We start from the raw sequence: 265,937 nt of genomic DNA on the forward strand, positions 1-265,937 counted from the left end.
GTGTAACAGTCAGGCAGTTGTCTAGTCTCTGGTGACCTTGGAAATGATAGTTTCAGTACAGACACTTGTGTACAGATCGTTAATTGTTTACCCTGATATATATTCTTCTCTTCTTCCCTAATAATAGAACATCTGATTTTTTACCTGGACACATAGCTTCCTGGAATAAAGGCCATGAAGACAAGGGTCACCCCCTAAGGATAGTGGAGCAGTAAACTAAAATGAATCTGGATCTCTAAAAATTTCATAAGGCCACTGTACCGGCTTTGGACTGCCTAACTCTGGATTTCTTTTAGGTGAGATAAATACATGTATGGCCTATTTAAGCCACTGTTGTTTGGGAGTCTGTGCCATGCAGCAGTTTTATGATTGCAGTGACTTGAGATGTGAATTGCACGTGAGGTTTTGATGACAATGAATATAGACTACTCTTTCAAGAAATACCTGAACCTGATTCCAAAGCTCTCCCAAAATCTAGCTCTGACTAGTTTTCCAGACTTTTTCTGGCTATTTTTCTGAGTAATGCCTATATTCCAACCGAACAAAACACGTCTCTATTACCAGATGTGCCCTGCCTTCTCTCATTAGGAGCCTTTTCTCATGCAATTTCTTCCCCACAGAACATCCGCTGTTACATCTCCCCTCTGTCACAACTTCCAACACTTAAAAATTCCACAATATTTTAAGTCCTGGTTGTGGCCTTTGGGATCCTGGGGTAACTTTAAAATAATAAAGAGTCAGAATCTTAGGAGATATTGGACTCAAGGGACTCAGGTAAAATATCAATCCACAACCCTTTCAGGAGAGAAAAGACAAACTCATTTATAATCTTTACCATTTGACTAGAGAGATTTCCTCCCACCTTCTCCTTGTGAATTCTTTTTTTTTTTAACTGAAGTATAGTCAGGTTACAATGTTGTATCAATTTCTGGTGTACAGCATAATACTTCAGTCATACATATACATACATATATTCATTTTCATATTCTTTTTATTATAGGTTACTACAAGATATTGAATATAGTTCCCTGTGCTACAAAGAAGAAACTTGTTAATTATCTGTTTTATATATAATAGTATCTGCAAGTCTCAAACTCCCAATTTATCCCTTCCCACCCCTTTTCCGCACTGGTAACCATAAGTTTGTTTTCTATGTCTGTGAGTCTGTTTCTGTTTTGTAAATAAGTTCATTTGTCTTTTTTTTAAGATTCCAGATAGAAGTGATATCATACTGATATTTTTCATTCTGGCTTACTTCACTTAGAATGATAATCTCCAGGTCCATCCATGTTGATGCAAATGGCATTATTTTATTCTTTTTTGTGACTGAGTAGTATTCCATTGTATAAATATACCACAACTTCTTTATCCAGTCATCTGTCAGTGAACATTTAGGTTGTTTCCATGTCTTCCTTGTGAACTCTTGAAATCTTTTGATCTTTAGCATCTACCCATAAACTCTGACGAACCTACATTACTGAGACCCAGACCAGTTTCCAGCATCCATAGATCAGCAGGCAAATACATGAAATCATATAGATCATATCTAACAAATAAGAACAAAGATGAAAGCTCAGTTATCATCAGGCAGCTCTTTTCAGGAGATAAGGAAAAGCAGGCTAAAAACTGCTTGTGCAGAATGTCAGGGGATGAAACTGCCTAATATTAGAGCATCCCAGAGCATCGTAGATTTCAGACCCCTGATACCTAAATGGGAATCTCAGAATATCCTCATGGCCAGTCCTCTCCTAACACATTTCCCTTCCCCCAAACTAGACAAAATCAGTACCTCAGAATTTTGGAAAATTCTGAAGGCCAGGAGCAAGTGGTCTTCCAAGGCTACTCATCACTTCGTTAGTCATCTAAGTTGTACAGCACAGCATAGCAGTCAGCTTAATATTGGACATCACACTTTCCTGTTCCTTACATTTCCTAAACTATTCCCACGACGGGGCACCTTCCCCTGGGCCCCACTCCCTATTGCTGTTGGGCTCTTTCTGTTCCCAACATCCAGAAGGGGCAGCTCCCCTCCTTTCCATGTTCAGGCTCCTGTGCCCTCTCCCTTGAACTGCTGGCAAACTCTCATTGTCCTCCTTTTAGGTACAGGGCAATTTAATTCATTTTTTTATCACTCTAAGCCCTGACGTCTATTCTTTCCACAACCAAAATGACTACACTCTGTTAAACCGAAGGCAAATTTCCCCTGGATGAGGGAACCCACTGCCCACTTTGGGACTAACACTCCTCCCCTGCTCTTTGCACCTTGAGTCCTTCCTCAGCATATGCCACTGAGGTGGGTTCAGGCCTCGCATACAGACATTGAGCACCAACTATACATTAGGTACCTCTTCGGAGGTGGTCCTTACTCTTGAGGGGCTGACATTTTTACCGTCTGAGCACTAGCTTCATTTTACAGAAGACAGGTTGGGAGTGAGGGAGATAACTTGTCCATGACAAAGCAAATAGCAGATGGCAGAGATGCCAAATACCAGAACCTTCACCACTATGCTCAACTACCTTCAGTGTATTAAGTCCCAGAATATCTTTTCCAACTCTCTTCATAAACATCTGCGAGGCACATTACAGTAGGATTTTCTTGTGTGGAGGCAAGTCAAACTGGACATCCATACACCCATTTTGATATTGTCACAAAGTGTCATATAATTATTTTGGTGTTGTAAGATGAACATGAAGTTTTTAGGCTTTTCTTTTTATTAAAATAATGCATGTGCATGGCAACAAATCAAACAGTAAGGAAGAGCAAGAACACATGATAAAAATCAATAGTCCCCTGTCTTGACCCTGCCCATCTCCATCCCACCCCCTTGAAGCAACCTTTTAACAATTCTGGCTCTCAGTTCTGCTGGTGGTTCCCTTTACAACTCTAGATAACATGTATATACTTTGTTCTTGGTTTATAAAATTTAGACACTATCCTGTTGGCTCCCCAGTATAACAACGAGGTTTTTTTTTTCCCGTACACTGCCTCATATTTCCCTCCACTCCCCTGCAATGTTTAACATTGATAGTCCTTTTATGTTCTTAGTTGACTTAGTAACTTGGAAAAAAATGCTCAAACTTCTATTCCTGATTCCATTCATTTTTGACAGATCATTTCAACTACCCACTTTTTAGGACAAGGATATTGGGGCCATTTATCCTCCCTCTGCCCATTCAATAGCTCACATTGCCAGTTTCATCTTTCCTTTACATTATCAAGGTTATTAACATTTACATTCTGTTCTGCAGCCACAACCAGGTCTTTCCTGCTTGGTCCCCAGGTTTACTTTAAAACCTGAAAACGAATAAACAGCATTTACATGATCATAACTATGTAAATATTTTTCAAAACCCAGCAAAGTAGTGAGCCAAGAATACAGTTTCTTCTCTATAAGTCCAACATCACAATCTTGAGCCGCTCAAAAGAGAATGTTTCTACTACCAGGGTCAAAAGTAAAAGTCTCTCTTATATTCCATCAGCTGCTTATAACCATGTTATATTTTATTTTACTTTATAATTAGACCATGATTTTCTTGAACAGTCACATGCACAGACACACTAGAGAGTTTCTAATAGCCTTTCTTTTTTCTTGAATTATTTGCCTTTATTGTATTCATTCAACATATATTTATTGAGTGTCTACAGCAGTAAAACAGACAGACATCCTTGCCCCCAGGGAGCTGATATTCTAGTGAGGGAGAAAGAGGAAATGATCAGACAATTATGTAAAATACATGACAAGTTTAAGTGTGATCAGTGCTATAGAAAAAAAATTAATCAGAGAAAAAAGGATAGAGAATGCCAGTGAGTGTGGAAGGTTATTAGAGTTTTAAATAGGTTGTTTCAGAGAAAGACTCACTGAAAAGGTAGCATGTGAACCAAGACTTGCATGAGGTGAGAGAGCTAGCCAAGTGGATACGTGGGGAAAGGACATTCCAAAAGAAAGAACAGTCAGTGCAAAGGCCCTTGAACAGGACTGTGCCTGGCATTTTTTTTCATACTTGCCACTTTTGAAGAACATAAAGGTCAATGTTGCTAGACTGGTGGAGGAAAATGAGGAAAGAAGTAATAGGAAGTAAAGTCAGATAGATAATGAGGACTTAATTTTATAGGGCCCTGTAAGCCACAGTGAGATCCACAGGAGGGTTTTGAGTAGAGGTGGGAAAATATCTGACTTGGGTTTTAAAAGGATCCCTCTGGCTATTGTGAAAATACACTGGTTGGGGGCGGGTGATGGGGTGGAGATAACGAAGTAGGAAACTGGAGGCCCAGTGACGATACTGTTGCACTAATTGCTTGGGTTGGATCCACTGTTTCCTGGTTCACTGTTCCAGGCACCTATTGTGTAAATCCTTCTTCAACTTTGGAATATTCACTTCTAATACGTTATTGACAAACAGTGATTTACTTTTTCTGTTCTCTTGTCTAGGACTCCTATTATCTGGATGTTGAACCTGCTGGATTAATCTTCATCTCTTAAATTTTCTCTCATACTTTGTGTTTCTTTGGTTTTTTTTTTTTGCCCTATATTCTGGGGAATTTCCTCATTTTCATTTCCCAGTCCTTCTCTTGATTTTCTTTTAATTTCAGCAACTTATTTTCCATTCCTGAGGAGACTTTCTTTTCTCCAATTGTTCCTGGTTTGTGGTATCTAGTTCTTGTTTTATTCATGTTGTATTTTGTTCTTTAATTTTGCTGAGAATATTATTTTTTCTGAAATTCTCTTTTCTTTCCAAAATTCCCAAATTTCTCTGGGGTCAGTTGTTCTATTTGCTTATTTTAGCCTCTTGTTTTCATGCTGCAGGTTCCATTTATTTGTCCAAGGATCCTTGGTTATCCATCCCAGTAAAGGGAAAAGGACTGGTAACTGATGTGGGTTTCTCTGCTGTTGTATAAGCAGGGCTATTTTCTAGCTAGGCCTCTCCCTCATGAGGAAATTCTGACATGAAATCTCCTGTGGACTTGGGGGAGGTGGCAACTGACAGGCCACGGGTCACCCAAATACTAGAATGAGGAGGCTTTGTTCTGTGGTTCCAAATGCCATAGGACAAGTCTGAATGTTCCCTGCACAGTTTGTAAAATGTTGTTAGAGATTTGGCCTGAAAGTAAGTGCTGAATCTGCATGTACTCTATGTGCATGGAAAGGACAGAGAGAGAGGGGTTCTCACTGACACTGATGTCCCATGTGTATACCTTCAAGTAATTTTCCTCCTTAGCTCCATGCCTCACACTTGCCCACGACAGTTCCTGCAGACACGGTCCAGAGTGTCTCTGGGTTCCCACAGACAGACAGATGCCCATCAATTCAGCATCTTCCCACCCCATCCTACAACTACGTCTCTGGAGGGACAGGGAGCTTCCCATACCTTTTTTTTTTAATTGATATAGTCAGTTACAGTGTGTCAGTTACAATGTGTCAGTTATTTCTGGTGTACAGCATAATGTTTCAGTCATATATATACATATATTTGTTTTCATATTCTTTTTCATTATAGGTTACTACTAGATATTGAATATAGTTCTCTGAGCTATACAGAAGATATTAGTTTTTATCTATTTTAATATATAATGGTTAATAGCTTCCCACACTTTTGATCTCAGTCAGGCCTCATCTCGCTCTAGTCCTAGCAGCTAATGTTTACTGAACATGTACCATATGCCAAGCTTTCCAAAAGTACACCCTCACTTAATCTTCGTAACAAATTTATGAATTATATGCTATTATTATTTTCATTTTATAGATAAGGAAACTCAGGCTACAAAGCAGTTAATTCAATTGTTCAATATTACACTGGCAGTAAGTGTCAGAATTGAGACTCAAACCCAGTAGTTCTATTTTGAACCACTATCTTATATTCTCAGTCCTGCCCTAGCCTGCCTTCTGGACTCTTCTAGAAATTGTAAGTCTCATGCCTGTGGGATCCTTAATTTTTATGAGACCCCTAAGTAAGTCCCTCCTGTCTCAAGGCTAAAATCAGGGCCAGGAAAGACCAAGTTTGGGGCCTTGCCCCACCAACCCCTCCTTCATATCTGCTACCTTTTTAAGATGATCGGTGCTAAGTGATCTTTCTCTGGCCTCAGTTACTGGACTCCTATGGATGTTTATAGGAAAGAAAAACCCCACCCTGAGCCAACACAGCAAACAGACAGACCCAGTACTCTAGAATGTTTAGTTTCCATTCATCTTACAGCGGATGATGGGAAAAAGGGAAGCATGGAACTGGCCCCTCTCCAGGCAAGATGCCAGCCCCAGCTCTTGGACAATCCTGGCTTGTGTGGATTCAATGTCATATTCAGAGCCTTCCCCACCCTTCAGGATAGTCCCTCCCTCTCAAGAGAAGGGATACCTGGAGGCTTAAAAGAGCAAGAGTTTGCAGTTTGAGCTCAGGCCTTCTGGATGTGAACAACAGAGCCGGGCCACAGGTGGCATCATGTGTGAGTGGAGATGTGTCATCTGTGTCAGCTTTTTGCTGACCTTGCTCCTGGAACTGACATACCAGGGACCTCCTGGCCCATCATCATCAAGCACAAAGGTCAGTTCTGGGATGAGGGAACAAAGCTCTGGGATTTGTGAGAAAATAAGCTCCTTGGGGGCAATAGGAGAATTTGGTCTGTTTTCTTAGTCCTAGGAAGAAGCTAGGGCCAGAGGATAGTTATTATCTACTGAGTACATGTCAGGTGCTGCACCTGGGGATTTTAGAATTATTATTTCATTGAGTCCTGATAGCCTCCATGTGAGCTAAGCTCTACTATTATTCCCATCACATAGAGGAGGAAGTGGAGGCTCAGAGGTTAAGACACAGGTAGGAGGTGACAGAACAACAATTTGATTCTAGGTCTATCTGATCACAAATGCCCTCATTTTCCACTGCTGAACACTGAGAATGAACTAGATGTGTGGGTAGATGGAGGGACCATGGCTTCAGGAAAAGTGTGGAAGAAGATGGATATCTTACTTGCTGTATATAACTTGCCCAGTTAACTCATCCATAAAATATGAACAACAATAATAAGTAGCCCATAGAACCAATGTAAAGATTAAGTAAGATCATGGGTACCAAATGCTAATTATGCTTTCAGTGTATGATTGCACTTATCAGGTGCAATTCTTTATACCTGAGATCCTAAAAGGGGAATAAGTGTGTGTGTGTGTGTGTGTGTATGTGTATGTGTGTGTGTGTATCACAATGCCTTACACAGAGTACAGCTCAATGAATAACAGCTACTCTGTTATATTCTAAAGCCTTGCTACTCAGAGTAAATTTCATAGACAAGCAACATCAGCATCACCTGGGAGTTTGTTAGAAAGGCAGAATCAGTCTTCACCCTGGACTTGCTAAATCAAAATCTGCATTTTAGCAAGATCTCCAGGAAATTCATGTGCACAATCAAGTTGAAGAAGCACTTGTTCAGTGATCTCTTGATCTTCTGTGACTCTTTGGTTCTGAGACTTGGAAAAGCTTACTGAAATATTAGGCAGAGCCACAAAAGGAATGACAAAGTTCTTTTTCCCTCTCTGGGCCTCAGTTTCTCCACCAGTACCCTAAGGCCTGTCTGGGAGTCCTGGGTACTAGTGCATGTAGGCCAAGGACAGAGTCTACCTAACCCACCTCCTTGTCTTCTCTCAGCTGTTGATGAAAAGCTATTCCAACTGATCGACCGTGGTTTCTCACTACGCCCACACATCAGTCACCTCTGCCCTGTTCAATCCACGTGCGGAGGCCCATGAAACCATCTTTCACCTGGATCTGCCTCACCTTGCCTTTATCTCCAATTTCACCACGTAAGTTTGCTTCCAAAATCACTGTTTTGTTCATCCGTGCATAGGTTGCTTCATTCTGTTTTTTGTTTTATTTTTTTCAGCAGAGCAGAGTAATAAAGAGCATGCACTCTGAGATCAGACTTCTTGAGTTTGAATCCTGATTCTGCCAGCTATTGTACTCAGGACAGGTCATTTCACTTCACAGAATCTCATTTTACACATCTGTAAAATGAGGATAAGATTAGAACCCACCTATGAGGATTAAAGGAGCTAATATGGATGAAAATAGATGCTAAAATTAGTGGTAGGCACATAATATGTCCTTGATAACATTTGCTGGATTTTTTTTAACAAACATTTCCTGATGCTGACTGGGTGACTTACACTGGACTGGGTATCATGGAAAGATGAAGATGGATTGCACAATGGTCCTGCTCCCAAAGAGCTCACAGTCTAATAGAGGAAATTTTTAAAAAGCGGATAATTTTAATAGAGTATGCTGGGAGCAAAGAGAAGTGTGTATGTGGGATGCTGGTAACCGTGAGACTTAACCAGTAGATGGTGGTCAGTTCCCCAACCCCAGGCAGTCGGAGAAAGCCTCACAAAGATGACACCTGAACTGAGGCTTGAAATATAAGCTGTTCATCAGGCAAGCAGTGGGAGGGCAGACCTGGGGAGTCCAGGCAAAAGGAGTACAAGAGCAAATGTTTCCTCATTAGGGAAATGGCCAGGACTTCAGTGTTGCTGGAGTGCAGAACACAAGCAAGGGTAGAAAGTGGTCAGAAATGAGACTGGAGAGGTAAAGAAAGACTAGGTGGTAGGGGGCTGCTAATGCCAGACTGAGTACCTGGTCCTTACCTGATGGTCTCCAAACCATCTTAGGTGTTTCTACACCCATCAGGAAAAACTTGATCATCTACTTCCCAAATATGTATTACTTATTAATTTACAAATTATAGAAAAATGCTGCTAAGCAAATATATTAGGTTCATGATGAAGCACATGCAAAAATATAAATAAAGGATGAGGGGGAAAAAACCCTCTTAGTAGAGTGTTAACATCCTTTTCCCACTCCCTCACAATCTGTCTCCAGCACCCACCCCAAGTGTGTGCACCCCACTTTAGAAATAGCTGTGGCCCAGAATGAGGAGGCATGGCCTGGTTTTAAGCAAGGATTGACAATAGTGAGGTGGGGTGGGCTGGAGGGGCCAGCTGGGAATCAAGGAGCTCAGTAAGGAACCTGGGGCAGCTTCCATATGAGGGCTGCTGAGGCTGGAGCCTTGCACTGGCGGTGGGATTTGAGAGACCATAAGCAGGAAGATACAACCTGACACATACATGTGGGGAGTAAGGAAAGAGAGAGTGTGCCCACCTGATTTCCGCTTGTCTGACCCGTGGATGACAGTGCCTTCTTGGAGATGGTAAATGTGAGAGGGGGAGCAGACATGGAGATGCTTAGTGGGGCTGCCTTAGCCTGTATAACACCTTCATGTGAATTAGAAAAAGGCCCCTGGCTTCAGGGCTGGTGACTCAGATTTAGCAAATGAGTGAGGCCAACACAGTCAGAGTTTCAGCCTTTGCTCAGACCCTTTTAGCAGAAGTGGGCCTTTTGCTGTAAACAACCTGTAAGCCTCTGTTAACAGCAGCCCTGGAGCCTGGGCTTTGTCCTCAGGAAACTCCTGGTCTTGACGGACAGATGGCATTTCCCTGGAGAAGGGAGAGGTTGGAGGAGGTAGGTGGGGTGCCCCTGGCCGGGGAGTTCATGGGCTTCCTGAAAGCAGGATTTCCATCTGGGTAAGATTTGAAGGGACCAGGATAATGGCATGTGGGTGACCCAGGAGGATCAAAGGCAAAAAAGCTGGCATGGGTTTGGAGGATGAGGGCTAACCAGAGATGTTGTTGGTCAAATGATGCAAAAGCTAAGTAGTCAGGCAGCATGTGGATTTTTGCTTGAATAGAAAAAAACACCAAAATAATTTTTTTTAATTAAGCAAAGCAAGCTGGAGGAAATGTTCTTGGGCAGACTGTGTGGAAAGTATGCTGGAGGCAGCACACACACAGAGGCCCCAGTGTGCTGCTGCCAGACGAGCTCTACCCGACACCCCCACAGCCCCCAGGAGACCTTGGGGCAGTGCCAGCTCAGCCCACCCCGACACTAGTCCAGTCATAGCAATAGTCTGTTTCAGCTGCCTAGAGACACCTCCCGCCTGAGTGGTCTCTTCTACAGGTTGCATATCCTCCCCCAGGTGTTCCTAGAAGCTGCTGCTTTGGTCAAATGACTTCATTCCACCCCAACCACCCCTGGTATCTGTGCCTCAGTTTCTCCATTTGTAAAACGGAGACTATAGTTCCTGACACATACAGAGTAGCAGTAATATTCTCTAGGATACTGAGCTATCTATCACTCCTCAAAGATCAGCTCTAACCCATTGTTCCCCTTTAAGCTTTATCCAGGACTCCCCATTCTCTGTATTAAAAGTCTTCACAGCCATATGAGCTCATTGAGTCTAGTGTTCAATACCCTTTATTCTCTAGGCCTACCCAGCCACTCGAACTTCTCTCCATAACTCTTTTCCCTACCTCTTTGCTCTAGCCAACTATAACTGCTTGCTGTTCCCTGAAACATGTTCTGTGTTTTCCCGCTGTCTGTAGGGACTGCCCATTCTACAAATAACTATTGAGTGCCTGCTATGGGCCAGGCCACATTCCAGTTACTGGGAATACAAGAGAAAATAAGACAGACAGAATCCCTCCCCTCAAGGAGCTTACAATCCAGTGGAGAATACAGATAAGGAAAAAATAAGAGGACATGTCTGCCAGTTTCAGGATGAGAAGTGCTAAAAAGAAATAGAAAGTAGAGCAAGAGAGATAGAGAGTGAAACAGGAGTGTGCTGAAAAAAGCCCAAGAAACAAGAAGGAGGCCACTGTGGCTGGATCAGAATGAATGAGGGGAAGAATAGGAGGAGATGGGATGAAAATGGTGACAGTCAGACTGTGTAGGGCTGTGAGGGTCCTGGTGAGGACTCTGGCTTTGAGTTAAGATGAGAGCCACAGAGACTTTTGAGCAAAGAAGGGATGTGCCTTGACTTAGGATTTCATAGGATCTCTCTGCTGTGAGAACAGATTATTAGGAGGCAAAACTTTAAAGAGGGTGGCCAGTTCACAGCTACAGAAACAATAAAAAGATTGTGGTTTTCAGGGGTTTGGGGAGAGGGAGGGAGGGAGGGATGAATAGATAAAGCACAAGGGATTTTTAGGGCAATGAAATTATTATGTATGATACTATAGTGGTGGCTACATGTCATTATGCATTTGTCAAAACCCATAGAATGTACAACATCAAGAGTGAACCCTAATGTAAACTATGGACTTTGGTTGATAATAATGGGTCCATGTTGGTTCATCAATTGTACCAAATATGCCACATTGATGAGGGATGTTGAGGGTAGGGGAGTATATATGCGTGGGTGGGGGGGCTATGTGTGAACTTTCTGTATTTTCTGCTCAATTCTGTTGCGAACCTGAAACTGCTCTAAAAGAATAAAGTCTATTAAAAAAAAAGAGAGTGGCCAGTTAGTAGGTTATTGCATTTATCCAAGCAAGAGATGCTGGTAGCTTGAACTAGGGTAGTAATCATGGGAGTGGTAAGAAGTTGTCAGATTGTCTAAAGATAGAGCCAAAATTCCCTGATGGATTAGATTTGGAATGAGAGAGGAAGAGGGGAGTCAAGCATGACTCTAAGATTTTCAGCCAAACAACTATTTCCTGAGATAAGGAAGACCAGGGGAAGAACAGATTTGGGAGGTGGGAGAGATATCAGGAACTCAGTTCAGGATATATTAATCTTTAGCTGCCTATTGGACATTCTAGTGAAAATGTCAAGTAAGCAATATATAGGGCTTGGGTTCAGGGCACAGGTCCACACTGGAGATACAGATTTGGGAGGCATCTGGTTATAAATGATATTTAAAGCCATGGGACTCAAATTCAAAATTTGAGAGTTTGAGATTTGCAAATTCTAACCACTATATTTAAAAATAGATAAAAAGACAAATTTTTCTGTATAGCACAGGGAACTATATTCAATATCTTGGAATATGAAAACAAATTTAAATATGTATATGTATGTATGAGTATATATACATATATATATATATATAAAATTTCCTTGCAGAAGTCAAGGAGAACCACTGTGTACACACACACACACACACACACACACACACACACACACACACGGCTAGGACATTATGCTCTATACCAGAAATTGACACATTGTAATTGACTATACTTCAATTAAAAAAAAATTAAAGCCATGGGACTCCATGGCCTCATCTAGAGGGTAACTTTAGAAAGAACAGAGGAGGAGAAAGAAGGGGAGGTCTAGAACAGAACCTTGGAGTGTTCCAAAGATTTAGAATCAGGAAGAGAAGGAGCCAACAAAGGAAATTGAGAGGGCATGGCCAGTGACCATAATCAATCCAAATCCTCCCTGACTTTCAGGCCCAGTGTCAAGGCAACCTCCTCTAGGACCCTTTCTAGAAGACTTGGGCAAAAGTGCTCCCTCTTTTCTTTGAGCTCCTTTATAATTTATTGCCTTCCTTAGAGCAATAGGAAAAACAGGGTTAAGTGGGTCTGACTTAGTATATCATTGGTCTCTGAGCTCCCTAAGGTCAAGGCTCCCTTCCTAGTCAGGCTCAGATGCCTTTGCAGCAATTTGTGTTCTGCTTTCACAGTTTTTACTGCCTGTACCACCCACCAAATTATTTACTTAATATACTTTCTTTAAATAGATACCGTTTTTAAAATTACCTAAGTTAGGCTTATCCTAAGCAACAATTTCTATGAGCTCAGGGGTTCAACATGGTAGTTATATTTTTAATACACATTATAGTCAATATATAACAGTTATAATAAAAATGTTCATTTGTGCCCCACCTAAAATTATTTTATGTACCAAAACATGGAAATCTTCAGCACTTTGGGAAACATCAAGTCCTAATGCCAGGTTTACCATATACCAACAGTATGGTTTCTACTTCCCCATCTGACAAATGGAGGTAATGATAACTGCTTCACCTGGTTTTGCTTCCCTGGCTTCTCTTCTTTTCTCTTGTTTCTTTTCTCACTCTGGCTTCCTGGTATTATTTTGCTCTTTCTCTCTCCCCCTCCCCCATCTTCCTCGTGATCTTCTTTGTATGTCTATTTCTCTCTATGTCTCTAACCATCTCTTCTTTTCTTTCTCTGTCTCTGTCTGTCCTTTCTCTTTTCTGCTCCATTAAGACCATCAATGATAAAGTCTATGTTGCGGAAGTCAAGGAGAAGCACCAGGCAAAGAAAATCTATGAGGAAGCCCATCAGCAGGGAAAGATAGCTGCTCATGTAGGCATCAGGTAAGGCTCCATCCAATCTGAAACATGACAAGTTTATCTTAGCTTGTACATGTTCTCACTGGGCTTCAATCTCTACCTCTGTAAAGTGGGAACAATGATCTGTACTTCATAGGATTACATGAAGATGATGTGAACTAATGTATATCAGATCTATAAGAAAGTAGGTGTTCAATAAATGGGAGTTTACGTCCTCATTTCCACTTTCCTCCTGCCAGCAGGATATGGCTTATTTAAGAATTGGCACCTTCCAGTAAGGTTATATTCAAGTGGCACTTTCCTAAATTTAATTCTGTTTCCTAACTGAGTTCCATTCTGCTGGCAGAGATGTATTATCTTCTTTCAATATTTCCTCTCAGACTTGAAAACTGTTTCATCAAGTACGTAAACTTTAGGTTGGGATACCGCATGTGGAGGAATTAATGTCATATAAACAAGCTTAGTCTAAAGCATGAGGGAGGGGGAGGTGTGAGGGGCTCTTTGAAGGGAAAGAAGCATTGTGTGCAAGTTGAAACCTCATTTTGTAAAACAAATAATTAGCCCCTTATTGTTCTAGTGTAGATTCAGATTTTCACCAACATAATTTTCTTCTGGGTAACCTGACTGTGATAGAATTTCTCAGGCAGAATATTTAGGAAGCTGAGTGAGGAAGGGAGACAGTTGAACTAACTAGTGGATGAGTGGATAACTAACTATGGGTAAGGGAGTTAGTTAAGCTAGAAGCCTGGCCAAGTCTATTAGGGCCAGAGTTGGGGTAGACAGAACGGGTCATCTAATATCTCCTCTCCCTCATCTGAGATCCCATCTCCTTCACCCTCCTCCCTTTCATGACCAGGGACCGGGAGTCAGAGAAGTTCCGCATCTCCACCAGCCTGGCAGCAGCCACAGAAGGGACTTTCCTGGCCTACGAGGAGCTGCTGTAGCAACACCAGGGCCAGTACCAGCTCGTGGTGAGCCTGAGGCCTGGCCAATTGGTGAAAAGGCTGAGTGTAGAGGTGACAGTGTCAGAAAAGACAGGCATTGGCTATGTTCACGTACCACCTCTGAGGACCAGCCACCTGCACACCAACACCCACACAAGTAAGACCAGCCTTCCCTGAATGAGAGCCTGCCCCTTTACCCTGTACCTCCCTCTAACACCAATTCTGTCCTGGGCTCCTTCCCTATTCAAACAAAGGAAGAGGGTATGTTTGGAGTTGAAGATATTTGGGTTACAAACTTGTTCTGATTCTTAAAAGTGGTGTGAAACCAGCAAATCTAGTAACTTCCCATAGTCATAATTTCCATCATAAAAATGTAAAGAGTGGGAGAGGGGTAGCGGGCCGGGCTGCATGAAATTACCTGTTGACAAGGCTAAGGGATGCAGAAGCCACGTGGCTTTCCTCAGGAGTCACCGCTGAGAGTGGACAGGCAGTGGGAGGACACTGGGAGGTGCAGCCTGCCCTAGAGGATGTTGTCTCAGGCCCTGCAGGCCAGGCAGCTGTCCTGGCTGCCAGCCTTGCTTCAAACGCCATCTCCAGGTGTTTGAAGGCCACACTGACTACATCAGAATCACTATATGAGCTGCCAGAACACAGATTCCTGGACACCACCCTCCCAGAGTCTGCTTCAGTGGGGTGGGGAGGGGGCCCCGGAATCTTCATGTCCAGCCAGATTGGAAAACCACTGATGTGGCCTACCTGCCTCTTCTGAGAGATGAGCAGACGTCACCCATATCATGCGGCCAGTCTCACCAAACTGGCTTTTGAGGACCTATCCAATTTGACCCTGCTGACCCAGAGAGACAGAGTGGAGCAGCCAGAAGAGAGACACAGACACAGACCTGGGTTCAAATCCTAAGCTGGGGCAGCGGGCAAATCACTCACTGGCTCGGCTTCACTTTTCCCATCTGCGCAATGGGGCCATGCAACCTATGGCCCATTGTGAGACTTTGAGAAAATTCCTCCCTGCGGATGACTGGTACAGAGAAACGAGGACAAGATGATCATTGCAATCATTAGCATGACTGAGCACTTACAAGGAACCAAGTATGGTTCCGAATACTTTACATAAATGATCGCACTTAATGCCCACAAAGTTTGTCCATGAATTCGGTGCTGTTCTCATTCCTGTGCTACAGATGAGGAAACTGAGGCTTAGAGAGTGTGAGCAACTTGTCCAGAGGCCCACAGACAGCATCTGAGTCCTTGGAGCCTGCACTCCTAAACCCTAAGCTATAAATGGCAGCTCCCTCCCCCTTCTCCTTAAAGGTTAAAGCAGAGGGTAGAGCCAATCCTGTGGGGATAGAACAGAACAAAGACCTCTGAAAGGAAGGAAGCCAAGGGAATGTATGTAAGCAGGCGCCTCACAGAGTTTAGGGGCTCAGTTTGCCCCTAAGCTTCCTGACAGCTGTAGCAGGAAGTGGGGGTGGGAGCAGAATTCCCTAGTTTCCATTTTCTGGAAGAAAAAAGGAGGCACAGAGACATGTCAAATGGACATTTGTCTTGGACTGAAATTCCAGAGGAGTTGATCTTGTGGTCAGCTCAGCAAACATCCGGGACCAGAAATTCATCTGTGATTTCATGAGGCGCTAAAAGGCTTATTCACACACGTGATTCTGAGAGTCAGAAGGCAGAGGGGGAAGAAAACAGATGAAATTCTATCCCAGAGAAGAATCTTGCTAGACCGCAGTGTCCCACAGCAGTAAGGGGCACGGGAGGAGACCTAGGCCCTGCCTGGGTGTCTGTCTCTCTCCACCACACACATCACGCCGTGTCTCTGGCAGGAGACCCAGGCCCCTCCAGACTCCTCCAGAGACTGGGCTCCGGGATGGGTGGCCAGTGAGCCAGGGCGAAGTTATGAGTGAGGGCCAGACAGCTGAGGGGAGGGCTGGGTCAGTCAGGCTGGGCTTTCTGGAAGAGGCAGAGCAGAGCATGAGGAGCTGGTGGTAGGATTTGGAGACGAATGTGGCATTTGGGCAGGTGGAAGAGCGTGGCAGGCAAAAGGAGCAGCAGGTGGTGCCGGGTCACTTCTCACCCTTCCCAGATATTGTCCCTTTGCACGTCCCTCTACCTGGCTTTCTGCCTGGTGAGCCCTCCATACCACCCCCCGATTCCCCACCCATGCAGGGGAAGCTGACTTGCCCCCATCCACGCAGATGGAGACAGGAGAGACCTGTGTCCGAATTACTTTCTGCCCGGCATTGCAAGACCAGTCTGCCTTCTCCAGCTCAGGCATCACGGCCAACTTCGTGGTCCAGTACGACGTAGTCATGGAGGACATCACTGGAGACGTGCAGGTGAGAGGGCCGGGGAAGGGAAAGAACGAGCCCGGGCTCTGGAGTCAGACACGCCTGGGAAACACCAGGCCTCCACATGTTGCTGACTTGGTTCTCCCTGGGGATCAGTGAGGACAAGTGAACACGACAGGATGGTGAGTAGCGACACATGACTTCACAACTTGAGAGGCACAGGTGCTCCCTCAAAGGGTTGGAGACTGGGGACTGCCTAAACTGAATCAAGCTCCTAAGAATCCATTCCTGACTGAAGCAAGTCATAGCCCACTGTTCCCCAGTCCTTTTGGAAAGGGAACCAATGGCCGGGGATTAGTCTCGCACACTTTCTGCAGCTCTGATATTCTCATGTTCTCTTGGACTTTCCTGAGGTCTCTAAATTTCAAAAATGAGTTTTGCCTCACTTGAGCCACTGGCCTACACAGAGAGCCCTTAAATTCTGAGCTCACACACTCTCAAAGAACATGCAGGGGTCCCACGCTCTACCAAATGGTTCGAGCTCTGATCCAAGACCTTGGCTTGATGACGGCAATTGCACGGCAGCCTGAGATGTGTGGTCCCAACCTGCATCTCTCACCACATCTCTCACTGCCTCCAGCACACAGACCACCCTCCAGCTGCCCCACACTGTACCACACCACTCACCATTGTCCCCAAACACCCTCCTGCTGCCCCACAGGGCACCACAACACACACCATTGTGCCAACACACCCAAAGGGCCAGTCATCTGTGTCTGAGCATTTGCCCAGCCTCTCTGCTGCCCTGGGATTGTCTTCTATCCCCTTTCTCCACTGCTCAGTGTCCTTTTCACCCTTAAAGACCTTGCCCCAGTGTCACCTCTATGATGACCCCACCCCACTCACACTTCCTCTCTCTGCTCTGGGCAAACACAGTGCTTTGGTTACACCTCTCCTCGTGTAGTTACTTATTCATTCATTCGTATGTGGACTCATCTCCACCACGCAGAAAGCTACTCTAGCCCAGTCCTGTCCCCAGTGACTCTGCAAACTCAGAAAGGAGCTGGAAACAGTCCCTTCTCTCCTACTGGAATGTCCCATCCTGAGGCAGCCTGATCCATAGAGATGTAGCAGCCATAGCATACTCTAGGTGCTGCGATGAAATCTGTAAGGGGTTATACATGAATACCACTGAGGAGGGTTTCACAAAAGCCCTTCTGAAGCAGTTGCCTTTAAGTTAGGATAGGAAAAACGGGTAGACTTTACCTCCACCTGGGTGGATAGGGTGAAGGGAATGGCATGCAGAGAGAGGGGAATGGCATGTGCAGAGGCACAGAGGTATGGCAGAGGCCTGTTGTGGAGGGGGAATAAAAGGAATTCACCCTCTAGGAGCTGAGGGTATCATGCCAGTAGGTGGCAGCAGGGGCCTCAACGTGCTGTTCTGTTGTGTGTGTGTGTGTGTGTGTGTGTGTGTGTACTGAGGTATCTGGCTGCTTGTTCATTCTTTCCCTCTCTCACCACCGCCTGGAGTAGAAGTACAGATGGAACGGATGGAATTTAAGCATTAAATAGTACAACTGATACTCCCACCCACTGTGTGCTCTGACTCCTGCATCCCCCACACCAAGAACCCCTCAATTCACCTCCCATTCCTACTGGAGTATGCCCATCTTCCAAGGCCTAGCACATCCACTGCCCGGGCACCTAATCCTGTCTGTCAGACCCACTGCTGGCTGATGTCTGGAGCCCTGAAGTGAATCACACACACACATCCTATTCACTGTCTCCAGGCGAAACAGAGAGAGACAATCAATCGTGACCCAAGATGAAGTACTTTCTCAATGACAACACTAAGTATGATGGAAGCCATCGTGAGGGTCAAGGAGGTCAGGGATGGCTCCCTGGAGGAAGTAAAGACTGCCCTGGGCCTTAAAGAATTCAAAGAAGTATACCAAGTTGGGAAGGGGGCTACCAGAAGACAAAGGCATCCTAGTAAAGCAAGTGCTGCACGGTACAACGAACGGAGGCTCGAACTATCCAGAGGTGTGTAGGGAACCACAAGTGGGTGGGAGTTCCTGGAGCATTGACTGAAGGCCCAAGAAATGGTAAGAGGTGAGACTGAAGGCCGTGAGCCCTGCAGGTGCTTGAAGAGGAACATAGAATTGATCTTGAACACGACCAGGAAGCCATGAGAGGAAATGACGTCATGAGGTCTGTGTTTAGAAAGAGCAGACTGAGCAGCTGCTGCAAAGATGCATGGATGGGAGGGGCCCCAATAAAGCAGGGAAACCAGAGAGAAAGAGGCCCTGAATCTGGGCTTTGTTAGTCTGCAACGGAGTAAGGAGGGGGGTGGACCTGAGACATATCCAGCAGATAAAACCGGCAGGAATGTGTGGCTGGTTGGATGTGGGGAGTGAGGGACACAGGAGGATTCAGGGGTGACACTGGGGTTTGTATCTGGAGTGGCCATGTGGATGGTGGTGCCTCTAAATGACAAAGACACACAAGGGCGGGATGGGAGATGGCCATGAATTTATTGTTTGCGCAGGATACGTTGGAGGCATCTTAGTCATCCAAGGGAACAGGTCCAATGGTGAGTGGGTTTGAAGTCGCGGAGGAGCAAGGGTGAAGAGCATTGGACTGATGAAAGAGCTGCCGACCCACCAGTGGAGATTCAGTGGTTGAACCCAAAAGAGGGCTGGGGACACGACCCAGGGAGCATGCTCAGAGCCAGAGGAGCAGATCCAGGATGGCGGCTGATAAGGCAGAGCTTCCCGGTCCAGGAGCTATTGCGCTCCTCAGCCCCCGGGGTATCCGGCCCCAACAACAGCCTGTTCAGGGCTCTAAATCCCCACCACTTCCCTCCATTGTGCTGCACAGAGGTAGTCGTTTTCTTTGCATGTCGTGACTGCAAATTTTTAGGCAACGCTGCTCATGAGGCAGGGGGAGAAATGGAGCCCAAGAAAGACACGGAATCAGACGACCCAGAGAGCTGGGAGGAGAATAGGAGAGTTCACCGTCTCAGTATCCCAGGGGAAAAGATTCCTCTGAGGACCAAAAGCGATTGTCCACTGTGAAATACATCAGTGAGGTGCAGTGTGCTGAGAAGCGAAATGGTGTTTGGAAACCAACTGGTCATTGCAGCCTTTGCGGAGAGAAGGATCAGCGTTGGGGGTGGGATCCAATCTGCAGTGGGCAGAGGAGTGAAGTGGAAGTGAGGAGAACATTGCAGCTGCCCAGGTCATTACCTGGGCACGCTACCGGGAGGAAAGGAGCTGGTTTGAAGTTTGGGTGGGGTTGGGATCAATGGGACTTGTCTTAGTGGATGGAGGAGACACACAGGGTTTTCTATCGTAAAGAAGACCCAGTGTGGTGTGTGGGCTGGGTTGAGAGGAGTCTGGCTGGTGGCAGAGGCATGGGAGGCTGGGAGTGCATGGGGTCAGGGCAGGATTGTTTTGTCTTGTGGTAGAGGGAAGAGGCTTATGGGTATGTGGAGTCTGCGCAGGGGTGGGGTGGGCAGTCCAAGGGACATGACCTGCTGCCCTTAATTTTCGTCATGAGGAGGGAGGGGAGGCATTTCCTGAGACTGGAGTGGCATGACAGCTGAGGGGAGTGTGAGAGGTTGGTGACCTGGGTCATGCCTCTGGTTTACAGGATGTGAGGTGTGGGGCCACGTGGGACCGTGGAAAAGTAGGAATGTGATTCTTCCCAGAAGCGCTCACCTACCCAGGTATGGGAAGGACACAGAAGGGCAGCTGGGCTCTGCCTTTTTGGGGGCAGTTGCAGGATGGTTGACCCAGGCCTCGGGGAACTGCTGTAGAGCGCCGGGAGAAAGTGGAGACCGAGCCCACGCAGGCACCTATGAATTGATTCGATGGCTGAGGTGGAGAGGAAGAGCAAGGTGCCTCTGCCCTGGATAACCATCTCCTTCTCCTCTCCACAGCCTGCCCCGCCACTTGCCCTCCAAGAGAGGAGGAGATGGTGTGTCCAGCCTTGTGATCAGAGAATGTCTGAGTGGCAGAGAGGAGAAGAAGCTGGTGATCCAGGGCAGAGCCTCCTTCAGGCTGTGCGCCGCACAGACCCTCAGCAAGCCTATACTTGCTTGCCTAGCTGAGCTGACCCTGGTCCCGGGGGCCCTCCCAGCTCCCCTCTCCCCTTCCCTCAGCTGTCCCAGGCTCCAGGCTCTGCAGAGGCAGAGATGCAGTGGGGGGAGGGGGCCAGCAGCCAATCACATCCCCGACTGCCCAAGGCATCTGCACCTGGTCTATCCAATCCCCTCTGAATAAACAGCTCACTCAGCCTCTGCTCCCTCCTCCCCTCCCTGCTCTGCCCAGCAACAGCAGCAAGGAGGTTTAAGGAGGACAGGGAGGCCCTGCAAACTCCCAGGCCCTGGCAGCCATGAGGCTGGGCCTCAGGCTCACTCTATACAGGGAGGTTAAAACAATACTTAACGGTTCCTGGAGCCCAGGCAAAATGTCCCTCGGGGCCCTCAAGACTGTGCAAGCCCAGCTCTCCCAGACAGGAACTCACATATTGCAGAGATCCTGGTCCTTGGCGCCTCGGGCCACAAGCCAGTCTCATTCAGTCCACAGCTCAGGGGCAGGCTGTGGGCTGGCAGCCTGACCAGCAGAGAGACAGTTCTGGTGGAGGAGATGGACAATGGACAAACGGTTGCACAAATGCCTAGTCAGTAGCCACAGTGACAGGCCTAGGAAGGAAAAGAGCAGGGTGTTATGCAGGAGAGTAAGAGAGAACCTGATTTAGACTGACTTCACAGTTCTTGTCGTTTCCCTTCTTTTTGTGCAGATTTACGACGGTTATTTCATTCATTACTTGGCCCCCAGAGGCCTCCCCGCTGTTGAGAAAAACGGGGTGTTTGTTATTGACGTGAGCGGCTCCATGTTCGGTACCAAGCTGAAGCAGGTAACAGGGACCCTGGGGATCTCTCCTAGCTCTTGTTTGAGAAAGGTCAGAAAGCGCAGAGTGCTGGGGCAGTGGTTCCCTGGGACAGACACCCTGCCATCCCATCACCCTTGCACCTCATAGGTCTAGGCCTACCTTAGCGTCCTGGCGCCTTATGTATCAGGAGTCATGTAGACCTGGAGCCACAGAATCCTAGGAACGCTGAAGCATAGGACTGTGGGGTTGGAACCATCGAGAGCCTCAACCACAAACCCCTAGGTCTCATGAGGGCCCAGAGTCATAGAACTTTTGAGCTAGAGTAGTCTGCCATCAGAAAGCCTGCATCAGAAACAGTAAAACTTGAGTCACTCTAGTCTCTGAAGCATCAAGGGGCCACAGGTTTGTTTTGGTTTGGTTTCTGACTACAAAGGCAGAAAAATACAGTGCACTGGTATTATGGTGCTTACAAACCACAGAGTCCTGGTTCCATCTAGGCTTCAATCAATACCCCTTCTACCAGAGCACCCTTGAATCAGAATTTTAGAGCAGGCAGATAGCTAGATATGAGCAGATAAAGGGGGACACCGACCAAATGGCAGGAATTGGGAATAAAGGAGAGGCACAGGCCAAATGCAGGAAACCACACATCATGGAAGCAGCAGGTATCCTTGGGCAGAGAAGGAAAAGCAGGAATGTTGGGGTTGAGAAGGAATCATGCTTTTTGGGGTGACCAGTGGCCTGGAGAAGAACAAAGAATGTGAGAAAAGGCAGGAATTTCTAGTGTCTGAATGTAACCTTTTGTTCGTTATGCCCTCATGTCAATAAAATTAGACTTGCAGATCAGAAGTACCCATCATCCACTGGCCATGACACTTTCGATCCAGACTAAATAAGGACCAAAATCCCTCCTCCGTTTGGGAAGGTGGAGTTGGGATGATAATCAGGGAATAGGACCCCAAACCTTTCCTCCCCAATGAATATTCCGCCCATTCATTTTTACACCCTATGTAGCTAACTTGCGAAAGAAACTCAGGACAGCTGCTCACGTGAGCCTGCCCGCTCCCCCCCTGAGACTGTACTATTGATCCTTTAATAAATCTTCACTTTACCTTTTTTTAACCTCTAAGTCTTGTCTCTGAATTCTTTCTGGGACGGACAAGAACCTGAAACATTGGTTGCATCTATTGGCAACAAGAATACTGGAGTTGTAGACCAGAGAGATTTGGACTCTAGAACCTGAATCTATACAGTTCTGGCTGCAGCATTTTAAAGCCATAGTACGCTGGGCCTCTAGAGTTAGAAAGTTCAGATGTCCTGGGCCAGTATATCTTTGTTACTGAAAATACCACAGAGCTCCTATGAGGTAAGATATAGGATGCAGGATCCACTGCATTTTAGCATCATGGGTACCTGGATGCTTAAGACCCAGGAAGTCATTAAGTATTAAACTCTGGAAGCTTAGGAGTTTTTTTGAACCTCATAAAGCTCCAAATTTCTAAACCTACATATACTAGACCAGAGATTATCAACCCTTAAACCACAGCATCTTTCAAATAACCCCGTCTTCTGCATATCCAGTCTACTGTTAAATATATATAGTGAATACTTCAAGTGTTACATTTTTTAGTTCTAGAAAACAGCAATATTGAGTTCAAAGACAGATCACTAGAACATATGTTAACTGAGGCAAAGGCACCCAAAATAGTGGAAATAATATTATAAAGTGTTAGAAACACATAGCAGAAAGTCAAATGATGTAATGTATTAATTGATAGATTCTAATAGCTCAGAGAATAGCAATTAGGGAAAACACAAAGAAAAGTAGACCTAGGTACACCATGGGAAAACTGTTGAAAAACAATGGAAGTGGACAAATATCAGGAGCATCGAGAGAGAATTCTTATAATTAAGGGAAGCAAGAATATGTCTTATAAATGAACTTTGAGAAGAATCTATGGAAGCTAGTAGATAATGTGACGTCTTTTTAAAGCAGTTAGAAAAATATCCCAAGCTAGTGTTCCATACATAGCGAAAATGTTCTTCAAAAATGAAGATAAAATCATGACTTTTTTTGGACAACTACTGATACAATTTATTGACAGGAAACTCAAACAACAAAACTATTAAAGGATGTTTTTTAAAGGTAAAGTAAAAAGAACCTATGTGGACAAACAATATTGTAGAAAAGATCAAAGTTTTCTTGGAAAATATACACGAGTAAATATAAAAGAATACTGACTGTTGCAACAATATTAATTACATGCTATGGGATCTATAGTAGGTAGAAGTAAGAAGTATTTTTAAAATAGTGTATAATGTGTCAAGGAGATAAATGGAGTTAACTGGCTTTATGATTTTTTCATTCTTTGGGAAGTGTTTAATAATTTAAGGTAGAATATAAGTCAAGAATGCATATTGTAATATCAAGGGTAAATATGATAATAATAATACAACATTGTATAACTAAAAATATAATAAAGGGGAGAAAATGAAACAATACAATACTAATTAATCCAGAAGGCAGAGAAAGAGAACTAAAGATACAAAGAACAGATAAAACAGATAGAAATGTAGTATCAAGATATTAGACTTAAACTGAACCATGTCCTCATTACAGTAAATAAAAATAGACTTCACAATTCAGTGAAAAGACTAAAAAAGATAGACTTCAATTATGCATATTTTATTTTAAAATGCATATTTACATATATATTTTAAACTAAAGAGATGTATGGTGTCCTTATATTAATGCTAGACAAAACAGACTTTGAATCAAGAAGTATTATCAATGATAAAGAAGAACATTTTATAATGATAAAGGGATATATTCAATTGTAAGATATAGTATTTATAATTTATATGCACTCATTATCACAGGTTTGAAATATATAAAATAAAAATTGATAGAAATAAAAAGAGACATAAATTCAGAATCATAAGTAGAGATTTTAACTTATTTATCTCAGTAACTGGTAAGACAATTAGTTGAAAAATGCATAACGATGTGGGAGATTTGAACAACACTATTAAGCAGTTTGACCTAAACGACATCTATAAAGCCTGACACCAAATAATAGCAGGATACACATTCTTTTCAAGTGCACCTGAAGCAATTACCAAAAAAGACCACATTCTGGGTTATGCAATTTTTATTTCATTTTAGAAATGCACATTAAAATCACAATGAGATACACTATACATCTATTTAGGAAACAAAACCAAACTAAGGCAAGGAAAAAAAAACACCTCACAATACTAAGTGCTGGCAAGGATATAAAACAACAGAAACTCATATATTGCTGTGAACCTAAAACTGCTTTAAAAAAAAGTCTATTAATAAATACATAAAAAAAATAATAAAAACAGGACCCCACATACCCAGGATCAGGGTGATGTGAGTAAGTCCACATCACACAAGTACAAGGTCAGATCCTGTCTTTATTTAAAATGTTGGTATTTTGCTCATCATGGATTATTTTTGCATTACCTTTGACTTCTTACATTTAATATTACATTAAAATATTAATTATCTTGAAAAGAATTGTAGACCAAAAATAGTAACTTTTACCCAATTCAAATAAAAGAAGTAAATAAGAAGTACTTATGATGAACAAATTTATGCTTGTAAAACTGATAACTTCAATAAAATGATCAATTTTCTTAAAAAATACAGCTTATCAAAACAGACACAAAATCAAATTAAATGTGTGATTAATTTTCTATATGTTAAATAAATTGAATATGGTAACTGAATTTTCTACCAAGAAGACTCAGATGTAGATGAATGCACTAGCAGATTCTCTGAACCAATTTAGAAAGAAATATTTACCTGTTATATAATTCTTTTAGCAAATATAATAAAGATGAAGAAAAACTTTGCAAATTGTGTTATGAGGTCAGATTTACCCTCATATCAAACCTGACAAAGAAAGTACAAGTGAAAAAATATAAGTTATAAACTTTCATGAACATGCAAAAATCATAAGTAAACTATTTGCAAATTGAACCCCATGACATATGAGAAGGATAATACATCATGACCAAGAAAGGCTTATTCCAGGAATGCAAGTTAAAGAAACAGTCAACAGAGTGAAGGGGCAACCTACAGAACAGGAAACCGTATATCTAATAGGGGGTTAATATTCAAAATACACAAGCTACTCCAACAACTCAACAGCAAGCAAAACAAAAAGCAAACTAATAGTCAGATTTAAAAGTGGGCTAGGGACTTGAAGAGACATTTTTTCAAAGAAGATATCAAATAACCAAGAGACATATTAAAAAAATATGCCCAACATCACTAATCATCAGGGAAATGTAAATCAAAGCCACAATGTGATATCACCTCACTTCTGTTAGGATAGGATGGCTATTGGTCACAATATCACAATGAGGTTTTTTATATATATGTATATATATATTTATACACACATATATATTTAGAGAGAGAGAGAGAGACAGACACAGACAGACAGACAGCAAGTGTTGTTGAAGATGTTGAGAAACTGAAACCCTTGCATACTCTTTTGGGGAATGTAAAATGTTGCAACTGCTATGAAAAACAGTATGGAAAGTTCTCAGAAATTAAGAATAGAACCACCATTTGATCCAGCAATTCCACTTCTGGGTATATATCTGAAGAAAACAAAATCACTGTCTTAAAGAGGTATCTGCACTCCCAAGTTCATTGCAGCATTATTCACCATAACCAAGACATGGACACAACCTAAAAAGTTTATCAATACAAAACCAAAACATGATTTATAAAAGGTAAATTTATGAAGTGGATATGATCAACATTACAAATTTATGCTCTTTGAAAGATACTATGAAGAAAATTAAAAGTAAAACCACAGACTGAGAGTACATATTTGCAATATATATTAGACAAAAGAATCCAGAATATATAAAGAACTCTTAAAAATCAACAATAAGAACACACAAACCCAATTAACATCTGGGATAAGCAAAGCTAAGTAAAAGAAGCTAGGTTCCAAATCATACAATATGACATTTTGGAAAACAAAAATGTAGGATGGAGAACAGATAACAAGTTGCTAGAGATTAAGGGTTTGACTACAAAGGGTCAGTATGATGGAATTTTCTGATGGAACACAAAATGATGAGGTAATGTAACAGTTTTGTTTCTTGATTGTGAGTATGGTTATAAGAATCTATTTGTTAAAATCTGTAGAACTGTACAGCAAAAAATAAAATTTACATTAAATTAAAAATAAGTTAAAAATTGAGCTAAATATTTGAACGAACACGTCACAAAAGGAGATGTACAAATGTTCAACAAGCACATGAAAGATGTTTAACATTACTACCTATTAGGGAAATGAAAATTAAAACCACACTAATAGACCACCACACAACCACTGGATGAATAAAATTAAAAGATTGAAAATTATGAGTGCTGGTGATGTTGCAGAACAAGTGAAACTCTCATACATTGCTGGTGGGAGTGCAAAATGTTATAGCTACATTGGCAAACAATTGGGATATATCATAAGTTTAAATATATACTTAATATATAACTCAACAATCTCATTCTTAGCTATTCATTCATTTATTTCAAACACATATCCACAAATGACTTGTACGGAATCTTCGTAGAAGCTTTGTTCACAATAGCCTTCAATCTGGAAAAGAGTTTAACACTTTTTGACAGGTGAATGGATAAACATTATAGTATATTTATATAATGTAAAACTACTCAGCAATAAACAGCAATAAATATGTGTGGAAAATCATGGAGAAATCTCCAATACATTATGATGAGTTAAAAAGCCACTCTCAAAAGAATATATGGCTTATAATTCTATTTATATGAAATTCTAGAAATGACAAAAACAAGTTTTTTGAGAGAAAGAAGATAAATTGTTGCCTAGGGCTTGGAGCATGAGGGAATATTTTGGGTAATAGAAATTCTACATCTTGATTGAGGTGGCTGTTTTATGGGTGTACATGTTGTTAAACTCATTAAACTGTACATGTAAAATGGCTACATTATCCTGTATGTAAATGATACCTCAATAAATTTAATCTTAAAAACTAAATTATTGCTATTCTCTGCATTAACATAATAAAGCAAAAATGGCCATCTCAATATATGTGCCAAAAGAACTGATAAATTGATAAATAACTGTTTAGGATTAAAATTCTTGGCAAACTTGATTTCAGTCTGATAAAGGGTATTTGCAATCTACAGATGACATGTTACTTGATTTCTCACTATGATTTCTTTTATCAGAGCATTGTAGTTTCCTTTTTATAGATCTTGTACATATTTTGCTAGATTTATACCTAAGTATTTAATTTCTCTTGGTGCTAAAGTAAATGGTGTTGTGCTTTTAATTTCAAACTCCAATTGTTCATTTCTGGTGCTTAGAAAAGTAACTGACTTTTGTATATTAACCTTGTATTGTACAATCTTGCTATAATCATTTTTTTCCAGGATAAGTTTTTGCTGATTCTTTGGGATTTTTACATAGATAATTATGCTATTTGTAAAAACAAAATACAAAACCAATTTTAGATCTACCATTCCAATATGTATACCTAAATTTACTTTTCTTGTCTTACTGCATTAGCTAGGACTTACAGTATGATGTTGAATAAGAGAGGCGAGTGAGGACATCCTTGCCTTTTTCCTGATCTTAGAGGGAAAGCATCTAGTTTCTTGCCATTAATGATGGCAACTATGATGTTAACTATGGACATTTTTGTAGATGTTCTTTATCAAGTTGAGGAACTTCCTCTCTATCCCCAGTTTGCTTAGAGTTTTCATCCTAAATGGGTGTTGAATTTTATTAAATGCATTTTATGCATCTATTGATAAGGTTGTTTGATTTTTTTAGCCAGCTGATATGATGGGTTACATAAATTGATTTAATTAGTTGAAGCAGCCTTGTATGCCTAGAATAAATTCCACTTGGTTACAGTGTGTAATTCTTTTTATACATTGCCGGATTCTGTTTGCTAGTATTTTGTTGGGGATATTTGATTCTATGTTCATGAGATATATTGATTCATAGTTTTTCTTTCTTATAATGTCATTGTCTGGTTTGGTATTAGGATAATGCTCACTTCACAGAATAAGTTAGAATTTCCTATGCTTCTGTTTTTTGGAACAAATTATAGACAATTAGTACAAACTCTTCCTTAAATATTTGGTAAAATACACCAGGGGACCCATCTGGATCTGGTGCTTTCTGTTTTGGAAGGTTATTAATTATTCATATTATTTCCTTAATAGACATAAGCCTGAGTGACATCAACAAAATGATGGACTGGGAAGCTCCAGGCCCTGGTTTTTCCACAGAAACACTTAAAAAATCTAGAGACTGACAAAAATGTCTTTATAGGAGTTCTGGAAAACAATCAAAGTCCTACAATATTCAAGTGATTGCCCGATAAAGAAAAAGCCACATTCAAAATGGTAGGAATTTCCATGGTGTATTTGTTTGCTTTTTATGCCACACTCTCCTTGGAATGGAAATGTTCTGGTATGGAGGAAGAAGAAGTTCACTTCCCAGTTTCCTCCTTTAAACTGGAAGGAGTAGAGCAGACTTTATTTGCCACAATTTAGCTGGTTTGGGGCTATCTAAAGAACTATTCTCTGTTTTGCTCAAATTTGTTCTTGGATAGGAGAAGTAGTGAGGATACCTTGGGAAGGCTGCAGGAATACTGACAAGTGGAAACACACAACAGACTATCAAAGTCTTTGAGGAAAGATTCTTTCAGAAATTAATGATATTTAAAAGCAATTGAGTATATGGGAAAATAAAAAAATCCACACACAGGCTGAGGCAAGACACATGTTCAAAAAAAAGGCCTAAGAAGATAGTAAGCTTTCTCCTCATGTTTGTCAGAAGGCTCAGAATCAAGGCCCAGTTAATTAGTGAAGGACTTCCCCAGCATAGAGCCAGTCTGCAAAAACTGAGAGGGTTGGCAGATTTTTACAAATGTCCAGTTTTCAACAGCAGCAGCAACAAAATCACAAGGCATACATAGAGACAGGAAAACATGGCTCATTCAAAGGGATAAAATGAAGTGCTAGACACTATCCCTGAAGACACACAGGCAACAGACTTACGTGACAAAGACTTTAAAACAACTGACTTAAATATGCTCAAAAAGCTAAAAAAAAAAGGCAGGAGCTAAAGGAAATCAGGACAATGATGTATGATTGAAATAAGAATATCAACAAAGAGAAACCATAAGAAGAAAATAAAAATTCTGGAGCTGAAAATTAATAACTGAATAAAATAATTAACTAGAGAAGTTCAACAGCAGACTTGAGCAGGTAAAAGGAAAAATCAGTGAGCTTAAAAATAGGACTTTTGTAATTAGTGAGCCTGAGGAGCAGAAATAAAAAATGAATGAAAACAATAATGAGATTCTAAGGGACTTACGAGGCATAATAAAATAGGCCAATATACAATTTATGGGAGTCCCAGAAGGAGACAAGAGAAGGGGACATAGAGATTATTTGAAGAAATAATGGATAAAAATTTGTCAAATTTAAAGACATGACTACAAATTCAAGAAGGTCAACAAATGTTCATTAAGATAAACACAAAGAAATTCGTACCAAGAAATATAATTCAATTGTGGAAAGCTAAAGACAGAATTTTGAAAGTAGAAAGTAAAAAGCAACTCATCACATACAAGGAATCTTCAATAAGATCATTACCCAGTTTCTCAGCAGAAATTTTGGAGGCCAGAAGACAGTGAAATGACATACTTATGGGGCTGAAAGAAAAACAAATATCAACTGAGAATCTTTTCTTTTTTGTGTTAAAATGGACTTTATTCCCCCTCAGCTTTATTGAGGTATAATCAACAAATAAAATCATATGTATTTAAAGTGAACAACATGATGATTTGCTAAACATAAATGTTGTGAAATGATTAACACAGTCACATTAATTAACACATCCATCAGTTAACATTGGTTTTTTTGTAGGGGAGGTGAGAACGTTTAAGATCTATTCTCTTAGAAACCTAAAATATACATTATAATGTTATTAACTAGAATCACCATGTTGTACATTAGATACTCAGAATTTATTAATCTTATAACTGAAAGCTTGTAGCCATTGACCAGCATATCCCCATTTTCCCAGCCTCCCAACCCCATTAGTCACTGGTTTACTCCCTGTTTCTGTGAGTTTCTTTCTTTCTTTTTTTTTTTTTTAGATTTCAACTATAAGTGAGGATATACAGTATTTGTCTTTCTCTGTCTAGCTTCTTTCACTTAGTGTAATGTGCTCCAGTTTCACCCATGTTGTCACAAAAGGCAGAATTTCTTTATTTTGCATCATTGAATAATATACATATATATTTATCACATCTTATTTATCCATCCATTCATCATGAGCACTTGGGTTTTTCCATATCTTGGCCTTCATGAATAATGCAGCAATGAACATGAGAGTGTTGATACCTCTTTGAGATGATTTTGTCTCCTTTGAATATATACTTAAGAGTAGGATTGCTGGTCGTATGGTAGTTCTATTTTTAACTTTTTGAGAAACCTCCATACTATTTTCCATAATTGCTGTACAAATTTACATTCCCACCAACAGTGGACAGGGGCTCCCTTTTCTCCACATTCTTGCCAACATTTGTTATCTTTTTTTTTTAAAAAGACATCCTAACAGATGTGAAGTAACACCTCCTTGAGATTTTGATTTGAAATTTCCCTGGTGATGTTAAGCACCTTTTAATATAATTGTTGACCATCTGTATGTCTTTTGTTTTCCTATTGAGGTATAGTTGGTGTACAACATTATATAAGTTTCAGGTTTGCAACATACTGATTCACAAATTTAAAGATTATGTTCCATTTACAGTTATAAAATATTGACTATATTCCCTGTTATGTAATATATCTTTGTAGCTAATTTGTTTTATGTATAGTAGCATATACCTCTTAATTCCTTACCCCTATCTTACCCCTCTCCCTTCCTTTTCCCCACTGGTAACTGCTATTTTCTTCTCTATACCTGTGAGTTTGTTTCTTTGTTGTTATATTCACTAGTTTGTTTTACTTTTTAGATTCCACATATAAGTGATATCATGCAATATTTGTCTTTCTCTGTTGACTTATTTAATTTAGCATAATGACCTCCAAGTCCATCCGTGTTGTTGCCAATGGGAAAATTTCATTCTTTTTTATGACTGAGTAGTATTCCATTATATATATAATTATATATAATATTATATATATATAATATCTTCTTTATCTATTCTTCTATTGATGGACATTTAGATTGCTTTAATAACTTCGCAATTGTAAATAATGCTGCTATGAACAATAGGGTGCATGTATCTTTTTGAATTAGAGTTTTTGGGATTTTTTTCAGGGATATATACCCAGGAGTGGAATTGCTGGGTCACATGATCTTCTGTTTTTAGTATTTTGAGAAACTTCCGTACTGTTTTCCATAGTGGCTACACCAATTTACATTCCCACCATCAGTGTACAAGGGTTCCCGATTCTTCTCATCATGGCCAACGTTTGTTATTTGTGTTCTTTTTAATGAGAACCATTCTGACAGATGTGAGGTGATGTCTTATTGTAGTTTTGATTTGCATTTCCCTGATAATTAGTGATGTTGATCATCTTCTCATGTGCCTGTTGGCCATATGCATTTCTTCTCTGGAAAATGTTTATTCAGTTTTTCTGTCCATTTTTCATTTGGGTTGTTTGCTTTTTTGTTGTTGAGCTACATAAGCTATTTATATATGTTGGCATATTAACCTCTAATCAGTCATATCATTTGCAAGTATTTTCTACCATTCAGTAGATTGTCTTCATTTTGTCGATGGTTTCTTTCCCTGTGCAAAAGTTTTAAAGTTTAATTAAGTCTCATTTGTTATTTTTGCTTTTATTTCCTTTAGGAGACATATCCAAAAAATCATTGCTGTGATTTATGTCAGAGTGTTCTGCCTATGTGTTCCTCTGGGACTTTTATAGTATCTGATCTTACATTTAGGTCTTTAACCCATTTTGAGTTTATTTTTGTATGTGGTGTCAGAGAATGTTCTAATTTCATTCTTTTACATGTAACTGTCCAGTTTCCCAAGCACCACTTATTGAAGAGACTGTCTTTCCTCCATTGCATATTCTTGCCTCCTTTGTCATAGATTAATTGACCATAAGCTCTCTATCCCATTCCATTGACCTGTGTCTGTTTTTGTGCCAGGACCATACTGTTTTGATTACTGTAGCTTTGAAGTATATTCTGAAGTTAGGAAGTATGATTCCTCCAGCTCCGTTCTTCTTTCTCAAGATTGTTTTGGTTATTTAGGGTTTTATGTGTTTTCATGCAAAGTTTGAGATTATTTGTTCTAGTTCTATGAAAAATTTCATTGACAATTTGATAGGGATTGCATTGAATCTGTAGATTGTCTTGTGTAGTATGGTCATTGTAACAGTATTGATTCTTCCAATCCAAGAACATGGTATATCTTTCCATCTGTTTCTGTCATCTTCAATTTCTTTCATCAGTGTCTTATAGTTTTTGAAGTAAAGGTCTTTTTCCTCATTAGATAAGTTTATTCCTAGGTATTTTACTCTGTTTGATGTGATGGTAAATGGGATTGTTTCCTTAATTTCTCTTTCTGATACTTTGCTCTTCGTGCATAGAAATGCAACAGATTTCTGTATATTAATTTTGTATCCTGAAACTTTACCAAATTGATTGATGAGCTGTGGTAGTTTTCTGGTGGTGTCTTAGGATTTTCTATGTATAGTATCATGTCATTTGCAAACACTGACAGTTTTACTTATTCCTTTCCAATTTGGATTCTTCTTATTTATTTGTATTCTCTAATTGCTGTGGCAAGGACTTTTAAAACCATGTTGAATAGAAGTGGTGAAGTTGGGTGTAATTGTCTTGGTCCTGATCTCAGACAAAATGCTTTCAGCTTTTCACTGTCCAAAAAAATTTTTTTTATTGAAGTACAGTTACAATGTGTCAATTTCTGATATACATTTTCACTGTTGAGTATGATGTTAGCTATGGGTTTGTCATATATGGTTTATTAGATTGAGGTATGCTCCCCTTATGCTCACTTTCTGGAAAGTTTTTATCATAAATGGATGTTGAATTTTATTAAAAGGTTTTTCTGTAACTATTAAGATGATCATCTGGTTTTTATTCTTCAATTTGTTAATGTGGTATATCACATTGATTGATCTGTAAATATTAAAAAATCCTTGCATCTCTGGGATAAAACCTACTTGATCATGGTGTATGACCTTTTTAATATCTTGTTGAATTCGGTTTGGTAGTATATTGTTGAGGATTTTTGCATGTATGTTCATCAGTGATATGGGCCTGTCATTTTCTTTTTTTGTGATATCTTTGGTTTTGGTATCAGGATGATGCTGGCCTCATACAATGAATTTGGAAGTATTCTTTCCTCTGAAATGTTTTGAATAATTTGAGAAAAATAAGTGTTAACTCTTCTTTTAATGTTTGTTAGAACTCACTTGTGAAGCCATCTGACCCTGGGTTTTTGTTGGGAGTTTTAAAATTACTGATTTAGTTTCATTACCCGTGATTTGTCTGCTCATATTTTCTATTTCTTCCTGATTCAGTCTTGGGAGATTGTGCCTTTCTTAGAATTTGTCCAATTCTTCTAAATTGTCCATTTTATTGATATTTAGTTGTTCATAGTAGTCTCCTATGGTTTTTTGTGTTTCTGTAGTGTAGGTTGTAACTTCTTTTTCATTTCTGATTTTATTGATTTGGACCCTCTTTTCCTTTCTTGATGTGTCTGGCTAAAGGTTTATCAATTTTGTTCTTATTTTCAAGAAATCAACTCCTAGTTTCATTGATCTTTTCTATTTTTTTTTACTCTCTCTTTTCTTTCTTTCTGCTCTGATCTTTATGGTTTCTTTACTTTTACTAACTTTGGGTTTTGTTTGTTCTTCTTTTTCTAGTTCCTTTAGGTATATGCTTAGGTTTCTGTGATTATTCTTGAGTCCTAGAGTAGGCTTGTATAGCTTGTACAACTATAAACCTCCCTCTTAGAACTACTGTTGCTGCATTCCATAGATTTTGGATTATTGTGATTTTGTTTTCACTTGTCTTCAGGTATTTTCTGCCTTAATTTCTTCAGTATTATATTGTTTAACCTCCACATGTTTACATTTTTTGAAGTTCTTTTCTTATAGTTGATTTCTAGTCTCACAGCATTGTGGTTGGAGAATATGCTTGATATGGTTTCAATTTTCTTGAATTTACTGAGGCTTTCTTTCTGGTCCAGCATGTGATCTGTCCTAGACAATGTTCCATGTGCACTTGAAAAGAATGTATATTATGATACTTTTAGATGAAATATTCTTTATGTATCTACTAAATCAATCTCATCTAAATCAGTCTCATCTAATGTATCATTTAAGACCAGTGTTCCCTTATTGATTTTCTGTCTGGGTGCTCTATCCCTGATGTAAGTGTGGTGTTAAAGATCCCTACTATAATTGTATTATTGTGAATTTCTCTCTTTATGTCTGTTAATATTTGCTCTCTCTATATAAGTGATCCTATGTTGGGTGAATATATATTTACAATTGTTTTATATTCTTGTTGAATTGATCCCTTGCTCATTATATAATGTCCTTCTTTGTCTCTTAGAACAGCCTTTATTTTAAAGTATATTTCATCTGATATAAGTATTGCAACCCCAGCTTTCTTTTGATTTTCATTTGCATGTAATACCTTTTTCCATTTCTTCACTTTCAGTCTATGTGTGTGTTTAGTGTTGAAGTGAGTCACTTATAGGCAGCATATATACAGGTCTTGTTTTTCTATCCATTCTTTTTGTTGGAGAATTAGGTCTATTTTCATTGAAAGTAATTATTGATATGTATGTTCTTATTGCCACTTTGTTCATTATTTTTGTGTTGTTTTTGACAATCTTTTTCTTCTTTCTTCTTTGTTCTCTTTTTTTGTGAGTTGATGACTGTCTTTATTGTTATCTTTAGATTTCTTTTTTTATGTGTATGCAAATCTATTATCAATTTTTGGTTTGTGGTTACCAAGAGATTTATGTATAGCAACCTATATATACACATGATTGTTTCAAATTTTTTACTTCTTAATTTTAAATATGAATAAAAACCGTGTGTTTGTACTTTCTTCTCACAATTACTGCTTTTGATATCATATTTTACATCTAATTGCTTTGTATATCCCTTAACTGCTTATTGTGGATTCAGAAAATTTTACTACTTTTGTCTTGTAACTTTCCTACTAGCTTTGTGCATGGATGATTTCCTACCTCTGCTGTATGTTTGCCTTTACCAATGAGCTTTTCACTTTCATAATTTTCATGTTTCTTTTTGCGACCTTTTCTTTTTTGCTTACAGAAAGAAGGTCCTTTAACATTTCTTCTATAGCTGGTTTGGTGGTGCTGGATCCTTTTTAGCTTTTGCTTGTCTGTAAAGCTTTTAATATCTCCATCAATTCTGAACAAGAGCCTTGCTGGGCAGAATATTTTGATTGTAGGTACTGCCCTTTCATTATTTTAAATATATCATTCCACTCCATTCTGTCCTGCAGAGTTTCTGGTATAAAGTCAGCAGATGGACTTATGGGAGTTCCCTCGCTTGTTACTTGCTGCTTTTGCCTTGCTGCTGTTGACTAAAAAATAATGCACGACATAAAAGTTGAGAATTATGTTTTTTTAATGGGCATTTTGAGAAATTAAGCCTGCGAGACAGCCTCTCAGATAGCTCTGAAGGACTGTTCCGAAGAAGTAAGGGAGGGGCCAGGATATCTAGGAGTTTTTATAAAAAAAAACCCACCAAAAAACAGTCAAAATGTCAAAAGATTACTGTTAATTAACAAAAACCAGACATCTCACGTTAATGAATTAAGAACTTTTATATCTGTAGGACGATGCAAAAGTCTGGGCTAATTGAAATCATTCTTTTGATATGTACCTTAACTATCTAGGGCCAGTATCCTGTTTTCCTCCATCCTGAAACCCCTCAGGGTACAGAGTTGGGGGTGGCTGCAGTGGCTGATTGCTTGATGGCTGCAAAATCCTTTGTTTACTGATATGGCAGTCAACATTGTTCATCCACAGTGTCTCCTCTGTTATTTATTTGACTAATGTTTGGGAGGCATTTCATGGCCAGTTTTGTCCCAGGAGGCTAGGAAGGCTCATTCCTAGATCAGGCAAAGATTCCATTGATAGGCCACTCAATGTGCTAATTTTTTTTCATTGTATTAGGCCTTGTTGATAATCTGAAATTCTCTGGATTGCTTGTTTTACTAGTCTATTATGATCCAGGAAATGTTTTCCCTTGTTGCTTCTTCCCATATCTAAAATTGCAGTGTTACAATTATTCTATGTATATTTATATATATGATCAATTACCTCAAGACATTTAGCCATCATTAATTTTGTCAAAGGCCTGGTTATCCTTTGGGTAATGCAAGAGATGACAATCTTATAAAACATACAGGATACAAGTAATACAGCTAGTAATGTTTATGAAGTCATAGTGCAGCAGAGTGAGGCTCAAGGCATACATAATTTTAAAACAATGAGAGAGCAAATTAAAACAATAATTAGTATAGCAGGTTGTAGTCTGATCATAATAAGCCATCAAGTCCACTGGGGAGCCAGCTGGAGAAGCCAAATTCTGGAAGGATCAGGTAGAGAGAAAAAGATCAATGTTTCATTTTCATTTACAAATGTATACTATCTCAGCTTGTTGTAGTTATAGCATAAGAAGAAAGCTTTTCTGGAAAACAAAGATTAAAAGCCAGCATATTTCAGGAAAAAATTCACAAAATTATAAATCATACTTATTGTTTATTCAGTCCCATGTAATTTAATTTCTGTAGATCTGGATGAAGTTATCAGGCTTTCCATTAGAATTTTGAATTTCTTACCCAGTTCAAGAATATGATCTAAAATTTATCAGAAATATATTTATCAAAAAGTACTTTCTGTGAATCTTCTTGAAGATCTTCAATTTGTGAAAGCACCAGAGTAAGACAAAGATTTGACTTTAAGTGACAAGACTTTAAATGGTGTAAAGATTTGATTATAATGCAATTGACAAGAAACTTGGATTTTTCTGTGACATACAACATTTTAAGATAATAGCTAGAAGTATAACTGATAACATTATATACCAGAGCATATCAGATTTTTAAAAATTCCATATAAAATTTGGAATATCTGTATTAGAGACATTTACCCATGCAATATAACCTAACCTAAGTTTTATCTTCAATCACTTGACAATGCTTCATGAATAATTTAACATACCAAATACACTTAATTAGTTTAATATTTCTCTCTAAAATGCCTCAGGATTTCTTTGAAGCATCCCAGAGCTAGCTGGAGGTCAAAAGAAATCAAGGTGGAATTTGATGTTTGAGAAATTTGTCAAAAATATCAAAAAGGTTTCAAAACACTTGTCAAAATAAGACCAAAGGTTACTGTGAAGCAATACTTATTCACTTAGCCAAAGTGACAAAAGATTTAAAAAAAAACCCAATACAGATCACTTAAAGGCAAAGAAACCCACATAATCCATTATCAAAAGCAGTATTTCAAGAAAACTTTGTTCTCTTAGCAAAAAGAGGAAACAAATACAACCCTGCACCTGCCTACTTTTAATAGATAAACAAGATTACACTGTATAGCACAGGGAAATATACACAAAATGTTATGATAAATCACAGAGGAAAAAATGTGACAATGAGTGTGTATATGTCCATGAATGACTGAAAAATTGTGCTGAACACTGGAATTTGACACAACACTGTAAAATGATTCTGAATCAATAAAAAATGTTAAAAAAAATAATAAAATCCGTTTATCTAATTAAATTTAATCCTAGCCTGACCATGTATAAAACCCCTTTTCTGAGCTCCCTTTTTAAAAGTTCCATAACTTTCTGTATTCATGAGTTTTCCCCTTATTTTTCTATCCAGAAACAACAAGCTGTAGGACAAAATAATTCTTTCCCCTTAACACAATGTATTTCCATTCCTCACATTTTCTTTTGCTGAAAATACACATCTTACTTTCCTTGCATTTGGAAATGCTTCCCTTAATATTTTTGGTAGCTTTAATTACACATTACAATTTTAATCCTTAAAAATCTTAACCTCTAGTGAACTGACTAGAAAATAATCATGAACTGCTTGTCATCCCAGTAATTTCTTTTTTTTTTTAATTACAGTATATGTGATTTACAATGTTGTGTTAGTTTCTGGTGTACAGCCTAGCAATTCAGTTATATATGTTTATATTCACTTTCATATTGTTTTTCATTATAAGTTTTTTCAAGATATTGAATATAGTTCCCTGTGCTATACAGTAGGACCTTGCTATTTATCTATTTTATATATAGTAGTTTGTATCTCTAATCCCAAACTTCTAATTTATCCCCCCCCCTTTCCCCTTTGGTTACTATAAGTTTGTTTTCTATGTTTGTGAATTTCTTTCTGTTTTGTAAATAATTTCTTTTGTATCATGTTTTAAGATTCCACATATAAGTGACATCTTATGATATTTGTCTTTTTCTTTCTGATTTACATCACTTGGTATGTAATCTCTAGGTCCATCCCATACCAGCATTTTCTGATTAGAATATTCCATAACCTCTGGAGACCTACATTTTCTCGTAGCATAATTTCTTTCCTCAATGTTGTACAAGTCGTGTGTCTAATAAACCTAAACATTTTTAGTTTCCCTTTTATAAGGAGACAAAGGTAGGTGAATTTAGACATGTTTAGCAACTAATGTTCTAGTATTTTATCTTTTTTGAAATGACCTGGATGTTTAATGAATTCTTATCATTTAACTTAGCAAAATTTAAAGCTTCAAGGTACCAAAAATCTCAAGAAACCATTTTAGATAGACATACGCCAAAACATAGTTATTCCTAGGAGAGTTCACCTGAAAAGTCTTTCATTTATTTTTATTTTATAACTTATGAAAATTATACCAAGTTAATTTGTTTTCTTGTTGACCATCTCTGCAACAGAAATAACATAAACTTATTGACCTTCAGTAAACCTGGGTATAATAGAAGCAAGACATGTCTATTTGATGTAATCAACAATCTTTTAAGCTAGCTTTAATATCAGATATGAATTTAATATTGAATATTTCCTTGGTCATGTGAGCACGAAATTTATTCTGTCAAGTGTCTTTTATATTTAGATGGATTTGATTTGTAAGCACCTACTTTTAAATCAATTAGAGTTTTTTTATGTTAATTTTGATAATATTCCCCAGTGGTAGAGACATCTCATATGTATAATTTGTGCACAGACATATAAAACTCTAGATGAAACTAGATATCTTAATTCTACCTAGTTATGAATCAAAAACCTAGTTATGAATCAAGTATTACACTATAAACTTACTAGTTTATAAATAACAGTTGGAATAAGTTAAATTTATGTGCTCAGATAACTAAGGCTTTTCTATTGGTGGAAAAGACTTTTAAGATTTGTATTTGTCTCTGATAAACCCTTAAGGTGACTATGAATTAGATTTTGGGTGAGGGAGCCTTTCCAGCGGTTTGAGTTTAAAAAGGCCTCCCCCCACCCCCAACTTTTTCCATTGGTTTTAGGTTTTACCTGATTGAGCTAATTAAGCTCAGTCTCAGGTCACTGTGGGCTGTATTTACACTTCTGATTTGTGGAGATTGCAAGACAAAACAGTTGTTTTTAATTCTCCAAAGACTGTTCTGCTATCTAAATGATATTAAAAGATCATTTTGCCCATCTACACTTTCTTTAATTTGCTTTTTATATTGGTGAGAAGATTTCCAACTAAACTGAAAATTAAGAGTTCTATGTTCTAGATTTAATTTTTCATACCTTCAAAGTGTTGCATAAAACATTCAACAAAGACTCTCTTTCTGAGTGCACAGGTTAGACCCAGAGCAAATTCTCTATTATTATTTTTATTAGCCCCCAAATATTAGCTCTCCTTTTTACTTTATATTGTATGGGCTCAGGTAACCCTATTTGTTTCCCTTAGTATGTTTAATTAATATTTCTTGAGGGGCAAATTCATGTGCTCTATCTTACAGTATCAAGCAGGGGAAGCATTCATCAGTGAAACATGTCTATCCCACAATATACTTAGGCAAAAGAGTTGTAACCACCTTATATAAAGCCTATTTAAATATACCAATTTTTTAATAAAATTTTATCTCAATTCTATCAACCTTTATACCTTTAAATTTAGTTTACATTAGGACCCAATCAAAAAGTCTTGGTCTTATAAAGAGTTCTACAAACTTTCCTAACTTTTTATCCCTCAACTATTTTACCTGTTTTGTATAAAAGGTTCTGGAGTCCCCAGTGAGGGATTGAGCCAAGTGACTCAGACCCTTTTGTCAATCTTTTAACTTGACTAATTGCCGCAAGTAATTATTGGTGAGGTATCTCAGCATAATTTTCTTTCAGACTTTTAAATATAAATAAATATATATATTTTAACTAGGGTAAAACAAAGCAGACTTGTTGAGGCCCTTAAATGTTAGGGACCAGTAGGGTACCCCTTGGGTCCATCCAATCTTAGGTATTGTTGTATCAGAACCTTTTGTTTTAATCCCATTAGCATCCATTTTACTTATCCCATTTCTTAATAACTGTCTATAGATTTCTTTATCTCTTTGGGTTGAGTCCCTTTAAAATTTCCATCTTTTTGGAAAGAAGTCTCTAGACTTTCTCTTCAGTGTTTTTGTTTTTTTTTCTTCCCTGTCAATCAACCTAATTAACATTAATTGTCCTAATGTTTTTATTAGCATCTGTAAGGCCCATTGAGGGGAAGCAGAGACCACAAATAAGGCTTCCCATGCCACTTTTGCTTGTTTTAAATTAAGGGACTTTTTAGGTTAATTGTTTTATATATTGGTTTATATATATATATATATATATATATATATATATATATATATATATATATAAAATGTTTTATATACATATTTATATATATTTTATATATATATATATATGTTTTCCACCTTTTAATTTGTTTTTTATAGGTTCCAACAAAACAGCTGTTTAGAATGACAGCTCTCTAAAAATTTACCAATTTAGAAGTTTCCCCAATTTAAAGAAGCCATTAGCTGGCCATTAACAAGATACACCTTAATAAGAGGCATCCCTATAAGAGAATGCAAAGGATGTATACTTAACAAGATCTAGAAAACTAAACTCCCAAAAACAGTATAAGAAAGTAAAGGCCTTTGTTGTACAGGAAGACACAACAAAGGTTAAGATAGCAAAAGCTCCTAAGAGTTGGCACAAGGACTGCTTAGAATCGCAGTTTATTCAACTGGCCATCAAATATACACCATATGTGTACCTTCTGGATGGTATGGACTAAGTTCTCAACACACACACGTGCACACACACACATGCCTAAGAAGAGCAGGTAGTATATTTACATCTCAAAGACACACAGAGAGAAATGCAAATTCCCCCCTAGAAGGGCTTTTGATTTTTTAGGATCTGAATTAATAAAAAAATGTTTTATCAAGCCAGCTTTCTCTAATTTAACTGCATACACAATAAAAGAGCTCCACATTTCAGGGAAAGATTTTTCTTTCTCATTAAACTTTGTTTTAATGGGTCTTAAAATTCTATGACAGATTTTTGGTCAAGTTGTTTCCATGAAAAAGTACTGATTTTAAAAATTAATAACTTAAAACTGTCCCAAACAAAACAAATGATTCACAAAAATTCTCCTTTCCTTCTGAAGGTTTTACAATACACTGTTATCATTAACTAGTATTTTTACTATTAAACTTAAATGGCTAACTGAGACAAACAGTTCTGAGACTGTTCTCCCACCACTGATTAAGACTGGGTGGCAGGTATAGGGTATAATTTTCATTTAGCCTTCTGGGCACACTTGGTGACCTTGCCAGGTCTAGCTGCCTTCTTATCCACTGCCTTTCTGACACCCACAGCAAACATCTGTCCCATGTCATGAACAGCAAAATGGCCCAGAGGAGGATACAGTCTCAACACACATGGGCTTTCTAGGAACCATGTCAATGATGGCAGCATGACCAGATTTTAAGAACTTGGGCCACTTTCTAGCTTATTACCAGAATGACAATCTTCTCCTTTAGCTTAGCAAACTTGCAAGCAACATGGGCTGTGTGACAATCCAGCACAGGTGCAAATCCAGCACTGATTTGGCCTGGATGGTTCAAGATAATCACCTGAGCTGTGAAACCAACTGCTCCCATTGGTGGATCATTTTTGCTGTAACTAGCTACATTGCTATTAGGAACATCCTTGACAGACATGTTCTTGACATTGAAGCCCTGGTTGTCTCCAGGAAGGGCTTCACTCAAAGGTTTGTGGTGCATTTCAACAGACTTGACTTTAGTTGTAATATTGACTGGAGCAAAGGTGACTACCAGGCTTGAGAACACCAGTCTCCACTCGACCCACAGGGATGGTATCAATACCACCAATTTTGTAGACTTCATGGAGGGGCAGATGCAAGGGCTTGTCAGTTGGATAAGCTGATGGCAGGATGCCATCCAGAGCTTCAAGAAATGTGATTCCACTGGCATTGCCATCTTTATGGGTGGCTTTCTATTCTTTGAACCAAAGCACATTAGCACTTGGCTCCAATGTGTTGTCACCATTCCAGCCTGAAATTGACACAAATGCTACTGTGTCAGGGTAGTAGCCAATTTTCTTAATGTAGGTGCTGACTTTATTAACAATTTCCTCTTATCTCTTCTGGGTGTAGGGTGGCTCAGTGGAATCCATTTTTTGTGATTTTATTTTTTTTAACATTTTTTATTGATTTATAATCATTTTACAATGTTGTGTCAAATTCCAGTGTTCAGCACAATTTTTCAGTTATACATGAACATATATATATTCAGTGTCACATTTTTTTCTCTGTGAGCTACCATAAGATCTTGTGTATATTTCCCTGTGCTGTATAGTATAATCTTGTTTATCTATTCTACAATTTTGAAATCCCAGAGAATCCATTTTGTTAATGCCAACAGTCAGTTATTTCACACCCAGAGTGTAAGCCAGAAAGGCATGCTCACAAGTCTGCCCATTCTTGGAGATATCTGCTTCAAATTCACCAACACCAGCAGCAACAATCAGGACAGCACAGTCAGCCTGAGATGTGTCTGTAATCATGTTTTTGATAAAGTCTCTGTGTCTGGGGCATCCATTATGGTCACATAGTACTTACTGGTCTCAAATTTCCACAAGGAGTTAGCAATGGTGATACCATGCTCAAGTTCAGCTTTCAGTTTGTCCAAGATCCAGGCATACTTGAAGGAGCCCTTTCCCATCTCAACAGCCTCCTTCTTGAACTTTTCAATGGTTCTTCTGTTGATCCCACCACATTTGTAGATCAGATGGCCAGTAGTGTTAGATTTGACTGAATCTATGTGTCCAGTGACTATGATGTTGATGTGAGTCTTCTTTCCAGTGTTGGCTTAGGTTTAGCAGTGGTTTTCATGACATCTGTGTTCTGGTGGCAAACCCATTTGCCCAATTTTCAGGGCAAGATTTTCTTTAATTCCCAATTAAGTATGGACTTATAAGTTTTGTACTTACATAAACCTGGCTGGAGTGTTAGTTGGAAGCAAAGGTGTTAGGCCAGTCTCTCACATAACCAGCCAGTCCAGACTTCTCAGTGTCTCTCAGCTGAGCAACTCCCAGTGTCTTTCAATCAGGTTCTCCCAGTATCCTTCAACTGGGGGGTCATTTCCCAGTATCTTTCAACTGGGAAGCCAGGTACCAGTTAGACACCACCAAATAAAACTCAGGATTATCAACCAATAACTGTAAGATCTGAGAACCAGGAGAGACTCACTCGAATTTGTCTGGGCTCTCCAAGTAGGTGGACAGGCCTAAGATGCCTCTGCTGGTACTGAGGCTCTGGATCCTCTTAGAGTTCAGGCAAAGGAGAAAAGTTTGCTCTGGGTCCCTTCTTTGGTCACTGAAATTGTTTATTTAAAAAAAAAGGACAACCTAAAAGTTGATAATTATGTTTTATTCAGCAGTCATACTGAGAACTGAAGTCCAGGAGACAGCCTCTCAGGAAGCTCTGAGGGACTGTTCTGAAGAGATAAGGGAGCAACCAGGATATACAGGAGATTTTGTGAAAAAAAAAAGACCCCATGTAATTGGAACATTAGAAGTTGACTGTTACTTGAAGAAAACCAGACATCTCATGTTAATGAATTTAGCACTTTTCTATTTATGGGAAGATGCAAGAGCCTCAGCGTATTGAAGTCATTTCTTTGATATGCACCTTAACTATCTAGGGCCAGTATCATTTTTCTCTATCTTGAATCTCCTCAGGGTGCACAGTTGAGGGTGGCTGCAGTGAATGATGGCTTGACTTGGCACAACATCCTTTGTTTACTGATCTGGCAGGTGACATTCTTCATCTACACTGCTTTTAATATTCTCTCTTTAGCCTTAATTTTTGCCTTTTTAATTACAATGTGTCTTGATGTATTTTTCTTTGGGTTAATTCTGTTTGGGACTCTGCTCTTCTTGGACTCAGATGCCTGTTTCCTTTTCCAGGTTAAGGAAGTTTTCAGTTCTTATGTCTTCAATTATTTTCTCAGTCCCTTTCTCTCTTCTCCTTCTGGGACTTCTATAATGTGAATATTAGTGTGCTTGATGTTGTCCCAGAGATTTTTTAAACTGTCCTCTTTCCTTTCATTCTTTTTTCTTTGTTCTGTTCTGCATCAGTGATTTCCACTACTCTGTCTTCCAGTTCACTGATCAATTCCTCTACATCATTTAGTCTACTGTTGATTCTTTTTAATGTATTTTTTATTTCAGTTATTATATTCTCCATCTGTTTGATAGTTATTTATATATTCTAACTCTTTGTTAAAAAGTTTTAACTTCTCACTCTATGTATCCATTCTTCTCCCAAGTTCTTTGATGATCTTTACAATCACTACCGTGAACTCTTTCTCAGGTAGATTTCCTATTTTCACTTCTCTTAGTTTCCCTTCTGGGGTTTTATCTTGTTCCTTCATTTGGAACATATTCCTCTGTTGTCTCATTTTGCCTAAGTTACTGTTTTTATTTTTATGTATCTTGCATGTTAGTTACATTTCCTGACTTTGGAGAAGTGGTCTTTTGTACAAGATGTCCTGTGTATCTTTGCAGCACACTCCCCTCTTGTCACCAAAGCTACATACTCCAGGGGTTCCCCCTATGATGTCTGCATGAGTCTTTCACTTGTGGCAGGCTGTCTATGTGGGTGATCTGGTAGGCTTGGTTCACACCCAGTTCAGTTGGTTGCCAGGCCCTGCCTTGTGTGGAGGCTGCCAACCACTGGTTTGCAGGACCAGGCCACAAGGCAGCTGATTGTAGAACCTTGAGGTGGGGAACCCAGGGCTAGTGCTTATTTACTAGTAGGTGGTATCAGTGTCCAGGAGACCCTGGGGCTTATGACTACCCACTGGTGTGTAAAGCCAGGACCTGGGGTCTGGTTTCAAGGCCCAGGGATACCAAAGCTGGTGTCAGATCATTGAAAGGTGAGTCTGGCTCCTAACACAGTTGGATATGGTGTCTGGTCTGGAGTGTCCCAAAGCTTGTGTTGGCCTTCTAGTATGTGGAGCCAGGTCCCAACCAGTCCCAGGGCAGCATATGGCCTGTGGATGGGTGGGCGGAATCCATAGATTGCAAGGCTGCAGTTTTCTTGCTGCTGATGTCTGCTCCCTAATGGGTGAGGCTAGGCCAGAGACTAAAGCAGTCTCCCTGGAGGGTGGGGCTGAGGCCCAGAGGATTCTTTGGCTGGTGCCTGTACACTGGTGGGTGGAGCTGGGTCCTGGGTTCTCTGGCTGCAGGGCCTTGGGGGTCCTGGTCTAATGTCTGTTCACTGGATTGTAGGGGTGGTTCCTGGACCTTCTATTGGGCAGAGCCATATTTGAGGTGGCTGTGGGCTCAGGGAGCTTTAAGGCAGCCTGGCTACTGGTGAGTGGGGCTGTGTCTATTCCCAGTTAGTTGCTTGGCCTGAGGTATCCCAGTACTGGTGCGTGAAGACTGGTGGGCCACCTTGGGATGAATCCTGGGGCTAATAAACTAGAGGGAGGATTCCAAAATTGCACTTGCCAGCACCAGCTCCCCAGAATGGCTTCTTCCAGTGCCTATATCCACAGGGTGAGCTTCAATTGCCTCCTGCCTTTCTGGAAGACTCTCCAAGATCAACAGATAGGTCTGACCTAGGCTCCTATCAAATGATTGCTTCTGCTCTTGGTCCCAGAGTTTGTGAGATTTTGTGTGTACCCTTTAAGAGTGGCATCTCTATTTTCCACAGCCCTCTGGAACTTTCAAAAGTAAGCCCTACTGACCTTCAAAGCCAAATGCTCTTGGAGCTCATCTTCCAGTGCAGGATCCCCAATATGGGGCTCAGACCTCTCACTATTTTCAGGAAGCCTCTGCAATTGTAATTATTCTCCCATTTGTGGGTCACTCGCCCAGGGGGATGGCACCTTACTGTATCATGACTCTGACCCTCCTACCCACCTTGTTCTGTTTCCATCTTTATATCTTTAGTTGTAGAAGATATTTTCAGATCAGTTTTGGTCTTTTTATTTGATGGTCATTTTGCAAATAGTTATAATTTTGATGTGCTTGTGAGAGGAGGTGAGCTCAGGGTCTTTCTGCTCCATCATATTGACCAATCCCCCTTCCATCTGTATGTCTTCTTTAGAAAAATGTCTGTTCAGCTTCTTTAATCATTTTTATACTGAGATTTTTTCCTATTGATATGTGTGCTCCTTATATATTTTATATATTAACCCCTAATCAGGTAGATGGTTTAAAAATATTTCCCCATCCCACAGATTGTCTTTTAATTTTATGTTTCCTTTGCTATACAGAAGATTTTAAGTTTGATATTGTCCTACTTGTTTAATTTTACTTTTATTGCTTATGCTTTTAGTGTCCTATGTAAAGAATCATTGCCAAGACCAATGTCAAGAAACTTTCTCCTATGTTTTCTTCTAGGAGTTTTATGGCTTTAGGTCTTATATTTAAGTTTTTAATACAATTTGAGTTCATTTTTGTGAGTGGTGCAAAATAGGGGTTCCAATTTCTTTCTTTTGTGCATTGATAACCAGTTTTTCTAACAACATTTATTGAAGAGACTGTCCTTTCTTCATTGTGTTCTTGGTGTCTTTGTCAAAGAATATTGACTGCAGATGTTTAATTTTACTTCTAGGCTCCATATTCTGTTCTGTTGTTCTATCTGTTTGTTTTTATGCTAGCACCATACTGTTTTGATCATTATAGCTTTGTAATATAGTTTGAATTCAGAATGTGTGATGTTTCCAGCTTTTTTCCCCTTAAGATTGTTTTGGATATTCAGGGTCATTAGCTGTTCCATACAAATTTTAGCATGGTTTTCTCTATATCTGTGAAAATTGCCATTGCACTTTTGATACAGATTGCATTGAATCTGGGTAGTATGGACATTTCAAAAATATCAGTTCTTCCACTCCATAAACACATAATACCTTTCCATTTATTTGTGTCTTATTCAATTTCTTTCATCATTGACTTACAGTTTTTCATGTACAGGTATTGTATCTCCTTGACTAAATTTATACCTAATATTTTGTTGCCTTAGATGTTGTTGTAAATGGTATTGTTCTTCAAATTTCTCTTTCAGATAGTTTATTTTTAGTGTATAGAAATGCAACTAGTTTTTTTATGTTCAAATTGTAGAAAACAGCTCTTTCATCTTGCTGACATCACTATCTTTGAGTATTCTATAACTGGCAAAACTATCCTTGAAAAATAAGAAATTAAGACAATTTCAGATAAACAAAGTCTGAAAGAGTGCATTTCCACTAAACATTCTCTACAACAAATACTAAGTGGAGTCCTTTTGATTGAAATAAGACGATGCTAGATGGTAACTCAAAGTAATATGAGGAAATAATAATCTCATTTAAGAGCAAATACATGGGCAAATATAAAACTCATTATTATTGTAATTTTGGTTTGTAACTTCACTTTTTATTTTTTATGAATGCATACAAATCATCAAGAATCTTTGTTAATGGGTATACATTATTAAATAATTATTTGTAACATTGAGAAGATAAGGAGTACAGAATTATAAAGGAATAGAGTTTTTGTATATTATTGAAGTTAAGTTGGTGTCAATTTTAAATATATTGTCATAACGTTAGAGTGTTATACACAATCTCTGCAGTAACCACAAAGATAATGTTTACAGAATATACAAAAATATAAGAAAATATATAAATATAATGTAAGGAAATGAATAGGTAATCAAAGTATGTCACTACAAAAAAAAACTCTATACTAAGGAAACCAATAATGGAAAAAATGAGTGATAAAAAACTTGAGACATATGGGAAACAAATAACAATGTGGATAAAGCAAGTGCTTCCCTATCAGTAATGACCTTAAATGCAAATTCATTAAACTTTTCAATCAAAAGTCATTGATTAGCAGAATGGATTAAAATGCTCCAGTCAAAAGACATAGAGTGGCAGACTGGATAATAAAGCAAGAACCTTCAATATGCTGCATACAAGAGACCCACTTTAGGGAGAAGGACACATATAGATTGAGAGTGAAAGGATGGAAAAGGATATTTCATGCAAATGGAAAAGCCAAAAAAGCAGGTGTTGCAGTACTGATTTCAGACAAAATAGACTTTAAAACAAAGTCCATAAAGAAAGATAAAGAAGGACATTTTATAATGATTGAAGGAGTGATGCAAGATGAGGATATTACACTCGTTAATATATATGCACCCAATATGGGAGCACCTAAGTACATACAAGAATTACTAACAGATATAAAGGGGGATATTGATGGGAATACAATCATAGTTGGAAATTTTAACACTGCATTAACATCACTAGACAGATCTTCTAGACAGAAAATAAACAAGGCAACAGAGAAATTAAATAATACAATAGAAAAACTAGATTTGGTGGATATTTTCAGAGCATTACACCCCCCAAAAATAGAATATACATTCTTTTCAAGTGCACATGGAACATTTTCCAGGATCGATCATGTACTTGGGCACAAAAGAAACCTCAACAAATTTAAGAAGATAGAAATTATCTCAAGCATCTTTACTGACCACAATGCCATGAAACTGGAAATCAACAACAGAGATACCAAGGAGAAAAAAAGAAAAGCATGGAGATTAAACAATATGTTATTGAAAAAACAATGGGTCAATGAGGAAATCAAAGTTGAAATTAAAAAATACCTTGAGACAAATGATAATGAAAGCACAACCACTCAAAACCTATGGGACACAGTAAAGGCAGTGCTAAGAGGGAAGTTTACAGCTATACAGGCCTTCCTCAAAAAACAAGAACAATCTCAAATAAACAAGTTAACCCACCACCTGAATGAATTAGAAGAAGAAGAACAAAAAGCCCCAAAAAGCAGCAGAAGGAAGGAAATAATAAAGATCAGAGAGGAATTAAATACAATAGACATTAACAAGACCATAGAAAAAATCAACCAAACCAAAAGCTGGTTTTTTGAAAAAGTAAATAAAATCGACAAACCTCTGGCCAAACTCACAAAGAAGAAAAAAGAGAGAGCACAAATTAGCAAAATAAGAAAGGAAAATGGATAAATTACAACAAACAAAATAGAAATACAGAATATCATATGAGAATATTATGAAAAAGTATATGGAACCAAACTGGATAACCTAGAGGAGATGGACAAGTTTCTGGAAACATACTGTCCACCAAGACTGAATCAAGAAGAATCTGAACACTTGAACAATCCGATCACTAGAAAGGAAATAGAAATAGCAATTACAAACCTCCCTACAAATAAAAGTCCAGGACCAGATGGCTTCACCAGGGAATTCTACCAAACATACAAAGAAGAACTCATACCAGTCCTTCTCAAACTCTTCCAGAAGACTGAAAAGGAGGGAATACTCCCAAACACATTCTATGAAGCCACCATCACCCTGATACCAAAACCAGGCAAAGACACTACCGAAAAATAGAATTATAGGCCAATATCACTGATGAACATAGACGCCAAAATCCTCACCAAAATTTTAGCAAATAGAATCCAACAACACATAAAAAAGATTATACATCATGACCAAGTGGGGTTCATCCCAGGGACACAAGGCTGGTTCAACATACACAAATCAATCAATGTAATACATCACATCAACAAGAGAAAGGACAAAAACCACATGATCATCTCAATCGATGCAGAAAAAGCATTTGATAAATTTCAACACCCATTTATGATAAAAACTCTCGCCAAAGTGGGTATAGAGGGAACATATCTCAACATAATAAAAGCTATATATGACAAACCTACAGACAGCATAGTACTCAACGGTGAAAAACTCAAAAGCTTCCCACTAAAATCTGGGACAAGACAAGGATGCCCACTATCACCACTCCTATTCAACATAGTCCTGGAAGTCCTAGCCATACCAAACAGGCAAGAGAAAGAAATAAAAGGGATCCAAATTGGAAAAGAAGAGGTGAAAGTGTCACTGTATGCTGACAACATGTTACTATACATAGAAAACCCTAAAAGGTCCACACAAAAGCTACTAGAGCTGATTGAAGAAGTCAGCAAGGTAGCAGGTTACAAAATTAACATTCAAAAATCAGTGGCATTTCTTTACACTAATGATGAATCAACAGAAAAAGAAAGTAAAGAAACAATCCCCTTTAAAATAGCACCCAAAGTAATAAAATATCTGGGAATAAATCTAACCAAGGAGGTGAAAGAATTATACACAGAAAACTATAAACCATTGATGAAGGAAATCAAAGAAGACTTTAAAAAATGGAAAGATATTCCATGCTCTTGTTTTGGAAGAATTAATATGTTTAAAATGGTCACACTGACCAAGGCAATCTACAGATTTAATGCAATCCCTATCCAATTACCCAGGACATATTTCACAGAACTAGAACAAATCATAATAAAATTTATATGGAACCATCAAAGACCTAGAATTGCCAAAGCATTACTGAAGAGAAATAATGAGGCTGGAGGAATAACTCTCCCAGACATCAGACAATACTATAGAGCTACAGTCATCAAGACAGCATGGTATTGGTACCAAAACAGACATATAGACCAATGGAACAGAATAGAAAGCCCAGAAATGAACCCACAAGCTTTTGGTCAACAAATCTTCGACAAAGGAGGCAACAATATGCAATGGAATAGAGACAGTCTCTTCAGCAAATGGTGTTGGGAAAACTGGACAGCAGCATGTAAAACAGTGAAGCTAGAACACTCCCTTACACCATATACAAAAATCAACTCAAAATGGATTAAAGACTTAAACATAAGTCAAGATACAATAAACCTCCTAGAGGAAAACATAGGCAAAACATTATCTGACATGCATTTCAAAAGTTTTCTCCTAGAAGAAATAAAAGCAAGAATAAACAAATGGGACCTAATCAAACTTACAATCTTCTGCAGAGCAAAGGAAACCAGAAGTAAAACAAGAAGAAAACCTACGGAATGGGAAAAAATTTTTGCAAATGAAACCGACAAAGGCTTGATCTCCGGAATATATAAGCAGCTCATAGACTCAATAAGAAAAAAATAAACAGCCCAATCCAAAAATGGGCAGAATATCTAAACAAGCAATTCTCCAAGGAAGACATACATATGATCAAAAGGCACATGAAAAAATGCTCAATATCACTAATTATCAGAGAAATGCAAATCAAAACTACAATGAGGTATCACCTCACACCAGTCAGAATGGCCATCATTCAAAAATCCACAAATGACAAATGCTGAAGAGGCTGTGGAGAAAGGGGTATCCTCCTACACTGCTGGTGGGAATACAGTTTGGTGCAGCCACTATGGAAAACAGTGTGGAGATTCCTCAAAAGACTAGGAATAGACTTACCATATGAACCAGGAATCCCACCCCTGGGCTTGTATCCAGAAGGAACCCTACTTCAGGATGACACCTGCACCCCAATGTTCATAGCAGCACTATTTACAATAGCCAAAACATGGAAACAGCCTAAATGTCCATCAACAGGTGACTGGATAAAGAAGAAGTGGTATATTTATACAATGGAATACTACTCAGCCATAAAAACCGACAACATAATGCCATTTTCAGCAACATGGATGCTCCTAGAGAATGTCATCCTAAGTGAAGTAAGCCAGAAAGAGAAAAAAAATACCATATGAGATCGCTCATATGTGGAATCTAAAAAACAAAAACAAACAAACAAACAAAAACAAAGCTTAAATACAGGACAGAAATAGACTCATGGACAGAGAATACACACTTGTGGTTACCGGGGTGGGGGGCGGGGTAGAGGGTGGGAAGGGATAGACTGGGGTTTCAAAATTGTAGAATAGATAAACAAGATTACACTGTATAGCACAGGGAAATATACACAAAATGTTATGATAAATCACAGAGAAAAAAATGTGACAATGAGTGTGTATATGTCCATGAATGACTGAAAAATTGTGCTGAACACTGGAATTTGACACAACACTGTAAAATGATTATGAATCAATAAAAAATGTTAAAAAAAGAAGTGGTATATATATACAATGGAATAGCATTCAGCCATAAAAACCAACAACATAATGCCATTTGCAGAAACATGGATGCTCCTGGAGAATGTCATTCTAAGTGAAGTAAGCCAGAAAGAGAAAGAAAAATACCATATGAGATCACTCATATGTGGAATCTAAAAAACAAAAACAGAAACTAACAAACAAACAGACGAAGAAAAACAAAGCGTAAATACAGGACAGAAATACACTCATAGACAGAGAATACAGACTTGTGGTTGCCAGGGGGGTTGAGGGTGGGAAGGGATAGACTGGGATTTCAAAATTGTAGAATAGATAAACAAGATTACACTATATAACACAGGGAAATATACACAAAATGTTATGGTAACTCACAGAGAAAAAAAAGTGACAATGAGTGTGTATATGTCCATGAATGACTGAAAAATTGTGCTGAACACTGGAATTTGACACAACATTGTAAAATAATTATAAATCAATAAAAATGTTAAGAAAATAATCCCACTATGTGCTACATACAAGAGACCTATTATGGGTCTGTGGACACACATGATATGAAAGTGGAAAAATTGAAAAAGACATTCCATGAAAATTATAACTGAAAGATAGCTGGAGCAGCTTTAGTAATATCAGGCAAAATAGACTTTAATTCAAAAACTGTTACAACAGACAATAAATGATATTATATATTGGTAAGAGTTAATTAATCAAAAAGGAATAACAACTATAAACATATATGCACGAAACATCAGAGCTGTAAAATATATGAAGCAAACATTGACAGAACTGAAGGAAGACAAAAACATCTATAAAATTATTATAGGAGACATTAGTACTGCAGTTTGAATAATGGAAAGAACAAACATACAGATGATCACTAAGGAAATAGAGGACTTGAAAAACACTATAGACCAATTAGACCTAACAGACATATACAGAATACTCAACCTCAACAGTAGAATACACTTCTTTCTTGAGTGCACACGAAACATTCCCCAGGATAGTCCATATGTTAGGCCACAAAACAACTCAATAAATTTTAAAAGAGTGAAACTAAAGTATTTTTTTATGAATATGATGGTATGAAATAATATATTAAGATTAGAAGAAAAATGGAAAATCAGGAAGATATGAAAATTGAAAAACACACTTTTAAACAACCAGTGTATCAGAGAAGAAATTACAAGGGCAGTTAGAATATCTTGAAACAAATGAAATGGAAATATAGCATGCTAAATCTTACAGTATGCACTGAAAGCAGTGCTAAGATGAAATTTTATACTGGTAAATGCTTATGTTTAAAAAGAAAGAACTCAAATCAATAACTCAACTTGACACCTATAGAACCATAAGAAACTAAGTCTAAATCTAGCAGATGGAAGGAAATAATAAACATTATGGCTGAGTTACAACAGGGAAAGGAAAAACAGTAGAGAAAATTAATGAAACCAGAGGTTGGTTTCTTGAAAATATCAAAAAAATTGACAAACATTTAGCTAGACTAACAAAAAAAAAGAGAGAAGACTCAAATTACCAAAATCAGAAATGAAAGTGGAAACATTAACTGCCAATTATATGGAAATAAAAAAGATTATAATAGTTCTATGAACAATTCTATGCCAACAAACTGTATAACCTAGATGAAATGGACAAATTAACAGAAACCTACCAGGCCTAAATCAGCAAGAAACAGAAAATTCGAATAGACCTGTAATTAGTAAAGGGATTGAATCAGTAATTAAAAACCTCCCGACAAGAAAAAACCTTGGGTCAGCCTTGTACACTGAAAACTACAAAACATTGCTGAAAGGATTAAAGAAAACAAAAATAAGTGGAAAGACAGACTATGTTCATGTATTACATAATATAGTTTGTTAACATGTTAACATGTTAATATGTTATGTACAAAGCAATCTACAGATTCAATGCAATCCGAATAAAAATGTCAATGACATTTTTGGCAGAAAGAGAAAAATCTATCCTAAAGTTCATGTATAATCTCCAGGAATCCTGAATAGCCAAAACAATCTTGGAAAGGAAGAACAATTTTGGAAGACTCACTCATACTTATCTCAAATATCCCTACAAAGCTACAATAATGACAATAATGTGGTACTAGAAGAAAGACAGACATTTAGACCACTAGACTAGAATAGACAATTCAGAAATAAACACTTGCATTTGTAGTTAAATAATTTTCAACAAGAGTGTCAAAACTATTTAATGCAAAAATGGCAATCTTTTCAACAAACAGTGCTAGGAAAATGATATCCACATGCAAAAGGATGAAGTTGGACACTTGCCTCACAGTATATCTAAAAATTAACTCAAAATGGAATAAGAACTTAAATTTAAGGGCTAAACAATAAATCAAATGAGAAAATCTTGATGACATTGAATTTAGCCATGATTTTTTTTGATGTGACACCAAAAGCCCAGGCAACAAAAGAGAAAAATAGGTAAATTATGCTTCATCAAAATTAAAAATTAGACATAGTAGGACACTATCAAGAAAGAAAAAAGTGTCCTACAGAATGGGACAAAATATTTGCAAATCATATATCTGAGGAAAGATTAATAGACATAATGTGTAAAGAACCTCTAAAATTCAATAACAAAAAAGCAAAAATCCAATTTAAATATGTGCAATTGACTAGAATAAATATTTCTCCAAACAATTTATATAAATGTCCAATAAATACACAAAAAGATGCTCAATGTTATTAATCAGTAAGGAAGTGCAAATCAAAACCATAGTGAGATACGACTTCAGACCTACTAGGATGGCATTGTGAAAAACAAAACAAAAACCAGAAAACCATGAGTTTTGGTTAGAATATAGAGAAATTGGAACCATTGTGAATTTATTGGGGATGTAAAAAGGAGCTGTTGCTGTGGAAAAGTTATGTTAGTTTCTCAAAAAATATACATAAACAGTATACTTTATGATCTAGCAATTCCACTTCTGGGTTTATACCCAAAGGAATTGAACAGATATTTGTATACCAATGTTCATAGCAGCATATTCACAACAGGCAAGAAATGAAAACAACCCACACACCCATTGATAGATAAATGGATAAACTGAGTGGTATATATATATTATGGAATATTATTCAGCTTTAAAAAGGGATGACATTTTCATACATGCTACAATATGGATGAAACTTGAAGACATTAAGCTAAGTGAAATGAATCAGACACAAAAGGGTAAATATTTAATAATTCTGCTTATATGAGCTACCTAGAATATTAAAATTCAGAGATAGAAAGTAGAGTAGTAGTTGCCAGGGCTGGGAGAGGGGAATAACAGGGAATTATTCCTAATGGGTATGTAGTTTCAGTTTGTACTTATAAAATTATTCTTGGAATAGATAGTGGTGATGATTGCACAACACTGGAATGTTAAAATGGTAAATTCTAATTTATATATATTTTATCATAATAAAAAAAGATCAGGACATGTGAGTTCTGGTAGATTATGTTTTTCAAGAAATTGGTCCATTTCACTAAGATTTTCAAATATGTGGGCATGGAGTTGTTATTAATATCTTTTTTGTATATATATATTTATCTATTGAAGTATAGTCAGTTTACAATTTTGTGTCAATATCTGATGTACAGCATAATTCTTCAGTTATACATGAACATACATATATACATTTCCATACTCTTCTTCACCATAAGTTACTACAAGATATTGAATATAGTTTCCTGTGCTATAAAGTATAAACTTGTTGTTTATCTATTTTATATATATTAGTTAAGTATTTGCAAATCTCAAACTCCCAATTTATCCCTTCCCACCCCCTTCCCCAGCTGGTAACCATAATTTTGTTTTCTTTCTGTGAGTCTGTTTCTGTTTGAATAAGTTCATTTGTCTTATTTTTGATTCCACATATGAGTGATATCATGTGGTATTTTTCTTTCTCTATCTGGCTTACTTCACTTAGAATGGTATTCTCCAGGGACATCGATGTTGTTGCAAATGACATTATTTTATTATTTTTAATGACTGAGAAGTGTTCCACTGTATAAATATACCACAACCTCTTTATCTGGTCATCTGTTAATGGAAATTTAGGTTGTTTTCATTCTTGGCTATTATAAATAGTGCTGCTATGAACATTGGGGTGCATGTATCTTTTTGAATTAAGATTCCCTCTGGATATATGCCCAGGAGTGGGGTTGCTGGATCATATGGTAAGTCTATTTTTAGCTTTTTGATGGATTACCATACTCTTCCACAATGGCTGCACAAAACTACATTCCCACCAACAGTGTAGGAGGGTCCCCTTTTCTCCACACCCTCTCCAGCATTTATCAGTTGTGGACTTTTGAATGACAGCCATTCTGACTAGTGTGAGGTGATATCTTAATGTAGTTTTGATTTGCATTTCCCTGATAATTAGTGATATTAAGCATTTTATGTGCCTATTGGCCATTTGTATGTCTTCATTGGAGAATTGCTTGTTAAGGTCTTCTGCCCATTTTTGGATTGGGTGGTTTGTTTTTTCTTATTAAGTTGTATGAGCTGTTTATATATTCAGGAAATTAAGCCTTTGTCAGTTTCACCTTTTGCAAATATTTTCTCCCATTCCAGATGTTGTCTTTTTGTTTTGCTTATGGTTTCCTTTTCTGTGCAAAAGCTTGTAAGTTAAAATTAGGTCTCATTTGTTTATTTTTGCTTTTATTTCTATTGCCTCAGTAGACTTCCCTAGGAGAACATTGCTGAGATTTATGTGAGATAATGATTTGCCTATGTTTTCTTCTAGGAGGTTTATTGTATCTTGTCTTATTTTTAAGTCTTTAATTCATTTTGAGTTTATTTTTGTGTATGGTGTGAGGGAATAGTCTAACTTCATTGATTTACATGCAGCTGTTCAATTATCCCAACACCATTTGCTGAAGAGACTGTCTTTATTCCATTGTATATTCTTGCCTCCTTTGTCAAAGATTAATTGACCAAAAGTTTTTGGGTTCATTTCTGGGCTCTTGATTCTGTTCCATTGATCCATATGTCTATTTTTGTACCAGTACTATGCTGTTTTGATGACTGTAGCTCTATAGTATTGTCTGATGTCTGGGTGGGTTATTCCTCCAGCCTCATTCTTTCTCTTCAGTAATGCTTTGGCAATTCTAGGTCTTTGATGGTTCCATATAAATTTTATTATGATTTGTTCTAGTTCTGTGAAATATGTCCTGGGTAGTTGGATAGGGATTGCATTAAATCTGTAGATTGCCTTGGGCAGTGTGACCATTTTAACAATATTGATTCTTCCAATCCAGGAGTGTGGGATATCTTTCCATTTCTTTAAATCTTCTTTAATGAATGTTTTACAGTTCTCCATGTGTAAGTCTTTCACATCCTTGGTTAGATTTATTCCTATGTATTTTATTACCTTGTATGCAATTTTAAAAGGGATTGTTTCTTTACTTTTTTTTTCCTGTTGATTCATCATTAATGTAAAGAAATGTAACTGATTTTTGTACATTAATCATGTATCCTGCTACCTTTTTTAAAAACATTTTTTATTGATTTATAATCATTTTACAATGTTGTGTCAAATTTCAGTGTAGAGCACAATTTTTCAGTTATACATGAACATATATATATTCATTGTCACATTTTTTTCTCTGTGAGATTTCAAAATTGTAGACTAGATAAACAAGATTATACTGTACAGCACAGGGAAATATACACAAGATCTTATGGTAGCTCCTGCTACCTTTCTGAATTCTTTTATTAGTTCTAGTAGTTTTTGTGTGGAGCCTTTAGAGTTTTCTTTATATAGTATCATGTGTCTTGTCTTGTTTACAATAGCTATTTTACTAGGTTTGAGGTACTGTCTCATTGTGGTATTGATATGCATTTCTCTGATGATTAGTCATGCTGAGGATTTTTCATATACCCATTGGCCCATGTGTTTATCTTCTTTGTAAAAATATATATTCAGGTTCTCTGCCTATTTTTAATTAGATTTTTTTTGACATTGAATTGCATTTGTTCTTTTTTCAGGTGAGGCATTTGGATTTATACTTAAGGAATTACAAAATGACATTTGACAAAACATGTATTTATATTTAACTCTAAAAAGGCATAACATGTTAATCTGCTATAAATTTCATCCAAATAGCCTTAAATATTTTTGACTCTCTGACTAAGTGTTAATTACAGACATGGGTACCTTATCTAAATGCCACTTGACAGCCCTGTATTATTTTTGTTAAACCAAAGACTCATACAGAAAAAAAAGAAAGAAAGAAAGAGAAGAAAAGGGAATAAAGGCAACCATTTAAACTTGGTAAGAAAAACAAATATTTACTTCAAATTGCAGTATAAGCTTTTCAATCACAAAAAGAAAGAAGTGAACCATGATCTGACACTGGTCATATCCTGTGAAAAAAACTTGAGACACAAAAATGGTAACACAAGGTAGCTGAGATTCTTACATTGCAGGGAAAAGGAAATACAGTAGCTGAAATATGGCACTCTTGGGAATCAACCTCTAAACTAAATAGAATGCCTTTGAAATGATTAAATGTATTTGTGTATTAGTAAGAAAGCCTCACTGCTATAAATAGTACAATATTTAAAAACTAAAAAAGTCATATCTATCTAAGATAGTGCATTTGAACTGTTGGACCTCTTTAAGTGCAGAAGGTGATTAAGGCTTTGCCTTTTTAAAAATTGAATAACTGCCTGTATGTTTCATAAAGTTCCACTTAATTGCAAAAGCGAATTTAAATCATGGAATATATTATCAAAGTTGCATAATTTCATTTGGGACTACTTGCAGGTTAAAGTCTCAAATTAAGTCGTTAACGCTCATTTTTAATCAATTAAAAGTTCAAAAGTTCTCAAATCTTCATTATCCTCTTGAACTTGCCCTTCTAAATGATCCTCAGACTGCAATTCATAGTTTGCAAATAAAAGGAATGCAATATGTATCATACTTCAAGAAAAGATGAAGTTGTCAAAGTACCATGCTTCTGGATCTTCCTCCTACTCTTTCAATCTTCTTTATAATTTCTGCCACTATGTGGACTGATGAGTTAAGACCTAGAAGAAACAGCAAATCCAGTGTATTTAGGCTCTCAGTCTGAAAAATTTTTTGAAGCGGAAGAAAGTAAATAATAACTGTCTCATAATGGATCCAAGAACTGCATTGCAAAACATTTTATTACTGCAAAATCCAATCTCAAACACAGATTTGGTCTGTGACTTGGAACTTAGTGCATTGGACATGTCAAAAAACACAAGGCATGTGAAGTTCATTGCTCTGTTATCACATTATCTCATAACTCCCACCAGAAGACAAAGTCCCACAACGATTATTGAGGAAAAAGGTATTTAAAATATCAGGTTTTTTGTTAAAATTCTGTCCTTCCAGTTGCGTGGAGCTTTATGAATGACAACTTTATCCGCTGGCTCTCCTCCAAGGCTCTGAGCTGGAGGTCCATCCTTAATAATATTGATCCAGAAAATCTGTGTGGCATTGAGAGGATTAGAAAAGTTCACTAATGTAGCCAATGAGATTAAGGTTAATGCTGCTCTACACATGCTCAGTTGGAATATAACAAAATATTTTAATATTATTGTGAATCCCTCTACCCTCTTCAACTGCAGGCATGATGTTTTGGAAATCATAATCCACCAGGATCATGTATGCTGCCTCTTTGGAAAAGTCTGTCCAGTCTGATCCATCACAACTCCAATGTCTGTAGCCTTCAAAGCAAATGCATCATTTACTCCATCTCTTGGCATGGCCACAACATTCTCACTCCTCTGTAGAGACTTAATAATTTTCATCTTATGTCTCGGACTAGCTCTGTAAAATACCACAACTTTTTGTACTATTTGTGAAAACTGCTAGACATCCATTGCATCTGTTCTTCTCCTGAGACTGACTGGGATGTTTTGGAATATAATCCCAGGTAACTAATGATTGCAAATGCAGTCTCCTGTGAGTCCCCAGTAATAATTTTTATCAATACTCCTGAGGCAATGAGTGTTATAGCAGCTTCTTTCACAACAGTTCTGGGATGATCAATGATTCCCACCAAGCCAAGAAATGTCAGTTGTCCCAGGTCAGGACCAGAAGTCAAAGAAAGAACTCTGAGCCCTGCTGAGCCCATTTATGCCTTCTCTTGTTGGTGCAGATCTCTCTGCTGCTTGGTGGGTGCCAAGGTCTGCCCTATGCTGTGACATATGGTACAATACTTAAACACCTGTTTATAAGTACCCTTAAAACAAATCTCTGATCTGCCCTGCTGTATTCAGTGCACACACATAACAGTCATTCATTTCTGCTCAAAGTAAAAGGCTATTCAGCTTTTCTGATATAATTCTGCTGAAGACCATCAAAACCCAACTTCATTGCAAGAGCAATTAAGGCTCCTTCCATTGGCTTTCCCATTAGAGTGTTGTTTCCAATTACAGCATTACTGCACACACAGCCCGCTTCAACAATTCTGCTAAGAGATGGGTTATAGCACCCATGAATAACATCATCATCAATGATCACTTCCACAAATGGATTGTAGCCAACTCCAGTAACAGTGCAAAGGCCATCTGACATGAACATGTGGGTGATGGTCATTTCATTCTTCATCAGGGTCCAGGTTTTATTGGAACACATCACACTACAGCAGCCTAGTTTCAACAATAGGTAGTTTTTTCATTATGGCCCCCTTTTTTTCAAAATTCTCATAACACCAAGGGCTAGAGTCACTGTGACCACAATGGGAAGATCTTCAGGAATTCTGCTATGGGCTAACTTACAGTAATACTAAACATTTCCAGGGTATCTTTTTCTAGTAATGAGCTAACCAACATGATGATATCTATTATACCAAAGGAGTAAAAGGAAAGTTGTTTTCTTAAGAGGTCTATGCTCTTCTGCAGAGGGGTTTTTGGTACTTCTTCTGCTTGCATCATTTAAAAAATCTCTCCAAATTAAAAAATGTCTCCTGTTCTAATGACAATACCTTTTGCTTGCTACATCTGAACAGTGTTCCATAAAAGCAACATTACTTCTTTTTTTTTTTTTGTATTTTCCATAGAGAGAATTCAGAGACAGCACCTGCAGACCTCCCCAGTCCTTGGAGAGGATTGGAGTCAGCCCCTAGATATGTGTTATATTAGAGGCCAGACCCTCTGGCTGCAGCTTGTAAGATGCAAATAGGCCTCTTGCAGGGAATGACGGAGAGATGGGTGTTAATGACTGCTGTCTTTGGCTTGAGCCCTGGGAAAATAGTTGGCTAAGCACTCTTTCTTTGTTTGCTACAGCCCTGTAGCACCCACAAATGTATGCAAGCACCACTGGCCACGAGGGCAAGACAATCAGAAGATGCATTTTCTGGATAGCAGCTGTAGAATCTTGTGTCCCAGATGTGTTCACATTTCCTTTCAAGGAGATATAAGCAACAGGGAATGGGGCAGAGGGAAACTTCAAAAATGGGTCCCACTAGTCTTCCCTGTCTTTAGGGAAGATGGCAGTCAGCCCCTAGATGTGTGCTAAATTCAGAGGCTTATCTTCATTCTCCAGCTTTAAGGTATGCAAATAGACTTCTTTTAGGGAAAGACTGGGAGATGAGCATTTTTGCTTGCTGCCTTTGCCTTGAACCCTGGGAGGATACCCACAGCAAGTCCTCACAAACTTAAAAACTTTTTCCTTGTTTGCTAGGGTCTCGTGGATAGCATGGACACAAGCCCCAGTGACGTTCAGAGCTAGGTATTTTGGGACCCCAACCCCTAGATGGAAATGTTAGAAGTTGAGGTGATTAATGTTGTATCCAAACCTGTTCCTCTTCAGGGGGTATCTAGCACTAGTGAGTTCTGGCCTGACTTTAATGTGTTGGGGTTGGGTTTATGGCAAAAGTGTGTCTCAGGCCTTTCTCACCCATTTCAATGTGGTTTTTTTTTTATTTGCCTGATGAGTAGTAGTCACTAGCTATTCTCTGGATTTCTTTCAGAGAGAATTGTTCTGTGTGTAGTTGTAGATTTCATGTATCTAGAGGAGAAGGTGAATTTAGGAGCCTTGTACATCACCATCTTGGACTGTAACCCTGGTTCAATTCCAATTTGTCTGAGAGATTATTTTGTATGATTTATATTCTTTTAAGTTTGTTGAGGTATATTTTATGGCCCACAATGTAGTCTATCTTGGTGAATGTTCCATGTGAGCTTGAGAAGAATGTGTATTCTGCTGTAGTTAGATGAAGTATTCTAGAAATGTGAATGAGTTTATTGATGGTGCTGTTCAGTTAATCTATGTCATTACTGATTTTCTACCTGCTGGAACTCTCAATTCCTAATAGAGGGGTGTAGCAGTCTCATTATAGTAATGTATTTATCTATTTTTCTTTCCAGTTCTGTCATTTTTTTGCCTCATTTATTTTAATATTCTGTTAGGAACATACAAAATTAAGAGTTGTTATGTACTCTTGAAGAATTAATCTCTTTATCATTATGTAATGACCCCCTTTATCCCCCCAAATTTCCTTGTTCTGAAGCCTTCTTTGAAAGTAAATAGCAATTCTAACATTCTTTTTTAAAATTTATTGACATATAGTTGATTTACAATATTTTAAGTGTACAACAGTCATTCAGTTAAATCTATATCTATAGATATATATATATATATAAAACTTTCCCATTATAGGTTATTACAAGATAATGAATATAGCTCCCTCTGTTTTAAGTAGGCCCTAATTGTTTATCTATTTTATATAAAGTAGTGTGTATCTGTTAATCCCAAATTCCTGATTTATACCCCCCTTTCACCTTTGGTAAGCATAAGTTTGTTTTCTATGTTGGTGAACCTCTTTCTGTTTTGTAAATAAGTTCATTTGTGTCTTTTTTTAGATCCCATATATAACTGATATCATATATTTGTCTGACTTTACTTAGTATGATAATCTCTAGGTCCATCCATGTTGCTGCAAATGGCATTATTCCACTGTTTTTAATGGCTGAGTAATATTCCATCATATATATATATGACACATCTTTATCCATTCATCTGTTGATGGATATTTAGATTGCTTCTATGTTTTGGCTATTGTAGATAATGCTACTATAAACATTGGGGTTCATGTATCTTTTTGAATTAGAATTTTCATCTTTTCCAGATATATGCCTGGGAGTGGGATTGCTGGAACATATGGTAAGTCTATGTGTAGTTTTTTTTTAATTGAAGTATAGTCAGTTTATAATGTGTCAATTTCTGGTATACAGCACAATACTTCAGTCATATAAGAACATACATATATTTGTTTTCATATTCTTTTTCACCATAAGTTTCTATTAGATATTGAATATAGTTCCCTGTGTTATACAGTATAAACTTTTTAAACATTTATTTATTTATATATATTAGGAATGAATGAATAAACTCAATTACCACCGCCTCATAAAATAAACAAAACAAGCAAAATGTGTATTTTGATATGTTTAGTTTTTTAAGGAACTTCTGTACTGTTCTTAGTGGCTGCACCACATTCCCACCAACAGTGTAGGAGGGTTCCCTTTTCTATACACTATCTCCAGCATTAATTATTTGTAGGCTTTCCTAGTTCCATTAGGTGTAATGTTAGATTGTTTATTTGAGATTTTTCTTGTTTCCTGAGGTTAATCTTGTATCATTATAAATTTTCCTCTTAGTATTGCTTTTGTTGCCTACCATAGATTTTGAATCATTATATTTCCATTTTTACTTGTCTTTTATTTCTTTTTTGATCTCTTCATTGATCCTTTGGTTGTTTAGTAACATGTTGTTTAGGCTCCATGTGTTTGTGGGTTTTTTGCAGGGTTTTTCCTTGTAGGTGATTTTTATTTTCATAGTGTTGTGGTTGGAAAAGATGCTTGATAAGATTTAAGTCTTCTTAAATTTATTGAGACTTCTTTTATGGCCAAGTATGTGATCTATCTTGGAGAATGGTCCATGTTCATTTGAAAAGAATGTGTATTCTGCTGTTTTTGGATGAAATGTTTTGTATCTATCTGTGAATTCTATTTGATATTATGTGTCATTTAAAGCCAGTGTTTCTTTTGATTTTCTGCCTGGATTCTGTCCATTGATGTGATTATGGTGTTAAATTCTTTTACTGTATTATATTATTGTCAATCTCCTTTTATGTTTGTTAATATTTGCTTTATGTATTTGAATGTCCTACATTGGGTGCATATATATTTTCAATTATTATGTCCTTTTGTGAATTGATCTCTTTATCATTATGCAATACCCTTCTTTGTATTCTTTTACAGTTTTTGTTTTAAAGTCTATTTTATCTGATATAAATATTGCAACCCCAGCTTTCTTTTTATTCCCATTTGCATGGAATACCTTTTTCTATCTTCTCACTTTTAGTCTCTGTGTGTCTTTAGATCTGAAGTGAGTCTCTTGTAGGTCATATATATATAGCTCTTTTTTCTTTTGTCCATTCAGCCACTATATGTCTTTTGATTGGAGCACTTAGTCCATTTACATTTAAAGTAACTATTGATGGCTATGTGCTTATTGCCATTTTGTTAATTGTTTTATGGCTTTTGTTGTAGTACTTTTTAGTTCCTTTCATTATAATTGTCCCTTAGCATTTGGTCCCTTAGCATTATTATTGTATATAATATATATAAATATACATATATAATAATAAGTATTATTTTATGTTGATTGTCTCAAGTTCAGACATAGTCTAACCACCCTATCTTCCATGTTTAATGCTTTTATGTCATATTTTATATATATTTTTTGTTTCATTTATTCCTTATATCCTTACTTGGGATATGTTTGATTTTTACTACTTTTGTCTTTTAACTTTCCTACTAGCTTTATAAGTGGCTGGTCTACTAATTTAACTGTATGTTTTCCTTTACTAGTGAGATGTTTCCTTTTATAATTTTTATATTTCTAGTTGTGGCTTTTTTCTTTTTTTTGCTTAGAAAAGTCCCTTTAATATTTCTTGTAATGTTGGTTTTGTGCTGCTTAACTTTTTTAGCTTCTGCTTGTCTGTAAAAGTCTTTACCTCTCCTTTGAATCTGAATGGTAGCCTTGCTTATTATTCTTGATTGTAATTTTTTTTCCTTTCATCACTTTGAATATAGCATGCCACTCCCTTCTGGCCTGTAGAATTTCTGCTGGAGAGTCAGTTCAAAGTCTTATGGGAGTTCCCTTGCACCTAACTAGCTGCATCTCCCTTATTGCTTTTAATATTCTCTCTTTATCCTTAATTTCTGCCATTTTAATTACAATGTGTCTTTGTGTTATTCTTTTTGGGTTGATCTTGTTTGGGATCCTCTGTGCTTCCTGTACCTGAATGTCTGTTTCCTTTCCCAGGTTAGGGATGTTTTCAGCTGTTATGTCTTCAAATATATTTTCTTCCCCTTTCTCTCTTTTCTTTCCAAAACCCCTATAATATGAATGTTAGTACACTTGAAGTTTTCCCAGAGGTCTCTTAAACTGTCCTCACTTTTAAAATTCTTTTTTTCTGTTCAGCTTGAGTGATTTTCACTACTCTTTTTTCCACTTCACTAATCCATTCCCCTGTATCATTTACTCTACTGTTTATTCCTTCTAGTGTATTTTTAAATTTCAGTTAATATATTTTCCAGCTCTGTTTGAGCTTTCTTTATATTTTCTAACTCTTTGTTGGAAAAGTCTAACTTCTCACTGTGTTCATCCATTCTTCTCCCAAGTTGTTTGAGCATCTTTATGATAATTACCTTGAACTGTTTATAAGGTAGATTGCTTACGCCCACTTCACATAGTTTTTCTTCTGAAGTTTTATCTTGTTCTTTCTTTTGCAACATATTCTGTCTCCTCATTTTGTCTAATTCTGTTTTTACTTCTATGTATTTGGTAAGTTGGTTGAACTTCTCGATCTTGGAGAAGTGGCCTTATGTAGGAGATATCCTATGGAACCCAGCAGCACATTCCCCTATGGTTACGAGAGATATATGCTCTAAGGGTGCCACCTATCTGGTCTGTGTGGTCCACTCTGTTGTGGTAAGCTCACTGCTGTGGGTGCACTGGTAGGCATGGCTGGCCTCTGGTTTGGTTGGTTGCCAGACCCTGCCTAGTGTGGAGGCTGCTGGCTGCTGTTGGGTAGGGCCAGGTCCTGACACAGCTGGTTGCACAGCTTGATCCCGATGCTAGCACACTGGTGGGCAGATCTGGGTCATAAAGCTGCTGAATGTGAAGCCCTGGGGGTCTTGGGGATAGAGTTTGCTCACTGGTGAATGTGCCTGGTCTTGACACTGCTCCCTTGGGACCTTGGTGCTCCTGGGGCTGGTATCCACCTGCTGATGTGTGGTGTCATTGTCCAGAGGCTCCTGAGGCTGGTGGCAACCCACCAGTGGGTAAGTCCATGTTCTGCCACTAGTGATGATGCACTAGTGGATGAAGATAAGTCCTGGAGTATCTTGCTGCAGGTTTTGGGGGTCCTAGACTTGGTGTTACCCTACTGGTTTGCAAGGCCATGACCCAGGGGGTCTTGGGGCTGTTGCCTGTCCACTCGTGTGTGAGGCCAGTTCCAGGGCTAGTGCTAAAGCACTGATGGGTAGAGCAGGTCTTGGAGTCTGTGGCTGTGGGACCCTGGAGTCCTGAGGCTGATGTATGCCTGCTAATAATCAAGGCTAAGGCCCATGGCATCCTGTGTCTGGGGTCCACCCACTGGTGTCTGAAGCTAGGTCCCAGAGCTGATGTCAGTCCACCAATTGACAGGGCTGAGTTTCAATGGCTGGATGTGAGACCCAAGGCATCCTGGGGCTAGTGTCAGCCCACTGTTGAGCAGGGCAAAGTCCTGGGTCCTCTTGTGGGCAGGGCTATGTCTGGGGCAGCTGAAATCTCAGGGGTTCCTACAACAGCCAGTCTACTGGTGGGTAAAGCTGTGTTCCCACCTGGCTATCTGCTTGGCCTGGGACATCCACGGACTGGTGCTGACTGGCTGGTTTGCAGAGCTGGTTCCTGGCCTATGTTAGAGGAAGGTTTCCAAAATGGATTTTGCCAGAACCAGTGTCCTTGTGGTAAATTGAACCCCCAAAATGGCTGCTGCCAGTGTCTATGTCCGGCAAAATAGCTCCAGTTGCCTTCTGACTCTGGGAGAATCTCATCAATACTTTCTCTGTAAATAGCTGTAATTTAGGTGTTCCTGTGGGAGGAGTTGAGCTCAGGGCCTTCCTAGTCCATCATCTTCAAATGTGTGGAAATTAAACAACACACTCTCAATTAACTGTTGGGTGAAATAAGAAATTATAAGAGAAATTAGACAATACTTAGATACAAATGAAACAAAAACCAGAACATACCAAAATTTATGGGATGTAGAAAAACCAGTGATAAGAGGAAAATTTATATCTGTAAATGCCTACATTGAAAAGAAGGATCTCAAATCAACAACCTTACTTTACACCTAAATGAAGTAGGAATATAAGGGAAAATAAATCCAAAGCTAACAAAAGGAAGGAAATAGTAAACATACCAGCAAAGATAAACAAAATAGAGAATAGAAAAACAATAGAGAAAATCTATGAAATCAAATGTTGCTTCTTTGAAAGATTAACAAAATTGACAAATCTTTAGAGAAAAAGAGAAAAGACAATAAAAAAAGTAAAATCAAGCATGAAAGTGAGGACATTACTACTAATCTTACAGAGATAAAAAGGATAATGAGAACAACAGTGAAAAACAACTTGATTTAATAATGAGCAAAAGACTTAAATATAAATTTCTTGAAAGATATACAAATGACCAACAAAAAAGACACATGCACTCCAATGTTCATAGCAGCACTATATATAATAGCTAAGACATGGAAACAACCTTAATGTCCATCAACAGATGACTGGATAAAGAAGTTTTGGTATATTTATACAATAGAATACTATTCAGCCATAAAGAAGAATAAAATAATGCCATTTGCAGCAACATGGGTGGACCTGGAGAATGTCATTCTAAGTGAAATAAGCCAGAAAAAGAAAGAAAAATACCATATGATATCACTCATATGTGGAATCTAAAAAGAAAAGACACAAATGAACTTATTTACAAAACAGAAACAGACTCACAGACATAGAAAACAAACTTATGGTTACCAGAAGATAAAAGGGGTGGGATGGGATAACTGGAAATTCGAGGTTTGCAGATACTTAGCGCATACACACACACACACACACACACACACACACACACACATATGTATATATATATATAAAATAAACAACAAGTTTATACTGTATAGCACAGGGAACTATATTCAATATCTTATAGTAACCTATAATGAAAAAGAATATGAAAATGAATATATTTATATATTTGTATGTCTGAAACCTTATGCTTGTACACTAGAGATTGATACAACGTTGTAAACTGACTATACTACAATAAAAAAATTTTAAAAGCCACTTGAATCTAGACATCGTGGTGTTAGAGAAAGCACAAACACAAAAATCAATGAAACAGAATGCAGTGTCCAGAAATGGACCCACACCACTATGGTTAATTAATTTTCAACAATATTTCTTATATCTTATACAAAATGTAACTCAAAATGGATCATAAATCCAAAGGTAAACATAAAAATTCCAGAAGAAAACACAATAGAAATTCCTTGTGATCTTGGTTAGACAAAGATTGCTTAGATGTCACGTCAAAGTGTAAATTAAGAAATGAAAGAAATATAGCTCTAGAATCTGGAAATGGCAAGGAAACAGATTCTCCCCCAGAACCTCTGAAGGGACCACACCTGTTCATACCTTGATTTCAGTCCAGGGAAACTGATTTCAAACTTATCATCTCCAGAACTGCAAAAGAATTCATTTCTGTTCTTTTAAGGAAAACTGTTTGTGATAATTTGTTACAGTAGCAATAAGAAATGAATACATCCACCTTTCCCAAATCATCTAAGGTGTATTGTAAAAGATGTGCCTGGGTACTGACCTCAGAGGGTCAGCAGCAAGGTGGAGTATGGCGGCGGGGGGGGGGAAATCCAGGAGTACAATCACTGCTGGAACCACTCCCCCTATTATCACCATCAAAGCACTATCACTATCCCAGAAATAAACAATAAACCAGGATTTTAGGTGTCCTTGGCCTGGGAAGGGCCTGAATATCACCAAAAATCCAGAGGAAATGTATAAAGCCATACCCATTGTTGCCAGCCTGCCCAAAGCAGCTTCCCATTAGAGTCATTGCTCCTGAGCTCCCCCATTAAAATTCCATCTCTAGAAACAAGTCAAATGCATCTGGGAAGGGGATAAGTGAGTTGATGAAATCATCTTTTGAGAACACTCTGTGACAGAGAAGGAGTAAGAATAAAAAGGGCTAACTTGAGCTGATCCTTAGCAGCTAAATATTAGTTTAGTTCAGTACGTGGGGAGGGGTCATCGTGACTCACTTCCCCACTCAGTCTATCACGATCCCTCCAACTGCCTCTTAATGTGTCACGCTTTAACAACTATTTTCATTGTCTGGGGGTCCTGCTTATGGTGAAGCAATGATAGTAATACTAGGAAAACATCCCTGCATATTCTACAGTTCACTCTAAACACCTAGCTTTGGGATTTCCCTGGTGATGTTGCTCCTTAAAACTTTAGTCAGTTGCCTGTGAACTTATTTGAGGAAATTCAGTCCTACACTTTGAATCCATAAGTCTATGAAAGGGGACATCCAGGATGAGACCATCCATATAAAGCTTCTGTTTCTTTGCAATATTTATGATGGCTCTCCCTTAGATCTCAATTTAACATTATGTTCCTTAGGATATGAATCGGAAACAATTAGCTGGAATAGTATTTTTAAAAATTGGGATCTCATTTACATATGCATTCATTTTTAATTGAAGTGTAATTAATTTACAATGTTAGTTTCAGGTGTACTGCAAAGTGATTCAGTTATATATACATATACACACACATACAGTTATATATAAATATATACACACATACATACACACATATTATACATATATGTATATTCAGATTTTTTTCAACATATATTATCACAAGAAATTGAATATAGTTCCCTGTGCTATGCAGTAGGTCCTTGTTGTTTATCTATTTTATATATAGTAATGTGTATCTGTTAACCCCAAATTTCTAATTTGTCCCTTCCCCACCATTTCCCCTTTGGTAACCATAGTTTGTTTTCTATGTTGTGAGTTTATTTTTGGTTTGTAAATAAGATTTGTATCATTTTATTTTTAGATTCCATGTATAAGTGATATCATATGATATTTGTCTTTCTCTATCTGATTTACTTCACTTAATGTGATAATTTCTAGGTCCATCCATGTTGCTACAAATGACATTATTCCATTCTTTTTTAATGGCTGAGTAATATTCCATTGTGTGTGTGTGTGTGTGTGTGTGTGTGTGTGTGTGTGTATGTATATCTATATATATATATCACATCTTCTTTATTCAGTTATCTGTTGATGGACATTCATATATATATGCATTTCTACATATTGCTTTTCTCTCCAATACACCAGTGGGATTCTTCCAAGCCAACTGATATAGATTTAACTCATTTTAGAATGATGATATAATATCCTATAAACATATTATTCTAATTTTCTTCATTTTTTAATCAAGAATTGGAATTGACTTTGGTCAAAGCCTTTTCAGCATATATGAAGATAAATATATGATATTTTCTTTTGCTCTACTAATATGATTTTTTATATTAATAGATTTCCTAATATTGAATCAAACTTTCACTCCTGGAATAATTTCAGTTTGGTCACAATGATGTTGAATTCTGTTGTTAATATTCTATTTACTGTTTTTGCATCAATATTCATGAATGATATTTCTCTGTGGTTTTATTTCTTCTATACTTTTATCAGGTTTAGAAATAAATGTGATACTTGCTTTGTTAAAAGGATGAAAAAGATTCCCTCCTTTTTTATCCCTTCTATTTTACTAAGTTTTTCTATTCTTCCTTTTGTCTCAAGTTTTTTTTCACACTTTTTGCTTGGAGCATGGTTACAATAGCCGCTTTAGTCTTTGATAATTCCGACACCTGTGTCACCTCACAGGTGATGACTCCTTGTCTTTTCCTTTGTGAGATGTTGAGATTTTCCTTCACATGTCAAGTAATTTGGATTAAATTCTGGACACTTTAAATAGTATGTTATAAGATTCTAGGTCTTGCTTAAATTCTTTGGGAATGTCGATTTTTGTTTATATGTTTTAACACAAAATTAACTCAGTTAGTTCCAGGTGGCAAGTTTCTACATACATTCTGTCATGTTTCATTGAAACAGTCTGTTTTTGTGCCAGTAACATACTGCCTTGATGACTTTAGCTTTTTAGTATAATCTTATGTTAGGGTGCATGAATCCTACAGCTCTGTTCTTCTTTCTCAAATTTCCTTTGGCTATTCGGGGACTTTTATGTTTCCATACTAATTTTAGAATTATTTATTTTTCTATTCATTTTGATAGGTATTTCACTGAATCTGTAGACTGCCTTGGGTTGTATTGTTATTTTAATACTATTAATTCTTCCAATCCTTGAACACAGTATAGCCTTCCATCTGTTTGTTTCATCTTCAATATCTTTCATCAGGGTCTTATACTTTTCTGCATAGAGGTTTTTACCTTCTTGATCAGATTTATTCCTAGATATTCTTATTCTTTTTGTTGTGGTGGTAAAAGGGATTGCTTTATTAATTTCTCTTTCTGATAATTCATTGTTAGTCTATAGGAATGCAACAGATTTCTGTATATTAATTTTGTGTCCTGAAACATGACCAAATTTGTTGATGAGCTCTAGTAGTTTTTTTGGTGGCATCTTTCGGATTTTCTATGCACAGTATCATGTCATTTGCAAATAGTCACAGTTTAATTCTTCCTTTTTAATTTGAATCCATTTTATTTCTTTTTCTTGTCTGATTGTTGTGGCTAGGTCTTCCAATACTGTGTTGAATAAATGTAATAAGAGTGGAAATCCTTGTCTTGTTCCTGATCTTATAGGAAAAATGTGCAGATTTTCACCATTTAATATGACATTTGCTGTGGGCTTATGGAATTTATTATCTTGAGTTATGTACCTTCTATACGCACTTTATTGAGATTTTTATCATAAATGGATGTTGAATTTTGTCAAAAGCTTTTTTAGCACCTACTTTTAATTGAAGTATAATCAGTTTACAATATTGTGTTAATTTCTTGTGTACCACATAGTGATTCAGATACCTATGTATTTATATAACTGTATCTATTTTGATGATCATCTGGTTTTTTCAATTTTTCAATTTTTAATGTGTTGTATCACACTGATTGATTTGCAGATATTGAGTCATATTTGCATCTGTGAAATAAATCCCTCTTGATCATGGAGTACAATCCTTTAAGTGTATTGTAGAATTCAGTTTGCTAATATTTTGTTGAGGAATTTTACATTTATGTATATCAGTTATATTGACCTGTAATTTTCATTTTTTGAGTGTCTCTGTCTGTTTTGGGTATCAGGGTGATGATGACCTCCTAGAATAGCTTCAGAAGCATTTCTTCCTCTGCAATTTTTGGAAATAGTTTGAGAAGGATAAGTGTTAACTCTTCTATAAATGTTTGGTAGAATTCACTTTTGAGGCCTCTCGTCCTAGACTTTTTTTGTTGGGGTTTTCTCCTTAATTACTAATTCAATTTCATTACTGGTAGTTGGTCTGTTTATATATTTTATTTCTTCTTGGTTCAGTCTTGGGAGATTGTGCCTCCCTTAGAATTTGCTTATTTTAGGTTGTCCATTTTATTTGTGTATAATTGTTTGCAATAATCTCTTATGATCGTTTATATTTCTCTGACATCAGTTGTAACCTATCTTTTTCATTTCTGATTTTATTGATTGAGGCCCTGTCTCTTTTTACATGATGAGTTTGGCTAAAAGTTTATAAATTTTGTTTATCTTTCAAAGAACCAGCTCTTAGTTTCATTGATCCTGTCTATATTTTTAGTCTCTATTTCTTCTATTTCTGCTCTGATTTTTATGACTTCTTTCCTGTCACTAATTTGGGGTTTTATTTGTTCTTCTTCTAGTTCCTTTAGGTGTAATGTTAGGTTGTTATTTGAGATTTTTCTTGTTTCATTATGTATTGCTATGAACTTCCCTTTTAGAACTGCTTTTGCTGTATCCCATAGATTTTGGATCACTGGATTTTCATTTTCACTTATTTGCAGGTATTTTAAAAAATTTCTTCAGTGACCCATTGGTATTTAGTAGCATATTGTTTAACCCCCAAGTGTTTGTATTTTTGCAGTTTTTTCTTGTAGTTGATTTCTAGTCTCAAAGCATTATGGTCAAGAAAGATACTTGATATAGTTTCTATTTTCTTAAATAACTGGGACCTGTTTTGTGGTCTTTCCTAGAGAATGTTCCATATGTACCTGAAAAGAATGTGTATTCTGATGTTTTTGCATGAAATATTATATATATATGCAAATATCATATTAAATGGTGAAAATCTGCACATTTTTCCTATAAGATCAGGAACAAGACAAGGATTTCCACTCTTCTTACATTTATTCAACACAGGATTGGAAGACCTAGCCACTATATATATATATATAATGTCCATTTGGTGTCATGTGTCATTTAAGGCCTGTGCTTTCTTACTGTTTCTGTCTGTATTATCTGTCAAATGATGCTAAGTGTGGTATTAAAGTCTTATACTATTATTGTGTTGTAGTCAATTTCTCCCTTTATGTCTGTTAATATTTGTTTTGTGTATTTAAGTGCTAAGTTGTGTGCATATAAATGTTCTTGTTATATCTTCTTTTTGGACTGATTCTTTTATTGATTGTAATGTCTTTCTTTGTCTATTATTACAACCTTTGTTTTAAAGTCTGTTTAGTCTGATTTAAGTATTGTCTCCCTGCTTCCTTTTAATTTCTATTTGCATGGAATACCTTTTTTCACCTTCTGACTTTTAGTCTGTCTGTGTCTTTAGATTTGAAGTGAGTCTTTTGTAGGTAACATATATATGTGTCTTGTTTTTTTTTAAATGCATTCAGCCACTCTATTTCTTTCAATAGGAGCATTTAGACCATTTACATTTAATGTAATTGCTAATAGGTCTGACTTGTTGCCATTTTGTTAATTGTTTTGGGGCTGTTTTTGTAGTTTTTTTTTTTTTGTTCCTTTCTTCTTTTTTTCTTGTCCTTTGTGACACCTGTCCTAGTGTCATGTTTGATTCCTTTCTCTTTTTGTATATTTGTATAAATTATAGACTTTTGGTTTGTGGTTATCATGAGATTTATATAATAGCTAGCTAGCTAGCTATTTTAACTTCCTCATCTCCTAATTTAAACACATTTTAACAACCCTGCACTTTAACTCCCCCAATATGTGTTTTTGACATCATATTTTATAATTTTTAATGTATCCCTTAACTATTTACATGGATATAGATGATATTACTGGTTTTGTTTTTTAAGCTTCCAATTAGCTTTTTACATAGTTTATTTACTACCTTTACTTTATATATGTATTTGCCTCTGAGCTTTTTCCTTTCATGCTTTTTATGCTTCTACTTGTGATCTTTTATTTTTCCCTTAGAGAAGTCTCTTTAACATTTCTTTTTTAAGCTGGTGTGGTGGTGCTGAACTCTTTAAGATTTTACTTCTCTGTGAATTTTTTTATCTCTTCACCAAATCTGAATGAAAGTCTTGCTGGGTAGAGTATTCTTGGCTGTAGGCTTTTCTCTTTCATCATTTTAAATATACCATGCCACTCTCTGGCCTGCAGAATTTCTGCTGAAAAGTCAGCTTATTACCCTTAAGGGAGTTCTCTTATACTTAACTTGCTGGTTTTCCCTTGCTGCATTTAATATTCTCTGTTTATATTTAGTTTTTGCCATTTCGACTACAGTGTGTCTTCATGTGATCTTCATTGGGTTGATTTTGTTTGGGACTCTCTGTGATTCCTGTCCTTGGATGTCTATTTTCTTTCCCAGGTTAGGGAAATTTTTAGCTATTACATCTTGAAATATGTTCTCTGTCCCTTTCTCATTCCTCTCCTTCTGGAATTCCTGTAATTTGGATATTAGCATGCTTGATGTTGTCCCAGAGGTCTCTTAAATTGTCCTCATTTCTTTTTTTCCCTCTGTTCAGCTTCAGTGATTTCCATTACTCTCTCTTCCAGATCACTGATACATTTCTCTTTTTCATTTAATCAACTGTTGATTTCTTCTAGTGTACTTTGTAATTTCAGTTATTATATTCCTCAGTTCTTTTGGGGTTTTCTATATATATTCTAACTCTGTTAAACTTCTCACTGTGTTCATCCCTTCTTCTCTCAATTTCTTTGATCATCTTTATGATCATTACTTTGCACTCTTTATTTGATAGATTGTTTATCTCCACATCACTTAGTTCCTCTTCTTACATTTTATCTTTTCCTTTGTTTGGAACATGTTTCTCTCTCACCTCATTTTGCTTAATTTTCTATTTTTATTTCTATGAATCTTTTATATTGGTTATGTTTCCCAACTTTGGGTAAATGGTTTTATCCACTTTTAGTTGCCCTATGCTTTGAGTTGTCCTATGTGTCCCATCAGTGCACTCCCCTGTGATCACCAGAGCTATATGCTTTAGGGCTGCCCCCTATGTGAGCTGACTGGGTCTTTCTGTTGTGACAACCTGATTACTGTCAGTGGTCTGGTAGGCATGGCTGGCTCCCAGTCCTGTTGGTTCCTAGGCCGTGCCTTGTGTAGAGGCTCTTGGCTGCTGCTTATTTAGGCTGAGTCTTGAGGTGGCTGGCTACAGAACTCTGGTGAGTTCTGGGGCTAGTTCTGGACCCACTGATAGGTGGGTGGTTACTGGGCCAGAATTCCCAGATGTAGTGTCCACCTATTGGGTGGATGGGGCCAGTTCTTGACATGGTTAGCCATGGGTTCCAGGGTGTCCCCAAACTGATACTGGCCTGCTTGTGAATGGGGCCAGATCCTGGGGTGGTTGCCTTAGGGCTTTAGTTTCCCAGAGATAGTATGGGTCTGCTGGTCAGCAGGGCTGGGGCCCAGGAAGTACTGGGGCTAGTCCCAGCCTAATTGTGAGTTTGTTGGGTCCTGACAAAGCAGGCTACAGGTCTGTTAGTGTCCACCTGCTTTTAGATGTGATTGGTGTCCAGGGTATTCTGGGACTGGTGCTGGCCTGCCAGTGGGTGAAGCCAGGTCCTGGGGCTAGTGCTAATCCACTGGCAAGCAGAGCCAGGTCCTAGTGTCTCTGACTTTGGGGTTCAGAGTTCCCAAGGCTGGTCTTGGATTGTTGGTATATGGGGCTAAGGCCTAGGGTGTCTCATGGCTCTTACTGGCTCACTGGTGGCCAGAGCCTGGTTCAAGGATTTCTGGCTATAGAACCCTGGGAGTCCTGGCATTGGTCTGCTGGTGGGTGGAGCTAGTTCCTGTCATAGCTGGCTGTGGAGTCTGAAGTGTCTGAAGCTTGTGTCAGCCTGCTAGAGGGTGGGACCAGATTCTGGGGTGGCTGTCTGAAGGGTCCAAGGTATCTCAGAGATGGTGTTGGTCTATTGGTGGGTAAGGCTGGGACTCCTGGGGTCCTGTGGCTGTTGATGTTGCACTGGTATGTGGGGCCAGGTCATGTGCTCTCTGGTGGACAGGGCCATGCTGTGGGGCAGCTGTGGGCTCAGGGAATCATAAGGCAGAATTCCTGCTGGTTAGTGGGGCTATGTCTCCATCCAGCTATTTGCTTCACCTGAAGAGTTTCAGTACTGGTGCTGAAAGGCTGTAGGGCAGGGTCAAGCCCCAGTGCTAATAAGGTAAATGGAAGATTCCAAAATGGCACTTGCCAGTACTAGTGTCTATGTGGTAGAATGAGCTCCCCAAATGGCTGCTGCCAGTGTCTACATCCGATGGGTGAACTCCAGTCATCTCTTACTTTTCTGGAAGGCTCTCCAAGATCAGCAAGTGAGTCTGACCCAGGCTTCTTTCAGATTACCATGTCTGTTCTGGGTCTTAGAGCTTCTGAGATTTTTTTGAGCCTTTAAAAAATGGAGTCTTATTCAAATGGTCAATGGGTACATGAAAAAATGTTCAGTGTAGCTAATTATTGTAGTAATTTAAATCAAAAGTACAATGAGGTATCACCTCACACCAGTCAGAATGGCCATCATTAAAAGTCCACAAACAATGAACAATAAATGCTGGAAAGGGTGTGGAGAAAAGGACCCTCCTATATTGTTGGTGGGAATGTAGTTTGGTGTAGTCATTATGGAAAACAGTATGGAGATTCCTCAAAGACCTGAAAATAGACTTACTGTATGATACAGCAATCCCACTCATGGACATATAACTGTAGGGAACTCTAATTAAAAAAGATACATGCATCCCAATGTTCATAGCAGCACCATATACAATAGCTAAGAAATGGAAACAACCTAAATGTCCATCGAAAGATGACTGGATAAAGAAGAAGTGGTATATTTATACAATGGAATACTACTTAGCCATTAAAAAGAATAAAATAGTGCCATTTGCAGCATCCTGAATGGGCCTGAAAGTGAAGAAAGCCAGAAAGAGAAAGAAAAGTGCCATATGATATCACTCATATGTGGAATCTAAAAAAAAAGAAAAAAGAAAAAAAAAAGGGAAGACACTAATGAACTCACCTCCAAAACAGAAACAGACTTGCAGACATAGTAAACAATCTTATGATTACCAGGGGAAAAAGGGTGGGAAGATGATATGAGGTGGCAAAGGAATATCTCCCAGGTCAAGGCACAAGATAAAATCTCAGAAGAAGAAATAAGTGATGAAGAGATATCTGAGAAAGACTTTAAAATAATGATGGCAAAGATGTTCAGAGAACTTAAGAGGAATATAGATACACAGAGCAAAGTTTTTAGTGAAGAGTTGCTAAATGTAAAGAATATCCAAACAGTTGAAGAATAAAATCACTGAAATGAACAATACACTTGAAGGAACCAAGAATAGACTAAATGAGGCAGAAGAACAGATTAGTGAGCTAGAAGACAGATTAGTGGAAATCACTACTGCAGAACAGAACAAAGAAAAAAAGAATGAAAAGAAATGAGGGTAATTTAAGAGAACTCTGGGAAAACATGAAGTGCACTAATATTCATATTATAGGGGTCCCAGAAAGAGAAGAGAGAGAGAAAGGACCTGAGAAAGTTTTGGGAGAGATAATCACTGAAAACTTCCCCAACTTGGGAAAAAAACAGTCATCCAAGTCCTGGAAGCAAGAGAGTTCCCCACAGGATCAACCCAAAGAGGAACACACCAAGGCACATAGTCATCAAATTGACAAAAACTAAGGATAAGGAGAAGTATTAAAATTAGCAAGAGAAAAGAAATGAATAACATAAAAGGGAACTCCCATAAGGTGATCAGCTGATTTTTTCAGCAGAAACTCTACAGTCCAGAAGGGAGTGGTAAGATATATTTAAAGTGATGAAAAGGGAAAACTTAGAACCAAGAATACTCTATCCAGCAAAGCTCTCATTCAGACTTGATGGATAAATCAAAAGCTTCACAGATAAACAAAAGCTAAAAGATTTCAGCACCACGAAACCAGCTTTACAACAAATGTTAAAGGACCTTCTCTAGTCATCAAACCATAATAAAAGAGAACAAAAAGAGGAAAGAGGGAAAAAAAAGACCTACAAAAGATTGCTTTGGCTGTTCAGGGTCTTTTGTGGTTCCTTATAAATTTTGGAATTATTTGTTCTAGTTCTGTGAGGAATGTCATGAGTATTTCGATGGGGGTTATGTTGGACCTGTAGATTCCTTCCGATAGTGTGGCCATTTTGATAGTATTGATTCTTCCAATCCAAGAGTACAAGAAATCTTTCCATTTCTTTGTGTCATTTTGGTTTTCAGAATATAGGTAACCTCCTTGGAAAAGTTTATTTCTAGGCATTATGTTGTATTTAATGTAATGGAAGTATTTATGCCAGTTATAAAATTCTGGCTTTTGAAGTTAAAAAAAAGTGAATAAAGGGCCACAAATGGCAAAATATCCTTCTTTCTTATGGGTGAGTTGTATTCCATTACATATATATGCTGCATCTTCATTATCTATTCAACTATTGATGTGTACTTAGGATGCTTCCATATCTTGGCAATTAAAAATAATATTGCTGTTAATAGCAGGGTGTGTGTGTAATTTTGAATTAATTCTTATTCTGTGGTTGGCTTTTTTTCTTTGATAACTATGTAAGTTTAAATAGCTAAAGCTCTAAACATTGTTAGAAACAATGAGCATTACATATATGTAAATTTAAAAATATATGTGCAGTGAAAAAAATGATCTATCAAGCCATAAAAGACATAGAAGAAGCTGAAAAGATGTATTACTAAATGAAAGAAGCCAGTCTGAAAAAGCTACAAATTGTATGATTCCAACCAAACGACATTCTGGAAAAGGCACAGCTACAGAAACAATAAAAATATCATGGCTTCCAGGGGTTTGGGGTGAGGGAGGGAGGAATGAATAGATGGAGCACAAGGAATTTATAGGGCAATGAAATTATTCTGTATGATACTACAGTGGCTACATGTCATTATACATTTGTCAAAGCCCATAGAATGTACACCATCAAGAGTGAACCCTAATGTAAACTATGGACCTTGACTGATAATAATGTGCCCATGTTGGTTCATCTATTGCACCAAATATGCCACAATAATGAGGGATGTTGAGGATAGGGAAGTATATATTTGTGGGTGGGGAGGGCTATGTGCAAACTCTCTGTATTTTCTGCTCAACTCTGCTGTGAACCTGAAACTGCTCTAAAAAATAAAGCCTACTGGCTTGATCTCCAGAATATATAAGCAGCTCATATGACTTAATAAGAAAAAAACAAACAACCCAATCAAAAAATGGGCAGAAGAGTTAAACAAGCAATTCTCCAAGGAAGACATACATATGATAAATAGGCATATCAAAAAATGCTCAATATCACTAATTATCAGAGAAATGCAAATCAAAACTACAATGAGGTATCACCTCACACCAGTCAGAATGGCCATCATTCAAAAGTCCACAAATGACAAATGCTGGAGAGGCTGTGGAGAAAAGGGAACCCTCCTACACTGCTGTTGGGAATGCTGTTTGGTGCAGCCACTGTGGAAAACACTATGGAGATTCCTTAAAAGGCTAGGAATAGACTTACCATATAACCCAGGAATCCCACTCCTGGGCATATATCCAGAAGGAACCCTACTTCAAAAAGACACCTGCACCCCGATGTTCATAGCAGCACTATTTACAATAGCCAAGACATGGAAAGAGTCTAAATGTCCATCAACAGAATACTGGATAAAGAAGTGGTATATTTATACAATGGAAAAGCATTCAGCCATAAACCCCGACAACATAATGCCATTTGTCACAACATGGATGTTCCTAGAGAATGTCATTCTAAGTGAAGTAAGCCAGAAAGAGAAAGAAAAATACCATATGAGATAGCTCATATGTGGAATCTAAACAAACAAACAAACAAACAAGACATAAATACAAAACAGAAACAGACTCGTAGACATAGAATACAAATTTGTGTTTGCCAAGGGGGTGGGGGGTGGGAAGGGATAGACTGGGATTTCAAAATGTAGAATAGATAAACAAGATTATACTGTATAGCACAGGGAAATATATACATGATCTTATGGTAGCTCACAGAGAAATGTGACAATGAATTATATATATGTTCATGTATAACTGAAAAATTGTGCTCTACACTGAAATTTGACACAACATTGTAAAATGATTGTAAATCAATAAAAAATGTTTTAAAAACCTACTAATTAAAAAATTAAACATTTAAAAATTTAAAAATAAACATTTTTAATTAAATAAAAATAAAATAAAAAGTAAAAAATAAAATAAATAAAATTAAAAAGAGAGAGAATGCACTGATATGTAGATTGTGCACCCTTAATAATTTTGTTGCAAGTTCTGTTTTTAGTATGAATGGTTGCCATGTCTTTCTTCCATGTGTGTTTGCTGTTATTCCTTTGACTGGAGGTGTGACCAGTATTGTGGTGACCAGAGCCTGCCCTGGTTGTTGAGTGGGGCCTCCTTTTTGTTCTGTGGTTGTCACAGCCCTGACAGGGGCAGGGTCTGTTCCCCTTTTATTGGAATGGAGGCTTTCAGACTTGTTTCTGAGCTGGGGCACACAATAGGTGGGGTTGGAGTGCTTTATATACTCTTTGTTGACTTTGCCCTTGTCCCCGCATTAGCTGCAGAAATGTCAGTGCACTGGTCTAGTGTCCCCTAGGTTCTCTGCCGTCAGAGCTACCAGTGCAGTTACGTCATCTTCTGGGTCACACACCTGGATTGTGGCGCACTATTGGGTCAGCACCTTTCCCAGTGCCAAATGCTGCTCCTGTATTCACCCCACTGCGTGAACATCACTCGCTCATTCCAGAGGCCCATGAGTCATGCCACCAGGTCAGCGTGACTCCCAGTGCAGTGTTCGAGCATGGTAGGTGGGCTTACAGAAAATGGAGGCACAAGCCCTTGCCCTCACTGTGTGCCAAAATTCCACTCCTTGCTCTTTGTCTTAGAGGCACGGGTCCATGAAGGCACCCACAGAGCAAAATGGTCCCTTCTGCCTGGGGCTGTAAACAAATCTCAGTCCCACTTATGAGGTTGCAGAGCTCCTGGGTATGATTCAGGCTTTTTTTTTTTTAACTATAAGAGTAGAAAGGAGTTTATTAGGCTACACTGTCATAGACAACAGTGGGCCACACAGGTGAGGGGTGCCAGCATGAGCACAGAGGGCCAGTTGTTGGGGTCCTTTATGACATCAGATCACAAAGTGCTTGATCTGCTTGTGCACAAGTCTTTAATGGGTTGTAGGTGAGGTAAGAGGTTTAGGGTCCTTGACGGCGGTGGAGTTTGACTCTGATAAGATGGGCTGAAACAAGCCAGCCTGAGCATCCCTAGGGCTATTAGTTTGTTAGGGGAAACATGCCCAATAAAAAATGTACTTTATCTGAGAACCCAGAAATGGGGGTCATTGGACTTTGAAGGACATCATTTGGCCAAAATTCCCCTTTGACAGATAGGCAGTGACAAATCTTTGGAATGGGGTGAAGGTCTTTTTTTCCATATCTACTTCTTGCTGAACTGTGGGCGTCACACTGTCCCTTCCTATCGTGCCAATCTGTCCAGGGTTTTGGGGTTATGGGGGCCCAGACATCTCTGCAGCCTTAAAGGTGGAAATGGAAGGAGATCCTAGTGGCATCCAAGGGCTGCATCACCAGGATATTGGCTTGGTTCATGGTGGCAATCTTGGCAGGAGGGGTGTATTTGTTCCTAAGTTCACAAATCTTGGACCTTAAAGAGAGACAATCATTTTTGTAAGAGAGGAATACAACATAAAAGTAAGTGGGTATCACGATAAATAGCTGAACCCAGTAAAAATGGAGAGGAGAAATTTGAGAATGTCTGAAAAGAAAGACCTTATCCCTTTAGGTATCTAGGATAAGGCATTTGATAACAAGACAGACACCTGTTTAGTGATGAATTTCCTATAAGCATTGACATACCTGACATATTGGGATACAAGTACAACACTCAGGCCCCACTGTGAATGGACCCCTTTGGGTGAGATGTTAAGAGCCACGTGGCTTTGACTTGAACAGACCAATCACTAGAAATGAAACAGAATTAGCAATAAAAAACCTCCCTGCACACAAAAGTCCAGAACCAGATGGCTTTACTGGGAATTCTACCCAACATACAAAGAAGAACTCACCAGTCCCTCCCAAACTCCTTCAAAAGATTGAAAAAGAAGGAATACTCCCAAACCCTACAAAGCCACCATCACCCTGATACCAAAACCAGACAAAAACACTACCAAAAAAGAAAATTATAGGCCAATATCACTGATGAACATAAATGCAAATCCTTAACAAAATATTAGCAAACAGAATCCAACAGCACATAAAAAAGATCATATACCATGATCAATTTGGATTCATTCCAGGGACAAAAGACAGTTCAACACATGCAAATCAATCAATGTGATACAGCACATCCAAAAAAGAAAGGACAAAAACCACATGGTTATCTCAATAGATGCAGAAAAAGCATTTGACAAAGTTCAACACCCCCACGATAAAAACTCTTACCAGAGTGAGCATAGAGGGAATACATCTCAAAATAATAAAAGCTATTTATGACAAACCCACAGCCAGAATAATATTCAATGGTGAAAAGTTGAAAGCCTTCCCACTAAAATCTGCAACAAAGCAAGGATGTCCACCCTCACCACCTCCACTCAACAAGATTCAGGTTTCAACTCCACCTCTGCCTGGGAGCCATCCACCAGCGAACAAGGTGGCTATGGTTGAGCCCCATCTTCTTCTCCTGAGATGACACCAGCAATGGTGCCAAGGGTCTGCAGAGACAAAGGCTATGGCACCCCTTCCTCCAGTCTGCACCAGCAGTGTTGCTTTCTTTCCCTTCTTCCTTCCTTCCTTCCTTCCTTCCTTCCTTCCTTCCTTCCTTCCTTCCTTCCTTCCTTCCTTCCTTCCTCCCTTCCTCCCTTCCTCCCTTCCTCCCTTTCTTCCTCCCTTTCTTTCTTTCTTTCTTTCTTTCTTTCTTTTCTTTATCTTTCTTTCTTTCTTTCTTTCATCTTTCTTTCTTAAATGTTATGGGGGACCCAGGCTGTTTTCTTCTGTATACACTCACAGCCATGGCGTACAGCACACTCCAGTCCCTTGAGGTTGCCTCTGTGCAGTCAGCTCCAGTCCTCCACCTGGCTCAGGCAGCCTGTCCCGTCTTACCCCCTCTGGTTTGTGTCTAGGGCTGGGGATCGCAAGGATCCTTTGTGCTCATTTCACTTAGTTCTGTTGGTCAAGGGCTGTTCTGCATAAATCTGAGCCTTGGAGGTTCTGCTTCTGTCCCTGCTGACCTCTTCATTGGAGAGGGGAAGTCCCAGCGTAAGAGTGCTATTCCTCCTTTGCCACTCCCTCCCCATGGGACAGGTCCCACTAATTTTCTTTTTCTTCTTTTTTTCCCTACCAGCTTCATGATGTATTTTGTCTTTTGAAGAAGGTGATGTTCTGTCAAAGTTCAGCAGATGTTCTTAGTGAATGGGTGGGTCTGTGGATGTCTGTCTTGGTGTATTCATGGAAGAGGGTAAGCTAAGAGCATCCTTCTACTTTGCCATCTTGGCTGTCCTCTGCTCCCTCTGGGAGTTTTTAGCTCTCAGAGTTGTCCACACTGAGCCTTCAGCATTTGTCAATTATAGTTCAAGTTTTTCTACCCTAGCACTGATGAGTCTCTGTTCTGGTAAGCCATGACCCACTGTATTCATCTATCTCTCTAGTCTTGGGAGTAGGGATCTTCTCTGAATCCTCTCCTCTCTTACAGATTATAATTAAAAGATCTTAATTTCTTACAGATCCAAGAAGAGTTGTTGATTAGTTAGTCTGTTGAGTTTTTAAACTTGTTTTTAAGGTGGAGAGGCAGTTTTCATGTTCTTTACATATGGAGGTAGAACTGCTAAGTTCCTCCTTTTTGTAAATCTGTAATTCCATATCATCATTTTCTTTATGTCTGAAGGACGATTTTTAACATTTCTTGTAGTGAATGTCTGCTGGTGTTAAATTATTTTCACCATTATATATTTTAAAAATGTTTGGATTCATGTTCATTTAAAAAATATTTTCACTGAGTATGGAATTCTAGGTTGATAGTATTTTTTAGTACTATAAACATGCTGATCCAGTGTCTTACTGATTGAAGTGTTTCCTATGAGAAATATGCTGTCATCTTTATTTTTTTCTCTGTATACAAAATGTCTTTTTTCTCTGGCTATTTTTAAGATTTTCTATTATTGGTTTTGAACAATTTGATCATGGTTACTTCAGTGTAGTTTCTTCATGTTTCTTGTAGTTAGTGTTTGTGAGATTCTTGGATCTGTAGCTTTATAATTTTCATCAAATTTGAAAAATTATGGTTTATTATTCCTTCAAATGTTTTCCTTTTGACCTCTTCCTCCTATCCTCCAGGGACACAGATTAATTGTATATTAGGCCATTTAAAGTTGTCCCGAAACTAATGATTCTTTGTTTATTTCTTTAAAGTATTTTTTCTTTGTGTTTCATTTTGTCTTAATGTTACTGATCTTCTCACTGCAATGTTTAATCTGCCAGCAATCCAATTCAGTGTAGTTTCCATGTCATACATAGTAGTTATCATATTGAGAAGTTCATTTTGGATATTTCTGTATGTTTTCTATGTTTCTAAACAATTTCTGAAACTGTGGAATATAGTTACAAAAACTATCTTAATAACCTTGTCTATTAATTGTAATATTTTTTATTATTAAGTGTAATATTTGTGTCAATTTTTGTTCATTTTCCATTGACTGATTTTTCTCCTCATAATTGCTCATATGTTCCTTTTTTGAATGCCTGATAAATTTTTGTCTGAGACATTGTTAATTTTACTTTGCTGAGTGCTAATGATTTTGTAATTCTATAAATACCTTTCATCTTTGTCCTGGGAAACTGTTTAATCTTCTCAGGTCATGCTTTTATGTTTCGTTAGGCAGTACTAGAGCAGTTTTCAATCAATCTTAGGGTAATTATTTCCTAATACTGAGGTAGGTCCCTTCTGTGTAGTCTAATACCCCTTGGGTTAATGAGGTATTCCAGACTGGTTGATGGGGACAGATACTCTTTTCCATTTTGGGCTAGTCTCAGGTATTCTTCCTTATAATATTTTGATGTTGTTTTTCCCTGACCTTTGGTAGTTTCCTCACATGCACATACTAACTGGCACTCAACTGAATACTTGAGAAGAACCCTCAGCAGATCTCTGGAGTTCTTAACTCTGTGCAGCTCTTTCATCTCAGTGCTTTGTCCTGTGAACTCTATCTGCTTTAATTTTCTCAACTTTCAACTCTATCTTCTAACTCAGGGTATCCTGTGGGCTTCACCTGAGTTCTACTCCCTTGTGCCTCAAGATAATAAGCTGGGGGCAATAGTAGCTCTCACCTCATTTGTTTCCCATTTCTCAGGGATCATTGTCCTTTGTTACCTGATTTTTTTTAACTGGTTGTTTCATAAATTTTATCACTTTTTGCTTCTTTCACATGAGAGGATACATCAAGTTCTTGTTCCCCCATCTTTCCCAATAATTTTGAGCATGTACTCTTAAACCCTAAGTTATAAATGACAATTCCTTCTGGCCCCTTCTCAAAATCCAAAAACAAAGAAAAGACCCTGTTGGGATCAAACAGAACAAAGACTTCTGAAAGGAAGAAGTCTGAGGAAATGTTTGTAGCAGGCACCTCAGAGAGAATGGGGGCTTGGTTTTTTCCCTAAGCTTTCGGAAAGCTGTAGCAGGAATGAAGGTGGAACAGAATTCCCAAGTTTCAATTTTCTGGAAAAGGATGCACAGAGACATGTCTAAATGGATATTTGTCTTAGACTGAAATTCCAGAGGAGTTGATCTTGTGGTCAGCTCAACAAACATCCAGGACCAGAAATTCACCTGTGATTTCATGAGGTGTTAAAAGGCTTATTCACACACGTGATTCTGAGAGTCAGAAGGCAGAGGTGGAAAAAAATAGATGAAATTCTATCCCAGAGGAGAATCTTGCTAGACTGTAATTTTCTACAGCAGTGAGGCACATGGGAAGAGATTTAGCTCTGTCTATGTGTTTGTCTCTGTCCATAACACACACCACATGACCCCACTGTAAGAGACTCAGACCCCTTGTCTACACTGGGCCCTGAGATGGATGGCAAGTGAGTCAGGGCAAAGCTGTAGGTGAGGACCAGACTGCCAGAGCTTGGGAGCTGGGGGCTGGTTCTGTCAAGCTGGGCTTGCTGGAAGAGGCAGAGCAGAAGGAGCTTATTGTTAGGTTTGGAGAGAAGCATGGCATTTGGGCAGGTGGAAGAGTGTTGCAGGCAAGTAGAGCAGCAGGTGGTGCAGGGGTTACTTCTCACTATCCCCAGATATTGCCCCTTTGATATCCTTTTACATTGCTTTCTGTCTGATAAGCCTGCTGTCTTAGTCAATTTGGGTTGTTTTAACAAAATACTAGAGCCTGGGTAGCTTATGAACAACAGAAATATATTTCTCACAGTTATGAAGGTAGGAAGTAAACAATTAAGGCACTGGCATGGTTGCCTTTTGACAAGGGTTCTTTTTCTGGTTCATAGCTGTGCCTTGTCATTGTGTCTTCATATGGTGAAAGGGACTAGGGAATTCTGTGGGGTCTATTATAAGGCACTAATTTTATTTATGAAGGCACCACCCTCATGACTTAAGCACTTCCCCAAAGCTCCATCCCTTAGTATCATAATCTTTGGGGGTTAGGACATCAAGGTATGAATTTTAGAGGTACACATTCAGATCATAGCACCCTCCATGCTATCCCACCCTACCCACACAGGTGAAGCTGACTTGTCACCATCCACCAGGACTGAGGAGGGAGAATCCTGTCCCTGTATCATCTTCTATTCATACTGCAAGGATAGTCTTAGTAGACTAGCTCAGGAATAATGGCAGACTTCATGGTTCAAAATGATGTAGCTATGGAGGACCTCACTGGAGATGTATAGATGAGGGGGCCCAGGAAAGTAGAAAAAGCATGGGTTTTGGAGTTGATGCTTGTTCTACTTCCTAGCTGTATAATAGTAGCTAAGTTCCCTTATCTCCTTAATCCTCAGTTTAGTCTGATAATTGACTTGTTTGACTAAGCTGATGTGGTAAGCCCTTTCTCTCCCACCTCACATACTTCTATGAGAAATTCTGGGTATTTTCCTGCTCCCTAATCTCATAAGTTGGGTGGAATACATAACATAAAAATAAAGCAGAAATAGCTACATTAGTGTTAGACAATGTGAAATGTAAGCTTAAATTCACTAAATACGATAAAGAAGGTCATAAAAAATAACACACGTCATATTTTCTAAAGGAGTCATAACATCATAGGAGCTAAATACCTACAATTCAGACTATTAGATTGGAAAATGAAAACATACATTTATAAAAGAGATTTCACTTCTCTCATATCAAAATGGAGTAAATTCAGTAGAAAAAAGTTAAAAGACATAGAGTAATTAAATAAAACTTTAAAAATTGAATATATATATTTATACACCTTTCATATAGGGGATGTTTTTTTCCCTCCATATATCCATGAAACATCATCACACAGGCCCCTGAGATTTCATGCACTATGTCTGTCCATTCTTTGTAATTTGGGACCTCTAAGATTAGTCAGACCTAGCTTTATGCCTTGGATGAGTTAACAGTATTTTTTAGGATGCAAATATGTTAAAAATAACAATAATAAATTGGTCTAGATGACCTGTAGATATATGTACAAACTTATTGGAATATAAAGAAATTTTACCTGTCCTAAAGTGTGAAATCAGAGATAGGAGGGCAGAAAAGGCTTTGTAAAGAAAGGAACACTTGATTTGAAACATAAAATATAAACAAGAACTTACCTTCATCAGGTGAATAAGGTGCAGGGAAAGATAGTTCTAGTCAGAGGAAATGGTATATTATAATTTTAGTGGTATGAAACAAAATGGCTTTACAGTAATCAAAATAGTATGGTACTGGTGCAAAAAACAGACACATAGATCAGTGGACCAAAATAGAGAGCACTGAAATAAACCCACACACTTAAGGTCAATTAATCTAAGACAAAGGAGGTAAGAATATACAATGGAGGAAAGACTGTTATTTGGATAGGTGTTGCTGGGAAAACTGGACAACTGCATGTAAAAGAATGAAATTAGAACATTTCCTCTCACTGTATCCAAAAATAAACTTAAAATGGATTAAAGACTTAAATGTAAGACTGGAAACCATAAAACTCCCTGAAGAAAACATAGGCAGAACATTCTTTGACATAAATCACAGCAATTTTTTTGGATCTGTCTCCTCAGACAGAGGAAACAAAAGCAAAAATAAACAAATGGGACCACATTAAACCAAAACTTTGCACAGCAGAGGAAACCATCAATAAAATGAAAAGACAGCCTCTTGAATGGGAGAAAATCTTTAAAAATGATATAACTGATAAGAGTTTAATGTTCAAAATAAATAAACTGCTCATACAACTCAATACTGAAAAAAATAAACAAGCCGATTAAAATGTGCAGAAGACCTGAATATATATATATATATATTGAAATACTACTCAGCCAGAAAAAAGGAATGGACATTTGAAATTTGCAACAACATGGATGGACTTATAAAGTATTATGCTTAGCTAAATAAGTCAGAAAGAGAAAGACAAATACTGTATGTTATCACTTATATGTGGGATCTAAAAAATAAAACAAGCTGATGAATACAACAAAATAAAAACAGACTTACAGTTATAGAGGATAAACTAGTGGTTACCAGTGGGGTGAGGGAGGTTGGGAAGGGCAAGATAGGGGGAAGGGATTTAGTGGTATAAGCTACTATATATAAAATAAATACACTACAAGGATATATTTTACAGCACAGAGGATATATAGTCAATATTGTATAATAACTATAATTGGAGTGCAAGTTATAAAATTATTGAATAGCTATATTGTACATTTGAAACTAATATAAATTGTAAATCAACTCTAATTTTAAATAATTTTAGAAGAAAATGATAAAGAAAATGATAAAGAAGAAAATTAAAAAATCAGAAACTTGGATATATGAAATAGAGCATTGGAGAATAAATACATGAATATAAAATAAAAACTTTATATTCTCATTTTATGTAATATATAATTTGTTCAAAATAGTAATAACAAAACACACACACACACACACACACACACGTGTGTATAAGTGAAATGAATGATAGCAATGATACTAAGGACAAGAGTGAACAAATATTTTGTTGTTATAAGGTACTGCCACTACCTGGGAAGTGGTACAGTATTATTTAAAGTGGATTTAGATTAGTTGTAACTGTATATTGCAAACTCTAAGGCAATGACTAAAAATGTTTAAAAGTACTATAACTGACAAAGTAAAAAAGGATTAAAAATAGAATAATATAAAATACTCAAAATCACAAAAGATAATAAAAAATTGGAAGAAAAAATTAGAAACTAAAAACTAAGCAACAAACAGAAAACAGTAACAAATATGGTAGATATTAATACAACTATGTCAATGATCACATTGCCCCACCTACCAGTAGGCCAACACCAGCCACAGGATCCACAGGACCCTGCAGCTAACCACCCTGGGACACAACCCTACTAACCAGTGGGCCAGCACCAGCCCTGGGACTTCCAAGACCCACAGCCAGCCTCCCAGGACTCAGTCTTGCCCACTAGCAGGCTGGCATCAGCCCCACCCATCCTGGGTCACGCAACCAGGCCCTGCCACCAGTGGGACTTCACCAGTCATGGTGCCATCCTGGTCACACAGCCAGCTGCACAGTGAATCAGCACTGCCTACTAACAGCCATCGCAAAAGATAAGGCCTGGTAGCCAACAGGGCCAGTGGCCAGCTGAACCTACCAGCATGTCCACAGTAGTTGGCACTGCCATAGCAGAAGGATCCTCACAACTCACATGTATTTATGGTGACTAAAGTAAAGTATGCTGCTGGTACCTGCAGGATGTCTCCCACATTAGTCCACTTTCGAAGATCAGGAAATGTCACCAACCTAGCTAATTTATAAAAAATGAACACTAAGAATTAGACAAAATGAAGAGAGATAAATATGTTCCAAACAAAGGAACAACACAAGATCCCAGATAAATTAAACAAAGTGGAGATAAGCAACTAACCTAATAAAGAGTTCAAGGTAATGATGAAAAATTTGCTCAAAAGTTTGGAAGAAGAATGGATGAACACAGAGAGAAGATTAACAAACAGAAAATATGGAGAACCAAAAAGAGCTGAAGAATATAGTAACTGAAATACAAAATACACTAGAAGGAATCAAAAGTAGATTAGATGGTACAGAGGAATGATCAGCAAACTGGAAGACAGATAGTGGAAATCATCCCAGTTGAACAGGAAAAAGAATTTTTAAAAATAAGGATAATCTGAGATTTCTGAGATAACATCAAGTTTACTGACATTCACATTATAGAGGTCCCAGAAGAGAGCTAGAAAGGGGCAAGAAATTATTTCAAGAAATAATAGCTGATAACTTTCCTAACTAGAGAAGGGAGACAAACATCCAGGTTCAGGAATCACAGGAATCCAAACAAGATGCACCCAAAAATGTGCACATCAAGACAATCTATAATTAAAACAATAAAAGTTAAAGATAAAGAGAAAAATTTTAATACATCAAGAGAACAGCAACAAGTTACATAATGGGAACTCCCCTAAGATTAGAAGCTGATTTTTTCAGTAGAAACTTAGCAGACAAAAAAGGGAGTGGCATGATGTATTCAAAATAATGACAGGAAAAAACCTACAATACTCTATCCCACAAAGCTTATCATTCAGGGAAGGGAAGATCAAGAGTTTTACACAAAAGCAGAAGCTAAAACAACTTAACACCATTATACAAGAAATGTTAAAGAGATTCTCTAAGTGGAAAAGAAAAAACAACAACTAGAAATAAGAAAATTAATAAAGGGAAATTCTTGTCAAAGGCAAATATACAGAAAGGTAGTGGATTAACCACTTATAACTCTAGTAGGAAAGTTAAAAGACAAATGTAGTAAAATCATCTATAGCAACAAAAAATAGTTAAGGGACACAGAAAACAAAGGATGTAAAATATAATGTCAAAAATATTAAATGTGAAAAAATATATTAAATGTGTATGGGGGGGTAAAAAAGCAGGATTTGTTAGAATGCACTCAAATGTAAGAGATAAAAGAGATCATCAACTTAAAATAATCATATATATGACCATATATATTACATATATATTACTATATATGGCCCTAAATTTAACTACAAACCAAAAATCTATAATAGATACTCACACAAAAAAGAAATAGGAACCCAAACATAACACTAAAAACAGTCATCAAATCACAGGGAAGAGAGCAAAAGAAGAAAGGAACAAAAAAGAACTACAAAAACAACTAGAAAACAGTTAACAAAATGGCAATAAATACATACCCATCAGCAATTATTTTAAATGTAAATGGACTAAATGCTTCATTCAAAAGCCATAAAGTGGCTGAATGGATACAAAAATAAGACCCAAATGTATGCTGCCTACAAGGTACTCACTTCAGATTTAAAGACATACAGACTGAAAGTGAGAGGATGGAAAAGGTATTCCATACAAATGGAAATAAAAAGAAGCTGGAGTAGCAGTACTAGGTGAGACAAAATAGACTTTAAAACAAAGACTACCAAAAAATACAAAGAAGGAACTATCAATGACTAAATGGGTAAAGAAGATATATATCTCTATGTATGTAGATACACACACACACACACACACACACACAATGGAATGCTGCTCAGCCATGAATAAATGAAGACTTGCTAAACAAACAAACAGTATAAATTAACAAACTATAACAGACAAAACAAACATGTAAATACTGAGAATGCTGTATGTTATATTATGTTACCAGAGGGAAAGGGGTGAATGGGAGGGCAAAATGGGTAAAGCAGGTCAATTGTATGGTGATGTATAGAAACTAAATTTGAGGTGATGTGCATGCTATGGTGTTTACAGAAGTAGAAATATAATGTTGTAAACATGAAATTTATGTAATGTTATAAACCATTATTATCTCAACTTAAACAAACTAAACAGTAATTTGAAAAGATATACACTCCTATGTTCACTGCAGCTTTATTTACAACAACCAAGATATAGAAGCAACCTAAATGATCATCAATAGATGAATGGGTAAAGAAGATATGGTATGTGTATATGTGTGTATGTATGTGTGTATATATGTATATATATACATATATATATAAAATATTACTCAGCAATAAAGAAGAATGAAATATTGCCATTTGCAACAATGTTACTGAAACAAACTTGGGTACCCTTTCCTACGCACAGTAAAACCAATCTATTTACACTGGGTTGTGGTGAAGGAATGTGCAGGGCTTATTGAAAGGCCAAGCAAGGATTATGGATAGCTAATGCTCAAAAGGCTGACCCTCTTGTTACTAGATTATGCAGCCGGGGATTTGAAATTGAAGCCAATGTTCATTTACTATTCTGAAAATCCTAGGGCCCTTAATAATTATGCTAAATCTTCTCTGCTTGTGCTCTATAAATGGAACAACAAAACCTAGATGACAGCACATCTGTTTACAACACGGTTTACTGAATATTTTAAGCCTAATTTTGAGACTACTGCTCAGAAAGATTCCTTTCAAAATATAACTGTTCATTGACAGCGCACCTGATCATCCAAGAGCTCTCATGAAGATGTACAACAAGATTAATGTTGTTTTCATTTTTGCTCACACAACATGTATTGTGCAGCCCATGGATCAAGGATTACTTTTAATTTTCAAGTCTTGTTATTTAAGATATACATTTTATAAGGCTATAGGTGCCATAGATAGTGATCCCTCTGATGTATCTTTTTTGAAAGATACATTGAAATTGAAAATCTTTTGGAAAGGACTCACCATTCTAGATTCCATGAAGAACATTTGTGATTAATGGGGAGAGGTAAACATATCAACATAACAAGAATCTGGAAGAAGTTGATTCCAACCCTCATGGATGACTTTGAGGGGTTTAAGACTTCTGTGGAGGAAGTAACTGCAAATGTGGTGTAAATAGCAAGAGAACTAGAATTAGAAGTAGAATCTGAAGACATGACTTAATTGCTGCAATTTGATGATAATGGATGAAGAGCTGCCTTTTATGAATGAGCAAAGAAAGTGGTTTCTTAAGATGAAATCTACTTCTGGTATAGACGCTGTGCAAGTAACTGAAATAACAGCAAACAATTTAGAATATTACACAAATTTAGTTGATAAAGCAGCAGCAAGGATTGACTCCAATATTGAACGAATTTCTACTGTGAGTGAAATGCTATTAAACAGTATTGTATGTTACAGAGAAATCAGTCATGAAAGGAAGAGTCAATTGAAGCAGCAAAACTCATTGTTGCCTTATTTTAAGAAATTGTCACAGTCACCTCAGTCTTCAGCAACCACAATCCTAACCAATCAGCAGCCATCAAAATTGATGGAAGACTCTCTGCTAGCAAAAAGATTATGACTCACTGATGGCTCAGATAATTGTTAGCATTTTTTAGCAATAAAGTATTTTTAATTAAGATATGTACATTGTTTTCTTAGACATACTGCTATTGCATACTTAATAGACTACAGTATAGTGTAAACATAACTTTTTTGCTAAAGTTTATTTTTTTTCTTCACAGTTCTTGAGGTTAGAAGTCCAAGATCAAGGTGTTGGCAGGGTAGGTTTTATACTGAGGCTTCTCTCCTTGGCTTGTAGATGGTTGTCTTCTCTCTCTGTCATCACAGATGTTTGTGAATTGACATGTCTGTGTCTTATCTCTCTTCTTATAAGGATACAAGTCACATAAAATTAGGATCACCCATACAAACTCATTTTACCTTAATTTCCTTTAGAAAATTTTATTTTTATCAAGATAACATTGGTTTATATATTTCACATGTACATTATATTTTCTATTTCTATTTATACTATAACATGCTCACCACCAAAATTTAGTTTCCATCTGTCACTATACAGTTGATCCCCTTTACCCATTTTGCCCTCCTTCCCACCCTTCACCCTTCTCTCTCATAACCACCACTCTGTACTCAGTATTTATGTGTTTGTTTGGTTTGCTCATTTATTTATTTGTTTGTCTTCTATATTCCATGTGTGAGTAGATACATACGGTATTTGTCTTTCTCTTTTGGTTTTATTTAACTTAGCTTTATATCTTCTAGGTCCATCAATGTTACAGCAAATGGTAAGACCTCATCTTTTTTTTTATGGCTGAGTAGCATTCCACTGCATGTATATATATGTGTATGTATATATATATATATATATATATATGTATATACACTCACACACACACATACATAAATTATATATATATATGGGTGTGTGTATACACATACACACACACACTCACACACAACTTTAACCATTAATCAATTGATGGACACTGAGGCTGTTTCCATATTTTGGCTATTGTAAATAGTGCTGCAATAAAAACAAGGGTGCATATGTCTTTTCAAATTAGCATTTCTATATTATTTGGATAAATTCCCAGGAGTAGAATTGCTGAATCATATGGTAGTTCTATTCTTAATTTTTGAGGAATCTCCATACTGTTTTCCATAGTGGCTACACCAATTTACTTTCTCACCCCCATTTATGAGGCCTCCTTTTTCTCCACATCGACATACATATAGTGAGTTAACCTATGACAAAGGAGGCAAAAATATGTAAAGGCAAAAAGATAGTCTCTTCAGCAAGTGGTGTTGGGAAAACTGAACAGCTACACATAAAAGGATGAAATTAGAACATTTTTTCATGTTGTGTATAAAAATAAACCCAAAATGGACTAAAGACCTAAATGTAAGACCAGAAACCACAAAGTTCTTAGAAGAAAACAAAGGCATTATACTCTGAAATAAGTCTCAGCAATAATTTTTTTGGATCTGCCTTCTCAGGCAAGGGAAAAAAGCAAAAATAAACACATGGGACCTAATGAAACTTTGTACAGCAAAGGAAGCCATCAAGAAAACAAAACCACTGAATGGGAGAAGATATGTGCAAATGATATATCTGATAAGGGATTAATATCCAAAGTATATAAACAGCTTATAAAGCTCAACATCAAAAAGAAACACCTAATTTTTAAAAATGGTCTGAAGACCTGAATAGATATTTTTCCAAAGAAGACATACAAATGGCCAACAGGCATATGAAAAGATGCTCAACACCACTAATCATCAGGGAAATGCACATCAAAACCACAATGAGATACCTCACACCTGTCAGAATGACTATCATCAAAAGGAACACAAATAACAAATGTTGGTGAGAATGTGGAGAAAAGGGAATTCTAGTACACTGCTGGTGGGAATGTAAATTGGTGCAGCCACCATGCAAAACAGTATGGAGGTTCTTCAAAAAGCTACAAATAGAACTACCACATGATCCAGAAATTCAACTCCTAGGTATATATCAAAAGAAAATGAAAACAGTAATTTGAAAAGATATACACATCTTAATATTCATAGCAGCATTATTTACACTAGCCAAGATGCAAGCAACCTAAATGTTTTCCAAAAGATGAATGAATAAAAAAGACACACACACACACACACACACACTGGAATATTACTCAGCCATAAAAAGAATGAAATTTTGTCAATTACAACAACATGAATGGAATGAACCTGGAGGTTATTATGCTTAGAGAAGTAAGTCGAGTAAAGACAAATACTGTATGTTATCACTTATATGTAGAATCTAAAAAACAAAACAAACTAATGAATATTACAAAATAGAAACAAGTTCAAAGATATATAGAACAAACTAGTAGTTACCAGTGGGGAGAGGGTTTGGGGAGGTGGCAGAATTGTGGAAGGGGATTAAGAGGTACAAATTACTAGGTATGAAATAAATAAAATACAAGATACAATGTACAGCATAGAGAATATAATCATTTTATAATAACTTTAAATGGAGTCTAATCTTTAAAAATATTGGAGCACTATGTTATATACCTGAAATGAATATAACATGGTAAATCAACTATACTTCAATTAAAAATTTTTTTTGAAAATAAAATGATTCAAGGTCAAAAAGAAGAGAAAACATTTCATGAAGCTGACATTCTCCATTTAGAGAACTGCAAAACAGAGCAGAAGGCAGGATACTTTTATAGGATGAAGAATAAAGAACAAAGAAGAGAAAAATATATGATTGGCTGGGGCTACAGACTTAATCTTGTCTGGAATGAAAAGGGACAAGAAAATAAATACAGTGTGTTGGTGTTGCGATATCATGTACACATACACACTGTATGCGGAGAGAGCTGATGGCTACTCTAAAGCTTTATTAAGTTGCACAGTCTTATATAGCAAAGAAGAATGATAAGGGAAATGGTTAATATGCAGTGTCTGGCTCAAAATCAGAAGACTCTTTATGTTTTGGCAAATCATGTTCGTGTTGGCACCAGCGAGCCTTACAGCTTACCAGGGTGGAACGTACGAGAAAAAGCTGTGTAACAATATTCTTCTTTTTTTTTTTATTTCCTGAAAGTCTATTTTGACACAACATTGTAAAATGATTATAAATCAATAAAAAATGTTAAAAAAATCATACTCTTGGACTCAGGCAGCTGTGCCTGTCTTAGGTTGCCCCCCTCTGGGGATCTTACCCATCATTGGCTAACCAGCCTTCTCACCTCTGAGTCTGCAGCTTTTTATAACTTGTTTACCGTTCCAGCCCAAGGCTCATTCCTTTGTTCCCACAGTCGGGGGGCTACACAGTGTCCAGAGTTGGCTTGACATTTGGGGCTTGACTGACTGGTTATATGTACTGCATTTCTGGGCAAGCAGAACATTTACAGGGACACAAAAGCTATCTGAGTTTCAGTTGGCTGACATGGCACCCCATGGCACCGACAGGAGCAGCTCCATTTTGGATGTATAAAATTACGCCAACAATGTTAATAAAAATAAAACCACTTTCAGGAAAAACAAAACAAAACAGCATGGCCTGCAGGGAGAAAGCGTTTCATCCACTCAAAACTGAAGGAGCCTCTACTTTGGATTACACTTCCACCAGGTGGCAGTAGGAACCTTACTCTTATGTTCTGAGGCATAGAAGTGATTAGTTACCTTGGAAGTTTGTTAGCTTTTCCCACCTAGAAGTATTTCTAAATTTCCTTATATTAGTAGTTCAAAACCAAGTCCACTAATTTAAGGGTGTAAGAAATACTGCTTTCTTTTTTTCCAACACTAATCTTTTCTCTCTTTTTCTTTTTTACATTTTTTATTGATTTATAATCATTTTACAATGTTGTGTCAATTTCCAGTGTAGAGCATAATTTTTCAGTTATACATGAACATACTTATGTTCATTGTCACATTTTTTTTGCTGTGAGCTACCACAAGATCTTGTATATATTTTCCTGTGCTATACAGTATAATCTTGTTTATCTATTCTGCATATGCCTATCAGTATCTACAAATTTCGAACACTACTCTTTTCTTTTTTCATCTCCATCACACTAAAATGGTGGAAATTTAATTTCAACTATTTAAGGACTCTTTCCCTACTGACCGTCCGCTTTTCACCAGGGATGTATATATATTTTGGAGGGAGGATACCGAGTTAAGCATCTAATACTCTGTGCTCTTATATATCGATGCTGGCATCACTGAGATATATTCTTGTCAGGCCTTTGGTTGTGTACCTATGCCAGTCACTAATGTATCTTCCTTGTTCTGATCACAGAGTCACTTCAGTTTCCTTGCCTGGAAAATGTTTTCTTGTTCTTGCACTGCTCTTGATTACAGGAAATTATGGGCAGGTTTATTTGTTTAGATACTACACAGAAATTTCTTCTTTATTCTTTCAAACTGTGATGCACTGGGGGACCCTGGGATTTTGCCAGGTACCTGTCCTCTACACTAGAGAGGAAAAAAACCATTCAATTCTCTTTTCTGATATTCAGACTAATTTGGGAGTTCTGAAGTTTCAGATTGAGTTTTAGCAGGCTATAGGCTCCCTTCTCAGAGTCCACAGTGGTATCTAAGTTTTCTTTGTTTTGTCTTTAGACTTTCCCCTCTCTTCTTATATTGGGAAAATTTAGTCTAGTCTCAAAGGGAAAAATGAATCTGACTCTTCACTTAGGCTACTAGATGAGTTTGCCTTATGGCCAGATAAAGGATTTTCAAAGTCAGAAGCCAAGAATTGACTTTTCTATTTTCTAACTTCATGTTCCAAATACAGTGAAGGCAGAATGCCTTCTAAATAGGGTGTGTCTATACAGAGGTATATATTTTGGATGAGACAAAGAGAGCTGGAAGAGAGTTTAGAATGGCCTTTGAAGGAACTATGAGAGGTTCCTGAGCAGTGATTTGCCTGTAAGTTCTGGAAAATAATTGTGAGGCCCAAGGAAAGACTGGGAACATGGAGTTGGAGTCAATCCAGGCAGGTGAGTGATTTGACCAGAATGTCTCTTCACTTGTCTAGGCATAGAATCTGAGGGTGCTAGCTGGGGAAACAGTCTAAGCTTGGGCTATTGCTGAGAATTTCCCAGACCCATAGGATGTGTTGTTAAAATTATTGGACTGAGGACAGAGAACATTCTTCAGAAAAATGAACCATTTCTAGATTCAGACTGTTTAGTACTTATATAGATCACAAAACAAAGAGTAGCCAAAAGTGCTATTTTCCTGGGTCTCTGTTGCACAGCCTGAAAAGGATGACAGCAAAACAAAGAGGCAGATGACTGCAGTGTGAATTGTGAATATCACAGTGCTGAGGAGCTAACTCTAGCCTTCAGCTAAGTGGTTTTACATTCTTCAGCTTTATTCTGAAGGAGATGAGTCAGGAAGCTCGATACCTCATCAGAATCCAGGAGGCAATGAGAATTTGTCTTATGATAGCCTCTTAGGAGACTTAGGGAAGCAAGTGGAAGATGACCTTGTAGAAGCTCACCACAAGCCTCCCATCAGCTCATGCTCTGGGAATATCAAAAGCATTCAACCCAAATCCAGATTTTCTCTAGTTGAAGTTTTTGCCTGCATGGTAAATGTGGATACATGCAAGGTTGCCAGGGTGCCACGGCAGAAAACTTTCTCTACTATCCTCCCATCTCCTCTATCTCCTTGAGAGAGGAGGAGACAGTGTGTATCCCTTAGCAAATTATTATAGTTACAGTTATTTTTACTACTCTTATCTTTTTAAAAACACTTTTTATTGATTTATAATCATTTTACAATGTTGTGTCAAATTCCAGTGTTCAGCACAATTTTTCAGTTATGCATGAACATATATATATTCATTGTCACATTTTTTCCTCTGTGAGCTACCATAAGATCTTGTATATATTTCCCTGTGCTATACAGTATAATCTTGTTTATCTATTCTACAATTTTGAAATCCCAGTCTATCCATTCCCACCCCCACCCCCTTGGCAACAACAAGTTTGTATTCTATGTCTGTGAGTCTATTTCTGTTTTGTATTTATGTTTTTTTTGTTTGTTTGTTTTTAGATTCCACATATGAGCGATCTCATATGGTATTTTTCTTTCTCTTTCTGGCTTACTTCACTTAGAATAACATTCTCCAGGAGCATCCATGTTGCTGCAAATGGCGTTATGTTGTTGGTTTTTATGGCTGAACAGTATTCCATTGTATAAATATACCACCACTTCTTTATCCAGTCATCTCTTGATGGACATTTAGGCTCTTTCCATGTCTTGGCTATTGTAAATATTGCTGCTATGAGTATTGGGGTACAGGTGTCTTTTTGAAGTAGGGTTCCTTCTGGATATATGCCCAGGAGCGGGATTCCTGGGTCATATGGTAAGTCTATTCCTAGCCTTTTAAGGAATCTCCATAGTGTTTTCCATAGTGGCTGCACCAAACTGCATTCCCACCAGAGTGTAGGAGGGTTCCCTTTTCTCCACAGCCTCTCCAGCATTTGTCATTTGTGGATTTTTGAATGATGGCCATTCTGACTGGTGTGAGGTGATACCTCATTGTAGTTTTGATTTACATTTCTCTGATAATTAGTGATATGGAGCATTTTTTCATGTGCCTATTGATCATTTGTATGTCTTCCTTGGAGAATTGCTTGTTTAGGTCTCCTGACCATTTTTGGATTGGGTTGTTCATTTTTTTCTTATTAAGTCACATGAGCTGCTTATATATTCTGGAGGTCAATCCTTTGTTGGTTTCATTTGCAAAAATTTTCTCCCATTCCGTAAGTTGTCTTTTTGTTTTACTTATGGTTTCCTTTGCTGGGCAGAAGCTTGTAAGTATCATTAGGTCCCATTTGTTTTTTTTTTAACATTTTTTATTGATTTATAATCATTTTACAATGTTGTGTCAAATTCCAGTGTTCAGCACAATTTTTCAGTCATTCATGGACATATACACACTCATTGTCACATTTTTTTCTCTGTGAGTTATCATAACATTTTGTGTATATTTCCCTGTGCTATACAGTGTAATCTTGTTTATCTATTCTACAATTTTGAAATCCCAGTCTATCCCTTCCCACCCTCTACCCCCCTGGTAACCACAAGTCTGTATTCTCTGTCCATGAGTCTATTTCTGTCCTGTATTTATGCTTTGTTTTTGTTTGTTTGTTTTTGTTTTTGTTTTTGTTTTTTAGATTCCACATATGAGCGATCTCATATGGTATTTTTCTTTCTCTTTCTGGCTTACTTCACTTAGAATGACATTCTCTAGGAGCATCCACGTTGCTGCAAATGGCATTATGTTGTCGGTTTTTATGGCTGAGTAGTATTCCATTGTATAAATATACCACTTCTTCTTTATCCAGTCACCTGTTGATGGACATTTAGGCTGTTTCCATGTTTTGGCTATTGTAAATAGTGCTGCTATGAACATTGGGGTGCAGGTGTCATCCTGAAGTAGATTTCCTTCTGGATACAAGCCCAGGAGTGGGATTCCTGGGTCATATGGTAATTCTTGCTTTTATTTCTATTGCTTGAGTAGACTGTTCTAGGAGAACATTTTTGAGATGTATGTTAGATAATGTTTTGCCTATGTTTTCTTCTAGGAGGTTTCTTGTATCTTGTCTTATGTTTAAGTCTTTGATCCCTTTTGAGTTTATTTTTGTGTATGGTATAAGGGAGTGTTCTAGCTTCATTGCTTTACATGCTGCTGTCCAGTTTTCCCAACACCATTTGCTGAAGAGACTGTCTTTATTCCATTGCATATTGTTGCCTCCTTTGTCGAAGATTAGTTGACCCAAAGTTTGTGGGTTCATTTCTGGGCTCTTTATTCTGTTCCATTGGTTTATATGTCTGTTTTTGTACCAATACCATGCTGTCTTGATGACTGTAGCTCTATAGTATTGTGTGAAGTCTGGGTGGGTTATTCCCCCAGCCTCTTTCTTTTTCTTCAGGAATGCTTTGGCAATTCTAGGTCTTTGATGGTTCCATATAAATTTTATTATGATTTGTTCTAGTTCTGTGAAATATGTCCTGGGATTTTTGATAGGGATTGCATTAAATCTGTACTACTCTTATCTTTTAACCTTCATGCTAGCTTTACAAGTGATTAACCCACCACCTTTACATTATTGGATTATTCTGAATTTTACTATATATTTACCTTTACCAGTGAGATTTATACTTTTATATGTTTTCTTGTTACTAATTATCACCATGTCATTTTAACTTAAAGAAGTTCCTTTACTATTTCCTGTAAGACCATTCTAATGAACTCCTTTAGCTTTAGCTTGCCTGAAAAACTCTACATTTCTCCTCCAATTTTGAATGCCAACTTTTCCAGTTTGAATATTCTTGCTTGGCATTTTTTTTCTTTCTTTCTTTCAGCACTGTTGAATACATTGTGCTACTCACTCTTGGCCTGCAAAATTTCTGCTGGAAAATTTGCTGATAGTCTTACAGAGGTTCCCTTGTACCTATCAAGTTGTTTTTCCTTTGCCACTTTTAAGATTCTTTCATTGTATTTAACTTTCGACACTTTAATTATAATGTAGCTTGGTATGTGTCTCTTTGGGTTCATCTTATTAGAAACCTCTGAACTTCCTAGATTTGGATGTGTGTTTCCTTCCCCACATCAGGAAAGTTTTCAGCCATTATTTTTCCAATAATGTTTCTGCTTCATTCTCTCTTCTCCTTCTGGGATCCCTGTACTGTGAATATTGGTCCATTTGATTTGTTCCATAAGTTCCTTAAGCTATCTTCACTTTTTTTTAATTTGCTTTCTTTTGCTGCTCTGATTGGGTGAGTTCTACTTCCCTGTCTTTGAGCTCACTGATCTTTTCTTTCTGCTTCATCTAGGCTGCTTTAGATGTATTTTTCATTTTAGTTATTGTATTCTTCAGCTCTGTGATTTCTATTTGGTACCTTCTCATATTTTCTATTTTGTTGAAATTCTCACTTTCCTCATCCATTCATCTCCTGAGCTCATCTAGCATAGTTATTACTGCTATTTTTTTAAAGCCTCTTTATCAGGTAAATCACCTATCTCCATCTCATTAAGATCTTTTTCTGAAGCTATCTTATCTTTTGTTTGAAACATATTCCTGTGTTTCTTCATTTTCTTGGGCTCTTTATGTTGGTTTCTGTGGATTATATAAAACATCCACCCATCCCAGTCTTAAAGGATTGGCCTCCTGTAAGAGATGAACCTAGTTGTTCAATCCTTCCTTAATCTTTGTTGTCTCTCAAACCTTTGAGAAACAGGGGTACCAGACACAAAAACCAAGGTACCAGATGCCTGTACAAGCTTCCCTGTAGAGGATTACTGGCAATCTGAAGATAACCCCTGCCATCGGAGATCTTTGGAGAGAACTACATTTGGCCCTCAACTGTGTGTTTAATTAGTAGCCTGCACCTTAAGCCAGAGTTATGAGATACACTAATAGGTTTATTTCACAGAGAGATTGGGTGCCTCAGTCTGCTTATTTTCTCTGTTGTGTCCTGAGTATGGTAGCTGTTTAAGAATTCTTTCTCTGTTTGTTATAGTCCTGTGGGACCCACATACATAAGACCCACTTGGCCACCAGAGCTGGGGGATCTAGAGGTGTTCCCTGGATGCCACCTGAAAAATTGGGACACCAAACAATGGTACAAGATTTTTTTCCAAGAGATACCAATGAGCTGGAGCAAGGCATAGGGAGAGTGCAAAGATGGCTCCTGCCAGCCTCCATCTTTGGAAAGTATTTTAGTAGGCCCCTAGATGTGTGTTAAATTAGATGTCTTTTCTTCAAGCTAATGCTTTAAGGTAAGCAGATAAGCCTCTTTCACAGAAAGTGTGGGTTTCAGTTGGCTGCCTCTGTGCTGGCTCCTGGGGTAAGTGAATCTGTATGCACAAGCCCCATAAGAACTGTTTCCCAGTTTGCTATAGCTTTGTGTGTCTGGTGGACACAAGCCCTGTTGCCTTTCAAAGACAGATGTTCTGGCTGCTCATCTCCCAGGTGCAGGTCTTAAAAGGTGCCAGGTGTAGGGTTCAAATCCTTTGCTCCTCAGGGAGAATCTTGGGATTTTGAGTTCCCTCCTGATTGTGGGTCACCACATGGGAGGTCAGATTTATAGAAAGATTGTGTGTCAGTTTCTCCTACCTGCTTTGATGTGGGTTTTTTCTCATTTGTCCAATATGTAGGAGTTGCTTAGCTAGTTTTCATTCCCTGCCCCCTCATCCAGGGGAAATTGTTTCAAATATAGCTCTAGTTTTGGTGTGCCCATGGGAGGAGGAGAGTTCATAATCCTTCTACATTGCCATCTTGAACTGGAATCAATCCCTTAGAGGTTTTTGCAGACACTCTTTATCAAGTTGAGGAAATCCTTCTTTATTGGTAGTTTGCCAAAAATTTTTGTAATAAATGAATTTTCAGTTTTATCAAATGCTTTTTTGTTGTGAATGGATATTATCATGTTTTCTTCTTTAGACTGTTGAAATGATGGACCAGACAAATTGATTTTTGAATGATTAACCAGACTTGTATACTTGGAGTAAATTACCACTTGGTCATTGTGTATAATTCTTTTTTTACATTGATAGATTCAACTTACTAATATTTTGCTAGGAGTTTTAAGTCTATGTTTATGAAAGATATTGGTCTGTAAGTTATTTTTTATCTGGTTTTGCCATCAGGGTAATATTAGCTTTATAAAGTAAGGGGAACTGTCCCCTCCTTTTTATTTTCTAGAAGAGATGTGCAAAATTAGTGTGAATTCTCCTTTAAATATTTGGTAGAATTTTCCAGTTAAAGCATCTTGGCCTAGAGTTCTTTTTGAGGAGATTTTCAATTATAAATTTGATTTTTTAATGGTTATAGGACTATTTATATTGTCTATTTCATCTTAGTTGGCTTGTGATAACTTGGTTTTAACAGATTTCACCAATTTCTTCTAGACTGTTGAATATTTAAGTTGAATTATTCCTTTATTATCATCTTAATGGCTACTAGATCAGTAATTATATCCCATCTTTCATTCCTGGTATCATTAATTTACATCTTCTCTCATTTATCTCCACCAGTCTTGCTAGAGGTTGATCAATTTTATTGATTTTTTTGAGGAGGCAGATTTTTATTTATTAAATTTCTTTATTGTTTTCCTGGTTTCACTATCATTTACTTCTACTCTTATCTTTATTATTCCCTTTCTTCTGCTTGTTTTGAGGTTATCTGGCTCTTCTTTTTCTTCTTTTTCTACTTTCTTGAGGTAGGAACTGACTTGCACCTCCTCATTGCTTCTGCCTGAGGGTGTAAGCTCAGCTTCCCATTGAGCCCTGATGCTACTATAGGAGTGAAAAGCAGAGAACTGACTCACACTACTTTGTTGCTGCAAGGTAGTGGCAGAAGTTAAACTCTCTGCTGGGCCCCACTGACACTGGGGTGTGGACAGCAAGGTATTGCCTAAATCCTACCTTACACCACCTTGTTTTACCTCATTGATACAGGAGGGGATGGAAGCTCAGCACCTCGCTGGTTCTTTTAACAGCAGAGCTGTTTGTGTGCATGAGTGTGTGCTTTGAGGGGAGTGAAGTACTGGCTAGTCCCATCTTACACTGTCTTATTTTGTCTTGTTGATGCCAGATGAAAGGTGGAAGCTCAGCTCCTGAGCAGACCCCACTGACACCTGGATGGGAGAAAAGCAGACTGCCTACTAGCCTGGACCTGCACTGACTTGTTCAGTCTCACTGATGCTAGGTAAGAGTGAAAGCTGAGCTCCCCATTGTGCTCTGCTGACATCTCAAGTAGGGTAAAGTAGATTTCTGACTAGTCTTGACTGGTATTGCCTGTTCACTGATGCTGGCTGGGAGTAGAAACTCAGCTTATTGCTGAATCCTACTGACACTACCCTCTTGGGGGAATTCGAACACTACCCATTCAGTCCACCAACAGAACACAGAGGGAAAGTGTCAATTGTCTAACTATTATTGTTGATTTAGCTATTTTTTCTTTTCAATTATATAAATTTTTGTCTTATATTTTTGAAGCTCTGCTGTTATTTGCATACGTATTTTAAATTGTTGTATCTTTTTGAAGAATTAACTTCTTTACTATTATGTTACATTGTTCTTTATCCCTGAAAATATTCCCAGTTCTGAACTCTGCTTCGTACCATTGTTCCAGTACAATTGGTTGAATAGGCCTTGCTTTCTCTGTTAAATTGTCTTGACACCTTTGTCAAAAATTAATTGGTCACAAATGTGTGAATTAATTTCTGGACTCTATTCTGTTCTATTAATTTGTATTTTTTTCTCAATGATTTCCAACTGTAGTGATTGTATTTGCTTCTTAGTGAGTCTTAAAACCAAGTACACTTCTGGCCCAATATGTAAGGACCTTGAAAGTCATCACTATTGTACTCATAACAGCAACCAAAACAGCTGATCAAGCTGAAAATCAGCTCTTCTTAGATTTGTTAGGGAATTGTAGTCATAGGTAAACTGATGCTCCTAAAATCAGAGAGACAGTTACAGAGAATCACAGCTTACCAGAGCAAAAGTCTAGGAGCAGAGATCACCACTGGGGCCAGTACCAGGGTAGGACAAGTTAAATTGTAATTGACTAATTAATGGAGGCTTATTGTGGATAAGAATGAGGGTTTAAAATGCTGAGAGGACATTCTTAGGAGAGGGGGCACACTTTCATGAGTTTTGCCTCCAAGAAACCTATCAAGTTCTCACTAGTAAAGATTGGAGCAAAATACTTCCAGTTGGGTAGGGAGAAAACAACCATTTAAAAATACATCAAGGGCATTCTGTTCTTACTAAGGCCAGCCCTAATGGGAAATTATTTTACTACTGCCTGACTGACTAAGATTGTACCAGAACCAGACCTGGGAGAAGGAAAACACCCAACTCCAGCCCTCTCTAGCCTTCCTGTCTTGTGAAGGTCATGGTCCAGGGACCAGACTCAGTAAGAACACTTAGGCCTAATCACAGAAGTATAAAATCTCCCCTTACACACATACTTTATCATCACACCAATACAGTTCCTGTATAATAATAGAGAAAAACAACTGCAAGAACTGAATGCATCAGACCTTATTTACAAAGAAGTCTGTAGGGAAACCAAAATATAACAGGGGAGATAAATACAAGGACAGCAGAGGAAATTCTAGCCTTGACACTTACAGCTATAGAAAACGGCAAACAATCTAATTCCTAACCTGCTAAAAATAAAACCTCATGCTAAAAACCTATTCATCTCAGTTCCTTTTATCCAGAACATCATGTCCAGCTTTCAACAAAAAAAATTAAAAGGCAAATTAACAGACAAACAACACAGTTTGAGGAGACAGAACAAGCATCAGAACTACACTCAGATACAGCAGAAATGTTGGAATTATCAGACCACAAATTAAAAAAAATATGACTAATAAGCCAAGGACTGTAACAAAAAAAGTGGACAACATACTATTGAAAAGCATGTTCTGTAAAGAGGGAGGTTGAAACTTTAAAAAAAATCTAAAAAAATGCTAGAATAAAAACCACTGAAACAGAAATGGAGAATGCCTTTGATGGGTTCATCAGTAGACTGGCTGAGGAAAGAATCAGTGTACTTAAAGAAGTGTCAGCACAAACTTCTAAAACTGAAATGCAAAGAGAAAAAGGAATGAAAAAGGCAGAACAGAATATCCAAGAACTGTGGGACAATTTGAAACCGTGTAACATATGTGTAATGGAAATTCCAGAAAGACAAGAAAGAGGGAAAAAAAGAAGAAATATTTGAAGTAATAGTGACTGAGAATATTTCAAGTTTAATGAATAGACACCAAACCACTCATCTAGAAAGCTTATAGAACACCAAACAGGATAAATACCAAAAATATTACATCTATACATATTATTTTCAAATTGGAGAAAATCAAAGACAAAGAGAAAATCTCAAAATCAGGTAGGTAAATCCTATAACTTTGTGGATCTTTCTTAAAGTAGCTTTAGATATTTTAATTTTTTTGCATTTTGACATAAAGTTTAGATTCTGCTTGTCAAAATAAAACCAAAAAATCTCTCCCAGAATGTTGATTGGGTTTGTGTTGAATTTATAGATCATTTTGTAGAGAATTATCACTGAACAACTAAAAGCTGAATGGTCTATCATTTTATTATTCCTTTTCTACTTGGTTCTCTTTTGTTTGCTTCTTTTATTTGGCCTTTCTTTCTTTTGGATTATTTGAATATTTTTATTATTCCATTTTAATTTATCTATTGTATTTTTACAAAACATCTCTTTATGTTTTTTAATGTTTTCCCTAAATATTATAATGTACATATCTAAATCAGAGTTAATTTTGTGCCACTGCAAGTAAAATGTAGAAACAATCTAACCATATAGCTTCCTTAATTCTAAACCCATTGACTTTTATTTATTTTTTACTTTAACTTTTTAAATTGAAGTATAGTAGATTTACAATATTGTGTTAGTTTCAGGTGTACAGTAAAGAGATTCATATATATATATTTTTGATTCTTCATACTATGGCTTACTACAAGATATTCAATATAGATTCCTGTGCTATACAGTAAATTCTTGTTGTTTATTTTATATATAGCAGTGTGTATCTGTTAATCTATACACTCCTAAATTATCCTTCCCCTCTCTCCCATTTGGTAACCGTAAGTTTGTTTTCTATGTCTGTGAGTCTGTTTCTGTTTTGTAAATAATTTATTTATATTATTTTCTTAAATTTCATTCATATAATATTTGTTGTTCTCTATCTGGCTTACTTTACTCAGTGTGATAATCTCTAGGTCCATCCATGTTGCTGCAAATGGCAATATGTCATTTTTAATGACTGAGTAATAGTCCATTATATATATATTCTTTATTCATTCATTTGTTAATGAATACTTAGGTTGCTGCCATATTTTGGCTATTGTAAATGTAAATTGTATGAACATTGGGTGCATGTATCTTTTTTAATTAGAGTTTTCATTTTTTCTGAATATATGCCCAAGAGCAAGATTGCTGGGTCATATGGTAACTCTATATTAGTTTTTTGAGGGATCTCCATACTGTTTTTCATAGTGGTGGCACCAATTTACATTCTCACCAATAATGTAGGAGGGTTCCCTTTTCCCCCCACCTTCTCCAGCAATCTATTATTTGTAGACTTTTTGATAATGGCCATTCTGCTGGTGTGAAGTGATGCCTCAATGATGTTTTGATTTGAATTTCTCTAATAATTAGTGATGCTGAGCATCTTTTCATGTGCTTATTGGTCATCTGTACATCTTCTTTAGGGAAATGACTAGGTCTTCTGGCCATTTTTTTTAACTGGTTTATTTATTTATTTATTTATTTATTTATTTATTTATTTATTTGTATTGAGTTCTATGAACTGTTTCTATGTTTAGGGTTTTAATCTTTTGTTGGTCACATTATATGCAAATATTTTCTACTATTCTGTAGAAAATTTTGTTTTGTTTATGGTTTCCTTTGTTCTGCAAAAGCTTTTAAGTTTGATTAGGTCCCATTTGCTTATTTTTGTTTTTATTTCTTTTGCCTTAGAAGACCAATCTAAGAAAACATTGCTACAATTTATATCAGAAAATGTTTTGCCTCTGTTCTCTTCTAAGAGTTTTATGGTGTCATGTCTTATGTTTAGGTCTGTAAATTATTTTAAGTTTATTTTTGTATATGTTGTGAGGGAGAGTTCTAACTTCATTAATTTACATGAGGCTGTCCAGTTTTCCCAACACCATTGACTAAAGACACTGTCTTCTCCATTGTACATTTTTGCCTCTTTGTTGGAGAATAATTGATTGTAGGTGTGTGGGATTATCTCTGGGTTCTCAATTCTATCCCTTTGATATCTATATCTGTTTTGGTGCCATATCATGCTGTTTTGATTACTGTAGCTTTGTAGTACTGTCTGAAGTCTGGCAGAGTTGTGCTTCTAACTTTGTTCTTTTTCCTTAGAATTGTTGAGGCAATTCTGGGTCTTTTTGCGATTCCATATAAATTTTAGGATTATTTGTTCTAGTTCTGTGAAAAATGTATGGGTAATTTGATAGGGATTGCATTATATCTGCAGATCACTTTGGGTAGTACAACCACTTTAACAATTTTAATTCTTCCAGTCCAAGAGCATGGGATATCTTTCCATTTCTTTGAATCATGTTCAATTTCCTTTATCAATATTTTATAGTTCTCAGCATATAAGTCTTTCATTTCCTTGGTTAAGCATATTCCTAGCAACTTTTGGACACAATTTTAAATGAAAAAAAGTAAACTCACAGATATAGAGAACAAAAGAGTTGCATTACTAGTGGGGAGAGGGTAGGGGGTAATACAGACGTGGGGAAATAGGAGGTAAAAGCTGTTGGGTGTAAGATAGGCCAAGGATATATTGTACAACACAAAGAATATAGCTGATATTTTGTATTACTTGTAAATGGAAAGTATCTTTTAAAATCATATAAAAATTAAAGAAAATAAAAAGAACAAAAATAAATGTTGGGGAGGATGTGGAAAAAAGGGAACACCCCCACACTGTTAGTGGGAATTAAATTGGTGCAGCTATTGTGGAAAACAGTATGAGAATTTCTTTAAAAAACTAGAAATACAGCTATAATATGCCCCAGCAATTCCACTCCTGGGTGTATATCTGAAAAAAAAACCCCACTGATTCAAAAAGATACATGCAACCCAATAGTCATAGCAGCATTATTTACACTAGCCAAGGTATAGAAACAACCTAAATGTCTTTAACAAATGAATGGATAAAGAGGATGGTGTATATATATCCAATGGAGTACTATTTAGCCATAAAAAAGAAAAGTTGCCATTGACAGCAACATGGATGTACTTGGAGGGCATTATACTAAGTGAAATAAATCATACAGAGAAAGACAAATACTGCATGATATCACTTATATGTGGAACCTAAAAGATACAACAAACTAGTGAATATAACAAAAAAGAAGCAGACTCACAGATATAGAGAACAGACTAGTGGTTACCAGTGGAGAGAGGGAGGTTGGAGGGGCAAGATAGTGCTAGGGGATTAAAAAAGGTTATTATGGGATTATATGAAATCATGTGTGTGAAACTTTTGAACATTGCAAAGCACTATAGAATTTAAAGAATCTTTCATTCAATAAAAAATGCAACAGATTTCTGTATATTAATCTTGTATTGTGCTACTTTGCTGAATTTATTTATTAGTTCTAATATGTTTTGTGTGGAGACTTTGGGATTTTCTACATACAGTATCATGTCACCTGCATATAATGACAATTCTACCTCTTTCTTTCCAATTTGGAGGATTTTTATTTATTTTTCTTAGCTAGTTGCAGTGGCTAAGACTTCCATTACTATGTGGAATACAAGTAGTGAGAGTGGGCATCCTTGTCTTGTTTAAGGATTCCCTAGATATAGCCAACATACCCTCATACTTTTCTAAATTGTGTCCACTCCTGCAGTTTCTACTCATAAAAATTTAGTACTAATTTCTGTATAGGTATGCTTTTGGCTGCAAATAAGAGAAAATCCAACTCCAAACTGACTTAAAAAGAGGTATGTTGTACCATGTATAAGGAAAGTTCAGGAGTAGCACTGGATTTAGACATGGCTTAATAGGAAAAAAACAAAAAAAATGGCAATGGGAGAAATAATGAAATAAAGGAAGGAGAGAGGGAAAAAAACAAAAAGGGATTTGAAGATCTGGTAACATAATATTTCATTCTGATGGCTACTCTGTGAATCAGGACATGAGTTCTGGGTCTAAGAGATGAACCAGATCTGCATGATGGGGCCTCAAGGAACTCACAATCCAGCAGGTAGGACAGAGAGTAAACCAGTAAACACAGAATTCCTACCCAGTTTTTTAAGTGCTTTGACATGGGCATGCAAGAATAAGGGGGAAGGAAAGACAAATTAAACTTGGGGTGATCTCAGATGGTTTCTTGGAGAAAGCAGCATTTGTACCAGTCTTTTTAGGAAGGCAAGCCTTTTATAGGCAGGCATGGGGTATGGGAGTGGGGAACAAAGACATTCCATGTAGAGGAACAGCTTGAGCAAAGGTATGGCATTGGCAGAAGGCAGAAGATGTTTGGGGAATGGTGAGTCATCCACTGTGACCAAGGCCTGTAAGACCGGCAGAGGCCAATCGTGGAGGGCCCTGAATGACAGGCTAAGGAGCTTGGATTTAAACCTGCAGGCCAAGGGAACCCTTGGTGACTACAGATATGGTGGGCTTTGTGTTTCAAACATGACTGTGAGAGCCTCTGTGAGAACAGACTGGAGAGGAACAGATGGGAAGCCGGTGCGTTAGAGCAGAGATTCATCTGCCACTGTCCCATGTGCCCCCATACTCAGTAGAGGTTCCTCAGAGCCTGCAGTCTTCCCACAAAATTATTCCTTCTCCCCTTCTCTTCTGCCAATGTCCTACTCCTCTCACAGGACCCAGCCAGCTCAAACACTCCCTATCTGGAAGATTTCACTGCCTTCCGGTTGGTGATTTCCTCGGTGAGCCCCCTCCATACCCTGTTCTGGCATTCTGAGGTGACATGTCATATTTCTATGCATCCCAGGCAGATGGAGAACTCTACAAGGACAGGGTGTGAATCTCACCCATTTTGTATCTCCTATGCCTAGTATGGGTTTTGGCACATGAAAAACCATTGGGAAACTCTTCACCAGTGAATTAGAGAAAGAGTACATGAGGTGAAAGAAGAAAGAGGAGAAGGAGAGGAGAAAACTTGAACAGAGAGGGAGGGAAGGGGGCAGAAAGATAGAGAGTTGGGATGGTCAAGAGAAATGAGGGGAAGAGAATGGAGGAAAGGAGCCAAGTATCAGACCTGGCACAGTGAGTGTCACACTTTGGAATCAAGCAGATGTGGGTTCATATCCTGGTTCTGTCATGTAGTGACCATGTGCCTCTAGACAAGATCACTTCACCTCTTGGGCATCAGTTTTGTCAACTGTGGAATGATGATAATACTAGTTCCTCCTACATGGGTGTTTCAGAAGTTAAGAACAGAAGTGAGTTCTTTGAGGACAGGCATCCTATCTTCCTTGTCTTTGTTTGCCCAACATCGAACAAGGGCTTTGGCACAACTTGTGCTCAACCAATAATGACCGAGTGAGAAAATGAATGCTTGAGAAGAACTGTGTTCTGTACTGGGGAGCAGTGCTCCATTCCACAAGGGAGAGTCTAAGCACTTGCTTAGTGTACCAGTAAAGGAGGAACATGGCCCCCATAAAAATTTTCAGCTAAGGTGGTATACTTTAAAAGCATCAACATAGTCATCAGGGGATAAGTAAAACCTTTTGGTAGACTTCCTTACATTTGCTGTTTTTATTCTGAATTACGTATGATGTGGGGCCACCCTAAACTTTCAGTGTTTCGAGCCTCTAAACGTCTTAATCTTGTCGTACTCCCGCAATAGAAATGAATATGATCTAGTTCCCTACCCCAGATCAGCTGCTGGGGAGAGACCCAGACACACACATCTACCACACTCTATGTAATTAGTGTTGTTGTCGAGGGGGCTGTAGGAAGCATTGGTGTGGGAGTTCAGAGAAGCACAGTCCTCCTAGGGGAACAGAGGAATCACATAGGAAGGGGATACAGGGCAGGGGAGATAGAGAAATCAAATGGAGAAAAGAAGAGAGTAATTGCTGACTAAGAGGTAGTACAGAAAAGAGACCACACTGAGGGGAAAGGAAAATTGGAAGTAGGGAGTGAGGGAGGAGGCTGACATGACAGGCAGGGAAGGAGACCCCTCTGGAGGCGGAAAGAGGCAGGATCACTTCCGGCTGGGGAGGGGGAGCAGACAAGCTCAGATCTAAGGAGAAGCTTGGAGAGAGCGGACGCCTTTTGGACTGGAGAGGTGAGCTAAGGTGCTCTGCTTTACTGAAGAGCCTGTAGGGAGGGTGGCTTTGGGCTTGGGCTTCGATGTGTTTGACTCCACATGCCCTTAAGTTTTGCAGAATATCTGCTAGGGATTCAGGAGCTAAAGGCATCAGAGTGGTCGGATTTAAAGATGCCTGGATCTGGTTCGAACCAGAGAAAGGAGGGTGCAGAATCCCCCTTCGGCAACGGAAAGGCGAGATCTGGACTCGCCTTTGGGGCTGTTGGGGCTGCAGGAAGGAGGGATGCAGACCCGGTCGGGACTGCAGAAAGGAGAGATCAAGGAATTGTTCCGACCATAGAAAGAAAGGAACAGGATCCAGTTTGTCAGGGAGATAGGCGATGGCAGGACTCCGTGAAGCGGGAGTAAGAGGGCGGGAACGGGTTTGGGCCACTGAAAGTAGAAACTGGGACCTGGAAGAAGGAAGGGGCAGAATTCCTACTGAACAGTGAAATGATCAGGCTCAGAGGCGAGAAAAGAGGGGCTAGGTCCTGGTTGATTCCCAGTTTGAAAAGGAAAGGGACAGGACCGGGTAGGGTTCAGGAACGAGGATTACACAAAAGCGTAAAAGCATAATACTGTCGGATTTGTGGTGGGGTATCCATGTTGCAGAAAGGGCGGGATGGTCATTTGCAGACGTGGAAGTAGGGGAGCGGTGTTGGGGAAGGGGCGGTGCAAGGACATACTGCAGAGCTGAGCGAGGGAGCGGGTACATAAAGGGAAGAGGAGGTGCGGAGAAGTACTGCAGAGCGGAGGGAGGGGGCATTTCGGGAAGGGGAGGTGCAGTGCGTGGCTGTACTGCAGAGGAGAGGGACTGTGTATTGCAGAGGTTGGGGAAGGGGCGGTGCAAGGAGGTGCTGCAGAGCGGAGGGAGGGAGGGAGGGGGGCCATGTTAGGGGAAGGGTTGGAGTGAGATGAGGTGCACTTAGAAAGGGAGGGTAAGGGGTGGGGCCGAGATGTTCTGCTAATCTGAGGGCAGAGGGTTTATGTGGAATTGAAGTGGACAGACTGTCCACCAAAGCACTTGCGCGCAGAGCGCCTGAGCTTGCCCGCACTCATTCCGTTGGCGCGCGTGCGCACTATCAAATTGCGGTATGGGGGTGGTGTGTAAGGTTAAGGGGCGGGGTCGTGAAACTGACTTGCGGTTTCTTGGAGGCAAAGAGAGGAACAAGGATTTGGAAGCCAGATGGTCTGGGTTTCTAGGTATGAGAACCCAGTAGTTGAAGGGTTTGGGGCCCAAAGTTTGATGAGATCCCGCTGCTTCAAGGATTGTCAGGAGGCCTGATGAATCTTCACCTCCCTCTCATTCTCTCTTAACTCAGGCCCCATCCTATCAAGCTCAGCTGTTTCTCGACTTTCCAGAAAAATGGATAGGAGAAATGACTATGATTATAAGATGTCCCCGTTACAGGTGAGGCCTCCCTGCATTCTCACTAGGCCATCTGCCCTATCCTGAGTTCACTTACTGCTGTTGAACCCCCTACCACTCTGTAGTTTCATAATTCTCTGTCTAACCTGTTTCAGTCCTCCCCTGCATGGTGGAGGAGGACAAAATGAGGAAAACCTACCTATTTCCTGCTCCCTTCCTCTTTCTTCACCCTCTCCTTCAATCAGTCATCACTCAGAGGAAGGGGAGGCCTTGTGGAAAGGGCGGGCTGTAGGGAGGCCAGATGGCTCAGCCTATCATAATCCTAAGTGTGTAGGGCCCTCTGCTTCCCCCTGGGAGCCTGGGGCTTCACTTCCCTCCAGATGTACAGGCTGAGACCACAGAAGAAGACAGTATCTTGCTGATGCATACCCTCTTGGCGGCAACCAAGGACCCCCTGGCCATGGACCCACCAGTTGCCAACCAGCCTAAGAAAAGCAAGACCAAGAAGGCCCCTATTAAGGCTATCACTAAGACCATACCTGCTGCCCTTCCAGTCCCATCTGCCGATGTGATTGCCACCAACAAGCCTAAAATAACTTTTCAGGCTTTAAACCTGCCAATCATCCCCGGGGTCACCCAGGCTTCAGCTACCACTGAGGCAGCCAATACTCAGGCTTCTTCATTCACCTCTCAGCCTAAGAAAGCCAACAAGACAAAGAGAGTTACTGCTAAGACAGCCCAGGGCTCCCAATCTCCAACTGGCAGTGAGAGTGTCACCACAGAGATCAAGTCACCCTTGCAGGCCCTAAACTTACCTGTCATCCCACAGACTATCCAGACTCCATTTGCCAGTGAGTCAGCCAATTCCCAGGCCTTGTTAGCCTCCACCAAGCCTAAGAAAGCTTTCAAGGCTAAGAAGGCTCACAATAAGGCCATAGCTAGTGCCACTGTGATCTCACTGGGTCCATCTACCATTTACACAGCTACCACCGAAGGCCAAATTACCAATGTGACAGCCAATACCCAGGCCACAGCAGCCTCCATCCAAACTAGGAAATTTTTCAAAGCCAAGAAGGCAACTGTTAAGGGCACAAATACTGATACTGAGCTCCCAGAGGCCCCAGATGCAACTGAGACAGCTACCAGGCAGACTGAGGCCTCATCAGCAGCTATCTGGCCCAAAAAACCCAAGGGCAAGAAGGCTGCCAATAAGGGCCCAAATTCTGCCTGTGAGATCTCTGAGGCCCCACCTGCCACTCAAATGGTCACAGACCAAGCCTTAGCAGTTACCCTCCGGGTCAAGAGAGGGTCCAGGGCTCGGAAGGTTGCCACTAAGGTCCGGACAACTGAAAGCCAGACTCAAATTGACCAAGGGGTCCAGGCCAAGATGGCTACCTCTCAGACCAACATAAGTGCCCTTGAGACTCAGGTTGCTGCTGCTGTCCAGGCCCTGGCAGATGACTACCTGGCTCAGTTGAGTCTGGAGCCCACATCCAGGACCCGGGGCAAGAGGAACCGAAAGGTGAGATCTTTGACATCACCATCTTTAACTTTGTACTTCTTTTCCATTCTTATCCTCCTGGTTTGTTCATCTGTTCTACGACAGTTTACTGAGACTTTTTATTCTGAGCCAGTCCCTGTGTTCACATTGGCTGTGAGAGATGCTGAGAAGAATGTGATGTGGTTCCTGCTCATTGGCAGTTCACAGATTGGTTGGGAAAGAAGACATCCACACCCTTAGCTGCAACCTGGATATAATTCAACTTGTATTTATATAGTAACTACCACATGCCAGGTTTTGTGTTGAGTATAGTCACACAAGTTGTGTCTTTATGTTTTGGAAGTAACTTTTACCAGCTAGGGATCATAGGTCCCAGTTTTAAAGATAAGAAAACTGAGTCCCAGAGAGGTGAAGAGACTTGTTGAAGGGATACAGCTAGTAGAACCAGTGGTGGCCAAAAGAAGAAGAGAAGGAACCAGGCCTGGCTCTTGGGGCATTCCTGTCCCGGCAGGGAAATGAAACTCCTGCCTAGAAGATAGTGAAAAACAAATCTAGGATTCTGTGTGGCCAATGGTAAGGTCAGGACCCACTACAGAGAGGGTTTAGGAGACTTTCAGGAACAGGCTGGGTAGGGAGACAGAGCCAACTCTTTCACCTGGTAACTCTGGACCTTCCTTCTTTCTGACAATGCAGTCCAAGCATCTGAATGGGGATGAGAGAAGTGGTGTTAATTATAGGTGGATCCCATGGGGCCGGAGGCCTCCACTACCCCGAGATGTGGCCATTTTGCAAGAAAGGGTAAGAATCCAATGCTGCCCAGTCTCTTCTCTTATTCACCTGCCCTCTTCTTTGTCATCCTTCCAAGTTTTCTGAAAAGATATTGAGGTCTCCCCATGTATTCCTCTTCCCCTAGGCAAATAAGTTGGTGAAATACCTGTTGGTTAAGGACCAGACAAAGATACCCATCAAGCGCTCAGGTAGAGTCATACCAACCCTCCTCCCTGAACTCTCCTCTCTTCTCCATGCCATGGGGGTAACCATTCACTGTTATGGCCTTTCCATTCTCTCATATGTACGCACCCCCCACTCTCTTCACACTCTGTCATGGCTGGCATCTCCTGTTAACACAATTCAAGACTCAGACTGCACAAACCCCACAGAGCTGGCAAAAGGGCTGCATGTCAGTGGCCCCTGCTCAGCCCAGCTACTTCCACCTCTCCCTTCCTGCAGATATGCTGAAGGATGTCATCCAAGAATATGATGAATATTTCCCAGAGATCATTGAACGAGCAAGCTATGCTCTGGAGAAGGTAAAGGGACAGCCCTGAGGGATGGGTGCAACGGGGAAGTCTTGAATGGAACAAAGGTGTACATGTCTCTTTGCAGGGGACCACAGAGACTCACTAATCCAGCCCCATCACCGTGTAGCTGGGTAGACAGTGGCCTAGGGAGCAGCATAGACTATCCCAGGGTCACACAGCAAGTCAGTGGTAAAGCACAGGTTGGACCCAAGCCACCTAGTTTAGTCCTGGCTGCTGGCTGCTGATTGACACGTCCTGTAATGTATTTCAGGTGGTCACCTCTCCCTTCCATTGCCCAGTCTCTGTCTCCCTAGATTCCCACTAATCACAAATATGATTTTGATAACAATAGTACATTTGTTACCTGTTTGCTGTGTGCTGGCCATGCAACTAAGTGCTTTATGTGCCTTATTTCTCACACACATTCACAAAACCCTAGGTAAACAGGGAACTGCGGGATGCTCAACAAGCTCATTGATGCCTAGGCTGAATTTTGTCATCTCACAGACTATTCTTTCACTTGGCAGATGTTTCGAGTCAATCTGAAGGAAATTGATAAGCAAAGTAGCTTGTATATTCTCATCAGCATTCAGGAATCCTCTGCAGGCATACTGGGAACGTAAGCTGGGATAGGGCTGGGATGGGAGGGAGGCTTCTGCTTTTGTCCATCCCTGTCTTCTTCTCTCCTCACATTCCCTTGGGGAGTCAGGAAATACAGAACCTAAAAAATCCCCTGTTCCAGCTCCTGAACATAGTTGGAGCCCTACTCAGACTAGTGGTGCCTGATTATGATTGACTCAAGGGTGTAGAAGCCTGGGGCAGGGCATTCCTACTGTCAGATTTTCTGTCTCTCCAGAAGTTTCCCAGGAAAGCAGACCTGTCATTGCTTGTCTCTTCCTGTTGGCCTTGGTAGAATGGTTCTCAAGGGAGGGCTTCCTGGTATGGGTGGATCATGGTGCTTGAAGGACAGGAGCATCATTGAGGCTGTGCCTCGAGTTCTCTCAGGGCTGAGGAGTCTGGGAGAGAAAGAAGGGACTCATATTGACTGGGTGCCCAGGTCGTACCAAGTTGACAGGCATCCTTCTATCTTCTCAGCAGCCTGGGGAGAGGAGGATGTGATCTTCCCATTTTATGCATAGGAGACTAGGCTCAAGAGTCTAAGTGCCTCACTCAGGGTCACATAGAGCTTGAAGCATAGACTGGGAGGAATTCTCCCATATCTGAAGAATCTGGGGGAGGCTAGCCCAGTGAGCTGGCCAGTGTGATTTTTTGCAAATGGCTGCTGGACGTAAACCTTCTCTCTGTCCCATTATTCTCCTAGGACCAAGGACACACCCAAACTAGGTCTTCTCATGGTGATTCTGAGTGTCATTTTTATGAATGGCAACAAGGCCAATGAGGGTGAGTGGCTGGGCTGGCAGCTGAATTGGGGGTTGTGGTTGGAATTCCACATGCTCATTTTTTGTCCCTGTTCTTTTGCCTCCCCTTGCAGCTGTCATCTGGGAGGTGCTGCGCAAGCTGGGGCTGCGCCCCGGGTATGATTGGGCTCTCTCAGCGCTTGCTGTCCGTGTTGTCCTTTGGCAAGAGAGGATGGTCCCAGGATTGTGTCAGCCTGGTGGTCTGGTGGAATGGGTGGGGGTGCTGGATGGGGCAGAGGGTCCTGGGTTTTGACCTGGGTGGATGGGGAAAGGGTCCTGACTCTCTGCTCCCTCTTTCTGTTCTAAGCTGATGTATAAGATAGACTTTCAGGGCATCCCTGAGAAAGAACCATCTGGCCTCAACTGCCTGCTTCTAGTGACCATGTGTTCACTGCTTTCCTGACTTCATGGAGATGGTCTCATGTGCTAGAGTGGTCTCTTCCATGTTGGGAAAGGCCTCTGCCCTCAGCTGGGGAGTTCTGATCTTGGTTCATGGGTTTTTTTTCCCATTGTCAGGGTGAGGCACTCGCTCTTTGGGGAAGTAAGGAAGCTCATCACAGACGAGTTTGTGAAGCAGAAGTAAGTGGTGTTTGGGGGCTTTGTAAGGCCCTGCAGTGTTCTGAGTGTGCCAGTCTCGTCCAGAAAGTGCTTGATCAGCGCCCACTCCCTTTTTTTTAACACCAGCTTTAGAGGTATGGGCATTCTGTTCCCTAGAACTGAGTCCTGTCCACAATTTCCATGGGTGGACCATTCCAGTGCTGGGCCAGACCAAACACAAGGTCCTTGCTATGGGGTGTGCTCAGAGCAGAATGCCCAGAGAATGGCTCCTCTGTTTACAACACACCCAACAGAAACTTGGGTTTACTCCTCACAGGTGGCAGGATACTTTGGCCTTCCTGTGACACTATGCCCTATACATGCCTACCCTGCAACACCAAGTGACTGCTTTGCACAGGGCCAATGGGAAATGGCTCAGTATTGGAGGCCAAGATCATGAACTGTGTTTGGGAGTAAGTCTGGGGAAGGAGAGCCTTGGAAATCCTTCTCTAGAAGCTGAGTTTAGTATTTGTTTGGAGGAGGTTGCCACCTGGTGCTAAGTCGTTAAGACAACAGGTTTCCTTGATTAGAAGCAAGCTTTATTTCCTTTCTCCAAGGTACCTGGAGTACAAGAGGGTCCCCAATAGCAGACCACCTGAATATGAGTTCTTCTGGGGCTTGCGTTCCTACCATGAGACTAGCAAGATGAAAGTCCTCAAGTTTGCCTGCAAGGTAATAGGAGAGCTCCCCTGTCTTGACATATTAAGGGTACAGGATGCCCTTGGCTGGGGCAGGCCATGTGCAGGGATGGGCAGGTACAGGGAAGACTGAAGTTCATATATAAACATATGTAACTTCATTCATGTCCTAGAATGCTTCTTGACATAAAATTTACATTATTTCATTCATTATTCATACTTCATATTGGTCTCCTTGACTGCTATAACAAAATACCATATACTTGGTGGCTTAAACAACAGAAATTTATTTTATCATGGTCCTAGAGACTGGAAGTTCTAGATCAAGGTCAAGCAGGGTCAGTTCTGGAGAAGCCTCTCTTCTGGCTTGCAGACGAACACCTTCTTGCTGTGTTCATGGTGGAGAGAGAGCCTCTTCTTATAAGGACACTAATCTTATTGGATCATGGCCCCACCATTATGACCTCATTTAACTTTACTTCCATAAAGGCCCTACCTCCAAATGTAGTCACATTGGAGGCTGGTGCTTTAACCTATGAATTTTGGGGGGACACAAACATTCAATTCATAACATACTTACTCTCTTATCTTTTCCCATATTACAGATGAAAACAGGCTCAGTGAGGTTAAGGTTAACTTGTCCAAGGTCACACAGCACCTAAGTTATCAGAGCTAAAATTGGATCTCAGGACTGACCCATTAGAGTGCCCCCAACAACTTAGAATTTTTTAAAATGCTACCATTAGTTTTATACAAAGCCCATGGTAGGTACTTAATACATAATTACAAATGTTATTTTCCTTATAATGATTGTCATTCTTATTTCAGGTGCAGAAGAAAGACCCCAAGGACTGGGCCGCTCAGTACCGGGAGGCAGTGGAGATGGAAGTCCAAGCTGCAGCTGTGGCTGTGGCTGAGGCTGAGGCCAGGGCTGAGGCAAGAGCCCAAATGGGGATTGGAGAGGAAGCTGTGGCTGGGCCCTGGAATTGGGATGACATGGATATCGACTGCCTAACAAGGGAAGAGTTAGGCGATGATGCTCAGGCCTGGAGCAGATTTTCATTTGAAATTGAGGCCAGAGCCCAAGAAAGTGCAAATGCCGGCACCAACATTGACTTCAGCAGAGGAGCTAGCACCAGGGCTAGCTTCAGCGATGGTGCTAGTATTAGCTTCAGTGGTACATCCAGCCCCAGTGGTGGCTTTGGTGGCAGAGCTGGCCTTAGCTTTGGTGGCACATGCAGCACCAGTGCCAGCTTCAGCAGTGCAGCCAGCATTTGCTTTGGCGGCACAGCCAGTGCTTGCTCCAGCTTCAGTGGCGGAGCCAGCATTAGCCTCAGTGGTGCAGTCAGCACCAGCTCTAGTTTCAGCAGTGAAACCAGTATTAACTTTAGTGGCACATCTTGTACCAGTGTCAACTTCGGTGGTGGGATCAGCTCTAGTTTCATTAGCCCACTCAACACCAGTACCAGTTTCAGTGGTGGAGCCAGCTCTGGTTTTGGAGGCACACCCAGCACCACTGCTGGCTTCAGTGATGCACTCATTATGAGCACCGGCTTTGGCAGTACACTCGGCACCAGTGCAGTCTTTAGTGGTGCACTGAGCACCAGCACTGGCTTTGGTGGCACACTCAGCACTAGTGTCTACTTTGGTGGCTCTCCTAGTACTGGTGCCAGTTTTGGTGGCACACTCAGTACCAGTATCTGTTTTGGTGGCTCTCCTAGCACCAGCACTGGTTTTGATGGTGTATTCAGTAGTAGTGTCTCCTTCGGTGGCTCTTCTAGCACCAGCACTGACTTTGGTGGCACACTAAGCACCAGTGTCTGCTTTGGTGGCTCTCCTAGCACCAGTGCCAGCTTTGGTGGTGCACTCAGCACCAGTGTTGGCTTTGGTGGTGCACTCAACACCAGTGCTGGTTTTGGTGGTGCACTCAACACCAGTGCTGGTTTTAGCAGTGCTGTCAGCATTAGCACCGGCTTTAGTAGTGCACCCAGCACCAACTCTGGCTTTGGCAGTGTGTTCAGCACCAGTGCTGACTTCGGTGGGGCACTTAACACCACTACTGACTTTGGCAGTGCTCCCAGCACCACCATTGGCTTTGATGGAGTCCCCAGCGCCAGCTTCTGCTTTGGCAGTGTGTCTAACACCAACCTGTGCTTTGGGGGCCCTCCCAGCACCAGTACCTGCTTTAGTGGTCCTACTGGTGTCAGTTTTGGTGATGGACCCAGCCCCAGTGCCGGTTTCAGCTTTGGCGATGGGTTAAGCACCAGTGCTGGATTTGGTGGTGGACTGAACACCAGCTCTGGCTTCAGTGGTGGACTGAGCACCAGTGCTGGCTTTGGTGGTGGACTGATCTCCAGTGATGGCTTTGGTGGTGGACTGGGCACCAATGCTGGTTTTGGCAGCACACTTGGCACCAGTGCTGACTTTAGTGGTGGCCTCAGCATCAGTGATGGCTTTGGCGGTGGGCCTAATACCAGCTTCGACGGAGGACTGAGTACCATCATTGGCTTTGGCAGTGGTTCCAACACCAGCACTGGCTTTACCGGCGAACCCAGCACCAACACCGGCTTCATTGGTGGACCCAGTTCTATTATTGGCTTTGGCAGTGGACTGAGCACCAGTGCTGGCTTCAACAGTGGACCAAGCAGTAGTGCTGGCTTTGGCGGTGGACCGAGCAATGGTGCTGGCTTTGGTGGTGGAGCCACCAGCCTTGGTGCCTATAGCTTCTCCTATGGCTAGTAAGGTTTCAGGTAATTACAACATTTCCATAGCCAAGACCCATGGGGATGGGTATAAGAACTGGGAGATGCTATAAGAAACCCCAAGGCGGGAGGGCAAGGTGGGGAGATGAGCACAATGAAGGAAGTGTGAGAAAACAGTATATTTAGTGCTAAAATATGTTTCTGTTTGGTATTTTGTTTTCAGGTTTATTTCCCATGTTTACAGATCCCACCAATGAATTGCAGCAGCCCTTCCCATGGAGCCAAGGTACATCCTTGGAATCTTTGTCCACACAACAGTCTAAGCAGATACTACCAATCAGCTGAGGGTAACACATTATGAAAAATCTATTTGCCAATCCTGCTTTATTGTTTGCTTTTTGTGTCTTGTCATATTTTGGTATCAGAGTTACATTAAATTTGCAAAATGAATTAGAGTTTGTTCTGTCTTTTAATATGCTTAGGTTCTTGTGAGTGATATTTCAGGTTCATCGAAGAGCTAGAGATCAGCATAGCTCTATGGGGAAGGTGGGCTCCAAATTTAGGCTAAAAAACAAGTATGACTTCAGTGGGATAGAAGCCTGGGGAAAGCATGGCAGGCAAGGGGATAATAGCTTAAGCAAACACATAGAGGAGGAAAGCCTGGAACAGATGGCAAAGGGAGAAGGTTCAGGATAGTAAGTGTAGATTTATTATGAGATGTCTATATAAGAATGGAGAGATAGAAAGGGAAGTAACTAAAGGTGGACATGGGAACAAAGGAGCATTTTCTTGGAATAGGGGAGAGAGACCTGAACATGTTGCATAGACTGTGGGGGCAAAAGCTGATAGAGAAGGGCAGGATATAGGTATGGAATAGTAAGGAATTGACTAAATTAGCCCATCCTTAAGAAAGTGGGATGGACTAGAATACCAGAGAATAGAGGGTGACCCTGACTTTGAACAGGATCTAAGGGTGGCTGTGGAAGCAGATAAATGCAGATTTGTTTCAAGCAGCTGTCAGCAACATTGTAGTAGATTCCAGTAAAAGAGGTGATGCGGATTATACAAAATTTGGGTCTTGCTGGTGGTTGCAATTGAAGGACAAAGGAATAAAGGCAGGAGGTATATGAGTCTGTCTCTTCACCACTGGATTGCCAGTACCTGCCCATTGTAGCTGCATGGAGAGTAGCTGAAGAGATGAAATGTAGGATCCAAGCTGGGCAGGGATGGAAGAACAATGAGAAGAAGAGGGCTGGGAGATGATAGAGGAGTCAGGGGACTCCACACTCGATGCAGTAGAAGAACCAATATTGTTTATTTAAGAAATACTACATACATGCCTGCTGTGTGAGAGGCATGCTGCTAGGGATCCTGTGGTTGACACAGAAAGTTGGAAGGACTAAGGGTCAGTGGTCAGGTAGTGGGATGCTTGTCTTTAAGAAGTCAGACTAGAGCGAAGTCTGGATTATGCCAACCAAGGTCCATGGAGTGGATGAAGGGAAGATGGTCACTGAAGTTGATGGGGCAGGGGAATGGGAGGCTAGGGTATTGTTTGGATCATTTATTTGGACAAGTGAAATCACTCAGGATGGCAGCAAGTGTTGGGGAAGAGAGGAGCAATGTGGTCCAAAGGCAGATTCTTCTCTGAGTGTAGGGGTGAAGATGTTGTCCTCAGTCATGCTGCTCACCAAGGAACAAGGCCATAGGCACTCACCTGGACCTATCTCCTCCCTCACGTTTGGAGGTACTGCCCCAAAGCCTTTCTCTCCAGGAAGCTCTCACCCATTCCACAGCCCCACAGCACCAGAGCCATTTCACAGGGTCAGCATCTTAACAAGATCTTGTCAGAGAAGCCTTACAATGACCTCTTCTCCCCTTTTGCAGGCAGTAAGAGAAGTCTTTATTGATCAGGGAATAGGAATTCAGAAAGAAAAAGTTTCATTCTGAGCTGGACAACTCCTTGGTTGTAGCTAGAAACCAAGACCTGTTTTGCAGCTGATGAGGGCTTCTTCACTGGAAGCGGGTCTCTTCCAGTGAGGCCAAGTCCAGATAGTTCTCAGGATAAGAGAGTAGCAATGATAGCAGCTCCCAAAGGTGGAAGACAGTGAGGAGAGAGGCAGTTTGACCTCTTAGAAAGGGCTCAGTAGTGGGCAGGGACAGTGTCCAGGGCTTCCTGAGGTTCTCGGGTGATGTCCACATTCTGAGAGGAGAGAACCCAGTGTTAATAGGAAGGAGACAGGAGTGCCAGCCCCTCCTTGCCTCTTGTTCTCACGGCCAGGCTCCCCTTTTTCAGCCAGGCCTGGATCCTGACCCTCTTCTCCCACAAGCCTGGCGGAATCCCGGCTGGAGGCCTTTTTGACAGGGGTTGCTCCAGCCCTGCGTCTCTGGTGCCTCAGGTTTGGGCTGCGGTTCCCACATTTCTGGGTTATCCTACCTTTTGGAGTGAAACACCCAAGCTCTGTGGGACCGGGGCTGCCTTTCTGTGGGAGAGGGTGCTTTCACTGGGTGCCAGCTTAAGCCACAGAGTCCATCACCTACCTCAGGTTTCTCCCGGTGTGTGTTTACGGCCTCCACATTCAGGTAGATGGACTCCACATTGCAGCCTCAAAAAGAACAACTCATCCAGCCACAAGCCACCAAGGTGAGCACACATCTTCCCTGAGGTGTCACTCGGCCCCCCACCCATCACCACCCACACCCCCAGCTCCATGCTGTGTGCAGATTGTGACTCTGCCCTGTAGAAAGGGGAATTTAGGCCAGCTGCATGATGTGTGGGGAAGACAGCAGGCCTGAGAGGCAGGAGTGGGGCATCCACCCAGCTCTGCCCCTGTTAGTCTCAGAGTTCTCTGAGCCTCCGTTCCTCAGTTGTCAGTGGGAAAGAGAGATGAGAAGAGATGGTCTCTGCCCACCCCCAGCTCTTGTCTATGAGACAGAAACCTAATCTATGTAGCAACCATGGAGCTTTGTGGATCCTCAGAGCTGTGTTAGGTGCTGAAGTGGTGGGAGAGTCCTGGGGCCACTGCCTCGGGGTGGTCAGTCCCAGGTAAAGTTTATTTAGAGAACTACGTGGTTTATGGCAACACCAGAGGTATGGAAGGTCACAAAGGAGTTCTGGGGATACTGAGGAAAGAGGAGGGTGGTATCCTTGGGGCCTGGAGCTGGCAGAGGAGGCTCAATGCCTGCAGAAGCCCCCTTGGCTCTATCCCTGTGGACTGCACTCTAATCCAGACTTCAGTACACTGTCTGCCCTGTTCACACCCCAGAAGAGATTTGAGTCTGTCTCTTCCCTGCTCATGAACATTCCACAGCTGATTAATGCCCCCAGGAGAGACCAGCCCAGTCTGGTCTTTAAATCCTTTCTTCAATCTGGCCCCAACATACATTTATTCCTTGGGTCCTCTTTGGGACCCTCTCCTCTCCAGCTTTATGCTATAAGCTTGGTGCTCTGGTAGAGACAGAGAAAGCTGGGGCCAGTCCTCAGATTTAGAGGCCTCAGTCCTTTCCCATTCTCACCTTGCTACCACCAGTCCTGCCTCTGCCAAGACATCCAACTACCCACCCAGGGAACCTCACTCAGGACTCTGCTGTGCAAATAGTAGGCACTGGAGGCATGCTCATGGCCTCTATGTGAGTTCACCAGATGAAGCTGGGGGCACTCACCATAAGCCACAGGTGTCAGTTTGAGCACTGTGTGCAGCGGGCACTTGAGATACGGCAGCTCATCTGGAAAGGAGGAGAAACTGACCCTCAGAGACAGGGTTCTGGGGACGCGCCACCTCCCCAGGCTTCCAGGCTTCAGCACTGTTCCCTGCTCCCCTCTTCCCTGTGGTTGTCCTCTTCTTGCCTGGGCCCTGCTCCCCCTTACTCTGCAGGGGGCAGTGCTGAGAGCAGGGTCTCAGGGAGGAAGAGAACAGATGGGAAGCCTGGGGGAAAGGAAGGAAGGGGGGGTTGGGGAAAGTGGACAGACTATGGGTCCCCCAGAAGCAGAGCCTGGTCACCTCAGAGGTGGCCTACCCCCTCCTCCCTCACAGGGCAAACAGGAGACCAAGACAGGCCTCCCTCCTGCCCCCAGCCCCAGGCCTCCCACAGGCTTCCCCCTGCAAAGGCTCTCAACCTATCTCAGCAAATGCTTTCTGAGGCCCTACTGTGCACCAGAGCCTTGGCTGAGAGGTGCGTGTACCTGGGCGGCTCCCATAGCTTCTTCCCCATCCCAGGCCTGTGCCCTCTGACTCCTCACACACTTGTTGATAGAGAAGCGTTCACCAAATCACTTGTATCCAGTCATTGACTATTAGGCACAAAGTTATCCTGAATATTGACATGAAATTACTAGCGTGGCCTTGATTTCATTTACCAGACAGCCCCGATAGGAGAGGTGATCAGGCCCATTCCTTGGATGAGGACACTGAGGCTCTGAGAGGGAACACACTTGCCCTATGTCCCACTGCCAGCAGGTGGCAAAGCTGGGACTCAAACCCAGAAGGCCTTGAGGCCTAATGTGTGCTGTGCCCCCTGTAGTGTGCGGCCACTGCCTTTGAGGGGCTCACCGTGCCATGGGGGCGACACCTCCACTGCACCACTCTGCAGACACCCACCCTCCCGCCCACCCAGGAAACCCAAACAGCTCCCCAGCCCCTTCATTGGGCCAGAACCCCACCACTCGTGGCTTCCCTGCCCCTGAGGTTTACCCTAGACTTTGAAGGCCTGCCACTGCCTACCCAGCCTTCTGATACATCTGGTTTGGCAATCTCCTGGGCATCTACCCTGCTTCTTCTCCTTGCCTTTGTCTTTATCATCTCCAGGCCCTGGGTCCAGTGCTTTTGGTGCACTATCTCATTCCATCCTCATGGATACTCTGTAGGGGTTAATGATCCTCACTGTACATGTGACAAAACAGATTCTAAGAAGGGAAGTGATTTGCCTTAGGTTGCTGACCCAATGCAGTCACCACCTGAACAAGTGACCTTGGCTCTGCCTTTCTCTCTGTGGCCCTCAGAGTTCCCATCTCTCACAGCACAGGATTGGATCCAGCTCTGAGATTCTGGGTCTGAGTTTTTAGTCACATCATCAGTCTGGGACTCAATTTCCTCACCTGAGTAATAAAGGTGAGAGCATGTGCCCAGCCCTGCCTGATCCATCCCCCAGGACAGCTGTGAGAAGCTGGCTTGGCCTGTGTATGAAAGCAAGTAGTAACTGGGTAAAGCACTGTGCAAATGGGAGGTGCATGTGTTCCCCATGCACCCCACATATGTCTGAGGTGGGGGGGCCTCTTGAATGCACCTAAGATTGGTGCCTTTCCCCGTCCTTTTGAGCCCCATGACCTTGGGCAAGTCACTTCACCTCTTAGAGTTTCCATTTCCTCTTCAGCACAGTTGGGGTTACAGGGCCCACCTCACAGTCTCAAAGACAGCACTGAGCAGTAGAGATGTGGATGGTATTAGAAATCTAGCAGCACAAGGATCCCACCCCAACCGTTGTCACCTTATTCCATTGAATACTGAGGACCAGGCAGAGGAAATGACTTGTCCAATGTCAAGTTCTGAAGTTCCCTGGGTTCCAGTTCTACATGACTCCATATTACAAGTGCCCTTTGTTTGAAAGCATCATAGAAAAGATCCAAGTCTGCAGGACGTTGTATGCTTCAAATATGACTTTGCATTGTTCTCACACTCTCTCACTCCAGTATCCTGGAGATGCCAACACTTAAGCATCCATGTCACAAATGGACTCTCATGCCTGAAGGTGACATAGTAGTCCCTGGCCAGGCCAGCTGCCCTAGTCTGCAATTCAGCATTTGTAGTCAGTGTGTAGATACTCTGTAAATTACAATGTCTAGGTATTTTTTAAACAAATTATCATTTAAAAAAATAAATGAAAGCATAGCTATCTTGGAGAAACCTTCTTTTACTCAAAGACAGAAACCTATAATCAAAATCATGAGGCCACAAAAGGTCCCATTACCACTTGACGACAGTATGCCTCAGAGAAATATTGGCTCAGCTTTTTTAGGTTGAGGCAGACTGTTAAGGTTGGCTTTGAAAATGTTAACTCAAATTAATAGCAGTATTAATAATAGCAGCTAACACTTATATAGCCCATACTATATGTCATGAAGCTCTTTACATATGTTGATTTATTTAAACTTCATCATTTTTCTCCCCATTTTACAGATGAGGAAACTGAGGACAGAGAGGTTAAAGTAGTTTGCCTATGCTACTATGTGACAGAGCAAGAACTTGAACTCAGGCACCCTTGTTTTTGATACTGTGCTCTTAACTATTAAGATATAAACAATAGTTGCTTGTGTCAGGGTCTCAAACCACATGCAGCTCCCATACTAGGAACAGAGGACAGTGGTACCTGAGCTCTTGTCCAGGAAGTAGGCCAGAAGACATCTCATGACAGCTTGGTGGCAGATCACCAGTACATTTTCCTGTCGTTCTAGCTCCATTATAACTGGCTCCAGACGCTGGACCAAATCCTCATAGGACTGAAAGGGAAAGAAATATTTGGGTAAGAAGGGGAGATGGGGCACATTTGCCCAGAGAAGAACTCTAGACTAGGAATCAGGAAAACTTGGTTATGGTGCCAGTTCAATTGTTGATTCAGCAGTATGACCTTAGTCAACTCACTTCCTTCTTAAAAATCTTAATTTCTCATCTATTAAATGGGGAAAATCAATATAGTGGAGTAGATAGCAATAGCAATAATAATACTTTCCACTATAGAATCCCTAGAAAAGCTAGATAAAATAAATGTTCACACTGCTGACCTTTTAAGAAAATAAAGGCAATATTATGAATATAGGGTTCCAAACTGAAGAAAAGCTTGGGAAAAAAGATAGGTGGATATAGAAGCTACATCTCCCCTGGAGGCATTTGCCAATCACAGTACCTAAGAGACCTAAGTTTTTAAAACCTTGTTGAAACAGGAGGCAAGGCCTTACATATGCACAAGGTAGGGAGTTGGGGCTGAGACTTTCACATATATCTGAGACCTTCAAAGGACTACATCCTCAGTAAAAGTATAAACTAAAAAGTATATGTATCCATAGGCAAAGGGAAACAATAAGAAAATATATCTGTCTCTGTTTGACTCTTGGTAGAAAAAATTAGGAAAAACCTCTTGTAAGAATGTATAACCATAGGCTTATTCTCAGATGGATTTGTGGTTCAGAATTATACAACCCATGTGTTTTAGAAAATGCCAAGCTGAGAGTTTAATAAAAAGTGATTGCAAGTCATTGGCTCCCATGATTGTCTGGAAGAAGCAAATGGAAATTCTCCTCAAATCAGGCTGCATGAGATTCTCACAGATAAATTTTTGTCAAACTGAAGCTCACATAACATGCAAGGAAAATAAGCTATCCTGAGTGAAAATAGGCATAAACATTAAGGGGATAACCCTAAAAACTTAAGAACTTAAGATAAAGGATCTACAGTTTAAATAAATATGTCTGAGATTTTTAAATAAATAGAAGATTGAATTAAAAATGTAAGGAAGGAATAAGATGCTACTAAATATATGATGTAGATTTGAAAAAGAATTAAATAGAATTTCTAGAAGTAGAAGATATATTCATTAAAATGGAAAACTCGATGGAGTAAATAGCAGATTAGATACAATTTAAGAAACACTGATTTGGAAGATAAAGCTTAAGAAATTACTCAGAATTCAGATATTAAAAAGAGATAAAAAATAAGAAGATGGGAGACAAAAAGGATAGAGACAGGACTAACACACATATAATTGTATTTCTAGAGGGAGAGAATGGAATATAAGAGAGAAATAGCTGAAGATATAATGTCTCGGAGTTTTCTAAGATTGATGAAGAGTCCCAATCCTCAGATTCAGGAAATCCAATTAATCCCAAGCAAGATAAAAGAAAAGAAATTAATATATAGACATATAAGAGTGGAACTTAAAATCAATAGAGATACAAAGACCCTAAACTCAGCCAGAGAGAAAAAAAATAGCAATTGACTTACAGGAGAATTCTTAGCCACATTAGAATCTAGAAGAAAGTGGGAATAATATCTTCAAAGTGCTGAGAGAAAGTTGTCATCCCAGAGTTTTATACCTAGCCAAAGTATCATCTAGAATTGAGGACTATTCCTCCCCAAGACATTTTTAGATTAAAAAAAGTGAGTCTACTACCAACAGATCCTCCCAAAGAAATTTATAAAGGAAGATAGACATTGAACCCAGGAGGAAAACTTGAGATACAAAGAGAAAGAATAATCAAATGAATTGGCAACTATGTAGTTAAATCTAAATAAACACTGACTGTATATAATAATGTTTGCTAATAACAATAATAATTCATTTGGGAATTAAGACACAAGATTGAAGTAAAATACAAAACAACAATTAACATGTAAGTTAGGAGAGGGAGTGACCAGAGTTATAAATTTTTACATTGTTTTAGGAGGAGGGGAGATACTGATTTTTAGATTTTGTTAATCATGCATATTAGAATGTGAAGAGTAACCCTAAAAGAATGGAAAGAGATTGTATAATTCAAACATAGATGTCAAAACTCTATCAATTCTAAGGAAGGGAGGAAAAGAGAAAAAATAAACTCAATTAGAAAGCTCAAAATAAGAGAACAGAAATAAGTTCAAATAAATAGGTAACTACAAAAAAAGTAAGTGTACCAAACTTACCATTGGAAAGACATATATTTTCAGTTTGTATTAAAACCAACAAAAGCCAACTATACACTGTTTACAAGAGACAAAACAAAAATACACAGAGAAGTTGAAAGTAAATGAGCAATGATAAACTAGGCAAATACTGACCAGAAGATATCTTATATAGCTATCTTAATATCATATAAAATACACTTCTAGGCAAAAAGCATTACTAGGGGAAAAGAAGTTTGCTCACTGTGTAATAACAAAATATACAATTCACTAAGGAGAAATAATCGCTTTAAATTTGTATGCCTTTAATAACATGACCTCAAAATATATAAAGGAAAATGAGGGCAAACTCAGACTGACTTTATAACATCAATTCTGAGGATGAAAATACAAATGTGAAAGTGCTTTGTAACACAGGATATCTATGGTTTTCTCTTCTCTTATATCCTGCTTTTCTGATAATTGTTCCCAGGAATTTGTATCAGAAATGGAGTACTTTAAAAAATAATCTAATATGTGGAACTGGCTAAATGGAGGCTGGGATGAAAGCAATGAGGATTCACTTCATATGGGAATAGGAACTGATGGTTTGGTTCATGTGGTGGCAAAGAAGTTGGTTAAACCATTAGCCATTGTCCGTTGGGACTCCAACCTACTGTCCAGAGATGCTGGAGCTTTAGGCAACTTGGCAATAAAAGATAAGGAAATTAGAGTATGTTGAACTAATTCAAGTGCCTTTAGTGCAAAGATACCAAAGACAAAGTCTAGGATAAAGTGAAATCCCCTGAAAGAAGAGAGTAAATAAGCAGGCAAATATGTATCTTTTAAAAAAGATAAATCTGTTGCCTATAGCCAAGAATATTAGATAGCCAAGGGCCAGATAATTATGTGCCTTGTGGGATAGAAGCTGCTAGAAAATATGCTTTACCCTGTTTCTAAAGCTGTCTAGGAAACTATGGAATCCTGGCAGTTGGAATGGAGATACTGGGGAGGAGTCCCAGGAGTAAGGCCACCCCTCCAAACCTTACCTCACCCTTGGGATAACGGTAGCGATATTTATCTTGGTCTCGTAGTGCAAATTCTTCAGGGTAGTGTTCTTGGATTTCTTCATAGGTCATCTCCTCACAGACGCCCTGAAAAAAATTATTAAGGAACAAAACTATTCATAAGTTGAAATCTCCACAGCCTTCACCATAGTTCTGAGGCAATGATTGCAGAACATTAGCACACAAACACCTGGGTTTCTGTGAACACAGCCCTAGGTTTGTGCTTGTTGTCTGAGCATACGTGTGTGTGTGTGCACAAGGTATATAGCTGTGTAGATGTAAGACTAAGTGCATGCATACAGTTGTGTTCAGGCTTAGTGTATGGTGGATATCTATGGTGTTTCTCTATGATTGTCCCAATAGGTTTATAGGTGTACACTGTACATGTAAGTATGTGTTTTCATCAATCTGTGAGCTTAAGATTTGTGACTGTGTTTACCTGTGTGTGTGCAACATAGTTATGATGTATACTTGTGGTATGTTTAAGGTCCTGTTCTCTGTGTTTGCATATTTGTCACAGCATATGTAATATGTTTGTGCGTGAATGTGTCTCTCTGTGTGTATACAGGGTGTTTGATAACTGAGAATGTGCCTGTGTGGGAGTCTCTGTGGTCTGTCTCTCCATGTGGGTTTCAGTGTGTCTGTGCCATGTGGATCTGTGAGTGTGTATGTCCCTGATTACGTCTCTGGTGTATATGTGTACCTGTGTACCTAAGGTCTGTGTGAATTTGTGGTATTGTGACTGTACTGTTTACACGCCCATGGTATTCCTCTCTCTGTCTATATGATGTATATACAAAAACTGCATGTGTGTCTATGGTGAGTGTGTCCATATGTATCTCTAGGTGTGTCTGCTTGTAAGTGTTTATGTGTGGGCATGAATGGTGTGGATATGATTGGTAGATGTGTCTGAGAGGGAATCTGTGCTTGACTAGTGGGTCTGTGTGTCTGTGAAGTGTATATCTGTGAGTGTAAACATACTTGTGGTCAGTGTCTGTGATTGTGAATGCAAGTGCAAGTGTGTATGCACATCCACAGCAGTGCTTTCCTGTGTTACAACATTTCCCATCCCTCCTGCTCACACCTCTGCTCTAGGACCTCTGGTAAATAAAGAAACAGATATCCACAGACCTCTCAGAAGGCAAGAAATTCCTAATGGTCTCAGAGTGGGCCTTGGAGAGATACACTCTCCTCACCCAAAAAAGGAATCACAGGCTCAGAGAATGAGTTCCCACTGAGAAATCCCTGGAAGTGAAGTGGCTGCTGGTGGAGGTGTGAAGTCATGTTAGATTTATAGTTTCCTTCTGGTTGTGTGGATTCCAATTAGACCTTCCTGCAGAAGGGCAATAGGTGCTGGTTGTTGTCTTTTGATCCATCTGCCGGGCTTCTGTTAGGGTTTAGGTTCACCCTTGCCCGAACCTACAAGCAGATAGGCAGTTTCAAACTTCAACTGACATTGCCCGTGGGAGAAAGTGCACCCTGTAGATACACAAGATCTTTGCAGATTGGCTTCAACTTTCTGAGGAATGCCAGGAACTTGTTGCCTGTGGACGTGGTCACTAATTCACTATTGACTTAAGGCAAATTGCCTAACCTCACTGAATTTTATCTTCCTTATCTACAAAATGAGGATAATTATAACTACCACACAAAAGTGCTTTGAATATTAGATATAACATATGTAAAAGACACTAGTACAGAATGCACAAGGTACCTTTTAAAGACTCATTCAATGGAATATATTATTCTATTGATTAATATTATTTAGATTATATTCTATGTAAATATATAATCTATTTAGATTAATATATATAATTATTAATATATTATTGATCATAAAAAATAAACCAGAAACTTAAGACATCATTTTAAATTCTCCTTCTCCTTTACCCACCCTCTCATAGCTAATTCCTAAAATTCTGCCTCTTAAGTTTCTCTCAAATTTATTCCTTTTCCTTCCCTCTCCACCTCCACTGCTGCAACATTAGTAGTTCTATGCACTCACACATAATACCTTCTTTGCTTGTGCTGCTTTCTCTGCACGACATATAATTCCTGATCTATACCTGGCTCACTGTTACTCAACCCTCAGGCTTCAGCTAGGCATGACATCCTCCAGGCAGATTCTGACTGAGTCAGATGCCTTGCCCCAATATCTGTGCTCCCACAGTCTAGCCTATCAGAGTTTATATCACACCTGCTGTTTTGTATTCCTCTGTTTATTCCTGTATCTACCCTGTTTAGCCTGAAAACTCAGTGAAGACAAGAGCTAATCTGTCTGCAGCAACACTCCAGAGCCTGAAATTGAGTAGGTATCCAAAAAATGTTTACACCATACGTGGGCCAGAAACAAATATTAACTGAATTCTTATTATGAAGAGTTTATGTATTTGTCCACGTGTATTTTATAGCAAATATGTGTGATATGCACAATGCTGTATATTTCTTTTCTAAATATGTGTATCTCTATACATCTATAGTTAAGTATTATGTACACACACACATACTTCCCTGTATTTATCTAGAAGGCAAGCAAGCTAGCCTACCTGCATACAAGTTATCTACATCCATGGTGAAGCTTTTACCTTAGTCTCTAACAATCATAACCTCTGTGCTGGTACCTGATGTCAGTGTACCTACAGTGCAGGTGAGACATTGGAGAGGAAACACATTCTCAAAGAGCTAATGGAAAACCCTGACTGTGAAGAGAGACTGCCATGTCACAAGGGTCAGATAAAATATTCCCCAGTTTTTCTTCTTTATTCCATCTCTGATATCCATTTGGTCCATCTTTCCTACACTAATGAAGCCATCTCCATACTGGTATACATTCTCATTCTGATCTTCTTCCGACATAGTCATCACACATGACAAGAGTGATCTTTTTAAATAAAATGTGAATTATATTCAGGCCACTCCTCCTTGACTTAGACCACATCAATGGCTTCTCCTTTTTCATGTAGCATTGAAATCCCTCAACATGGACTATAAAGCTCTATAAGCTGCCCTCTCTTCCAGCCTCATCTCCCTTCTCTCCAGACTTCACAATCACTGTCCTAGACTCTCTGCTAGTCCTTGCTCAGTTCCTTGAACACACCATGTTCTCTTCTTACCTCTGGGCCTTCACATGAGCTGTTCCCTACCCTCAGAATTAAATTGATTCCCTCACTCCCAGCCCATTTTGCCTGCTTCTTGTCTCATCCCTAGCTTCCTCTGGAAAGCTTCTCTTCTGAATATCCCACCACCAAATCTTGTCAGGAGCACCCTCACCTTCTGAGATTCTGTAGTCCCTTATACTTTCCCTGTCACAAACTTTTGTCACATGAGATGCAACGCTTTATCTACTATCTGCCTTCAGGCTCCATGAGAGTAGAGACCTTGTTTGTTCTGGCTTTCACTGGATCCCCAAGACAAAGAAGTGTGTAGCACAAGAAATGTTTGTCAAATTAATTAGGTTCCCCATATGAGCCTGAGAAGAGTCAAATCCAGGAGATAATCCCAGAGTCAAGGCTCACCACCCACCAGGAAATCCAACTCCATCTCACCGCATCAATCTCATTCAGGGCCTTCCACTGCTCATAGGGGACGCCCAGGGCTTCTGCTGTCTGGATAGTCCTCTTCATGTGGCTTGTCCACACCTTCAGGGAACTGATGCCCTGGGACTGAATAAAGTTGGCCAGGGCATAGGCATACTGAAGAGTGAGGGTGCAGAGGAGATGAGGAGAGGAGAAAGAGAGAGATGAAGGAAGACAGAGTGGCCATGAGAAGATGCTCGATCTGCCACAAATGGTGGAATGATGATGAACAAGCAAGAGCAGAATTTAAATGTTTCCATTTTATAAAAAGTAATGCTCTTGCCTATGTGACTAAGGATCAAGGGAATAGAAAAGAATATGTGTATTTATGTGTGTATGTGTGCATATGTGTGTATGCTCATTGATGCTTGCTCACTGAATCTCTACTCAATTATTCATTCATTGAAATAGTCCACCTCTAACATTTGTGGAGCCTGGGACAAGAGTACAAATAGAGGTATTCCACTCATATTCCACCTTCCTTCTTTTCTCATTTCTGTTCTATCCTGCATTCCTAGGTGCCTTGAGTACATGTTCATGGATAATTCAGTCATAGGATCAAGTTCTATCCACACTACATCTCCACCATACCTATGATCCACAAACAGTGACCCCTTTGGCCACTCTCTTTGCCTAGGGGTAAACACATCCGTGACATGGCCTTCTCTCTGGTGAACAGACTGTGGGACAGACTCACGTAGGCACTGGAAGCAGATTCTGGGCCACAAAGGCAGGAAATCCTAGGGTTCTGGGTACTCTGAGTGTGGTCCAGAAGTGTAATGGGTGGGATTTGGGGGGTATTTTTTTGACCATGTGAATTCTCATTGCTTAAGCAGGGGTCCTGGGACTCAGGTTCTAAGGCAATTCAAATATTTACTGAGTGTGTGTGGCCATGTGCTGAGTACCAAGGTGTCCTGTTCTCAAGACACGGCCAGTCCAGTGAGGAAAATCGTGACAGCACCAAGAGGCACCACTAAGGGCTGTGGGAGCCCAGATGAGCAAGTGATTCCCTCTTCTGTGTATAGACATTAATCATAGATGGTGTGTGAGGAACATCTGCACAAATGCACAGATACAGACACACATCTTTATGTACAAATATAGGCATTGTGTCCACACACTCTAATTATGGATTGTGAGTCAGCAGTCAGTGTGCTCTGGTGGAAGGAACCCTTGACTGGGAGACAGGTGATGGGCGTTAGATGGCCCCAGATCCCTTACAGGGTCCCTGTGTGTCCCAGGACATGTTCCTGGCCCTCTCTGGCCTCATATCTCCTGCCTGTAACAGGCGAGCAGAGTTAACTCGCCCAGCCTGGTCCCTGTGAGTGTCACATTAGAACATGGACGAGGAGAACTCCCTGGCATACAGTAGGTGAGAGCTACTGTGCTTCACTGGGTGACAGCTGGAGGGAAAGTGCTTTGTAAACCATGCATGGTGCACAGTGCCCATGAGCGTGAAGGTTGGAGCCAGGCGTGTGCAGTTACATGAACCAGCCCTGACCAAGAGACCTCTGGCTGCAGGTGTTGCCACGGGCTAGGGTGGCTCCTCTAGTGGCCTCTGACTCTGCTCTGAGGAGTGAGAGAAGCAAGAATCAGAGGTCAGGGTCCACCTTGAGGGGAGACTGTCAGTCTGAGGGTAACAGAAAGGGAGCCAGGAGGACCGGGCCTTCTGGTGCGATGCCTGGGATGCTGCCACCTCTGCTGTGGGGGAGGCTGAGGGGCAAGCAGGAAGGTCTGGCTTTCAGTCCTGGCTCTGTTTACTAAACATGTGACCTGGGGCCCCTCTGTTCCTGTCTGGGCCTCAGCTTCCTCTTCCATAAATCGGTGATGGTAAGGCCCACCCCACAGAGCTGTCGTGAAGATTAAGCAAGGTCACAAACGTCGAAGCAGATGGGGCCATGACTGTGCAGAGGTGTCCAATAAAAGAGAGCCCTCCCTCCCCACTGCACTTCATTTCCCACTTGTCCCACCCCAAGCCATCCTCCCAGCAAGACCGATACCTGTGCTAACAGGCCCAGGCACAGGGCCAAACACTGGGGAAAACGTGTCTATTTAGCCAGCACCCATAATGTGCAAGTCACTATTCTCGGCTGGAAAGAAGAGACTCACACTGTGAGGGTCAGACATGGGCCAGAACTGGGAGAGATGGAGCCCAGGGCATGGTGACCTGCCTGGGAGGGCAGCAGGGGTCAGAGGAGGGCTTCCTGGACCAGACCGTGGAGGAGGAGATGGGCCCTGAAAGGGGTGGGGGAGGGAGGGCAGGAAAGAAGTGGTAAGTGATGGGGGACAAGTGCTGACCCTGTGATGACCTGCTGCAGGGGTTTGGGAGTGAAGCATCAGCCCTGAGTAAGGAGGAGAAGATGGATTCAAGGGTGGGGCACTTCAGGGCAGCTCTCTGTGCCAGTGATGGTCACCAGCTGACAGAGGGGACAGAGGGCAGCCTCGGTGGGGGGAAACTGTGCAAGTTATGGCACAGAGTTGTGAAAAGATGAGGGGACCAGTCAGGCAGGGGCGAGGGTGCTCATCGCAGTGGGGCTGGAGGGGCAGTCAGATCTGGGAAGGCCTGAGTGTCAGGACCAGGCTCTCAGAATTGCAGATGCTGTCGGCACATGGGAGCCATTCAAGGATGGGTCAAGACTGAGTGGCTGATGGTGTGAAAGAGCAGGAGTGACCAGAACCTGCTTTTACCCTCTCATTGTGTCTCCCCAACCTTAGGACCCGGACAATGGCCACCCCACCCACCTACGGCCCACCTGGACCAGCTCAGCCAATGCCTGTGGGTGCACAGGGCCTTCCCTACCTGCTTGCCCCGAGCTGAGAGGCCAGAGTCACCTCCGATGCGGCCTTTGAGGTTGAGTTCACTCTCACCATGCCGGCATAGGTAGATGGAGCGGGGTGTGACGTGGATGTTCATGAGATAGTAGACTGTGCGGCTCTGGATGTGGTCCTGCACTCTGTTCACCATGTAGCGTGTGCCCACGTCGAAGATCTTGATGTAGGACAGGTGGCTGGGCCAGCCCAAGCAGGAGCAAGGGCAGCTCAGGGGTTGACAGTGGAGAGACTGATCCCAAGAGAAAGCCCCAACCACACACCCTGCCTTCAAGCCTCCTTCACAACCCAGCCCTCACCTACCTTTCCTCTAACAAGATGCCATGCCTTGCCTTGTCCTCAGTAACTATTCTAGAGACTTGATTCTTGGTCACACTCAGGAACTCACTGCCTGCTACCATCTCCATTTGTGTCCTTTCCTCAGGCTTAGTTTGAGTCACTGTCTTTTTACCTTCACTCATCACACTCCAGGTATCTGGGATTTTCTCCTCTTTGGTTCACACTGCTGACATCCTCAGAGAGAAGCAGTAATCCTCTGTGTCTTTGACTGCCTCCAATATCTCACTGGCAGCTCCTGATTTATCCAGTCCCTTACTATTTCAAATCTTAAGCTAGGCTCTGTCCCTCTATTCTTTGAACCTCTGCTATGATATATTGTACTTGACATTTTACAGGCAGCTATAAGATTGTGTCTGTGTGTATGTCTCTCTCACTCAGAAAGGAGAATGAGTTGGGTTATCTCCCTATCTGCCATGCAATCAACAAACACACTCTCCTTTGTTCTAAGCATCATGCTTGGGGTAGGGTCTCAGAGTCTTCCCTTTGGGAGCTCTTAGATCTGTTAGGAACATATACTTGGAAACACATGCTCAATGCTCAACACTCATTCCACAAATAGTCACTTACTCTAAGATTTGGCAAGTACTAGGACATAGGGATACAGAAGTGGTCCATATCAGTGGGGAATTTGTGGCCCTTGTTTTAAGGCCTTTTTTTATTCCCTCAATTCTGTGCTCTTTCAACAACTAATAAGTATACATTGAGTGATAAACTATTCAACAACTGACTGCAGAGGAGTTGAGTATGGGGGACATTGACTAATCAGAGAAGACTAGAACCATGGAGCAAGACTCCTGGGGCCCCTTCTGTGCCATGCATTAATCCTTTAGCTGTTCGATTATAGGGAGTTCAGAGTGATCTCTGGGAAGAGGTGGGAGAGGCTGGGGCAATAGAATGACACACCAACAACTCTAGGTACGTAGTAACAAAACCAAGTGAATGGAAATAGATGCACTAACCCAAAGCAGATAAGGCAGTGGCTCATGGTTTGGTTTCAGAAAGCCTGTTCCCTGACTTTCCTAGAGAAAGTCTTTCTATTTGCACCATGCTCATCATGCCCAGCCTTGTTATACATGTCCAATGACTTCCATGGGCCACTTGCATTTGCTGAGCATTTTTTGTGCATCTGGCAGGGATTGGGGACTTCAAAGTACATGAATCTTCATAACCATCCTAGGAAGCAAAGATTATTATCTCTTTTTTTATAGGTGAGGACACTGAAACACAGAGAGAGGAAGTGATTTGCCTCCAAATATCTCATCTATGTCTCTCAGAGCCTATGCAGAAAATATGCGATGTAGACTTGTTATTGTCTGTTTCTAGCACTAAGTCCTGAGTGGCTCTAGAACTTCTAAATTCCTCAGCTTAGTTTGACATTCTAGGTGACTTCGTACATTGGCATCCCACTTGGCCTCACTTGCCTGCCCTATGCCCATGCTCATAACTCCTCTATTTCATTCTAGCATTGATGCTTTTTATGGAATATTCTCTGCACTCCTATACTTTTATTCATATTTAACTAGGCCATTACAGTGTACTGTTCTCTTTGCCTTATTTCCAAAGTTGAGCTCTTTTGTAACCATCTTTCAAGAGCCAGTACATTCACTTTCTCTAGCAAGTTTTTTGGGGCCTAGGATCATGCTAAGTCATTTAGAGGTGCTTTGCATCAAAAGTATTATAGTAGCTAATACCTACCCCATCGTGTATAATTTAAAATAAAAAAATATAAACTATATTAAAATATGAGGAGGTTCTACTGAGTTCTGGGTTTATTTTTTTTCCATTTTGACTACCTTGATGCTGTTTTTGAAATACAAAATATTTAAAGCTTTCAAGATTGTTTTCTTATTTTTGGTAGATTCTACCTTGTTGGTACCCTAAACACATGTCTAGTCTACCTACTGGATAAACATGCTCTTCTAGACCTCTTCTTCCAAGTTCGGCTGGGTCCCCTCTTCTGCGTTTCTCCACCCCACTTGGTTTACCGTCCCACAATTCTGATCAACTACATACTTATCATCTTCCTCAGTCGAGTGGGTATTCTATCACAGCAGAGACAGCCCTTCCCTCTTTGGGTTCCTAGGGCATAGCTTAGGGATAGTACTGTAAATACCTATTGATGAAAAAAATGATTAAATAAAGCCAATTTTCAGAATCTGTTGTCTTCAGGCCCAAACTGATTCCTCAGACACTAACTGAGCACCTGCAGGAGTCTAGGCCAAAGGTTAGGGGCTTTCTCAATGCTGTTCTTTCACTTCAGCGCTCCTCCTTCAAACTTCTTTCACTATGTGTTGCTAGTTTATACAATGCCTTTGTGGAAATTTGAAAAACTTTCTCCCACTTTAGTGCACATGCCTTGGCGAGAAAAGAAAGTGTATACTTGACCTAGTTGTCCTGGCATGGTGAACGATATTCACAATTGTACATAAGATCCTGCCCCTTGCACTGAGTGTGTATGCCTCATGTGATACTTTTTATGATATAGGGATGTAGGAAGAGGACAACCATGCTGGAAGTTTGAAGATAAGAATTTGTGCATATATTCTGCTACTGACTCATTGTGTGGCCTCAGGTAAGCCCTAGCCCTGCTCTGGGTCAGTTTCCCCATCTAAGGAGTGAGGCAGTAACAATGCTCACCTTTGAGGACTTCAGTTGGAACAAGCTGAAAAGATGCTCTTTAAACTTCTTAGGGTGGTAATGACAATTTGAAGCCTCCTTACACTTCTTGCTTGGGGCTCACAGGGTCTAAGTGACCAGGATCTCTTCTTATCACAACCCATTTTGAAAGAAAGTAAGGTTCTAGGAACATCCTATGTATAAAACTCACATCTTCCCTGTACCACTAGCTAATACCTCTCCAATCTTTAGCTGGTATTATGAATGAAAGTTTCATATTTTTCATGTGTCTTCCCATATGCCAAAGCACTATGGAAAATACCTGAGGATATAATCTACCTCTCTTTCCCTATTTACACCTCCTTATACTTATTGATTAAAGAGGTACATAGGCAATGAGAAAAGAGGCATGACTAGGAGACAGAATATGTGGTTAGAATCCTAGCTCTACCCCTGACTTGTAGTGGGAGCCTGAGCAAGTAGTTTCAGCTCTCTAAGACTCAATTTCCTCTTCTTGAAAATATGTGATCATAAGACCTATTTCAGCCTTCTTAACAGGGGTGCCAAGGGGATTCAATAAAACAAAAAGGGTGAACACGTTTGGAAACTGAAGTACCACCTGTATGTGAAGAATACTTTTCAGAAAATAATAGCAATAACCACAGAAGAGAGGCATTTCTTTTGCTGAGATCAGGGTCCTAATCTGTCCATATTGCTCAGGAAAAAACCACTTCAATCCTCTTGTGAACACCTTATATATCCAGGAATCACCACCTCATGGATAATAAGAGCTGTGAGGATCCTGGAAGACAGATCATCAAGTTCAGCTCCTTGAGGTTAGAAATAAATTTGAGGCTCGGAGAGGGAGAGCCTTTCTCCAGGTCCTACAGGACATCAAAATAAGGATCTAGATCTGCACTTTGGGGTTCTGGGTTCTTACCTGTCCAGTTCATCATCCAAGGGTTGGTAGTTAACCTCATAGCACTCGATTCTCTTTAGAAAGTCTTCTAGAACCTTTTCCCGGTCACAGTCTACGTAATCAGGGCTGCTAAGTTTTACTTGCTGGAAGAAGGACAGAGGAACCATGGGAGACAGAGACTCCAACAGTGCCCTTAGGAAGAGCCCTTAGAGATCACTGAGTACCATATCCCTCATAATAAAGGTGAGGAAATTGAGAGTTGGAGAAACAGTCTTGCCCAGGTTTACAAAATCAGTCAGTTGAAGAGAATCTGGACTGTGTGATTCCTCATTCATTATCTCTGTGTGGTCAAACAAGGTCCATTACATTATATTCAGTTCTAGAGCACACACTGTTTGAGAGAAACATTTATAAGTGGACTGGAAATTGTGGTGTGAGAAATGGTTGAAGAAGAGGGACAAGAGATTTTGGCCGGGGGTCATAATGGCTTATATGTAATGAGTGCTTACTGGGATAACATGGCATGTTGTCTTTAGATTTCTGAAGGGCTGGCATCTCCTAATCCCTTTATCCCTACATTTTCCATCCACATTACTCATCTCAGTGAATAGCACTATCATCCCCTCAAGTCACCTGAGCCTAAGATGAATCTGGGAATCATCCTAGATGTGTCTCTTTCTATCATCTCCCACTTTTTAGCAGGCATCAAATACTCTCCACTTTATTTTCTAAAATCTCCTCAACTGGCCCCCATTCTCTCTTGTCTGGATGTTCCTTATGGCTTTGTTACTCTAGCTACAGTCTAGCTACTTTTCCATACTAGCTGCCAGAAAGATATTTCTAACATGCACATCTGACCATGGAATTCCCCTGCTTAAAATTCTTCACCATTTCCTCATATCTTTTAGGATGAAGTGTGAAATAAACATCTTAGCTGGTAACTTATGGCTTAACATGATTGGGCGCCAAATGATTTCTTCATCCTCATCTTCCATTGCTCCTCTATTCCTTCACACACTTGCTTTAGCCAACCTAAGCTTTCTAGTTCTCTGTAGATGCCATACTTAGTATATCCTCATTTGCCATTCTTCACCTGCCATATTCCTATGCATTCCTCAAGACAGAGGTCAGCTATTACCTGCACTGAAAAGCTTTCCCCAGTACAACAATACTCTTCCCATGCAAGGCTAGGTCCTCAACACTGTGCTCCCATTACCTCCTTTGATCCTTCATCTCAGCACTGATCTCACAGAGTTATGTTTATAAAGTTGTCAGTCTCTCTCATTAGACTGTGAGATCAAGAATAGGACTCTCCTCTATCTATTTCTATGTCTCTGATACCCAGAATGGCCCAGCCCAGGTGTATAGATTCCATATATAGTGAATCAATAAATAGATGGATAGATGGGTGGGTGAAAAGGAAAGGATTTAAACAGATTCTATGCCTCAATAAGCAAAAAGAGGACCAATGAGTGGAAATTACAGGGAGGCAGATTTAGCTTGATTGAACTCCATTTAATGAAGGCAACAAGCTTTTTGTCACTGGAGGTATGAAGAGAAAATTTAGACAAACATTTAGCTAAGATTTCAAGTTTCTGATGGAGTGTTGAAGGAGTTGACTTTTAAGGTCTCCTCTGTCACTGAGCTACAGTAATTTGATGAAATAGGGAACAATAAAATGTGATGAGTGATCTAAATCTAGACCACACGCCTAGAATCTAAGAGCAAGGATAGCTCTGATATGAGTTGTGGGGCAGAAAAAACTTTTAAAGCAGACAGCCAAGCTTGAGGTCCAGTCCCAGTTCTAACTCTCCCTGGCTCTATGAACCCTTGACAATTCACTTCTCCTCTTGTAATCTTAGTTTCCTCTCTCCAACACTGAGAGGAATTTCATAGGATCATTGCATGCCAGGATGGTCAAGGAATCCTTCCTATAGAAAGTGAGAGGAGAAGCTTGGGGTAGAATACCTCCTTTAACCTCACAGAGGTATTTTTAGGCATGATCTGAGTCTGAGACAAAGTAAGAAGGATGGGTGACTGGTACTCCTTACCCTGATGTTTTCTGCAATTATGCCAGGGTCATTGCAAATGGACTCAATAAAAAAGACCTATAAGAGAGAAACAGAAGAGATTTCCAGCAGGGAATTACATTTGGTAGGAGCCAAACATAGCTTGACCCCTTCTTAATGGCTCTGAGTTACCTTTACAGGTATCTCTGACAACATAATTTCATACATTGGTGCTTTCAGGATTCTGAGTTTTATGAGGCAGTTTAGCCCTAAATTGTAGTGCTTCTCTCTCCACCTTCCTCATCCCCATCCCCACAGTGTCAGCTTTTCAGCAATCGTCTTCCATTGCCTAATGTGGTACCCCTTCTTTCCTGTTCTGTTCTGCCTTGTTGCTTTTAACTGTGCCCTTGAAAGCCCTACAACCAAGTTAAAATGCTGAGCCTATGGTAGCTCATTTGGCATCTCTATATTCCCTGGTTTGGTTTTCTTTGAGATTTGTGACAGATAAGTAGGCTCTAGATAGTTGGAGAATTACTGTACCTTGTAACCGTGTTCTTTAGCAAATTGCAGAATCAGTGATCGTCGTTCTCTGGTAGTGTTGGTGGCATCAAAAACCTAGAAGCACATGTTAAGATTGGTTTACTCTGAATCTGGTTCTGATAAGACTCTTTGACCATTCCTGTGATAAGTGAAGGGCTTCCAGGAGAGGACAGACCTTGAACAGGGTTTTGAAGGATAGGAAGGATTTGGAATTGGCTTATATCAATTTCTCAAGCACTCATTGAGCCTTTGCTCTCTGTCAGAAATGTAGCAGACTCTGTAGGCATAATAAGATAAGAGCAAAACTGTGGGGTTTTATTAGGGCCATTTTACAGGTAAAGCATCTGAGGCTTAGAGGAAGGATTTGCCTTAACTAAAATCACTGAGAGTTGCTGAGAGAGCAAAGTTGGAACTTATTTTCTCAACTCCTAGGTGAAATTTCTTCCTTCCCTATCACTTTGGAGCTCTTCAAGAACAAGAAATGACTCCTATCATCAGCACCTTATATGGGACTACATGCATATTTGGGGATTTCTTCCTCTTTTACAGTTTGCAAATTCTATACCAAAGGTCTATGAGATTAAACTGACTAGATGTTTAGGTACATCTCTAGAACTCAAAAATGTTTGTATTGCACTCCTAAATTCTAGTGTACTCCTGCTGAATTCTTGGGTGTGGAGTGGTAGAGTATAGTTGTTAAAGAGTGTAGATTCTGGAGCTATAAAACCTGGATTCCAGCTCTAGCCTGCTACTTTGGGAAAATATTTAATTATTTAAATATTTAATCTTTCTGTGCAGCATTATTCTATAAAGAATATAGAAGGGGCTATAAAATGGTGTATAATAAGAATACCTATCGCATAAGGGAGGGTGGAATTAAATTAATATGTGCAAAGTTCTTAGAATAATGTATAGAATGTAGTAAACAATACATATTAGTTTTTATCCATCCCAGCAGAAATGCAAGCAAAAATCCAAATTTCTTTACCGCAACTTGACCTTCCTCACGACTGAAATAGTCATGGACATCTTTCAGGGCTGCCAGGGCACACTGCCTGAAAAAGATGAAGAAAGAAACAGAGACAGCCCCTATACCCAAGATGGGTTCCTCTCTGTTTTCCTGCATTATCTTTTACACTATCTCTCAGATGTCCTACATTAAATAACTCATCTACTAAACATCTACAAAGGGTGTCCCATGTTCTAGACATTATGACAAACACAGAGTCACACGGTTGTAGTGGCTTTGTGTGCACATCTTAGGGGCAAGTATAAAGTAACACCCAGAAAAAGTTGACTAATGACAGAGTCATGCTATTAAAGGCTCTGCTTCTTGAATCCAAGTAGATCCTGGTCTATATGTATGGTCTATGATATAGAAGGCATTCCTATATATATAACAAGGCAAGCACAGGTATGACGATGGCAATATATTAATGCTTTATGCAAAAATATGTTTAGTGATTACTCTTTTCTACCTCCTATTATGAGGATGTGGATCAATAAATGAGACCCAGGCTCTGTTCTTGAAGTGCTAAGGGTCTTGTAGAGGAGAGAGACCTTCAGATTGAATGGATGGGACTGAAGTAGGCCAAGCTATTGAGACTGCTGTTTCATATGCTAGGCTAAATTTCCACTCTCTCCCGTCAGAAACAGAAAAACTGTTAAAAAATCTTAAGAAGAAGATGGATATGACCAGAAATAGGCTTTGGTTAGGGTGGTAGAGGAGCTGTTTCAACCATCCTTTGAGAGTCTAGAGGGCTTCCTCGCTATCCCAAGCTATTCTGCCCTACTTCCCCCTCATCTGAACAAAGGCCTCCCTCAGTCAGGGAGCAATGCAGGTCCTTAAAATGTTAGGTACTCACTTCCTGATAAGTAGGGCCTCCATGTTGTCTGGGAGAAAGAATTCGTAGTTCTTGTAGCTCACTGCCTCTCGACGATACTGGCCTAAATTAAACACTGAAACCAGGGATCCCTGGTGAAGAGGTTGGGAAGGTCCCAGCGGCAAATAAAAAGTCTTGCTGAGAGGAATTTCAGAGGTAAAAGAAGATATAATTTGTACCTATGTAATGTGCTTATAAAGCTTCAAATTATGACAACAGCTCATTTATTCCTCACAACAACCCTGCAAAGTAGGAATCACCATTCCCATTTTTAGAATGAGGAAATCAAAGTTCAGAAAAAGGAAGTAATTCTCACAGTTAGTAAATGGAGAGCTGGGATTCAACCACAGGTCTGTTTGATTACAAAGCTGGTGATCTTTCCACTATTATATTTTATCATAAATTCAAACATTTTTAATGTCCTACTCTATTGGAAAAATAGACTAAGATCCAGGGAGTAAAATCAATCACCAAGGATCAAACAATAAGTCAGCTGGTAATATAACTAGACTGGACTTCCTGAATCCTAGTCTACTTTTATTACACTTTTCTATATCAGGACAGAGAATCTAGACTTATTGCCCTCTTTAGGCCATACTTTCTCATTCATTATGGTGAAAAATCAGAGAAGAAAGGGAAGGAAGAAAACGGGATAACAGACAAAGAGGTGATATAATATTTCATTCATTCATCCAATAAATACTTTCTGATGCCTACTCTATGGATCAGGACATGAGTTCTGGGTCTAAGAGATGAACCAGATCTGCATGATGGGGCCTCAAGGAACTCACAATCCAGCAGGTAGGACAGAGAGTAAACCAGTAAACACAGAATTCCTACCCAGTTTTTTAAGTGCTTTGACATGGGCATGCAAGAATAAGGGGGAAGGAAAGACAAATTAAACTTGGGGTGATCTCAGATGGTTTCTTGGAGAAAGCAGCATTTGTACCAGTCTTTTTAGGAAGGCAAGCCTTTTATAGGCAGGCATGGGGTATGGGAGTGGGGAACAAAGACATTCCATGTAGAGGAACAGCTTGAGCAAAGGTATGGCATTGGCAGAAGGCAGAAGATGTTTGGGGAATGGTGAGTCATCCACTGTGACCAAGGCCTGTAAGACCGGCAGAGGCCAATCGTGGAGGGCCCTGAATGACAGGCTAAGGAGCTTGGATTTAAACCTGCAGGCCAAGGGAACCCTTGGTGACTACAGATATGGTGGGCTTTGTGTTTCAAACATGACTGTGAGAGCCTCTGTGAGAACAGACTGGAGAGGAACAGATGGGAAGCCGGTGCGTTAGAGCAGAGATTCATCTGCCACTGTCCCATGTGCCCCCATACTCAGTAGAGGTTCCTCAGAGCCTGCAGTCTTCCCACAAAATTATTCCTTCTCCCCTTCTCTTCTGCCAATGTCCTACTCCTCTCACAGGACCCAGCCAGCTCAAACACTCCCTATCTGGAAGATTTCACTGCCTTCCGGTTGGTGATTTCCTCGGTGAGCCCCCTCCATACCCTGTTCTGGCATTCTGAGGTGACATGTCATATTTCTATGCATCCCAGGCAGATGGAGAACTCTACAAGGACAGGGTGTGAATCTCACCCATTTTGTATCTCCTATGCCTAGTATGGGTTTTGGCACATGAAAAACCATTGGGAAACTCTTCACCAGTGAATTAGAGAAAGAGTACATGAGGTGAAAGAAGAAAGAGGAGAAGGAGAGGAGAAAACTTGAACAGAGAGGGAGGGAAGGGGGCAGAAAGATAGAGAGTTGGGATGGTCAAGAGAAATGAGGGGAAGAGAATGGAGGAAAGGAGCCAAGTATCAGACCTGGCACAGTGAGTGTCACACTTTGGAATCAAGCAGATGTGGGTTCATATCCTGGTTCTGTCATGTAGTGACCATGTGCCTCTAGACAAGATCACTTCACCTCTTGGGCATCAGTTTTGTCAACTGTGGAATGATGATAATACTAGTTCCTCCTACATGGGTGTTTCAGAAGTTAAGAACAGAAGTGAGTTCTTTGAGGACAGGCATCCTATCTTCCTTGTCTTTGTTTGCCCAACATCGAACAAGGGCTTTGGCACAACTTGTGCTCAACCAATAATGACCGAGTGAGAAAATGAATGCTTGAGAAGAACTGTGTTCTGTACTGGGGAGCAGTGCTCCATTCCACAAGGGAGAGTCTAAGCACTTGCTTAGTGTACCAGTAAAGGAGGAACATGGCCCCCATAAAAATTTTCAGCTAAGGTGGTATACTTTAAAAGCATCAACATAGTCATCAGGGGATAAGTAAAACCTTTTGGTAGACTTCCTTACATTTGCTGTTTTTATTCTGAATTACGTATGATGTGGGGCCACCCTAAACTTTCAGTGTTTCGAGCCTCTAAACGTCTTAATCTTGTCGTACTCCCGCAATAGAAATGAATATGATCTAGTTCCCTACCCCAGATCAGCTGCTGGGGAGAGACCCAGACACACACATCTACCACACTCTATGTAATTAGTGTTGTTGTCGAGGGGGCTGTAGGAAGCATTGGTGTGGGAGTTCAGAGAAGCACAGTCCTCCTAGGGGAACAGAGGAATCACATAGGAAGGGGATACAGGGCAGGGGAGATAGAGAAATCAAATGGAGAAAAGAAGAGAGTAATTGCTGACTAAGAGGTAGTACAGAAAAGAGACCACACTGAGGGGAAAGGAAAATTGGAAGTAGGGAGTGAGGGAGGAGGCTGACATGACAGGCAGGGAAGGAGACCCCTCTGGAGGCGGAAAGAGGCAGGATCACTTCCGGCTGGGGAGGGGGAGCAGACAAGCTCAGATCTAAGGAGAAGCTTGGAGAGAGCGGACGCCTTTTGGACTGGAGAGGTGAGCTAAGGTGCTCTGCTTTACTGAAGAGCCTGTAGGGAGGGTGGCTTTGGGCTTGGGCTTCGATGTGTTTGACTCCACATGCCCCTAAGGTTTGAATAAAACTTTAAGGTTGTGAATAAGTGGTAATGCTAATAAAAATAGTAATATTAGTATGGTAGTAATAGTAATGGTAATAAAAATAGTATGTTACTCATAAGGTTTTTTGAGGTCTTGCAAAAAATGTGGCTCTTTGAGAACAGATATTTAATCTTACTAGTTTTCCTATGCTTAGCACCTAGCATGAGGCTGGGCACAGTTTATGTAGTTGAGAAATTGTACAATTCACGAGTAGAATGGTAATGGTAATAGTGGTAGTATTAGTAACAGTAGTATTAGTAATAGTCCTAATACTGGTACTAATGGTTTGATACATTAGTGGTACTGATGGTTTTGTCCTTTTAGAAGTCAGCTACCTTACTCTATTTTCAGCCAGTGGCCTATAGAGGGCTGTAGAGCAAAGGGTTTCAGAGACATACCTTTAGTTGGTGTTCCTATCCAGTTGAGATAGCGTGTGAGCTTCGTGGAGATGTAGGTCTTTCCTCGAGCTGGTAAACCCACCATGATCACCATTGTAGGGGAATTTGTAAACTGGGGTATGGATGCTGGAAGACAAACAGAGCCTCAAATATTATCCCCAGGTTCACATGATATTCTGGTATCAGCTCAGAGATGAAGAATTGGAAAGAACATCTCTCCCACCATTATAACAAGGGAAAACACCTGGAAAATTGCAAATTGTCTTTTGAATTCATGAGAAAACTGAGATTGCAGTGCAAATAGCTGAGTTCAAATCTATAGAGACAGGCATCCACAAGGAGCAACAGGGCTCAGGTATTTGCTTATCTTTTGCAAATAGTAATGAATAACATATAAACTCTTCAAAAGATTTAACTAAATTTTGTTAATTAATTGTTAAAAGTTGGTTGTGGGCTAGAGTGAGAATATGAAGCCCCTGGAGGCTGCAGACATAGGTGGTTTTGAATATCCTCCTGCAGACTTTTTCTCTAGGAATTCCAGCAGGTGCTGACAAGGAGCACTGAGAAGAATCCTGAGAAAGATATCTTGTAGTTCTGGTTTGGGAAGAGAAACAAAACAAAACAAAAAAAGCAGTCATTGCTGAAATTGTGCTCAGACCATTTTCCCTATATACCATATGGAACAAAAGCCTTAATCTTCACAGGGAAGGGCAATAAAACTAGCTTGAGAACAGTGTTGGAAATTCACTGCAGCTGGCAGATGCACAATACCACTGAAGCTCTGCCCAGACCAATCTACTCTATCTTCCCTAAGGAAAATAAGCCTTAATTTGCAGAAGGAACTGAGGACACTGGTGGAAACTCACTGCAGGTAGAGAAGAAAAATGGGAAAAAATGCTTTAATCCAGGAGGGACAGGAATATGTGCTAGACCCACCTTTATATTTAGAGGAGGGGCGATTTGGGAAATGACTCCATGACTCAGGATAAACCTGCCTAAGACTGAGGCTTAATCAGAATAACATAGAATGTCCCTAGTCCCCTATTCCCCCCCCACTAGGTTAAAAGAAATAAAAAAAAATCGTGGACTATATTTTTAAAGGATGCAAGAGATAAATTGTCTCCAGGGAGCAGTACAAAGGGACGAATCAAGGCAAGAAAAAAACATAGTCTGAAGAGACAGAAAAATAATCATCAGGACCAGACTCAGTTATGACCCACATGATGGAATTTCAGACAGGCAATTTAAAATAGCTATGATTAATATGTTAAAGGCTTTATTGGAAAAGTTAGACAACATGCAAGATCACATAGGTAATTTCAGCAAGGGGATGAAAAGTATAAGAAAAAATCAAATGTAAATGCAAGAGAAAAAAATACATTAACAGATCTGAAGAATGCCTTCAATGTACTCATAAGTGAACTTGACATAGCTGAGGAATCAGTGACTTTAAGGTAGATCAAGAGAAATGCACAGAGGGAAAAAGAGTAAAAAAAGGAAAACAACAAAACATCCAAGAACTTTGGGACACTATCAAGTTAGAATACCAGAAGGAAAAGAGAGAGAGAATGGAGAAGAAATATTTAAAGAAATTATTGCCAAAGTTTTTCAAAATTAGTGGTTGATATACACCACAGATCCAAGTATCTTAGAGAACAACAAGTAGGGTGAATAAAATTTTTAAAAGAACCACACCCCACTCAGACATATCAAATTCAAACTGCAGAAAGTCAGGCAAAATAAAATCCTGAAGGCAACCAGGAAACAGGGGTGGAGGGAACACCTGACCTAGAGAGGAAAAAAGAAGAATTACAGTAGACTTATTATCAGAAGCCACATAAACAAAAAGATAATGGAATGAAATCTTTAAAGTATTTAAACTTTAAAAAAAGCCCCACCAATCCAATTCTAAATTCAGCAAAAATGCCCTTCAAAATTAAAGGCAAAATAAAGACTTTTTTCAGACAAATAAAAACAGGAAATTCATTACCAGCATACTTGCCTTATAAGAAATATTAAAGGACACTATTTAGGCAAAAGGGATATGATATAGGTCAGAAATTGGATCTATATAATTAAAGTAAGAGCATTGGAAAAGGAATAAATGAGGGCAAAATATATCTTTTTATTTTCCATATTCTTAATTGTTCTAAAAAATGACTAATTAATGTGAAGAAATGGGAACCCTTATGCACTGATGGTGGGAGTATAAATTGGTGCAGCCACTATGGAAAACATTGTGAGGACCCTCCAAAAAGTTAAAAATAGAACTGCCATATGATCCAACAATTTCACTTCTGGGTATTCACCTGAAGAAAACAAAAACACTGATTCAAAAAGATACATGCACACCATTGTTCATTGAAGCATTATTTACAATAGCCAAGATATGGAAGCAACCTAACTGTCCATCAATAGACAAATGGATAAAGAAGATGTATGTATATATGTATATATATACGTATATATATATATGTGTGTGTGTGTGTGTGTGTGTATACACACAATGCACATATTTACAAATACATACAAGGGAATATTACTCAGTCATAAAAAATGAAATCTTGCCATTTGTGACTACGTGGATGGATCGAGAGAGTATTATGTTAAGTGAAATAAATCAGACAGAGAAAGACAAATACCATATGATCTCACTTATATGTGAAATCTAAAAATTAAAACAAACAAGCAAAACAAAATGAAAACAGACTTGTAGATACAGAGAACAAAGGGATGGTTGCCAGAAAGGAGGGGGTGGAGGTGAATAGGTTGAAGAGGATTAAGAGGTACAACCTCCAGCTATAAAATGAATAAGCCACAGGGATGTAGTTTACAGCATAAGGAATATGGTCAATAATATTGTTATAACTTTGTTTGGGGACAGATGGTTACTAGACTTATCATGATGGTCATTTCATACTGTATGCAAATATCAGTAAACCTGAAAACTAACATAACATTGTATGTCCACTATATTTCAATTAAAAACCTGACTGTTTAAAGCAATAATAGTAACAATGTATTGGCATTTATCACATATGGAAAAATGATATGAATACAACAGTGACACAAGGAAAGGAAGGAATTGGGAATATTCTATTGTAAGGTACTTGTACTACATGTGAAGTGATGTAGTGTTATTTGAAGTTGAACCCAAATTATTTTAAACTGTACATTGTAAACCCTAGAGGAATCACTAAAAGGGTAATAAAAAAGATGTATAAATGACAGGTAAATAGAGGAGAAAAAATAGGATCACAAAAAATGCTCAAATAGAATGAGAAAAGTTGAGAGAGAGAATAAACAAAGAACAAATGCAATGAATAGATAAATAGCAAGATGGTAGATTTTAATCCACCTATATTAATAATCACTTTGAATGTGAATTATCTAAACATAGCAATTAAAAGACAGATTGTCAGAGTGTATTAAAAAGGAAGACTCAATTATATACTATCTACAAAACACATACAACTGTGTCCAGATCTGGGACCTTCTTTTATATCTCACAAACTCAAATATAAAACCTTGATAGAATGCAGGGACACCTATTTGAAAACAGGAAAGTATATATAGGAAAGTGGATTGGAAAAAACACCAGAGTTTGAAAATATCACCTAAACAGTTATGAGTTAAACATTATTTGTTTCCTCCCAGCACCTTGAGCCTGAATTGAACATGATATGAAACCCAGAAGGGAATATTGTTTAGAAAATTTCAATACAGAAGAAGCCTGGATGTTCTGGCCTGGGTAGTGGAAAAGAGAATTCCTAAAGTTCAGACAGAATATGGGAAATTCCTTAGGTTTTTATTTATTCTACTTCTGTTTTGGTCCTATAGTGGGAGTAGTGATAGCAAAGGTAGTCTGGAAGCAAGAGTAGTACATAAAGGGACCCTCCAGGAATCGAAACTCTCACAGATAAGGTCATTTCTCTAGGTGGAGCCATGGCATCAAGGGGACAAAACTAAACTTCATGCTAATTTTCCTCTTTCTCTCTCCTCCTGCAGCTTGTTTCTAGAAGTGATAAGCCAAGAGAGTGGAAGGTTTCTGAACAGACGACAGAAAATGGGAGCCTAGGGAACTGGAAAGTACTGAAAAAATACAGGAGAGGGAACAGTTTAGAAGAGCAATTGCAAGAAGTTGTTTTCAACTCCTGGGCTCATGTTTTATCTGTGAGTGCTTTGATGTGATCCTAATTAGCATACCAAAGATCTGGAATCTGAACTAGCAAGTATATGCCCTTACCCAAGCTCCACACTGACCACTAGGTAGTGCACACACAAGCCTGACCTAAATAGTACTACAAAAGTTTTGAAAACTTAATTTCATGTTAGAACTACAACACACAGAAAGGTAAAAAAAAAAAATCAATCTACACAGGATAAAAGCAATACTCTTGGTCTCAAATGATATTTACAATGTCCGAGATACAAACTAAAATCAACCAACATACAAATAGCCATGAAATTTCAATGCACATGTTAAAAGACATGGTATGTGCATATGATAAAAGACATGATAAACAGACATGAATAATGAGACATGAATAATGAGATGACACAGATGTTGGAATTCTCTTAACCTAGTATAAAAATTCTTGAATGAGCAAACACAAGCAATCTTGAAACAAATATTAAAATAGAAAGACAGCAAAGAAACAGTAGATAAACAAGAATCAAGTAGAAATTTTAAAATTGAAAAGCACGATAACAAAACAAAAACCCTCACTGAATAGACTCAGTGGCAGAGTAAAAATGATAAGAGTCAGTAAACTGAAAGATTCATCAACAGAAACCATCCAATATGGACAACAGAGAGATAAAATATTGAAAAAGGAGAATAGAGATCCAGGGACCTGTGTATTGAAAACAATGACTAATATTCACATTACTGGAGTTCCAGGTGGAGAAGAGAAAGAAGAGAACATGAAAACGTATGTGAGAAAATTAGGACAGAAAACTTACCATACTGACGACAAATATTAGCTTGAGATTCAAGGAGCTAAGCAAATACTAAATAGCATAAAACCATAAGAACTCATCTAGACACATCATAATCAAACTGCTGAAAACTAAAGAAAAGGAAATAATTTTGAAAGTAGTTGGAAAAAATGACACATTACTTGTACAGAAATAACAATGATTCAAATGGCTGCAGATTTATTAGAAGCCATGGAGGCCAGAGCAAAGTGGCACAAATTTTTTGAAGTACTGAAAGAAGAAAGTTGTCAACCTAGTATTCTATATGCAGCTAAAATATTCATCATTCAAGAAGGTAAAAGAAAACTTTCTCAGTGAAGGAAAACTAAGAGAACTTGTAGCTGGCATACCATCACGAAAAGAAATGCTAAAATGTTCTTTAGACAGAAAGAAAATGATATCAGAAGGAAGCTAAGAATGTAGGCAATGAAGGAAGTACAACAGAAATGTTAAATATCTGGATAATATAATAGATTTTCCTGCATTTTTTGAGTTCTTTAAAACTTCCTGGATGCCAGAAAGCAAAAAATATAGCATTGTGTATACAACATAGTATATTGGGATCCTCAGTGAAAGCAGAGGTGATATATGAGACAAATACAGTATGAAGAGAGAAGCATAATGTGATGTATATGGTGGAAAACTGAATCCAACAGTACACAGAAAGGATCACACACCATGATCCAACTGGATTTATTCCAGGGTCACAAGGATGGTTCAACATACACAAGTCAATCAATGTGAAACACCACATTAACAAAAAGAAAGACAAAAACAACATGATCATCCCACTAGATGCAGAAAAAAACATTTGACAAAATTCAACATCCACCCATCATAAGAACTCTCATTGAAGGGGATATAGAGGGAACATATCTCAACATAATAAAGGTACTTTTTGATAAACCCATAGCTAATATAATATCCAATGATAAAAAGATGAAAGTCTTCCTGTTAAATTAAGGAAAAAGACAAGGGTGCCCATTTTCATTGCTTCTATTCAACACAGTGTTGGAAGTCCTAGCCACAGCAATCAGAAAAAGAAAAATAAATAAAAGTGATCCAAATTAGAAGGGAAGTGGTAAAACTGTCACTATTTGCAGATGACATGATACTATATATAGAAAATGCTAAAATCTTGACCAAAAAACTATTAGATCTAATTAATGAATTCAGTAAATTTGCAAGATATGAGGTTAATATACAGATATCTGTTGTGCTTCTATACACTAGTAATGGAATATCAGAAAGAGAAAGTAAAACAACAATCACATTTAAAATCATATCCAGGTGGAGGGGCCAAGATGGTGGAGTAGAAGGATGCTCGTAGCTCACCCTCTCCCACAAATACACCAAAACTCATATCCGCGGACCCACCTAGCCAACCAGAGCTCCTGCTGAACTCTGACAGAACATCACCCTCTTCAAAAGACAAAGACGCCATGAAACTGGTAGGAGAAAAGGAAAAAAGAAAGAAGAAAAAGCAAAACACTGCTGGGCTGGACCTGCGGGGAGGGAGTGGCAAAGGAGGAGTAGCGCTTGTTCACTGGGTCTCCCCCTCTCCAACGGAGAGGTCAGCGGGACAAAGGGGGAACCTCCAACGCTCAGATCTGTACAGAGCAGCCCTTGACTGACAGAACTAAGTTAAATGGGCACAGAGGGTCTCTGCAACCTCCAGCCCTAGAAGCAAAGTGGCAGGTGGGGGATGGGACAGGCTGCCTGAGCTGGCCTGAGAACTGGGGCAAGATGCACAGAAGAAACCCTAGGGGACTGCAGGGTGGTGTGCACCATGGATGAGTGAGTACACAGGGCAAAACAACCTGAGCCCTCCATAAATAAACAAGGCTGATGTGCCCTGGGGGGAAGTGTGCCATACCCCATCTCTGGAAACCCCTCGGAGGTTTTCAGGAGAAGAGAGGCGGGGCTCAGCCATAGCCACCATATCCTCCGGTGCTTAGTACCCAGGCGGGAGCGGGGGTGGGGGGCAGGGTCAGGGTCAAAACATGAATCCATACCTAAGGGCTTAGCAGCCTCAAAGGCCAGAGGCTTGTGTACAGCCCAAGGCAGATAGGATCTTTTTGCCCTGGTACCTCAGAGAACTCGCGCCACCAAGACAAACAAGGAGCTGAGTTTGGCATGGAGCAGGGGTGGGTCTGTTCCGCCATTTTCCCCGAGGCTGCCTATGGAGGGTGGAAGCTAGGCAGAGCGGGCAGCTGCACAGAGCAGGGGAGCAATTGGCATTGGGAGAGGGCGGGTGGCTACCCACCTTTCTGGCAGGAGCTTAGCACCTGACCACAGTGCTGGGAAGGGGAGTGATCCACCCGCCTACCTCCCCGAGCACAGCATCTGACTATGGCATTGGGAGGGGGAGTGATCCACCCGACCACTGTGTAAGAGTGAAGCACCTGACTGCAGTGTTGGGAGGGGGTGCAATCTGCTTGCTGACAGGCACTGGGAGCAGCACAAACGAGGGGTGACAACAGAAGGCCTCTGGAAGCAGCAAGCTGAGTTCGTGAAACAGGGCAAAGACAGAAAGACCTCTCAATAAAATCATTAAGAGCTCACAGTCTCCACGAGAACACATTGCCCCCCTCTTTTTAAAATCTGCTACATTTTCTATTACCTTTTCAATTTTTACTTTTTAAACAATTGTATATGCTTCCAGTATTAATCTCTTCAAAATTTTTCTTTTAAAATATTTTTATTATTATTATTATTTTTAAATCCACCTCATTTCATTTTTATTTCTCTTGGTTTTGATCTCCTGTTATTGATTATACACAGGTTTCAATTTTTTTGTTCTTTTCTCCTTTTTTTAAGGTTTTTAAAAGACATCTCAAAACGATTGCTATTCTGCTTCAACTTGCCCTTCTATTATTGAATATACACTGCTTTCAAACCGTTTTTTCCTCCTTTCTGTTAAAATTTTTTTATTTTATCTTTATTTATATGTTCTATTTTCTATTACCTTTTCAATTTTTAGTTTTTAAACAATTGTATATGTTTCCAGTTTTAATCTCTTTTAAATTATTCTTTTAAAATATTATCATTTTTTTATTTTTAAAAATTCCACCTCATTTCATTTTCATTTATCTTGGTTTTGATCTCCTGTTATTGATCATACACAAGTTTCAAATATTGTTTTTTGTTCTTTCTCCTTTTCTTAAGATTTTATAAAGATGTCTCAACTCAATTGCTATTCTGCTTCAACTTGCTCTTCTGTTATTGATTATACACTGTTTTCAAATCTTTTTTTCTCCTTTCTGTTAAAATTCTCTCTTTTTCTAAGTTTTAGTCCTGCATAGGCTTTAATAGATAAATAAATAAACTCCTTAAGGACCACAATAGATAACTGATACTCTATAAGCCACAGTGCCAGAGAGATATGAGCAAGATGAAGAAGCAGAGGAACCATTCCCAATTAAAAAAGCAAGAGAAATCCCCTGAAAGCACGACCAAAGAAATAGACATTGATAGCCTACTAGATCAGGATTTCAAAAAAGAAGTGATCAAAGTACTGAAGGAACTAAAAGAGATAGTGTTTAAAGATATAAAATATGTCAAAAATGAAATTGAAGCTATGAAGAAGAGCCAAGTAGAATTGGTAAACCCATTGGCTGAGATGAGAAATTATCTAAAGGCTGTACAAAGCTGACTAGATAATGCAGAGGAATGAAATAGTGATCTAGAAGACAGGACAACAGAAAGCACCCAATCAGAACAGCTGAGAGGAAAACAAATAAAAAATGAAAACAACACAACAGACCTATGGGATATTATAAAGCAAGCCAATCTATGCATACTAGGGGTTCCAGAAGGGAAGAAAGAACAAAGGGGATTGAAAAGGTATTGGAAGAAATCATGACTGAAAACTTCCCAAACTTAAAGAAGGAATCAGATATCCAAGTACAGGAAGCTCACAGGGTCCCTAACAGGAAGAACCCAAACAGACCCACACCAAGACATATTATAATCAAGATGGCCAGGGTTAAGGATAAAGAAATGATCCTAAAGGAAGCAAGAGAAAGACAGTGAGTTACAAGGGAACCCCCATAAGTCTTGCAGCTGAATTCATTACACAAACACTACAGGCCAGAAGGGAGTGGCAAGATATATTCAAAGTCCTGAATGAAACAAAGATGCAGCCTAAGATACTTTATCCAGCAAGGCTATCCTTTAGAATAGAAGGAGAGATAAAGACATTCACAGACTAGCAAAAACTAAAAGAGTTTAGTAACACTAAACCCATACTAAAAGAAATATTGAAAGGTCTACTCTAAATAGAAAAGAAGCAGGATGCTATAGAAATGAGAAACTCATAACTGGAAAGGTGATAACTACCATGAATTACAAATAGCATAAACATGAAATTGTAAAATAAGACATCTAAATCATTAAGAGTGGGAGAGGGAAGCAAGAAGACAGAGTTTTGGTTTTTTTCTTTTTTAAATTTTTGTTCTTGGTAGGATGGGTTTGAGCTTACATTATTATCAGTTTAATACAAACAGTTATAGTAATGGATTAATAGACAACTTATTAAGGGTAACCACAAGCCAAAAACTTACAAGTTAGTCCCCAAAACTAAATAAAAGCCAAGACAATACAAAGGAAAATTATCAAACCACAAAAGGAAAAAGAAAGGAACAAAGAGGAAGTACCAAATCAACTGCAAAAATAAGTTCAAAATGGCAATAAACACACATCTATCACTGATTACTGTAAATGTCAATGGATTAAATGGTCCAGTCAAAAGACATAGAGTGGCAGATTGGATAATAAAGCAAGAACCTTTAACATGCTGCATACACGAGACCCACTTTATGGATAAGGATACATATGGATTGAGAGTGAAAGGATGGAAAAGGATATTCCATGCAAATGGAAAAGCCCAGAAAGCAGGTGTAGCAATACTGATTTCAGACAAAATAGGCTTTAAAACAAAGGCAATTAAGAAAGATAAAGAAGGACATTTTATAATGATTAAAGGAGTGATACAAGATGAAGACATTACACTCGTTAATATATATGCACCCAATATAGGAGCACCTAAGTACATAAAACAATTACTAACAGAGATAAAGGGGGAAATTGATGGGAATAGAATCACTGTTGGAGATTTTAACACCACATTAACATCACTAGACTGCATTAAAATCACTGTTGGAGATTTTAACACCGCATTAAGATCACTGACCTTCCAGACAGAAAATAAATGAGGCAACAGAGAAATTAAATGATACAATAGAAAAATTAGACATGGTGGATATTTACAGAGCATTACACCCACAAAAACTAGGATATACATTCTTTTCAAGTGCATATGGAACATTTTCTAGGATTGATCATGTACTTGGGCACAAAAGAAGCCTCAATAATTTTAAGAAGATAGAAATTATTTCAAGCATCTTTATTGACCACAATGCCATGCAACTAGAAATCAACAACAGAGAAATAAAGTAGAAAAAAATGAAAACATGCAGTTTAAACAGTATGCTAGAAAAAAACCCCAGTGGGTCAATGAGGAAATCAAAGTTGAAATTAAAAATACCTTGAGACAAACGACAATGAAATTTCTACCACACAGAATTTACAGGATGCAGCAAAGGTAGAGCTAAGATGGAAGTTTTATAGCAATACAGGCATTCCTCAAAAAAAAAAAAAAGAAAACAGTCTCAAATAAACAATCTAACCCACCATCTAAAAGAATTAGAAAATAAGAGCAGAAGGAAGGAAATAATAAAGATCAGGGACGGAATAAGTAAAATAGAAATTTTAAAACAATAGAAAAAAACCCAATCAAACCAAAAGCTGATTTTCTGAAAGAGTAAATAAGATTGACAAACCTCTGGCCAAACTCACAAAGTAGAAAAAGAGAAGCATAAATAAGCAAAATAAGAAAGGATAATGGAGAAATTACAACAAATAACATAGAAATACAGAATATCATATAAGAATATTATGAAAAACTATATGGAAGGAAAATGAATAATGTAGAGGAGATGGAAAAGTTTCTGGAAACATACAGTCCACCAAGACTGAATCAAGAAGAAACTGACCACTTCATAAAACCGATCACTAGAAATGAAATCAAATTAGCAATAAAAAAAACCTCCCTACCAATAAAAGTCCAGGACCCGACAGCTTCACTGAGGAATTATACTAAATATATAAAGAAGAACTCATACCAATACTTCTCAAACTCTTCCAGAAGACTGAAAAGGAGGGAATACTCTCAAACTCATTCTATGAAGCCACCATCACCCTGATACCAAAACTAGGCAAAGACACTACCAAAAAAGAGAATTATAGGCCAATATCACTGATGAACATAGATGCAATAATCCTCAACAAAATATTAGTAAATAGAATCCAACAGCACATAAAAATGATCATACATCATGACCAAGTGGGGTTCATCCCAGGAACACAAGTATGTGGTTCAACATACATAAATCAGTGTAATACATCACATCAACAAGAGAAAGGACACAAACCACATGATCATCTCAATAGATGCAGAAAAAGCATTTGATAAAATTCAACACCATTTATGATAAACACTCTCACCAAAGTGGGTATAGAGGGAACATATCTCAACATCATAAAAGCTATATATGACAAACCTACAGCCAGCATAGTGCTCAACAGTGAAACACTCAAAAGCTTCCCACTAAAATCTGGGACAAGACAAGGATGCCCACTATCACCACTCCTATTCAACATAGTCTTGGAAGTCCTAGCCAGAGCAATCAGGCAAGAGAGAGAAATAAAAGGGATCCAAATTGGAAAAGAAGACGTAAAAGTGTCATTATATGCCGACAACATGTTATTATACATAGAAAACCCTAAAAGGTCCACACAAAAACTACTAGAGCTCATCAAAGAATTCAACAAGGTAACAGGGTACAAGATTAACATTGAAAAGTCAGTTGCATTTCTTTGCACTAATGATGAATCAACAGAAAAAGAAAGTAAAGAAACAATCCCCTTTAAAATAGCACCCAAAGTAATAAAATACCTAGGAATAAATCTAACCAATAAGGTGAAAGACTTACACATGGAGAACTATAAAATACTGATGAAGGAAATTAAAGAAGACATTAAAAAATTGAAAGCTATCCCATGCTCTTGGACTGGAAGTATCAGTATTGTTAAAATGCTCACACTGCCCAAGGCAATCTACAGATTTAATGCAATCCCTATCCAATTACTCTGGACATATTTCACAGAACTAGAACAAATCATAATAAAATTATATGGAACCACAAAAGACCTAGAATTGCCAAAGCATTACGAAGAGAAAGAAAGAGGCTGGAGGAATAACTCTTCGGGCTTCAGAAAATACTATCAAGCTACAGTCATCAAGACAGCATGGTATTGGTACAAAAACAGACATATGAAACAATGGAACAGTATAGAGAGCCCAGAAATGAACCCACAAACTTTGGGTGAACTAATCTTCGACAAAGGAGGCAAGAATATACAATGGAATAAAGACAGTCTCTTCAGCAAATGGTGTTGAGAAAACTGGACAGCAGCATGTAAATCAATGAAGCTAGAACACTCCCTTACACCATACACAAAAATAAACTCAAAAGGGATCAAAGACTTAAACATAAGACAAGATACAAGAAACCTCTTAGAAGAAAATATAGGCAAAACATTATCTCACATACATCTCAAAAATGTTCTCCTAGAATAGTCTACACAAGCAATAGAAATAAAAGCAAGAATCAAGAAATGGGACCTAATGAAACTTACAAGCTTCTGCACAGCAAAGGAAACCAAAAGTAAAACAAAACGACAACCTACGGAATGGGAGAAAATTTTTGCAAATGAGCCCAACAAAGGCTTGATCTCTAGAATATATAAGCAGCTCATACGACTTAATAAGTAACAAACAAACAACCCAATCCAAAGATGGGCAAAAGACCTAAACAAGCAATTCTCCAAGGAAGAAATACAAATGATCAATAGGCACATCAAAAAATGCTCAATATCATTCTTTATCAGAGAAATGCAAATCAAAACTACAATGAGGTATCACCTCACACCAGTCAGAATAGCCATCATTCAAAAGTCCACAAATGACAAATGCCAGAGAGGCTGTGGAGAAAAGCAAACCCTCCTACACTGCTGGTTGGAATGTAGTTTTGTGCATCCACTGTGGAAAACAGTATGGAGAGCCTTGAAAAGGCTTGAAATAGACTTACCATATGACCCAGGAATCCCGCTCCTGAGCATATACCCAGAAAGAACCCTACTCCAAAAAGATACCTGCAGCCCAATGTTTGTAGCAGCACTATTTATAATAGCCAAGACATGGAAAAAGCCTAAATGTCCATCAACAGAATACTGGATAAAGAAATGGTGGTATATTTATACAATGGAATACTATTCAGCCATAAAAACTGAACAAAACATAAATAGAATTAGAAACAGACTCATAGATATACAGTACAAACTTGTGGTTGCCAAGGAGGCAGGGGGTGGGAAGGGATAGACTGGAATTTCAAAATGTAGAATAGATGCACAAGATTATACTGTATAGCACAGGGAAATATATACAAGATCTTATGGTAGCTCACATACAAAAAAATGTGACAATGAATATATATATATATATATATATATGTTTATGTATAACTGAAAAATAGTGCTCTGCATTGGAATTTGACCCAACATTGTAAAATGATTATAAATCAATAAAAATGTTAAATAAAAGAAAATATCTCAAAATATATAGTGAAAGAAATTAAATATCAAACTAGATAACATTTTCTTTTGGAAATGAAAGGAAGAATAGAGGAGAAAAAGACATCCGCCATATGGGAAAGTAAGAAAAACAGTACATCTAAATCCAACTACATCAATAATAACATCAAATGTAAATAGATTAAGCAATCCAATCAAAAGTTAGAAAGTGTCTGATTGGATTAAAAAACACAAAATCCAACTGTATGACGCCTGCAGAAGATACACTTTAGATTAAAAGATACAAATAGATTGAAAGTAAAAGAATGTAAAAAATACACCATGCAAAGAGCAACCAGAAGAAAATTGCAGTGGCTATATTAGGATCTCTAATACTAATACTAATTACTCTAATACTAATTTCCATTTCTAATACTCAGTGTCCAGCTCTATCAGAAGAAAGGGATGTTGAAAAACATTGCTAGAGGTATATACAGACATTATATAATGACAAAAAGTTCAGACCATAAGGAATACATGATAATTATAAGTATATATGCCTAAAACCAGGGCCCCAAGATATATGGATCAAAAACTGATAGAATCTAAGAGAGAAATAGACAATTCAATGACAATAGTTGGAGACTTTAACATTCCACTTTCAATAGTGAATAGAACAACTAGTCAGAAGATAAACAGATAAATAGAAGACTTGAACAACACTATACACAAACCAGTCCTAACAGACATCTATAAAACATTCCAATTCAAAACAACAGAATACACATTCTTCTCAAGCACAGATTGAATAGTCTCCAAGATAGATCATAGTCTATGTCATAAAATAAGCTATAATAAACTTAAAAGGATTGAAATCATATAAATTATGTTCTCTAACCATAATGGAGTAAAATTATAAATTAATATCAGAGATAACTTTGTAAAATTCACAAGTATATGAACCAGAAGGAGGGATATAATCATTAGAGAGAGAATAGAAAAGCATTAAAGAAAATCAACAAACCCAAAAGTTGGTTCTTTGAAAAGATTAACAAACTTAACAAATCTTTAGTTAGATTGATGAAAAGAACCTCAAATTAGTAAATTCAGGAATGAAAGAGGAGTGTTACTACTGACTCTATATAGATAAAAATAATTATAAGGGAATGCTATGAGCAACTGTATGCCAACACAATAGATGACTTAGATGAAATGGGCAAATTATTAGAATAATACAAACTCCCAAAACTGACTCAAGAAGAAAAGAAATCTGAATTGGTCTATAACAAGTAAAGAGATTAAATAAGTAACCAAAACCTTGCCAAAAAGTACTGTCCAGGATTAGATGGCTTCACTGGTGAATTCTATCAAATATTTAAGGAATTAACACCAATTCTTCAAAAGCTCTTTCAAAAAAGAGAATAGGAGGGAATATTCCTGAACTCATTCCTTGAGGCCAGTATTTCTGTGATCCCAAAGGCAGACAAAGTTACCAGAGAGAAAGAAAATTATACAACAATACATTATGAATATAGATGCAAAAATTCTCAACAAGGTATTAGAAAATTGAATCTAGCAAAGTATAAAAAATTTTATAAACTGTCACCAAATTAGCTTTATTATTGGAATGCAAGGTTGGTTAGACCTCTGAAAATTAAGTAATATAATAGACTACATCTGTAGGATAACGGACCAAAACCACATCATCATCTCAATGGACACAAAAAAGCCATGTGAAAATTAAACACCCCTTCATGATAAAAACCACACAACAAACTAAGACTAGAAGGGAAGTTCTTCAATCTGATAAAGGACATCTATGAAAAACTCATGACTAATATGGCATTTAATGGTGAAAGATTGTATGCTAATCCTCTAAAATCAGGAATAAGACAAGAATGTCTATTACCATTTAATTTTTTCAACATTGTATTAGAGATTTCTGGTGGGTAATTAGGTGAGAAAAATAAATAAAAAGCATACAGAGAAAAGAGGCAAGATGGCGGAGTAGAAGGACGCTTGTAAGTCACCCTCTCCCACAAAAACACCAAGATCCACATCTACAGACTCACTCAGCCAACCAGAGCACCTGCGGAACTCCGACAGAACATCGCCCTCTTCAAAAGATAAAGACGCCAAAAATCTGGTAAGAGAAAAGGAAAAAAGAAAGAACAAAAGGCAAAGCAGCGTGGGACGGGTCCCGTGGGGAGGGAGCGGCAAAGGAGGACTGGCGCTTGCTCGCTGGGTCTCCCCTCTCCAACTGAGAGGCCAGCAGGACGGAGGGGGAGCCTCCGAGGCTCGGATCTGTACAGAGCAGCCCTTGTCTGACAGAACTAAGTTAAACGGGCACAGAGCGTCCCCCCGACACCCAGCCTGAGACGCGGGCCGGCAGCGGCGGGCAGGGCCAGGCTGCAAAAGCCGGGTGGAGGACGGGGGCGGCTGCACGGAGGCAGCTCCGGGGGACTGCAAGGGGCTGGGCACCGTGGCTGTGGGTGTACAGGACAACCTGGGCCCTCCATAAAACAGCAAGGTTGATGTGCTCTCGGGGGAAGGATCCATACCCCCATCTCGGAAAACCCGCGGAAACTTTTCAGGGGAAGAGAGGCGGGGCCCAGGCACAGCCGCCATATTCTCCGGCACTTAGCACCCAGGCGGGGGCAGGGGCGAAACCTGCATCCGCACCGAAGGGCTCAGCAGCCTCAAGGGCCAGACTGAGACGGGCCTACAGCCCGGGGCAGGTGAGATCCTTCCATCCTGGTCCCTCACAGAACTTGCTCCACAAAGACAAACAAGGAGCTGGGTCTTGGCTCGGAGCAGGGACGAGGCTGCCCCTCGGTCTTCCCCGAGCCCACCCGCGGAGCGCGGCCAGGGCGGAACGCGACCAGGGCGGAGCGCGCAGCCACACAGAGCAGCCGAGCTACCGGCAGCGTAGGCAGTGGGAGAGCGGCCCCCCTGCCGGTTGGGCAGGAACACAGCCCCTGACCAAGGTGCTGGGAGGGGGCACCACCCGCCCTCCTGCCTGGCAAGTCTGCAACATCTGACTGCGGCATCCGGAAGGGCAGTGACCCACCCGCCCACAGCAGAGGAGAGCTGAAGCTGACCCAGTGTTAGGAGGTGGCGCAATCTGCTTGCCGACAGGTGCTGGGAGCAGCACAGAAGAGGGCGCCAACGGAGGGCCTATGAAAACAAGCTGAGCTTCCAAAACAGGACTAAGACAGAAGGACTTCACATTAAAAGCACACAGACTGCAGGAGAACACCGACAACCCCTTTTGTTTTGTTTTGTGTTTTGTTTTTGTTTTTGTTTTTGTTTTGTTTTTTGTTTTGTTCTTAAATCTGTTTTTACCTGTTCTATTTTCAATTACTCTCTTAATTTTTACTTCTTAATTCATTTCTATTTCTCTTGGGTTTTGATGTCCTGTTATTGATTAGACACAGGCTTCAAATACATCTATTCATCTCCCCACCCCTTTTTTTCTTTTTCTTTTCTTTTAAGGTTTTAAAAGGACGTCTCAACCTGATTAATACTCTGCTTCAACTCGCTCTTCTATTATTCATTATACACTGTTTTCAAACCCTCTTTCTCCCTTCTTTTAAAAATCCTTCTCTCTCTCTATTATTTTTTTTTCTTTTTTCCTAACTTCTATTCCTAAATAGGCATTAGATAGATAAAATCCTTAAGATTCAAAATAGACAACTGATACTCCATAAACCACAGTGCCAGAGAGGTATGAGCAAGATGAAGAAGCAGAGAAACCTTTCCCAAATAAAAGAACAAGAGGAATCCCCTGAAAGAAAGATCAATGAAATAGACATCGATAGCCTACTAGATCAAGATTTCAAAAAAGGAGTGATCAAATTGCTGAAGGAATTAAAAGAGATAGTGCTTAGAGAGATAAAATATGTCAAAAATGAAACTGAAGCTATAAAGAAGAGCCAATTAGAATGGGTAAACTCATTGACAGAGATGAGGAATGATCTAATAGCTGAGCAAAGCCGACTAGTTAATGCAGAGGAACGAATTAGTGATCTAGAAGACAGGGCAACAGAAAGCACCCATTCAGAAGAACTACAAGATAAGCAAATAAAAAATAATGATAATAGCATAAGGGACCTATGGGATAATATAAAGCATCCCAATCTTCGCATAATAGGGGTCCCAGAAGGGGAAGAAGGATCAAAGGGGATTGAAAAGGTTTTTGAAGAAATCATGACTGAAAACTTCCCAAACTTAAAGAAGGAATCAGATATCCAAGTACAGGAAGCTCAGAGGGTCCCAAACAGGAAGAATCCAAATAGACACACACGAAGACATATCATAATCAAGATGGCCAGAGTCAAGGATAAAGAAATGATTCTAAAGGCAGCAAGAGAAAAGCAAAGAATGAATTACAAGGGAACCCCCATAAGGCTCTCAGCTGATTTCTCTACACAAACACTACACGCTAGAAGGGAGTGGCAAGATATATTCAAAACCCTGAATGAAAAAAAGATGCAGCCTAGGATACTTTATCCAGCAAGGCTATCCTTTAGGATAGAAGGAGAAATAAAGAGTTTCACAGACAAAAAAAAGCTGCAGGAGTTTAGCAACACTAAACCCATGCTAAAAGAAATATTGGAAGGTCTACTCTAAATAGAAAAGCAGCAGGATGCTACAGAAATGAGAAACTCACAACTGGAAAGGTGATAACTCATGAACTACAAATAAAGAAAACACGAAATTATAAAAGAAGACATACAAATCACTGAGAGGGGGAGAGGGAGGCAGGGAAATATAGAATTTTTTTCTTTCTTTTTTAAATTTTTTTAACAGTAGGATGGGTTTGAGATCATGTTATTATCAGTTTAATAAAAACAGGTATAGGTTAATAGATTTACAAAAAAGGGTAACCACAAGTCAAAAATTTACAAGGGAGTCACAAAATTAAATAAAATCCCTGATAATACAAAGGAAAATTACCAAATCACAAAAGGAAGAAGAAAGGAACAAAGAGGATATACCAATTCAACTGCAAAGATAAGTTCAAAATGGCAATAAACACACATCTATCATTAATGACTGTAAATGTTAATGGACTAAATGCTCCAGTCAAAAGACATAGAGTGGCAGAGTGGATAATAAAGCAAGAACCTTCAATATGCTGCATACAAGAGACCCACTTTAGGGAGAAGGACACATATAGATTGAGAGTGAAAGGATGGAAAAGGATATTCCATGCAAATGGAAAAGCCAAAAAAGCAGGTGTTGCAGTACTGATTTCAGACAAAATAGACTTTAAAACAAAGGCCATAAAGAAAGATAAAGAGGGACTTTTATAATGATTAAAGGAGTGATACAAGATGAAGACATTACACTCGTTAATATATATGCACCCAATATAGGAGCACCTAAGTACATACAAGAATTACTAACAGAGATAAAGGGGGATATTGATGGGAATACAATCATAGTTGGAGATTTTAACACTGCATTAACATCACTAGACAGATCTTCCAGACAGAAAATACACAGGGCAACAGAGAAATTAAATACTACAATAGAAAAACTAGATTTGGTGGATATTTTCAGAGCATTACACCCCCAAAAAATAGAATATACATTCTTTTCAAGTGCACATGGAACATTTTCAAGGATCGATCATGTACTTGGACACAAAAGAAACCTCAACAAATTTAAGAAGATAGAAATTATCTCAAGCATCTTAACTGACCACAATGCCATGAAACTGGAAATCAACAACAGAGAAACAAAGGAGAAAAAAAGAAAAGCATGGAGATTAATCAATATGTTATTGAAAAAACAATGGGTCAATGAGGAAATCAAAGCTGAAATTAAAAAATACCTTGAGACAAATGATAATGAAAGCACAACCTCTCAAAACCTATGGGACACAGCAAAGGCTGTGCTAAGAGGGAAGTTTATAGTGATACAGGCCTTCCTCAAAAAACAAGAACAATCTCAAATAAACAAGTTAACCCACCACCTGAATGAATTAGAAAAAGAAGAACAAAAAGCCCCAAAAAGCAGCAGAAGGAAGGAAATAATAAAGATCAGAGAGGAATTAAATATAATAGACATTAACAAGACCATAGAAAAAATCAACCAAACCAAAAGCTGGTTTTTTGAAAAAGTAAATAAAATCGACAAACCTCTGGCCAAACTCACAAAGAAGAAAAAAGAGACAGCACAAATTAGTAAAATAAGAAAGGAAAATGCAGAAATTACAACAAACAAAATAGAAATACAGAATATCATACGAGAATATTATGAAAAACTATATGGAACCAAACTAGATAACCTAGAGGAGATGGACAAGTTTCTGGAAACATACTGTCCACCAAAACCGAATCAAGAAGAAACTGAACACTTGAACAATCCGATCACTAGAAAGGAAATAGAAATAACAATTAAAAACCTCCCTACAAATAAAAGTCCAGGACCGGACGGCTTCACTGGGGAATTCTACCAAACATACAAAGAAGAACTCATACCAGTCCTTCTCAAACTCTTCCAGATGATTGAAAAGGGGTGAATACTCCCAAACTCATTCTATGAAGCCACCATCACCCTGATACCAAAACCAGGCAAAGACACTACAAAAAAAGAGAATTATAGGCCCATATCACTGATGAACATAGACGCCAAAATCCTCACCAAAATTTTAGCAAATAGAATCCAACAACACATAAAAAAGATTATACATCATGACCAAGTGGGGTTCATCCCAGGGACACAAGGCTGGTTCAACATACGCAAATCAATTAATGTAATACATCACATCAACAAGAGAAAGGACAGAAACCACATGATCATCTCAATCGATGCAGAAAAAGCATTTGATAAAATTCAACACCATTTATGATAAACACTCTCGCCAAAGTGGGTATAGAGGGAACATATCTCAACATAATAAAAGCTATATATGACAAACCTATAGCCAGCATAGTTCTCAACGGTGAAAAACTCAAAAGCTTCCCACTAAAATCTGGGACAAGACAAGGATGCCCACTATCACCACTCCTATTCAACATAGTCCTGGAAGTCCTAGCCACAGCAATCAGGCAAGAGAAAGAAATAAAAGGGATCCAAATTGGAAAAGAAGTGGTAAAAGTGTCATTATATGCTGACGACATGTTACTATATATAGAAAACCCTAAAAGGTCCACACAAAAGCTACTAGAGCTGATTGAAGAATTCAGCAAGGTAGCAGGTTACAAAATTAATGTTCAAAAATCAGTTGCATTTCTTTACACTAACGATAAATCAACAGAAAAAGAAAAGTAAAGAAACAATCCCCTTTAAAATAGCACCCAAAGTAATAAAATATCTGGGAATAAATCTAACCAAGGAGGTGAAAGAATTATACACAGAAAACTATAAACCATTGATGAAGGAAATCAAAGAAGACTTTAAAAAATGGAAAGATATTCCATGCTCTGGGATTGGAAGAATCAATATTGTTAAAATGGTCACACTGCCCAAGGCAATCTACTGATTTAATGCAATCCCTATCCAATTACCCAGGACATATTTCACAGAACTAGAACAAATCATAATAAAATTTATATGGAACCATCAAAGACCTAGAATTGCTAAAGCATTACTGAAGAGAACGAAAGAGGCTGGAGGAATAACTCTCCCAGACTTCAGACAATACTATAGAGCTACAGTCATCAAGACAGCATGGTATTGGTACCAAAACAGACATATGGACCAATGGAACAGAATAGAGAGCCCAGAAATGAACCCACAAACCTTTGGTTAACTAATCTTTGACAAAGGAGGCAAGAATATACACTGGAATAAAGACAGTCTCTTCAGCAAATGGTGTTGGGAAAACTGGACAGCAGCATGTAAAACAATGAAGCTAGAACACACCCTTACACCATATACAAAAATCAACTCAAAATGGATTAAAGACTTAAACATAAGACAAGATACAATAAACCCCCCAGAGGAAAACATAGGCAAAACATTATCTGACATACATTTCAAAAATTTTCTCCTAGAAGAAATAAAAGCAAGAATAAAAAAATGGGACCTAATGAAACTTACAAGCTTCTGCAGAGCAAAGGAAACCAGAAATAAAACAAGAAGAAAACCTACGGAATGGGAGAAGATTTTTGCAAGTGAAACCGACAAAGGCTTGATCTCCGAAATATATAAGCAGCTCATATGACTCAATAAGAAACAAATAAACAACCCAATCCAAAAATGGGCAGAAGCCCTAAACAAGCAATTCTCCAAGGAAGACATACAAATGGTCAAAAAGCACATGAAAAAAATGCTCAATATCACTAATTATCAGAGAAATGCAAATCAATACTACAATGAGATATCACCTCACACCAGTCAGAATGGCCATCATTCAAAAATCCACAAATGACAAATGCTGAAGAGGCTGTGGATGAAAGGGGAACCCTCCTACACTGCTGGTGGGAATGCAGTTTGGTGCAGCCACTATGGAAAACAGTGTGGAGATTTCTCAAAAGGCTAGGAATAGACTTACCATATGACCCAGGAATCCCACTCCTGGGCTTGTATCCAGAAGGAAATCTACTTCAGGATGACACCTGCACTCCAATGTTCATAGCAGCACTATTTACAATAGCCAAAACATAGAAACAGCCTAAATGTCCATCAATAGGTGACTGGATAAAGAAGAGGTGGTATATTTATACAATGGAATACTACTCAGCCATAAAAACCGACAACATAACGTCATTTGCAGCAACATGGATGCTCCTAGAGAATGTCATTCTAAGTGAAGTAAGCCAGAAAGAGAAAGAAAATACCATATGAGATCGCTCATATGTGGAATCTAAAGACTCATGGACAGAGAAGACAGACTTGTGGTTACCAGGGGGGTAGAGGGTGGGAAGGGATAGACTGGGATTTCAAAATTGTAGAATAGATAAACAAGATTACACTGTATAGCACAGGGAAATATACACAAAATGTTATGATAAATCACAGAGAAAAAAATGTGACAATGAGTGTGTATATGTCCATGAATGACTGAAAAATTGTGCTGAACACTGGAATTTGACACAGCATTGTAAAATGATTATAAATCAATAAAAAATGTTTAAAAAATAAAATAAAATAAAAAAGCATACAGATTGGAAAAGAAGAAATAAAACTATCTTATATGTAGAAAATCCAAGGAATCCTCTAAAAACTTACTTATTAGGATTAATAAATGAGCTCAGCAATGTTTCAGGATACAAGACCAATATTTTAAAATCTATTACATTTCTATAAAGATGCAAGAACAAACAAAATGAAATTAATAAAAATAATCCAATTTACAATAGCATCAAAATATTTAGGAATACTTAGAAGAAATACAAGACTCATACTCTGAAAACTATAAAATATTGTTGAAAGAAGTTAAAGAGGACCTAAATATATGGAACAACATCCCATGTTCATAGTCATAAGACTTAATAGTGTTAAATTGTCAATATTTTCTAATTGGTCTACAGATTCAACACAATCATTATCAAAATCCCAGCTGACTTCTTTGCGGAAACTGACAAGTTGATCCTAAAATTCATATGGAAATTCAAGGAGCCTAGAAGAACCATGATCATCTTGAAAAAGGAGAACAAAGTTGGAAGACTCACACTTTCCAATTTTGAAACTTAACTAAAAATGCTATAGTAATAAAGACAGTTTTGCATTGGCATAAGGATAGATATATATACCAATGGAATAGGACTGAGAACTCAGAAAGAATTCTCTAATTTATGGTCAATTGATTTTCATCAAGGGTGCCAAACAATTCAGTGGGGGAAAGAGTCTTCAACTAATAGTGCTGGGACAACTTAATATCCACATGTAGAGAATGAAGTTGGACTTCTATGTCACACCATATGCAAAAATTAACTCAAAATAGGTCAAAGGCCTAAATGTAAGAGCTAAAACTATAAAACTCTTAGAAGAAAAGCTACGCATAAATCATTGTGACTTTGGATTAGACAATGGCTTCTGGGATATGACAGCTAAGGCACAAGCAATAAAAGAAAAAAATAGGAAAATTGGACCTCATTAAAATTAAGAACTTTTGTGCCTCAAAAGACATTATCAAGAAAATGAAAAGACAACCCACAGAATGGGAGTAAATATTTGCAAATTATATAGCTAGTTTCTAGAATATAAAAAGAACTGTTACAAATCAATCCAAATAAAAAGATAAATAACCCAGTTTTAAAGTGAGGACAGAATCTGAATAGGCATTTCCTCAAAAAAGATATATAAATGGCCAATAAGTATATGAAAAGATGCTCAACACTATTAGTCATTAGTAATTTGAAAATGAGAATTATAAGATATCATTTCATACCTACTTAGGATGGCTATAATTTTTTTTTAAAAATGGACAATAAGAAGTGTTAATGAGGATACAGGGAAATTTGAACACTTGCTTTTGGGAATATAAAATGGTGAAGCCACTTTGGAAAAACAGTTTGGCAGATCCTCAAAGCATTATAGACAGAGTTACCAGATGACTCAGCAATTCCACTCCTAGGTATATATTCAGGAGAAATGAAAATATATGTCCCCCCCAAAAACTTGTACAAGAATGTTCATGGCAGCACTATTCATAATAGCCAAAAGCAGAAACAACCCAAATTTCCATCAATTAATGAATGTATAAACAAAATGTGGTATAGCTATACAATAGATAATTATTCAGCTACAAAAGGAATGAAGTATCTACACATGCTACAACATGAATTGACCTTAAAAACCTTATGCCCAATGGAAGAACCCAGATACAAAAGGCCACATGTTGTATGATTCCATTTACATGAAATGTCCAGAATAGGCAAATCAATAGAGACAATAAGTAGACTTCAGTGGTTGTCACTGGCTGAGGGGAGCAGGGAATCTGGAATGACTCTAAGGAATATAGGGTTTCTTTGGGGAGGGTGATAAAAATGTTCTGGAGTTAGTGGTGATGGTACACAACCATGTGAATACACTGAAAACCATTAAGTTGTAGACTTTAAAATGGTGAGGTTTATGGTATGCGAATTATACTCTATCAAAAACATTTTTAAAGTATAAGAAAAGGTATACCAGGCAAATATTAAACTAAATAAAGTGAATGTATATATATTAACATCAGAAAAAAATTGATTATAGGACAAAATGCCAATGATACTAGATTATTAGAAATAACTTCCTTACACATTGATAAATATTCAATTTATCAGAAATACATAGCAATTCTAAATTTGTTTGTAACAATTTACAAAGCTTCAAAATTGACGTAGCTACAAGGAGATAGTAACAAATTTTCCTTATCAACAAGCAGACAAAACCAAGGAATAATATAGGGCATTGGAGCTGGATTAACAAACACGACTTAATTGAAGTATATAGTACTCTGAACCCAATTTTAAAATGTACATTTTTTTCAAGTTCTCATGGAATTTTTACCAACAATTACCATATGTTGGTGCATAAAGCAAATCTCAGTAGATTTCAAACTGAAATCACACGAAGTTTGTTTTCTAACGAGAATGGAATCAAACTGGAAATAGCAAGGGCACTGATGTGTTGAAACAGAAGCTGGCCCAAGGGCTGGCACCAATTACTGGAGGCCTTCTTCTGTGCCAGGCATTAACCTTTTAGTTGCCAGATGATAAAATATAGATCCCAGCAGTACTGGGAAAGGAACCGAGGTGGCCAGGGCAACTGGGTAAGTGATGAAGAAACCAAGAAAGCCTGGAGCAGTGCCTATTTATGAAATAGTCTGGACATATTTTTAATTTATATGTCCATACAATTATGTATCTGTGGAATATCATTCCTGTTTAGTAGGCAAATTATAGCATCAGATGTTTATATTCAAAAGGAAGAAAGTCTGAAAATTAATGAGCTGTGCATTTAACTCCAGAAGTTAAAAAAGAACAACAGAATAAGTCCAAAGAAAGTGAAAAAATTGAACAATGATAAGGAAAATAGCTAAATAAAAATAAAGACATAAAAGAAAGAATCAGAAAGCCAAAAAGTTGACTATCTAAAAAAAAACTTATAAAAGTGACAAACTTCTAGCAATATTGATCAAAAGGGAAAAAGAGAAGGTACAGATAAACAAGGATAAGAGGATATAACTGAAAGTGCAACAGAGATTTCAAAAATACAAAGATAAAAACTTTATGCAAATAAATTTGAAAAGTGATGTGAAATAGAAAAATTCCTAGGAAATCATAATTAAACAAAACTGTCAAGAAGAAATAGCAAACTGGAATGATTCTACAACTATTTAAAAGATTGTATCCGTTAAAATTTTTCTTACAAAGGCCCAAATGGTTTTACTTGGAAGTTGTGCCAAATATTTAAAGAACAAATAGTTCCTTGGACAACCTCTACCAGAAAATAGAACGAAAGGAAATAGTTCCCACTTCATTCTATGACACCAAAATCAAACAGGGGACCATGAGAATGGAAAAAGTACAGGCCAATCTCATTCATGAACAAAATGCCGAATTCTTAAACAAAATATTAACAAACTAAGTCCAGCAGTTTTTATTTATTTTAGGACTGCAAGATAAGTTCAAAACAAGAAAAATCTCTAATGTAATTCACATTAACAGGTTAAAATACAAAATTAACCTTCATCTCAGTGGATACAGAAAACATGTTTATAAAATTCGACATCTACTCATTTTAAAAAAAAATTCCAATTGGTAGACTAAGAACAAACTGGAACGTCCCTAATCTGTTAAATGGTATCTACAAAAATATCACAGCAAACTTAATTGTGAAACTTTAAAAAGCATTCGCTTTAAAATTAAGTTCAACATAAAGATGTATAATATTAACATTTCTATTCAACATTGTACTGAATGAAAACAGTGTGCGTGTACTGCAGGTATGAAGTTCTAGCACTGCAGTAATGCAAGAAAAAGAGATTAAAAAATAAGAATCAGAAGGGGAAAAAGAAAACTGTCATTTCCATATAAATTATCAAAATTAATAGGAAAGTTTAGCAGGTTTGCTAGTTACAAAAACATTATACAAAAAACACAATTATATTTGTATACATTAGCAATAAATTGGTATAAAATGTAATATTCTAAAAAGATATATGCAAAATAAGCAAAAAATAAGCAAAAAATGTCTTACAATGATGTGCAAGCCCTTTTAAATTATAAAACTTCACTCAAGTAACATGAATACAGTTTAAATAGATTGAGAGACATACCATGTTTACGGAAGACTCAATATCACAAAGATGTTAACTCTCCTTAAGTTGATCTACAGATTGATTATAATTCCAATCAAAGTCCCAAAAGTTTTGTCTGTATATATGCATGTTTGTGTGTGTAACTTGGAAAACTGATTCCAAAACTTATGGGGACATAAATTTTCATAGCATTATTGCTCATAACCTCGACCTAGAAACTACCTAAATGTTCATCAACAGTATGATGGATAATAAACCATGGGATATTAATAAAGTATTACACAGCAAGGAGAATAAACAAGCTACAACTGCATGCAACAATAATATAAGTGGCAATACAAAACATAACGTTGAATGAGAAAAATAAGTCACAGATGAATATACACAGCTATTCAAGCACTTTACACAAGCTAATGCATTTAATCCTCAGAACAACACCATTAAATGATTGTGTGCCTCCCCTCCTCCACTGCCCCCTTTGGGGTCAGGCAGGTCTTCTAGAGAGGATGCTCCAAGTAAAACAGGATTCAGGTCTTTCTGGGGTAAATAGCCTGGTCTCCCCAGCAATGGAGCTGAGGCAGATATTGTCCAAGGCACTAAGTTTATTGTGTCTATGGGCTAACATAATACAGTCAATCACTAATGAGTTACTCCCTTGTACACACAGAGCCCCAAGCTTGGCTATGGTGAATGGTAGACTGGGAGTAAAAGTGACCATGTACTGAGTGTCTGCTATGTGCCAGGCTCCAGGCTTGATGCTGGAGATATGATGGGTAAAAAGACCACACACCCACCTTCTCGTTTAAACAATAATAATAGCAACAACAACTAACATTTATTGAGTACTCACTATGCGGTGAACTCTCTCTAAGCATTTTATTTGCTTTAGCTCTCTAATCTTCACAACAATACTATTATTAACTTCTTTTTACAGATGAGGAAAAGGAAGCACAGATAAATTAAGAGACTTGTTCAAGGTCACAGAGGCGGGAAGTGGCAGAGCTGAGACTCAAACCTAGGCAGTCTGAATCATCCCAACAACATGGGGAGGTAGGTATAAATTCTTGTCTTATAGCTGAGGAAAGAAAGGCTCAGAACTAAAGTTAGCACATATTACTTTGCACCCTCTATGTGACAGAGACTATATTAGATGATTTATGGATATTATTTCTCCAAACTGGAAGACAGAGTTCCCAGGAATATTAGGGTCCTAACTATGGGAGATCCAGGTATGCAGAGAGTGGCTTGCCTGCTTGCCAGCTAAATCCAACAGCCCCTTGGAAAGGATCAGGGGTGCCTTGGTGGGTGGGGGTGGGACGTAATTCTCAGTCTCATCTAAGCTCCTAGATCTCCAGATAAGTGATTGAAACTGCTGGTGGAGAGGAGGAGGAAGGAAAAGGAAGCTGGTTTTTCCCCTCTTCCTTCATCCACAGCCTTCATTCTATGCAGAATATTTAACATCTTACATCTTCCTGGTTCTTCTAAACAACCAACTCATTAGCCCTGGGCCTGGACCTCCTCTAGTGGAAGCTTGGTCAGCTGGTCCTTGAGATGTCTGGGTCCCACAGTCCACAGCTGTCTTATCTCCACCCACCTTATGGCTCCTCAGGCCAAAATCCTTGGGCTAAAAGCATCTTGGTCCACAACTGTCCTTTATTATCTATGGGACATGGTATAATCCACTTAAAATCTATATTTACAGGTTTTGCTTGCTTCTGCTTTGAACCTGCTCCTTCATAAATTTTCAAAGTGAACGTTACACCAGCAGGCTGTTCCCGAGAGACTGAGTGTCTTCTCCCTCAAATCCCCAGAGCAGCAAGTATCCATATGTGCCAAGAAGGCAATGCAGGAGACAGGACACCCAGCCTTTCCCAACCCAGTAGGCAGTTTATTAGAAGACGCTTGAGAAAGGGGAGAAGCAAAACCGACCAATGATATGGTACTTTTATGTACCCAGCACCTGTCCCCTGAGAATCAGTGCCAGGAACCATCATCTTATTTCACCCAAGCACTATCTGACAGGACCAATTTCCAGACACTTCACTGAAGTCACCCAAATAAAACATTTTAAGCTAACATTGAACAGTTCTGAACTAGAAACACCAAATTTCAAACAGGAAGCATTCCAAATAAGCTCTGGATAAGAAAGAAAAAAAAATCCTAGTCAAAAATCCCTCTGATTAAGATGGTCTTTACATATCCTCATTTTTTTCTGTCTTCATCTCTCTCTTACTGTCTTTCTTTCTCTCATTCTTTCTCTACCTTTTCTGACATTAAGCCTCTTGTTATCCTACAGCTATTTCATCTAACTGCTTATCTATTCCAACTTTCAGGTCGGAATTGGAATAGGAGTGGATGGGGGGGCTTGTCTTCTATACCCATTCTACCACCACCGCCTTGAAACCCAAGGAAGCAAACCCCACTTACAGCCCCTCCTCCGTCGCAGCCCGCTGTTGCCGCTGCTGTGTGGAATCCAGATCTTCTGCAACCTGGTTTGGGTGAGCTCTCCCATCTCTCGAGACATCTTAGGCGTCGTAGCTAATGACACCACTGTCCAGAAGGTACTGGGCCTCACTTCCTGTCTTATTAGCTGTCTTTTCTGTTGCTGAGACTATAGCAGAAGGTGGACAGAGTTGGAACAGGGAGGTGCGCTGGGGCTCTGAGCCTTCTGGCAGCCTGTCTCCAGCCTCTCTCCTCTTTCCTAGTCCTTGCCTGCTTTGTCTGCCTCTGCTCCTGTATGTACCAGTGGGGGCTTGGATGCAGAGAAGGAGACGTTGGGCAGAGATCAGCAGAGGTCTCTGAACTCCAAGGGCTGTGTACATAGGAGATAAGTTGAAGCCCAGCAAGGAAGGCAGCCAGCAAGACAGCTCAGGTCTGGCCAGTCACTTCCCTCCAATGAAGACAGGACTAGTAGAGTATGCAAATAAAAGACCAAAGATCATGTGCTTATATCCTGCACGGGGTGGGGAGGCGAAGGTGATGGAGGCAGATCTCAGCAGCTTTCACAGCTTTGAAATAAAAAACGGGCCCAAGTAGAATGTCAAGTTCCAAATCAGAAACAGAGATCCAAATCAGAAATGCAAATTTCCCAAGTACAAATACACAAACACAAAGTCCCTACTGAAAAACAGAATGCTTTGAGCTAGCAATCAAAGGCCTGAACTGGAATTAGAAAGTTCGCTGCCTCACTGTCCACCCACCCCCACCCAAATTGGCATTGCAACCCTTGTGTTCCCCAGAATTCTGCTACCTTTCCTACCAAAGGGTCTCTCTCTCCCTTAAAATGTGCTGCCCCGGGCACTCCTGGAGAGATGGGCACTATCTGATCATCTTTATGCTCTCTCCAGCCAAGTCTAAATAAATCAGAGTAAACCTGACACCTTGGGAAGAGGAGTGAATGCAGACATTGCTAGGGGAAGAGATGGTAAGCACTGCCCATGTGACTGCCAGCTGCCATCAGGTGCTCTAGGGAAAAAGGGATCGTGATCTGACCCAGAACCCAGCTAAAGTTCTTCATGCCAAGCTATGTGGCTTAGGGTGGAGGCTGTAGCAGGCAGAGTGTGGGGAGTAGGGAGCAATGGCCTCAAAGTAGGACAGGTCCATAGGCCAGAGCCATCGTACCCAAATGTCTCCCCTTTACCCTCTCCCCTCCCCCTGGTTGTTTTGAGACTTTTATGTACAGAACTCATCTAACAGCATAGCTTACCTGGAAGATGTCCAAGTGTGTTCTTATTTCATTCTTTTGCCACCTTCCCACCCCCGATGAACCTCCAGTGATTGGCTACCAGGAAGCTCAATTTCTTCCACTAAGATGGGCTATACAGGGGCAATCTCTTGGGGATAGAAATCTCTAATCCCTGCCCTCCAGTGCTCTCAGCTCCACTTTGTCTTTTAAGAAGTTCCCTAAAATACATTCTCAGCATCCTAGTCTACACAAGGGTTAGATTCCCTCCAGTTTTTGTGTTTAAATCATATCAAACTTTCAATATATTTCAGAGCCTGCCCTTCTAAATGAACCTACTGAGGCAGTAGATCACAGTGGTTCAAAGCAATGGGCTCTGGAGCCATACTACTGAGTGGAATTCCACCTCTGCCCTTTACTATGAGACCCTGGGCAGAAGACTTAACTTTTCAGTGCCTTGAGTTTTCCATCTCATAAGAGTACCTACTCCCTTAGGGTTGTTGATGATTCAGTGTGTTAACACATGTAAAGCAATCTGGGAAATATTCAATATATATTACCTGACACTGTGATTGTAAAAGATCAATCACCTCTTAGACTAATCTGCAGCTTCTAATGTAATGCTGAGCATTCAGGAAACACTCTGTAAAGGAAACTTACAATGTTATGACAAAAAGTTAATGTTTATAATAAATAAAGAGCTCATATAAATCAATTAAAAAGATTAATTCACTGTCACTCTTTTGTGAGACTGAAGCCCCCTAGAAATCATTTTTTCCAACCCTCTCAGGTAAGAAAATGGAGGCCTAGAGAGGGGAATTATTTTCCTAAGGTCCTATAGCAAATTAAGTCACCAAGTCAGGAGTAGAACAATGGGGACCTGATTTTTCCCGGTCTAGGTTCTTTTTTCCCTTTGATTAATTGATCAATCTAGCTTTATTTAAGGATGTGGTCTTCCAGATTAGCTTAGAACATTTAGAGTCTTAGAACTAGACTTTGGAAGATACAACTCTCTTAATCCTAATAAGTCACCTAACTGGTATCACTCTGTTAACTCTAATAATCTTAATAATAACCCTTTACATGTATGTTTTCCCTGGCCCACAAAAAAACATATTATTTATCATAGTTGCTCCTTCTAAACATTCTCACTAGCCTCAGAAGCTGAGGTCTAGGGAGGGAAAGTGGCTTGTCCAAGGTAATCAATCCAGTCACATGAACCCCTCTTCTATGTTTACAATTTTGTCCTCATGACCCTGCCAAGAGGCAGGAAGATAATTTTAGCAGCAGGAAATCTGAGATAGGAGACTAGCGGGCTTTTGGCAAGATCCAAAAGGTAAACATGGGGTCCAGGCTTCAAAACCCAACTTAAAACTGCCCGGAACTAGGGGTGTGTATGTGTGTGTATGCGCGCGCACGCTTAAACCACTGTTATCAATTCTGATCCCAGAAGCAGGAGAATTAAACAGGCTTTACCAAAAGGCCTCAGCCCGGGCACTTCTCAGTCAAACCTACCTCTCCAGCCATGTCTTAGATCTCCATGGTTAAACTGTACCAGCTGACTCATTGGGCTCCCAAACTTACTGTGTACGTTTTTGCCTCTTGGCCTTTGCTCAGCCAGGAATACCTTCTTTTCCCTTCCATTCTCAATGAAATCTGATTCACTTCAAGGCCGGGCTCAATGCTTGCCTCCTCTGGGAAGCCTTCCCTGTATCCTTGGCTTTGGTTCTCACGTTGCCTATATGCTTCTGTCTATCTGAGCAAGTATCCACCAGTGTTTTACCAGTCTACTTTCCTAGTAGACTCTGGGCTCCTTAAGGATAGAGACTGGCTCTCAGTTATCTGTAATCTATGTTTCCAGGTGTCTAGCTCAGGCCCTGGCACAGAAGAGACATTTGTCCAATGAGTGTCTGTACAATGTACATCTCTCTGCCCTGGATGAGATGAACATGTGGACAAATAATCCCCTTTCAATAAATAAATGTTATAAAAAAAAAGAGCTATGCAGGGAACTGAGTGGGGGAACTAAATTGGTCTGAAGGTAGAATGTGGTATTAGGATCTAGAAGGTTTCTCCACCTGGAATGGGGCAGAACAGAATAAACAAAAGAATGAAGTCCACCCCACTGCCCTGCTCTCTGAAAGATGCACTTAACTGGTTACAGAAAATAAAGTTCACTCAGTATCAGAGGCTCACTTGAGACTAAGAACTAGCCACAAATTCTAGTATGGGGTTAACTCTATAGAGGAAAAGCATAAAGTGTGACTTCCTGAGGCCCACAGATCCTGATTATTTTCCCAAAGAATGGGGTGTACAGAAGAATCCCATTAAAAGCAGTATCAAGACAGTACTGATGGGCAACAAAATCACAAATGGGGTCTTCCTATTGGTAATTCTTGGAGTGTGTGGATTCTTGGTGTGAATACATTTGTTTGGAGTTAGGGTGAAAAGGAGAGATTGGCCACATGCTTATAGGTCAGGTGCCCATATGAGAATATCAGGACCTCTATGGCAGCAGCCTAGGATCCACTTCCTTCTTAGCCACTGCCCTACCTCACCATCCTCCCACTACTTTCAGTTCCATGACTGGGGCCCAAGGATTACTCTATCCTAGTCCTAGGAGTAGATCTCCATAGACCATAGTCATTCAGGAAGAAGTATAGCTGGAGGGTTGTGGGTAGTATTGCCTGTGGAGGCTACAGAAAAAGTAGGATCACTAAGACAGAGCACAGAAGTCCTGAAGTATTTCCAAAGAGCTTTGGTTCCTGTCCTCCCACTCCTCTTCACCTTGCAACAGTCCTCTGAGGGAAATAAGCTAGAGACTTTAACTTCTATTTTAGTGAGGAGGATAGTGAAGCCCAGAGAAGCTAAACAGCTTGTTCAAAGGGCCACAGCATACCAGCCCTACTTTGTACACCAGTTAGGAGGTAAGAGATATAATCTCTATCATCCAGCTCATTCAAACCTGGACTAGTTCAAGTTAGAGAGAATTCTAAAGGTGCTAGGGAACTGCCCTTTGGGCCAGTGTCCCACAAAGACAGCTTAGAATGGACAGAAACTAGATAATTACATATAAAAATCATATTTTCCCCAACTTCCCATACCCTTTATTTTTAAAGAAAAAATTTCCATACCCTTTAATGCACACTTCAAGTGACCACCTATTCCAAGAAAACTTTCCAGAGAGCCTAAAGAATGGATTTAGGGTTGTGTTGGCTCCTATTTTTCCTTCTGTCCCACCTACCTGTTCTCCTAGAGGTTCTTTCTTCCATCGCTAATTATCCAATACACGGCTCTCTTGCATTTAGACCCCCAAAGCAGTTGCAGAGGATGGCATCAAACAGGGAGTCTGGAAGCGCTCGTTGGTTCCCTGGGAAGGCCGGAGAAGTACCCTTGGTAAGATGGGGTGTGTGCCCTCTGTTGAAATATCAGCTGCTGTAGTAGCCAAAGAAGTTCCTGAGTCACCCGGAGCCTTTTCTCTTCAGGCCAACCATGTGTTCACCTTGCCCCAAAGGTCAGAACTAATATTAACAAGCTACTGCAGAATGGGGAAATTAAAATCAGCAATGGAAGCAGGCAAGATCTGGATTTCCTTAGGGCTGTTTCAGATTGGTCTTCAGTGTAAATGGGCATGATCCCTTACTGGAAAGTGATTTGGTACTATGAAGCAAGAGCAATGAAAATTTTCATTTCCTTTGTCCTAATTATCCCACCCTTGGGACTCAATCCTGAGCCAATAACCACCAAAACACACACAAAAAGCTTAAAGCACCAACATTTTAATTTAAATTGCAGGGCTATTTGCTGATGGCAACAACTGGAATGTAACCTTTAAGTTCTCCAGGAGAAAAAGTAGCTCTTTGGGTCTTTCCTGCAGACATTGAGAATGATGGCTCTGAAGCTATGGAATTCTGGGGAAAAAAATAATTACGCTGCAATTCTGGGTGAGGAACCTAAGGTTGCAAAGTTATGCTTTACCCTGTACATCTGGCATGTCTATTATTTTTGTTTTTATGTTCTCAAAAACAAGTCACTAACCTGAATTTGTTCATTACTTCAACAAAAATTTATTAACTCCTAATATATACTGTGCCCTATATTAGGGGATGGGGCTAACAAGATGAATCAGATATGGCCATTGCTTTCAGGCTGCTGGTAGTATGGTAACAGAAGTAGAAATCAGTGGTAGTTGTACATTGTGATAAGTGCTGTGACAGAACGGACCACAACATACTGTGGGGATGCAGAGGACAAGATGTAACCGGGGAGGTGCGTGGGTGGTTAGGAAAACTTACCCAGGAGTTTGAGCTGATTAAGATAGGGGGTTGAATCCTGGCTCTACTACTTCTGTGAAATTGAGGTGGATTCACTGAAACTCTCTTACTTAGCTTCAGTGCCCCTATAGTGTTGTCCTGATAATGAAATGATACAATGCTTATGGAAGAACCATGCGTTATATCGGGGGATAGTGCTGCTCTGGAACTTGGGTAGCCTACTTAAATTCTCTGGACCTTGATTTTACTCATCTGAGAAATGGAGCCAAGAGAAAGTACCTGTCAGGCCAAGTCCTAAAGGATGCTACGGCCCTATAAAGGCCCAAGACAAATAATGGCTACAGGGTGCACTTGATACAGCCTCCCCTCCCCCTCCCTCAGCCCAATAAAGCCAGATGTCCTCTCTTAAGCCTTGCTTCGCTAGAGCGCTTCTAACTGCTCCCTTCTCTAGCCGCACTGTTCCCTTACAGCGCCACCCCTCCCACTGTTACGACAGCCACTCCCAGGGCGCTTGCGCCGCATTCCTCTGCGCAACTAGGGGTGCGGTCTGACCCTTAGGGGCGGGGCTTCGGTCGCTACTCGGTTCCGCTGCTTAGAAAGTGGTTAAATCCCATTTTAAGAAATCGAAAAAACACCGAGGGGACTTTTGAGTAGACCAGAAACGCAGTCAGAATCAGGTGCGTGGGCCACTATTCTGCGGGAGGAGGAGGAGCTCAGCTAAGGACCTTTCTCTCACCATTCATTCCTCCTCGGCGACCACACTGCCCCCTTCAGCTTCCGCTCCTCTGGCCAATGAAAACTGAGGGTCTTGAAGTCCCGCCCGCGTCCGTCAGACACTTTCGCGGCAAGCAGGAGCACGCCTGCGCAAATGCGCGCGCGGAAGGCCGGGACTGGCCAATTTGGGGGCAGTCCAGTTTTGCGCTCGCGCCCACGTTAGGCGCGGGCCAAGAGGCGCTGTAACTCGCTGTGAAGATGCTGCGTGTGGTGAGCTGGAACATCAATGGGATCCGGAGCCCCCTGCAAGGGGTGGGATACGAGGAGCCCAGCAACTGTACCGCCACGGCCGTGGGGCATATTTTAGACAAACTAGATGCCGACATCGTCTGTCTTCAGGAGACCAAAGTGACCAGTAAGAGCTCAAGAATTCAGGACCCCTACCATACTTTCCCTTTTCCACTAACTTTTCCCACTGCTCCATCTTATTTCACTTTCCCATTACTTTATCCTTAGAGGCCTCTCCTTAGAGCCAGTTCAGAATCCTGATCCCCTCCTCTCAATTTCTCACTCCAGCTAGATCTCCAAATTCCCATTTCGTCTCCTGGCCTCAGCAGAACCTTAATTTTCTCCCCTCCTTGCAGTCTCCATCTTCTTTCAGATCCTCTAATTCCCACTCATTCTCCTGCCCCAGCTCAGTCCCCCAATTTACTCTCCCTATACACTCCCACTGTCCATTTCCCACTTACAAGTCAGACCCCTCTAATTCCGCCTTTCTGCCCCCAGCTCATATACTTTAATTCCCACCTCATCATTACCCCAAGCGTAGACTCCCTAATTTCCCCCTTCTTATTTTTAAAGCTTTTTTGGGGGGAGGTAATTAAGTTTGTTTGTTTGTTTTAATGGAAGTACTAGGGATTGAACCCAGGACCTCGTGCATGCTAAGCACGCATTCTGCCACTAAGCTATACCCTCTCCCCTAATTTCCTCCTTTTAAAATTTCCGTCTCAGATTCCCAGTTCCCCTTGTTTCTACCTCCATTTCTCCTCCCCAGCTCAGCTTCTCATCATTCCTACCTCAGGTCCCACTCCAAGCTTAGACTCTCTAATTCCCTCTCCCTTGCCAGCTGAACCTCCTGATTCCTTCTCTCTCCCACTCCGGCTCTGAGACCCGTTACCTACTTTTCCCTCCATCCTCAGTTCAGATCCTCTAATTCCCTCTCTCTCCTACCTCCTTCTCCAACCTCAGATACCCAGTTCTCTCTCCTGTATCTCCATTTCCCACCCCCAGCTCCCTCCAGTCACCTGGTTGCCTAGCCTCTTAATCCTTCACCTCCCATTCTGTAGTCTTCTGCCTTCTTGTAATTCTGATATCAATTCCCTCTCTAGTCCCCACCTTTTTAGCTCCTCTTCTAATCATAGATACTTAATTTTTACTCCCTACTCTCGCTTTGATGTGTGCAAGTAATTAGCCTACAGCTATAATTCCAGGCCTTTGTGTGTCCTGGGTCCTAGTCCTGGTCCTATCATCTCTGACATAATTTTACAATCTGACATCTTTTTTTTTTCCAGGAGATGCTCTGACAGAGCCCCTGGCTATCATTGAGGGCTATAACTCCTATTTCAGCTTCAGCCGCAATCGCAGTGGCTATTCCGGTAAATGCGGTTTTCTGGGGACTTTAAATTAGTGATGGAGACATGTGGGAAAGGATTTTCAATATTTAAAGTAATAAGAAACGTAGGTTTTTAGCCCACAGCAGTAAGACCACATCAAATTATATGAGTGATAATTTTTATGTGTCATATTGGACCTCAGAAGCACAATAGTGTGGTGGTTAATTGTATGAGCTCTGGAACCAGACAGACTGCCTGGGTTTGAATCCTAGCTCAACTCCTAGCTGTGTACCCTCTGACCAGCGACTTAACCTCTTTATGCCTCAAGTTCCTCAGCTGGAAAATGGGGATAATGCCTACCTCTTAGGGCTATTACAAAGATTACACTGATTAATCCATGTGATGATAATAATAATAGCTAACACTTTCTGAGCACTTACTGTGTATCGACGTAAAACACTTAGAATATTAGCTGTTATTAATCTGTGGTTTTTCTAGATGAAGGAACTGAGACTGCAGGGTTGGAATAGAGTTGCCCCAGGCATCCATGGCTCTTGAGTTGAGAGAGTTGTCAGTAGAACCACACTCAATGAAGATGAGTCAGGTCACCTGTGCGGGGGCAACAGGCTGTTGGCTGCCAGGCCTGCTCAGAGTACCCTCTCTGTCTCCAGGTGTTGCCACCTTCTGTAAGGACAGTGCTACCCCAGTAGCTGCTGAAGAAGGCCTGAGTGGCCTACTTGCCACTCAGAATGGGGATGTGGGTTGCTACGGAAACATGGATGAGTTCACCCAAGAGGAGCTTCGGGCTCTGGATAGTGAGGGCCGGGCCCTCCTCACCCAGCACAAGATCCGGTAATAGCCTACTTCCTCCTTCCACCAGCGTTGCTGGTTTGACTCTGAATGTGGCGATTCTAAGGCTTGCCTTATAAACATGCACTCACCATGGAAAACTTCCCAGACTTGCCTTTCCTGGACTTTAGTCTGGGCTGGGCTACCTCCTCAGGACAAACCATGTTCTCCTCTGAGCCTTGAGTTCTCTGTCTCTACGAGGGTGGGGGTGGTGCTAGCTGGAAGGCACCACAGGCATCTCAAAAGCAAGTTAGCCAGTGTTGAACTTACTGCCCCAGGTTTTTCTCTTTCTGGGTGTCTTATGTTTGTGAATGACAGTACCATCACCTGGTTTACCTGAGTGTCATCCTTGATGCTTTATCTGTAGTCAGTCCCCAAGTCCTGTGAATGCCAGTTCATTCATGTTTCTCTATTCCTTTCCTTTATTTCCATTCCATGGACAACCATTAAGTGGCAATCACACAGTGTGGGGAAGGGAAGAGTGACTTGGAAATGACCTTTTTTTTTTTTGCGGTGCTGGTTCTCTTCTCCCCAGCACATGGGAAGGGAAGGAGAAGACCTTGACCCTAATCAACGTGTATTGCCCCCACGCGGACCCTGGGAAGCCTGAGCGGCTCACGTTTAAGATGCGCTTCTATCGCTTGCTGCAGATTCGAGCAGAGGCCCTCCTGGCGGCTGGCAGGTACTGCAAACCTGGGCAGCAAGGCTTCTTTGAGCTTGTCCTGGGTGCCCAGCCCCATTAGAAGGGTTGTGCGATCTTTGTCTTTTGAGTTCCTTCACAGCCTAGTTATAGACACCAGCATACCCACCAGATTAGGCCCTGCTCTCTAAGAGCTGTGAGGGACCAGGTCAAGTGACACAAATACAGATTTTGTATTCAGATACCTCTGAGCACCTGTCTTGGTTCCTTTCATTCACTATGAGCCCCAAGACTGGTCCTCCCTCTGTTTTCTCTTTTGTAAAATAAGTGTATGAATCCCTGCCTCACAGAATAGTTTTAAGGATGAAATGAGATGAGGAAGGTAAAGTGTCTGGGAACAAATGAAAGGTCTTGTCCCAGGGAGGGCTAGGAAAGTGAGGGTGGGTTAGACTATCAAAGAACACTTCCTAGAGGGAACGGTACCTGAGCTCATCTTTGAAGGACCAGAAATATGCTGTTAGGTAGAGATCAGTGACACTCATGTCAGAAAAGGAACAGTATCACCTTTGGAGATCAGACTTGGGTTGGTCAGGTATAAAAGGTATCAAGGTTTTAAGGAAGATTGGAGAGGTAGGCTACCATTAGTTGCTTTTGGCTCTTATTTTAGCCTCAGTGTGGAAGGTGGCCTATCTGATTTCTTGGACCCAGGAGAAAGTAGATGGGCCAGGACTGCTGCTTCCCTTTTTTGACATTCATTTTATGTTTTTCAGCCATGTTATCATTCTGGGTGACCTGAATACAGCCCACCGCCCCATTGACCACTGGGATGCCGCCAACCTGGTAAGGTTCCCTCTAGGCCTTTGACCATACTCCTGACTATGGTTCTGTTCAGCTAGCCAACCAATGTTGGTTTTTTTGGCCCAGGGGCAAGCTTTCTTCATGGAAAAGCAGAGCTTAGTTTGAAATTCTATTCTCAAAGCACTAAAGATTGTGCTGGGGACTCACTTACCAGTCAGTTCTGGCTCTTGGCCCCTCAGAGCTCTCAGCACGATAGTGAGATATGGACACATGACTGGCAAATTATAGAATGATGTTTTCAGGGATGAGGCCGAGATGACAACCCAGGAGGTTAGGAGAGCCTGGCAATGGGATTCCTGGGCCAGCCTGGACATCAGGGGAGACATCTGAAAATGGCTGAATCTTAAAGAGTAGTACAGAGCTTTGAGGTAGGGTGGGGAGCAAAACATTCTAGCGTGTTGAGCAAAGGCTGCATGGTGAGAATTTGCCTGGTGTGCACAGAGAACTGCAAATCTTGTTAGGGGTGACATAGGAAGGAAGTTGAGTAGCAGGAGATGGGGATGGAGAACCCTTTGAGGGTCAGATTTTGAGGGCCTTAAACTCCACATTGCCTTGATCATTTCCCCAATACACTGTTTCCTGTTTGCAAACCTTCAATACATCCCTGTCACCTTTGTGATGCAGAGGAAATGCCCAGTCCTGGCATTCAAGGATCTTTCTTGTCTGCCCATTCTCCATTTCCATCCTCAGTACCTCTACACACTGTCCACTTTAGCCAAGTCATCTCCTCTCTGCCCATTGAAAAAAGTTATTCTTATTTTAGCTTTTCTCACTGTCTTCTGAATTGGTAGGCATCCCCTCCCTTCTGTCTTTTTTTCTTATATGAACCTCTCATCTCAGAGTTCCTCTAGGACAATGGTTCTCAACCCCTGACAGCACATTAGAACAAGGAGCTTTTACAAAAATATCAGTATCTTGGTTCAACCCTAGACCAATTAAATCAGAATCTGTGGGGTTTGGGGCCAGGGTAGCAGTATGTTTTAAAAGCTCCCAGGCTGATTTTATTGTACATTCAGAGTTGAGAACGACTGCTATAGAATCTGTAAGTCAGTTCTCATCTTGGCTTGCCTCATGAGGGGAGGGATCAGTAATTTAGGCTGTCACGGTCCAACTCAGCACTAGGCTTGGCTCAAAGAAGAGGCTGTAGGAAGATTCCTTGATTAGTTTGCAGAAGAGCCACATGAACATAGATGTGGATGTGGCTCCCAGCTGGGAAAATGAGCAGAAATGAGATATTGAGAGAATCACGGTGGTGGTGTGGTGGGAAGGGAGTGGACATTACAAAGTGTGAGCCTTTAGTCCTCCCTACCTTATTCCTCATCGGGTGTTTACTCAGTCTGTTCTTGCTGCTTCCTATGATACTGTCAGGTACCTTTATGCCTTCTCTTCTTAGATCAGAAATGTCTTAATGCCTCAAGTGAATCTCCTGCATTCTTTTTTCCAGGAAAAGAGAACTAATGGTACCAGATCACATGACAAACACAATCTTTCCAAAGTAGCAGAATATGTCCACTCCCCACAAGACTGGCTCTTCTAGTCTCATCTCCCTAAATAGCACCATCACCCCCTTGGTTGGTGTTAGTATTCTCTGTCTTCTCTACCCTCCCCCTTCCCCATTCAATTGATCAGTGACTATTGTTGATTCTAGCTCCAAATCAGCTCTTAATTTCATTTTGTCTCCTCTGGCACCAGCCTAGTCTTAAGTGACCATCATCTCTTGCTCGTATGGACTGTGATAGTCCTCTCCTGCTGGTGTTCTGGCCCACAGTGTGGTTGCCCCTAAAGTCTTTTGCATGCACTGCCCCCCTCCCTCCACAGGCCCATCACAGAAATTGTTCTTTCAATTTATAATACCCTCTGCCTGGGTTACACCTACTCAGCCTTCACGTCTCAGCTCCAGATCACTTCCTGAAAGGAAGTCTTCTTGGACCCCAGGACAAGATCAGGGTCGTGCCTTGTTCCTAGCATTATGCCTGGCACATAATCAGTGTTCTTTAAACATTTGTGGCATTGAATGAGTGGGTAAGTGGATTGGATAGATGATGAATTAGGGATCAGAGCTAAAGGAAATATTCAGACTTGAATCCCTGGAGCCCCTCAGCTCAGGAAGGGGAAGTGGTCAGTGAGGGCTTTGACAAACACAGGATAAGCCAAATAGTACCAGAGGGTTTAAAGGAAAAAGCAATAGTCTTCTTAACTCCTAACCTAGCCCTGCTTCCTGGAGCTGACTACTTTTAACTTCCTATTTTCCATTCTTTTGGTGAGCAGTTCTGATAATTGCTTTGATTAAGCAAACAACAAGCTTTCAGGTTTGGGGTTTATGGCCCAGTGCAAGGTAAATGTAGCCTGATGCAGAAGGGAAAACAAGCATGGGATTTTAAATCAGTAAGGATGGAAAATGAATCCCAGCTCTGCCAGTTCTGGGCTTTGTGACCTTAAGCAGTATTCTTTAGAACAACCACATTTTCTTATCTGTAAAATGAAGCAGTTAGTCAAGGTCCCTTCCAGTTCTAGGCCTTTAGTTCTGCCTCTCTTTTTGTCCCCCTCCTCCTTTCTCAGGAATGCTTTGAAGAGGACCCAGGGCGCAAGTGGATGGACGGCTTGCTTAGTAACCTGGGGTGCCAGGCTGGTTCCTATACGGGATCCTTCATTGATAGCTACCGCTGCTTCCAGCCAAAGCAGAAGGGGGCCTTCACCTGCTGGTCAACGGTCAGTGGCGCCCGCCATCTGAACTATGGCTCCCGGCTTGACTATGTGCTGGGGGACAGGACCCTGGTCATAGACACCTTTCAGGCTTCCTTCTTGCTGCCTGAGGTGATGGGCTCTGACCATTGCCCTGTGGGTGCAGTCTTAAGTGTGTCCTCTGTGCCGGCAAAACAGTGCCCACCTCTGTGCACCCGCTTCCTCCCCGAGTTTGCAGGCACCCAGCTCAAGATCCTTCGTTTCCTAGTTCATCTCGAGCAAGATCCTGAGTTCAAGCAGTCAGCGCTGCAGCTCACCAATCAGACACAGGCGCAGGTGCGCCAAAACAAAGCCCGCGTGCGCTCAGCCAGGTCTCGGTCAAGTCAAGCTGGCACCACTAGAGGCCAAAAGAAATTGATGAGCTACTTCCAGCCATCCTCCACCCATCCCCAAGCTTCTTCTAACTTGGAGCTTCCTAGCCTGGGTGCCCTTGTGACCCCAAGGACCTCAGAAGAGGAGGTGATGGCCAATGTGGTGGAGGGGCAGCCCAAGGCTTCAGAGGCCAAGGTTGCAAAGGAGGTACAGACCTCGTTCTGGAAATCTCTCCTTGGGGGGCCCTCGCCCATGCCCCTCTGTGAGGGCCACAGGGAGCCGTGTGTAATGCGAACTGTGAAGAAGCCAGGACCCAACCGGGGTCGTCACTTCTACATGTGTGCCAGGCCCCAGGGTCCTCCCTCTGACCCCTCCTCCCGCTGCAACTTCTTCCTCTGGAGTAGGCCCTGCTGAACTAACCCAGGCCTAGGGATGCCTGGCATGGTCAACCTAGTACATGATCTGAGGCCAGCTTCCTCCTAAGCTGCCTCCTCCTTTCCCTTCTCTGCCTCCTCCTTGACCTTCCTCAAGGACCCTTCTCTTTCCTCTTTTTCTTCTTCCTCTAAGACCTCCCTTCCTCTCTCTTCTTCCTGCCTAGCTCCTCCTCATTGGTGAGCTTCTTGTGCCTTAATGCTGTGACCCAGTCCCCCACCCCACTCCCCACCTTCCTATCAGAAGTACACAGGAACCAGTTGCCCCAGGAAGTAGTGATTTTAAACCTCTTCCTTCCCTGCTGGGAAATATATCTGTGCCTAAATAAAGTCTATGTCTTTGTTTCAGTGCACCATGTCATGTGGACATTTTGGATATACTCTGTGAAGCTGAGTCAGAGATGTTATCTCAGTACTGGGTTTGCCAACTGCTTGTAGCCTGATGATAGAACTCTTAGGGAGAGGCAAGGAAAGAGGAGTGGTGCTCACCATAGAGGCACTCTGTTGAGTTGTCAGGGTTCCCTGCACTACTGAGGTTGGATCAGCAAGGGAAGTGAGTGTGGTGTGGCAGAAAGCTCAAGTGGGCCGTGTAGCTTTAAACTAATGCTGGTGGGTCTCACAGCTGCCACAAATGGATAACATGGTAGAGAGAAATGGGTTCCTTAACCCTAGAGTCGCCAGGCAGGACCAGGAATTGCAGAAGTGTCAGGAAAGATCGCCTCCTAGCTAAGTAATATCATTAATTCACCCAAGTGTGCCATGCAAATGTTTGCTGTGTGCTATGACTTGGAAAAGTGCATTGAACAAATTGCTTGCTATTGCTATAGGCAACCTTTCTCACCTTGGGAAGAAGGACTGTTTAAGTCCTATACTATAAGGTGCTATAGGAAGGAAAGAGACAGTAATGGGTTGAGGAGGACATCCATTCTCTCTGCTGGAAAATACCTCCGAGGGTTTGGGGAACCATGGTTGGTTTGTGGTGATGACATCTGGCTTCAGGGGCTACCTGGGGCTTAGGTTGCAAGGCCTACCAGTGAAGAGTCAATCCTTGAATTTTTGTTGAAACCATGGGGAAAGAACCATTTCATACAAACCTGCCAAGTGTCCTGGCTTTGTGTGCAACTCACTGTAGTTTTCGGCCATCTTCCTCTTTCTGGATCTCAGTTTCCCTGTCAGTAAAATGGGATGGTCAGACGAACAGGTGATCTGTGGTTTCCTCGTGGTTCTGTCACTTGTTTGAGGGAGTTAGGTATAATGCAGTTGTATGCTTTCTGTCAAACAAAGGGCTACAAATACTGCATTTTGCTCTTTATTTTAAGACCTAAGTCAGCTAGAGGCACACAACAAAGCAGAGGACAGGAGAAGGCCCAACCCCAAGTGAAGTGCAGGTGGGGTGGGGATCTAATGCGGCTGATTTCTTAGGCATAGGTGGTGACGTACTGAGGCCCCATGTTCCCGAAGTAGGAACGTTCCCACTCGCTCATGAGCTCGAAGTGCACAGGACGGTGACAGAAGTTGCAGGCAGCGATAGATCCATCCTGGACGGGCAGCCCCACCTCATTCCAGGTTGCCAGCAGCTTCTCTGCAGGTGGGGGGGGGGAGGGAAAGAATCTGTTAGAGTAGGTCTTAATCTTACTTTGAGCCTTACCCATCTCAGTTGATGGCAATTCCAGTTGCTCAGTACAAAAATTTTTGAGCCCTTCCTTTATTTTTCTCTTTCTCTCCTACCACACATCGAATCTATCAGTAAATACCATTGACTCTACCTTCAAAATCTGACCACTTCTCATCACATTTAATGCTACCATCAGGCCTGAGCCGTTATCAACTCTTAACCTGAAATATTACAGTGGCTTCCTAATGGAGCTCCCCGCTTCTACTCTTTTCTGTCAGTCTATTCTTAACATAGAAGTCGGAGCAACTCTGTTAAAACCCGAGTCAGATATGTGACTCCTCTGCTTAAATCCTTCAGAAGACTCCATTTCAGAGTTAAAGCTATAATCCTTCCAATGACCTACCGTCCCCTATATAGGCTGGCCCCACATTGCCCTTCTCCCCTCAATTTTCTCTTTCCCTCTTGCTTACACAACTCCATCCACACTCATCTACTTATTGTTCTTCAAATTCCAAAGGAATACTCCTGTGTTAGGGTCTTCCCTGTCTTAGGCTGTTCTCTCTGCCTGGGATGCCCTCCGCTTAGATTTCTGCCCAGCTAACTCCTTCACCTCCTTCATATCTTTACTGAAGTGTCAACTTGGTATTCTCTACCCTTAACACTATTTAATGCTACAGCCCTCCTCCAAACTAGCCCCTGTACACCACTCCCAGCACTTTCTATCCCCTTTTTTTTCTGTGCTCCCCCCCATAGCGCTTAGAACTACCATGCTATTTAATTTGCTTATTTTTAAATTGTTTTTGACTATCTCCTTCCATAAGAATGTAAGCTCCAGAATGATAGGGATTTTGTGTCTGTTTTGTTTACTACTGGATCCCTAGCACCTAGAACAGTGTCTAGCACACAGTAGGTACTCAACAAATATTTGTTGAAAGAATGAATGAAAGGATGCCTGGTTAAGTCTCGAAGATGAAAAGAAATAAGCCAGAGGAAGGGGTGAGGGAAGGCACTCCAATCAAAAGGGAACGTTGTTAGCAAAGTCCCAGAGATAAGTGAATAGAGCAAAATGAGGAAAATATAAGTCATTCTGTGTAGCTGGAGAAATAAAATCACTGTGGGGAAGAGGTGAGGGCATAAAGGTCAGCTTGTTGAGGCTACTGAATGCCATGCCAGGGAGCTTCGACTGTTCTACAGGCCAGGGGTCTCCAATTTGGGGGCTCTACATCCTCTCAGTACAAAAGTTCTAACATCCCCAATCTATGTGTGTTCTACATGTATCATTGTATATTAGCGATCAATATCAATAATGCTTAATTTCCTATTTTTAAGATAAAAAGTAAACATGAAATTCTAATAAATCCCCTTACCCTTTGGATCATCTTGCATGCCTCACCTTGGAAACTACTGCTGTAGCCTCAAAAATAGGGAAATATGAAGAGATTTAAGCAAGGGAGCTCTATGATCAGGTTTTTAGGAAAATCCCTCTGGTGGTCATTATGGATAAGGGATTAAAAAGGAAGCAAGAGAGAAACAGGAAAATTTATTAGGAAGAAATCCATTGACATGGATGAAAGAAGTGGCAGTGGAGAAAAGAGAGCAGATTTGAGATTATAGAGAACGTTTGTAAGATTTCACAATGGGTTGGCTGTGAGGTTGAAGGATTGACTGGTGGAGTCAGGGTGGATGCCTCTCTCTCATATTTCTTTCCTGCAAAAGCTCAGCATACATGGGCACTTGGAGAACTGAAAGTACTGAGAGTTCTATAATTGAAGCCCAGAGCAACTGAAAAGACAGCAAAAGGTCCAGAAGTCTGGATCATCAGCTCAGAGAGGTAGTAAATCGAGCAAGGAGGTAGAGACAGACTCCCCAGTTCAAATCTAGTAGCTGTGTGACTTTAGACCAGTTATTATGTGTTTTTTATGCCTCAATTTCCACATATATAAAATGAAGTGCTTATGATACCACCTCTACCCCATGAGGATTAGATGAGTTAATACATGTAAAGTGTTTAGAACAGTTCTTGGCACATGGTAAGTACTTAATAAATGTTGGCTAGCATTATTTGATGTTTTTAAGTGAATGAATGAATGACACCTACCCATCTTCCTTGAACTCTCACTCTGCCTCTGCTCCAGACAAACAGAATGACTGTTAACAATGCATGCCCTCTTTTCCTATCTCTAGATCTATGGAATTCCCTTATTCTGGAGTGTCCTTACACCATACCATGTATACTTCAAGGTGCAGCAGAAGGATTTCCTTAGTCACAAAGCCTCCTTAATTTCACCCTTCCTACCCTTGCTAGCCATACATAAGCACTCTCCCTCCAGCTCACAGAGTACTGGAGCTCATCACACTGGACCAGTACCATCCATCTTTATGTCTGTCTCCTTTGCTATATCGTCAACTGCCTACTTAGAATGAGAACCTGCTCTACTCCAGGCCCTGCACTCAGTAGGAACCGAGTTAACTTTAGGTGAATGGACTAAACTGGTATCTTTAAAGATAAAATCCAAGCTACTCAGTCAGCTCTACAAGCCTGTAAATCTTGCATTGTAGATTCATAGACAGATACTCCCCTCCCCTACTCCATTCTTACTACTCTGCACTCCAGTAACACCTGCTTATTGTTCTTGGTATATCCCAGGCTACTTCTCACCCTCCTCCTTGTCTTTCTTCATGCTTTTCCTTCTGCTTGGAATACCCCTTCCATGCCCCTTTTCTTCTCTTGGTTCAATACCACACACCTTTGCAAGACTCAGCTCAGGTGTCATCTCCACTAAGAAGCCTGTCTTGAATCCCACAGGTTGGGTCAGGCCTCTTCTCTCTGCCCTCACAACTCCCCCATGTATTATCTTTGTTGAACTTAGATCACCCCTTGAAGTCACTGGGCCTGCTATGGCCTTCTCAACCAGACTGAAGCCCTTTGAGTCTAGGGACTGTTTCTCATTCATTTATGACCCTAGTATAGGGTCTGGCACACAATAGATGTTCCAGAAATATATTGTTAAACTGAATGGCATCCATTCTCTCAATTTCTTCAGATTCTGGGGCTGAAGGGAAGAAGAGTGCTGTAGGCACTCATGTTGAAGACCTACCTACAAAGTCTTCCATCATCTGAGGGCTGTGGTGGGGGGAGGGTGCCAGGCGCAGCAGCTCTTCACCCCGGGGGACAGTTGGGTAGTTGATTGCCTGCACGTAGATGCCATGCTTGGAGAGCAGTAGATCACAAATCCTGCTGTTCAGTGCAGCATCACCCACCTGGGCTCAAGAGAAAAAACTGTTAATATCTGCCCTGTTAGTATCTGCCACCCTGGTCCCACTATCACTATCTCCATTAAGCAAGTGGAGGGAACCAGATTAAGGAATGCCACTGAGTTTGGGGACATAGTTTTTCATAAGAGGCTTAGTCAGTGGCAGCTCCAGAATTTCTATCAAGGAGTTGTTTGGAGTCAGCAATCAAATTTAAGATACATGCACCCCAATGTTCATAGCAGCACTATTTATAATAGCCAAGACATGGAAGCAACTCAAGTGTCCATCAACAGACAATTAATTTAAGAAGATGTGACATATATAATGCAATATTATTCAGCCATAAAAAAGAATGAAATATTGCCATTTGCAGCAGCATGGATGGACCTAGAGAATATCATACTAAGTGAAGTAAGACAGAAAGACAAATATATGCTATCACTTATATGTGGAATCAAAAAAATAATACTAATGAATCTATAAACAAAATGGAAACAGATTCACAGACAGAAGACAAATTTAGGATTACCAAAGGGGAAAGGGGTCAGGGAGTGATAAATTAGGAGTACGAGATTAACAAACTACTATACATAAAGTAGATAAGCAACAAGGATATACTTTGTATAACACAGGGAACTTTATTCAATATCTTGTAATAACCTATAATGGAAAATGATCTGAAAAAAATATATAACTGAATCACTTATAACTGAATCTCAGTTATATATATGTGTATATATATTTGTATTTATATATACAAAATATATATATGTATGTGTGTGTGTATGTGTATATATATATATATATAACTCATATACATATATGTGTATGTATATATATATATATATGTATATAACTCAGTCACCCCACCTGAAACTAACACGATATTGTAAATCACCTATCCTTCAAAAAATTTTTTTAAATGGGGCTGGAAGGAGGTGGCGCTAGGGACCATGTCTTGAAGCTGTTTGTAGAGCAAGTGCACTGGTTTTGCTTAGTTAGTATGTTAATTTGGGGATGGTTCTGGGTAAGAAGATAAACCCGCTAAGCCACCTCTGGGGTACCGTCACTGAGTTAATTAAAAAAACACATATTTACAAAAGTAGTCTTTCAAGGGAACTTTGGGTTAGCTCAGGGAACAGTGACTCTTTCTCTTCCATAAAACAGTTATAAAAAATGTCCTTCCCACACTCAACTTTCTGACACACACTAATAGATGTCATTTAAGAAAGCAGTTCATTTTTAAAGGCAGTAAACACTCAAGCATAGTTGGGAATCCAAAATAGCAGCTAGTCCATGGCTTTTGATTTTATATTTTCTAACTAGTTCTCAGTAAGAAGAACATTTCACTCCATGACCATACTATACACACATAAACATGCATGTATACAAATATACAACTGAAATAAATTTCTTATGAAATGATACCCTTACTATGTGTGATGTACCCCAACATTTTCTATTGTATTTTTTAATGATAGTCATAACCCGCTAAACTTATTTTGTAACCCATTAATGGTCGTGAGCCACAGTTTGATAAACACTGAATTATAGGCCAGTATTCAGTATTGTGAGGGTCAGAACAGTCTAATAAGCATGAGATAATAGCTAATGCCAAAAAAATAAAGAGTGATTAATCCAGAATGGCTGATAATTTTTCAGAAAGGGTAGCAAAGTTGGCAATAAGGATGGTTAACAAGAAAGCAACAGCTAATACAAACAAAACAAAACAAGACTGGTTAATCCAGAATGGCTGATAATTGTTCAAAAAGGCTAACAAAGCTGGCAGTAAGGAGGGTGGTTAACAAGAAAGCAAAGAGTTGATGACAGGAGCAGGTGTCAGTTTGCTGGGTGTGTGGAGGCTCCCAGAATAGATAAGTGGAGAAGGCAAGGGACAGGGTGGGGCTCTCACCCGGATGGGGATGATGTGACTGGGGCATGGGATGACAGGAAGGCCCCTGTCCATTAGTAGCTGGCGCATGTGCTTGACATTGCGCTGGTGGGCCCGCCTCAGGGCTTGGCCCTCCTCTCCCTTGAGCAGCCGCACAGATTCCAGAGCCCCAGAGAGCACCATGGGAGGCAGTGAAGTGGTGAAGATGAAGCCAGCAGCATAGGAGCGCACCATGTCCACCAAGTCATGGGTGCTGGCAATGTAGCCTCCCACACAGCCAAAGGCCTTGCCTGGAGACAGGGAGGAGAAGGAGGATGATATGCACAGACCCCATTATCAATCTCATGAGGAACAGGGTCATACCCCAGGTGACACAAGGAGGTACACCAGAAGCTGGAGCTCCAGACTCCCTTCCCAGGGCTCTGTTCATCTCTCCTGTCCATGACAAGGCATACAGAGCTGATAATTCTGCTGCTTTGAGATAGGACTTACAAGTCCTGCCATATGCAACGACTAGATAGGCAGGAGCTGGGTGGAGACCTTCAACTGGTTAGGCCCAAAAGTGGAGGTAAAAATGAAGCTTGAGGCTGGGGTGGGGGAAGAGTTTAGAACCACAACTCTCCACTCACTGAGTTGAACCTGGCTATTTGGCCCAGCTCAAAAATCCTGCCACACTTTCTCAGCAACTGTGCAGCAGGGTGGGAATGGGAGGATAGGATCCAGGAGTTCCATAGCCTGAAGCTATAAATTCTACCCATAATAGCTCCTGCAGCTTTGGGGAGGAGGAAGAAAAGGGTTTTCCAGGGGCCTCATTTCTGGATTGTATGTAAGGGCAACCCAAGGGACTCACTCACCAAGAGTTCCAGAAATTATGTCGATCTTGTGCATAATTCCATCACGCTCTCCAATCCCAGCACCCCGGGACCCATATAGTCCTACAGCATGAACCTCATCCACGAAGGTCAGAGCCCCATACTGGTGGGCCACATCACACAACTCCTCAAGGGGACAGATGGCACCTGAGAAAACCCAACAAATAGGGATAGATTATAACCCTTCCCCAGTTTCATCTCAGCATGGAATTTGAGACCCATAACTACTTTGGGATGGGAGAGAGGGAGTGTGTGTGCCCTCAGTTGAGATTATGCCAAACCTGTTTATATCTGTTGACTGGTTCCACCTCACTCCCACCCAAGCTGTGTGTGTGTTTTCCCGTTTGAGATTATGGCTTGTCTGTCTATTTTTACTTCATTCTGATAAAATCTGTCCTCTTGTTTATGCTATTTGCCAGCTTCTCTGCTTCTTTTTTTTCCCCTGCAAGTCTGTGTATTTCCATCTAGGGTTGGCACTAGCCTATATGATGCCTTTGTTTAAATAAATGGAAAAAAGCCACCTTTTGCTCCAGGTTAATGTAGTCCTGATTTCAGATCCCACTCACCCCCTCAGCCCGGTGCTATTGGCAGCCTTGTCAGTATCTTTATTCTTTACTGGTCCTCCTTGATTCTGTCTTTCTGGATTTCTGTCACTCATTCTTTTTGTAGCCATTTCTATCTTTGTTTCTATGGCTCTACTTTTCTGTCCCTGCCTTTGTTTTTTTTCTCTCTCTTCTCCCCTTCCTCTCTCTCTGTCTCTTTGTCCTCATTCCCTCCCTCAGCTCCCTCACTTCTATCTTTCTCACTGTTTGTGTCCTTTTATGTCTACCTCTCTGACTTCTGTCTTTCTCTGTATCTTTGTGTCTCTTTCTGAGTTTCTTTGTGCCTCTGTTGTTTCTGTCTTTTCTGTGGCTCTGTGGGAATGTATTTCTTTCTCATCTCTGTCAATGTCAGGCTCAATCTATTGAATGAAAGTGAATTAGATGTAATCCGTATGTTTCTCTACATTTTCCATGCAGATTTACCACTTTCCCCTGTTTTTCTAGATATCTGCTATGTTGATAGTTGTTTATAAGGTTTTCAAATGGCTGTGAATATCATATACAGACTTTGTGACCACTCTGCATATACGAGAATCCACACCACTGCCATTCCCTATCCCTGGAAACTGATGGTGCAGGGAGCTGGAATACAGAAGTAACTTCTTCAGGTGGGAACAGGGACTCCAGGCCAGGATTAAAGTATGTGAACAACTGGTGGGACAACATGAAGGGAAGCAACCACAGGAGTTGGAGCCCAAGATAAAGAGGATAGTGTGATGGCTCAAGCATCACTTCAATGGGGGTAATTTGGCCCTATGATTGACAGTTTAGGAAGAGTTTCCACCAAAAAAAAATAAGGAACCGTTCATTTGCAAATGTAAGGAACTAGAATGGTCCCAACATGGTTTCTACTAGAGAAGTAATGAATTAGAGTAGTCTTAGTGGTAGAAATATAATCATGGGATGGCTTTACTTTATTGCTAGTTGTAGAATGTGGGAGAGGGCAAGACAGTAAGTTCTTCACATATATTAACTCACTTAATTCTCACAGTTACTCTTTTATTATCACCTCCATTTAAAAAAATAAGGCAACTGAGACACAGAGCAATTAAGAAACTTGCCCAAGCTAGTAAATTGTGATGCTGGGATTTGAACATGGATAATCTGATTCCACACCCCGTGCATCATTACATGATGCTGATGGCACTTACATTGACTAACTCAGGGAATACTGTGGACTCCCCTTTGTTTCAGTTGGAAAAGTGACAAATTGAAATGAAGCGAGAATTTCTTCCCTCTAATAAATCCAGAAGGTTATGCCTAAAACAGATGATTTCTGCTTAAAGAGGGGCAGCAACAGAATGAGCATGGTTTCAGTTGGGAAAAGAAAAGTGGTAGAAGAGTCAAGGTCATTTTTTTTCCTACTTAGATCAAAATAAATGGAATGATTTTCATCATCTCTAATTCTTACAAGGAGACATTTTACCTTAGGGAAAACTCAGAGAGTTGAAGAGCTCTTTCAAGTCTTAGAGCTGGAAGTGCCAAAGGTGGGATTTGAACCAGGGTCTGCCTGACTTGAAAACCTATTTTGATTCCAATACTTCGTACTGGATCTTGAAAACTCTCCCAGGCAGTGGTTTGTGAAATTTTCCATTGCAGAAACTAGACACTGGGATGACTGATTTGCACATCATTTCTAATGGAGGGAATATCCTGTGAAGGAATTGGAGTCATACATCCTAGGGTGCAAATACTCACCTTGGCACAAATTTACTGAGCCAATCAAGACAAATTGGGTGCTGTCTTTGAACTTTAGTTTTTTAACCTGTGAGACCAGTGTAATAGTTGCCTCTATCCTTTGGCATTTACCAGCTGTGTCACCTTGGACAAGTCATTTCACTTGTTTGTGTCTGTTTCCTCATATAAATAAATAGAAATAATAATAGCACCCACCTCACAGAATTGTGAAGATTAAGTGAATTAATACATATAAAATAGTAGTACTTTTGCTTGGCGCAATAATAGGCACTCTATAAATGTTAGCTGTTATCATTATCATCATGGTTTTCATGAGACTAATATTAGTAAACATGTACTCACACATTTACATACCATCCATAGAGTGAACAGTCTCAAAAGCCACAATTTTGGGTGTCTCAGAGTTGGACTTCTTTAGAAGTTTCTTCAGGTGTTCAGGGTCATTGTGCCTGAAGACAAACTTGGCTGCTCCACTATTGCGGATACCTTGGATCATTGAAGCATGGTTGCCTGCATCCGAGTAAATCTCACACCCTGAAGAGCCAGATGCATAATTCTTAAGCTTCTGTCCCAGTGTTCACACTTCAATGTCAGGACTGACCTGGCAGGGGCAGAGAGCCAATCCTTTCCTCCCTTTGAAGATTCTGCTCTGCTTCTCCCTCCTCTGGAAGCCTTTGTTACACCTCTTCCTCTCTTGGAAGAACTCTTCTGCCCTGAAATTCTGACTCCTACACCCAGGGAATGTTTGTTGACTTGGGCTGATGCAAAATTCTTCCTGGTCTAAGAGAAATCCTACCTCTTGTAGGTAGCATCCCTCTGGTTATAGTTACAGGGTAGATACTTATCAGACTTTCACATGACTTGTCATAAGCTCATGACAAGTCAGAGCAGGAAGGGCCATTAGTGACCATGGAATCCAGTCCCTTCAATGTACATGTGAGGAAGCTAAGGTCCAGAGAGGGGAAGACCTTTCTTTTGGAAATGCAGGGGTTTTTAACTGGACAATGCTGAAAAAATAGGTAGAGATGAGAAATGAGTGAAGAGAATTAATTCCTGACCCACCCAAGCTGCACTGACATCAAAGAACTTTGGCTTTTCATTAGAGTAAGGGATCACTTCTACCTGCAGAAGTCAGGCGTGACTTTCTGGAGGACCTGCTGTGAAAGATAAGTAGACTGGGAGTTTCTTGAGAGCAGGAACCACATCTTTTTATCTTTTTGTTTCTGGTACCCAGATTAAGGCTAAGTAAACCTTCCTTGAATGAATGGATGAAAAACAAATTTCTGATTTATAAGTGAATAAATATATGAATGAATATATTATTGAATGAAAGAGAGGATGGATGTCAAAAGATGAGGTAGAAAGAGACCAGATTATTGAGGGCTTTAAAAGGCATGATAAAGAGTTTGGATTTGGTCCTAAGGGCAGTGAGGATCTATTAAAGGGTTTGAGACAGGAGAGTAATAAAGATAGGTTTACATTTTTAAAATATCATGACTGCTGTGAAGAACATATTGTAGGAAGGCAAACGTGAAATTGAGAAAATTATGTTAGTCTAGGCTAGGATGTGGCAGAGGAAATGGCAAGAAGTTGAATTCTAATGGTTGAAGAGGGGGGTTCACTGAAAAAATTCCCAAAGATGTTGTCTTTAGTTGGGGTTACATGTGATCTCAGAAAAAGTTTCTGAGAAGCAATGGAGATGTTTACAGTGTACTGAAAAATCTGCAAGAAGTGAGGAAGTACATAGCAAATGTGGAGACTTCTCTCAAGCAGTTTTCCTGTTATACGGAGAAGAGAGATTGGGCAGTAGCTAGAGAGTGATGAGGGGAAAATGGTTTTATGAGATGCAAGAGACTTCAACATGTTTGAGGAGAGGGAGAGGCTGAAGATACAGGAGGGAGAGAGGAAACTCATAGATCAAGGTTCCTGAGGAGGTAGAGGGCACAGAGCATCAACGTAAGGATTAGTCAACAAGAAAAAGGGCAACTCTTCCACTGAAAGGAGAGAAGGAGCAAGGAGAGGACATGTGGGAATGCTCATAAGTTTGTAAGGAGTTTGAGGCAAGGAGCTGAGGATATTGTTGCCTGGGATCTTCTATTTTCAGTGTGGTAGAAGGTGAGGTTATCTGCTGTGGGTAAAGGTGAAGTGGAGGTGTAAAAAGGCTGAGGAGAATGGGGATTTGGCAAAGCTTCCCTCGAGACTTGGAAAGCTGACTGTAGAAACAGGATTGCCAGAGAGCATAGAGGACCTAGTAGAGGTTGGGGACCATGTGGCTACCATCTGAGCAATTACATAAGACAAGGATTGACATAGAGAAGATAGAGAATTATATTTACCTGGGGTTGGGCTGCGAGGGAAAGATGACACGCGTATGAGTTGAGGACATTATTCGCTAGAGTGGGAGAGTAGGAAGATGGGATCCAGATGTGATCTGCTGTACAAGCAAAGGGACTGGCTTTGGGCAGAAGGAGAGATGCGTCTTCAATTTGTAAAAGAAAAGAATGAAAGAAGGGTAGATGAACAATCAGATAAATTTGATAGCTGTAAGTTAAAGGAGTTCTTGTTTGGTGGCTTCTGTTTTCTTTGTGATGTAAGATGTGAGGCTATTTGCTAAGAGTGAAGGAGGAGGTAGCCACAGGTTTTAGAAGGAGGAAGAAAGTTTGAAAAAGCTGATATAGGGACATAAGAGGACTTATGTATTTATAAGTGTTAAGAGTCCAGTTGAGTTGGGAAGTGACAAATTTATGATGTTACCTTTTTGTGAGGTTGGGCAGAGCTCCTCAGTAGTAGTTTTGAGCCTATGTGCAGAAGAGGAGAAAGGAGAGGGACATACTCATCCAGTGCTGAGGATACATAAGGTGGGGGAAAAGGAAGGGCAGTGGGAGCAAGTGAACTTAGAAAACAGCAGAAGAGTGATGGAGACAGTAAGACAGTAAGTGCAGGATACCAGCCCTGAACAAAGCTCAGGCCACAGGCTTACCTGGCAGGATCTTGGCCAAGGTGAAGAGGGTAGAGTCATTGGCCACAAAGCAGGAAGAGAAAAGCAGGGCTGAGTCCTTTTGGTGCAGCTCAGCCAGCTCCTGCTCCAGCTCCACATGAAACTTACTGGTACCAGAGATGTTGCGGGTACCACCAGCTCCAGCTCCATGACGCTGCAGGGTCTCTCTGGCCAGGAGAAAACAGATGGGAGACAAGAAGAACCCTTGTCAGATACTGAGGAACTGGGTAAGTTTCTCTTCCTTGATGGGTGTCAATATCAACTTAGTGATTCTGTATGAACCATGTCCTGTATGAACCATGTCCTCTATGACCAAGCAGAGGGCAGGATGGGGATGATGGGGAGAAAGGGACCTGCCTTCTCAGGCTGAAGGGATGGAGGGAGAAGCTAGGTTGAACTTGACTAGCTTGGAAGACCTTCAAGAGGAGGTTGCACAACATCTCTGGTAATACTCATTCTGTTGCCAGAGTAGGAGCTCATGGGAGTGGGCTTGGCTCAATTTCTCATCCTGTTCTCCATATCACTGGACACAAAAGAGTTTGGAAAGCATAGTTTGTTGACTTAGTTCATGTCTGAGGGTCAGATTTGCTGGAGGACGTTGGACAAGAGGGGTGGGTGGAACCCAAGTTTCCACTGCCAGATCTGCCTTTTCCTTCCATATGTGGCTTTGGCTCTTTAAATGTATCCCCACACCTCATGGCTCAGACCCTTCTACTCACTGTGTGGCTTGTAAGACCCGAGGGTGCCTGCTCATGCCCAGGTAGTCATTACTGCACCAGACAGACACATCCTTTGAGGCCACAGATGCCTCAAAGAAGTGTTCGGCAAAGGGGTATGCATCAGCCCAGCGGTTCACGGTCTTGAACACACGGTAGGTGTGGTCTTGTTTCTTCTCCATGATCTTGTCCCTAAAAAACTGGTCATACTCAAAGACATGGTCTCCTGTGGGAGTAGAGATGGGGATGGAAAGAATTCATTTTAAATAACTTCCTGGTTAGTCCATATTTTATTCATGCTGTTGATTTTTGAGTTCTACAATTCTTTTTCCATTTATTCATTTCTTTGATTAGTCATTAGCTTACTGGTCCACATTAACTCTATACTACTTCATTCAACCATTCCTTTTCTTACTCACTGGCTCATTCACTTAGTAATTTACTTATACATTCACTCAGGCTTCCTACCCCTGGCATGGCCTCATCTCTTTTCCCAAGGTTAGTATGGCAGCCTCCTTACTGGAATCACTACTTCCAGCTTTACTGTAAAGAGCGTTGACAGATCTAGTTTCTAGTCATAGCTCTGCCACTTCCTAGCTGTGTGATCTTGAGCAAGTCAAGGACCCTCTTGTTTTCAATTTCTGTGTAGAATGGGGCTAATAATATCTTCCTTGTAAAATTGTGACCATCTGATGACAAACAGAATGTAATACACCCAAACTAATGTCTGGAACATAGTAGTGTTATTATGACTATAGTAGTAGTAGTAGTAGTAGTAGTAGTAGTAGTAGTAGTAGTAGTAGTAGTAGTAGTAGTAATAGCTAATATTTAGTTATATTATTATAGCCAACATTGAATGAGTGCCTATTTCATGTAATGCCCTATGTTAGAAGCTTTATAGATACTATTTCATTTATTCCTCACAACAACCCTATGTGGATAGTTCTTTTAGTATCTCATTTTACAAATGAGGAAACTGAGGCATATAGAGGTTAGATAACTTGACCAAGGTCATACGGCATTGTAAGTAGCCTACAAATAAGTGACCTAGAGTCTACTTCCTTAACCACTAACATTACAAAATGGAGCAACCCTATTTTCAGGACAAATTGAAATAATGTATGCCAAAGGACTTGTTAAACTCTTGAACTCTATACATGAGACAGAAATCTTGGTTGTTGCAGATGGCAGCTTATGTGGTAGGGATGTAAATGGGTAATATCTTTGCTGCAAGGCTGTTTGGAAATATATACCAAGAGTTTTTTAAATGCACATGTTGACATACCTAGGGAAATATTTGTAGCATATTTAACAGAAAAATGATTGATATCCAGAATTATTTTTTAGAATCTCTGAAAAATTACTATGAAAAAGTTAAACCCAGTAGAAAAAATTGACGAAACGTATTAACAGACAATTCAGTAAATGTAGAAAGGATGCTTAATCAGAGAAATTCAAACTGCAAAAATAAGTTTTCACCCATCAAACTGATAAAGATTTAAAAAATTTGGTAATATCAAGTGCTGGAGAGTGTGTGAGAAAATGGATTCTCTTTTTGATAACAGGTATACCACTTTGGAAGGCTAATTGGCAATATTTATTAATATTGAAAATGTACACACCCTTACATCCTGAGAATTTCCACGTCTTAATCTCTATTCTAGAGAAACACTTACCTTTGTACATGAAGAGGTATATTCAAGGATGTTTGTTGCACCATTGTTTGTAATAGGAAAAATTGGAAGCAACCCAATAGAGGAATACCTAAACAATCTCTAGTATATCCATACTAAGTCTAAGATAATGCTATGCATTATCTTGGGTACATTTGTATGTACATAAAACCAATATAAATGGAAACTGGAAGTATACACACAAAAAATTGGAAACAATTACCTGAAATATAGGTGCTTGATGAACTAAATGATGTTGCATCCATGCTACAGAACACACTCCAACCATTAATAATTATGCAGCTCTGTGTTTAGAGTCATGGAATAATGCCCATGACATAGTGTTAAGTGAACAAAGCATAATAACAAACTTTGGGTAGAATAAGATCACATTTCTAATAAAAACATGTGTGTAGAGGGAAGTGTAGGAGGTGTGTGTGTATATGTTTAGTCATAAGACAATATTTCAAAGAAAATTTAACAAAAAGTTAATGGTAGATGGTGAAACTCTGATTTAAATTTCTCTCTTTATACTTTTCTGTATTTGTTGAAAATAGTTTACAATGAATCATGTGAAATCATGAAAAATGAATATAAACACATACCACAGAGGGAAAAAGGCTCTCTGTGAAAGATGAGAGTTTTTGAGGGAATCACAGAGAAGAACTACTAGGAATAAACCTAAGAAGAAATGAGGCCTCATAACAAGTTAGAAGCACTTCCATAAATGTAATTTTATTTCCTTCTTATGATAACCTGTTGCTGTATTAAAATCTCACTGCAGGGAAGTGACTTACTTTCCAAAGGACACGGATCTAGCAAGTGCCAGCATTGAAATTTAAGCTTAGACTCCCTTTGACTTTAAAGTGCTTCCTTGTCATTTCCTCTATGTGGTAGAAGCCATTTTCAGCATTCCTTTCATATTCCTACCCCTTCTACTTCCACCTCGGCAAACTCACCAGTCATGTTGTTCTGAACCAGGTGTGTGACCTTCTCTGAAATTTTCCCTGGTTCCTGGGGACTGCAGAATGGCTTCCTCAGGCTGGCTGAGGCCAGGGAGATGGGCAGGTCTGAAAGGGAGTATAGGATTCATTGGCCATGAAGAGGGGGTGGGGGATAAAGCATGTGATAACCTCTTTAAACTCAGTACAACATATAAAAATTCAAGGTTAGGAAGTAGGGAAGCCTTCTGCAGAGAAAATAAATACTCTGCAAAGTGAGCTCCTTCTCATCTCCCCAAGTGGAGACTTATGTGTCAAGAAACCCTTCATAAAGTGAATTACACTTCTTCCCACCAGGACTTTCCCTTGGGTGAGGTAACTGGGGCAGCAATGTTGGGTGTTGCACTTGGCAGGACAATGTATCTTACTCTTTTCTGAAAGTCATTACAATTCAGTTTTGAAAATTTTACCCTTAATGATATCCCCCAAAAGCCCATTAAAGATGTTGACAGTGTAGTCACCTTTTAAGGTGATTATCTTGAGTGATCTGCACCAATTGAGTTGACCTGGGCTCCATGCCCTTCTAAAGGATGTACTGCTACCAAAACTTACTCTTTCATGCAAATCCAGATTGTCATGGAGCAATATTGCTTAAATGTGGGAGCCCAGCCTTTTGGGGTCCATTTAGCCACTTGGGAGAGAGGAGGTAGGACTCTAGAGGGCTCATTTTAGGCTAACAGCTAAAAGTTACAGAAGCATGTGTGTGTGTGTTGGGGAGGGTGCATTTCAGTGTACAGTCTAAGCTATTGCTTACCATGGTTCCCCTGGAAAAGACTGGACTTCCCATCATGGAATGTGTACTAGCTGCCCTTGGATTAGCCTAGCATAGGACCATGATGAAGTGAATTCAAGCATTAGGTTTAGAAGTTAGATGAGGAGGAACTTAACTCCAACCTGTCTTGAAAGTCTTCACATCCTCCTGGACTTCTGGAGCTGCCTTCTGCACAATATTACTCTTGCCATCCTGGAGTTCTGACAGCATGAAAGGACAGTGGCTCTTGGCCCAAGATGGAGAGTCTATGCAAAGTTAAGAGAGTAAGTGGCAGTGAATTTCTAGCTGTAAGTTTAACAATGGTCACTGAGAATACTATATTCCAAAGTTCTATCTCAGGTTATGGTAGAGACACAGAGATGGATGTATCTGGTCCCTATGCTAGAGGAGCTCCTAAGTTGTTGGGAATCACACATCCTGAAGACACATTATGAATAGTGCTGGGATGGGAGGGAGGACATGGGCTATGGAAGGCTAGAAGAGGAAAGGTACATGACCAAGAATTGGAACTGGAAAAGCTAGAAGTCTAGGCAAGATTCATAGAGGAAAGAGGTGATGCCCAATTTAAGTGTTGCATGAAAAGTATGAGATACACTGGTAAAGATTATGGAAAAGGGTCATTTCACAGGAGCAAAGGCACAGAAACTTGAAACAATAGAGTTAATCCAAGCAATTTTAAGTAGTTTCAGCATGACTGAAGTATATAGAGCATGAGGGCATGAGAGACTCTTTAGACATACTGCCAGAAATCAGAGTCCAGGTGTACTTTTAGGCCAGCTCATTCTTCCTTGACACTTTTCACATGAATCCTCCCAATTATTAGGTAATAATGACTGGCATGACTTGAAACCTTGAAATATCTCCAGGATCCATTCTCCCCTCCCTTCATATGCCAGCGGTGTCTTCTTACCTCCTCCAGCCTTGGTTGCCTTAAGGTGGATTTGAGAACAGATTGGTCCTTGGGTGGCCAGGATGGGACAGCGTCCTATACCAAACAGGAACTGGTGAGCCTTAATCATCTTGCCCAGGAGGCCTGTGGGGCTCCGGATAAGCACTGGGCAACGCTGTAGCAACATGGCTGCTGCCACCATCTTGAGCCCGAAGTTCTGCAGAAGATGTGGAAGAGATGAGATTCCACTATGAAGACCTGGCCATAAGCCAAGGGTCATTCCTGTGTTTGGTCCTTTGCCTTTAGCTTCTCACCCAATGCTTGCTGCCCTTCCCAGATATGCCCTTATTGTCATTCCAGGGTAAGAACTTTCCCAATGTTAAAATGTGCCAATAGGACATCAGAAAGGAAGAAATAGGAAATTGACCATTAGGCAAAAGGAGTGAAGGAAAGAGCTTCAACTGGAGGTCAGAAAGCCTGAATTCTGGTGTTGGGAAAATTGGACAGCAGCACGTAAATCAATGAAGCTAGAATACTCCCTCACACCATACACAAAAATAAACTCAAAATGGATCAAAGACTTAAACATAAGACAAGATAGAATAAACCTTCTAGAAGAAAACAGGCAAAACATTATCTGACATACATCTCAAAATGTTTTCCTAAAACAGTCTTGGGTAGACCAAGCAATAGAAATAAAAGCAAGAATCAACAAATGGGACCTAATGAAACTTACAAGCTTCTGCACAGCAAAGGAAACTGTAAGTAAAACAAAAAGACAACCTATGGAATGGGAGAAAATTTTTGCAAATGAAACCAACAAAGGCTTGATCTCCAGAATATATAAGCAGCTCATATGACTTAATAAGAAACAACGAAACAACCCAATCCAAAAATGGGCAAAAGACCTAAACAAGCAATTCTCCAAGGAAGACATACAAATGATCAATAGGCACATCAAAAAATGCTCAATATCACTCTCTGTCAGAGAAATACAAATCAAAACTACAATGAGGTATCACCTCACACCAGTCAGAATGGCCATTATTCAAAAGTCCACAGATGACAAACGCCGGAGAGGCTGTGGAGAAAAGGGAACCTTCCTACACTGCTAGTGGGAATGCAGTTTGATACAGACACTGTGGAAAACATTTTGGAGATCCTTCAAAAAACTAGGAATAGACTTACCATATGACCTAGGAATCCTGCTCCTGGGCATATATCTAGAAGGAACCCTAATTCAAAAAGACACCTGCACCCCAATTTTCATAGCAGCACTGCTTGCAATAGCGAAGACAAGGAAAGAGCCTAAATGTCCATCAACAGAATACTGGATAAAGAAGTGGTGGTATATTTATATGGTGGAATACTATTCAGTGATAAAAACTGACAACATAACGCCATTTGCAGCAACATGGATGCTCCTGGAGAATGTCATTCTAAGTGAAGTAAGCCAGAAAGAGAAAGAAAAATGCCATATGAGATCGCTCATATGTGGAATCTAAACAAAAAACAAATGAAAACAAAACATAAATACAAAACAGAAACAGACTCATAGACATAGAATACAAACTTGCGGTTGCCAAGGGGGTGGGGGGTGGGAAGGGATAGACTGGGATTTCAAAATGTAGAATAGATAAACAAGATTATACTATATAGCACAGGGAAATATATATAAGATCTTATGGTAGCTTAGAGAGAAAAAAATGTGACAATGAATATAAGAAAAAAAAAAAAGAAAGCCTGGATTCTGATTCAGACTCTGCCACTGACCCCCTCTGTGATGGTAAGGATCATTGAAGTGTAATTGTATATGGCAGGTTGAGAGCTGACAACCCACCAATCCTTTGATCATCACTTAAGGCTATGAATCTTTCTAAGAATATTGGCCTCAGCCAAATGAATATTCAGCCTGCTAATGCAGACAGATTCCATTGACCAGGGCTCCTGAGACTTGGCTTGGAGTATTTCCTGAGCAGGCTCAGCCAGAGAGGCAAGGAGCTTGAGTCCTCAGGTACTAAGCTTAAGTAGATTCAGGGAATAGGACAAATGGGCACCATGTGCCACCAGACTGGCATTTTACTGTTGTTGGATTTCCCCCCTGGCTTTAGGAAAAGCATAAAGAGAGGAGTAGGTGAAAGCAAGACCCAGGGAGTCGAGGAAACAAATCTGTGGTTGAATGAAAGAGGTGGAGGCTAAGACAGAGGAGAGAAAGGGGACAGAGAGAAGATCAGAATAAAATAATCAAATACACATAGAGGCAGGCATTCAATAAATATTTGTTGAATTTGGGAGTAAATTAATGAATCAATAAGGACCCAAATGGAGGAAAGAGAAGGAGAGTAGGGGAAGAGTCATAAGAAAAGAAAAAATAGGAAAGATAAAAGTAGGAAAGTAATAGAGAACAAAGGTGTAATGGTAGTGGTGGAGTTATTAGGAGAACAGAAATTTTGGGAAAGAGAAAGATCAAAGCCAGAAGGAAAAGGGACAGGTAGAGATAAGAACAGGGAGAAGAGGACTGATCCAGAAAAGTGGAGGACAAGATGATGATGGGAAATACAGAAGAACTGGGAAAGAGACTGAGATGAGAGAAAGAGAATGAAAGAGAGAAGAGGAGGAGAGAAGGAGAGAAAGAGAGAGAGACTGAGTCACAGGTTAGAGGTGGAGTCAGAGACAGATAGACAGAGGGACACAAAAGAGACATAAGGAGAGATCAAGGAGCATGGAGGAATATACGAAGACTCAGAAAACTGAAAGCAGGTGAGAATCCAGTAGGGGTAGAGTCAGTCAGGTACAAAGATAAAGGAGAAATGCTGTCAGAGATCATGGGGGTTGGGGAGAACAATAAGGAAGAGTTATGGGGAGAGGAACTTGGCTCTACTAAGGGAGAGGAGAGTGAGACTGAGTGAAAGGACAAGGGAGTAGAGACAAGATCAAAGGATTGAGACAGTGAGGTGGTTAAGGTAGGTTGGGGATTGGGATGAGGGAGGTCTGAGAAATACAAAGAAAAGGAGAGCTAGAGAGAGCAAGAGGGAGAAATAGATGAAAAGAAGATGGCAAACTGCAAGACAGGGAAGCAACCGAAATGTCCATCGACAGATGACTGGGTAATAGGATATTTATACACCACATATTTATACACTAGTATATTATGGAGTACTACTCAGGCATAAAAAAGAATAAAATAATTGCAGCAATATGGATGGACCTAGAGATTGTCATTCTAAGCGAAGTAAGCCAGAAAGAGAAAGAAAAATACCATATGATATCACTCATATGTGGAATCTTTAAAAAAAGGAAAAAAAGGACACTATGAACTCACCTACAAAACAAAAACAGACTCGCAGACGTAGTAAACAATCTTATGCTTACCAGGGAAAGGGGGTGAAAAGGGATAACTTTGGGAGTTTGAGATTTACAAATGTTAGCTACTATATATAAAAATAGATTTAAAAAATTTTTCTGCTGTATAGCACAGGGAACTATGTTCAAGATCTTATAATAACCTTTAATGAAAATGAATACAAAAATGAATATATGTATGTATATTCATGACTGGGGCATTGTGCTGTACACCAGAAATTGACAGATTGTAACTGACTGTACTTCAGTTTAAAAAGGAAAAGAAAGAAAAAGGGCAAACTGGAGATCCAGCATCAGAGGGTGAGAAAGGATATGGGACAGGACAATGGGACAGAGATGGAGGAATGTGGGAAGACTAAGGCTCTGCCACCACCAGGAAAGCTACTGAGTAGAACCTAACAGCACCTCTAACATATAGGGCCTTATGTTGTGGGGGACAAGTGAGCAGGAGGAACTGGTGGCCGTGTCATCAATATGGCAACCTCCTTTACCTCTTACAGAACAATACCCCTCCCTTCTAGATCTCACAGAGCAAGCACCCTCCCCTTAACGCACAAAGCAATCTCTTCCTCTTCTTCCACCCCAGAGCATCCTCCCTCCAACTCTCACAGGCTGTCATAGGAGCATAGGTTGGTACAGGGGGTAGGGAGTGTAGGTCCTGAAATTGGGAAAGGCCAAGCGGTGTTGAAAGGACTAAATGAAACTCATATTAAGACTGTAGGACAGTGCCTGGCACATAGTAAGTTTTCAATGAATGTTAGTTTTTCTCATTTCGATTCCAGCTCCCCAACTCCTTGTTGCACATCTTGGAAAGTAACTTATCTTCTTTGGGTCTCAGCTTTCATCAGCTGTCAAATGTAAGGAATTTGCCTCTAACTTATATACTTATAGGTAGTGAATTGGATTTGATGCCTACTTCATATCTAGAGATACGAGTTTCCCTTCCCCTGCCTGCTTGCAAAGGCTCAAGATCATGGAGCTGAGCCTGCAGAACACAGATAAAGCTCCCAGCATTTATCACATTTAGGGTCTGACCACTCCCCAAGCTGAGACCAGGGTGTGGGAGAGAAGAGGAGTTCCTTTCTAGAATCATGTCTGAGCATCTGGCTGGGGCTATTGGTGGTGAAGCAGGGTGGATGTCCCAGGGAGAGGCAGGCAAGGCAGATGGCCAGGTTCCAGGCTCCTGCAAATTCCTTTCCCCAGCATTAACAATAATAATGACAGAAAAATTGGGGTATGTAATGTGAAGGAAAACCTCCAAGATTGGAAGCAAAGTCTAGTCCTGCCTTGGGATGATGGTGAATCCCTCCCACCAGGTTATAAACAGAAGATCTATATATACATCGTCTCTAAGGGACTTTTAGCCATGATATTCTCAGAGACCTGGGAAAACATAGACCACTTCTTGGAATTTGTTGAACTATCAAATTCTTTCAAGCTTCAGTTTCAGTTTATCTGTTCTGATACACTTTTCCTGGAATTTGCCCTGCCTCACTCTGCCTGCCCAACTTAATGACCCATAACCTTGTAGTCTAGTTACCTTGAGCTCTGTTTCCATGCTACCTCACTACCTATCATGAGATTGGAGTGAGCAAAATTGAATCAAGTGAGTATTTTAGGCAATTTAGGGTATTAAGAGCACAGCCTCTGGAGCCAGACTACTTGCATTTGAATCCTGTCTCCACCACTGACTAGCTCTGGACCTTAGAAAAATCATGTCTCTGTTCTATGTCTTATATCTTTAAAATATAGTAATAACAAGGACAATCTTGTTCAATATTGAAGATTCAGTAAGATAATCTATGTAAAGTATACGGAAGAGTGCCTATCCCAGAGAAAATACTGAAAAAATGTTATCTACTATTTTCTTATTCTACATTTTATTTGTAGGGAAAGTGAAGATATAGCCAAGGGAAGTAACATCATGAATACACCAGACCAGGTCTGTTACCCTGATTCTTGTCTCAATCCTAATTCTTCTCCTTATTCTGTTACAAATTACTATGTGACCTTGGGCTTTTGTACTTTCCCACTCTGGGCCTCAGTTTCTCCACAGACATTCGACTAGATAATTTCATAGGTTCCATCAGATTTTGACAAACTCACAGAGGTCTCACCACTGTGCCCAACCCCTCTGTAAATGCTTCACATACATTGATTTACTTAATCTTCATGACAACCCTGTGAGGTATATACTAATATCAACTTTATTTCAAAGATGAACAAACTGAGGCCCCAAAAGATTAAGTAACCTGTTCAGGTCACAGAGTTGGTAAGTAGCAGCAACAGGATTTGAACCTAATTAATCTGGTTCCAGAGCCTCCTAACTTAACCACTATGGATCTATGATTCAAATATTACTACATATTTTCCTGACTGAGAGCCTGACTCCAGACATCAATCCACTCTGCTGCACTAACAGGTTCCTTTCTGGGGCATTTGATTTTGAACTGTGACCAGTGCCTTTACCAAAGAAACAAATTTCTAACTGAAGTGGAATTTCAGGCACTGAGGAACATTCATTCATTTGTTCATTCATTCATTCTACCATTTAACAACTTATGCAATCATTGTGTAGCAGTCTTTACTAGGGGTCTTCTTAAAACAGTGCTTTCACCCCAAAAGATAACTTATTGGACCAAGTGACACCATTACTACAAGATTTTCCCTACACCTTAAAATCCTCTCTGATGTCAACAGCCAATCTGCAGTTCCAGAGATCAGAGGGGCCAACACAATACTACCCGAGAAGAGAGCCGGAAACACTCATTGCAGTGTTCTTTGCCCCCTCTCTCCCCTCTGTGGCCTGCTTTGCAATAATCAGTTAAGTCTGGAGGAGATGTGGTCACTTCTCTTCAGGAGTTGGAATCATCAGGCTTTTCTTCCCTTCCTAGCACCCTCTCCCCATCACGGAAGAATCATAGAGTCTTTTAGATACCTGGAATCAAAATCAGAAATTCTTAGAGATGGAAACATTTACAAGACCATGAAATCAAACTTAGAAGAGGTTGTTGAAATCATAGGCAAAGCCCTTTTCCTCAGAGTGTGAAGGACTTGCCTAGGGTCTCACACTGTGGGAATACAAATCTATTGAGTTTCAGCATTGGGCCATTTTAGTGACACAACATTCTTCTCCTACCTTCACCCTTTGTTTTTGCTAATTACTCATCTCTCAATTCCTTCAAATCTCTCCCTACCCAATTCATCATTCCCATCATCCCCACATTCACTTATTTTTCTATTCCTACCTCTGGCCCCCTGGGCTCTGACCCATTGAGCAGTGCTGTCAGCTGAGCAGAGAGAAGGAGTCAAAGTGAGGGAGGAATGGAGAATTGCCAGAAGAAATATCAAGACATCTTCCTGGGGGACACAGAAGGAAAGGAAGAGACAGAAATACAGAGACTGAGATACAGAGTAGAAAGAAAGAGATGGAAAGGAGAGAGATTTAGAGGAAAAGATACATAAAGAACTCAGACAAAGGAAAAATAAGAGAAAGCTATAGTGTCAGAGAGTAATGAAGTGAGCCATCTTGAAAACTAAAAAAGAGAGGAAACAAGGAGGAAAAAGACAAAGGAAAGCTGTAAACAGGGAAAGACAGAAAGAGACATAGCAGGGGAAAAAGAAAATAAGAGTGACAGATTCTAAGCAACAGATTAAAGTCAGATCTAGTCAGGCTGGAGGGTCAGCGTATACAGCTTTGAGGTAAGCAAGCAGACCAAGAAAGAGGGCACCAGACTGAAAGCAGTTCTTACCTGTTGCCCTGCACTGAGGACGAACGAACGACGGGTGGGTGGGTACTGTGGTCAGGACCTGGCTTTTATCCCTTCCCCCTTGGCTCAGCTCCACCCACTCTGCCTTCTGCTGGCCTGGCCCTGCATTGGCCCCAAAGGTATCTCAGGCCCTTGCCAGAGATAAAACCCAATGTAGTCCCCTCTTGCCTCCTCCCTCACCCAGCAATGGCTGTCTTCTTTCTATTTTCTTTCTCTTCTCCCTCTAGAGTAGGAAGAGCTTTCTGGGCGTTGGAATCAGACCATCCCTATATGGCTAGGGTACCTTAAGGAAAACCATCTCTCTGACCCTCATTTTCCTCAACTGTAAAAGGAGGGCAATAAAATTCAGAACAACTGTAGCACAACAGGGAGGGGCTCTGTAACCATCTGCTTCCATACACGACATCTGGGTCATTGTAACAGTTCAGTAACATGTACATAAAGCGCTTAACAGTACCTGGTCAATGTTGATTGAATGCTTATTACTATGCTCAGACCTTTCATTAAGTGCTTTATGGATTAATTTGGCTCATCCTTGTAAGGACCTTATGAAATAGGCACTACCATCCCCACATTAAAGATGAAGAAACTGGGGCTCAAAGAGGTGAAGTAACTAATTGATAATTACCCAGCTTGTAAGTACGGAACCTATCTATTACCCCAGGCAACCTGGTTCCAGAATCTATACTCTTTAAGCACTATTCTCCCTTTCAGAATATACAGTTAAATTTTTGAAGTTCTCTATTTCCTCTCTTCTATTACCCTCTCCTTATTCTCTTTTAGTTTTCTCCTATCTTCTTCTCCTTCCCTTCTCAATCCTAGGGCAGTGGGACTATGTCATAACCAGGCAGTTACATCTGTATACCAGATTATCATCATTAATATCATACTTACATAAATGGGATCATTCTAATCTACAATTTCCTTTTTTCCCATTTGACCACATGTTAATATGCCATGTATGTCTTTCCATATAAATTCTTTCTGTTTAGTTGAATCATAATATTCCAGAATCTGAATGTTACCATAATTTATTCAAATATTCCCTTATTGATGGAAATTTGGTTACTTCCATGTTATTTCCTCCTTCCACTATGAATAATATTGCAATAAATATGTTTGGTCATATGTGAGAATATTTTTATGTAGTAGCAGCCTAAAAAACAATTCCTGGGTCAAAGGGTATATAGACATTTACATTTTTGATACTGACAATCTACCCTATGCATATGGTATACAGCCCCAATAATGGTGCATAAGAGTGTGTGTGTGTGTGTGTATCTGTTCTCTCATCAACTTGCCAACACCATTTGTAAAAAAATAATAAATTAACTGAAGTATACTTGATTTACAATATTGTATTACTTTCAGGTATACAACATAGTGATTTGATATTCTTATAGACCATGCTTCATATAAAGTTACTATAAAATATTGGCTATATTCCATATGCTGTACATTAAATCCTCATAGCTTATTTGTTTTACATCTAGGAGTTTGTTCTTCTTAATCCCCTTTCTGTATCTTACCCCCACCACACCCCTCTCTCCACTAGCAACCACTAGTCTGTTCTCTATATCTGTCAATTTCTATTTTGTTATATTCATTCATTTATTTTTTTATATTTCACATATAAGTGAAAACCTACAGTATTTGTCATTCTTTGTCTAACTTATTCCACTTAACATAACACCCTCTAGGTTCACCCATGTTGTTGCAAATGGCAATAGTCATCCTTTTTATGGCTGAGTAATATTCCATGGTATATGTATACCACAACTTCTTTATCTGTTCATTTGTTAATAGACACTAGGTTGCTTCCTTATCTTGAATATTGTAAATAATGCTATTATGAATATTGGAGTAAATATATCTTTTCAAATTAATGTTTTCCTTTTCTTTGATATATATATAACTAGGAAGGGAATTGCTGGATCATAAGCAGTTCTACTTTTAATTTTTTTGAGGAACCTCCATACTGTTTTCCATAGTGGCTACACCAATATATGTTCCCACCAACTGTGTACTAAGGTTCCCTTTTCTCAACATCCTCAGCAACATTTGTTATTTCTTATTTTTTTAAAGATAGCCATTCTGAGAGGTGTGAGGCAATATCTAATTGTGATTTTAATTTGTATATCCCAGATGATTAGTGATGGTTGAGCATGTTTTCACGTCCCTACTGGAAATCTTTATGTCTTTGGAAAAATGCTTATTCAGTTCCTCTGCTCATTTTTTTTTACATTTATTGAGTTATACTCATTTTACAATGTTGTGTCAAATTCCAGTGTAGAGCACAATTTTTCAGTTATACATGAACATACATATATCCATTGTCAAATTTTTTTCACTATGAGCTACCATAAGATCTTGTATATATTTCCCTGTGCTATACAGTACAATCTTGTTTATCTATTCTCCATATGCCTGTCAGTATCTACAAATTTTGAAATCCCAGTCTGTCTCTTCCCACCCCCTGCCCCCTTGGCAACGACAACTTTGTATTCTATGACTATGATTCTGTTTCTGATTTGTATTTATGTTCACTTTTTTTTAGATTGCACATATGAGTGATCTCATATGGTATTTTTTCTTTCTCTTTCTGGCTTACTTCACTTAGAATGACATTCTCCAAGGACATCCATGTTGCTGCAAATGGCGTTATGTTGTCATTTTATGGCTGAATAGTATTCCATTGTATAAATATACCACCACTTCTTTATCCAGTCATTTGTCGATGGACATGTAGGCTCTTTCCATGTCTTGGCTATTGTAAATAGTGCTGCTATGAAAATTGGGGTGCAGGTGTCTTTTTGAAGTAGGGTTCCTTCTGGATATATGCCCAGGAGCGGGATGACTGGGTCATATGGTAAGTCTATTTCTAGCCTTTTGAGTAATCTCCATACTGTTTTCCATAGTGGCTGCACCAAACTGCATTCCCACCAGCAGTGTAGGAGTGTTCCCTTTTCTCCACAGCCTCTCCGGCGTTTGTCATCTGTGGACTTTTGAATGATGGCCATTCTGACTGGTGTGAGGTGATACCTCATTGTAGTTTCGATTTGCATTTCTCTGATAAAGAGTGATATTGAGCATTTTTTGATGTGCCTATTGATAATTTGTATTTCTTCCTTGGAGAATTGCTTGCTTAGGTCTTCTGTCGACTTTTGGATTGGGTTGTTTGTTTTCTTCTTACTATGTCGAATGAGCTGCTTATATATTCTGGAGATCAAGCCTTTGTTGGTTTCATCATTTGCAAAAGTTTTCTCCCTTTCTGTAGGTTGTCTTTTTGTTTTACTTAGGGTTTCCTTTGCTGTGCAGAAGCTTGTAAGTTTCATTAGGTCTCATTTGTTTATTCTTGCTTTTATTTCTATTGCTTGGGTAGACTGCCCTAGGAGAACATTTTTGAGATGTATGTGAGATAATGTTTTGCCTATGTTTTCTTCTAGGAGTTTTATTGTATCATGTCTTATGTTTGTCTTTGATCCCTTTTGAGTTTATTTTTGTGTATAGCGTAAAGGAGTGTTCTAGCTTCATTGATTTACATGCTCAATTTTTAATCAGGTTGTTTGGGATTTTTTGATTTTGGATTCTATGAGTTCTTTATACATTTTGGATATTAATCCCTTATCAGACATATAATTTGCAAATAACTTGTCCCGTTCAGTAGGCTGCCTTTTGGTTTTGTTAATAGTTTCTTTTGCTGTGCAAAAGCTTTTAAGTTTGTTAGGTCTCATTTGTTTATTTTTACTTATATTTCCTTTGCCTGAGATGACAGATTCAAAAAAATTATTGCTAAGTCCTATGTCAAAGAATGTACTGCCTATGTTATCTTCTAGGAATTTTATGGTTTCAGGTCTTAGAATTTAAGCCTTTAATCCATTTTGAATTTCTTTTCGTATATGGTGTGAGAAAATGTTCTGATTTCATTCTTTTACATGTAGCTGTCCGGTTTTCCCAGTAACACTTTTTTTTTTGAGTTTACTGAACTATTTATTTTTACTTTTGGCACACAAGAAGACATATATTTCCCAGCAGCCTCTTCTTTCTAGGGGGACAGTGTAACTGGGCTCTTTGAATGGAAAGTGAGTAGAAGTGAAGCATGCCACTCCCAGACCTGAATTTAAGAAGTCCTTGTGAGGCCTTTTTTTTTTTTTTTTACTGAAGTATAGTCAGTTTATAATGTTGTGTCAATTTCTGGTGTACAGCACAATTTTTCAGTCATACATATACATACATATATTTGTTTTCATATTCTTTTTCATTATAGGTTACTACTAGGTATTGATAGCTCCCTGTGCTATACAGAAGAAACTTGTTGCATATCTGTTTTACATATAGTAGTTAGTATCTGCAAATCTCAAATTCCCAATTTATCCCTTCTCACCCCCTCTTTGCCTCTGGTAACCATAAGTTTGTTTTCTATGTGAGTCTGTTTCTGTTTTGTAAATAAGTTTATTTGTGTCTTTTTTATTTTTTAAAGATTACACATATGAGTGGTATCATATGTTATTTTTCTTTCTCTTTCGGGCTTATTTCACTTACAATGATGATCCGCAGGTCCATCTATGTTGTTGCAAATGGGATTATTTTATTCTACTATATGGCTGAGTAGTATTTCATTGTATAAATATACCACAACTTCTTTATTGAGTCATCTGTCGATAGACATTTAGGTTGTTTCCATGTCTTGGCTATTGTACATAGTGCTGCTATGAACACTGGGGTGCATGTATTTTTTTGAATTAAAGTACCCTCAGGATATATTCCCAGGAGTGGAATTGCTGGATTATGCGGTAAGCCTATTTTTAGTTTTTTGATGACCCTCTGTACTGCTCTCCATAATGGCCACACCAAACTACATTCCCACCAACAGTGAAGGGGGGTTCCCTATTCTCCACACCTTCTCCAGCATTTAATATTTGTAGACTTTTGAATGATGGTCATTCTGACTGATATGAGATGATACCTCATTGTAGTTTTGATTTGCATTTCTCTGATAATTAGCAATGTTGAGCATTTTTTCATGTGCCTATTGGCCATTTGTATGTCTTCATTGGAGAATTGCATGTTTATGTCTTCTACCCATTTTTGGATTGGGTTGTTTGTTTGTTTTTTCTTATGAAGTTGTATGAACCATTTATATATTCTGGAGATCAAGCCTTTGTCAGTTTCATCTTTTGCAAATATTTTCTCCCATTCCGTAGGTTGTCATTTTGTTTTGCTTATGGTTTCCTTTGCTGTGCAAAAGCTTATAAGTTTAATTAGGTCCCATTTGTTTATTTTCGCTTGTATTTCTGTTGCCTGAGTAGACTGACCTAGGAGAACATTGCTAAGATTTATGTCAGAAAATGTTTTGCTTATGTTATCTTCTAGGAGACTTATAGTGTCTTATCTTATATTTAAATCTTTAAGCCATTTTGAATTTTATTGTGTGTATAGTGTGAGGAAATGTTTTACTTCATTGATTTACATGTGTTTATCCAGTTTTTCCAACACCGCTTGCTGAAGAGACTGTCTTTTCTCCATTGTATATTTGTGTCTCCTTTGTTGAAGACTCACTGACTATAAGTCTGTGGGTTTATTCCTTGGTACTCTATTCTGTTCCACTGATCCATATATCTGTTTTTGTACCATACCATGTTGTTTTGATTACTGTAGCTCTGTAGTGTTGTCTGAAGTCTGGGAGGGTTATTCCTCCAGCTTCATTATTTTCCTTAAGTATTGCTTTGGTAATTCATGATTCCATATAAATTTTAGGATTATTTTTTCTAGTTCTGTATAAAATGTCCTGGGTAATTTGATAGGGATCACATTAAATTTATAGATTGCGCTGGGTAGCATGGCCATTTTAACAATATTAATTCTTCCAATCCAAGAGTATGGAATATCTTTCCATTTCTTTAAGTCATCTTTAATTTTCTTTATCAATATTTTGTAGCTCTCCATGTATAAGTCTTTCACCTCCTTGGTCAGATTTATTTGTAAGTATTTTTATTTTTGTTTTCTGATGTTTCATTGTTAGAATAAAGAAATGCATCTGATTTCTGTATGTTAATCTTGTATCCTGCTACCTTGCCAGATTCTTTTATCAGTTCTAGGAGTTTTTGTCTGGAGCCTTTAGGGTTTTCTATATATAGTATCATGTCATCTGCATATAGTGACAGTTTTACCTCTTCTCTTCCAATTTGGATCGCTCTTATTTATTTTTCTTGTCTGATTGATTTGGCTAGGGCTTCAATACTATGTTGAATAGAAGTTGTGAGACTGGGCATCCTTCTCTTGTTCCAGATAAGAAGTCTTTCAACTTTTCACCATTGAGTATTATGTTGGCTGTGGGTTTGTCATAAATAACTTATTATGTTGATATATGTTCTGTTCATATCCACTTTGGTAAGAATTTTTATCATAAATGGGTGTTGAATTTTATCAGATGCTTTTTCTGCATCTATTGAGATGATCATGTGATTTTTGCCCTTTCTCTTTTTGATATGGGGTATCATGTTGATTGATATGTGTATATTGAACCACTCTTGAATCCCTGATGTGAATCCAACTTGATCATGGTGTATGAAGTTTTTTATGTGCTGTTGTATTCTGTTTGTTAATATTTTGAGGATTTTTACATTTATATTCATCAATGATATTGGCCTATAGTTTTCTTTATTGGTAGTGAGTTTGAGAAGGTCTGGTATGAGTTCTTCTTTGTATGTTTGTTAGAATTTCCCAGTGAAGACTTCTGGTCCTGGATGTTTGTTTTCAGGGAGGTTTGTTTGTTTGTTTGTTTGTTTGTTTGTTTTACTGCTGATTCTATCTCACTTCTACTGATCAATCTGTTACAATCATCTGTTTCTTCTTGATTCAGTTTTGATGGACTGTACATTTCAAGAAATGTCCATTTCTTCTAGGTTATCCAATTTGTTACCATCTAGTTGTTCGTAAGATTCTGTTATGATTTTTTGTATTTCTATGGTGTTGGTTGTAATTTCTATATTTTCATTTCTTATTTGGTTTACTTGTGTCCTCTCTCTTTTCTTCTTGTTGAGCCTGGCCAGAGGTTTGTCAACTTTGTTTACTCTTTCAAAAAAACCAGCTCGTGGTTTGATTGATTTTTTTCTATTGTTTTCCTAACTTTGTTCTATTTATTTCCTCCCTGCTTTTTATCATTTCTTTCCTTCTGCTGACTTTAGGTTTTGTTTGTTCTTTGTTTTTTGTTTGTTTGTTTTTTGTTTTTTTTCTAATTCTTTTAGGTGGTAGTTTAGGTTGTTTATTTGAGATTGTTCTTCTTTTTTGAGGAAGGCCTATATCACTATGAACTTCCCTCTTAGGACTGCTTTTGCTCCATCCCATAGATTTTGTGTGGTTGTGTTTTCATTGTCATATGTCTCAAGGTATTTTTAAATTTCTTCTTTGATTTCATCATTGACTCTTTGTTTTTTCAGTAGCATGTTGTTTAGTCTCCAAGTAGTCAGTTTTTTTTTTCACATATTTTTTCACCCTGTGGTTGATTTCTAGTTTCATGGCATTGTGGTCAGAGAAGATGCTTGAAATAATTTCTATCCTCTTAAATTTTTTGAGACTTCTTTTGTGCCCAAGTATATGATGTATTGTAGAGGATGTTCCATGTGCACTTGAAAAGATTATATATTTTGTTTTGGGGGGTTGCAATGTCCTAAAAATATCAACTGCGTCCGACTATTCTATTGTGTCATTTAGTACTTCTCTTCTATTGATTTTCTGTCTGGAAGATCTGGCCAGTGATGTTAGTGGGCTGTTAAAGTCTCCTACTATGATTGTGTTACCATCAATTTCTCCCTTTATGTTTATTAGCATTTGTTTTACATATTTAGGTGATCCTATATTGGGTGCATATATGTTAATGGGTGTAATATCTTCTTCTTGTATTGCTCCTTTAATCATTATGTAGTGTCCTTTAACTTTCTTTATGGCCTTTGTTTTAAAGTCTGTTTTGTCTGATATTCGTATTGCTATACCCACTTTCTTGTCATTTCCATTTGTATGAAATATCTTTTTTTTCTCACTTTCAATCTATGTGTTTCCTTCACCCTAAAGATGGTCTCTTGTAGGCAGCATAGTGTAGGCTCCTGTTTTATTATCCTGTCTGCCACTCTACATCTTTTGATTGGAGCATTTAGTCCATCGACATTTATGGTAATTATTGATAGATGTTTGTTTATTGCCATTTTAAACTTTGTTTTCCAATTGATTTGATATTTCTTCTTTGTTCCTTTCTCTTTCTATTTTTCTTTCTGTGGGTTGATAATTTTCTTTTGTATTAGCTTTGTTTCTTTTTGGGTTTTGTGACTCTAATGCATGCTTTTGATTTGTGGTTATCTTGTTTTTCAAGTATGTTAAAACATTACTATGTCTATTTCCTTTAGACTGGTAGTCATATAGGCTCAAACACATCCTAAGAAGTATGAAAAGAATATCACATTTTCTTACTCTCCTCTCCCACATTTTATGATTCCACTATTACATATTCTTGTTTATTCTCTTGCAACTCATTGTAGTTGTATTTCCAATTATGGGTTTTTTTCTTTTCTATAGCATCCTGCTTCTTTTCTATTTGGAGGAAACTTTTCAGTATTTGTTTTAGGATAGGTTTAGTATTGCTGAATTCTTTTAATTTTTGCTTGATGTGAAATTCTTTATCTTTCCTTCTAGTCTAAAGATAGTCTTGATGGATAGAGTATTCTAGGTTGCAGCTTTTTCTCATTCAGGAGTTTGAATATATCTTGCCACTCCCTTCTGGCCAGCGGTGTTTGTGTAGAGAGATCAGCTGAAAGCCTTATGAGGGTTACCTTGTAACTAACTCTTTGTTTTTCTCTTGCTGCCTTTAGAAAAATTTCTTTATCTTTAACTTTGTTCATCTTGATTATAATATGTCTTGGTATAAGTCTGTTTGGGTTTTTCTTGTTTGGGACACTCTATACTTCCTGTACTTGGATATCTGTTTCCATCTTTAGATTTGCAAAATTTTCAGTCATGATTTCTTCAAGTACATTTTCAATCCCCTTTTCTGTTTCTTCTACTCGTGGACCCAGTTCTGCATAGACTGGCATGCTTTATATTATCCCATATGTCCCTTATATTGCCCTCATTGGTTTTAATTTGCTTTTCTCTCTGCTGTTCTAATTGGGTGATTTCTGTTATCCTGTCTTCTTAATCACTTATTTGTTCTTCTGCATCATTTAGTCTCCTTTTGACTGTCTTTAGCTTGGTTTTATCTCAGCGATTGGGTTTTCTGATTTTAATTGTCTCCTGTTTATAGTTTCTATTTCCTTTTTATAGTAGTCTGCATTTCTATTGATGGTCTCTCTTATTTTGTTCAGTACTTTTATCCCCCGCCCCCTCTTTTTGAAGTCAGGATCTGGTAGACTGTTGAGGTCTAGTTCATTGTCTCTTCTTTCACGGGACTTTTCTTGTTCTTTTAATTAAGAGTGGTTCCTCTGCTTCTTCATTTTAGTTTACTCTCTGACTATGAATTTAGGAGTAACAGTTATCTACTGTGGTCTGGATGCACTTTTTTTTTTAGGTGGGAGTGTTCCTGTGTAGATTGTTCATTTCTAATAATTTTCTTGGAAGGGCTGTTTTTAGTGTGGATGGTTGCCATGTTTTTCACCCATGTGTGCTGGATATTATTCCCTTGATTGGGGGTGTGGTTGATGTTGTGATGACCAGAGCCTGCCCTGGCTGTTAAGCAGGGCCTCTTCTTTGGTCTATGGACCCCACAGTCCTGATGGGGCCTAGCCTGCTCCCCTGTTGTTGGAATAGAGGCTTCCAGACCCATTTCTGAGCTGTGGTACATGGTAGGCAGGATTGGAGCACTTCCACTTGAAGAGGAGTGGCTGAGTATTCCTCTGCAGGAGATGTCCACTGGGAATGCCCTCTGTGGTGTTTTCTGTCACTTGTTATAAGAACTTACAAAGTACACTTTGTTGATGCTGCCCTTGTCCCTGCCTCAGCAATGAGAATGTCAATAACCTGCTCTGGTGTCACCCAGGTTCTGGGCCCACAGATCCAGCAGGGCAGATTCACCAATGTCAGGTACTAGGACCTGCCATAGTGCCTGTGCAGTCACATACCTGCATTCACCGTGCACCACAGGGCTAACCTAGACTCCAACCCATGTCCCTGTATATTATGAAGGCCTGATGTTAACGCCAAATCAACCCCCGCAGTGTGCCAGAACTCCACTTGTTTGTCTCAAAGTTGAGAGTCCACAAAGGCACGAGCAGAGCAAGTCTACCACTGCTGCCTATGGCTAGAATCAAATTTCAGGTTTTCCTGTGAAGTTGCAGGACCTCTGGGTATGGATTCAGGTTTCAGCCCCACCTCTGCTCAAGAGCCACATACCAGTGATTATGCCCCATCCAGAGCAAGCTAAGAAGATGGCTTTGTCTGAACCCTGCCTCTCTTCTCGTGAGAATGCATGCCAACAATTGTCCCGAGCAATGCCTTCTGGGCTAGTGATGGCTGCTATGGCTGGGTTATGTTACATTCCTCCTCCCATGCACCCTAGCAGTGGTGCTCTCTATGGAGGGACCCATTCTGGTTTGTGCTCTTTTCCAGCCTCAGCCTACACCACACTCCAGCCACCTGAGGCTGCATCTGTGTAGTCTGCTCCAGTCCTCTCCTTGGGCTCATATGTGGAAGCTGAAGCTCCAGCAGCCAGTTCTGGCCCACCCACTCTGGCTTGTGTCTTGGGCTAGGGGTCACAAGTGCCCTCTGTGCTGGTTTCTCTCAGTTCTGTCTGCAAAGTGACTGCCGTTTTCTCCTCCTAGCCTCTGAAGCTCCCTTTCTATCCCTGCTGACCTCCTCTCTGGAGAGGTGGCATCCCAGGTGGTATTCCTCCTTTGCTGCTCCTTCCTCAGGGGACAGGCCCCGAACTGATTTCCTTTTTCTTTTTTCTTTTTTTCTATCTTTTTTGGTGAAGATTCTTCATGTTGTATTTCTGAAGTAAGACATATTCTGCCAAAGTTCAGTAGGTATTCTGTGTGAAATGTTATATATGTAGATGTAGTTTTTGGTGTATTCCTGGGAGAGGATGAGCTGATTGTCCTTCTAGTCCGCCATCGTGGCAAACTTCCTTCAGAGATTTTTGATTACTAATTAATTCTCCTTACTCATTATGGCCTGTTCAAATTTTATATTTCTTTATGATTCCATCTTCATAGATTGTATGTTTTAAGGAATATATCCATTTCTTCTAGGTTATCTAATTTATTGGTGAATATTTTTTCATTGTAATAGTTTATGATCTTTTGTGTTTTGGTAGTATCAGTTGTAATGTCTCCTCTTTCAGTTATAATTTTGTTTATTTGAATCTTATCTATTCTTTCTTTCCTAATTTTTTTAATTGAAGGATAGTTGATGTACAATATTATATGTTACAGGCATACAATATGATGATTCACAATTTTTAAAGGTTATACTCCCTTCATTGCTGGTGGGAATGCAAGTAATATAGCCAAGTTAAACAATTTGACAACCTCTTAGAAAACTGAACACACTCTAACATATAATCCAGCAATTGCACTTCTTGATATTTACCCACAGAATTTTAAAAATTATGTCCACACAGAAACCTGCACACATATGTTTATAGCAGCTTTATTCATGATTTCCAAAACTTGGAGGCAACCAAGATGTCCTTCAGTAGGTATAATGGATACATAAACTGTGATACATCCAGACAATGGAATATTATTCAGTGCTTAAAAGAAATGAGCTGCCAGGCCATGAAAAAACAGAGATAGCTTAAGTGCATATTACTAAGTGAATGAAACCAATCTGAAAAAGCTACATACTGTAAGTTCCCAGCTATATGACTTTTGGAAAAGGCAAGTCTATGGAGATAATAAAAAAGATCAGTGGTTGCCCGGGTTTGGGATGGGGAGTCATGAATAGGTGTAGCACAGAGGACTTTTAGGGTGGTGAAAATGCTGTATGTGGTTCTACAATTATGGATGCATGTCATGTAGACATTTGTCCAAACCTATAGAATGTACAGTGCCAAGAATGAACCCTCATATAAACTATTGGCTTTTAGTACTTATGTTATGTCAATGTAGATTCATCGATTATAAAATGTACCACTCTAGTGAGGGATAGTGATAGCAGGAGAAGCCTATGTAAAGGCAGGGAATAATAGGGAAATGTCTGTACCTTCCTCTTAATTTGCCATGAATCTAAAATTGCTCTTAAAAATAAACACACCACATACAACGCAAACACACACAGATGTATATATCACACAAGATACACAGATAATTTTAAATGTTCTAGTGGCCAAATTAAAAAAATTTAAAATAGGTGAAAATAGTTTTTAGAAATTCAGTAGAGAGTTTCAATAGAAGATTTGAAATAGCAAGATAATCAGTGAATTTGAAGGTCAGGCACTTGAGATCATCCATTCTGACTACCAGAAGGAGAAAACAATGAAGCAAAATGAAAAGAGACAAAGAGAGCTATGGGGGTACCATCATTAGTATCAATGAATGCATTATAGAAATCCCAGGAGAATAGAGAAAGTGGCAGAAAGAATATTTGAAGAAACAATGGTCAAAAATGTCCCCAAATTTCATGAAAGACACGAGTATACACTTCCAGGAAGATAGAAAACTCAAAGTAGATAAACTCAAAAATTTTGTAATCAAACTGTTGAAAGAGCGAATTTTGAAAGCAGTGAGAGACACATGATTCATCACATATAAATAATCCTCAAAATTATTATCAGCTTATTTCATCACAAGACAGGTAAGCCAGAAGGCTGTGGAATGATAGACTTAAAGTGCTGAAGGAACAATAACAACAACAACAACAACAAAACAGTCATACAAGATTTCTGTATGTAGAAAATCTATCCTTCAAAAACACTTCCAGATAAACAAAAGCAAGGAAGTTCATTGCTAGCATAACTGCCCTGCAAGAGGGATCAAGGGAGTTGTACAAGTTAAAAGAAAAAAATCTAGATGGGGACATGAAGCCATCCTAAGAAATAAAGAACACCACTGAAGTAATATTCATTGAAAAATATAATAGCCAAAATTATTTTATTTTGTTTTTTTTCTGTATGATTTATAAGACAATCTATACAATGGGCACATGATGCATAAAGCTGTAATGTGTGACTATAACAATATAAAGGAGAAGGAAATAACTGTATAGGAGCTGTATTTTGTACTATTGAAGCTAAGGAGGTATGAAGTAATTGGACCTAGCAAATTGACCCTCAGCCCTGGTACAATCGAGACCTGCCATCTCCCTGACAGCTTCCCCAAGAGCAGAAAAGAAAGAAGAGTCATCAAAAGAAAATTAGAGAAATCCACAGTTATAGCTAGGGGATTCAGTAAAACACTCTTAGCAACTGATAGAACAACTAAATAAGAATATCAGTAGGAATGCTGAAGATCTGAAAAAACAGTCAACCAAAATAGGATCTAATTAATGTATATACACCATTCCAGTCAAAAGCAGCAGGATATTTTTCTTCAAGCACCCATGGAACATTCACTAACATACACTTTTATTCTGGGTCATAAAACAATCCCCAACAAGTTGAAGAGATGTGATATCATACACAGTGTGTTCTTTGACCATAATGGAAGAAAACAGAAAATCAATAACAGAAAGACAACAGGAAATATCTCTGAACACATTGAAATGATACAACATATTTCTAAATAATCCATGGGTCAAAAAAAAAAAAGATCATGAAGGAAATGAAATATACCTGGAACAGAATGAGAATGAAGCCACAGAAGCAGTGCTGACAGGGAAATTTATGGCACTAAATACTTACAAAACAAAAGAAAAAAATTCTCAGTAAATAAACTAAGCTTCTATCCTAAGAAACTAGAAAAGACTGGGATTTTAAAATTGTAGAATAGATAAACAAGATTACACTGTATAGCACAGGGAAATATACACAAAATGTTATGATAACTCACAGAGAAAAAGATGTGACAATGAGTGTGTATATGTCCATGAATGACTGAAAAATTGTGCTGAACACTGGAATTTGACACAACATTGTAAAATGAATATAAATCAATACAAAATGTTAAAAAAAATAAATAAATTTTAAAATTTCAAAAAAAAAATAAACTAGAAAAGAAAAGAGAAAAAAATGAAATCACAAGAGAGGGAATAATAAACACCAGAATGTAAATCAAATTGAAAATAGGTAAACAACAGAAAAAAATCAAAGAAATTAAAGGTTATTCTTTCAAAACTATTACTGAAATAGACAACCGTCTAGCAAGACTGACGAAAATACCAAAGAGAGATGACACATATCACCAATACCAAGAGTTAAACAGGGGATATCATTCTAGAGTCTGCAGATATTAATAAGTATAATATGGGAATACCCTAAACAACTATATGCTCATAAACCCAACAATTTAGAAGAAAGGGATCAATTCCTTGAAAATCAAAAATTATCAGAACTGAAATAAGGTTAAATAAATAGACATCTGAATAGTATTAAAACTATTAAAGGAATTGAATTTGAAATAAAAACATTTGAAAATAAATTTCCAGGCCCTGACGATTTAAATAGAAAATTATGTGAATCAGTTAAAGAAGTCACCAATCTACACAACCTCTTTCAAAAATTAAGAGGAGGAAAAGCTTCCCAACTCATTTGATGAGGCCAATATTAAACTTATACCAAAAGCAGACACAGACAACACCAAAAAAAGCCACTACGTATCAAATGCCTCGTGAACATAGGCACAAAAATTGTTACAAAATATTACCAAGCCAAATCCAATACTGCATAAAAACAAATTATACATCATGAACAAGTGAGAGTTTTTCCAGGTAAGCAGTGTTGTTTCAACATTCAAAAATGAATGTAATCCACAAACACTAAAGAACATTACTATGATTACATCTTGGATCACACAAGACTATGGACAAAATCCAAAACCAAGTCATGATAAAAATTTTCAGAAAAGTTAGGAATAGGGATGAATTCCCTAAACATGATGAAGAACGTCTACAAATAACCTACAGCTAACTTCAGGCTTAAAACAGTGAGAGACTGAAAGTTTACCACTAAGACTGGGGACAAGGAAAGGACAGTCAAACTCTCCACTCTTATTCAAAAAGGGACTGGAAGTTCTAGCACTTAAAATAAGTAAGATAAGGAAAAGAAATGAAAAGCATATAGATGGGAAAGGAAGAAATAAAAGTGCCCATGTCTGCAGATGACGTTGTCTCCATAGGAAATACCAAGAAAGCTACCAAAAACAAACAAACAAACAAACAAACAAAAAACACCAACAACAATCCACAAACTCCCAAAGCAAAAAGCAAAAACCAAAATTGAGTTAAATCAGGTCTGAGGACGCAAAATCATCTGTCAAAAGTGAACTGTGTTTTAAATCTTAGGCCAACACTTCCTGATGGGGAGTCCTCAGAACCCTCAGAGCCTTGGCAGGATCACAGTGTGGCCCCAGGTGGCCGTGTTCTATGTCCTCCCAGCCACCCCTTCCTTTCTCCTCCCCTCAGTGCAAGGGGCAGATCCAAGAGGTTGCCAGGGGTTTTCTGCCTCTCCCTGGGGCAGTCACCTGGAACCCAGGGTTGTGGTGCTGGGGCAGTGACCTCACAGCACAGCAGGCGTAGTCAGGCCCCCAGCACCCAGGCCACTGAGCACCAGCCAGAACATCCATGTCTCAGGTGATGTCCAGATGTGGTGACAGGGTCAGCCCTCTGAACTCGGGAGGTGACCGGGTGGGGCTGGCCTGCTGAGGAAAGCCTAGCTAGGAGGAAATGCCCTGCCTTCCTCCACACTTGTGCAAATGACTCAGAGTAAGATAATTCAAGGCAGTGAAACTGAAATAGACCATAACATCATCAGGAAGACCCACTGGTGAAAGCAGAGGATGAAAAATAAAATGAAAGCAGTGTTTTATCATATTATTACAAGAGGCCTTTTGAAATTTAAAAACATGACTAGTTTTTCTTCAGAGGACTGCTCTTTTCAGTGCCGGGTCCATCAAACCAACCAGCCCCTAGATGTCAGCTGTTTGCTATTCTTGATTATACTTTGGAACACATTATTAAATATCCTCATGCTAGAAATGGGAAGACAAAACACCTGTCAGAATTTTATAGATTTTTTGTTTTACATTTTACTAGCATTCATCGATCTTTCATGTCTTGTAAACTTTTCCATTATATTCTATATCATGGAGTCTTGTACTTTTAGTTAATAGGCTTACTAAATACCACATCTGCCTACTTACTCAAATTATTTCCTTTAGCTTTTCCTGGCTTTTCCTATTGTCCAGTTTTCCTGATAAGTTGTCCAAATTATTACCTGAATCTCTCTAAAACCACAAGCTTCCATTTAAGCATCAAAAATCATTTTATTTCTTCATAGTAATTTTAATTTATATTTCAGTTCTTGTTTACAGTTTAGAGGATCGAGCTGTCTGCCAAAGCCTGAAGGCACAGAATGTTTATTCTTTTCAACATCCTTTCTACTTCAGTATTAAGAGTTACTGTCTGTCATTTTCCACGGTGATGATTTTATCTATAGCTTTTATAACCTCTTGGTCAGAAGTTATTACCTTGGTACAGGCTATTAGGGTAACTTCCTATATCAGTGAGACTACCCTATATTTCCCCTTTCATCCTGCTAGCTATACAGTGAGCTCTAAAAAAGTATTCCTGCCCAAACTATTGTTTTCTTGGTACTTGGTTGCCATTTGTACTCAAGTAATCATCCTTTTCACTTAAAGTATATATTCCAGCCTGTACTGAGATGAACATTCCCTGGTTGGACTTTCTCAGTAGATTTCTCATTGCTAAAGTTTATTGGTTTAATTGCCACAGGCTTAATTTAAGAGACATCACATTACCTGTGGATCCACTTATCAAATGGAAATGCTGCTTCATTCCATTTATGATTCACAATCTTGAGCAAACTGAAAGACCTATACCCAAAGTAATTTATTATATGCTGTTGGTATTTCAATAAAAGTGGAAAAATTAGTTTGTTAATATATTGTCATGTCATTAATCAAAACTTACAACTACAATAAGAATCATACTTTGTCATACTTCTACAAATAGGAAGGAATGATGACTGAGGACACAGGACAAAAAAGGAACTGAAGCTTCCCCTCCCCTCATTTTTATAACTCTTCAGAATGTATCTTTGGGGCTATGCTCTTATTTATTAAATAATTATTTTTAAAGATAAACAGAACAAAAATGATTCCAGGGTTTATACCTGCTCAGTAATACTGTATATTACAAATGTAAATTTGTTATTAACACAAACGTGAAAAGAGTCAATATTTTGGCCATATTGATGTTTCTGTTACCCAAAAAGCTGCTGGATGCAAACTGTTCTGTAATTCTGAGGTTCACTGCCAACTTTAAAATATGACCTTAAATAAACATTTTTATCAAGGTTAAAAAAATAAATTGCATTTCTAGACACTAAAAATGATCAGTGGAAACCAAAATGAAAAAGACATTACCGGAGGAGGCCAAGATGGTGGAGTAGAAGGACGCTTGTAGCTCACCCTCTCCCACATATACACCAAGACTCACATCCACAGACCCACTCAGCCAACCAGAGCACCTGCGGAACTCCGACAGAATATCATCCTCTTCAAAAGACAAAGACGCCAAAAATCTGGTAGGAGAAAAGGAAAAAAGAAAGAAGAAAAGGCAAAACAGTGCAGATGGGTCAAACGGGGAGGGCACAGCAAAGGAGGACTGGTGCTCGTTTGCTGGGTCTCCCCTCTCCAATCGAGAGGCCGATAGGACTAAGGGGGAGCCTCCAAGGCTCGGATCTGTACAGAGCAGCCCTTGACTGACAGAACTAAGTTAAATGGGCACAGAGGGTCCCCGCGACACCCAGCCAGAGATGCGGCCTGGAACCTGTGGGCTGGGTCAGGCTGCCTGGGCCAGGCTGCCCGAGCGAGGCAGAAGACGGGGACAGCTGTACTGAGGCAGCCCTGGTGGACTGCAGGGGGCTGTGCGCTGTGGCTGTGGGTGCACAGGGCAGAACAATCTGGGCCCTCCATAAAACAACACGGCTGATGTGCCCTGGGGGGAAGGGTGCATACTTCCATCTCTGAAAACCGGCAGGAAGTTTACAGGGGAAGAGAGGCAGGGCTCAGGCACAGCTGCCGTATATATCCTCTGGCACTGAGCACCCAGGTGGGGGAGGGGCCAAAACCAGCATCCGCACCTGAGGACGTGGCAGCCTCAAAGGCAAGACGGAGACTTGCCTACAGCCTGAAGCAGATAGGTTCCTTCCGTCCTGATCCCTCAGAGAACTTGCTCCACCAAGACAAACAAGGAGCTGGGTTTTGGCCCGGAGCAGGGACAGGGCTGTTTCTTGGTTTTCCCTGAGCCCGCAGCGGCACAGAGCAGCAGAGCGACCTGCGCCGGGACAGGGCGGGCAGCCCCCCACCTTTCCGGCAGGAACGCTGCACCTGACAGAAGTGCTGGGAGAGGGTGCGACCCGCCCTCCTACCTGGCCAGTCTGCAACATCTGACTGCAGCATCGGGAGGGGCAGTGACCCGCCCGCCCACAGCAAAGGAGAGCTGCACCTGACCCAGTGTTGGGAGGCGGCACGATCTGCTTGCCGACAGGCACTGGGAGCAGCACAGATGAAGGCGCCAACGGAGGGCCTCTGGAAACAGCAAGCTGAGCTTCCAAAACAGGACGAAGACAGAAAGACTTTGCCTTAAAAGCACACAGTCTCCATGAGAACACCACCCCCCCTTTTTTTCTCTTTTTTCTTTTTTAAATCTGCTTTTACCTGTTCTATTTTGTATTACCCTTTTAATTTTTACTTCTTAAACAATTATATATACTCCCAGTTTTAATCACTTTTAAATTTGGAAAAATATTTTTATTATTATTATTTTAAAAAAATCCACATCATTTCATTTTTATTTCTCTTGGTTTTGATGTCCTATTATTAATTATACACAGGTTTCAAATGTACCTTTTCCCTCTTTTCTCCTTTTTTAAAGGTTTTTAAAAGACGTCTCAACCCGATTTCCTATTCTACTTCAATTTGCTATTCTATTATTCATTATACACTGTTTTCAAACCATTTTTCTCCCTTCTTTTAAAATTCTGTTTCTCTCTCTCTCTCTCTGTTTTTTTAAGTGTTATTCCTACATAGGCATTAGATAGATAAATAAATAGACTCCGCAAGGACCACGATAGATAACTGATACTCCATAAACCACAGTGCCAGAGAGGTATGAGCTAGATGAAGAAGCAGACACACCATTCCCAATTAAAAGAACAAGAGAAATCCCCTGGAAGAATGATCAATGAAATAGACATCGATAGCCTACTAGATCAAGATTTCAAAAAAGGAGTGATCAAAGTACTGAAAGAACTAGAAGAGATAGTGTTTAGAAATATAAAATATGTCAAAAATCAAATTGAAGCTATAAAGAAGAGCCAACTAGAATTGGTAAACTCATTGGCTGAAATGAAAAATGATCTAAAGGCCGTGCAAAGCAGACTAGATAATGTAGAGGAGTGAATAAGTGACCTAGAAGACAGGACAACAGAAAGCACCCAATCAGAACAGCTACAAGATAAACAAATGAAAATAGCATAAGGGACCTATGGGACGACATAAAGAATGCCAATCTTCGCATAATAGGGGTCCCAGAAGGGAAAGAAAGATCAAAGGGGATTGAGAAGGTATTGGAAGAAACCATGACAGAAAACTTCCCAAACTTAAAGAAGGAATCAGATATCGAAGTACAGGAAGCTCAGAGGGTCCCAAACAAGAAGAACCCAAATAGACCCACACCAAGACATATCATAATGAAGATGGCCAGAGTCAAGGATAAAGAAATGATCCTAAAGGCAGCAAGAGAAAAGCAAAGAGTGAGTTACAAGGGAACCCCCATAGGGCTCTCAGCTGATTTCTCTACACAATCACTACAGGCCAGAGGGAGTGGCAAGATATATTCAAAGTCCTGAATGAAAAAAAGATGCAGCCTAGGATACTTTATCCAGCAAGGCTATCCTTTAGGACAGAAGGAGAGATAAAGAATTTCACAGACAAGAAAAAAACTACAAGAGTTTAGCAACACTAAACCCATGCTAAAAGAAATATTGAAAGGTCTACTCTACATAGAAAAGCAGCAGGATGCTACAAAAATGAGAAACTCACAACTGAAAAGGTAATAACTCATGAATTACAAATAAACACGAAATTGTAAAAGAAGACGTCTAAATCTTTGGGAGAAGGGGGCAGGAAAACATAGAATTTTTTTCTTTCTTTAAAAATTTTTTGTTCTCAGTATGATGGGTTTGAGATCATGTTACTATCAGTTTAATAAAACCAGGTATACTAATGGGCTAATAGACTTACAAAAAGGGTAACGACAAGCCAAAAACTTACAAAGGAGTCACAAAAACTAAATAAAATCCATGATAATACAAAGGAAAATTACCAAACCACAAAAGGAAGAAGAAAGGAACAAAGAGCATATACCAATTCAACTGCAAAGATAAGTTCAAAGTGACAATAAACACACATCTATCATTAATTACCATAAATGTTAATGGACTAAATGCTCCAGTCAAAAGACATAGAGTGGCAGACTGGATAACAAAGCAAGAACCCTCAATATGCTGCATACAAGAGACCCACTTTAGGGAGAAGGACACATATGGATTGAGAGTGAAAGGATGGAAAAGGATATTCCATGCAAATGGAAAAGCCAAAAAAGCAGGTGTTGCAGTACTGATTTCAGACAAAATAGACTTTAAAACAAAGGCCATAAAGAAAGATAAAGAAGGACATTTTATAATGATTAAAGGAGTGATACAAGATGAGGATTTTACACTCGTTAATATATATGCACCCAATATAGGAGCACCTAAGTACATACAAGAATTACTAACAGAGATAAAGGGGGATATTGATGGGAATATAATCATAGTTGGAGATTTTAACACCGCATTAACATCACTAGACCGATCTTCCAGACAGAAAATAAATAAGGCAACACAGAAATTAAATACTATGATATAGAAATGAGACTTGGTGGATATTTTCAGAACATTACACCCACCAAAAATAGGATATACATTCTTTCCAAGTGCACATGGAGCATTTTCTAGGATTGATCATCTACTTGGGCACAAAAGAAGCCTCAAAAATATTAATAACGTAGAAATTATTTCAATCGTCTTTACTGACCACAATGCCATGATACTAGAAATCAACAACCGAGAAACAAAGGAGAAAAAAAGGAAAACATGGAGATTAAATGATATGTTATTCAAAAACCAATGGGTCAATGAGGAAATCAAAGCTGAAATTAAAAAAATACCTTGATACAAATGACAATGAAAGCACAACCACACAAAATTTATGGGACACAGCAAAGGCAGTGCTAAGAGGAAAGTTTATAGTGATACAGGCCTTCCTAGAAAAGAAGAACAATCTCAAATACACAATTTAACCCACCAGCTGAAAGAACTAGAAAAAGAAGAACAAAAAACCCCAAAAGACAGCAGAAGGAAGGAAATTATAAAGATTAGAGAGGAGACAAATAAAATAGAGATTAAAAAAAATAGAAGAAATCAATCAAATCAAAAGCTGGTTTTTTGAAAAAGTAAATAAAATCGACAAACCTCTGGCCAAACTCACAAAGAAGAAAAAAGAGAGAGCACAAATTAGCAAAATAGGAAAGGATAATGGAGAAATTACAACAAATAAAATAGAAATACAGAACGTCGTAAGAGAGTATTATGAAAAACTACATGGAACCAAACTGGATAACCTAGAGGCGATGAGCAAGTTTCTGAAAACATACTGTCCACCAAGACAGAATCAAAGAAACTGACCACTTGAACAAACTGATCACTAGAAATGAAATCAAAATAGCAATAAAAAACCTCCCTACAAATAAAAGTCCAGGACTGGACGGTTCACCAGGGAATTCTACCAGACATACAAAGAAGAACTCATACCAGTCCTTCTCAAAGTCTTCCAGAAGACTGAAAAGGAGGGAATACTCCCAAACACATTCTATGAAGCCACCATCACCCTGACACCAAAACCAGGCAAAGACACTACCAAAAAAGAGAATTATAGGCCAAAATCACTGATGAACATAGATGCAAAAATCCTTACCAAAATATTAGCAAATAGAATCCAACAACACATAAAAAAGATTATACACATGACCAAGTTGGGTTCACCCCAGGGACACAAGGGAGGTTCAACATACACAAATCAATCAACGTAATAAATCAAATCAACAAGAGAAAGGACAAAAACCACATGATCATCTCAATAGATGCAGAAAAAGCATTTGATAAAATTCAACACCCACTTGTGATAAAAACTCTCACCAAAGTGGGTATAGAGGGAACATAGCTCAACATCATAATAGCTATATATGACAAACGTACAGCCAGCATAGTACTCAATGGTGACAAACTCAAAAGCTTCCCACTATCTGGGACAAGACAAGGATGCCCACTATCAGCACTCTTATTCAGCATAGTCTTTGAAGTCCTAGCCAGAGCAATCAGGCAAGAGAGACTAATAAAAGGGATCCATATTGGAAAGGAAGAAATAAAAGTGTCACTATATGCCGACGACATGATACTATATATAGAAAACCCTAAAAGGTCCACACAAAAACTACTAGAGCTGATCGAAGAATTCAGCAAGGTAGCAGGTTAAAAGATTAATGTTCAACAACCAGTTGCCTTTCTTTACACTAACAATGAATCAACAGAAAAAGAAAGTAAAGAAAAAAATCTCCTGTAAAATAGCACCCAAAGTAATAAACTACCTAGGAGTAAATCTAACCAAGGAGGTGAAAGAATTATACACAGAAAACTATAAACCACTGATGAAGGAAATTAAAGAAGACCTAAAAAAATGGAAAGATATCCCATGCTCCTGGATTGGAAGAATCAGTATTGTTAAAATGGTCACACTGCCCAAGGCAATCTACAGATTTAATGCAACCCCTATCAAATTACCCAGGACATATTTCACAGAACTAGAACAAATCATAATAAAATTTATATGCAACCATCAAAGACTTAGAATTGCCAAAGCATTACTGAAGAGAAAGAAAGAGGCTGGAGGAATAACTCTCCCAGACTTCAGACAATACTATAGAGCTACAGTCATCAAGGCAGCATGGTATTGGTACAAAAACAGACATATAGACCAATGGAACAGAATAGAGAGCCCAGAAATGAAGCCACAAATTTTGGTCAACTAATCTTCGACAAAGGAGGCAAGAACATACAATGGTATAAAGACAGTCTCTTCAGCAAATGGTGTTGGGAAAACTGGACATTAGCAAGTAAAACAATGAAGCTAGAACACTGCCTTACACCATACACAAAAATAAACTCAAAATGGATCAAAGACTTAAACATAAGACAAGATACAAGAAACCTCCTAGAGGAAAATATAGGCAAAACATTATCTCACATACATCTCAAAAATGTTCTACTAGAACAGTCTCCTCAAGCAATAGAAATAAAAGCAAGAATAAACAAATGGAACCTAATGAAACTTACAAGCTTCTGCACAGCAAAGGAAACTATAAGTAAAACAAAACGACAACCTACGGAATGGGAGAAAATTTTTGCAAATGAAACCAACAAAGGATTGATCTCCAGAATATATAAGCAGCTCATATGACTTAAGAAGAAACAACGAAACAACCCAATCCAAAAATGGGCAAAAGACCTAAACAAGCAATTCTCCAAGGAAGACATACAAATGATCAGTAGGCACATGAAAAGATGCTCCATATCACTAATTATCAGAGAAATGCAAATCAAAACTACAATGAGGTATCACCTCACACCAGTCAGAATGGCCATCGTTCAAAAATCCACAAACGACAAATGCTGGAGAGGCTGTGGAGAAAGGGGAACCCTCCTACACTGCTGGTGGGAGTGCAGTTTGGTGCAGCCACTGTGGAAAACAGTATGGAGATTCCTCAAAAGACTAGAAATAGACTTACCATATGAACCAGTTATCCCTCTCCTAGGCATATATCCAGAAGGAACCCTACTTCAGGATGACACCTGCACCCCAATGTTCATAGCAGCACTATTTACAATAGCCAAGACATGGAGACAGCCTAAATGTCCATCAATGGATGACTGGATAAAGAAGTGGTGGTATTTTTATACAATGGAATACTATTCAGCCATAAAAACGGACAACATAACGCCTTTTGTAGCAACATGGATGCTCCTGGAGAATGTCATTCTGAGTGAAGTAAGCCACAAAGAGAAAGAAAAATACCGTATGAGATCACTCATATGTGGAATCTGAAAAAAAAAAACAAAGCATAAATATAAAACAGAAATAGACTGATAGACATAGAATACAAACTTGTGGTGGCCAAGGGGGCAGAGGGTAGGAAGGGATAGACTGGGGTTTCAAAACTGTAGAATAGATAAACAAGATTATACTGTATAGCACAGGGAATTATATACAAGATCTTATGGTGGCTCACAGAGAAAAAAAAAAGTGACAGTGAATATATATACATATGTTCATGTATAACTGAAAAATTGTGCTCTACACTGGAATTTGATACAACACTTTAAAATGATTATAAATCAATAAAAATGTTAAAAAAAGAAAATTTAAGAAAACACTTCAGGGGAGAGGGTAATTAGCTCAGTGGTAGAGTGCCTGCTTAGTGTGCATAAGGTCATGGGTTCAATCCCCAACATCCATTTATTAAAAAAATTAAAAAAACACTTCAGACTTAAAAAAAATTACCATTTAAAGTCACTCTAGAAAAATGAAACATGTACCTATACACTTAATAGTACATATACAGGATCCGCATGTTGACAATTACAACATATTGATGAATGAAACTAAAGAAGACCTAAATAAATAGAGAGACCTCCCGTGTTTGTGGATTGGAAGATACAACCAGAAAAGAGGTCAATGCTCTCCAAATAGACTCCTATCAAAATCCCAGGCTTAATGCAATTTCTATTAAAAATACAAGGAAGGATGTTTTGTAGGTACGGATGAGCCTATTCTAAAATTTATATGGAAATTCAGAGGCCCAAGGATAGTGAAAACAGTCTTGATTAAGAGTAATGTGGGAGGAATATTAAGACTTGTTATTTAACTACAGTAACCCAGACAGTGTGTTATTGGCTGAGGGATAGACACATATGCAAGTGGAACAGATAGGGAATCCAGAAATAGACCCACACAAAGATACTGGATTGAATTTTGAGAAAGCTGCAGAAGCAATTCAATGGAAGAAGGATAGCCTTTTCAACTAGTAGTTCTAGAGAAACTGGACTTCAGAATATCCAAGAAATGAATCTGCACCTAAACTTCACACATCATTTAAAGTTAATTCATAATAGATCGTGGACATAACAGTAAAACATAAAACAGTAAAAACATCTGAAATATATAGAAAAATCTTTGAGACCTAGGGCTAGGAAACGTGTTCTTAGGCTTGACACCAAAAGTGTGATCCATAAAAGGAAAAGATGATAAACTGAACCGCATCAAGATTAAAAACTTGTGCTCTGCGAAAGCTCATGTGAGTGTGATGAAAAGACAGGCTATCAGCTGGGAGAAAATATTTGCAAACTACATATTAGACATAAGATTAGTATTTAGAATGTACAAAGAATTCTCAAAGGACAAGGTTAAAAAATAAGCCAATTAGAAAATGAACAAAAGATATGAATGACCATTTCACTGTAGAGGACATAAAATGGCTCAAAAAAGCATATACAAAGATATTAAACACCATTAGCCACCAGAAGAACAAATTAAAATGACAATGAGTTAGCCCTACACACTGGTCAGACTGGCCAAAATGAAAAGCAGTGAGAATACCAAATGCTGGTAAAGATGTGGATAATCTGGATCACTCATTCTCGTACATCTTCCATGGCAGTGTAAACTGATACTGCCACTCTGCGATACAGGTTGGCTGTTTAATCAAAACTAAATGTGCAATTTCCAGAGGTCCTAGCAATTGTATTCTTGGGCATTTATCCCAGAGAAATGAAAGTTCATATTTGCACAAACCCCTGTATACAAATGTTCATAGCAGTGTTATTTGTAATAGTCCAAAACTAGAAACAGCCTTCAACAGGTGAATGGTTAAACAAACTGTGATGCATCTCTTGCTCAGTGTACTACTCAGCAATAAAAACAAACTTTTGATACACTCAACAGCCTGGATGAATCTTCAGGGAATTATGTTGAGGGAAAAAAAAAGACAATTCCAAAAGGTTACATACTGTATGATTTCATTATTGTATCATTTTTGAAATCACAAGTTTTAGAAATGTAGGCCGTATTAGTAGTTGCCAGGTTATCGGCGATAGGGATGGTAGGGTGGGAAACAATGTGTCATTATAAAAGGACTACATTTGCCATCCTCATGATGAAGGAACACTTCAGTATCTTTCCTGTGGTGTTGGATACACAAACCTACACAACTTATAAAATTGTATGGCACTAAACACACACACACACACACACACACACACACACACAACAGATACAACTGGGAATTCTGAATAAGATCAGTGGAGCATACCCATGTTAACTTGTGATATTATACTATAGTTTTGCAAGATCTTATCAGTATTGTTTCTTACAACTCCATGTGAATCTACAATTGTTGCAAAATTTTTCTTTTAAATAAAAATAAGAAAGGCAAAGACCAAAGGAAGGGCAGGACCAAGTTGAACTAGAGGTGGTAAATGTGAATTGAAAAAGAGGATAATAGTAAGAGAGAGGGATTCTTGTAATGTATGGTGCATTTTCACAGGACTTTGCATTTAAACAGACTTAGATTGGTAACTGTCTCCATCACTGTCTGGGTGTATAACGTTGAGTGAATGACTTAACTTCTCTGTTCCTCAGTCATCTCATCTATAAATGTGAGTAATAATATTATTATACTACCCGCTCTGTGAAGCTGTTCCCAACCAGCTGGAATACATGGCTCCTCTCCGTGTTCCACGTATCCCAAACTCACTCCTGCCGTGTGTCTCATCACATGGGTCTCATCACATCACATTCAGCTCTTTAATTTGTGGCTGTCTGCTTTACTAGACTATGAGCTATTCAAACACTGCTACATCCCTGTGTCTCCAGAGCCTGGCTGACCCTGTGTCTGGAGCCTGGTACCCAGCAGATGAGTGATGATGACACATGCTACCCACCCCCCAAAAGCAATAGCTGTTATTATATGTTCAGTTTGTCCCCTTTCCCGTGTCCTATCCTTGCACTTCACTACTTTTCTGTTTATATGTCTGTCTGTGCCAAGTGTTTGTGAGACCCCAGATGCCAAGCACCATGCTCCATTCTCCTTTCATTTCTCACTTCCAGAATACTCTGGAAATGTGGTGGGCATAACTGTTTGTATACATTACAAAGACAGACTTATCTCTGTGATGACTCTGACAGAAAGAGCACCTCCTTGGTTCTGTAAATTCTAATGCAGATATTATCTGTGTAGGTACCAGGTGCTAGACAGGCTCCTGTTATTGAGTTGTGAATATGTTACATGTTTACAACTTTGATTTTTTTTTTGCCACCTCACAAGGGGGAATCAGTTTTCAGTACCCAGAATGTCTTAGGGCCACATATGCTAGGCTTCAGTAATTTAAAATCCACCTTCACTCATAAGCAACTGCAAAACCTTTCTGCTCAGACAAGTTGTGCTCAGTTTCAGCAATGCACGGTGTCATTACAGACAACTTCCCAGCTTCACTGTAGGCTTGTTGAGGACAGTGACCACAGTACATCACTCTTGTGGACCTCTGACATCCAGTTAAGTGGCAAGCACATTGCAACTCCTCAGGTAGCACCGAGTGACTCACTTATTCGGCTTTCTGTTTGTCTTTCAAAATCGATCTTGTGGGGATTCTCCATGCAGTGACGGTGGTGAGAAGAGTTTGGGCAATTCATGTTCACACAACACAGTCAAAAACCTGGGCAAAATTATTGAAAAAGACTATTTCATAGCACTGACAGACAATAACCTGAGAAGTGTTTCTTTATGAAATACTGCTACTGCTTGGGTAGGAAGGTGACTTTGTGGCCTTTTAACCTGGGGGTGTTTCCATCCTCACTCTCCAGCCCCAAAGGTAAAAATCCACGCCTTTGCTATGTGTAGGTGATGGACTCAATCTGGGGATATTGGCAGGCCAGCCAGACATTTTACAGGGAGAGTTTGGGAGTGAAGAGTTATAAAAAGGCCCAGATGTTAATTCTCCACCCCTCTAGCTGTTAAAGTATGTATGCATGCGGGAGACTCCAGGGAGCCAGGCAAAAATGGAAAGTCTGGGACAGCTTGAGAGAGACGGATGTTGCTGTACATTGGAATGCATTCCTCGATCCACATGCCACTTGCTTGGCAGAGAGAGGTGGCCTTATGGCTTGAGTAGGCTTGCAAGATTTAGCAAATAAAATAGAGAAAGCCAAGTTAAAACTGGATTTTAAATAAAGTAAAAGTATTATTCATTGCTATCTGAAGTTCAAATTTCCTAGGGCATCCGGTATTTTACCTGGCAACCCTACACGAATTGAGGTGTCTGAACATAAACACTACCTGAATCACTGGCTGAATACAAAACTATACAAGCGAAGGGGAGAGTGTCAAAGTTCTAGGTGGGAAAACAAATGCTGAGTAGAGACATCATTGCTTACACCCGACGTGGGAGACACTTTTAGCAATTTGAGTCCAGCAGAAGACAAGATGATTATCAACTGATACAAAACAAAAAAGACAACAACATTCAGAAAAACGAAACAAAATCAAAGTCACTAGAACATATTATCTATAAAGTTCATCTTTCAATAAAAATTACCTAGAATAGGGAAAAAACTGGAAAGTATAACTTGTTCTCAAGAAGATAAACGACTCAATAGAATCTGACTCTATGCAAGGCTGGATTTTGAATTTAGCAGATAGAGTCTTCAATGAAGCTGTTATAAATATGTCAAAATAACTTAAGCAATAACTGTTTAAAAATGAAAAGAAAATAGTGGTGGATCGATCTGAGTCAAAAACAGGGACTATCAACAGAGAAATAAAAATATATATACATGAGAGAAAAACAATTGAAATTCTAGAACTGTAGAGTGTAATAACTGGAGTGAAAAAAAATCACTAGATTTGCTCAGGAGCGTAACTGAGATGGCAAAAGAAGCAACCACAAAACTTGCAGCTAGATCAATAGAAATTTTTCTATCTGAAGACCAGAGATTATGGAGTGAACAAAAATGAAGAAAGCCTCAGAGACCTGTGGGAAATTTCAAGCATCCCAACATATGTGTGATTGTAACACAGGAAGGACAGGAGAATCAGAAGGGGCAGAAGAGACCTTTGACCGAAAGTGGCCAAAAATGCCCAAATTTGGTAAAAGGATCAAAGAAGCTAAATGAACTCTAAGCAGGAGAGACACAAAGAAGAGCACAAGCTGAAAGCCAATGTCAGAAAGGAAAATTTTAATGCATGAGTAGAAAAATAACACATCAGAGAAACAGAAAATTTTAAAGTCTTATAAAGGAACCAAGTCTGGTATGATCAAGGAATAGACAAAGACGAGTGTGGGTAGATTGTACTGAGTGAGGGGAGAGGTAGACAGAAGTCAGAAAGCGTAGGGTTTGGCAGGCCAGGCTAAGGAGAATGGATTTCACTCAAAGTACGATGGGAATTCCCGGTAGAATTTGAACAAGTCCTGACATAAGTTGTTTAACATGCTTAAAAATCATGGTGGTGGCTACCTTGTGGACAACAGATTTTAGAGGGACAAGAGTTCCATGAGGGACGAAAAAATAAGATGTTATAGTAATTAAGGCAAGAGATGATGAGTGACATTGGATTTTAGAGTGGTAGTAATAGATAAGGCAGTTGCCCTCAGGATACATTTTGAATATTGAATAAGGAGGACTTGCTGATGGATATTAGCAATAAACAAACAACATACAACAAACCCAAGATTTCTGTTTCAGACATGTTGAGTCATCCAAACAGGGAAGTCAGGTAGGTTAGACAAGTCTGGGTCCTAGAGGAGAGGACAGTGCTCAAGATGGAAATTTGGACGTAGTCCATGTTTTGATGCTTTGCCACAATTCATCTCCTTTTAGCCACTTTTCTGACTCCTCAGGTACCTGCTTTGTGTGTTTTGTCTAGAGTCTTTAGTTGTAATCAGCCGGAGAAATAGGGAGTAGTGGGCTTACTCCACAGTGGCCAGAAACAGAACGTCCTCACCAGAGTTTATGGAGGATAAAGTCCAACTGTGAAGTTGAATTAAGCTGGTGGTCTGAATTCACATTTGGAGTCTAGATTCAGTGTGAACTTATAAGATACTAAAATGGTGAGTGGATTATTTTAAATGAGTGTGTCCTAAAACACACTAAAATCCTCCTGGGTTCCACCGAAGGTCAAAACGTAGGAGCAGTGACTGAAACGTGGAAAAAAAGATATAATCCAAGTGAACGACTAAACCAAACCTAAAACCAGACATGGGACAGAAGTGCTTTCAAAGGCAGGCAGGTGGCACAGTCTCCCTGCAGTGGGAATCAGAGGTTCCTCCCTACAATAGTGAAGGCTGGCATGTTGTTGCTTCTGCCCTCAGCTGAGATAATTCAGATGCTAGCCCTTGTGCCTGGGTGTTCCTTGTGGGATTATATGAATAGAATTCTCACACTTGTTCCATAGGAACTAGAGCACATGGGCATGTACATTGGCTTACAGATGTTGTATCTCTACTTTGCATGATGCATAGGGGTTTATACAAGTTAACTGGTTTTCTGTAGAGTCCTCTGACAGGCACTCAGCCCAGATCGCAGTATTCTTCTGATGGACAAAAAGATTGGCACAGAGTCATTATTTTTTTCTAATGTAACTGCAGAACTACTTCCTGGTGAATAACAGTGCCTATTGCTTTAGTCCTAAAAGCAATTATAAAAGATGTAAGTTATCGGGGACTGGAAAGCACCCTCATGACCTCATCAGAGAAACTAGGAGTTAAGTGTCCAGCTGTCCATCCCTGCATGCATGGTATTGTGACTCCATCCATCTTCCCATCCAAAAAATATGCTTTGAGATCCTCCATAGGCCATGAACTGAACTACAATCCACATCACACTAAAAAATCTTTGGCATCATCCTATGAGGCAGGCCAAGGAGCACTCTGAAAGGAACTTTTTCCCTAATTTTGAAATTCTGGTCTTCTGTGGTCTCTTCTGGGCCCAATTGCCTCCTTGACTTTTCTGTGACGTCTTGATCTCCAGCTCATGAGCAAAAGATTTCAGATGCAACCAGGCTTTTTACACATCTTTCCGGATGATAAATCACTGGGCTTCCTCCTACTGACCAAGAGGAAATAAATAGAAACTATCAGGTACCAAATGGCCACATGTCCATGTAAGTGGTCCTTTTCAACTCACATGCATCATGGAGCAGGAAGTGCAATATCTAAAGCCTTGTTCAAAAAGGTACAACCTGGGGGTCAGTTTTTTTTTCTTTTTTTAAGTGTCAGTTAAGTCTCCCGCTGTATTGAAGAACCACGTTACCATCTATTTGATCATTTGGTTTATCACTAGGTAAATTTCCAGCCTGATTTACCTGAAGAGAGGGTATGTTTGTTTTTTCTGGTCCTAAGGTGTTCGGATTAGGGCTGCATCTTCATTTTGATGAAGATGGTTTAGTGTAGGTTTTTTTTTCCTAGATAAATAGTTGTAAATAATTGTAGATAAGACTCTAAACGTAATGCAATGTCCACATAAGACTTGATGGACATCCACATGCCAAAAATAAAATCTAGACACAGTCTTTACTTACTTCACAAGAATTAATTCCAAATGGATCACAGTCCTAAATGTAAAATGCAAATCTATAAAACTCCTAGGAGAAAACATAGGAGGAAATCTAGCTGATGTTTGGTTGACAGTGACTTTTTAAAAACAACACTAATGGCACAACCCATGAAAGAAAAAAAAATCGATAAATTGGACTTTGCTAAAATTAAATACTTCTGCTCTGTGAAGGACACTCTTCAGAGAATGAAATGACAAGCCACAGACTCAGAGAAAATATTTGTAAAAAATATGGTGATAAAGGACTGTTGTCTGAAATATAGAAAGAACTCTTAAAACTCAAGAATGAGGAAACAAACAACACGATTGAAAAGTAGGCAAAACATCTGAACAGACACCTCGCCTACTAGGATATACATAGGCAAATAAGCCTATGAAATGATGCTCAATATCATACATCATAAGGAAGCTGAAAACTAAGACAACAATGAGATACCACTACACACCTAATCGAATGGCTAAATCCAACACACTGAATATATCAAATGTTGGTTGGAGACTAGGGCAACAGGAACTCTCATTTGTTGCTGGTGGCAGTGGAAAATGGTACAGCCACTTTGGAAGACAGTTTGGCAGTCTCTTACACTATTAAACATCTTCTTGCCATAAAATTCAAAAAATCGTGCTCCTCCAAATTTACCCAAATGAGTTGAAAATTTTGTCCTCACAAAAACCTGCACATGCATATTTATCTAGCTTTAGTCATAATTTCCAAAACTTGGAAGCAACCAAGATGTCTTTCAATAGGTGAATGGATAGACGCTGTGATACAACCAGACAATGGTATTTTATTCAGTGATAAACATAAATGAACTATCAAGACACAAAAACACATGGCGGGCCTGTAAGTGCATATTACTATGATAAAGACACCAATCTTAAAAGGTTATATAACATATCGGTCCAGCTACATGCCATTCATGAAAAGGCAAAATTTTATGCAGACAGTGAAAAGATCAGTGGTTGCTAGGGGTTCAGGAAGAAAGAGGGAGGGATGAATAGAAGGAGTCCAGTGGATTGTCAGGTCAGTGAAACTACACTGTATGATACTGTACTGGTGGATACATGTCATTATACATTGTACATTCGTCAAAACCCACAGAATACAAATCAAAGAGTGAAACTAAACGTAAAAAATACACTTTAGCTAATAATAAGGTATCAATATTGGCTCATCCATTGTAACAGATGTACCACACTAATAATGCAAGATGATACTAAGGGGGGAAACTGGGTGTGGGGGTGGGGGTGGGAAGATATGAGAATCATCTGTACTTCTTGCTCATTTTCCTGTAATCCTAAAAGCACTGAAAGAAATAAAGTCTCTTAGTCTTTAAATAAGCATTGAGATAAATGGTAAGCAAAAATTTCAAAAGATAAGCAGTGCCTTCCTTTCGTTCATGATCTGGCTTTTGCCTACATTCCGGTCTCACTGACTCCCCCTTGTGTACCTTACGAAGCAGTCACTGTGTTGCTCTGGGGCTGGAAGGAGTGCTCTTGAGCACACAGGTGTGCGTGCATCTGTTCATGAACAGGACCTTTAAGACAAGCACAATTAATGAGAACCACACTTCCATGTCTGTGCGTGGCCTCTCACAATACATCCTGTGTCGTAGTTTCCACTCCTTTGTTTGTTTCTTTTTCTCTTGAGTCAGATGGATTAAGCTTCAGTTTCCCTGGTAACCAACGTTGGTGTTTTATCTCAGCCTCTGGTCACAGAAAGAGAGCGAGATGGAGAAAAGTGCTTTCCCATCTGTCCTGGCCCTTCCAGCTGGGCTGTTGCCTGAGCTGGGTGATCCAGGGAGGGTGAGCAGAAGAATGTCACCAAGACAACAGAATCCCACACCCATGTCCAGCACTGAGGCCCTTGTCCCTCCCCATCCCTGTATGCTCGGATCTAACGTGAGAATGGGAATGCACTTTGGCTAAGGGTGAAGGGATAGATGTGTGGTAGAGGATCCCAGGAGAGAAGTGAAATATTGGGAGCCTTCAGAAGGGGCTAGGGGAGGGGAGCAGAGTCACAAAGAAAGCATTCTGTACAGCACTGAGATCCCAGGAGACAATGAAGACTAGGAAAGCAGAGTGGCTCTAACGTGGAGTTCTGTGATTTTCTCCAGCAGTACACAGTGCTACAGCCATTTTCTGAAGCCAAGCTCTGTGGCTCAGGCCCTGGAAAAAAGGGTTCTGAGTTGTTAGAGGAGAATGGAGCCTGGTGTCACTTGTGACGGGCAAGGTTGGCCTTGAGGAAGCCCCGCTCACCTCAGTGACAACTCTCACCAGTTACTCCACTCTGTGTGTCTGTGTGTCTGGCCCCCCTCTTCCTTCTGTGTTCCCTTTTGGGAGCGGTTCTCTTTATGGGATGTGAAACATTGTCCTCGGGTAAAGGAGAGGACGAGGCAAGGATGCCCCAACCTCCTCCAACACGGACTGATGAGATGGTGGGCAGAGGAGGAGCTGGTGGGGATGGTGTGCTGAAATCTCAGACTCACTCCCACTCCACAGACCACATGGGCACTTTGATTAACTCATTCTCTCTGGCTGATCTGATCTGATCTGATCTTTATCATGATGGCCCACTCTCTGGAGTGAATATAAAGGGACAAAAAAAAAACCCCACTGAATTTATGGCTAATCTGGCTAAATGTAATCTGATGTTATCACATAAAAGGTTCACTCAAATAAATGCTGTCTGTTTTGATGAAAATGCTGTCTCTCAGATTTCCACCCCACTGCCCTGCTCCTTTCCAAGGTGGGGAAGGGGCATAAGCATTGCAAAGTTTACAAGTCTCCTGGGTGATGTGGGAAGGGGGGTCTGTGAAATTCTTACACTGCCCACAGTATCCTTGGTGGTTTTGAGGGAAGAATGATTTCTTAGGTCCAGCTGATGAAGCTGACCTGCACCACCCACGCGTGAGGCTGGCTAAAATTACCTTTTTTTTTTTCTTTCTTTCTTTTGTCACTCTCTTCTTGGTGGGCACCTGGTGCTCCCTGGCTGACTCAGCCTCAGCCACTCTGCTGGCATCTGCAGACTCCTCTGCATCTGGGTCTCATCCTCCATCCCACCCTTGGGCAAGGCCGTCCACTCCACAGCCTCAGCTGCAGGGCCGTCTAAGCCCCTAGACAGTTTAGGCTTCCCTCATGGCAGAACCCCGGGCTCTGGACTCAGCCAAATTCCACATTCCCGCTTCAGGGAATGAAGCCTCTAGAGATCCCATCACCACAGCAGGAACCAAGATCAGCTCCAGAAAACTAAATTCCTAAACTCCAGGCATCCTTCTGCCCACTTTATAGACGATGGAATAATCCAGAAGAAATGGGGAATGGGACGATTCAGGAAAAAGGAATGATCATTGCAAAAGCCTTCTCCTTGAGAAAGAGGAAGTGTCCAGGATCCAGGTGAAGGGCCTGGCTTCAAGTGGGATCTGGTCACGTCCTCCAGATGGGCAGCAGAGAATACAAGTGCAGAACCAGTGTTGGCAAGTGGTGAGACTTCCCGTCCGATCACTTTTGTATTCTCAATTACTACTGAACATCATGAGAAGAGTGGGTGCTGGTGCTTGTGAAAGGCTATAGTAGGTAGAGGAGAGAGAAGCTACAGGTGTGGAGGGTGCAAAGAGGTTGTCCATTTGCCAGGGGAGTAGGAAGGAGGGAGAAAGGAACATATGCAGTATGTTTGAGGGGAGAATTTATAGCCTTGAGTAAGCTGAGTACTGAGGGGCTGGTGGATCCTGAGGAAGGTGGTGGGCTCGGTGGGCTCGGTGGACTGGAGGCCAGTCTTAGAGGTCCTCCAGGAGGTTGAAGGCTGTCGGTGCAGGGGCATTCGAGAGAGGGAGCTGGACCCAGGGACACTGTGTTGGCGGTGATGAGACAGGAATGCTAGAAACGGACATCATGAGGTTCGCAGTCTTTCCTGATGCCCAGAGAGCGACCGTGGGCAGGGGGATGCTCGAGTGGGGAGGAGGAGAACATCGCTGAGGACAGAGAGGCCCCTGGTTGACCCTGTGAGTGGGCACTGGGATCGCCAGGACGGATCCGAAGAGTGAGGGCTGAGAGGAGGACAGTGTGTGTGCCACGACGGGACAAGCACTTTCATAGGCCTGGGGTGGGCGGGAGGACAATGACCAGGGGATTGGTACGGGCCCCGCACGTGGGGGTGCTGGGCAACGGGCGACAGGACCAGGACATCACCGTTCCGTTCCCTTAGTCAACAGTTCAGTCAGGGTGCAAGACGAAACCTCCAGGGGAACCGGGCAGGGAGACTGGCACGGACCTCACTGGGCTCCCGCGCGCAGGCCCAGAACCCGCCCATCGGAGCGTAGCCCCGCCCCCTGAGCCTGCGTCTGCAGGGCGCCCGGACTTCCTGCCGCTGTTGCTATGGTTCCAGGGGCGGGACTAGAGAAGGCTGGCGTGTTGGGGACGGTTTTCCAGGGCCACTTTGGCCCCTTCCGGTCCGTCTCCGGACCTCACCGTTATCACGCTTTGCTTCTTTGGCCAATATCGCCAGGGCCACTTGGCCCTGTATTAGTGTATTCTCTGGTCCTAGATATAAACGTAAGGCCCCAGTTACCGACATGCTATTGCAATTAGGAGCACAGTCACTGGACAGCAAGCAGTGTGTACAAATGGAGTCTGATCTGACTGCAGTGGCCTTTTTCTTACCAAGTCCAGCTAATATTTCTGAAGTTTCTTTGGCTCATATAGTTGAAAAAAAAAATAGCCCGTATTTTCTTCCAAAAAAAAAAAAGTTCTCTTTTAACTGCACTGTGCACAAATTATCTGAATTAATTTGTACTGACAACTTGTTTACCATAAAGACATCATTTGATTGGACATGCAGCTCTTCTGTTAAGTTTTACTCCTGTAGGGCTTCCTGGAGGGTCTTGGGCCAGGGCTCAAGAGAACTTCCCTTCCAGTTCTACTTCTACCAGCCTTACTTAGCTTACTCTGAGTCACTTTGCTTCTTTGGGCCTGCTGTTTCCTCAGTGTTTAGAAAGTCAGGCTAAGTTAGTGGGTGGCACAGGGGCACAGGGAAGGAGGTACAGGAGAGGGTGTGGTGAAAGAGACTGTGTTATCAATACAGTAACTCCTCTTTTTTCCCTCGTTTATTGATTTTTTGTTGTTGTTAAGAAAAGAGTTTCTTTAACAAAGAGTTTGAAATCACTACTTTATGGGACTCAGTACTCAGAGATAGGAGGAAGATTGGAGAGAAGTGGAATTATAAAAATGAGTAGACTCAGCCATCCTTAGGGGTATCATGAACTTACAAGTACTCTCTAAGGAGATGGCTTGGAAGAATGACTGCTTAACTATAGGGTGACAGCAAGAAGTGTATTGTCAAGTGCTGTAGTCTGATTACTTACTAAAAGGGGACTTGGGCTGAAGATGTAATCTTACCAACCATTAACAATATTTTTGAGGGGCCATATTTCAAGTTAGTAATCAGTCACAGTCTCATGATGACTATCTAGTGCAGTAAGCATTATGTCATAATGGCCACAGTGACTGCCTAACAGCACACCTGGAAACTCTTTGCAGTGTTTATTTGAACCTATACCACTTTCACAAGAATGTTAACAGGAAAGAGGCACTGGCAGCCATACCTGTCTTAAGTGTTATCATATGGAAGGGCTTAAAAATCACTTAAGCTGGAATTGTAATTTCAGGGAATGAAGACAATGAACGTAATTAGGTAGATTTTGAGAACGTAGCTGTTAAATTCTTCCTGTTCTTATTTTATTCCCAAGAGTCATTTAAAATTAAGAAGCTAATGTTTCAAAACGAAATTTAGAGCTTGACTTTTCTTAGAGTTCCTGTTTTATATTTTCCCTCTTGGTGCCTGGTGATGTATTCTTCTGACTTTAAATCAACGGAGTAGCAGATGATGACTTGTATTTTCTCAGACAAGATTTCAAATCTATATCTATATCTATATCTATATCTATATCTATATCTATATCTATATCTATATCTATATCTATATCTATATCATGTTGCCACTGGCTTGCAATTTAAGTGTCCAGAAGGTCGACTGTTGGATGATATTCTCTCCTCTCTCTTGTGGTTTATTTTCAGGAAACGAAAAAGGAATGACAGCAAAGAGGACAACCACTATTCTCCCCAGTCCAAAAGGAGCAGGAGAAACCCTGTGTCTCAGGAGTCTCAGGATGCAGAGGTAGGAATATGATCAGATAGCCCACGTCTATTTCAAACATTCCTGAACTTAACTTATCCAATTTGTGTCCTGCACTTCAAAGAAGTGCTTCATTCCAAGAAACCTTCATAAAAGTGTTCTTGCTTGATTGCAGTGGCTTTTGATCTGGAGCCCTTAGCCATGGTGTGTAGTATCTCACAGATGATGGAGGGGAAGCACAGGAAAGACTTGGCTAAAACATAATCAAGAAGAGCTAGGTCTTAGACTTTCCTCCTGTCATAGGAGCAGGGAATAATATAATCTTACCCCCTCCCTTATTTTTAGATGGAAAATAAGTTTTCAGATATATAATGGTGTGTTACTGGCTAGAAGGAGATTCTTGATTTCTAGCTGGGAAATGTGAAAATGAAATTAAGGCTAGGGGAGTCTGGTGATTTGCAAAGCTTTAATGGTGCTTGAATGGAAGAACCTGAATTTTAATAACTTGTGGTCATTAGCATGATATTGTTTTAACTGAGATATCGTTTACTAGGAGAGGATTAAAGGAACCTTGTTAAGTCCTTCTGGATGAATCCTGTTAGTTAATGACTAAGTAGTGCTCACTTGTCCCTTTTGTGAACAAGAGGCGAAATGATTATCAGTCTGTGTCCTCTTCCTGGAACCTGTATGCAGGTGGTGATAGTCCCAGATCCTGGGAAGCTATTTGGATGGGTAAATTTTAGCTAGATACAACTCATATAACTTGCTCTCTTCGATGCTGGCCTTTTTTTTTGTTGAATATCTTGCCTGTATAGGAGTATTGCTCTTTTTTTTTTCCCAACCTTACAGCTTTACAAATGACACCACCACTTTTCCTGTAAATCTGTCCCCTCGTACATAAGTATAAGACTTCTAGAAATGGCAAACACAAGGACACTAATGTTTTTTGTCTGTCCTAGTTACCAAGACCATTCCTTTTTAGTTTTCAGATTACCAAGTAGTAGCAAGAAATCGAGAGTGAAAAAAATGTGTAGATATAAACAGGAGTGGCTTATCTGGAACAGATCTGTCTTTTTTTCTTCCCTACCTGAATTGGAAAAGATTTGATATCCTAATGCTAGGAATTCCAAGGGAGCAGCAGAAGGAAGATGAATGAGAGAACAATAGAACCGGGGGCCCCCGCCTATGTTTAAAATTAGAATTCTGTACATCCACGCCCCCCCCCCCTTTTTTTTTAACTGGTAGGAGCTGTCTCTTTGTCAGGTCTTGTTTAAATGTCAATTCATATGACACGTGGAACATTTGGCATAATTTTTGAAAAATGTTTTCACTTAGGTTGTTTGCACATTTGGGTCATTCTCATCGAATTTAATTATACACATTCTGAGACACAGAACTGCTTTGGGAGATCTTATTTCGGATGAAACTGTCATTGAACAAAATAATGGTTGTTAGTATGTTTTTATAACCTATGGCAAAATGGTAACTTCTGAAATTAACCTCTACTTAAAAGATACATTCAAAACGCAGGGACCACCCTTTCCAAAGATGGTCTAATCTGTTACGTGCATTTTATGAAACCTTGTTCATGTTGTATATACCAAGCAATCTCAAGCAGTTTTATATTGTAACTGAATGTTAAAATTGAAGTTGTTTTAAGGAATTAAAGCTACACACACACACACACACACGTTTTTCTACAGATGTTTTGTTTGTTCAAATCCCATTTACTGAGTTGAAACGAGGTGAAGTTGTTTAAATTGTTTTGTACTTATATAGATTCTATGATAAATATAATTTTTGAGTTGGAAAGGAACTTAAAACTCAATGTCTAGTCCAAGTTCATTTTATGAGGGAAACTGAGCTACAGAAAGTATAAATTTTGTATCCCATTGACACAGAGAAGTTAACACATGAGTACCATCGCTTTACTAATTTGGAAAGTGGTTGTAATTCAGCAGCCAAATTGATTTGGTATCTTATGGTTCATAAAGTTCTGCAGTATCTCATTGGTGTGAGTGAGCATGAGCTTTTCATTGTTGGTATGTTGCAACTTTGGAAGCACGTACTTTAAGTGCTTGGATGGACTTGGTTAGGATCATCTGACTTGCTGAATCTAGTTTCTGCAGTTGCCTTAGAATAAACATCATATTATGATGGCAAGTATGGAATATGCAGTACAGTTGAAAAACGTTTTTGTTCTTGGGGTTCACATAAATGAAAAGCTCTGAGGCATGGAGGGATGGAATTGAGAGGGAAGCTAGGGCTTAAAGGAAAACAAAATACTGGCTTAATCTGCTTTTACAATTAAGGAGAATTACATAATTCTGTGTTGTAAATATACACACGTATTCCTGTTCTCTTTTGATGAAGATGCTCTGTAATTAACATTCCTCCTTGTCTCTTCAGATTCAGTTTATCCACTGGTTCTTTCATTTGCCCGGTACGGTGCTCTTTCCTGTTCCTAACTCATTTTGGGCCTACCTTACTTTTCTGTGGAGATGATTGATCTCTTCTCCCCTTTACCTCCCAGCTGTAATCTGCTTTCACTGCCTGTTATTTCTTATTCCCTTCATGCAACTACTCACTAAAAGTTGGTTCCTCAAACCCCACCTACTACTCTTCTCTAACGTGCCAGGAGTGGCCTAAGATCTTGCTAAATTGTTCAGCAGCTATTTACGGAGCACCTGCTACTTGCCAAGCATTGTCCTGGGTGGTTGGGGTCAACATAGCTGCCTCTGTCATTTCCTCAGTGACTCCTCCTATCCTACTTTTGATGTGTATCTTCCTTCACATTTCCTCCATCCTCGTTCAGGCCTGCTTTGCCTCTTGCTTGATGTATTGCAAAATTTCCTAGGTGGTCTCTGTACTCTTTCTCTTTCTACTCTGTTCATCCCTAGAATCCTCTTCCTAAATGTATATCTGAGCATATCTCTTGGTCTCAAGTACCTGTTCCGACAGACTTCTCAGCGTGACATTCAAGGTTCTTGATAGCCTAGCCCTTTCTTCTCTTGCATATTTTATCTCCCACAAACTCCTCCCTGGGAAGCCCCAGTCACATCGTATTACTAGCCAGGTCTCCTTGAAATCTCCTCTTCACCCTGCTTGTGCTCTTATTGTTCCCCCCATGTGTCACATCCGTCTTATTAATATTCTCCCCATCCTCCAAGGCCCAGTTCAGATGCCATTCATTTCAAGGAGTCTCTCCTGTTTCCCCAGTCAGCATTCGTTGCTACATCCCTGCCATTGCAGTAGCTTGACGCTGTCATCCTCAAAGAGTTCTTCTTGATTGGGCTCAGGAATTAGCCGTTGTTCAAGTCCCCAAGTATCCCCGGCAAAGCACCTGGTTGTACATAGTAGGCACACAAGTATTTGTTTGGATAGTGGTTGGGCATCAGAACCACCTGTGCCTACATGAGGTAGCCTCTCAAAGATGAGGCCCTGGCATGTGCACGTGAATAAAATAAATAAAAAGCCCCACGGGCAGGGGGTGGTTCTGATGATCATCCCCAAATAGAAGGTGTTATGGAAAAATCTCTGCTGGACTCAACTGAAGGAAGCTTCTTTGGTTACAGAGGTAACAGGCAGATTTCATTGCGGCCCAAACTAATCTAAAATCCTGCCTTTTCACACAGACCTAGACCCCAGGACTTTTATGTGACACTTTTGTGAAATCATTAAGTGAGAAACCCTTGGTCGGGGTCTTTATAAATGTAATTTTGTTTTGCGATGTACTTGCATTTACAAGGGTTTTGGTTTTGCAGCACATAGGCCTGTTCTCATTTGCCTTGCACAGATCTCAGCACTAAGCTTCTATTGAATGGTTGGAGGAAAAAGGATGAGCTTTGTAACTGAAAAATAGGGTAAGCACTCTGATGAGAAGTTTCTTTGAGGAATCGGGGGGATAGTGAAAAGGATTTATGTTTTATGGGTCTTTCTCAATCTTGAAATATTTAAAATCTCATTTCTCTTCCGGTAAAAGAATTTGCTCTCTTTCTAAAATCAAGTGAAATAAGGAAAATGATTCTGTGCTAAGGTAGCAGTTTTGAGTGTCAAAACCGTACACTATCAAGGAGAAACCTTTTCATCCCAAGCACTCTGACAATGATAGAATTCATTAAGCAAGAGATATGTCACATGAAGTACATTCGAAAGGGTAAGATGTGACAAGGCCCAGGGTTGTATAATATAGGCCATGTTTATTAGATAATGAGCACCATTGGCATAGAAAATGCTAGTGGGATATGACATGATGTTTGAGGTGTTCTTTAGCAGTGTAAAGGAAATCTCATTTACGGCATCACAGTTCATTTTAACTCTTTGTTTTGAAGTCAAAAAAGTAACTGAATCGAAAAGCAGGAAATTTCCCTTGGTTTTGCAAATGAAATAAATGTTTTTCACAAAATAAATACATTTGTTGTGGATGCTTTAGAAAGTGAAAATATATTTGAAAAACCAAAAAACAAAGATTAAAAAAGGGTCTAAAGTCTCAAATTATATATATATAGATATATATTATTATATATATCTATATATATACACACACATATATATATGTATATGTAAAACATGACATCTAATCAAATGATGCCGAGGACATTCACCCATATCAGTACAGATACAACTATATCATCATTGTTAATGGCTGACAAAATTGCATTGTATGAATGGATGCACTATAATTTAACTGCTATCCTGTTTGGGGGCTTGTTTCTGATTTTCAGCTATTAACAACAATGCTGATATTATAAGCAATGTCACAGTGAACATTGATACTTATGTCCCTATACAAGTGAGTTTTAAAATATTTTAAATGAACTAGAAATTGGAGGCAGATCTATTTTGTTCTTAACAATTATTCTGCATAAATCTCTTCTAGCTTGTTAATTTTAAAGTACTATTTCATAGCCTAGCGCCACCTAGTGTTACAGTATACTGTAAAATGGATATATTGTCATTTGAGATGAAATTTGATTCACCAGAAAGTAATTACAGTTCTTGCTTTGTTTTTCAGACAGTACCTGTAATGATAAATAATAAGGAAGACCAACTAAGAGGAACCAAAGTGTTTGCGGTGGGTGTCTTATCCAATGTAAAACCTACTTATTTTTGAATATTCATAACTGCACTATTTTATGCCAGTGGAGATTTCAGATTTTTACCCTTAGGCTAGGAAAATCATCTTTTTGGAATTTTTTCGAATAGGCCTTTGCATTAAGTCCTGAAGTCAACTTCACTGCTGTTGGTGATAACCATCATATCGGGTTCCATTGGCTCATCCTAACTCTTTCTCGGACAGTTCTTTTAATATATGTTTCTAACTACATAAAGATGGACATAAGTTGTCTATTAGGACTTGTGGGCAGTGAAGTGTATGACCTATGTTGAAAAGCTCCAAAAGACCAATGGGCCATGACCATTCTTGGTTTAAGTCTCATTAAGGTTACCTTTGGTAAAGCTTGCATATAAGAAATGCAATACCAAAATTGTTAAGTATTGTAGTTCAAATGTGGTTCCTTCTCATTACCTTCTCCTTTGAGAATCCTAACATTGGAAGGGAGGAAATTCTTGACGATGATTGTTTTCAGGAATCCCTAGTAGTTTCTCTAATATGATAATGACTCTGAGTCATGTTAGTTCAATTAAAAAAAAATTCTTAGGTGCAGACACCCACACATACACCCCCATATCTAATCCGTATATTTAGAGCAACGATAAGTACTAGTCTTAAAAATGCCAATAATTAACATGTAACTTTTACAAAAAGTATATCGAGTGCCTTCCAGGATCTGTGTGTAGCCTTGTGTTAATATAGGAGGACCACATATGCCTACTATCAGGGGATATGTACAGAATCATCAGAGGTCTGTATATGTGTGTGCATGTATGTATATATGGATGCATAACTGTATGTATGTACCAATTTATTTCTTTTATTTTAGCTTGTGCCCAGAATCGATCTTATTCTTTATGGACGTACATTTACTGCATTCTGTAGCATTGATTGATGCTTTCCCTTGGAGGGTGAGAACTTGATAAGTGCAACACACAGGGACAAAGGATTTGTGAAGGGATTTGAACTCAGAAGGCCTGTGTTTGAATCCCCACTCTGTCACTTCCTGGCTATGTGACGCTGGGCAAGTCAGTGGATCTCAGTTTCCTCCTCTGTAAAATGGTGGCTATTAATCCCAGCTGAATTCTGGGGCGGTTGTGCTGTGAGCACAGATTGAAATACTTTAAGTGGCTGTAGTTTTCTAATCCCTTTAGGCTTTGATGCTGCTGTTCTCCAAGATGAATAGGAAAAATAGTGTAATAGCATAATACTCATTCTCTTCCTGTTTTTATCCTCCCAGTCGTCAAGCAATGATAGTGACAGGAGCAGCAGCAGCGTTAATATCCCAGAGAGAGTAATTGGACCAGAAAGTGGCTTAAACCAGGTGGTTGCTGACCCCAACATGAGTACCCCTCAGTCCTTATATGAGGAGTACGCACTCTACCAAGGTCCTTACTCCCACATTAACCGGATCTTAAAGGAGGCACACTTCAACAGCCTGCGGCAGCGAGGACAGTGTCCAACATGATGAACTAGGAGCTCCTCATTCCAACCTAAAATTTGCTTATAAAGGCAATTGCACACAAAACAAAGACGTCTGTTGACTTTTCAGTCTGTCTTTTAAATAACAGGTTGATGGACAGTTGTTTTAACTTGGGTTTTTGCTGCACTTTTGCTATTTCAAAGGGGACCTGGAAGCACTTTTATAGAATTCTTTTCAGGTTGGATGTCAAATTTATGAGGAAACCTCACATGCAGGTTGAATCCATAGAATGTCCAATTCAGATTGCTTTACAAATCTGTCAGTTAGAAACCCTAGTCAATTGTCCTTTTAAAATGACAGATCTTCAGTCGAAAAAATGTAATAGGCTAGTAAAGTGTGAAATTTTCACGAAGAAAAAAAATTACTATTCCAAAGCAGAAATAGCTGGATTCAGTCTTGTAGTGAACTGAACTGCCACACTGCCTCTCAGAAGGTAGATGTCTTATTGAAATTACTCTCAACTTGCAAGGGGACAGTTAGACCCAATTTAGACTGTATAAGTGAAATCTCCCCTCTAGCAACTGTCTCCACTCTTTGTGTTTCTAGAAAGAATATTCCTAAGGCTCTTGTGTACTCAGATACCTTCTGTATCATTAATCCTCCAGAGCGTGCATTTCAGAGTTAGTAGAAAGCGTTGCACAATTCTGTCAGACAAGAGGTACATAACAGCTTTCTGTCTTGAAAACAAACCTGTTTAATTATTAGTAGTTTAAGTGATCTCATTTCCAATTCCACCTGTTATGTCTAGAGCTAAAGCTGATAATGTGTAAGCTACCTCACTCAATGTCTAAAGTTATAAGAATTGTTAAACTGGTTTGGACAACCCTCTACTTGCTGTTTCAAAGACCCCTTTACGAAGACTAGGGGGCCAGCATATGTCATTGAAACTGCAAAGGTTGGTGCGGCTTACAGACAATGGCGAGGCACCACTGAAGAAATAGGCAATAGTAGTGTTTAGTTAGCCAGAGATGGATATGTTCCCATGTTCTTTGGTTA

The 265,937-nt window shown here is 39.6% G+C and overlaps 5 protein-coding genes, 1 non-coding gene and 3 pseudogenes across 12 annotated transcripts; 5 read left to right on the forward strand and 4 right to left on the reverse strand.

Moving 5' to 3' along the window:
* Positions 1–42,193: 42,193 nt before the first annotated feature.
* LOC102530522 (elongation factor 1-alpha 1 pseudogene) lies at positions 42,194–60,570 on the reverse strand (annotated as a pseudogene).
* A 613-nt stretch (positions 60,571–61,183) lies between these two features.
* On the reverse strand, positions 61,184–61,927 carry LOC140692025 (calcium-transporting ATPase type 2C member 1 pseudogene; annotated as a pseudogene).
* A 52,873-nt stretch (positions 61,928–114,800) lies between these two features.
* Positions 114,801–124,860, forward strand: TRO (trophinin). Of its 6 annotated transcripts, XR_012067419.1 has the most exons (14): positions 114,801–114,860; positions 116,204–116,292; positions 116,585–117,772; positions 118,445–118,549; positions 118,665–118,728; positions 118,982–119,061; positions 119,580–119,671; positions 120,374–120,453; positions 120,545–120,587; positions 120,987–121,049; positions 121,625–121,739; positions 122,534–122,641; positions 124,222–124,455; positions 124,631–124,749. XR_012067419.1 is itself a non-coding variant. In XM_072955681.1 (13 exons), the coding sequence occupies exons 2-13, from the start codon at positions 116,248–116,250 to the stop codon at positions 124,766–124,768; spliced, it is 2,121 nt and encodes a 706-aa protein (XP_072811782.1). In that variant the 5' UTR covers positions 114,801–114,860; positions 116,204–116,247; the 3' UTR covers positions 124,769–124,860. The 6 variants fall into 6 exon arrangements, 5 of the variants coding, with proteins under 5 accessions (XP_072811782.1, XP_072811779.1, XP_072811783.1 ...); XM_072955681.1 differs by lacking the exon at positions 124,222–124,455 and having other exon boundaries at positions 124,631–124,860; XM_072955678.1 differs by having other exon boundaries at positions 122,534–124,455.
* Positions 121,261–121,389, forward strand: LOC116277181 (small nucleolar RNA SNORA11). The gene has a single exon (XR_004186664.1). It is a non-coding gene; the product is annotated as a small nucleolar RNA SNORA11 (small nucleolar RNA).
* Positions 124,861–126,339: 1,479 nt separating the features above from the next.
* Positions 126,340–186,365, reverse strand: PFKFB1 (6-phosphofructo-2-kinase/fructose-2,6-biphosphatase 1). 2 transcript variants are annotated; one of them, XM_072956518.1, is made up of 14 exons: positions 181,488–181,584; positions 152,183–152,308; positions 148,791–148,884; positions 147,914–147,980; positions 146,926–147,000; positions 146,428–146,484; positions 144,398–144,519; positions 140,474–140,681; positions 137,644–137,790; positions 134,081–134,185; positions 130,768–130,897; positions 128,068–128,130; positions 126,946–127,010; positions 126,340–126,607 (listed from the first exon to the last, which is right to left on the reverse strand). In XM_072956518.1, exons 1-14 carry the CDS (start codon positions 181,582–181,584, stop codon positions 126,548–126,550), a joined length of 1,416 nt encoding a protein of 471 aa, XP_072812619.1. In that variant the 3' UTR covers positions 126,340–126,547. The 2 variants fall into 2 exon arrangements, with proteins under 2 accessions (XP_072812619.1, XP_072812618.1); XM_072956517.1 differs by lacking the exons at positions 126,340–126,607; positions 152,183–152,308; positions 181,488–181,584 and adding an exon at positions 185,987–186,365 and having other exon boundaries at positions 126,794–127,010.
* Positions 186,366–187,582: 1,217 nt separating this feature from the next.
* Positions 187,583–195,526, forward strand: APEX2 (apurinic/apyrimidinic endodeoxyribonuclease 2). The gene is made up of 6 exons (XM_006219293.4): positions 187,583–188,145; positions 189,302–189,385; positions 190,015–190,195; positions 190,728–190,874; positions 191,603–191,672; positions 194,250–195,526. The coding sequence occupies exons 1-6, from the start codon at positions 187,989–187,991 to the stop codon at positions 195,156–195,158; spliced, it is 1,548 nt and encodes a 515-aa protein (XP_006219355.1). The 5' UTR covers positions 187,583–187,988; the 3' UTR covers positions 195,159–195,526.
* An 843-nt stretch (positions 195,527–196,369) lies between these two features.
* Positions 196,370–221,061, reverse strand: ALAS2 (5'-aminolevulinate synthase 2). The gene is made up of 11 exons (XM_006219290.4): positions 220,273–221,061; positions 213,179–213,374; positions 212,391–212,513; positions 211,455–211,565; positions 208,826–209,048; positions 208,089–208,273; positions 205,463–205,642; positions 202,791–202,955; positions 201,958–202,226; positions 199,889–200,051; positions 196,370–196,757 (listed from the first exon to the last, which is right to left on the reverse strand). Exons 2-11 carry the CDS (start codon positions 213,357–213,359, stop codon positions 196,594–196,596), a joined length of 1,764 nt encoding a protein of 587 aa, XP_006219352.1. The 5' UTR covers positions 213,360–213,374; positions 220,273–221,061; the 3' UTR covers positions 196,370–196,593.
* Positions 221,062–236,039: 14,978 nt separating this feature from the next.
* On the forward strand, positions 236,040–237,307 carry LOC116277176 (probable G-protein coupled receptor 160; annotated as a pseudogene).
* Positions 237,308–257,757: 20,450 nt separating this feature from the next.
* On the forward strand, positions 257,758–264,990 carry VCF2 (VCP nuclear cofactor family member 2). The gene is made up of 4 exons (XM_072956490.1): positions 257,758–257,904; positions 258,288–258,387; positions 263,360–263,419; positions 264,699–264,990. Exons 1-4 carry the CDS (start codon positions 257,882–257,884, stop codon positions 264,924–264,926), a joined length of 411 nt encoding a protein of 136 aa, XP_072812591.1. The 5' UTR covers positions 257,758–257,881; the 3' UTR covers positions 264,927–264,990.
* Positions 264,991–265,937: the final 947 nt, after the last annotated feature.

The sequence above is a fragment of the Vicugna pacos genome, chromosome X (assembly GCF_048564905.1).
Source record: "Vicugna pacos chromosome X, VicPac4, whole genome shotgun sequence".
Classification (NCBI taxonomy): domain Eukaryota; kingdom Metazoa; phylum Chordata; class Mammalia; order Artiodactyla; family Camelidae; genus Vicugna; species Vicugna pacos.

What these genes read in the sequence shown, in the direction of transcription:
- VCF2 (XM_072956490.1), top strand. Translation starts at nt 257,882, where the DNA reads ATGAAGACAATGAACGTAATTAG. An exon ending in AGGAGTCTCAGGATGCAGAG is followed by an intron (nt 258,388 to 263,359) that starts GTAGGAATATGA and finishes TTTGTTTTTCAG; the next exon opens with ACAGTACCTGTAATGATAAA. An exon ending in GAGGAACCAAAGTGTTTGCG is followed by an intron (nt 263,420 to 264,698) that starts GTGGGTGTCTTA and finishes TTATCCTCCCAG; the next exon opens with TCGTCAAGCAATGATAGTGA.
- TRO (XM_072955678.1), top strand. Translation starts at nt 116,248, where the DNA reads ATGGATAGGAGAAATGACTATGATTATAAGATGTCCCCGTTACAG. An exon ending in GACGAGTTTGTGAAGCAGAA is followed by an intron (nt 121,050 to 121,624) that starts GTAAGTGGTGTT and finishes CCTTTCTCCAAG; the next exon opens with GTACCTGGAGTACAAGAGGG. An exon ending in TCCTCAAGTTTGCCTGCAAG is followed by an intron (nt 121,740 to 122,533) that starts GTAATAGGAGAG and finishes TTCTTATTTCAG; the next exon opens with GTGCAGAAGAAAGACCCCAA.
- APEX2 (XM_006219293.4), top strand. Translation starts at nt 187,989, where the DNA reads ATGCTGCGTGTGGTGAGCTGGAACATCAATGGGATCCGGAGCCCCCTG. An exon ending in CAATCGCAGTGGCTATTCCG is followed by an intron (nt 189,386 to 190,014) that starts GTAAATGCGGTT and finishes CTCTGTCTCCAG; the next exon opens with GTGTTGCCACCTTCTGTAAG. An exon ending in CTCACCCAGCACAAGATCCG is followed by an intron (nt 190,196 to 190,727) that starts GTAATAGCCTAC and finishes TCTTCTCCCCAG; the next exon opens with CACATGGGAAGGGAAGGAGA.
- PFKFB1 (XM_072956518.1), bottom strand. Translation starts at nt 181,584, where the DNA reads ATGTCTCGAGAGATGGGAGAGCTCACCCAAACCAGGTTGCAGAAGATC. An exon ending in TAATTGCAGAAAACATCAGG is followed by an intron (nt 144,520 to 146,427) that starts GTAAGGAGTACC and finishes TCCTTCTTCCAG; the next exon opens with CAAGTAAAACTTAGCAGCCC. An exon ending in CTTCCTGGACAAGAGCTCAG is followed by an intron (nt 128,131 to 130,767) that starts GTACCACTGTCC and finishes CCTCCTTTCCAG; the next exon opens with ATGAGCTGCCGTATCTCAAG.
- ALAS2 (XM_006219290.4), bottom strand. Translation starts at nt 213,359, where the DNA reads ATGGTGGCAGCAGCCATGTTGCTACAGCGTTGCCCAGTGCTTATCCGG. An exon ending in TGTGAAGACTTTCAAGACAG is followed by an intron (nt 211,566 to 212,390) that starts GTTGGAGTTAAG and finishes ACTCCCTTTCAG; the next exon opens with ACCTGCCCATCTCCCTGGCC. An exon ending in GGTTCAGAACAACATGACTG is followed by an intron (nt 209,049 to 211,454) that starts GTGAGTTTGCCG and finishes CTACTCCCACAG; the next exon opens with GAGACCATGTCTTTGAGTAT.